Source organism: Hemibagrus wyckioides, linkage group LG02 (assembly GCF_019097595.1).
Source record: "Hemibagrus wyckioides isolate EC202008001 linkage group LG02, SWU_Hwy_1.0, whole genome shotgun sequence".
Taxonomy (NCBI): domain Eukaryota; kingdom Metazoa; phylum Chordata; class Actinopteri; order Siluriformes; family Bagridae; genus Hemibagrus; species Hemibagrus wyckioides.
Window position 1 is genome coordinate 13,904,078 of NC_080711.1, and position 288,358 is coordinate 14,192,435.

General features: G+C 38.8%; 12 protein-coding genes across 18 annotated transcripts; 3 read left to right on the forward strand and 9 right to left on the reverse strand.

Annotated features, from left to right (window-relative positions):
* Positions 1-4,203: 4,203 nt before the first annotated feature.
* Positions 4,204-47,438, reverse strand: LOC131343014 (Na(+)/H(+) exchange regulatory cofactor NHE-RF2). Its single transcript, XM_058374360.1, has 6 exons — positions 46,735-47,438; positions 44,519-44,770; positions 17,491-17,688; positions 7,990-8,143; positions 6,380-6,486; positions 4,204-6,025 (listed from the first exon to the last, which is right to left on the reverse strand). The coding sequence occupies exons 1-6, from the start codon at positions 46,939-46,941 to the stop codon at positions 5,858-5,860; spliced, it is 1,086 nt and encodes a 361-aa protein (XP_058230343.1). The 5' UTR covers positions 46,942-47,438; the 3' UTR covers positions 4,204-5,857.
* Positions 47,439-52,271: 4,833 nt separating this feature from the next.
* Positions 52,272-74,546, reverse strand: LOC131344308 (ras-related protein Rab-37-like). Of its 3 annotated transcripts, XM_058376512.1 has the most exons (10): positions 73,994-74,546; positions 73,575-73,624; positions 73,165-73,275; positions 63,293-63,334; positions 60,943-61,009; positions 60,725-60,840; positions 60,464-60,529; positions 57,083-57,139; positions 54,111-54,187; positions 52,272-53,483 (listed from the first exon to the last, which is right to left on the reverse strand). In XM_058376512.1, the coding sequence occupies exons 2-10, from the start codon at positions 73,614-73,616 to the stop codon at positions 53,375-53,377; spliced, it is 687 nt and encodes a 228-aa protein (XP_058232495.1). In that variant the 5' UTR covers positions 73,617-73,624; positions 73,994-74,546; the 3' UTR covers positions 52,272-53,374. The 3 variants fall into 3 exon arrangements, with proteins under 3 accessions (XP_058232495.1, XP_058232477.1, XP_058232486.1); XM_058376494.1 differs by lacking the exon at positions 73,575-73,624 and having other exon boundaries at positions 73,994-74,540; XM_058376503.1 differs by lacking the exon at positions 73,575-73,624 and having other exon boundaries at positions 60,725-60,777; positions 73,994-74,529.
* A 6,142-nt stretch (positions 74,547-80,688) lies between these two features.
* xylt2 (xylosyltransferase II) lies at positions 80,689-110,606 on the reverse strand. Its single transcript, XM_058418198.1, has 11 exons — positions 110,422-110,606; positions 101,448-101,961; positions 101,142-101,317; positions 98,722-98,924; positions 95,869-95,949; positions 94,204-94,420; positions 93,479-93,655; positions 90,471-90,718; positions 88,480-88,675; positions 86,972-87,305; positions 80,689-84,419 (listed from the first exon to the last, which is right to left on the reverse strand). Exons 1-11 carry the CDS (start codon positions 110,551-110,553, stop codon positions 84,097-84,099), a joined length of 2,601 nt encoding a protein of 866 aa, XP_058274181.1. The 5' UTR covers positions 110,554-110,606; the 3' UTR covers positions 80,689-84,096.
* Positions 110,607-117,425: 6,819 nt separating this feature from the next.
* On the forward strand, positions 117,426-126,621 carry si:ch73-364h19.1 (uncharacterized). The gene is made up of 5 exons (XM_058376950.1): positions 117,426-118,013; positions 119,060-119,169; positions 122,867-122,968; positions 123,065-123,241; positions 125,545-126,621. Exons 1-5 carry the CDS (start codon positions 117,917-117,919, stop codon positions 125,812-125,814), a joined length of 756 nt encoding a protein of 251 aa, XP_058232933.1. The 5' UTR covers positions 117,426-117,916; the 3' UTR covers positions 125,815-126,621.
* Positions 126,622-131,371: 4,750 nt separating this feature from the next.
* LOC131366105 (E3 ubiquitin-protein ligase TRIM69-like) lies at positions 131,372-142,382 on the forward strand. Its single transcript, XM_058410290.1, has 10 exons — positions 131,372-131,528; positions 135,483-135,559; positions 136,114-136,212; positions 136,328-136,429; positions 139,507-139,641; positions 139,791-139,928; positions 140,028-140,079; positions 140,928-140,954; positions 141,371-141,397; positions 141,485-142,382. The coding sequence occupies exons 2-10, from the start codon at positions 135,500-135,502 to the stop codon at positions 142,030-142,032; spliced, it is 1,188 nt and encodes a 395-aa protein (XP_058266273.1). The 5' UTR covers positions 131,372-131,528; positions 135,483-135,499; the 3' UTR covers positions 142,033-142,382.
* A 750-nt stretch (positions 142,383-143,132) lies between these two features.
* Positions 143,133-176,970, reverse strand: recql5 (RecQ helicase-like 5). 3 transcript variants are annotated; one of them, XM_058410264.1, is made up of 19 exons: positions 176,827-176,970; positions 176,453-176,574; positions 174,644-175,159; positions 169,970-170,066; positions 168,679-168,790; positions 168,391-168,553; positions 165,306-165,388; positions 155,545-155,766; positions 154,698-154,794; positions 154,190-154,226; positions 152,662-152,720; positions 150,858-150,931; positions 150,435-150,528; positions 148,348-148,530; positions 147,195-147,784; positions 147,033-147,072; positions 144,770-144,994; positions 144,624-144,696; positions 143,139-144,013 (listed from the first exon to the last, which is right to left on the reverse strand). In XM_058410264.1, exons 1-19 carry the CDS (start codon positions 176,918-176,920, stop codon positions 143,874-143,876), a joined length of 3,021 nt encoding a protein of 1,006 aa, XP_058266247.1. In that variant the 5' UTR covers positions 176,921-176,970; the 3' UTR covers positions 143,139-143,873. The 3 variants fall into 3 exon arrangements, with proteins under 3 accessions (XP_058266263.1, XP_058266247.1, XP_058266256.1); XM_058410280.1 differs by lacking the exon at positions 176,453-176,574 and having other exon boundaries at positions 143,133-144,013; positions 176,827-176,961; XM_058410273.1 differs by lacking the exon at positions 144,624-144,696 and having other exon boundaries at positions 143,875-144,013.
* Positions 176,971-184,786: 7,816 nt separating this feature from the next.
* On the forward strand, positions 184,787-199,612 carry cdr2l (cerebellar degeneration-related protein 2-like). Its single transcript, XM_058409711.1, has 5 exons — positions 184,787-185,270; positions 194,738-194,850; positions 196,362-196,510; positions 197,571-197,735; positions 198,291-199,612. The coding sequence occupies exons 1-5, from the start codon at positions 185,192-185,194 to the stop codon at positions 199,171-199,173; spliced, it is 1,389 nt and encodes a 462-aa protein (XP_058265694.1). The 5' UTR covers positions 184,787-185,191; the 3' UTR covers positions 199,174-199,612.
* Positions 199,613-200,547: 935 nt separating this feature from the next.
* On the reverse strand, positions 200,548-218,930 carry arhgdia (Rho GDP dissociation inhibitor (GDI) alpha). 2 transcript variants are annotated; one of them, XM_058409728.1, is made up of 6 exons: positions 218,791-218,930; positions 205,782-205,977; positions 204,526-204,612; positions 202,945-203,021; positions 202,145-202,208; positions 200,548-201,670 (listed from the first exon to the last, which is right to left on the reverse strand). In XM_058409728.1, exons 2-6 carry the CDS (start codon positions 205,966-205,968, stop codon positions 201,471-201,473), a joined length of 615 nt encoding a protein of 204 aa, XP_058265711.1. In that variant the 5' UTR covers positions 205,969-205,977; positions 218,791-218,930; the 3' UTR covers positions 200,548-201,470. The 2 variants fall into 2 exon arrangements, with proteins under 2 accessions (XP_058265711.1, XP_058265705.1); XM_058409722.1 differs by having other exon boundaries at positions 205,782-205,974; positions 218,791-218,898.
* A 1,109-nt stretch (positions 218,931-220,039) lies between these two features.
* Positions 220,040-223,446, reverse strand: alyref (Aly/REF export factor). The gene is made up of 6 exons (XM_058415999.1): positions 223,073-223,446; positions 221,380-221,541; positions 221,128-221,275; positions 220,964-221,030; positions 220,681-220,867; positions 220,040-220,597 (listed from the first exon to the last, which is right to left on the reverse strand). Exons 1-6 carry the CDS (start codon positions 223,319-223,321, stop codon positions 220,583-220,585), a joined length of 828 nt encoding a protein of 275 aa, XP_058271982.1. The 5' UTR covers positions 223,322-223,446; the 3' UTR covers positions 220,040-220,582.
* A 6,331-nt stretch (positions 223,447-229,777) lies between these two features.
* Positions 229,778-234,741, reverse strand: mcrip1 (MAPK regulated corepressor interacting protein 1). Its single transcript, XM_058403873.1, has 5 exons — positions 234,610-234,741; positions 231,426-231,513; positions 230,857-230,972; positions 230,517-230,612; positions 229,778-229,888 (listed from the first exon to the last, which is right to left on the reverse strand). The coding sequence occupies exons 2-5, from the start codon at positions 231,431-231,433 to the stop codon at positions 229,824-229,826; spliced, it is 285 nt and encodes a 94-aa protein (XP_058259856.1). The 5' UTR covers positions 231,434-231,513; positions 234,610-234,741; the 3' UTR covers positions 229,778-229,823.
* Positions 234,742-238,759: 4,018 nt separating this feature from the next.
* ppp1r27a (protein phosphatase 1, regulatory subunit 27a) lies at positions 238,760-241,023 on the reverse strand. Its single transcript, XM_058416738.1, has 3 exons — positions 240,259-241,023; positions 239,912-240,062; positions 238,760-239,684 (listed from the first exon to the last, which is right to left on the reverse strand). Exons 1-3 carry the CDS (start codon positions 240,668-240,670, stop codon positions 239,564-239,566), a joined length of 684 nt encoding a protein of 227 aa, XP_058272721.1. The 5' UTR covers positions 240,671-241,023; the 3' UTR covers positions 238,760-239,563.
* Positions 241,024-253,446: 12,423 nt separating this feature from the next.
* Positions 253,447-265,551, reverse strand: pecam1a (platelet and endothelial cell adhesion molecule 1a). Of its 2 annotated transcripts, XM_058374342.1 has the most exons (15): positions 265,418-265,550; positions 265,308-265,337; positions 263,716-264,003; positions 262,287-262,568; positions 261,862-262,119; positions 261,423-261,680; positions 259,649-259,933; positions 258,575-258,856; positions 257,926-258,064; positions 257,757-257,830; positions 256,269-256,322; positions 255,868-255,954; positions 255,687-255,743; positions 255,086-255,105; positions 253,447-253,740 (listed from the first exon to the last, which is right to left on the reverse strand). In XM_058374342.1, the coding sequence occupies exons 1-15, from the start codon at positions 265,473-265,475 to the stop codon at positions 253,690-253,692; spliced, it is 2,223 nt and encodes a 740-aa protein (XP_058230325.1). In that variant the 5' UTR covers positions 265,476-265,550; the 3' UTR covers positions 253,447-253,689. The 2 variants fall into 2 exon arrangements, 1 of the variants encoding a protein (XP_058230325.1); XR_009203095.1 differs by lacking the exons at positions 253,447-253,740; positions 255,086-255,105; positions 255,687-255,743 and having other exon boundaries at positions 255,872-255,954; positions 257,757-257,826; positions 265,418-265,551.
* Positions 265,552-288,358: the final 22,807 nt, after the last annotated feature.

Below are 288,358 nucleotides of genomic sequence, written 5' to 3' on the forward strand. Positions count from 1 at the left end.
TTTATTTATTTATTTATTTATTTATTTATTTATTTATTTATTTATTCAGCTCAAGTGTAAGCATATTTTCCATCTGTTGCTCAGATGTAATATATATTCAAACTTTAGTTCAAAGTATTTAACCTTGAAAAGAACTGCTTAAGGTTCTCCAGACTTTACACATGTACTACAGTCTTTTACTCTTCTAGGATCAGTTACCTGAGCTTTCTTTTGAGATATCAGTGGCTTGGTGTGTTGACTCAGCATTTCTAGCACTGAGGCAAAGTTCACAATGCATTGTGTCCTCTCAGGTAGTATTTCCCTAAGAGTCCGATCAGGGTTTGAGGTTGGATTTGAATGCTGGTTTAAAATTAAGATTATAATTCGGTTTGTTTAAACCTCTAAAAAAAAAACGGACAGGTAGGACTCTTAAGGACCCTTGAGGAGATCTGCTGTAACTCCCTTTTATGAAATTGGTGTTGAAAAGTCTTTGTGTGTGTGTGTGTGTGTGCATAAATGGCCTGTTGCGTAAGTACTTAGCTTTGTGGTGTCGGTTGACATGGTGACAAGGCTGTAAGTGAATGTTATTGCATCACAGTTATAAGAAGGTGACTCCTTATCAAAATCATTTGTTGCGGTTGAACAGCAAACAGTAAGCGTGAATGGCAGGGTACAATGCAACTTTTCAGTGGAAATTAATTGATGAGCTTTAAAATGGAATTTCTGTCCCTGTCTGGTCAAATGAGATTTAAGGGGGAAATTACAGCAGTTTAGATGTATGTTGGATCTAACCCTTAAAAAAATCTACTGGAATTCCAGGTTGTTCTGTAGGACCAATAAATAAATCCTAAGAAACCATCCTAATCTGTCTTGGTCATTATTTGGTCATGAAACACATTGTGACTTTTTAAACAGTTCATTTCTTCAAGATCGAATTGCAGTTTCCACATAGACCTGAATTGGAACATAAATAGATTACAGCAATGTTGAAAATCTTTTAGAAGTGATCCTACACAATATTAATGCCCTGTAGGAATCTAAAAACTAAAATACGAGAAAAAAAATCTAGAATATTTAGGTTATAAATATTATATAAAGGTTTTTATTGGAATACTTTAAGATCTTTTGACAAAGAAGAAAACAAAACAAATAAACCGGTGTCTTATAAACCTTTTCTGTCTGATATAATTCATTTCAAATTTAATTCAATAGAATTTTTAAGCTTTTTTTTTTTTTTTTTACAGAACTCTGGATGTTGATCCTTAATGAGCAAGCCAGAGGCAACTGTGGAAAAATAAACTTCTGAAACAACATGAGGCAAAAAATCAAACGAAATTCATCCTGTAAATGGTAGTGAGATTTTAAATAAATTATTTCACTATACATGTATAAAAGCCAAAAGTAATAAGTGTAATAAAAAGGGTCTGTATGAGAATATTACAAAAGCAGGTATATATATATATATTCTGCTGTTTCTGCGTATTATTTGTCTGTGAATAAATATTTTGGGAATATTACTCATTGCTCCATTTAAGAAATCTTGGGGGACACAAACTTTTGCCTTTTGCAGTAAGTTTGAAAAAAAAAAGAGCTCATACATTTAGTGTAAGGTGTTTTTTGTCATGATGATGTTACATTTTGAACTACAGTATCACAAATCCCTCCATCTTTCTCACCACAGAACAGTGACATGCTGGTATGATGTACACTTTGTGGCAGGACACAGTATGCTGCTGGCGTGTCGCCCAGACTCATCGCTGCTGACCTTTCTGCCCCATGGCTGACCTTTTGTGTCTAAAATCCTATTCCCATGCTGCCATAATGAATAAATGAATCTTTTTAAAACAGTAGCGGTACTCACACTCTGACTCACCTGCTTTTGTGCTTAACACTAAGATGTGAAGCCACAGGATAAACTGACGTCTGGTACGTCTGTGTACATGACTGTATCGTGGCATGAATGTGTCACTGGTGTGGGTAACTGTAAAACATACTGCTAGACCTCTGCCTGACCTGGGCTGAAACTGAAAAGACAGAGATCAGGAAGCTAAGAAACTGTTGAAGTAACTGTGTGAGTGTCCTCTGCGTGAAAGTGTGAGGAAAAGGAGACAAAGTGAAGAATGCTCAGCTGTTGTATGATGTGGAGCAGTCCATGGTACAAACATGTAATTACAAACAATGTGTGGAATAATATAGCATGAGTTATATCTGCTAGCAAGTATTTGGTTTCCTATTCAGCTCTATATGGGAGTTTAAGTTGATATTTTGCAGAATCCTAAAGGAGCACATTTCCACTGTATCTTATCTAGTTATTTAATTTAATTTAATTTAATTTAATTTAATTTTACAATAGAACTTTTATTTATTTATTTACAAAGAATCTCACCTTTTACACTGATCAACCTTGAGTAACATCATAAATAACACGGGACTGGATTCTGAAGCAAACAAGGCAGTGACATGCTACGTAATTACTTATGCCATTTTCATACCATCAAACTACACTTAACGTCTCTGCCATATACTGTGTAAAGTATGTTATAATGGACACAGAAATAGTATGAAAACACTAATATTGAACTATTAGTACAATACTGTAGTATTGTAGAACTTCTAAAACACTCTCATTGTAATTTACAGGAACTTTCCAATAACAAAGACATTATTTCCATTAAGTAAAAGTAGAGTTCTGATTCTGATTCTTAAAATCAAATCAGATCCTACTGGAAAAACCAAAGTTCCTAAAGGATTTTTTTTTGGCAAGGGTTGCCCCTGATAAATCACTACACATTCACATTCTAAGCTAAACACTTAAAGATCTGATCATTTTCCAGGTTTCAGTGATCTTGTGCCCACTGCAGACTCTAAATCCTGGTCTTGGCTTACAGGAGTGGAACTCAGTGCTGTTCCAGCCCAATCATCTCAAGGTTTAGTGTCTTGGAGATCCTAAGATGCTTTTCTGCTCAATAAGGCTGTAAAGAATGATTGATTTAGCGTAGCCTTCCTGTGAGCTCAAACTATTCTGTTCATTCTCCAGCCACTGGATGTTTTTTTGTTTTTCGCGCCACTGCTACTAGAGAGTTTCTGAAATACTCAAATCACATAGTCTGTGGCTTGATCTGAACATGACTTGTACCTGCAACATTTTTAATGCTGCATATATATATATATATATATATATATATATATATATATATATATATATATATATATATATATATATATATATATATATATATAGAATCAGCAGCCAAAACTAGAGGTAAAAAGGTAGAAGGGTCAGTCTGATAATCCACCATGTTATTTCCATATTATGGACATCATAAGAATGTTGTTGTCCAAAATATAAGAATGCTGTCACTTTACCTGATTGTTTGATTTGTAGCGAGTAGAAATGACTTACATTATTTAAAACATGACAACTCTCAAAATGATATTAACAAGCTTTTATTGATGGGAATGGAAAGTAGGTAGGTTTGGTCATGGGGCTGATTAGATCTGCTGCTGCTTCTGCTGGGTGAGTACATACCTTTGCCCTGTTGAATCTGCTCAGCTAGAGAGATATTAAGAAGCATTCTGCTGCTGCAAGGTAATCTTGAGGAAAAGCCCTGTAGCAGATCTAAACATGTGGAGCGGAGGAGGAGGATACAGAGGAAAATCTCTTGCCACATGCAGAGACCAAGCCTGGGAGTTTAGTCAAGATAATAATGGTTTATGTTGATGGGAAATGCTGGTGCCTAGAGAAACACTCAGCATGAGGGTAGAGTTTTATGGCTGAATTAGACATTGCACCCTTAATATAACGGACTATTTATGGATTTTGTAGCATGTAAAATTTTTATATTTAAGAATAATGCTTACTAATACTGCATTGAGCAGCACAGTGATGCAGTGGGTAGCATTTGCAACTCACAGCTCCGAGGTCCCTGATTCAATTCTGAGTTCTTTGCAGATTTTCTCTCTGTGTATTTGCATGTACACATTTGAATGTGTGTACATGCTTCCTGCACTGGACAGGCATCCCATCCTGTGTGTTCCTGTGCCTCACAGCCAGTATTCCCAGGATAAGTTCTGAATCCACTGTGATCCTGACCAGGATGAAGTGTTGTATGATAATACAATATTCACTGTCCTCTGTAAATTAGATTCACATAATTCAGTATCCCTCGTGCTAAACTCACTTGGTGACAATGTTAGCATGTGCGAATATCACGCTTTATTGCAAAAAAAAAAAAAAAAAAAAAAGCGTCCTGGTATATATTCCCATAGTGAATATACATGAGCATACAGCAGGAGTCTGAATGCATACACTGTCAGAATGGAGAAAGAAAAAATAAAACTACAGCAAACACAATGACGCTAACAAACATGAGAAAAAATCCATAGAAGAGTAAAAAAAAAACATGTAAATGGAATACAGCAATGCTGCTAATATGCATGGGTATAAGGTAAAATAATGGTGTTACATACGCAGATGAGAGGTACGTCATCACATCGCAGCTCATTTTGCTTCGTGATCTGATAAAACCCCAAGTGTAGCCGCCATTTTGGACCGCACCACAGTTCAAGTGGTTAAGATCGTCTGAGTGTCCATTTCTACAAGAGCTGCTGCCTTAAAAGCAGCAGACTCCCCAGATGTCTCTAATTGTCTCATTAGCTTATTGATCCGGCAGGAGCTTCTCCTTACTCGTGTATGAGTCCATAATGTCCTTCGTCCTTTTGTGGATCAGATATAAAACACACTGCAGCCACAAGCATCAGTACATCATCAGTTAAATAAAAAGTCTATAAAACTCCAATGACTTGCCTTGACTTGTTTGATTCTTCCTTTACTTCTTCTTGTTGATTTAGTTTTGCGAGTTTTGCTTTATATAGAGTTTCAGTCTCATCTATACGAATGATTTTTTTTTTTCTAGAAAGCAACACAGTGTTGAGATGTTAGATGTGATACACATAGGACGCAATGGCTCATTTTTACAAACTAAATCTGATCAAGTGTCTTGTACATGGCTCCCTCTAGTGGTTAACACTGGGAAGTTGTGCTTCTGTCCTCAAGTTACCTGTATGGTGAAAATAAAGCTACTTCAACGGTGACCTCTAGTGTTTAATCGTCATCAGATACACACTTGTTTAGGTTTGTGCCTGCTTTACTCTCACTAACAAAGCACTTTCCCCGTAATATGTCACAACATGTCCCAAAAACACATTTTATTTGCTTGATTTAACATCCTGATGCCGTAAACAAGGACGATCCAAAGCAGACCAGTTCCTTTCTATGTAATACTGATGTATAATAAACATACTTCACTGCAAATTGATGTCCTTCTTAAACGGCCAGAGCAAAAAGGTCTTAATATAATCATTTTCTTCCTCAAGATTTCCTTCAGAGCAGAGAGCAGTGCTGTCGAGACACCAAGATGTAAAACAATCTTGTAAAATGAGGTGAATTTTGTATCTCATGTAAAATTTCTGATGTTCATTTGGACTACGATCAAACGTAGTGGTCGTGTAAAAATTCAGGCTGAAGCGGTTGCAGCAGAAGCAGAAAAATTAAGTAAGAGCAATACAAAAAAAACCAACAACATAAAGAGCTCTCTTGTTTCTCTTCCCGTCCGTCGTCTTGTTCTTGTTGGCCCTTTTTCATCAGAGTTCTATATCCAGAGAGTTTTTTTTAAAAATCTGGTTAAAAATGAGTGAAAAAATAGACTGAAGCTTTTTCCCTCTGTCTGCTCCAATCATCCTTTAAAAATATTTTTGCCTGGTTTTCTTTTTCTACAAAAATATGAGCCTTTACCATTAAAAGCAGTCTGTCACAACAAGGGGGCTGAATGTTGGGGAAGTCTGGAGCGGGGAGTGTGTGAGACGTATGTGTGTGTGTTCAGAAATTGCTAAAAATCTCGTATTTCTTATTCCAGTCCATTTGTGGTGCTCTCTTCTTGCCACGCTTGGCATGCGCTTTCTCTTTGGCCTCCGCCGCTGTGGGGCTCAGTCTCAGACCGATCTCGGCGAAAGGGTCCAGCGAGTGGCTGTCACCGTCCTCAGAGTTCTACACACACACACACACGCACACAACATGTGTATAATAGAATTGTGTATGATCGCGAATGGACTTTGTGTGTGATATTTCTGTGTGCAGCCATTTGTCTATCAAATCTATCAAACATACACACACACACGCACACACATACATATCACCATATAGACCATACATGCACACCACAGACATGCAATTTTTCATAGGCTTGCTAACATTTCACCCACCCACCCACCCACACGCACAACACATAGACACACACCTACAGACCATACATGCACACATATGACATATTATGTGTATAACCTAATTGGGTATCACAGTGAATAGACACACACATCCATGCACGCATGTACACACACACACCTGTGTGCTGGTGTCTTGGCTGCTGTGGTCGGAGTGTGCCGACTGGGTGGAGTGACCGTTGACCCGAGGATTTGGTGATCCGTTAGTAATGGTCTGACCCTCGAAACCTGATTAAGAAAAAAAAACATCAACCCCGGTACATTAAGTCTCAAGACAGCACACGGCTCTAGACCTTTCCACTATCGCAGTAACGACAATCATGCCCCATCCTGCTCTTATTCTCTAACGAACTTCCCATAATACTGAACATAATACTAAGCAACAGTAAACACAGTTTTATTAATGAATCCAAGCAACAAAACACAGCACTTGAGTTAAGCTGAAGCACTTAGGCTACTCATTATATGGGCTAGGCAAAATTACAGCCTCATACAAAAGTTTCCAGTTTCCAGAGAAATTTCTTCATCAGCTGTAAAAGCAAAGTGCGTCTAAAGCTGTAGGAGGAGAAGAACAGCTCGATATTTACAATTCAACTGATACATCAGTCGCCGGGTGACAAATCAGTTCATCACAACAGTTTTGTTTAGTTTCTCTGCAAACTTCAATTTTTATTTCTTCTATATAAAAGTAGTATTTCCACAACGATTGCTATTTTTCTTCCTCAACATTAACAATATGCTTTTATTTATCAAATTAAAATCTTAAATAAATGAAACTTGGCTAGAAAGCGTATTTGGCTAGAAAGCATGGCTAGAAAGCGTCATTTGGCAAAATGCTGTGCTACAGATAAAAGTGAGATAAAACACTTTAGGCAGTGTTTTATTCCTTACATATCACCCATTTTAAATGAGATCTTTCTGTCCTGTGAGTTTTATTTCTGATCACCATCATCCCACACAGGAGTAAAAATATCCACACTCAGACTCTTTTTCTGAGGTTCTTCATGTTCTCCGGTACTAATGCACACCTATACACTACTGTGTGTGTGTGTGTGTATGTGTGTAGGCTTCGTTAAGTACTCCCATTTACACACTTACAAATACGTGGATTTATTTTCTACACACTCTAGACGTCACAGTGATTTAAATCTGCATTGCAGTGCATTAAATTTGAATTGTAAAACATATTCACATTGAAGGACTGCCGTATCTTATGAAATAATTCCGAACATTTGGTTAAAGAGACGCAAATGAGCTGGGATTTAAACACAACACCTTCTGCAATGTTATGCAAAGACTTAACCACTAAGCCACCACGCTATAAATAAACTGACGCTTACTGATTCATGGGAGTCTTTCAGTGGAGTTAATTCAGAGGTAGAGGCAACCTGGTTATGGCTCTTGGCTACAGATCAAAGATTGTGTGTTTAAATCTGTTATATCCTTTATTGAGGACATTTATTGGTTTATTTAATACTATGTAAGATCTGTACAGCACTTTGCAGTTGTTTACTCTAAATTTTACAGCACTTTAGTGGCCATTTGGTGTAGTGCTGTAAAATTGTCAGCTTTTAAATTTTTTTTTTTACAGTGCACGTACACACATTGACATTTTCTGCAAAAGGAAATATTAGAAGTGGTACTTTTTCTGTATATCAGACATCAGATATAATAATACTACTGTTCGACACTTTATAGCAGATTTCTGCTGTTATTTGTAAGAAAGTGTACCTTTCACATGGCTGGTGCTAGGTGTGATGCCCAGCTTTTTGAAATGCTCGTCCGTATCTGGATCCACCACTAGTAAATGGGTCTCGTCCCCTCCGCGCTTGATGAAGGCCACCACCTCGGCATGACGCATACCCTCGATGTTCAGTCCATTCACCTGCACGGACACGAAGGGAGGATTATCAAATTTAAATGGAAATTTTATGGGTCATGTACACAACCATACACATTACAGCATGTATTAAAGTGCTGTTTTGACCGCTTGTTATAAAAATAGAATCCAAATAGAATAGAAATAAACTACAACAGAATATTTACAATAGAAAATTTTATTATACAAGTAGGAAAGGGAAAGAAATACATAGAAAATGTATAATATATGAAAATATAACATATTAATACAGAAGCATTAATAAAGTTGCATTTTAGTGCAATATACTTTATGCTGTGCAAAATCCAGTTAAAGTAATGTAATGTAAATGTAAAGTGTTGTGCAGACTAGAAAAGTCCAGAAAATGAGAAGAAGCTCCTCTTCATTCTCTCTGTGTTTGCCTTCATGAAGCTGATATGCTTCCCTGATTGAAACAGAGAGAAAAGTCCAACTCTTAGATGACTGAGGTCCATTTTTTCCCACTGCAGGTGTAATAGTCCCTTAGCACCTTAGAGGGCAGTTTAAGCATTTAAGTCTGTTAAGCGTCTGAGGTAGTAAAGACGCCGCCAGTTCTTTTTCAGCAGAGTGTTAATGTGACAGGACGATGACCGGTCAGATCAGCAGCTCTTGGGAGCTCTTAATAATCTCCTCCTTCTTGTACTGCATGATCACACTCATTTTATTTAATACAGCAGTCTGTGAATTACATCTCCTGCTTAAAGGAAATTCTGTTACTATACGAGCAGAAGCTTTAAGATTCATAACATTCACTGCAGTGCTGCAAAGACAGATGATCATTGAGATGTGGAAACAACATTCCTCCCCATGCTTTAAGCCTAGAATACATTTCTTGCATGTATTTCCTGCAATTAGAGTAAATTACATGCTTAAATGCTCTGCTCAAATATTTATTTTTTAAAAAAGCCCTTTCCTAGACCGTTTTTTTAAAGTAATTCTTATACAGCTTCATGCATGGATACGTCAAAACAGACTCAGAATCCGAGCAATTCAATGTCACCCTGAGTCAGATCATAAACATTAAAGCAAAGCAAACTGGTGTAGGATTAGTGGGTGGAGGATCGCTCTTATCATTTTGACTCATTTTTTGAATCATTTGACATTTTCCTGAGCTAGTACAGAGAACTCTTGTTGTCTACACATATTACTCATGTTTACACGTTGACGTTTGGCAAACGTTTTAATTTCACGAGACTAATTTTAAAATGTAAGTGTTACAGAAAAGAAAAGGGCAGAAGTGCCCTTGTAGGTGGAAGTGTTGCAGGAACACAATACAGTGATACTACACAATACAGAAATTATAAACACTTTACTAATAGTGTACGGTGTAGTGTAACTATTTTGGGGAATTTCTACTCTTAAACACAATTTCAAGATTTTTTTCAATTGGTTAGGTCTCTTCTCTCATATATATATACACTATATTGCCAAAAGTATTCACTCATCTGCCTTGACTCGCATATGAACTTAAGTGACATCCCATTCCTAATCCATAGGGTTCAATATGACGTCGGTCCACCCTTTGCAGCTATAACAGCTTCAACTCTTCTGGGAAGGCTGTCCACAAGGTTTAGGAGTGTGTTTATGGGAATTTTTGACCATTCTTCCAGAAGCGCATTTGTGAGGTCACACACTGATGTTGGACGAGAAGGCCTGGCTCTCAGTCTCCGCTCTAATTCATCCCAAAGGTGTTCTATCAGGTTGAGGTCAGGACTCTCTGCAGGCCAGTCAAGTTCATCCACACCAGACTCTGTCATCCATGTCTTTATGGACCTTGCTTTGGTCACTGGTGCACAGTCATGTTGGAAGAGGAAGAGGCCAGCTCCAAACTGTTCCCACAAAGTTGGGAGCATGGAATTGTCCAAAATGTCTTGGTATGCTGAAGCATTCAGAGTTCCTTTCACTGGAACTAAGGGGCCAAGCCCAGCTCCTGAAAAACAACCCCACACCATAATCCCCCCTCCACCAAACTTTACACTTGGCACAATGCAGTCAGACAAGTACCGTTCTCCTGGCAACCGCCAAACCCAGACTCGTCCATCAGATTGCCAGATGGAGAAGCGCGATTCGTCACTCCAGAGAACGCGTCTCCACTGCTCTAGAGTCCAGTGGCGGCGTGTTTTACACCACTGCATCCGACGCTTTGCATTGCACTTGGTGATGTATGGCTTGGATGCAGCTGCTCGGCCATGGAAACCCATTCCATGAAGCTCTCTGCGCACTGTTCTTGAGCTAATCTGAAGGCCACATGAAGTTTGGAGGTCTGTAGCGATTGACTCTGCAGAAAGTTGGCGACCTCTTCGCACTATGCGCCTCAGCATCCGCTGACCCCGCTCCGTCAGTTTACGTGGCCTACCACTTCGTGGCTGAGTTGCTGTCGTTCCCAAACACTTCCACGTTCTTATAATACAGCTGACAGTTGACTGTGGAATATTTAGGAGCGAGGAAATTTCACGACTGGATTTGTTGCACAGGTGGCATCCTATCACAGTTCCACGCTGGAATTTACTGAGCTCCTGAGAGCGACCCATTCTTTCACAAATGTTTGTAAAAACAGTCTGCATGCCTAGGTGCTTGATTTTATAAACCTGTGGCCATGGAAGTGATTGGAACACCTGATTCTGATTATTTGGATGGGTGAGCGAATACTTTTGGCAATATAGTGTATATATATATATATATATATATATATATATATATATATATATATATATATATATATATATATATATATACACTACCAGTCAAAAGTTTGGACACACCTTTTAATTCAGTGTTCTTTGTTTAGGGATTTATTTTCTACATTCTAGAACAATACTGGAGATTTCAAAACTATGAAATAACACACATGAACTTAAGTAATCCATATGTAATGACAAGAAAAAACAGTCAGTTGTTATTTTAAGACACGAAGGTCAGGTTCTGGAATAGTTCTTGCAAGAACAGTATTGTCAAGTGCATTTGCAAAACCCATCAAGCACCATGATGAAACTGGCTCACATGAAGACCATCCCAGTAAAGCAAGACCAAAACTTACCTCTGCTGCAGAGGAGAAGTTCATTTAGAGTGACCAGCCTCAGAAATCACCAATTAACAGCACCTCAGATTAGAGCCGTTATGAAGGCTTTACAGAGCATCAGTAGCAGACATATCTCAATATCAACTGATCAGAGGACATTATTGTGTATTTCGGCCGCCTTCAGCATTGTTTTACAATGTAGAAAGAAATAAACATCAGGAAAGACCATGGAATTAGAAGGTGTGTCCAAACTTTTGACTGGTAGTCTATATATATATGTAAATAGATAGATAGATAGACAGTCAGGCAGACAGACAGACAGACAGACAGACAGACAGACAGACAGACAGATAGATAGATAGATAGATCTGAAACGCTCATGTTGATTTTTCCTTTACAATATCAGCAGAATTCATTCACTTCTATCCACACAGGCCACTCAGCTGCTTGTTCAGTCCCTTGTCAAATCTGAGACTGGATTACTGCAACTCTCTCATGGCACGTTTGCCTCAGATCATCATTCCGCCTCTGCATCTGATCCAGAATTCAGCTGCATGACTTGTTTTCAGCCTTCCTACTACTACTAGCTCTCCCACACCACCACATTACTCCACTCCCTCCACTGGCTTCCTGCAGCTGCCCACATCAGATTTAAAACACTTATGCTTGCCTGCAAAGCCAAAAACCACCATCTCTCAGAGTACAAGGAAGATACACATCAAGGCTCTTCTCTGTTCTGCCATCTAACTACAATTAAAGACAAACCTCTTCCTGAAAGAAATTAAACCAGCACAATAATCTGTGTGTATTCTTGCTGTATTACCTACCAACCTACTGAATAGCGGTTACATTTTAATGCAATTCATTTCAATCATGCACTCATAAATAATAGGTTCATCTAAGTTAAAGATTCTAAACCTCCCACATTGTTCTTGAATATTACTTGATCACAATCTCATGTCGAGCTCTAAGCATTCAGCATAGATCTTTCTAAAAGTGTATATTCATCCTAATACCATAATATGGCCACTAGGTGGCGCAGGACACCGGATTTACTTGGCCATAAGTCCCAGAGTTGAGAAAGACAAAGAAAATAGGTCAGTCATTTTCCACTTTAGTATTTCCACAGTTCTACTTTGATTTTAAACTGCATGACTCAATAAGAAAATCATACAAAAAAAAATGTCTCCTGACAGTGAGCTATGGACGCTGGCGTTTTGCCATTTGATCGGGATTCAATTCTTTTCCCCTTCTTTGGCATCTTTTATCGAATGAGTTTTCCCTTTTTTTCTCATGCAGTCCCCCCTTCAGTTAGTCTCTTAGCAACTAGTTTGGCTGTGGGATCAGGTTCACCAAATGGAAAAGGAGAGAGAGGAGAGGGGAACAGAATTAGGTCAGAAAATGTAATCTCGGAAAAAAAATAAAGAGAACTCTCCTTTTAGAAAACAACATGATGTTTTATTATATGAGAGGGATTTTATATCTATATATATATATATATATATATATTCTTGAACATTTTCATCACGTTTGGAAAGGAGCTGAAGGGCAGGTAGCACAAGGACATCAAATATTGATGCAAGAGGCCACTGTTGTGGCAATAGTGTGGGTTTCAGGTGACACTACTGTGGGGGTGTGTGCATGTGTGTGTGTGTGTGTGCATGCGTAGGTGCAGTGCTCTCTTTAAATTTATACCTGCATATCAAAAAGTGCCAAAGAGAGTTGATAAGCAGGTCCTGTTGCTGCTGATGCTCATGCTCAAACACAAAGGGAAAGAGAGTGGTGTGTCTATATTATGAGCAACTCCTACTTTTTATGGATTTCAGGAAATGGAGAAAAATGCAAAGGACAGGTCTAATGCCAGTTGACATGCTGAACAGTCGACGCGTGTGCATCGCTGTGCAAACAGTGCAAAAGGTATAAGACAATGTGAGTGGGCATAACTGCAAGTGCTTATACATTTAGAAACAGATGGCAGGATGACATCAGCATGATGGGTAGAGTGTGCTCTCTCGATAACTGCTGCCTACTGCGAGAGCGAGGTGAAGAGAGAATGAGGACAGAGGCACATGATCAGATCCAGGTGACTGTGAACCGTAGTCGTCCAGCACAGTGCTCGTTTTCTCAGGGCAGGATGACACCTCATTAATATGATCAAGTGGGACATTTTTCTCTTTCTTTCACTCTCTTTGTTTTTCCTAGAGACCCTGTTGTACTGTACCCCCTGTTTTTTCTTTCCCCCTCTTGCTCTCTCTGTCTCTGTCTCTCAGTGGCTGCACTTTGAATTCAAACTCAATGAGGTGAAGGGCACAAGAAGGAAGGGATTAGTGGAGAGAAAGGAGTCGCAAGCCTCCAAGTTTCCAGCAAATCAGCAACACACACACACACACACACACATACACACACACACACGCACTCACTTCCACACAAAACCCCTGCATGAAAGACATGCTTCAAAATCTTTCTCCTTGATGATTATTGAACTGTTTTTGTATTTGAAAAATGTTCCTTGGTCTGAGAAAAGAACAGAAAACTTTTTTAATCAGACTTACATTAGAAGTCTGAGTGTGTTCTCGCACTAGGTGATCTGTACTGTGCCCAAAGTCCAGTTTGTTTGACTAGTGTGATCACTCTGTATGGTTCAGTTAGACTCAGGCATGGTACGCTTCATGTAGTATGATATCTAACCATGGCATGAGCATTGAACTCGAAACATGACATCAACAATGTGACTGTATTTCGTATCCGATGACAGCAGCATAATAACAATAATGTTGGCTAATGTTAACCAGTAAAAGCTTGTGTGTGTGCTACTGTCATCATATTCTGTCTGGCTCTTACTGTATTGATAAATAGAAACTGTAGTTAGAAAGTAATGCTGTAAATTCGTCCCTCAGCATCAGCTGCCTCCGTACAAATCTTCTGATGTAGCATGATTAAGCAAAAATCGCTGCACTACATAAGTAGTAAATCTACTAGACATATCAAAAAGGCACGTGAGAGGGTTGCGTGTCACCACACCCAAAATGATGACTCCAAATATGGCAGAAAATGACCAACCTTACAATGATTGACACCATTGTGTTGTGTGAGAGCACTTTACTTCCTGTTTTAAAATAAATATCACACCATAATGATGTAAGCAAGCAGTGTTAATTGAAGTGAGGAGGAGGATAATCAAGCTTGGACATGGTGCAAAGGCAACCAGGCCTAGTTTGTGTACGCCCTAACGGCAGTCGATGTTGCAGCCGAAAAACAACTATTCAAAACACGCACACTCACCAGACAATTTATAAGGAACAGATGTATATCTGCTTATTCATGATATCCGATCAGCTAATCAGGTGGCAGCGCATACATTCAGGCAGATCTAGCTATTGTTAATGTTTACATCAACATCAGAACAAGGGAAAAATAGCAACCGCAGTGACTCAGTGACCGTGGCATGGTTGTTGGTACCAGACAGGCTGGTTTGAGTATTTCAGAAACTGCAGATCTCCTGGGATTTTCACATGCAGGAGAACAGCAAGGCTGGTTTGAGCTAACTGAAAGGCTACAGTAACACAAATAACCACTTTCTACATCTGTGGTGTTTGTAATGCTTCCAATGCCATGAAGAATGTGAGGCTGTTCTCTGAGTACAATGGGATTTTAACCAGTTTTAGTATGGTGTTCCTAATAAAGTGACTGGAGAGTGTAAATGAAGCGTGTCGAGAGTTAATATCACTCGAATATATTTGTAAATGAGACCATAGATGCGTATCATTTATACTTTTCAGAAATTAGAGGAATTTTTAAGATGGAAGGATCTGTGGTTCTAGGTTTGTATGGGTTTCTATGTACAGAATTTAATAATCATGGGAAAAGTGTAAGTATCTGAAATACCTCCAGTGTTTGAAATTCATTTGGATGTCTTTAGTAAGACACTTATTACACTGTATATTAATTCTGTAATATAACTTTGAGTTTTCATACAAGTCATAATCACAGGATTGAATATTTTAATGATAAAATTCCAAAGCTGGCTTTTTTTTTCGTTTTGTTTTGTTTCTACAGAAAAACATATTCAACATTTCAGTCAACACTACAGATCAGATGGACAGATTAGATTAGACTGAAAATACTGGTGTGTTCCTTTAAAAACAACACTTATACTCATACTCTCAGGACACTCGAGTTCTTCCATTACAACCTTGGCTGATAATGTCTTCATGGATGTTGCTTTGTGCACAGGGGCATTGTCGAGCTAGAACAGATTTAAGCCCCTTAGTCCCAAAGGAGGGATATTGTAATGCTACAGTATACAAAGACATCCTATACAACTGTATGCTTCCTCTGTAGAGAAGGCTCGCATATGAGTGATATGAGGGTCAGGTGTCCACATACTTTTGGCCATATAGTCTATATAATGTATTGCAATAGGTTATAATATCATATGTCTGAATAATCTGTACTGTAAAATAAAATGGATATATATTTAGCCGCTTGTTACAAATACTGATTCTTCTTCTTCTTATTATTATTATCATCATTATTTTAAATCTTAAAGCATTATAATCATTGCTATCAAGTGTAATGCAATTTCATTTCAGCAATACATTGCAACACTTTATGAATGATTTCAAGGGCCATTATATGCATGGCCCTCACAAAGAGTGTTAACTGGAAATGTTTCAAATTTTCACTCAGTGCGATTTTCCAAAAGACACGGCCAATAAATCGAGTCCAATAACAATACCAAGTGTTTCCAGGTCAAGGATGCATTAATAACAAGCATCCACTTTCCATTCTTTTAACCTTGCTGAACTAACAATCAATGGAAAACTTCAATGTCATCACTGTCCAGGAATATCCATCTCATTCCAAGGCACCAAACACACTGCCAACTGCACACCTCAGTGGCAATCCAGGAAATCTGAAGGTCAAAATATCCACTAATGACAAACAGCATGTTTCCCCATGAAAGAACAGATGCAGCCACTAATTCATACAGGGTTTAGAGTGAGGACTGAGATCTGCGAAGACTACAGACCCAGAAAAAGTGATCCGCTCATCCATGTCCCATGCGTCTTCTGGCTGGATAAACTACACTAATGCTTCTCTGCTGAAAGAAAGAGGAAATGAAGTGAGCCAATTAGGCATTCAGACTACGGTCAACCCCAGCTACATTCCTTTTTTGTGGAGATTTAAGGTTATAATTAACAGGGGTTTAAGGTTAAATAGCTGATGGATGGCGAGCTGGGTCAGAGGTCGAGGGTCAAAGTGCAAAGCTAATATGAAGCTGTCTCTCATGCTCTGACTGAGCTGTCTGTGTGAGAGCTTGGTTATGCGCCAAACCTTGAGGATCTGAATTCAATTAAGGTTAAGTAGGTGTGCATGTGTGTGCTGCTTTCATGCAATTCTGACAAAATAATAAATGTGTAGATATAATGAATATGCTATGTACCCTTAATAAAAGAACATTCATTTTGTTTAACTTCAGAAAAGATTATATAAATTAATTCAATTCAATTCAGTACTTGTATAGCACTTTAATTAATGGCCATAAATTTATAAATGAAAATTATAAACTTTATATATTGTCCCTAAAGAGCAAAGGGGAGGCGATGTTGCTAAGGAAAAACTCCCAGGAATGATATGAGAAAGAAACCTTGAGAGTAAACTAGACCCTAACGGCAACCCATCCTCATCTAAGTGACACCAGATTATAAATAATTTCCTTCTACAACTGGTCAACTGGTCTTCTATATGGTCAAAATAAAAGCGTTAATGAAACATGTTAAGCTCCGACTGCTAGCCCTAACACCGGATCTTGTGCCAACCCAGATTTATTTCAGCAGCAATGTGTTTCTCCGTTATAGTAACATATCCGATTGAGTGCATTAAAATAAAGCTGTGATTTGAATTAGAACTGGTGGTACAGTATACAGCTGCTGTCCAGCTGACTCTGCATTACCTTACAATGCTAACCGGTAAAAGGAAACAGTATTTCCAGGCCAGGCATCTTGCTTGTAAGACTTGTAAAACAAGGTCGCCTACTTTTTTATGGGGGGAAAAAAAATGATGCAACCAAAATCTGAGAAAATGCCTTTCCTGACTTGCGCTGATAGCCTACTGAAGCGTCAACCTGTGATTAAGTCTGTCTAAATAAATATAACACCTCTTTCTTTAACATTTGTGGCTGCATAATTGCATGGTAATGCTAAATGTGAAGACACTGTGAAGAAGTGTTTTATGCATTTATTATATCCTGAATTGTATTATGTGGTATAAAATGAGGTCTTGAGTTATTATTGGTCGTTGTCTTCTTTCTCACCTCAATGAGTCTGTCCTGTGGTCGGAGGCCTGCACGGTCAGCCGGAGAGCCCGGATCCAGAGAGCGGATGTACTGACCCGGTCTGGACTTCTCACTGTGCAGATTGAAGCCGTATCCCATTTCTGCCCGGACCAGGTGACACAGTCTGGGGACGAGCTCGGACACATCTTCCGGAGTGGTCGACACCACTGGAGCCTCCTGAGACAGAGAGACACAGCAGATCCAATTAAGCTATGATTTGAAGAGTACAGTAGGTATTAGTGGGTCACTGAGGGTTATTTTCCCAGGATCTTAAAGAAGAAAAAGTGTAATTCTAAACAGTGATGGAGAAAATGATTAGACTAATTTCTTTAAAAGACAAGCAATGCCTGCCAACTCATTTATACCGGCCATCCATGATGAAGTCACATTACTGTAGAGCTTGCTGGACTTCAGAAATTTTTTAGTTGCTCTCTACCACAATCTGTAGGTATTTTTGTCTCTGCCACTTCCTACACACCCTTTTGTTTTTTTCCCCCACTCTTCCTGCCATCTGAAATGCTAAGCCGTGAAGCTGAGCGCAAACCGTGAAAATATCAAGAGCTCCTTTTTTCTCCCAGCCTCTTGCACACAATCTATTTATTTATAGCATCTATATACACATATAGTAAACATATATATACACATGTATAAATATAGTAAACAGTAGCTTAGGTTACAAACAATAAATCCAGTGTCATGTTCTGCCGAGCCTGCCAGACATGGTTAAGCTGCAGAGTCAGTGTGATAATGTAAATTAGGACCAGCGTTAAAGACACACTCAACTTGAAAACATCTAATTAATCACAGGAAGCCACATCAGACTTGCACAACCTACGTAAGCAACATTAACCATAAGAACAGCTCTGGTCTTGGGTCGTAGGCTTGAAATTTTCACACGTTGTGAGACGAAGCGCCTATAGGGGTGACTGTTCTTGGACTACTTTTGCTGTTTTGATCACTGAACAAGTGAACATTATTTCACTGTGCTTTTCTACAAGCTCTTGCCACATGGGGTCTGACTCAGATGTAGATGACGCACGGCCAAACACAGCGCTGCACAGCTTTAACCCTCCGGGGCGATACATGTTAAACCTACCTTATTGCTACAACTACTGACTGTATCAGTTAATAAATACCATACATATCCAATTGGCTATACAACACGGAATGCACACAGGAAGGAACGGGGTTTAGTTGTGTTTAGTTTCAAACCCACCCCTCACCAACAATTGACCCCCCACCCCTCAGAATGCACAATACATTGAACCTTGAGGCAGAAGAAGTCCACATTAGGTTCCAAACCCATCAGCCAAAAACAGCAATCTGAGGCTACAGTGGTGCACAGCTGAAGTGGAAAACATCATCTGGTCTTTTTCCAATCTTCAGCATCCAGTTTCTGTGAACACAATGCAGCCTCATTCTGATGTTGGATGTGAACTACATGTATTGTGTATCTACATGCATTGTCCTTCTGCCACATGATTGGCTGATAGGAATTTTTTTTGACTGTAAGTGTATGGCTAAAAAAGTACTCATAAAATTCGTAACTCACTGGACAGAAAAAAGTAAACAATCCTTTGCCACTGTGTCCCAGAAAGACTGTGCTCTTACGAGCCTAACTGAACTACACTAAGCAGACAAACACACCACACATAGATTCAAATGGACTAAATACTGCCTTTGTGAATGAACCCAATAATCGACCCGGCTCTAGAGTTTTAAAAGTATCATTTTCTGTGTAATATGTACAACTTGTACAATCAACCTCAGACCATTCTCTCCCACACTGTCAAAATTTATAAAAGTTTCCATTCATACCATTTTTATGTTTACATACATTTTCAAGTTCCATTTTCTTACAATAAAGCAAACTAGAGCAAAGCAGACAACAGACAAAGCACAGGATAGATAACAATCAAAAACGCTTCATTTCTCTTCTACAGAGGAACACTTTGGCTAAAATGCAAACAAGAGGTGTCCCGGACCACTGAGAATAACCAGTAAATCAAATCCCACAATTTCCAGCATAGTGGTTCTATGAAAAAAAACCCCAGCATGCATCACTGTCAATGGGAGAATCCTTCCCAGGAAAGCCAGACGGATGGAAACAGGTTCATCATTCAGAGCAAGTTAAATCTAAAAAAAAAAAAGACTCCATCTTAGATCCAAATGCAGGAAAGCCTGTGGGGCCTCAGAAACATAAACAAGAGAAAATCCACAGATGGTAGCCATTATGGCTCTGAGCCGCCAGGAGTGGTTCCACCAGTGTGGTTGTTAACTTTACCCCACCATCCGTCTGTTTGTACCTTAACATCTCCCAAAAGCACAGTCTGCTCTCCCTGGTGTCCTCATTTGCTGCATATTTCTCAATGAAATTCCGTAAAGACATATGCCTGGCTGTTTTACACATCTCCAGAGAAGAAGAAGTAAACTTAGGGTACTTATTCTTCATTATTAGTGCTATAGCATGGCTGTAAAATATTCCAAATATATGAATAAAGTCTCTAACAACAGTGGTGCAGTGAGTAGAGCTGCTGCTTTACAACGTCATGGTCCCCAGTCTGATCCTGAACTCAGATGCTCAGGTGTCTAATGTGAAGTTCGTGCATGTTCTCTCTGTGATTGTCTTAGTTTCCTCCAATGTCCCAAACACATAGATGGACTGGCTACTATAAATTTCCTCAAGGTGTGATTGTGCACATGGTGCTCTATGATTGCTCATCCTGGATGAAAGTCCCACCTTGTGTCCAGTGTTCTCAGGAGAATCTCCGGACTGACCCTTACCCTGACTAAGATAAAGCGGTTACTGAAAATGAATAAATGAGGTCAGCTTCCTGTGCCAGTGCTGGCATGTGAGCTATGACCTCTGCTGATAAATTACGAGCAGAAAATGCATGATAAGAAAGGTTTCCACAGAACAAGACATTTTCTGTGCCTTTACTGTGTGTGTAATATGTTTGCATGGTGTAATCCTTGTGTGTGTCTGAGAGAAAGAAATGCTTCAGCTCAAAATGACCATTAACAACTAACTGACATGCAACTAAATAAATGCAGTGCAATTATTAAAATGACAATTTTTTGACAATTTTGACACAACACCAAAGTAAGCGACATTACAATGTCTCGAAATGTTAAACCAAGCTCATTTTTATTTATGGTTAGAGGAAGCATACATAACTTTTTCATTATAGTGTATTCGCAAAAACCTAATAAATAGCAAAATGAACGTTTACTTAAAATTCATATCTCTGAAAACAATGCATCATGATAGTGACATGAATTCATCTTTAGTAAAATAGTAAACGTAATCTCGATGCACTTAGTAATACAGTAAATAAATATAAATTTGGAATTATGTAGGTTTATATCAGTCACTTCCTCCCCCAGTTCAAAGACGCTGATTAGCTTATCTAAACTGTCTGTAGTGTGTGAGTATGTGTATGATTGTGTCCTTTGATTGCTTGTCACCCGTATTGTGCCTTGAGTCCCCTGGGATAGAGTCCAGGATCTGTGTGACCCAGTGTAGGATAAGGGCTACAGAAACAGGATGGATGGATGGATGCATATAACTGCCACATAGCCCTATGGACGCTGGCTTAGAATAAATAATGTCAGAAATCTGGTTAAAGGTTAAGAGGTGGCATAATTTACTGAGGTGCTTAGCACAAGCGTTTTCCTTTTATACATATAATAATCCATTCCCATGTTTTGACGGAGGACGTCGACAGAGAATCTCATTTGAGGTTAAAGGCATTAGGATGGAGACAGAGATCTGACCCAAGCCTTTTTCCCTCTTACTCAGCAATAACTACAACGGCTGAGAAACTGGAGATTTTGGAAACAAAATGATCACCCCACAGCCAGAGAAGGCGGGGGTGTTCAGAATTACAATGTGTCTAAACCATTTTGGCTTTGACTTTATCACAACAAATCAACATTCCTAATGGGAGAATAAATTTAGAAAATGTTCCTCTTCTACACCCTCTGCCTGCTTCACACCACTCCCTGTCCCCCACGCTGTGGATGGGACTTTAACACATTCCGTTAATTTCCTGCCACAATGAGGCATTGTGCACGACGCTGTAAGACAGGAGGATTTTGTAGCTGTTGCTTTCCACAGTGTGAGCGCAACACTGCTAATGAAATGAGCCTGACATCTTTAAATTATTCAAATCCAAACTCCTGGGATGTCCCGAACATTACTGCTGTTAACTCTTTAATAGTCTATTCTATGTGGATGTGCCGTGTGATGGACAATGTCTCAGGGAATATAATTAAGTGCTGAAGGAGACTACTAGGAGAGGCTTTGATGCCAAATATAACCTCCTTTAGACTTGTGTTTAATGATAAAGTGTCATCAAGTCGTGCGAGTTGTTTGTGAGACAAGCTACATTTTTGGCTTCTTTAGCCTTACAGGCGGAGAGCCTATTACTGGATGGAAAAACAGGAGGTGTCATAACAGCAGCAGCTGTGACACTGGAGTGCCCAGTTTCTTCTGGCATAGAGAGACTGAAGGACTGTAAAAACTTCAAACTGATCAAAAGATTATGCTACAGTTGCCAGACCTGCAAGCCTGCTTTTGTGTCAGGGAGCTATCTCTGGTCAAGATCATCCACAGCAATGTAAGAGACAAAAGCACAGATCTAGTTACTGCTGATCAGGACAGGTGGACTGATCACTGGCAGGTAGCAGGATGGAGACAGGAGTCGGGGTGAGGTGGGGTCAGTGGTAAGGGACAAATATGGCATCATGATATCAATATCTATTATGATTGATCATGGTCATCTGTCTAAACACTGAAAAAAAGGATACTTTTTGAATACAAGCATGTAAAACACATCGGTTCTTTCCTAATAATGAATTCATGTTCAGTTTTATCCACATATATCCTGTGTTTCATATCTACATTACTGTGTTTATTTTAACTAATTGTATTGTATTATATTTTATGTGTGCATGTTGTATTTTGGTATTGACTAAGCAGCTGTTAATTCCCCTAATGGGATCAATAAAGTATATCTATAGATATCTATCTAGTATTTTATTCATTAACTATTGTTATATTGTTATTGCATCTATTCATATCCCCACATCATGGTCTCCTTTTTCAAGAATTAAAGAATTACCCTTTAAGATTTAAAGCTATCCCCTAAAATAGTACAGTATTGATACTGAGGTTGGATTTGGACTTTTCTGTATTTTCACATCCTTCCTCTTTGCCAGTAGTGGCTGGTGCTTAATTATACAAAGGGAAATATAGTTGTTACAAGAGGCAACCAAAAAATCCTCAGACATGACTAGCATAATTCAAATAAGAAACCAGACCGGCACTAATCTACTTGGACCAACGTGAAATTCAGTAATTCTTTCAGTCAAGGAAGAGAGCTCCCTGCTTTTTGGATGAAATTAATGTTAGGAAGTGGTCGGCCCTCCGTTTTTGATTTGAGCCTCTCCTCATAAGAAAGAGAATCCATGGACTTGAAGAAAATGAACTGAGAAACTGTGCTTGGAATGTTTGTAAAAGGAGCAAAGCTGCTAATTCGGACATTCTTAAAATACTAGTTAGCTACCACTTAGATTTTTCAATAGTTAACTTGCAAACTCAGTGTCTACAACTCAACTACAATACATAAGCTACAGCTTTGAAAGAAAAAACACAGATAGACAGATGGAGGAAATGATTTTCTGTTACTGTTATTGTCACTTTTGCCTAATTATTATTTACCGCTGTTGCCGTTTATAAATCACAAAAAGGATGTCAACAGTAAAAAACAGTATAAAATAATCTCTGCCTCGCTCTCTCTCACTTCTCTCTCCTTGACTCCTGCTTTCCACTCCTTGCCTGATCCATCCTGCCTCTGGTTGGAGTCTCGTCACTTGGTGTTTCTTTTTCTGTAAACTGATTCTGTGGGCTATACATCTGCTAACTTTCTAATGTTACAGTTATAGAAAGTGCGGTTAAAAACCAAACAAAACTTTTTTTTTACTTTCTAGAATAATACATAGCAGCATGAGTGATGAGTAATATAGCAATATTAGGGAAGCAATACTTCCTCCAAGTAATAGGTTGTGGTATTCACACTGCCACGATCAGTTCTCACTACAATCAGAGATAGTCTTCTGCAGCTTGCACTGAACCACAGGCAATATACAAAGAAGTGATGATGGAGACCATCACCAAATGCCAACCACCATAATCCTATGCATCATGGATGAGCAAAGCCAGAGAAAAAACAAGAGCCATCAAGCAGAGGAACAGCAAGCATAGACAGATTTGTACATGCTAAGCTTTTTGCATGTGCAGAGTGACTAAGATTCAGCTTTAGTGACCTAATTCTACAGGTTCTGTATTTAGGTATATAGGTTAGTGTATGCAGAAATGGGTTTTGCAGTTATGTTGCACTGCCTTCTAAGGTTGCCAGATATTTTTGAGTAAATGTGCCAGAGATTTCCATTAGTGTCTAGACCCCTGCCTTTAAACACAAGCACTTGCCTTAAAGAACAAAAATAAATAAAACTGGGATAAGACTCATGACAGAAGGAAATTGTAGCAGTTTTTTGTTGTTGTTGTTCCTTCGCATTGTTTTTTTGAGCATATTTCTACCCAAAAGGCAGAAAATCCTGTTAAGTTATACAGTGCTCTCTTTCTGTCTGGTCAATTTGGATCTTTCTAAATTTCTGGATCGAATATGTCACAGATAAGTTGAACAAACACTCTGATAGATGATAGATAAGACTACACACACATTTTTTTTAAACCTCATGTTCATGTCATAAGAAATCACAGTATCATTCTGAATTTCATTTCATTTTCAGTTCCACTGTTGAAGAACGAGGCAAAAAGTGGATAGAGATATTGCTTTAAATGCAACGAAAGAAAAATAACAGGATTAACAAGAACATTTGAAAGTAATCAGTGGTCTCAGTAAGTGTAAGTGTATCGCTCATCCCACTAACTCTAATCTCATCCCACCCAGCCCTCATTGTTTCCTGAGAAGATGTGCAGAACAGGAGAAAAAATGTTACTCTGAAAAAGATTATCAAGAAATGTTAACCATGAAATGTTGGCCACAATCAGAAAGTGTTGCAACTCTTTTGGAAAAATTTTGGGCGAGGAGCTACAAGATCTTTTTTTTTTGTTTTTTTTTTGGATGTTTCAAGGGTTTCATCAATAATACAAAATAATAAACACTATGAGCTAATACCTGAAACAGGGTTAAGTAAGATTTTTTTCTTTCCTGCATGCAATTCATTGCTGCAGAATTGCACTAAATCCTGGCATACTGCCCCTGCTGACTAAGTTTCGCTATATTGTGCACCCTGCAGTGCCATTGTCCTTACTTGTGCCCTCTTTAGAATGTGTCCGGCCAATCGGAGGCCATCGTACATTATTTAAGGTCTGAATGATAGGCCTACAGTAGTTCAACCAAGCGTGTTATTGAGCTTGTGCATAAAAAACACAATAGAGAGCAACCAGTTCAGACAAAAGAGGAAAGGAGCATGACCTCGGCGATTTAGATCACTGCAACCAAGAACGGCACGACCAATTGTTTTAGCAAGCGTGACAATATAATGCTGACACTGATTTATATGAATAATTGATTCATAAAGACTGCACGCTAGGCATTCCAGAATTACTTCATTATGTTTAACAGCCATCGAAGTCAACAGATGTGTTCACTCATATGAGATTACAGGCATCAGTGTATATCAGCTTAAAGACAAAAGCTGAAAAGCCCATTATGTTCCGGAATCATGTACAAGCACAAGATCAAGCAAAAGAGTACAGAAATAAACTGCCACTGGGAATATGCATGAAGGTTTTGGGAAAACGTTTTCCATTTTCCACAAGTATTCAGTTAATAAAACAAAATTACATGTGGGTTGCATTCAGAGATCTGCGGTGTTTCATTTCCTGTTGTTCTGTTTGTGCCATGTGAACCGCATAAATGCTACATAGCCAAACAAGACCAACATACTCATTGAGCTGGAAGCGCATCTAAGCATCCCCAAAGCTCTACCCTATCAGCTCACTGCCTGAAATCCCAGATGAGCCACAGAACTCAAAGCTTAGCATACAGCAGACCGATTTCATTTCTGCTGACAGCAATGGCAACCTGGGCAGTTTTTTACCGCTAATGAACCACATAGAACAAAGAGGTGAAGAGAACCATGGAAAGAAAACTGACACAGAAATGAAACAAGGTGCTTCTAGAGCTCAGGAGTTCCTTGCATAATCTCTCCACTAGTGCTGTGTAATTATATAATTAAAAAAAACTTTCAGCATAATAAGGAAATTCATTTTATTAGGAACACCTGTACCCTTACTGATTTGTGCAATTATCTAATCAGCCAATCATGTGTCAGATAATCCAGATACGGGCCAGCAGCTTCGGGTAATGTTCCCAACCATCAACCATCAGAATGGCGGAAAAAATGTGATCTCAGTGATTTTGATGGTGGGGATTGTTGGTGCCAGAAAGGCTGGATTGAGTATTTTTTGTATTAACATCCAGTGAGCCGTAGCACTGTGGAATGAAACACTTTGTTGATGAGAGAGGTCAACAGCGAATGGAAAAAAATGCTTTGAGCTGACAGAAACACTTCAGTAACTCACTCTGTACAATTGTGGTGAGCAGAAAAGCATCGCAAAATGCACAACACATCAACACAGTGGAAGCTACAACGTCAGGTTCTACTTCTGTCAGCCAAAGAACAGAAAATCGAAGCTGCAGTGGACACAGACTCACCGAAACTGCACTGGAAAACACAGCCTGGTCTGATGAATCTTGATTTCTACTGACATATACAGAAATTGGTGCCAGTGGCATGAATCCATGGACCCAAACTGCCTTGTGCCAACAGTCCAGGCTGGTGGAGGTGGTGTAATAGTGTGGAGAATGTTATCTTGGGACACTTTGGGCCTAATAATACTCACTAATGCCACAGCATACTTGAGTATTGCTTCTGACCATGTGCATCCATTTATGGCCACAATTTACCATCTTCTAATGGCTACTTCCAGCATGATAATGCACCATGGCACCAGGCAACCAGTCATCTCATGAACAAGAACATGATAGGAGGTTCATTGTTGTTCAGTCTCCACATCCAAACCCAATAGGACACCTTTGGGATGTGGTAAAATGCGAGATTCTCAGCATGAAAGTCCACCTGAAAAAGCAGCAGGAACTGCATGATGCAATCGTGTAAACATGGACCAGAATCTCAAAGGAATGCTTCAAACATCATGAAAACAATTTATTTTGGAGTGAAGTGGCCTGAGAGTGAAATTTAAGGATTGCGAGACACTGGTCTATATACCTTAAGTACAGTTTATTCACTGATTCTCAACCGTCATGGACTGCGTGGATGCACTGAATAGTATGCACCAAGCTGAACTTACATGTATACATGTAACATTAGTTCTTCATCCTGTTCCACGCCTACTCGACACCCAGTTGCACTCCAGTAACTTGGTGCTCTATTAACCCACCTAGCGCACTCACCTGACACCAAATAATCCCAACAACTGTTGGGATAAAAAAAAAAAATGCAGATACTGACCCTAGGCACAGATTCTCTTTACCCAAGTCGTGCATGGTTAAAATGTACCACTCATGTAGAAACAGATGTTGTGAAAATACTCGTGAGAAAGTCTAACAGTTCTCAGAGTTCTGTGCACACATTCTCTGAAGAAATAACAAGACACATGTTCACGTATGTGTTTAGCATGGAAGCTTCAGACAACTGATATATGAGTGCACATTCTTTCTTTAGAAGGTCGTACCGAGGGATTCTCCACATGGGCTGTGTTTAACACACAGGGCAAATGAGGAACATGCTCATCCCAGCCTAATAAGTCAACTTAATTGGCAGGGAGACATCATGGGGTGTTTCACAAGCAGTGTAACACAAAGATAAGGCAAGAACTAAAAACACTGGCTGTGTTTTTATTTTCTCTTTGCTGCCTTTTACTCAGATGCAAAAGCAAATCTGTATTGCCTAACAATTTTTATGTATACTGTACTTTTTAAAACTATCAGAAACTGTAAGTAATGTACATGTACTTATGCTTGTTTGTTTCATCTGTTTCATCTTTGTGTGTGTGTGTGTTGGGCACTGATGACACACAGCAGATCCACACCCCTGTTATCAGTACAATGCACACATATACACACGTACTCCCCTCTTCAGTCCTGCTGCTTTATGGTCCCTAAGGTCAAAAACATGCCATTTTACACGCACATACACACACGTATGCTCCATAACAGGGGCCCTCACTTATGCAGACAGAACATGATTTCACGTAAAAGTTATGGAGAGTCTTACACAGGGTGTTCCGGTGTCCCCCCTTACCCCCTATCAGGAAACATATGCGGGCAAACAGGATGGACAGTGATCAGGGTGGAAAAACACACACACATGTATACACACACACACTACTCGATTAATTCAACCCTATTTATACCCTGTTATGCACTGTGGCTTATATCTGGATTGTATGTGGATCAGATTTAACCACACATGAATAAACACTTGCAGTCAAATGTATCTTTGGGAGCTGCATTGCCCTATAGCACTTTACATGCAAATTCATAGCCATTGACCACTGTGGGTTTTCTATATTTTTTGCTGTTTGTTTGTTTGTTTTTCGCACCTTTCTGTATAAACCTCAGAGGCTGTTGTACAGGACAACCCCAAGAGCTCAGGAAGTCTGAATTTCTTAAACCACTCTGTCTGGCAACCACTATATAATCATAGAAGTCAACAAGCCCACATTTTCCCTCATTCTGATGTTTGAGGAGAAACCGCAAACTTAAGCTCTTGACCTGCATGATTTTATGCACTTCTCTGTTGCAGCATGATAAGATTGGCTGATAAGATAACTGCATGAATTCTGGTGTACAGGTGTTCCTATTACAGTGACCGATGTGTTTATGCAATCTGTATTGGTTTCATATGGTAAAATATACAGCAAAATCTCCAAATGTGATCGTTGGAGAGAGAAAAAGTCAAGGTTAAGGAACAGGGGAGTGATACATCGTGTATGTTATGTATAGATACTGAATCCTGGATCCTTGATTTCCTTTAATATTCTGCAGAATATGTGATAATACGATGTGTTGCTTTTGGTCATGTCACTACTATCCTTTATACAGAATGTTTATAGTATGTAGTGCTACATACTTCTGCTTCCATCTGTTTGTCACCACAATAAGAAAAAAAAAGCTATATTCACAACAAATCAATTTACACAAATGCATGTACAAGTCCTGACACAGTGTGAGATTGCATTACACTTCCAGAAACTTTCCAAAGCCACATGACTGCCGCGAAAAGCATGCTGAATCAATTATCCAGAATTCTCAACACACACACATACACACACACATACACACACACACACACACACAAATTTGCAGGGTCCAACTGAGACAGAACAGCTGGCTATATGCATTTAGGATCAAATATGTTTCCAAAATGTCGAGCGATCAAACGAACATAGAAGATCTGCAGAGCACGTTACTTTTTTTTTCCTCTAGGCTCGGCTGAAAATAGCAGACAGTTTGAGCATGCAGGGTTGTGAACACAGCAGATGGAGGTTTTGCATGTGTTGCATGCTCACAGGTGGGCTGCATATCAGACGCCATCCTCAACCAGAATTTTATTAAAAGCAATGAGCGAGTGTATGAATGATGGCAGAGAAGTGATCGTGAAGATTGTGGATTGGGAGTGAGTTAGAAATCTCAGCATGCATGATTGTGGGAAGTCATTTTGCTAAACATGTATCAATCTGAGTGAGTGAGAGCGAGGGAGAGAGAGAGAGAGAGTGAGTGGGCAGTGAAGACTCCCTTGGTGTGAATAAAGCCTACGCCGTTTGACCTGCGTGGTTACATCATGGCCGTGTTGGAGAAGATTTACAAGTGTTTGCAATGGCTCATTCTCAGGCAAGCAGTGATGATGATGATGATGATGATGATGATGATACTGAACAACACATATGTTGAACCCAGAGACTTATTAGATCTTTTCTGACTTGTAAAACAAAACCAAGAAAAAATGGAAGAATTGCTTTTCTTAATAAAAGAGCTGAGAGTGTATGTATTAAGCCAGCTGCAAATACAACACACTGAAGTTTGGCACTGAAAATGCAACCAGTGGGCAGCTCATATCCTATTTTCTCCCCTGGGCCCGAAGTCTGATCGGAGCCAGGCCTGGCTATTGTTAAGCAGGAGACGGCATGAGATGGTCAATCTGGGGGTTAATGAGGGGAAGACATCTCCAGCGCTGGCTGTCAACGAAGTGGCCAGAGATAAAAGGGGGAGATGCATGCCTGCCTTCTCACACACTCTGCGCCTTGAACTGTGTTCTTCCAACCCCCCTGCTGTCCATCCTCCTACATACACACCAGTCACAAACAGAGAGCCTCCTCAGGCACTGCCCTACAAATGCCCTGCTGAGAGGCACATCTGGACACAACACAGCTGCCTTTCAGTTCTGGGGCAGGAGAACAACAATAGGAAACGAGTCTTTAAGAGCATTTAAATGAGGTGTAGAGAAGCTGCATGCAGAGTGTTGTGTACTGTTTGTGTTGTCTGAAAAACATGCTCAAACAAAGAGAAGACACTTAGACGCCATTTGTACTATACTGCATCGCTCTAATGTTTTTTTATGGACTTGTGTCTGACAGGTAGAAACTAGACGAATTCTAAAAATATAAATTTCCAGACTTCATATACACAACCGAATCTGTTGAGGACTTTCTTCCTCCCATTAATGCACAACACATAGAAATCCAGCTGCAAACCATAAAGGTAATGTAGTGCTGTCTCACCAAGCCAATGAATGTTCTAGAGAGACTGTAAAAGAATTAAAAACAAAAACAAAGCCTGATTAGCAGGCGTCTTAATATTTCCCAAACCAGTGCTGAGATGGGAAACACATGGGAAGAGGAGAAAAAAATTCAATGAAGCTGTGAACAACAACAACAACAACAACAGACATAGCCACACAAGTAATATGTAAGAAATTATTCAAGCTCCATGAACGCTTAGCACGATATGACTCTTAACCATGCTTGAAAACTCATGTCCTTTGGAGCCTGATTCTCTCATACACAATATGTTCCTCATCGACATTATGGTTTTCATGTCTTATATTAACTAGTCACGGTGAATGACAGGATTGTAACCTCACTGTTGACTTTTCCTTAATCCAGTGGTTTTCGTCCCTTCTGTGTTCACCTCCGGCTAAACAAAAAATTGAGTAAACGGTTCGCTCTGGATTCAAAATCAAACTACAGCAAACCTCTGTTTTTTAGTGCATCAGACGCAAACTGCACTGAAAAACCCTTTTCATAACATTATCACATGACTATAACACTATGACATGGCTATAAAAGCACAGAAGTACATTGCTGACCAGAGCTAAACATAACAAAACAACTATTTAACTGTTGCTTTTACTTTTCTTTTACCTTTTCTGTTACCTTTCAAATCAAATGGCAAATTAAAATATATATATTTCTTAATATATAGCTTATTTCGCTGCTATTAAATGTCATCTGCTCAACTCAATACCTCAGACCTCGAGGAGTTCACCTATCAACTTGAGCTAACAGTGAAGTGAAGCTAGCAGCATTTTGCTATGAAAACAAAATAAAAAGCATATGGAAACTAAATTCAGTTAACCAGAATGTCGTTCTTTATATCTTTTGCCTCTCAGAGACAAATACGGGATAAGGATCCATTGGTAATGTTCAGTAGTAGGAAAATAATCTAAATGAACAGGTATAGCTTAGCAGTTCAAATCTATTTGTGACTAAAAGAGGCTGACGCCATAGACACATATGTTTTATTCATAGTTTGCCAAAAAACAAGACTAACCCTAAGATTTGTTTAAAGATAAATCCACTTTAACCAATATAATGCATGCTGATGTTAGCAAGTGAGCAATCAGCTAGATCCAGAAGGCCAGCTTGTGTTTCTGCTAGTTATGCTAGTCAAGCAATGATTAGCAAATAAACCAGCCATTCATTTTACAATAGCTTGTAACTGAAACTATCTACACTAACTGGGAGTAAGGAAATAGTAGTTTAATTATAATGGATTTCTTAATGTGTTCTTGTCACGATTGTTTAATAGAGAGAACTGACAGACTGTGTGTTTACACAGCATTAATTATTAGCCTTGGTTGTAAATGTGGTCTGTGTTACTTTTATAACTTACATAAAGGTTCTTTCGTACCAATAACATGTAATAGATTTAAACAGCGCGTGCATGTGGGTTAGTAAGCGGTAGGTGGTAACATGTCTGGATGTTGCTCTGAGCATCAACGAGGTTATGTTGGACGAGTCCAGATCCAAGACAGGTTCAGTGACCTCAACACAAACACTCGTCTTTGTTTACGCAGATGTGTGGAGGTGAACTGTGGCGAATAATGACACTTTATAATCTTAAGCCTGAAGAGAATTCATCAAGTCTGTGTGAACTCAGCTCACTCTATGTGCCTCCAGATTTCGAGAATATTCTCTCAGAACAAATTGCATGTTAATGCTCCACTTCTCTCATAGGCCTTGCTCCTAACACCTCCTCAGTCCTTCTTGGTGCGGACCAGATGTGTGCTTGCAAGTGAGAGGGGTCAAGTGTGGGTGTGCGTGAGCATAAAAATGACTTGCAAAGCTAATGATTTGAAGGCCTACACTTGGAAAGGAAATGAGACAGGAAAAGAGAAGAATGAGTAAGATGTGAATCAGTCAGACTACACTTAATATAAAAATTGCATTAAAAATCAAATAGTTAAGAAATTTGATTATGAACACTTTTTATAGTGTATACAGTGTATATCAATATAATGTAGCATCTAAATGTTATGCTTTAACCCTTTTTACTAGTACATTCTGTCATCATAATGGTAAATGACATCAGTATAAAAAAATGAATTATTTTATCGTCTCAAGTCTGACATAACATTAGCCAAGACACTGTTGGCATTCAGTGCGAGATGTCTTTACATCTGTTGGAGGTAACCTTACACAGAATTTTAGTGGTTGAAGATAACAGCTTCAAATTTTAGATGCTGTGAACACGCACTTGAGGCATCTCAGACAGCAGAAATGAGTTTGGTATCATCATCATCATTTACTTTGAAGGTAGAAACATTTGTGTGGAAAAAAGTTATTCAAATTTAATTCATATATACTGCCCCTAGTTGGTTAGATCCAAACAGAAATACTGGAAATCCTTAAAGCTGAGTCTATTCAAGTCTACTTTCACATGAGCCATTAAGCACCGATGTAGACAGTGACGTAGAAAGAAATTCAATGCTAAACATGAACACCCCCAAAACAGGCACAAATTCCATTTTTTGGCCTCTGGGAAAAAGAGATAGGATTAGCCATACAAACATGATACCAGCATGAAGCTATGCATCACCATTCTCTTTATCTGTCATGACAGGTTTCTGGAAAGTTCTTCCAAATACATGCAACAATATAATCCGACAATACAGGCACTAGATAATTAAAGCTTATAAAGCCACCAAAAATGTTTAAAAGCCATAGCACATGCAGATTTGTTATTTGACATAAATCTACTGAAACATTAGCATGCACCTCTATAACTTCTCATAACTTGTCCAGCTAATTTGCAATTGCAACTTTATTTTGGCTTCAGAATAGTCAATCTCAGTTGATAGATCTGCTCTAGATACTCTGATGATTCACTGATACATTATCCTCTAGGTTTATTACTCATGCTAGTAATCTAAAACCTTATATGGACTTGATTTATTCATATCTAAGAGATATTCTCTCTCTCTCTCTTATTCTCTCCCTTATACCCCTGTTCACTCACACACTTTCATTAGCACTAGTTCTACAAAAAATATATATATATATTTCTTTTTGCTTAGCATGATTTTACTTTTTTTTTTTTTTTTAAATATTTCAGTAAATGATTAAATCAACCAGAACTAAAAAATATATAAAAGTTCAGATTAAGGAGCGCAAGGCCTAATAATATTATTAGCTATGCATTTAGGAAGTGTGGCAGTTTAGCTGGATGGTGGATTTTTTTAAGTGAATCTTCCACAATACATAGTAAACAGCAAAGAAAATCTATATAATCCTTTAGGAAATTGACTGGTTGCACATGTCTACCATGTTTGTCAAGGCAACAAACACATTGTGCTACATTAGAAACTTTAACTTCATTAAAAATGATAATATACTTTGATAGTGAATTCAGTTTCAATTCAGAACAAAGGTCAGAGACTAGGCTGTATTCTGAGATCATAAGGGGTCGAAGTGTGTGTTAATATTGTGAGTATTCTGTCCAATCGCAACAGAAGAATATTTTAGGCTAATGTCTTATGACTTTCTACAAGCTGTCCTGAGACGGAGATTTAACTCCTTGTACCAGAGGACAGAAAATGGAATTCGTGCCTTTTTGGGGAATTGAATTTCTTTGTCATGTCACACTCCACAGTGGTGATTTATGACTCATGAAAAATCTTTAGTCTTTCAAACCAACCAGCAGCAATGTTTTCATAGAAAAGTTCCAAAAAATAAACCCACAAATCCATGTTTATATTTTCAAAGTAAATTGTGATATTAAACTCATTTCTGCTCACTTAGATACCCAGAGTGCTTATTCATAAGCATCTAAAATTCAAAGGTGTTATCTTCAACCACTACAATTCTGTGTAGGTTTACACCAAACAGAGGGAAAAACATCTCGCACTGAAAGCCAACTAATTTTAGACTTGCTGCAATGAAATAATTCATTTGCTTACACTGATTGAAAATGTCCAATAAGTTGATTTCTGTTAAAAAGAAGGGTTAAGTAAAAGTTGTTGATCAGATGTTCACCGAAATCGAAGCTGCCGATCACATGCCATTTTTCCCTAATGACATCAGTGTCAGGAGTGCATGACAGTTTGTCAAACTCAGGAATCCGTAGCAGCTCTTTGGCTGCTCCATCACAACCTCTCATGCTGACTCCTTAAGACAACAAAGATCTTTTATTTGTTGACCTGCACAAACGAAGTTCTGCTCACTGCTGTTCATACAAACACAACATATTTTCTTTTGACTGCAAAGATCCACAACTGTGTATTTGGATTGTGGAGAGGAGAGGAGACAAAAAAGTGCTGTTCATCATTGGGATAAGATGAAAACTGACCCTGGGTCAGCCTTTTCCTTTCTGATGTTTGATGCACATGACCCCAGCTTTCATTGCAGTGATCTTTAGATTATACAACCCTCCACAACAGTCTACATATACTACAAACTTTTCCTGTGGTGCAATACTCTTCAGCCTATTTCAGCAGAGAACAAAAAGAGAGAAAGATCAGAGGCAGAGCAAACAAGGTAGTGCACAAAAATGACAGCTGGACCAGCTGGGGGAAAAAAAATCAAGCTTCAACAAAGAAAGAATTGTTGCCAGTGGAAAGAGATGCTGCCACAACAATCTAAACATCCAGTCCACATCGAACAAATCAAATCAAATCAACTGCAATGCAACTAGGAAGCCGGGAGACATGACTAGTTCTCATCTTCTCTTTATTTCTTCCTTTTCTTCTGAGCTCTGCCTTTCTCCCGTTTTCGCTTTTATTTTCTCCTCATTTCGATTCGAACTTTGATGCTAACAAGCCTGCATTCTCACATCTAAATAAAACATGAGTACATTCATATAGACTGAAACCAAATCTTACAAAGGATCCCTAAGACATGGATATTTACAATGCTCTAAAATCAAGGACTGCACACAGAGTTTCTGTCACAACAACCCAATATTTCTTCTTATGCAATTACAGAATGTCGGAATGTAGACAGTGGCAGCGATGTCAAAGCTGTGCTGTTATAGAAAATGAATCAACACCTTCTGACTAATCAAAGCCATAACATAAACAAAACAAATAAACGATAGAACTTATAAGAAAATAATCCCTGTTAAGCATGAAGCTGTTTATTTTCTAACCAAAATGCATTCCTCTTACACAACAGTGATTTGCCAACGATTTTAGCTCAGTTTAATAAACAACACGTCACGCTTTTTGACAGTTTTGACGCTTTTTGACATTCACATCTGTGGAACGTACATGAGACAAGTTATCACTTACAATACATCAGATACCGACTAAACAGTCCTTCTCCTACCAGGTCCTCATTTCATCTTTCTTCAAGGCAAAAAATGCAGCTTCTCTTGTTACAAAGAACCAGAAACTGCTCTATGCTGAAGATTCCCCTGTGTCGGAAAACTTACCAACTAGTACAAACTTCCGAGACTCGGAATTTCACCATATTAATGGTTATACCTTTAAGCTCATTTAGTTTACTACTAGGCTTGGATCATCTTGCATTTCCAACCCGGTGCATGAGCTATCATTTATGTTACAGCCAGAATTATGTTAATTAATTAATTAATTCTGTTATACAGAATAATACACACCTCTTGATTCTGTCATGTGGTGTAACTGCTTATATCATGTGTAAATAAAAAAGATTCTATGGCTTTATATTGATGCGACTGCAACTATTCCTAAAATGCTTGAAGAAATGTGGTTAGAATTGTACTTTTAGTGCTGAACAAAATAACTATCATTGTCGCCGTTACTGTGCAGGCGTAATGCAAAATATTGTTCCCTCGGAATCACGGTGCATACTGTCTCACTTCTTTCCTTTTACTTGCTTAAGCCTCTCTTCACTCTTCACCTTAATTACAGAGTCAATCCTGTCAGATAGCGATGCCTCCAGTGTATTGGACGAGTTCCTGTCAGTGTTACTCCACACTTCCTCCTACTGAGTGAGAAATTCAGCTATGCCGTTGATTTTGAAGTGTCCTAATGCTTGTCAAACAAGTCACTCTCAGTTTTGGCCTTTGCACCTCATTCTTTTATGTAGTAGCAGCAGTACTGTGCTCTGCTTGGAAAGAAAGCACAAAAGGCCACCTCATTTCAGCACCTCGTCTCAGACAAAACTGTCAAAAACTGACCGTAATGTTTCAGTATTCATCCAGGTCTCCAACACTGCACATTCTGTTCTAGGGAGCTTCCCAATATATTTCTTACAACACTGATTTTCTCCTTATCTGGAATATAATAAAGCTTCATCAAATATCAGAATGAATTAGTGGTCAAATTCATGTTCTGATGCCTGATTTTTCAAAATAATCGACATTATCAATATTACTGATATTATTAGAATGTTATTCTGATATTCAGACCTGTAATAAATATTAACGATATTAATAACATGTAACAGTGTCTATTCAGAAACACTAAAATTACATACAATTGTGTCACTGAACATTTGAAGGCTTCGGCAGGAAAGAATTTAAGTTGCTAACTGCTCCTTCACCTGCTAACTATAATAAATTCAGAAATCACGCTGATGATCATACTCATCAATTCTTCAAATGCTCCTGGTTACACAACTGTTATAGAAAGGAAATTATTACAATCACACTATCCAGAGTCATCCAGATGAGGACTTTATCTCAGGGAGTTTTTCCTTGCCACTGATACCTCTGGCTTGTTCATTAGGCAAAAATATTAGTTAAATTATTCAGAATTTTTATAGTCCTGTAAAGCAGATTTCCAACAATACAAATAAAACTGAACTGAATTGAGACTCAGAAGGCAGACTGAAGGTCATGAAAGGAAAAAAACTCGAACTTATTGTTATTTCTTGTTATTAGGATGAACAAAATCTATCAATAGTTGTATCCAAGCTGAGATATGCAAAAAGAAAAGAATTTCACTGTGTATTGAATTATGTGACAAATGAAGGTTTATTCATTGGCTAGGCATGCATACATAATGTACTTCATGCTCAGGTAGATTTCTCAAGACATTTGAGCTTCAGCTCTTCAAAAAACCCTGAATACTGATGAAAACAGCCTCCAAGTATGTTCATGTTTAACTAGATGTGTTCCCTGTTGCTATACTATTGATTTGGTTAGTTTTGGTTAGTGACTTGTGTCCATTCTTTCTTTTGCATTTGTTGCTGTTCAACTGGTGCACATTCTTAAGGCATTTGTATCTCTCTTGTTCTTTTTAACCTAGTTTTTAGGATTAAATTCCGTATCACTTAAATGTTCTTTTGGATAAAAGTGTATGTCTCTCTGACCGAGTATGATCTTGATGTCCTGTGCTCGTTGCTGATGTAATAGATCAGCCCTCCTCCACCTGCTGCAGTACGGAAGCCTAAATAATCAGTGATAAGCTAATGTGGGGAAAGCACCTGCTGCCCAGAACAGCGTGTGTGTGTGAGACGTGCCATTTTACGTGTCATGTGACAGGCAGAAAATAATGGACTACGCTGTTCCATGTGGTGAGAAAGTGACACTCAACACTCCAACAGAGACTCAGGGGGTAAAGCAGCACCAGGCCATGCTGAATTCAGCCAGGAAGAGGAGAGAAGACTGAGACGCTGGCCAGGCTTAGAACAGAAAGAGTGTTGTTGAGAATACACCTCCTCAAACACTTCAAGCATGGGGTCAACTTCAGTTCAGGGTATGCAAGCAATTCACAGGATGTACCTAGTTCACCCTCACCTGAGACAATCACATCAATTTCACATAGAGATTTTATAGATTAGTAAGCTGTAATAAATGAGAACATCACATTCATAGTAGTCTCACAGTCCTGCACTTAAGTCTGGCATTTTTTATTAATAAATGTAGACTGCTTACTACAAGATGAAGAGGGCATTTGATGTACATTGCACATGGCAAAATACATTATTTTCTGTAGACTGCCTAAGAGTTGAAAAAAATACTTTTAAACTGGTGCAGAAATTGTAAAAGCCTTAAAAGAGTCTTAAAACCTGGAAACAAGTAAGCGTTTTTCCACTTCCTGTCCCATCATCCCGAAGTCACTGTTTTTTTTAAATGGGTTTTGGGTTAAATGCCTGTAAACAGGTCTGTGGTTAATGCGGTATATTCTCAATGCGGTTATGTTCTATGACATAACACATCAGTGATACACTGTATGTCTTGAAAAAGGTGGTTGCTAACAAGAGGCTAAATAGGACTACAGAGGTTGTAAGGAATGTCATCACACCCCAAGGAAAACACATGTACTACAGCCTTGTTGTGTTTACGCTTGTGCTCTTGCAGACTATTCCAATTCGGATTACTTAACAAAAGAGCACAGTGCATCCTTATCAGTGAACATTGAAACTTGAACATTGAAGACTGAAAGCCATGTGTCATTGAAGTGTCATAGTTCATTTACAGCCCCACTGTTTTACTTCTACTTCAAAATTCATGAAAGGGTACATGATACATTTTTTTGAACACAGAATTTATTTTCTGCAGTAAATCCAAAAGACAGTGGAAAAATCCTGTTGGCTTTTTGTCAAAAGAAGCAGAATGATATTAACGTCTGGGTTGTCCTCCAAAAATGTGTTATCCCTGCAGCACTTTACCATTACTGTAAAAAATTGTGTCACTGTCTTAAAAAGCCTCCCTTAACCGAGGCACATCAGTGAATATACAGTACAAGACAAACAGCTTCGTGTACCCAGCTGTGTAAGATGATACAAACAATAATAACAATGGCACAACTAAAATGTTCACCGATTATCTGCTGCCTTCACATGAAACGTGATCTGTAAAGGATACTACTCTTGCAATCTCTCGCTATGCAACATTGGATAACAAAAATATAATATACTTTATGAAATCTTCAAAAGAAGCAATATTTCGCTCATTTCCCCAGAAGACTCCATGCTTGATGATATATAATAAGGAATTGTTTTAGATTACACAATTTAAATATAATAGCAGTTTTACAGTGTTGATTGGAGCTCGATGCATTGATGTGGTAATGGCAGGAAATGAGTACAGTAGAGTAGTGTTACGGGGCTGGGATTATAGTAGTTCAGTAAGTGCTTTTGGATTTTGAAACCCCTCAATGATGATACCACATCCACCCACCAGCAGTCCTGTGCTCAGAAACTGACAACCGATGAAAGATCAATTATAATCACTGGAATTATAATGTTGGGCTGGGAAACTTTACGTAGCAACAGATTCCAGATCAAGTGAAGCTTACATGTTTTACTGTTACAGAAAAAAAAAAAAGTATGTTCGTTCATCTTCAGTAAGCTTTTTCTCACAGTGGATCTGGAGTTTGTCTCTCTAACGCTGAACGAGAGGAGGGAACACACCCTGAACAGGACACTGATCCATCACAGGACACCACACACACACATACACACACACACACACAACCCAGCTCATCTTAAAAAACATTCACACACTCGTTTACACCCAGGAGCAATTCAGGTGTTCAGTCCACCTATCAGTATAATTGTTTGTAAAGTTGGTAAAAAAGATATATCAAGCTCCGGATCAAACCATGGACCCCTGAGCATTAAGCAGCAACAATTCCCGCTGCTCTTATACTTTAACCAAAAATGACACATACATTTTCATATTGCTTTTTTGTCATATGCATTTCTCCACTAGTAGTATAACCAAAATGATCAAAATGTCATCTCATGATCTAGTTCTAGGTTTAATTGTAAACATTCAACAAAAAACGAGCATCTTCAAGTTTTTCTAAACATGGAGCATGCTTTCCCGTTCAATAAACTCACTCTCAAATCAGCAGGGGAATAAACAGAGAAAGAATGCGGCAGAAAGGAAATAACACTGCGCCATAAAAACAGAGGCGCAGTGGAATGGTGGTGTCGTATATCTATTCTCCCTTTCTGACAGGCAAACCAGACACGAGGCCACAGGGAGCGTGCGTGTGCATGCACACACACACACACACACACATACACACACACTCCCAATCAGCTCTGCCACTGTTGTTTTGTTAGCTTCCATTGGACCCAGTGACATTCATGAACTAGTGTGCACTTTGGGGCCTCGAGCTCCAGTCCCTCTCTGAGACAGGAAGTCCTGGAATGCTTGGTAACCTAAGGAGTCGAGCTACCATGGCAACGATCAGTCCAGCATACTTTTTTAACATAATATCGTGCATCATGATAGCTCTTTTAAAATTTATCCTGCGGTAATATTGGGATAGACCAATAAATCCCACTTGAGTGGCTCTGAATCCCTGCTGCGGATGTCGTTTTTCACTCTGTAAAAGCCTTCAAATGTCTGTAAAAGGTGGAACAGAGCCAATGCTCACAGGATGAGACTGATGTTCTTCAAAGAGACACAAAGACCCAAACGGAGGGGGCTCGGCTCGACTTCCACAAGATATTCCTAATAACTTTGTCCAACGAGACAAGAGACCGTCATCCGAGCAATTCACCATGGCCTCGTTTTCCTCTATGACTTCCTTTATGCTGAAATGGGGCATTTATTGAAACCCAACTACAACAATTCAGTGTAGCGTAAAGAGCTAACAATGCGATATGTGAGTTCAGAAGGACAAATGTACATGATGCTAGATGATACAGTATCCAGTAAAAAGCAAGTCTTTTACTGATGTCCATTATTTGTCGTTTTGTTACAGCTGGACTGGGATCTCTGCTGTGCCTTACAACTGTTTATAACCACTGGCTCAAGTAGAACTAACTATAGCTCTAATACACGCTGTGAGACGACATGCATCTTGGCTTCATGTATTACTTCAGATGAAAATACTTTACTTTTTATCCCTCCCAATGCTCTCCTCTTCTAAGAATCAAGGGGCCCTGAGCATTAGAAAATACATTTTCACCCCACTAAAATGCACATATTTTCCCATCTGTACAGAAGGTATGTTATAGACACAGAAAAACAAAGTTTACACACAACTACAATCGCACAACAGCTACTGTATATTAGCCTCAGCACAAAATTCTAATATTCATGGCTAACATTGTCTAAAGGCATAAATTGTGTCCCGAATGACTTATTACACACTATGCACTTGCCCTATGCCCTCTAGTGTATGAATAGAACATCAATGCTTTTATCACTAATCGGAAATATAAGCAGACGATGGCAAATGACGTCAAGTGCATGTAATGCGACGCCTCTAGCTTTAGCAAAATACTGTGAATCTTAAAATGTTAAAAAAACAAATCACAGTATTGTCGGCCATCTTTAAAAATTGTTTCTCATCCAGGGTCAGAACACGGTAGCTCCGCCCCTCTTCCTCCACGTAAGCACAACTGCATCATCCAAGTGCACTTCTTTACACTATTTGCACTATAACATGGAGCAGAATTGTGCATAAGTATATGGTTTGGGATGCACCTATAATCAATCACATAACAAGACTGTAAATATATTTCATAGTCGAATTCAAAGACCCTTAATGATACCAAGACAGAGCATGCTTACTGGTTTCTATGGGACAAAAAGTGTTGTAGTTCTGGTCTAAATAAAAGGTCAGCAAGTCCTTCCCGCTGCTCACCAAATCCATGTGAAGTATTCCAGGATTTGACTTGGCTGCATTTGTCTTGCTAATCCGTTCTCTCTGGCAAAATGTTGGGTTGTTTTGGCTGTGTAAGTACTGAAGTGGTGGGTCCTTCATATTATCACAGAAGATCCAAAATGAAGGATGTGCTAATTTTAGCTGTCTCTAGACATGAGGATTTACATAATACTTCTTGTAAATTTACTGTAATTACTGTAAATGCATAATAAAGAGGCCATTAGATAGTTAGCTAGCTGTTTATAACCAAATTGAGCAGGTTGGCTTTAAAAAGACAGCTAACTCTTAAACCACGACACTTAAAGCTGAAAACGGAGGAAATGGTTCCGGTTTCTAGCCACAAAATCACAGCTAAATTGCTAACTGCAACATAATTGCTAACTGTCAGCGCAAGAAGACACAAGAGATGTAAACTGCGGCTCGAATTCTATTTGATGTGGCTTTGTGGCAAGGTTAATTGACATTAACTGTATGGAAAGATTTTATGTGAAAATTGTGACAGTTTTATGTCTTAATTCAGCTAGTTAAGTAAAGTAAACAAAGAATCAGAATTAGATTAGAGTCTCCAGCATCAGTGCTTTGTAAATGCCAGAAGTAAACCTGTAACTTGAGGTTTTCTGACACAGCACAGACAGCGTTTTGGTTTCTCTAAATCCTGACAAACTGCATTTTTTTTCTCTTACTGGCTTCAAGAATGAAAGAAAAAAGAGATGAGTGGGGAAAATGGCTGTTTACAGCTACGCTAACATAACTGAGAACAGGAACTACTATTTTCCCAGATGCTTCTCGACATTAAACATAACTATAAAAAAAAATACAACATACAATATCTATCAGGTTATAACACATTTATAATAAATGTGTAATCTTTGAAACATTTCTATGGAATAGAAATAGGAATAAAACAATAGAAAAAATAATCCACTTCAAATTAGTAGCACTCTACTGCTGATCCTTTGTTGTCATTAACACATCACGTTCCTTACATGGAGGAATTACATTTCTATTCCTCACTGAATTCTTTTCTACTCACGATTTTTTACAGCTTAGCAACAAAACCCAGCATGCAGTTCCTACCTCTCAGCCAAGAGTATTTGGAACTAAAAGCTTAGACTTTAACAAGCACCAATCCTCCGATTCCTCCTTACCAAACTTCATCATCATTGTTAAAGATAATGTCCGCTCATCTCTCCTCAATCTTATATGTATTTTTATATATTTATATATATAAACATCTCATATGTAAAACTGGGGATAAACCTCAATAGCAAAAAAAAGAGGTGACATCATTTCTATATGATTGATTTGAGTAACATCGACATAAATAGTTTTCGTACAGCCAACATGATTGAACGTGTTTTTTCCCACCAAAGCTCTGAATAAAATCACTCAGCTCACACCTGAGCTAAGAATCAAACCCATGATGCCACACTGCAATACCGCTGTGCTATTCCACCATGCTTGCTTTAAGTGACTACATTTAAATAAGCAATCAAATCACGTTTTGTTAATAATGATGTTTTTATGTAATCTAGACGTAATATTTTTTCCTCAATCCGACTGCCTTTATATTTCAGAGAGTATGTATAAGCCTTGGTCTGTACTGTGCATCTTCATAATCTAATAGCTGGCTTAGGATGGACAAGGGATGTCATTTATGGACATTTGAAGCATCTGTTATATCAGCAATATCAAACCCTCTACCGCCTTCAGACCCACAGTGCTTTTCCCTAGTAAACAGACACACACCTTTGCAAAGAAAAACAAACTATGTAAAGCCCAGTGGTTAGAGACGAGTACGTAAAGCAACTGTAGATTAAACAGGTTAATTAATAACCGTAGTTAAAATGAGAGCTGATTTCTTCACACAGAAAGAGAAACATTTCCTTTATTGCTTATCGACACGTACAGAATGATCAGATACAGAAAGAGGTGTAGTGTATAGTCAGAGTTGTGGAAAGACAACCTCTATGTTTTCATCAGAAATAACAAGTCTGTAGTTTTTGTAGTGCCAAAGGTAAAAGTGTCAACCAAGACCCACAAGAGGTCTTCACCTCTGCTGTGGTTAACCTCTGAACCTGGACAGGATGCAGAAAGTCAAATGATCTCTTCATCAGATTAGGTAACATTTTACTAATCAAACTGTGGTTAAATGTAATTGTATCTTAGTGTAATTACTGCACAAAACATTTTCTATTAAAATACATTGAAGGATATGGGAGCTATCTATAACACTGTCAGAAGTGTTTGTCAGATCATTAAGCATCTCTGGCTCCCTGCGAGAGGTGACCTATAGTCAAATATCAGCATGGGTCAGTCAACAAGGCATTTAAACATGAAGACTACTTTTAACTGGGAAGAGCTTGAAATGCTGTATAAATATTGACAGGAACAAGTGAAATTTCAGCCTATCAGTTCAGGCAGAAGATTCTTCCTTACTGTCGCAATGATTTACGCAACACAAGCGCTGGAAACCAAATAATACTCCCCAGAGACTAAACTCATATTTTCCAGGGAAAACAGAAGGAAAACAAGGACTTACAAAAAAACCAAACAAGTCACCCAACAATACAGCTACACAAGTAACTCTGTACAGAGATAAAAGGTGCACCTTTTTGGTAGCCCGTGACGGGGACCTCCTGCTGGGTTTGGGTATCTCACGACCGGTTGGCAGTTTGGACACGGAGTTGTTCTCCCGCTTGCTGGGGGTCGATGGAGGGGAGGAGGAAGAGGCTGATGGATTGATTCGCACAGCCATGTCCTCTGTGCAGGTGAGGCGCAGACTGCGCAGGTACTCATCCGTCTCACGGTCCACCACCAGCAGCCTGGTTTCATGCTCCAGCACCTTGATCCTCTGAACCACCTAAGCAGCACAGAAACAATAGAAACGTCAAAACTAACCTCTATCCAATAAGAAAAAAAAGCATTTTTGTCAAATTTTGCTCAGTTTTAATAGGATGCAATGCACACACTAATATATTTATGAAACATAATAGTAGCCCATGATGGACTGGTGTCCTCTCCAGAGTGTGTGTTCCTTTACCCTTCCAGGATAAAGCACTTACTGAAGCTGAATGAATGAATAAACAAAAGAACATTCTCCTACATCAGATTACAAGGCGGCTAAAATATGCACAAACCCTACGTTTGAATATAATACTGTTTTTCGCAGTACTAAAAATTGGCCAGAATTTTGCAATAATTGCAGTCACCTCCGACTATAGCTGCATTATTTCTAGAAGAGGCCTCTTGAAATAGGACCGTCATCAAAGCACTGGTCCTGTAGCCTGCCTCTGAATGCCATTCATACCCTCAAATTTCATTGTCATATTGAGCCACTGATGAAGAACAGACACACATGCAGCGCTTTCAAGTGCCAGCTTGAGACAACCAGACATCCAGAACCATTTTACTGAACCAGCAGTTAGCGTGATTAACGATGTTGATCTGAGCTGGACATCTTGCGCTTGGAATTGAACTTAATTCAGGAGGGTCATATTTGGGATGTGTATCACACCAAGCATGAAGACTTTTCTATAATATACAATATGTGTCATGATAAATATGATTGGCCAAGAAACTTCTAACAATACCACAAAAACCAGCAGCACAGAATAAGTTGGTAAATATGTTTATAAAATAATTATAATATTACAAAATATAGATTGTTGCCCAACTCTAAGGGCATGCTTGATGTGCTAATTGTGATTTTTCAAGTCAATGCATTTATGTACTAACACACACACACAAACATAAGTTTATATATTCACACATTTTAGTACTGGTGCCATGTTGGTGTAGTGAGTAGTGTTGCCCCCTCACTCCAACTCCAGGACCTGCGGTTCGTTCTTGACCTACGGTGACTGTCTGTGTGGAGTTTCAGTGCATGCTCTCCACATGTCTGTGTCTCCAGTTACCTCCCACCTCCCAACATGCTGCAAGATGGATTGGCTATTCTAAATTGCACCTAGAATGTGTGTATAGTGTGCTGAGATGTGTGTATGGTGTTCTGAGCTCTGCCTGGTGTCCCATTCAAGGTGGATTCCAGCCTTATGCCCAGTGTTCCTGGGACAGGTCCACTATGACCCAACAATTGCTGGCAAAGTTATGTATATTTTTAATAACCTTAAAAAGAGATATATTTTTTTAAATTAGTCCAGAAAGGTAGTGACATCAAGGGACATTGGTGGGATTTTAAACAAGGTTTTGTGTGTAGTGAAAAAGCATGTACAGTAAGTGTGCTGTAATACTCAAAAATTGTGAACTTTTATACAGTTTCCACACAAAGTAAACAATCACTTCACATCATTTCTATTTAACTCTACTTTTAAAGTAGTAGGTCAAGTAATCGCATTTTGAAAAAAAGTTTCTCTAAATAGATCCTTCTAGAAACTCATACTGTTCTGTCACACCAGGTTTTGTTGTTTTCCCTTTTTCATGCGCTTTGTTTTCGTACACAACGGTCAAAGTCAAATTAGACGCTAGAAATGAAAGTGCGTGTATAGTCGGAGTCTTACGGCAACTAGCAGGCGCTTTGGGGGGAATAAGCTGCTGCTCGCCTGTTGAACTTCAATGCAAGACGCTGGAAAAGTATAACATGCTGACTTTCCAACATCTTTATTGCTAGAACATATCAAATAAATATAATGCTCTTTTTTCATAAGTTTGTTCAGCCAACATGATTAAATATCAATACAACATCTCAGATGATGTGTTAATATGTGGTAAGAGGTTTACTATATTATTCTATTAAAATTAGAAGGCTATTCAGTGGGTTACCGAATTTTAAGATGAGCTGGTGTGTGTGTGTGTGTGTGGGCTGCTTACTTGCTGATGGGTTTCTCTCTCCACATTTTCCCCGTTCACCTCCACCACTCGGTCCCCTGCGCGCAGTCCTGACGCCTCGGCTGGAGACGCAGGCTCCACTTTGCGGATGTATTGGCCGGTTTTCCCCTTCTCTCCATGCAAATGAAACCCGTAGCCATTCTCACCTTTGGTCATGCAGCAAAGCCGCGGTTTCAGGTCGCTCGCCATGCTTTTCGCTTCAGCATCCAAAAAGTCCACGCGCGAATATAGCCTGTTTTAACCGGAGACTAATCCCAAAGAAAAAAGACATTTATCCCAGAAGCCTCGCGCTACAAAAAGCACATTGCCTTATATCAGAATTCTGGTGCTAAGTCTTCACAGAGTGCATGACATAAAAAAAGGGTCCAGTCGTCCTTTTCATTAAGCTGAGATCCAAAACAGCACTTTATTTTATTGCGCAAGCCCGTGCGTATTCGCGTGTGCACCGTCCATTTGCTTTGCTTTGCGATTTTTCTCCAGACCTGAAACAAATGCAACGTCTGAAATGCCTAAGTTTATCAGTTGTATGTCAGCTTTAGTGATAAGCAGCAGGAGGGTCCCTGTGTAACATCCTGACAGCAAGAGCAACAGGCGATATGCCCTGTTAAGTCTCCCATCACTGTGTGCGTGCGTGCGCGCGCGCGCGTGTGTACAGCCCACACTACACTTTAGTGAAAGTAAAGAACCCCTGCGAAGGCACTGGGTCTTTAGACACACGCTTTCTGGAAGCCAGCACCGCCCTTGCAGAAGTTTTCTGGAAAGATGGAGACACACTGAATTTGCATGTTTTTCCCCTCTAAAAAAGAAGCTGTTTATGTGTGTTGGTTGTATTATTTAGAAAGCAACAGATGGTCCAGGCGCTTTTTATATCCAGGCATAAACTTGGAGAGTCTCTTAAAAAGTGCAAATATTTATTCCACATTGACGTGAGAAAAAAAAAAAAATACAAATGAGATTCATGTGACAGACATTCAACGGGGTATTAAAGGTCTTAAGGCAGGCAACTGAAGGATGAAGAGAGTTACAGTGTAAACACAAAGCGATGCTGCCGCCTACTGGCTAACATCCGCTAACAAGAGGAAACTTTGTCTTTCAACAAATGAAATGATTTATTTGCTGCTCCAAGAAGTGTTCTTGTGCCAATTTTTCAGCTATCTTTTCACATATACCTTCTTTAAACGTTTCCAGAAATCCCACCATATTCTTCTGTTTCATTGACCCCCCCTTGTACACTTTTATCACTTTTCCCCCTTACTTCTTCAACATACACTGACCAGGCATACCATTATGACCACTTGCCTAATATTGGTGTTGGTCCCCTTTTTGCTTCTAAAACAGCCCTGACCCATCATGCACTGTGTATTCTGACACCTTCTTCAGCAATTTGAGCAGCAGTAGCTCGTCTGTTGGATCGGATCACACGGGCCAGCCTTCACTCCCCACGTGCATCAATGAGCCTTGGCCGCCCATGATCCATTCACCACTGTTCCTTCCTTGGACCACTTTTGATAGATACTGACCACTGCAGCTCGGGAACAACCCACAAGAACTGCAGTTTTGGAGATGCTCTGATCCAGTCGTCTAGCCATCACTATTTGGTCCTTGTCATCTCGCTCAAATCCTTACGCTTGCTCATTTTTTCTGTTTCTAACACATCAACTTTGAGGACAAAATGTTCACTTGCTGTCTAATATATCCCACCCACTAACAGGTGCCATGATGAGGAGATTATTAAGGGTGTCTTGGCTCACCACAATATATAGTCATGAGTCAGATTTACATGAAATATACATCAGGTGTAGGTGTTGTGACAGTGAGCCAGTAACAGGAAAACCTGCTAGAGTTGAGAGAAAATTGAAATCAGAAAATATAGTAGATATCAGTGAAACTGAGTTAGAGTTTGCTCCCAATCAAACTCTGATCTTTTGTCATTCTCAAAAACAGCATTCATTAAGGGGAAATATATATATATATGTCTACAAAGGTTACATAAAAATACACAGAGGTCTGGACATAAATACTGCAAAAATAGAAAATAGTTCTTGGACAAATCAGTGCCATTATAAACAACGCTGTCTTTAGTTAGGAAGATTTCATACTGTACAAGAAATAACAATCATTGTGAAGTTAAAGGAGCTTCGTATACAGTAGTTCTCAGCGACAACATCATTACACAATACTTGTATGGAAAAAGCTGTCGAGTCATAGCAAAAATGATATAATGATAAGGAACGTAAGACAGAAAGCAGCAGTTGCTCAGAAAAAGCCACAAGACAACCTGAAAGTAGAAGGAATAACAATTATACAGAGAACAATAAGCAATAAACTGCACCCTAATCATATCCATTCCTACATCCCACGCAAAACTCCTCTGCTACAACAGAAGAAGAGAAACGAAGAAAAGCTTTTAGACAAATCTGAACACTTTCAGAACAATATACACTGGTTAGATGAAACAAAAAAACAAACTCTAGGAATAATTCAGCTTGTCATGTTTGAAGAAAGAATTGTGTCTGATCTTCCATAGCCACTGTGAAGTAGGAATGTGGGAACATCATGATACAGTGCTGCTTTTCTGCAAACAAAACTGTGCATTACACGTCATCAAAGGAAACATGCATGGAAAAATTGATCTGCACATGAAGTGATGTAACAGGATAAGAACTGAATCTCACTGGCCAAGAATCTGAGTAGAAGACACATGCTTCAAGAAAACACTGACTCCAAACATTTGGCTAAAATATCTCAAGGCCTTACATGCCCTAGCCACCATCCTGACATAAATCCCATTGAAAATCTATTAATGAATTTGGAATTGCAATTTTAACTTATGGACCTCTGTAACCTTGACAGGGGATAGAGGAATGGGACCAATGAAGTAATGTTGGTAATTTATGATGTCGGAATATGTTATAAGTAAATCTTATAAGTATGTTATATGTAAGTCAAAAGAAATGATGTGTGCCAGGTCCATTAGGTAACAAAAATATTTTGATGTTCAACCTTTCACAGTGAAAAAGATGTGATTAAAAAATATGTGTAAAACGTTTGTCTTTTTACAATCTATTCTCTCTTTTTTATTTTTATTGAAATTGATATAGGCATATATTGAAAGTTATAGAAGTATTTTTAAGCTATATAAAGGCAATATCAGGTGGTAAACTGCCCAAAAGTATGCACAGCACTGACAGTGCAATATTAATATAAATAAAATAAAATAAAAAAATAAAATAAATAAAAAAATAAAATCATATTAAAATAAGGATTCTAAAAATTCTTCTTCTTCCCACTATTAGTAGTTTTAGTAGTAGTACACTTCCTGCTCTCCTTGCTATTATTATTATTATTATTATTATTAATAATAATAATAATAAAATTGTTATTTTTTGATTACTTATTAATTGTAATTTTGACTTTTAACTTCAAGTCAGAAACTGCAGCATATCTCCTACTTCCTGTATATCTATACCGAAAGGTTTTAACATACTTAGGCACTTTCTTAATGTGTGCCATCACATAAACACCACATAATCACTGCTAGCTTATTGTATATAAACATGGGTATCTGGTTATTACAGACTCAACAGCAACAATGTGTAGACATCAAGACAACAGCAATATCCTTATATGTCAAATTAAAACATTTTCAGCCAGGTCAAATGTCTCTTATAATCTTTGTGCATGGTTGGTTGAGATTTGTTTATTCTGTGTCTGTTTTTGGTGCTTTGTAATGATACTATGTACATTTTAGGAACAATACTGTACAACAAACCTGAAATAAGGAGACTATAAATGATGCTTTGTGTGAGCTTCAATTCAAGTTTTTCCTGTACTTTTCCTGGCCAGGTTGAAGATCATACCTTCCTCTTCTCCAGATGGAGGGTTTCATCCATGTCTCCAACTTGAACCCAGTGAACCAAGCTTGTCGTTGCTTTTGCCTCCACCCATCGGTCTGGCACCAGATAATAAAAATTATAAATAGTTAAAATAATCAAATGGCATGTGAGCTAAATTTTGGGCCAGTTCACTTACCATAGATGTTGTAGAACAGCTATTCGTACCACTTCAGTGAGAGCTCTCTATGAGTGTGCTCATCATGTCATTCCTGCATTGTAATGTTAACCCTGGTTAAGGAAGGGGAATCATAATTCTACTGTGTTTTACTGGCCAAATCCAGAGGTGCTGTAAAGGTGTTTCAGGGTTGGAGAAATTCCACAAACAGACCCAAAAGATCTGTAGTCTTCTTGAATCTGAAACACTTAGTTATATATCATCAGTGGAGCACAAAAATCTCTAAGGAGCTGATAAACAGACAAAATGATGTTCATGAGGCTCCATGGAATTTGTTTTACATTTACAAGGGTCTCTGGCTATAAAACCACTTAGAAGCTCTGATGTATACACAATGTGAAATACTATTCTAAGTCATATGTTAAGTATTTTATATGCGTGTCCTTGTACAACTTGGAAGTTGTATTTCTTGTTCCTGGCCATTGGAGGGCGAGCGTGTCTGTTCAATACGGATGAGAAAATCACTCCTGAGAATCGATCCTCACATAAATCATTCAAATGTTGTGTTTTATGCACAATACATATTTAATGTTTATGTTTAACCGTAATGGTTTTTAAGGTTATACGATTACTATTATATGACACTCAGCCACAGACATTAGCCTCCATATTGGTTGGTATATTTGATTAAAATGAAAAGCAGTGGTCTTTTCTAATCTTTAACTGTCCAGTTTGTGTGAACCTTTGCCCATTATAGCGACATTATTCATAATCACACTCTCCGGTGTCACCCAGATGAGGATGGGTTCCCTTATGAGTCTGGTTTTTCTCAAGGTTTCTTCCTCTTAACATCCAAGGGAGTTTTTTTTCCTTGCCAAAGTCGCCTCAGGCTTGCTCATTAGGGATTAATACAAATAAAATGAAACAAAAATCTAATATTAATCTTGAACTTTTTGTACTATATCTCTGATGTTCTGTAAAGCTGCTTTAAGATGATGTTTGTTAAAAGTGCTAAACCAAACAAACTGAATTGAATTATAGCCTCACGTTCCTGTTCTAGTCATTCTGAGATGCTTTTCTGCTGAACGCTGTTGTAAAGGGTGCTTCACTTTCACCAACAGAACGTCTGTCAAATTTGATAGACTGTTCAATCCCAGGAGATCAGTGGTTTCTGAAATACTCAAACTAGTAAGTTTGGAACCAAGTCACGCTCACAGTCATTGAGATCACTTTTCTCCCACATTCTGATGTCTGAGGTCAACATTAACTGAAGCTCTTGACCTGTATCTGCATGATTTTATGTATTACGCTACTGCTACCTGACTGACTGATTACATAACTGCATGAACATTCAAGTGTACATGTTTTCCTAATACATGAGCTTACCTTAAACACTTACCAAATAATTGTCTGTGCATTTGTCTATTAAATATAACAAAACATAACCCATAGAATTAGAATAAGATAAGATAAGATAAGATAAGAAACCCCAAAGCAAAACACCAACACAAAAGTAAATAAACTTTATGGGCACAGAAGAGTTTCGTCCAACCCCCTAATCTTCGATCCACTTTTATAAATCGACATTCATAACTTAAACACGTTGCAACAACACTCTACATTACAAAATAGAGATTTGTACAGTTTCTATACAGAGCAATTTGTTTTGGCACTTTGTGATCTCAGGAACAAAGTCACTGAGTTACAAGTAACAACTAAATAAGACTAGTAGCAATAAATCAGTAATCAAGTCTAGTTTCCACAAAGCAATTCAACAGCAAGAGTTGATCATTTCAATACCTCACAAATCTTGAAATACAAACCAGATGTTTATACAGATTACAGTGAACTGCATTTTACAATCATAAAAGCATGACCAAACTGCCTGCTCTGTGGAATTTTCTCTTTAAAAAACAACAACAACAACAAAAAAAGTCACAGATAGATGCCAAGTATAAAGGTGGTGTGAAAGTCCATTGATTTGCTTTTTGAATTAAGTTCCAGAGAAATACTTTTTACTCCGGGTCTCACGATACACCAATCACAAAAACAAGGTATAACTCCAAAACCACATATTTCTATATACAAGTTCATTAACACAAAAATATGGCTTAGAACATTTTTCAATGTTAGTGGTTCAATTTCAGTGTGTTAATGTGCTTAGAGCTGGACATGTCTATCAACATTACTACTGAAATGAAAGAGATCATGATTATGAGAGATGACCCTCACAAGTAAACTGAAACGCACAATAGAATGAATAATGAGTTCAGGTTGCTTCATTTAATAATAAGAAAAATAAATAAACAGCAAGACGAGAGCTCGGAGAAGCCACACACACGGCTGCCGTCTACCTCAGCACATTAAGCTCCATTACCTTTAATTACAGTCAGAGTACGAAGACAGACAAAGTCTACACCTGATGGCAAAAGCAAGAGAGGTTTAATGCCACACACATCCAAATAAGTGTTTCTCTCACACATTATGTCTCTTCACACCATTATCGCTGACCATCACTGTTTTTCATCATGGATTAGTTGTTGTTGATGTTGCTTTCTTCTTTATTGTTTCGCCGCTTCTTCCCTCGCTCCGGTACGAGTAGGTGAAGTCGTCACATGAGTGCACCACAACAGTTGGACTTCTGTTTCTGGGACTCGATGTAATCATGGATCTGGAACTTCGGCTCATGAGGCTGTTGAGCTGCTCTGTGCTTCAGCTCTCTGTGTTTAAGATAGGGACAGTAAAGGTGGTTTTTGAGAACCAGTGACTATATCACCTTTGTAGAATATTATTTCAACATGTGTGTCGAAGAAAAATGAGCTAAATTTATTTAAAAATTAGTAACATTGATGTTAATTTCACAGTAAAACAGGTAGAATTTTACATTAAAACAAGAGCAACAACAATAATAGCAACATCTACAAAAACATTATGACTACTACTACTAAATCAAATTCTAATTTTATTTGTCACATACCCGACCTTACACAGTACATGAGGGGAAATTTAGTATCGACTGTCCACATATTTGATTAAAAAAATAGAATCAATAATTAATATCAAGAATAAAAATATACTACAAATAGCATTTTAAATTACAATAAAAATAAATGTAAAAATAATAATCACAATAATCATAATAATCATAATAATAACAATAATCATAACTACAACAAATCTAATGACTTTTTCAATGGCATTAAATGATGGAAACATGATTTCTAATTGAAGGCTGGGAAATGGGGAGTTCATACATTTTTAAAAGCCACTGTTTTGTTTTATGAGTATATGGGAAGATCTTCCAGAAATCACAAGCAAAACAGCAGAGTTTTAAAAACAGAACCTACCTTGCTATGGCGAGGAAAGCAAGCTCCACATTAACACCTGTCTTGGCACTCGTCTCCATGAAAGGAACTCCGTACTCCTTATTTGAAATAAAAAGGAAGCAAGGTTTGATTTTAGAAATAACAGTCTGTTGACACATACAATACACCAGTATTTCCCTCCATGGATTTCGCCCCACAACAAAAAATGTAATAAAACTAGTGTTGTTTGTTTGCGCTCTGTTTGAGCTGATTTGTATTGTAAAATGAATGATGTGCTGCTTTTGTGTTTTGAGATGCTGGAACTGTGTCATAGTTTTAAGTTGATCTATATCAGAGTTATCTCAGTAATTAAAGCCCATTTCACTTAACACCAAGTTATTAATCTAGCAAAATCAGTGTCCTGTTTTGTGCTCTAATGCTCATACACAGTATATAACATCTTAAAACCTACCAGTACAAACTAATGTGTATAGCTGTATTTACACATACTGCAATTTGGCCCTTCATCAAACTCGCTCAAATCCTTACGCTTGCCCATTTTTCCTGCTTCTAACACATCAACTTTGAGGACAAAAAAATCACTTGCTGCCTAATATATCCCACCCACTAACAGGAGCCATGATGAGGAGATCATCAGTGTTATTCACTTCACCTCTCACTGCTCATGTTATGGCTGATTGGTGTATACACTGAAGACAACACTATTACAAAAACATTACGATGTGATCGTATGCATTATAGTTCGTCATGTTTCTTGTCTAGTGGCTGGATGAAAGTTTGATAGTATGCATTATAGTTGAAATCAGAAAGTTCATGCAGAAATCTAAGTTCTAAAAGTTATCCATTATAACTTCAAGGTTATATGTACAATATGATTTTTAAAAGGCACGAAGGCACTAAAGCTCTAACATAGCGCATTTAGTTCAGTAGCTAATGATCAACTCCGTCAGGAACTTAATATGGGATGTCTAAGTATGTTAGTTTTATGGGAGTGTTCCCGGCTTATCAGTATTTATTCGAACCTTTCTGCAAACTATGAGTAAGTCTAAGTAACAGGAAGTGAATGTAACTTATTAATTATCGCACAAACTACTACATCACAGAGAACTACAACACACTGTGTCCATTCACACTGACATAATAACCCTAAAGTATAGAATTTTTTGAATCTGTACTTCACATTTCTTGCCAAGCACTAACCATACAGTTCTTCACTTCTTCTTCTCACCTACTGTCTTCAGACAATCTCACACCCTCGCACTTGTCCTGCACCTTCTACATCTGCCTCCATTCTCACACACTTTATACCTTTAAAATTCATGTTTCTCAAGTGTGTACAGACAGAACCATATTCAGCCCCTTACACTTAACAGTGGCTCAAACTAAACACTCGATCTATATATACATAGTGTCTATATTTCATCAGTTCCCTTTTTCTGTAGCAAATATTCGGTTTCAGCTTGTGCATGCGTTTATGCCAGTTATTTACTTGAGCTTAAAGTGTGCCAAAATCATATACTTATGCACTATTCTACTAAATGTTATAGTATAAATAGTGTGAGAGACAAGAAGTGCACTTCAAGTAACCACATGATGCACCTATTTAAATGAAAAAAAAAAAAAAATACAAGTGTGGAATGTTGGACACTTCATGCACTTAACACTCACAGCTTTACTTATGTAGAGGAAAAGGGGCGGGGCTACCAGACGCTGACACTGGACTGATGAGAAAATTTTTCCAAATGGCCACTGACACTCTGGTAGAAATAAATCTTACAAATTATTATATTTTAAATTAACTCACACTGTGTGATTTATTTTTCAACATTATAAAAATTCACTGTATTCTGCTAAAGCTAATGATGTCGCTAATTACTAATAAGCTAATTACGTGCGTTATGTCATTTGTCATTAAATGAGACATGGTTTATTCTTCCGGTTAGTAAAAAACCCTGAGAGTTCCATCTGAGATGATAGTAACATTCTGAAAATTCATACACTAGATGCTAGAGTGCATAGTGTGTAGTGTGTTATTAGGGACACTGATCTTTCCTGTTAAAAAATTTTGCTGGTTTTAGTAGTGAAAATGGCTTGACATTTATATGACCAGCTCTCTTAGAGTAACTGCCTGTCTCCTGGGATCGCCTCCATGCTCTTGAGACTGTGCTGGGAGACACAGCAAACCTTCTGGTAATGGCACGTTTTGATGTGCCATCCTGGAGGAGTTGGACTGCCTGTGCAACCTCTGTAGGGTCCAGGTATCGCCTCATACTACCAGTAGTGACACTGACCCTAGCCTAGTGAAAAACAGTCCGAAAAGATGAGCAGGGAAAAAATGTCAGTGGCCTCTACCTGGAAAACCATTCCTGTTTTGGGGGTCATCTCTCTCATTGTTGCCCATTTAGTGCACCTGTTGTTAATCTCATTAACACCAAAGCAGCTGAAACTGATTAACAACCCCCTCGGCTACTTAACTGACCAGATCAATATCCCAGGAGTTGAATTGACTTGATGCTATACTCTGATTAAAAAGTGTTTCAAGCAGTGTACATTGAAGACAATGCTATTATTAAAAAAATTCCAATGTGATAGTATGCATTATAGTTAATCATGTGTTATTAGGGATGCAGCTTAAGATTTTCCACAGACTAACAAATTTTTCTTTTTAAAAAAATTTCCTCACTGGTTTTAGTAGTGAAAATGGCTTGACATTTATATGACATGGCGAGAGAAGCAGGTTTTTTTCTCAGCGTCAAGTTTAAAATAGACCTGTTAAGAGTCTATGACGCTGGTCAAAACCAAAACCCAACTTGCGTCGACTTTTATAGAATTATAACCATAAAATACATTACAGTCACATTAGTTACTTATTTGAGAATTTATAATTAAGGAAATTTGAATACCTCTGGTTTATCCCCATCACATCATGTCACTCACACAGTTATGAAAATGCTTTGTTTCTCAACATTTGAAGTGAAGTAAAGGTTTCTTACCTTGGCCAGCTTCTGTCCATCCTCAGGCTTAATGACTCGCTCAGCTGCCATGTCTGACTGGAGAAATCACACAGTAATAGATGCTCATTACTCCAATGTTACCACCTGGATTTTAATCCACGATCATAGCTGTTTCACTAAAGACAGAAATCAACAGCTAAATGCATGTTGGTAATGGGAAGTTGGCAAGTTTATTTATCCTCCTTAAAAGCACACCAAGAGGTGCTTTATTCCTCTTCTACCACAACAATTTGCCAACACTAACAATTACAGAATTATTACAAGATCATGTCCTCTTTTTCCCTCTTTAGCAACATTTGTTAATGTTCCTGTTTTCACTCATGCTATAGCAGAGCTCTCACAATCTCTCAAATTTCATAAGAAAAAAAAATCCAGCTTGTCCCTGGATTTTAGCAAGAAAAGACTTTGTTCCTTTAAGTTTTTACACAGCGGAAAACGATTGTTACAGAAGTGTTACAAAAAATCTACATGAACATATTTCCTCACAGAATATTTTACCAGATTAACTATTACACATTGTTTTTATCTTTTTTTATGGAGCGTTAGCCATACATGTGCCTCACTAATTCATCTCACTATATGCTTGCAAATGTTTCTGTGTGTGTTTAAAGAGTATGGGAGGGTAATGTAAACTAACGTCCATCTAACGTACATGCTTTTGGAAACCGGCGTACCCTGAGTAAACCCACGCAGGCACAGGGAGAACATGCAAACTCCACACAGAAAGGCCCCTGACTGTTCGAACCTGGGATTTAAACCCAGGACCTTCTTGCTGTGAGGCAACAGTGTTAAACACTAAGCCACCATGCTGCCCCTTTATAATTCCATTTTTGACTATTTTTATTTTGACTTATTTTGATTTTTATAACAAAGACAGTCATTTGTCTTACAGGCACACTACTGTGTTAAAAAATATATTCAACAATTTTCTGGACAAATTTCAAAAGAAACTTAAACTGCGTTTTCTATTAGTAGACGCATAAAGTGCGAGTGAACACACACGAACATGCAAAATCACATTTGCATTTTCTTTACAGGAATGTTTGCATTTCTGTTTGTATTTTCATTCATGTACAAGAATATGTATAAGAATGTATAGGGTCTGCTGAATTTCAAATGGAAAAGCAAAGTCGGTTTGTAATTGCATTTCTCATGTCCTGACCAAGTCATATTGAAATAGTAAATAGCAGTTTCTCTGCCTTATATTTCACGTTGCGTTTGTATTTCCACTGCCTTATGCAGAAACCTGTCACGAGTGTTGGAGCTGGGAGTATACTGTACTATGGGGCGTGTTCGTGTTTGTGAGTGACGTCAGTCTTGCTCGACAGCTGAACTGACAACTGTGCAGATGAGCATATACAGCCTTAACAGCTTTCTTGTTATCTGAATGAAGAATAATCTTGATATATATTTTTCTTATATATTTCTCTTGTTCCAGAATCAGAAAAACAATGGCTTGGTTTTACTGTATAGTCCCGGAAAATACTTCTATACAACACCTTTTGAGCAATCAGAATGAAGAATTCAACAGCGATTTATTCAAGACGGCGGCGAGGATGACTGCCTCAGTGTGGAGCTCTTAGTACTGTACACATCACTTCATACCATTTCATACATCTCTGTTTTTTTCACCTTTTAATATATTTTTTGATATATATATATATATATATGTATATTAAAAGGTGAAAAAAACAGATGTATGAAATGGTATGAAGCGATGTCATATCAACAAGGTATATTTCACTGTAATGTGTGTACAGTTTTTTTCAGAGCAAAAAAGAATTCCTTCTACACCGATCAGGCATAACATTATGAGCACTGAGAGGTGAAGTGAATAACACTAATTATCTCCTCATCATGGCACCTGTTAGTGGGTGGAATATATTAGGCAGCAAGTGAACATTTTGTCCTCAAAGTTGAGGAAAGCAGGAAAAATGGGCAAGCGTAAGGATTTGAGAGAGTTTGACAAGGGACAAATTGTGATGGCTAGACGACTGGATCAGAGCATCTCCAAAACTGCAGCTCTTGTGGGGTGTTCCCGGTCTGCAGTGGTCAGTATCTATCAAAAGTTGTCCAAGGAATGAACAATGGTGAACTAGTGACGGGGTCATGGGCTGCCAAGGCACATGGGAAGCGAAGGCTGGCCCGTGTGATCCGATCCAACAGACGAGCTACTGTTGCTCAAATTGCTGAAGTTAATGCTGCTTCTGACAGAAAGGTCTCAGAATACACAGTGCATGACGGGTCAGGGCTGTTTTGGCTGGGAAAGGGGGACCAACACCAATATTAGGCAGGTGGTCATAATGTTATGCCTAGTCGGTGTATGTGTGACTACACTTGGCAATAAAGCACTTTCCAAATCTGATGTAGTATTTAACAAGAATTCAAATGGTAGCTGTCAGTAAGAATGTGAGAAGTCACTTCAAAAATCCAAACGCAACCAGTTAGATAGTCTCAGATGTTATTTCCATGAACATCTGATGCACACGCAACACAAAAATGGAAACACTTAAAGAGTTTCATAGTCGTCAACTGATTGGTTGGATTCTACAGAATTTCCGGGAGATGTCTGTGTCACGTATTTAACATTCCTCCTGGAAACAAAGCCATCGTGACGCTCTACCTCCCTCATGGAAGAAGGAAACTGTCGTGTTTACAACTATGACAATGAGCACTTATAAGGATCAGCTAAACGCTGGATTTTCAAAACGATGTGAAGTTCATGGTTTAGACTCATTAATTTGCACGACTTTCTTAAATGAATGATGTATGCAAAATGTGATTGGCTGCTTTTTACTTTTCAGTCAGATGCCCTTTTGAGCGCTCCTTGGTCAATAAAAGCTGCTATGGAGTTCAGAACTTCTGTCAGTCTGAAGCTCTGGCTACATGAGACCATCAGCTAGAAGGTGAGACTGTAATTGGGACACTGAGCTCATTAAAAATATTTGGGAAGATATTCGTTAAAATATAGCGACTATTATCACATGTAGCTAGGTGTGTAGGACTTTCAACTTCTGTACATTTAATACATGTTGTTCTTTATACTAGCAGATGCCTATACTGCAAAGCCTCAAAAAAGGCTACTGTATTAGCGAGTTATTCATTTCTGAATAAGTCTAATGAAGGTCAATGATCTTTGTCACCAGTCTGCTAATATTTGGCAAAAGTTGATAGTGGATACCAAGATCTGCTTATATTAAATGTTTTTATATAAATTCTATTCAGTGCAAATCTTATTACGTATGCCAACAGAATCACATTTCATATGTATCACATAAACCCTAAACAAATACAAGTGAGCATTATTCATTTTTACTTTCAGTGGAGTTCTTTAGCTCCACCCCAGGAAGTTCCACTTACCTTGTTGCCAAGCAACATGATGACCACATCCTTCTGTGCGTACTCATGAATTTCAGTCAGCCAGGCCTGCGTGGTGATACAGATGGAAGAAAATAATTGAGATGACGTGAGAAGACAGACCTTGCATCAAGAAAAAAAAGGAAAGAAAAAAAAAAGAGAGAGAAAAAGAAAAAGCGTTGCCATTTGAAACGGAGAGCAAATGCCGCTTCAGAAGAGAAAATGAATTCTCGCTCAAATTGCGCAGCATAATTCTACACTTACCCTGATATTGTCAAAAGATGATTTTCTTGTAATGTCATACAGGAGGAGGAGAGCTGAACGAGGCGAGATGACAAAGAGAGAAAGACAAACTGAGCACGAGCATCTCAAACATGTTACTGGAAGAAAAATTCATTATGTTCACACATCATTGCAGGCTTTTCAAAAACAATTATGAGATTATTATGCAAAAGAGTAAAATGATAAAAAGGTGCTGTTACCCTGTGCATCTCGATAGTAGGCGTGAGTGACACTGCGGAACCTTTCCTGCCCTGCTGTGTCCCAAATCTGCAACACAGAACAACAAATGAATAAATAAAATGATTTAATAATAATAATAATAATAATAATAGGTCCATATAGTAACATATCACCTTTGAAATTATTATTATTATTATTATTATTATTATTATTATTATTATCATCATCATCGTTAATTTTGATCTTCAAAAACAGTTTAATAATAAGAAAAAACAGGAATTGTTTCTGCTCCCGTTCCATGCACTCAGCTAATTTTGGATAAATTCCATCTCTGAACAGGAAGAAAGAAAAGGTTGACTGAAAGTGTGAACCCAGCCTTCAAACTACGCCAGAAATAGCAGATGTTATATAACAGCCAATTCACACTAATAACCTGAAGGTAGTCTCGCAGGAAGTAGCGTTTTTCCCCCATAAAATATATTTTTGCTGCATAGCTGCTGCTATAAGAAGACACAAGAAGACACAATATATACAGAGCGAGGAGACTGTCTATGACTCCTCAGACGGGCTTCTGAAAAATAACTGTGGTAAATGTTGTGAAAATGGTGTGCAGAGATATTCATCTCTATTGCTTCAGAAAGCTCAGTGCAAACAAAACTCTTACTGTGATGCACATAAAACTTAATTTTGCTAATATTATTACATTTTCTTAATTATGTCTCTCATCATATCGAATAAGAGGGCTATAAAATTCTACTACACATCAGCAAGTCAGCACAATTATTATTATACCATTATGAACCTAATTACCCCAGGTCTCATCATACACATAAACCTATTACACATACACATTACACACAGGAACACACTATTTTTTTTTCCACAGACACGTTTTCCACCATTTGTGAATCCTTTTAAATCCATAATCACGATGTGCGTAATTTGTACTTTGATGGGTTGATGTTTGCATGGTCTATTACATATATATTTTTTGTCCATCGGAGGCATTTTAAAATATCAGTGATTCATATTTAATAATCACTATTAGATTTCAAGTGTATTTTCTCCATCACTGCTGATGGCATGTTATGTATGTGTGTGAGAGAAGCAGGATTACAGAAAAAGACACAACAAACACACAATCTCAGAGAAAGTGTAACTGGTGACACAACAATCAAGGCTAGGCTTGAGTGCATCTACAGTCTGGGCTTGAAAGCAGGCAAGCAATCCGAGTTTTTATTTCATCATATTCTATGTATTTTTTTTGTGTGTGTTTTTGGTTTCACAAAAGTAAAAATAATCCACTTTACAGCATTCAGGAGAGAAAGCCATGAACACAGTCTGGTCTGTGTTTCTGTTCATCTTGAGAGTTTTCTGCTCCAACCTTGGCAAACCATGTCGTAATAGAGCTGGCATTGTGCACAACAGCATTGTCATGTTCTAACAGCTTAAAAGGGAAACTGTAAAGATACTGAAGACATTCTAGACAAAGTTTGTGCAAAGAGTTTGAGCATAAACCATACTTGGGTATGACAGTCAGACGTCCACAAACATTTAGACATATACTGTGGCATTAAATGGTGCTAATGTAAAGAAAATCCTTACAAAATGATTGGGAGATGATTAGCCCTACTATCATATTTCTAGCAGCTAGCCATCACAACAAAAGAAAGACAACATTAACCAAAAATAAGGTTATTGCCTATTTCTAGACACTTGTCCTTCAATTTCAAGTACTGTATGAAAGTTTGAAAGGCAGATCATTTTGCTTTTAGAAGTAAATAGAGCCATCAACCAAAAGAGCAAGATTACTCATCATGCTTGAAATTAGTACAAATGTCAAGAAATAGGATTAATATGGTACATGATAAATAATATCTACATATGTGGTAGCTTAGTGGTTAAGGCGTTGGTCTACTGCTCAGAAGGTTGTGAGTTTGAATCCCAGGTCCACCAAGCTGCCACTGTGGGGCCCCTGATCAGGGCCCTTAACCATCAGTTGCTCAGTATAAAATGAGATAAAAATGTAAGTCGCTCTGGAAAAGGGTGTCTGCCAAATGCTGTAAATGTGTTCACTTCATGTGATATTTTGCATCAGGGTTTACAGAATTATTACAAATGTCCCATGTTGAAAGATGACACTCTGAATATCGTCATTTTATACGTCAATACATGCATAAATGTTCATCTTTGTGGAACGAATGCTGCACAATCACACTGAAGTTCCTGGCAACTGCCTTCTGTGTGAAATGCTTTACATTGTGCATGTTAATGATCACGATTATGAGCATATGACGACCTTGGATTATAGACAACAGATGTCATGAGATAGACATGTGGTAGAATGACGCAAATGATAGACTCGCTTACCTGCAGCTTGACTTTCATGTTATCCACAGTTACCACCTTGTTCTGAGGAAGGAAAAAAAATGATAAAAGGAGTGTTAAATAAAGATCCATAAAATGGAATAAAAAATACTAAAGCATAATATAATGTTTTTCACAAGGATGAAAGGTATTTAACCGTTTGTCATGTAAGGAATTTACACACACACACACACACACACACAAATGAGTCTCACACCAATTCACTTCCAGGCAAAGCGTAGGCCCCTCAAAGTGCAGCTCTCTGCTTAGACTTAATTACCCAGGAGAGGAGAAAGATGGCAATCAAAAATAACAGTCAGCCTGCCTGTTCCTTTCCTGACGACGTGTCTGGTCAGCATGTGCTGAGCGAAATGTTTCGAAATTACACCTCCTGCCCTGAAAACTTGACGCTTATTAAAATCATTTCACACGTCACTGCCAAATGGCTCAATGAACTTGACAAAAACACAGAAATGCTTCACGCTGATAGGCGTTAGAAGTGACAGATTCTAGCTGAGACACACTGTTAGTGGTGAGGATCAAAAACAGGCAAAACCACGGGTGGCTTGTTAACATGGAGATTCGCCAAAGGAGAAAACACTTCATTAATCCTCACGATATAAACCAACATCTTTGATTTGTCTTAGGTAGGATAAAACAATCTGTTTCATCAGAGATGACGTGGGAAAATGGAGACTGTGGAGTATAAATGTGTTAGAAAAGTAGAGTAGATCTGATGTGATAGCTTAGTGGTTAAGGTGTTGACCGGAAGGTTGTGAGTTCAAATTCCAGGTCCGCCAAGCTGCCACTGCTGGGCATTAACCCTCAATTGTTCAGTTTTAAAAAATGAGTCGCTCTGGATGAGGGCATCTGCAAAAATGCCAGAAATGTTCATGTAAATCTGTGCAATGTGTCTTTCCACCAAACAGTGAGGTCCAGTAATCTATATTCTGCTGTTAACAAATGACCCAAGTACCTTAGTGTCTTAATGGCTGTGACATCTTGTGAAGTCCATGTCATCTATCTCACAAAGGTGTTCCACTGGATTCAAATCTGGTGACTTGGGAAGCGCCACTGATACACACTAAACTCGTCGTCATGTTCAGTGCTTCAAATTACTTGGTGTGTTATCATGCAGAGTATCAAGTAGCCATTACGGCTTTTCCTGCTGCGCTTAACCCCGGGGTTATGGTCAATCTAAACCCTTCTTGTAACCCCGGGTAGAAAAACGTTTCACACTCAGAAGTAATTTGGGTTATAAAATCCTGTTCCCAAGCAGCGTCATTACCGCTTACCACAGTGAAACACTGTGGTGGTAGAATGTTAAGGCTAGATGCTTAGCAACACAAACCCAGTCAGAAATTTAACGGTATGTGACTCATATCACATGAAAACCAACAAAAAGGGGTTGGAAGTGCCAGGCATCAAAAAAATGTTTGCTGTAGCAGTGGGAAACACATAACACTGAAAAATTTCTGGAAGATGGATAATTAATGAAGACTTGATCAACTACACAACAAAAAAGATGAGAAAACTGTGAAACTGTGATGATAAAACAAGTGGTGGTGCAGAATAATAGACCTTTTCTCCTTTATTTAAACCAGTCGTGTGATATATTTATCCAGTCATGGTTGTTGAACTGTAAATAAGCAAAGAAGCATATTAAGCCAGGGTTTAAAAATGTACAGTGTGAACCATCAGATTATGAATAGCCAGGATTAATTATTTACCCCAGGTTGAAACAAGATAACTCAAGATTCTGTTTACCCAAAATTTTCAATGCGTTTGCAACAATTCTAGTGAAAATCCCAATTGTAAATTGCATGTAATCAACAACAATACTCAACAACACTGAGGCATTCAAACGATGCTTAACTGGCATGAGGCCCAGACTCTGCCAATTTAAATCTGTTTTCTCCACATCATTACCGCACTACTACCAGTCTGAACGTTTGACACAAGGGAGCCTGGATCCATGAAATCATGATGCTGAATTCTCACCAAGCTACTTGGATGTTGCAGGAGAAATAAGCTCATAGGCGTCAAGCTTCAACGTGTTGTGCATTCTGAGAGAAGTGGATATTTAAGTAACTATAGACTTCCTGTCAGCTCATCCAAGACCAGTAATTCTCTTCTGACTTCCTTCATCAACAACGTGGTTCCACCCACAGAACTGGATTTTTCCCACTATTCGGTGTAAGATCTACAGATGGTTGGCATGAATATGACAATTTTATAGCAGTTTTCCACCAGATAGTTGACCCAAGTACTACAGTATCTGTGTTTACTGTGTTAGCTTGAGAAACACACACAGAGAGAGCGAGAGAGAGAGACCTAGGGGACCATAGGGACCTAGGGATAGAGTTAAAAATTGTACATGATTGATCGGGCAGAATTGTCACCATGTCCCAATGGCATACAACCATATTAACAAGCACAGGTTAAAGTTAGCTGGAACAATCCCTTTTGGAACACTGAGTAACTTAGAGGGTAAAAATATGAGATTTCTGTGTGCACTTGCAGGGTGATGTACAGCAGCAACCAAACCTCTGGGCACTGAGTCACAGACACACCGAGGTCTAATAATGTTTTCCAGGAAAAAGTAAGAACTAACTATCACTTCATGTCAAGATGACTTTTCAGGCAATTAACCACCGATGTTCATTTAATCAAACATGATGTAAGTGATGAATCCTATCCAAATTTATTACATTTACACATGTAACAGCAGCTTGTTTGTTAGCTTGGTTATAGTTCTCAGTGTAATCTGATCTCACAAACACAGATCTGATGCTAAAACAGCTATCATTTAATGAATTCACTGAAATTTGTGACAACACAGAGTAATTTTCCATGTTATCGAAGTAGATACGTCCAAATTAATTTGTAGGACTGCGAATTAATCCTTCACCCCAAACCCTAATGCTGCTGTGCAATTTTTCTTTAAGAAAATTGTGTAATATTTCTATATGTGGTTTCAATCCATTCAATACCACTTTAAACACTGCTAAAATAGTGCCCATTTAGTGATTTAATATAATGGTATAAATACAACTATTTAGAGTAGATAAGGTGTAGGATGTGCCCTAGCTAGCTAGAATGACCGGATGGTACAGCACAACAATATTGAGTAGTAAACGTGTGTAAACATTTCCATCTGCTACAATGAAAAACATGGAAGTTCTTGAAAACTAGGAAACCGAATGCAGAGTGAAATGTAAATCAGACTTCAGGAACATCCAGACTTGGCCAGATATATTTGCATCACAGGTATGATGATGTGACAGGAAAACAGACAACAGGAAGTCAGCTAGGTTATGGATAATTCCCTAAAATTTGGATTCGAAAACATAGCAGGCCCTACAGCACTGTCTGACAGAAATTTCCAGAGAATAAAATGTTTAGAGTTCTCCTCAGGTTTTGAGTCATTTAACACTACTTGAGGGAATGCATGCTGAAAAACACGAAGTCATGTGATGAAGGAAATCCTTGCTTCATAGAAGAGCTACTCTGGCAGATGGCCATGACTAAATTTGAAATAAAACAGAAAGTAATAGTATGACATGATACAAATCATGTCTGAAGTCATGAAAACAAAGCAGGCAAACAGAATTAAGGAGGTAATTAGAGAAAACAGAACTGTCAATCATTTTGCAAAAGAGTCTCAGCATAATGTTATTAAGTAATACCAAAATACACCATTTATTTATTTCCTTCAAAACATAAAAGCAGAATATGAACCAGTCAACACTGGAATCTGGAATTATTGATAAGTGTTTGTAACTAATAACTTTTTTTTATATTATACTATAACTATTATAACTCACAGGAAGCTCCGCCCCCTCCCACATCTCACATTAGTAATCATTTGGCAGGGGTGTAAAGGTAGAAAAGGTAAATGAAGAATGTTTTGAATTCATTAATATGAAATAAAATTGATCAACAGAGACTATGATGTGGATAAATTCCCTTTTGGATCTGGTTCCTCTCAAGGTTTCTTTCTTATGTTGTCTCAGGGAGTTTTATCGTCCTATACCCTACTGCCATTGTACTATAATGATATCATGTGTTTTTCATTACAGTCTTTGTATCCGGTTTGCTTATTAGAGATAAACATCTAAACTTTTAATAATTTGCTATAGAAAACTGAATTAAATTGAATGATATGGGTAAGAGTTTGTGGACACCTAAGCATAACACACAACTCTTCTTTTCATACATGTGCTTTGTGCAGAGGGGCAGTATCATGCTGGAGCAGGTTTGGGGTCCCTGTGTTAATGTTAAAGCGTACAAAGACATCTGATACAACTGTGTGCTTCTTACATATGGGTGTGACGGTCAGGTGTCCACATGCATGTTTGCCTTAGCTAACATTAGACAAATACATAGCTGAGAATAATTAACTATCACTTAAGACAAATAAATATCCGTTTCTTCACACGGGTACACATACACTGAATCATTGCTTCGTCAGACATGTTTTTTTGGCACAAACCACACCAACCTACATCTTGACAACTCTGAAGCACAACTGCTTTCATTCTTTTAGAGCAGTTCCACTTTTCTTTACTATTCTGTTCACTCAATATTGTACTGCGACATACCCAGGCATTAGATTCTATACCCATAATACATAATATTTTGTTTAGTACAGAACTTTGCAACTTCACTGACTGAGATACACTTTCTAAAAAAAAATAAAATGTGTAACTTACATTAACAAAATCATGACTGTCCTTCCCTAGTGCTAGGATTCTCACCTATACAAGCTGCAGCAATACAGTCACATGCATCACAAAATAGCAATCAGCAGCCATACACTCAACTCTGCAACAGTCAGTGTTCTTCTCAGTTTAGTAGAAATCATGAGCTTGTCTCTGTCTGACATGCAGTGATATTTTTGGTCTGCTTTTTTTATTTTTTAAATCAGCTTACATCTATCCACCCACAGTCCTAAGAAAAACACACACCTTCCAGACCGAATTTAACAGATAGATTTCATGATCTGCCAAGTGAGCCTGAGTCAAAACATGTTGTTAAAACTGTTACAGTATATACAAAGTGTTTTCTTTGAATCACACACATACAGACAACAAGTCTAACTTGTGTGTGTATATAGCACAAATTTCCCAATCCAACTGTTGTCTGTTTGTCCAACTGTTTGTCACTCCATGGGGAAAAGGGGGCACATAATTAGCTTTGGAGACATGTGATCCATGCAATACGAAAATCACCAGTGCCTCCAGAATATTATCCATATGGTGACAGCTGGACATGGACTAGATGGGAGAGAAATGTTTATCTATAAAATCAGTGGAGCTACAAAAGAATTATTAGAGAGCAATGCAAAATATGATAAGGTCTTATTTATGGCATAATAAGAACACACACACCTAAAAATCTGAAATAAGTTTGTAATGGTCTACTGGAAAATGGAAAAGTTGCTTTCAAACAAATAAACAAACAAAAAACTTGAAATACTGTCATCTGTACTTTTGTAATAAATTAATTTATGCTTTGTTTGGACAACGTCTGCTCAGTCTATTTACTTTGAGTTTCTCCTCCTTAAAAGGAGCCTGGTATAAATAATCCACCTTGTTTGCCTTCATTACATCAGTGAGTGTATTTCATTGTTCACTACTAACGATGTGATCACTCGTTTTAAACACTTGTCATGACTGTCACTGATTGGCTGCATGAATCTATACTCTAGGATAGAAAGAAATCAGCCTGAGCCTCTTCAATCCATTCGGGATATTTTTCTACCGATGGTGCTGTTGCACTTTTTCCCATAAACATCCAAAACCTATTCCACTATAAGACATCTGTTAACAGCAAACAGCAGATTTTTATCAGTCGTCTCTGATTATGGTTGAATTCCTCGTTCCAAGTTATAGTATAGTATAATACTAGTATAGTTATAAATCAGTGTAATTTCTGAATCTGTAAATAAATAATTGATTTATTAGTTGCTCAAAAGCTCCTGGTTACACAACTCCACTTGGCTATAGAAAGGACATTATATTATCATCACATTCTCCAGGGTCACCCAGATGAGGACGAGTTCCCTTTTAAGTCTGGTTCCTCTCTAGGTTTCTTCCTCATATCAACTCTAGGAGTTTTTCCCTTGCCACCACTGCCTCATTAGGCATAAATATAAAAATCATTCTAAACATTTTCTATTTCTGTAAAGCTGCATTGAGACAATGTCCACCGTCAAAAGCCCTATACAAATAAAACTGAATTGAACCGAATTACGAATTGTATTGACGCCAAAGTAGGAATATAACTGAAATGCTGGTCAACAACTAAGTTAGCAAAGTACACAAGTTGAAGCCACTGTAACAGACCACACTTAATGCAAGATCTCATGACACATGATGCAACTGGCTGAAATGTTTGTGGTTATTTGCAACTCACCATTAAACAATAGAAGAGGAGCAGATGCAGAAGACACATGAGGAGGAGGAGGAGGAGGAGGAGAGCTAAGTGACAGTCTTATTGAGTGGCAGTATTTGTGAATGTCTCTGGCAGGCCACAGTTGCAGCTTGACTCCCAAACTGACCAGTTCATGCAACATCATCTATTTTTATTTTAATTCATTCACCATTCATATTGGTCAAGTTTTCTCAGACGAAACTATGACTATATTTACATATCTACATATATAGCTTTTTACTCGCTATATATAAAACATTACTTGTTGCCAACCACTCATTATTTCCAAATTCAATTTATTAGGAATTCTTGTACATTTACACATTAATGCGATCATCCAAACAGCCAATCACGTGGCAGCAGTTCCATGAAAGAGCTTCAAGCGCTTCAAGTTAATGTTCATAACAAGCATCAAACCAAAACTGACCGTTTGACCATGGCTTGGTGGTTAATGACATTTGGGTTGGTTTGAATGTTTCAGAAACTTTTGATCCGTGATTTTCATGCACAGCAGTTTCTAGGGTTTACTCCGAGTGCTGAGCGTTGGTTCTGCAGGCAGAAATGCCTTCATGAGAGAGCTCAGATGAGTAGGGCACTCTTTACAGCTGTGGTGAGCAGAAAAGCACAACATCTCAGAATGTAAAGCATGTCAGGTGGATGGCCACAGCACAGATTACACCAGGTTTACATGTACATCAGCTCACAACAGGAGGCAGAGGCTACAGACTCACCCAAACCAGACGACTGCAGATTGGAAAAATACCAGGAAACAATTTTACCCATCTACAACTGTAACCAACATCATAGGCATTTTTAGACCTGGAACTGCTGCTTAGCTGATGTTTTTTGTTGTCTGTGTAGACACTCTGCATTCTGATGTTTAATGTGAACAGTACCCGAAGCTCTTGAACTGTATCTGCATAATTGGCTGACTGGATAACTGTGCAGGTGTTCCTAATAAAGTGGACAGGGAATATATTTTGGTTTCTTCTTTCCATGACAATGAAATGCTGAATAATTCCAGACCTCAGTGATCCTTTATTTTATGGTACTATTCAGTTGACCTTTTTTATGGTTGATGAAAGAAAATTCTGCTCTACTGTAAAACAGAATCTTTTTTTAAAGCCTTAAACCTTTTACCATAGACATGCTCCAAACCTCCCAATTAGTTATAATGGGTTCCTGTTTTTCTCCACCAACATTGGCCTTTAGATGGCCCTACTCTCTCTTACTCAGCATGTGGGAGTGCGGGAGCAACAGCTACAAGGATGAGGAAGTGTTCCCAAAATAAATCTCCATGTTCCAATGCGCCAGTGTACTTTGCCATTCAACAACTAGCGGCAGAAGAAAAACCTCACTGCCTTATTTATAGGAAGCGAACACAGTGTTAAACCTTAAAACTGGAAGATGTTACAGGCTCTTCGACTTAGAATACTACAAAATAAATCTTAGTAATAGGAGCAGTGTGGCTTGTAGAGTACTGGGGCTGGCACATTTATTAGAATAAACAGTATTATGTTCAGTGGGTCTGGTCTGACTGGTTCAGCATCATACCACAAAATACTAAATATTGAAACTTAAGTTCTTAATTAGATGTTAGGTGCTTATAAAATGTTTAATGAGTAGTCTGTACATGCTTGCCAAGCCTTGTTGAATAAAATGCAAACCAGTCCTTGAGCCAAAGGCAAAAGCAACTCATGAAACTCATATATATCATGGAATACACAAAGAACATTGTCCTAAGTAGCTGCAAACCAAAATAACATGTAAATGATTATTGTTAATACTGTCTAAGCAAGGCAGAGCAAAAAAAAAAGAAAAAAAAGAAAGATATATTATTTGGATAAACTATGACTTTGTGATAAGAATACAATTCTGCACTTTCACTGATCTTAAGCACTTTATCCTGGGCAGGCTTGCGGCGGATCTAGAGGCTGAGATCCAGGCAAGAATACCTCCTGAATAAGCACCACACACACACACTCACAGACACACACACACTTATACACACCAAGGGCAGTTCAGTATACCAGCATGTTTTCGAAGGTGGGAGGAAACCAGAGAATGTAAAGAAAAAGCACACAGACAGAAGGAGACTCTGCGCTGATCCAAATCCTAAGCTTTGACTGTTCTGACATCATGTTCACATCAAACACCTGAATGGATCTTTGTTATGACTTTAACTATGGTGTAGTTGTTGGTGCCAGATGAGCTAATTTTGGATATTTCAGTAACTGGAATTCAGAAATCTTTAGGGATTTTTTACATAAAAACACTGAGCGAGTGACAATTGTGTGGGTGGAAACGCCTTATTGTTATGAGAGGTCATATGAAAATAGCCAGATTTGTGTGAGCCGCCAAGAAAGGAGACAGAAGCTCAAATAATTACTCTTATTAATATTAGCGCTTAATAATGGTGAGTAAAAAGAAAAGCATGTCAGCATGCACAAATCACTGAACCTTGAGGTGGATGAGCTACAACAGCAGAAATCCAAACTGGGTTACACTCCTGTCAGGCAACAACAATCTGAGCCTAATAGTAATAGTAATAATAATAATAATAATAATAATAATAATAATAATAATAATAATAATAATAATAATAATCACCAGGTCTTTTTCAAGTCTTCAGTTGGAAGACCAACATCCATCTGAAGGTTTGATTTTTTAAAACCCTAGAGACATTTCTGTCTGAAAACCCCAGAAGAACCATGCCATGTTTAAAGCCACACTTTTCCCCCATTTTAATGTTTAATATGAACATTCTCTGAAGCTCTTGACCTGTATCTGCATGATATTTGTGCATTGTCCTGCTGCTACATGTTTGGCTGATTCAACAACTGCATAAATAAGCAGATGTACCTAATAAAATGGCAAGTGAGTGTATATGTGCAATGGTAAAATGCATAGGTAAATGTCTGAAGCAACGATTATTACGGTAATTTTTATTGCAATGCCTAATATGCCGAAATGTGTTATATATTTGTTGTAGAAGTAAAGCCCACCCGTTGTGACCATTTTCTACAGTAATGCATCAGAAGGCTTGCAGCCACACACTTAAATAACCCACTTCTGTTAAACTTGAGAGCATCAGGTCTCTGGGGCACACTGGTAATCATTTAGCCTGACTGAAACGTGAATGGGCATCAGGCACTCCTTTTATTGAGTGAAGCCTGAAGTGGTTTGTCTATCCAATATGTTTGTTAGACAGTTGGTGGACATACTGTGTTCTCTGTACCAGCTGATTCTTCTTCTCCAAGCTACTCTGTTTCACAATAAAAATAAAGGCAAGATGATAAGAATTTAAAAAAAAAAAAAAAAAAATTGATGAAACCTCTTCAAGAGCACCAACTCAGCAAGCTCAGAGATGCTAGAGAAGTGTGTTTGTGTAGCGCACGTGTTTAGCAGAACACAAGCCTTGACCAATTCTTTCTTACCCTAAAGTCTATCCCGACGGTGGCAATGAAGTTGCCTCCCAGAAAGGCACCATCTTTAAAGCGCACCAGGACGCAGGTCTTCCCAACGGCCGAGTCTCCTAGCAGCATCACCTACAGGTGTCATGGCCAGAAAGAAACGTTGGAACTACATTCATTTATCTTATAAGTACATTACAGATCAATATACAGCCTTACACATAGCACAACATCTGTCTGTGAAGGTCATGGGGTTTAAATCTACTAGATGATCAGCGAATCTCAGAACCTTGCTGTTATGGATGCAGGTTCTCATTCTCGTATAGATCATGTTATTGGTTCTTGTTCACGTTTCCCCTCATATGCTTGTATGAATATGATGCGAATGGAACAAGATCTAAACTTGTAAAGTCTACAAACAATCAGTAGCTTACTTGATCTTCAGAGATCCTTACAGTACAGCACAGGTTCTGCATCAGTATGCCTTAATACAAGATGACAGTGAATCTTAAGGAATGTCATCTTAAGTAAACATTTACCAAGTGCTTAGAGGAACAAAAGTTCAATTGTGAGATCCACTGAAGCACAAGACAAAACAGGAAACAGACTACTGCAACTTTTTTTTAATTCAAAGGTACGCTGCTTATAACAAACAAACAAACAAACAAATAAATGATGAACTCTCTGATCTTACATGAAAACTATCTGTAATTATCGGTGCATTGTAATGTCACAGAAAAGTGCAAGAACAGTCTGACTACTAACTAGGAACACAGTGTGCTCCTTTCAAATCAGCACAACAACATCAATAATAATAATAATAATAATAATAATAATAATAATTAGTACACACCTTGAAGGAAATGTCAAAATATTCATTCACCGAGGCGCATCGTTCCAGCATGTTTCTCGACGTTCCGTTTTTAACCTCATTATCCGACATGGGCGCTTTTTTAGTAGACATAATGACTAGAAAGAGCTGAGCAAGAATGCAGACGTGTCTTCAGTTCAGTATTCTTCCCAAAGACCCCCAGTGACCGATATGCAGGTGCCAACATGCAGTGCGCCCATCAACGATCACATGCCATGGTGAGAATGCCACTGATCAGTCGCCATTAAGAGGAGATCATGAGAGCAGGAGAACACTAGAATGCCAAACTCCCGAACGCTCCCTTGAGAATGAAAGGCAGCTTTAACGCAAACGCACAACAAGCACTTCTCCTCCGGTCCGCCGCGCCGCCCATCCACCCCATCATCACCAGCAGTGCCGCGGAAAAGCAGGAAGCGGCGTGTTCATCATCTGCATGCACACAGATCATTATCAGCGACAGGACACACACACACCCCAGCCAGAGCCAAAAAAAGTAGCGCGAGCAACAGGCGCGAGTCAGACACTCCAGGTGGGCATGTGCTAGAAGGAAGGGTTCGACAAACATTCCCCCGAAACCGCAAAAAAAAAAAAAAAAAAAAAAAAAAAATATATATATATATATGTATATATATATGTATATATATATATGTGTACCAATGTACCACCTTATACTACTTAATATTGTGTCTCAACAATACACACAACCTCATCAAATGAACATAGTGTCAAAGCTCCGCGCGCGAGACCGCAGGTTACTTCCGCTTTGTTCTTTTTATGTATCTGAAAGTGTTCAACAGGTCGCGGTAAGGCGCTTCCTGGCGCTTATCAAATATATATATATATATATATATATATATATGAGTTTTTTCTCTGCTCTAACACATCTGAAGCAATGCAGTGCAGGTGCAGCTTCCGGTTTGAACCCTTTAGAAACCCTTTCTGCCGGTGCACAGCGCTCACAAACGCTAACATCTCACAGCATTCATGAATCTCCAACACCTAGCTATCATCATCACCAGTACTTCAACATAGACATATTTTCATGTGGCACAGGGTGAACGTTTCATTTAGGACCTAACTGAAGAGTTCAGTGAGAAAAAAGGAAGTAGATACCTCAGAGCTATTGATCTATAAAAGCTTTGGCTGTTGGTGTGTTCATGTCATCTGTCATTTACTAAGGGGTTTGTCTCCACCCTCTGACCAAGAGTTTGAACAGTGCAGGCTGAAAGACCTATTAATCCAAAACTAAACATAGGGCATGTCTCAATCAGCTCCCTAGGTTGTGAATCAGTATGTCGTGTACAGGAGTTTGGGCACTGGTCTACAGGACCCTGGCTCACTACACACTGGGACACTGGGACACTGATGACTCAGTTCCTGGCAGCATGACTACCTACTCCTGCTGGAAACCATCACCACTGGCATTTATCCACAACACACAGGGCCGATATCATTCTGACATTATTCTAGAGTACGTTATGGAAAATACTTACGCATCATTTAACACGTAAAAGTTTATATAGAACGTCAAATTTTGTATTGGAAGTAATCATTTGAGAGCTACAACAACGATCAACTTGAGTTTGTCTTCCGGAAATCATTTTTAGTAAGGAGCATGGATGGAACCTTCCAGTAAGGATTGTTGAGATATAGACAGCACTTAAAATGGCCGACTCCCTGATCAGTGTCCTGACTACTGAACTAGCGAGTAGACTGAGACACGCCCACAATCAACACCTGACTGAGTCTCCTTCACTATATGACAGTGTAGTTTGTTTGTTTTGTTGCAGCAAGACTTCAGTTTCCTTTACAGTCACATCTACAATCAGTGTACGAACCCTTTAACATTAAGAAAAAGGTTCTACTGCTTTGCTCTGATGTTTTAACATTAACATGTAAGGATTCCCAACAGGGATATCTGAAAAACTCTTACAGTATCTAGATTTAAGACACTACTGTTAATGTGATCTGTTTCCAGTATTCTAGCTTTGTTAATACTTCCGTCTATATGCCTTTTTTTTTCTTCCTGCCCACTGCTTGTGAACTGAGTGGGCAGATCTTGTTACAATGGATTTTTTTTTTTAATGTTTTTTTTTTCCACACAGCACCGTCTCTCCAGTCATTTCCTAGACCTGTTAGCTGAGCACTCTAACTGTCCACCCACAGACGTGCCAGATTTTTTGGGGAAGATATTTAAAGGTAGTATTCTCATTCTCACCATTTTCTTTCAGATTCTCATTAAGAGCCCTGATCATTCACTGAGTGACATTTATCATCATGTATCTTGTTCTTATTTCTAGATATGCTGGTATTTCTTCCCAACTTTGGAAGATAAAATAAGCCAGGTTATGATTATAGTTATAGGCATTCTTGGAACTCTTATTCTGCTTTTTTTTTACGATCCGGGGTTTAACTCAAGCACCAACACCATCTGATTTGAAACAATATGTGTGCTAGCTTTCCAAGCTCAGATGGAATCCTGTACAATTTCAGAGTAAGTAGTAGCATTCCTATGATATTATCAACGTAATCAGACTCCTCAGTGACGAGCCTCTCTTGGAATAACCAAACGTGTTATAAAAATATCTGATTGGTACAATCACGGCCCATGAAGAAGTCATCATTGAATTTTTCCTGTTGTATATCAGGATATATTAAACCATGTGCCTGTAAAGTGGGTTGTTAGGCTTGACCACTGACAGCAATCACTAGGAATGATGCAAGAGAGCTCAGTGATTACACCCAATCGTCAGATCAGATCCCAAATCTCATGGCATTCCTTATCCATTTCAGACATGACGCCGAAACCAAATAGCCATACTGGTATGGAGCTTGTTATTGAGCTCTCCCCAAGGTGTGAAGTTATGACATCTAGTGGTGTTTGGCTTTGACAGCCAGTAGCAGCCCACACAGTTCTGTGCTGTCAGGATGCATACTCACTGTGAAGCCAATGATGACAGTAGCAAAGAAGGAACCGGTGGTGAATTCGCCCTGGTCAAACTGCACCAGGAGAGAAGTCTTTCCAACTTCGATGTATCCAGCCATCGTTTATGGAAGCTCTGACGTTTATAGCAATCTGAGACAGACTGGCATGTAAATGTTCCATCCATTCATCTCTTCATTTTCAGAACTGGAGTCTATCCCAGGGGACTCCAGTGGGGGCACAAGGTGGGGGAGATCATGGACAAGGTGCCAACCCATCAGAGAGCATAATCACATGCACACTTACACCCATTCACACACTACAGAAAGTTTAAAGATTGCAATCAGCCTACAGTGCATGTCTGTGCACTGGTGGAGGAAACCCCGAAAGTGCAAACTGTGCATACATGGGGCAGAGACGGAAATTGAACCGCCCACTTTAGAGGTGCAAGGCAAGCATGCTAACCACTAAGTCACCATGAGCTCAGTCCCACCCACCCCTCTTCATGTGCACGTTATTAGTACATAACGTCATGTGAGATTTATGAATTAAAAGTACAAGCTTTCTGAGCTTTCTTTATGTGAACAGATTAGCCAGTTTTTGGGTAAAAATGGCAAGCAGGTTCCTCCCAGCACTGTCATAGCAGTGACAGAAATAGACTGGGCAAATTGGATGTTAATGTTTGTCATGCTCCATAGCCTACATTCATTCTCTCTCTCTCTCTTTCTCTCTGAGAAAGAGAGAGCTTGTCTCGATAAGCATCTCACAGCAGGTCATGGCTCGGCTCAATCGGGAGCAGGAGCCCAACGTGGGCGTGATTTGGCACATGTTGCCATGGTTATGCCAGCCACATGCAGCCCCAGCGACTGGCCTAAGGGCTGAAGACGCACTTGCTATTTTTCATCACTTGCGTCCAGTCATTTTTACTCTTTCTTGCTTTATCTGCCAACGCCGAGACACCTTCCTCTTCCACAATTCCGACCTGGAGTCTTCTTTAATCCTTGCATAGTGTAGGAGTTTGATTTCCTTGGTATTTTTGGGCAACTCATGCAAGAAAGATGTGCTATTTTTAGCAACACTTCCGTTTTTGTTGAGAATATGTGGGCAGAATTTACGTATAAACTGGTGAAGAAGTGGGTGCAGTTTATGAATAAACAGCGATGGGGAGGGACGTGATTAAAGGCTGGAATCAGAAGAGTACAGATGTAGAACCAAAACAAATGATTTTAACTGGAAAAGAGAAAGTTCCTCAAAAGGACATGCGAGTCATAAGTTGGTCCTAATCACAACAGGCATCCAAGTGCTATTTATTTTCATAAGAAATGCATTTTAACACTAACACAATTTAAAGCCCTTATCATGCACCTTGCAGGAAAACATATGACGGGGGGAAGGGGGAGACCGAGTGGATGGTTACCATAGCAGCACATCAGTCTCCAGGCAAGACCTCCAGCACAGAGATTTCTTAATTTCAGCACTCCATCACGCAAACATAACAAACAGGCTCCTTGAGCGGCAGATAACATAAACCATCGGCCCTCTTGGCGGTCTTCTATAAAAATTCCATTTTTGGTCTTAATGAACATCTGTCTCCTGTGTTATCCTCACAGATCTAACTAATGACTCATTATGCAGCACTGTATTCACAAGCCAAATGGAAGCTAAACAGTAAAATATTTGATGAAAAGGCAGCACTATGGACATTAAGTTGCATTGTTTGCTGTGACTTCTTTCAAATAGTTCAGGATGCTAAAAACAATTACTGTAATAAGAATGAAAATAAATTACACTTCTTATAAAGCCTAGCAGAAATGATGGAGGAAAATAAAAATATCCTTTGGTTTAAAAAAGGACTGAATAAGCTGAACATCCTTAAAAATAAATAAATAAATAAATAAATAAATAAATAAATAAAACCCTTTGCTGTAATTAAAGACCTTCTATTGTAGCTATAACCTACGAAGTGTGTGCAATTTGCACAATGCCTTTGTGTGTATTTCTAGTCATCCATATTTCAGACCATCCTTGCCCTTGCCAGTGTATTGTGCTGATTTTACAGGGCATTGCACATGCAGTTCTGCATATTTATTAGCCATCACTCTGATGAAGAAAACAGGAGAGAAAGCTCCAGCCCTTGAGTTCATCTCTATGTATTTATTCGATATGTATATATACATATAACTTCTAAATGCTGACTGACTTCTTAACTAATATTGCGTATGCATATTTATGAAATCAGTCCAAATCTGAAGGACACATTAGAATTTGTGTAGTATTACGTCAGCAGATGGCACTGCAGTCTCTCAAGGGTAATAAAGCAGAACAGCAGTGATGAATAGTTCGGAAGTGTGTTGAGGCTGAACCTGGGCATTTAGTCTTTATACTTTTCATTAATGTGACATATTGGCAACAAAGTCGCCTTACTCTGAATGTCATCACATCCACCGCATTTCCAAATGATCACTAATGTGCAACAAACTATTGTGGTCGAAATCAGCTGCAGTAATTTGTCAATACATTCAATTAGTTTAGTGCTTTCTGTTACTTTAGAAGATTGCCAAAATTCACAGTCAGTGTATCTCAAAAAACAGCAGGGGTGTTCCTGGTATGCAGTGGATACTACCTACCAAAAGTGGTCCAAGGATGGACCACCAGGGTCATGGGCTTTAAAGCTTCATGGGGAGTAAAGGCTAGTCTGTCTGGTCCAGTCCAACAGAAGAGCTAATGTAGCTCAAATTGTTGACAAACTTGATGCTGGCTATGAGAGAAAGGTGTGAGAACTCACAGTGCATTGCAGCTTGCTGAGTAGCTGCAGACCACTCAGAGTGCTCATGCTGACCCCTGTCCACTGCCCAAGGCACCTACAATCTGTACATGAGTATTAGAACTGGACCTTGAAGCAATGGAAGAATGTGGCCTGGTCAGTGAACTTTCTTTTACGTCATGTGGACAGCCGGGTGTGCATGCTCAAGGTCACGTACCTGGGGAAGAGATGGCACCAAGATGCATTATAGGAAGAAGGCAAGCTGGCGGAGGCAGCGTGATGCTCTAGGCAATGTTCTGCTGTTAAATCTTAGGTCCTGGTATTCATGTGGATGTTACTTGTCCAAAAATGTGCACATTTTCCAGATCTCAGTATCTGTTGGATGTGCTGGACAAACAAATCCAATCCAGGAAGGCTCTACATAACAACTTACAGTATTTAAAGGATCTGCTGCTAATGTCACCTTCAGAGGAAGTGTGGAGTCCATGCCTGGTGGGTCAGAGCTATTTTGGGGGCATAAGGAAAACCAACACAATATTAGGCAGTTGGTTTTACGTTTCAAGAAACTCTCTCCATCCTGAAGAAACTCCTGTGGCAGAAAACACTGACCATGTCAAAGCTGACCGGCGAGACTCCAATAAAAAGTCTCCTTACCGAAGGCTTCTCCATATTGATGACTGACTTCTTTCTTAAATATGTTTTTAAAACATGGACAGGAACACAGGCCCCTAGAAACGTGCTAGTCTAAAAAAAAACAGCTCAGTGTGTTGATATTACACTTTTATCTGTGCCTGCTCATCTAAAGGCAGCTTATACAATACAAAGAATTTGATGATTTCTGGCATTTGGCACAAACACTAGGTTTACCAAGGACCTATCTATTACACAATGATTTCATCAGAGAACTTGATACCTTATCAGTAATCATCTAGAGACTGTGAATGAAAAACAAAACAATCTTGGCTTTATTAGATTTTATTTTAGCGTGAAAGACCAGAACGTTTTGGTCTAGCCATAATTGTGTTCTCTGGAATTCTGGACAGGTTTCTGTGACTAATGCTTTCATAATCGAACAAAACTGTAGCTGGGGGAAAAAAAAACATTTACATCTTCTGTATGAGTTGTAAATCAGATTTAGACTTCTCCCCCATCATTCAGACACAAACACTGCCATCTGGCACAAGGGCTTGTGGAAGCAATAAGAGCACACAATCACAGTGTACCATTGAGTTCAGATTTATTGTGCCTGGAACAGAAACATTTCTGCTCTTCAACTTCACCACATTTCTCCAAACCTCTCACCCACCGCCGCCGCCGCTTAACACGTCTAGAAGTCTAGAAACAACTCCTGTCGAGGTACCATTTCATGACACACAGATAATGCACAACAAGGTTTATGAAACAGACTAGACTGAAGCAGCGATCCCGACATGACTAACAGATAAAAAATATGACCTCCCTCTCCAGGAGGAATTATAAATACAAAAATAATCCATTGATTCTCACAATGCACCACTTTATATAGATATGTATGTATACACACACACACACACACACATCATTTATTGTCCTTAATTGACAGCAAGTGTGTAAAGACAGAAAGTCGCAACCTATTGAACTATGAATAAAAATAAACACCATGAAAGAATGAATCTTTATTGGCTGTGCAAAAGAAGCCAATGTGACCCATTCTGGGATGAATCTCAGCAATGGACAAATCACTAGCATGTGCTCCCAGAAGAAGACGAAGGCATGTATAAACTATAAGATTTTATTCATACTAGCTTGCAAAACTCACACTACCGATTTTCGCAAAACAAACGTTTTTAATTGGTAAAAAAGTTAAATGAGCATGCACAGATGATACACTGATAAGGTTTTTAGAACCAGAAACAGGCAGATACACTATATTGCCAAAAGTTTTGGGACATCTGCCTTTACATGCACATGAATTTAATATGGAGTTGGCTCACTCTTTGCAGCTATAACAGCTGCAACTCTTTAGGAGTGTGTTTATGGGAATTTTTGACCATTCCACTAGAAGCGCATTTGTGAGGTCAGGCACTGATATTGGACGAGGAGGTCTGGCTCGCAGTCTCCGATCTAATTCATCCCAAAAGTGTTCTATCGGGTTGAGGTCAGGACTCTGTTAAGTTCCTCCACACCAACTACATGTCTTTATGGACCTTGCTTTGTGCACTGGTGTGCAGTCATGTTGGAACAGGAAGGGGTCATCCCCAAACTGTTGGGGGCATTAAATTGTCCAAAATGTCTTGGTACACTGAGGCATTAAGAGTTCATTTGATCGGAACTAAGGGGCCAAGGCGAACCCCTGAAAAACAACACCTGAATTCAATGATTTTGGTGGGGTGTCCCAAAACTTTTGGCAATATAGTGTATGTGGCAACCCTGACGAAACTGTGTGATAGAAAGCATAATGTAAGTCTCATGTTTAGAACACACAGTCGAGAGAGGAAAAAAAAAAAGAAAAGAAAAAAAGCTAGCCAGATTCATCTGTGACATGAGGAGAAAACACTTCACCTCATACCTAAATGCTGACCAACTGACTTTTGATCAAGAGCACAAATATGATGCACCACTTTAGTCACTTGCTTAGAAAAGCATAAGGATAATTACTGTGAGTTTACAGTTTTTAGCCTTTCAACCAATTAAAACACAGGACAAGTCTTCTCATTAGACTTTTCACTTCCCTAGGGTGTGCTAAGCTAACGGATTTGTCCACCACTGGATTCCAAACCTAGCAAATAAACACTTGTGCAAAACTTGAAGAAAATGAAATTACCACATGACACAATATGACGATGAATAATGCCGTACTTCATTGATGATGATGAAACGTTCCGTACCGTGTTGCAGTAGCAGGCGGAAACAGAAACCTATATGCACAGAAGATTTAGAAACGGTAATAAATTCTATTACTCCGGAGCTGTCTATGAGAAATCTGCAGTAAACCAGGCGAGTACCATGGTCCATATCAATGTCCATGTCTAGGACAGCTTGACCTTTAGGAATTACACATGAGATGGCCAAAGATCATGAATTAGTGGCAGATCCAGGCGTTCATGGCATTTACATTTGGAGGGCAGTACAATGAGAATGCTTGTCTTTCCCCTGCTCATCACAAGGGTCAGCTCATTCAGCTTGTTCATGTGCTTGCATAGCACATTTAGCAATTCATTTATGCAGTGGTAAACATCTACAGGGCATCGCTTCAGAAGAAGTCATTCACCAAGACACAGGAGTCAAACAGACACATACACACACAAGTTTTCTCTTCTGATGGACGGTGATTTGGTGGTCGCTTGTCAGTTTTTGCTTCGTTTCCTAAACCGATCCACATGATGGTATAAGTGTGACTCTATAAGCAGCACTTGAAATATCTTCAAATGGAGCCACTGATCATTTGACGTCCCGAGTGACTTCATCAGCTCCTCCTCGTTTGTCTGTAGTTCAGACATTTCTCTTACAGTAAAGTGCACTTAATCAAACGGCTTCTGATGTTCGGATTGAAAAGAAAATTATTACAGGCTAAAACTTTGTTGCAGCCAGGGACTCCTTTAACAGTAAAATATATCCGACAGAATCCCAAACGCAGGTTTTTCTAAATCGTTCGTTTTTACAAAACTCTTTTGGTATTATTTTGAACCATAAATTATTTTCTTCCAGAACTTTCCACTGTCACAACACAGGACTTTCCTAAGAGGATTTATATGCCTACTTGTTTTTGAGCTCTTAAGAACGGGATTAAAAAAAAAAAAAAAAAATTCCTATAACCAGCCAAATTGGCTAATAACTATAAAAACACAAATATAAATGTACCATATAGAACAACGTTCCTAATGCTGGGTTGTGATTTTCAACACAAAATGAATGAAAGCACCCCTGACTTTGCTTCACACACCTAATTTTGAGAGCCACTGGGCTGCAAGAATCCAACCACTGATGTTGAACAGGTAGTAAAGCTTAAATAATAATAATAATTTAAAAAAAATTGGCTACAATTACTGTATCCACATAGGAAAATGTGCACTTGATTTTGATTTGTTCTGAAAAGAGGAAAAAAAAAAGATTGAGGTTAAAGGCTTTGCATCATCAATCCAGTCAAAATCAAGACTGCATATGGACACGTGCCACCCAAAGAAACAAAAAAACAATTAGACAAGTGAACAATTAGAAAATGTTCTTATGTGCAAACGTCAGTTCATTCTTCTCTTAGATTGTCCTTAACAACAATCCTTAAGACAAGGTGCCTTGACCAGGAAACATTTGGATGATTTGAGAGACTCATATCCCGTAAACATCGCTCACAGGGGTTCCTCCTCTCCCCTTGTAGTTCGCTTTAGTGTTCTCACTCTTGTTCGCTCCAAATCTTTCGGGCTACCTGATCCGGCCGTTGCTTTTGACCGTGCCGAGTTCAGATTTGGGATCTGGGGACAAGGAGCTCCAGCTGGTCTTGGCACACAGCTGTACGCTGGGACAGAGGGACATCTGAGTGGAACACAGGTCTCCGGTTACCCAGAAGGCACCCACTAAGCTATCCACCCAACCCTCCAGAGCCTTGCCCACTAGAGACGCCTTCTTCTGAGATTCCTCCAGGGCAGGCTCCATTGGAGGTAGCTTCAGAATCTGAGCGAGCTGCTGGAAGCCTTGTTCCAGGTAAATGTTGCCTGCAGGGCCTGCATGCAGCCAGGTATGCTCCTCTAAAACACAACAAACAATAGAAGAGATTATTTATTAAAGTTGTGAGAAAAAGAAAAAAATTAAAACACTCAAGTGAAAAGAGCACAACTTGAAAAATTCCCAACAGCCAAATTATTAGAAAGCCCAATCTACAAGTAGGTAACACTAGGGCACTGTGCTTAACCCCGGCTTGGATCTTTATAGTAACTGACCCTGTTGATTGATGTGTATTTGCATTTAGGCACTGAGCTGCAGCATCTCATACCATGTTTAGATATTTGCATGAATGAACAGATGTACAGGTGGTTCCTAATAAACTGGTCAGTGTGTGTAGCTATCAGTATCTGTGTGGTGGTCTGAACTTCCTGAACTGAAATACGTTTCTCTTTTACATGCATCACAAATGTAAAACTTACGAAAAAACATTTTTCTTAAAATCTGATCTACCCCAAAAGTCAACTGGGAGAAAATGGCATTTAAAGATTCCCTCCAGTTTCTCAAGCCTAAAAGTAGCCATGCTGTGTTCTCTGAAAGCATATCAGACTATATTCACATTACATGCTTTATTGCACAAATCTCATTCGATGCTTAGATCGGATCTGTCCACCTTGACGGTACACGTTTGTACCTGTCTGTATCAATCTGTAATGTACCTGTCCTCTAAACCATTCACATAGTGATTTTGCATGCATCATAAACAACAATAGACAATTATAAGACACTCCATCATAGTAACATCAAAGCAGCTAATGAATGCGTTAGTAGCCCGAGTTATGCATGTTATCTGCTTTGGAGGTGGGCAAACAGCTCATCAGTTGCACTTGATCAATTCGAGAAGGCGGAAAACATGGCAGGTGGCTAGCTTTTGCCATTTTTGAAGCAATGTGCTGGCACTGCTGCACTGAGTGATGTGTGGGTACAGGAGAAGAGCCAAAAATGATAGGACTGCAGTGTGGAGGAACTCACTATTTACACCTAAGAGTATTTCATTGGCATTGTAACTATGTTAGTTTTTGGCTGTGCTTTACCATTTCTTGGCCATTCGTTTTGAACAGTGTTCAGTTTCTGTAGCAATAAGTCCATTTCATTACATATTAAGTACATTTGTTGCTGTACCTGTTGTGCTTTTGACAATGAACGGTGAGATCGACTAAAGGTATTACACCTGATACACAACTTTTTAAAAAGCATGCATGTTTGTACAGTGAAGCAGAGTAACAACATGAACAGTATGGTTTGCTGTGGGTGCTGACAATGTGAACTAATCATGATATAAACGTTACTTAAATACACTATATTGCCAAAAGTATTCGCTCACCTGCCTTGACTCGCATATGAACTTAAGTGACATCCCATTCCTAATCCATAGGGTTCAATATGATGTCGGTCCACCCTTTGCAGCTATAACAGCTTCAACTCTTCTGGGAAGGCTGTCCACAAGGTTTAGGAGTGTGTTTATGGGAATTTTTGACCATTCTTCCAGAAGCGCATTTGTGAGGTCACACACTGATGTTGGACAAGAAGGCCTCTAATTCATCCCAAAGGTGTTCTATCGGGTTGAGGTCAGGACTCTGTGCAGGCCAGTCAAGTTCATCCACACCAGACTCTGTCATCCATGTCTTTATGGACCTTGCTTTGGTCACTGGTGCACAGTCATGTTGGAAGAGGAAGGGGCCAGCTCCAAACTGTTCCCACAAAGTTGGGAGCATGGAATTGTCCAAAATGTCTTGGTATGCTGAAGCATTCAGAGTTCCTTTCACTGGAACTAAGGGGCCAAGCCCAGCTCCTGAAAAACAACCCCACACCATAATCCCCCCTCCACCAAACTTTACACTTGGCACAATGCAGTCAGACAAGTACCATTCTCCTGGCAACCGCCAAACCCAGACTCGTCCATCAGATTGCCAGATGGAGAAGCGCGATTCGTCACTCCAGAGAACGCGTCTCCACTGCTCTAGAGTCCAGTGGCGGCGTGCTTTACACCACTGCATCCGACTCTTTGCATTGCACTTGGTGATGTATGGCTTGGATGCAGCTGCTCGGCCATGGAAACCCATTCCATGAAGCTCTCTGCGCACTGTTCTTGAGCTAATCTGAAGGCCACATGAAGTTTGGAGGTCTGTAGCGATTGACTCTGCAGAAAGTTGGCGACCTCTTCGCACTATGCGCCTCAGCATCCGCTGACCCCGCTCGGTCAGTTTACGTGGCCTACCACTTCGTGGCTGAGTTGCTGTTGTTCCCAAACACTTCCACGTTCTTATAATACAGTTGACTGTGGAATATTTAGGAGCGAGGAAATTTCACGACTGGATTTGTTGCACAGGTGGCACCCTATCACAGTTCCACGCTGGAATTCACTGAGCTCCTGAGAGCGACCCATTCTTTCACAAATGTTTGTAAAAACAGTCTGCATGCCTAGGTGCTTGATTTTATACACCTGTGGCCATGGAAGTGATTGGAACACCTGATTCTGATTATTTGGATGGGTGAGCGAATACTTTTGGCAATATAGTGTATATATATTTGGTATTTAAGCCCCTTGACTGTACTTCTTAATCGCAAGCTTTCTCACCTTTGCGGAATGGTTCCTTTCCTTTAAAAGCCAGAGGCATGACCAGAAAGCGAGCTTCAGCCACACGCTCCCATAACCTCAGCACACGGACTGTCCAAACTCCCGGCCTGAGAGGACGCTGCAGCGGCGGCTTGTACTGTGTAAATTCCGCCTCCACATCCACACTGATGTCATAAGACGCTGCGACCACCTGAGCAGGATCGATCCACACGATGGTGGCTGTGAGGTTGGGGCCACGAGCCCATTTCTGCACCGCCACAGGCTCGTCCAAAGGGCCCATCACTCCACCAAAGTTCCGGAAAATTCTCTCCTTGGGGTCCCACTCTGTTCCCACCTGAGGGAAGACAAGGTACAATGCATGCTTAACTTCCCAGCTACTATATCCTGAACAAATATTATGCCATATATATATATATATAAAAAAAATGTTTTAAAAATGTATTTTTTAAAAAACAAAGCAGCTTAGAAATGTGATGTAATTAACCACAAGACATTTGTAAATGTATTCCAGAGTCTGAGTGACAGTTTTGCTACGGCGTCTTTCTCAAATGTTGGTGGAAACTTTCTAATTCAGTGAACAGGGTTATGGGATTGTTGTGGCTCTGGAGCAGGATCTAACTGAATCTTACCTGGCCAAAATAAAATTTAGACTCGGTAGTGCTCGAGTTACGTTGACCCGGACAGCTGCCCTCCAAATGCTAGTCAGGGGTAGTGATGATGTATTAAAAATCTCACAGTAATAATATTTAGGGGTCTGTTTAAGTCAATCTGGCCCCGTAATGGACGCCTAGGGATGTTTCTGGTCAGTTCATGTTCACTGGGAAGGTAATGCTAATGTTTTCTACAGATTTATCTCAGACCTATAGAAAACACTGATCTTGCATATTTTATAGCATTTGGCAGAAATATTTACATTATGGTGTTTAGGAGATGCCCTTATCCAGAGTGACTTACATTTATTTCATTTACACAACTGAGCAATTGAGGGTTATGATCCTTGTGTTAAGGGCCCAGTGGTGGTATCTTTGCAGAGCTGAGATTTTGAACTGTAGTAGTGACAATGCGCAGTGCAATGTCTTAAGCACTGAACTACCACTAACCTGCCTAACAACAATGCTGAATTCTTGAAATCTGACTCTTTAAAAGGTTCCAGAAAAGCATCTCTGTCCGTCTTAGTAGATGCAGGTTGAATCACAACTTTATATTAATGCAATGTTATAAATTAACACTATATAAAATGGAATTAATATTCATGTGCAATTTAGCATTTCTGGAAGAAATCTTCAATGCAAGTTAGAGCTAAAGCTCTTCCTGTACATAAAGACGGAGGACTTCAAGGGTACTGTTGCATGTTAGGAAACAGACAAAGATACACAGGGTGCGAACAGTTCAAGATTTGGAAAAGTAATAGCACCACATTATCCGAGGGGGAAAGGTACTAGAAAGGATACTCCCACACAAATAGGAAGGATACTGGCTTACAGGTAGAATCATTGCCTTGCTCTCACCTCAAGGTTTTTCAGCCTCTCAAACTCATTCAGGTTGCTCTCTAGCTGTAGTGTTGCCTGAGGAACAACCCACACCTCCAGCATTTCCTTCTTCTCAGATGCCGTGCTCTTCACCTCCTGGCGTACCAGGTATCCCTGGAAACGGTCGTCATAGAAATAGAGATGGACAGATACGGGGTAGCCGACAGGTACAAACCTGTGGGGAATAAAGAAAAGAGTAACGTTAGATCATGTTATTTTCGGAAACTAAAGGAAGCTCGTATTAATAAGCGAGGCTGGTTTAAAACAGTTGTTCTGTTGTAGGAGGTGTGCAGGTTCATCCCACTGAACTGTGCCACAACATGCAAAATGTTGTTGTGATTGAGTCAGCAGTAGTCAGCTATGATGCGTCAGACAATGCAGTATGTCTTGGTCAGAGAAAGGAATCATCAATATTGTGTTCTCTGACTCATCCTGACTCTACAGCCTCAACTACAACAAAACATGGCATGAAGGTTCTATTACTAAGTTTGAACCATACTTAACTGAAATCTGAGTCTGAACAACATTCAGCCGCGTAGGCCACTGAGGAACTGAAACCCAAATAAAACCTAAATGCTAAGGTATTGAAAGATGAGCAGCTGACAACGTTGAAGGCTTAGGAAATGATCTGTTCAATTAAAAAAGAGCTTGAAATGTATTTTTGGAATGATTATCTTCAGCCTGTATTTAAAATATCTATACACAAGCCTATTTGAATCCAAGTATGAATTCATGCTGTGCCACTGCTGCTAGTTTACACAACTGACTGGATTGCAGAAGTTGAGTATGCCAACACCTTTAATCTTAGGAAAAGTGTGTTTAAATGTTTAATATTCGTTCATGACAGGAAAGCATTACTGTGGATTAATAAATAAAAAATAGCTGAATCATTCAACTTTATAATTTCCATTCAACACCATGATTTTTAACAGTTAAAGCTTCAGTTTCATACTTATGCACTATTCTACACTATGATACAGTAGAAATAGTGCGAGTAGTGTGTTCACGCTGTAAATTCCAACAAGAAGACATCCACTTCAAGTACCCAGATGATGCACTTATTCGACCGAATGATTGGAATGTTGAACACTTAATGCACTAACTGGTCACAGCGGAGAAGTTCTAGAGAGCATTTATTGGGATGATCATGCCAAGATATAAAACAATAAGATAATAAAATGATAAAACCTTGCAAAATCTATTTTTTTTTGTTGGTTTACACTATATTGCCAAAAGTTTTGGGGATTGGGTTTGGCCCCTTAGTTCCAGTGAAAGGAACTCTTAATGCTTCAGCATACCAAGACATTCTGGACAATTTCAACTTTGTTCAACAATTTCTGGACAACCTCAACTTTGTGTGAACAGTTTGGGGATGACCCCTTCCTGTTCCAACATGACTGTACACCAGTGCACAAAGCAAGGTCCATAAAGACATGGATGAGAGAGTTTGGTGTGGAGGAACTTCAAAGAATCCTGACCTCAACCAGATAGAACACTTTTGGGATGAATTAGAGCGGAGACTGCGAGTCAGACCTTCTCGTCCAACATGAGTGCCTGACCTCACAAATGCGCTTCTAGTGGAATGGTCAAAAATTCCCAAAAACACACTCCTAAACCTTGTGGAAAGCCTCCCAGAAAAGTTTAAGCTGTCACAGCTGCAAAGGGTGGGCCAACTCCATATTAAATTCATGTGCATGTGAAGGCAGGCATCCCAGTTTTTGAATGGCTCACAGTCTCCACTCTGGAAGGGGCCATCCGCAAACTGTTCCCACAAAATTGGGAGCATGATATTGTCCGAAATGTCTTTTTATGCTAAATCATTGAGTTTTTTTCCCCACTGGAACTAAGGGGCCAGTCCCAACCCCTGAATTCAATGATTTGGAGGGTGTCCCAAAACTTTTGGCAATACAGTGTACTATTATCAATTTTGATTTCAGGATGACTTAAAGTTCATTGACTGCAAGACTCACCTGCAGGTCTCATGCATGGTTTTCTGACTGTTTAGACCAAGTCTGAAGAAGGACATGTATGCTGTGAGTACCACATCGCTGAGCGTTCCCACACCATCCTCCCGCTCAAACAGGCTTTCCCAGTAGGCCTTAAGTGCCGCAGTGCCTGGTGGGTAGTGCCCATACAGATGGGTATCGAGAATATCAATGGCCTCCTGGTTGACGGTGGATTCAAATTTACGGGCGAAGAACGTGGGTCGTGTCAGCTGCTGTTGGGGGGAAAAAGAAAATCGTGTGTGATTAAAAACATATCTCTACTAATCTGAATCTTAGATGCAGAATAAAAAATACAATTCATGATACTGGCTTCACATTTTGTGTATTTTATTGGCTGTTTAAAAATGTGCTGACTTTGACCATATAACACAGTCAAAGTCACCGATCATGAAACTGAGATTTAATACTGTAAACAAATGTTCTGCCATACCTTAAAAATAAATAAATAAATAAATAAATTCTCTTACAACATAAGGAAAGTTTCAGACCTGGGGAAAAAAAATTTGACTGAAAACACAGAGCTTCATGGCAGCGTCTGACGTGCCATTTTAACCGGGAATTTCTGTTACCTCATCCTTTGCCATCGTAAATCACAGTCCGACAGACCGACCGAATGAGTACATTTTAAATATTGAAACTCTATATGTTTGCTCAGATTAAGACCCCTGGTGTTTAAACAGTGCAATTACATTACATGCATAATTAATAGAAGGCTGATTCCCATAATGTGAATTGCGTCAAATTTCTGGCAAGCTCATTACCATGTTAAATAATGTAGTCTAGTTTAGTGTTCTTCAAAGTGTAGTTGCTCTGTGCTTTTCCACCAGAATGTCCAAGTCGGGTCAACTACACTGGCATGCATGCTATGCGATAATTAAATACCTGTGGTGAATTTGGTGACCTTTCTTTGCCCATGTACCAGCTGAGCCAAGCCAGGACAAAAATAGCTCAGAAAATGAATTTCTCAAGCACAATCATTATAGAATCATCCTGATCAAAGTGTCTAGCAATTTTAGTAGTAATATAGATTGGGAGTTTCTTTCTCTCTTCAAACAGCCTTTACGGTTCATACACTTGAGCCAATAAAGCTTCAAACAGCTCCCTATTCACTGTGTTTACACTGCACTGGATAAGCACTTACGTAAATGCTCCCCACACAGCATATTATCTTTATATCTTTACAAGAAATGTATACCATACTCACCTACATTTAGCCACAAAGAAAAATACAACTATTTTTATTCTAGTTTAATGTCATCTGATAGAGTTTGCACACATTCTGTTTTCTCTAAGCTCATATTACAGGCAGACTTGGCTTCCTTTGGGGCGCTCGCTGCCAGTAAAACTGTCACATCTTCAAAAGTGCATGCTGTGAGAGAGACACATGGTGATTACCAGATGCATGAGCGAAAGGGAAGGAGGAGGAGTGCAGGAGTCTGATGGAGAGCTTTGCTTGGCTTGTATAAAGATAATCATGTCCAGCTTAGACAAAAGCTGATGGTGAACTTTATCACCACCACCACTCGTTTCCATTTATAGAACAGATTTGGAGTGCATGTACATGACAATTCAGAGGAACCATATGATATAATCCAATATATAAATCCATAGAATATATCTAAAATCCACCAGATTATATTAGCTAGAGTGCTGTACTCCATAGCTTCCTACAGAATGGCAATGTTAGTGGAAAAAACATGTCACACACTGGAGTAATGGAGAAAAGAAGGATGGACTGAACTTAATTCCTGCTAAAGTTGCTCAACTCCACAGTTCACTGGAACAGCTCAGGAGCACTATTCAGCCAACAGTTCATCTAGTTCAACAAAAGCTCCATTACACATTAAGCTATTCTCATTCTTGATGCAAATAAGTGGTCACTGTTATTGTCCTAGTTGGCTAATATACATGTATCCACTGTTGCAGATCATTAATAAGTGCAATGTATGTAAATGTATCATTACTATTAAAAATATATTAGACTAAAATGTAAATGATTTAAGTTAAAATAAATTTCCTAAAACAAATTAAAATGATTGTAAATTATTATTATATTAAATAATTATATCCACGTTATTATATAAATACATTTTATAAATTATGCATGTATTATTTATTACATTTATTATTCAATTTATTATTTATTTAATATATACAGTAATACCTCACACATCCGCGAGGTTACGTTCCAGGACCCATCGCGAATGACGAGGTTTCGCGGATGTTCGGTGGAGTCACTAAAAATGCTCATACTGCACTGTAAATGCTTATTTTTAGAGTTTAAACCCTAAATATCACCCCAATCATGGTCCAAAAACACTTTATTTTCATTTAAAATTTAACTTAATACATTACCCTTAAAAAAAGAAATAAATGTTTGACGTAAAAATAGAGTACAGTATCGCCTGTATAAAAACCAAGGGAAAAATCACTGAGATCACTTATTCATGGAATATACACACGTGTTGATCCGAGCACAAGGGGCAGGGAGATGAACCGCGACATTATGCATACAAAGCATCATAGCTACCTGCCAATCAGCAGATAGGTAAAACTGTTAATGCTCTGTGATTGGCTACTTCCAACCCTTCCAGCCAATAGCGTGTCGTAATGGCTGTACTGTATGTACGTGATATCGGCGACGTTCGATATCATTAAAATAACATTCATATTTTATTTATATATTGATATTGTTAATTTTACTTTTATATTTATATTACTAAATGAATAAACTAAACTTTTCTTAATAATTTCGAATTAAAAAGCATGAAAATGTATAAATTGCCACGAAATTAGCCATAAAAACTTTTCAGTTTTTCACTTTTGCAGGATTTTCGCGGGTCTGTGAAAAATTCGCGGATGAAATTAGTTGGGTTCCAAAGAAAATTTCGCGGATCAGTGAAGCCGCGAATCGTGAGATGTGGATCTGCGAGGTATTACTGTATTATCTGTTACACTTTTACTACATTGACCTGAATTCGGATGAGATCAGCAGGCTTGAAGTCGTTGGGAGAGCATCCGCACCAGTCCACTATGTGCTTGTACTGGCACTTGCAGCCCAGCTTGCGATTCCAGTTAGTAACTCGCAGGTTGTTGTCCACCAATGTGTCACACATGTGGCTGTTGCCCAACACTGTGTGAAAGAAAGACTGAAAAACAAAGGGGCAAGAGCAGAAAAGGTTAGTGATGGATCACTTCCCTCTATTCTATTAAATGCATTTAAAATTACATCTGGGAAATAAACAGGAATCACATAGATAATTGCTGTTAGGATGTAACAAATATTTTCTCCATAATAGCACAAGACACTACTGATCACATCATTAAATTTGTGCTTTTGAGAATTCCTCTAAAAAAAGGTATAAACTAAATGTAAACATGTTTTACTTTAATCTGCTACTTGCTTTGGCATTAATGCATGTAAATGCCACAACTTTACCCTGCATGTTATCAAATTCCTGCCTCTTTAAACAATGTATTTAAAGACAATACAGAAGAGCCACACTGCCTGTACAAAAATAGCTGTGTGGAACAGGAAAGACATGTTCCACTTTCACGAAGAGTCAAACCAGTGGAAGTAGAAAGCTGTTTTTTTTCCTGACTAACCAGCTCTACAGTGTGCACTTTAAAACCAAAAGTACAGCAAAGTTTAAACTTCAGTCCTAAAAATTTCGAGCTAACTGATTAAATATAGCACCTCAGCAGGGAGCAGGGCGTAGGTGTAGAACTGCTTCAGCCCGGTCACCAGCTCGTCCTTGGAGTTGACCACATACTCCACAAAGCGGCGTGTGAGTGAAAACCAGTCGGAGCCACCAGACACATCCAGGCCCTCGGGGATGGTGCGCTCACCCAGCCGCCACATGTGATTATCACACTCGTGGAAAAGTCTGTCCAACCCCTGTTTCTTAATGAACCTTTAAATAGCAGAGATAATACAGATGAACAGAGTTAGAATAATCGTTCCTAACAAAGACCACGGCACATTTATAAGAACACTAGTGCCCCTGCTTATTCACAAAATTCATTCAAACCATTAAATCAGTCAATCACACGGCATTGATACAAAGCAGAAAATCATGCAGGTCAGCTGACCATTTCTAAACTTTAACAGTGCTGTGTGGTTGAGCCTGTGTTCACTTTAGCCTCAGATTTCTGCTCTTGACTTGAGCCTTGGCTCAAGTTTAGACATGTTCAGCATATGGACATGCTTTTCTGCTGACCACGGATGTACAGAGTGGATCTGGAGTTACTATAGTCTTCCTGTCATTCCCTGGCCAATCCCCTTAGATCTCTCTCATCAACAAAGTGCTTCTGCCCACAAAACTGCCACTCACTGGATGTTTCTTTGCCTAATCCTGTGTAAACTCTAGAGTGCTCAGATATTTGAAAATCTGAGCAGTTTCTCATAAACTCAACCCAGCCCGCCTGTAACCAACAACCAAAGGCATTGTGCTCAATATTTTTGATTGTTTGATTACCTCTGACCGAAGCTCTTGAACCTGTATCTGTTGAGATTTTATGCATTGCACTGCTGCTACATCATTGTCTAATAAGTAGTTGTTAATCCTAACTTCCCAGTAGTGAAAAACGTAATTTAAAGGTCACTTAGTTATTAATGTTGTACCATACACACCGATCAGGCATAACAATATGACCACTGACAGGAAGTGAATAACACCGATTATCTCCTCATCATGGCACCTGTTAGTGGGTGGGATATATTAGGCAGCAAGTGAACATTTTGTCCTCAAAGTTGTTGTGTTAGAAGCAGGACAATACAACACAATATTAGGCAGGTGGTCATAATGTTATGCCTGGTCAGTGTATTTTGTGGCATTCACACACCAGCAGACCAAGACAACTACACCAATATATCATCATATATCCATTCCCAAAAAATACATCGACATTCAAATTCCTTTAACCAAAGAGTTCATAAAAGCACTTCTACATTTTGTATCAAAGTTTAGCGACTTCCCTAAAAACTCCCCTTAGACTTTCTAGTACATTAGGTCATGCATTTCTGGTCTAAAAAAACTGAATAAATAGTTCATGTCTTTGCCTGGGAATCATTTAAATGTAATTTATTCAGCTATTATAATGGTGTGTTACAGCACTGCATTAGCAGCAGTTCAAAAAGATGTGTTCAGCTGGCTTCATGTGTCAGTGCATGTGATAAGGCAGAGCTGCCTAATGGGTAGGAACTGGTCATGACTAACTTCAGGAGAACATCAGGGAAGAATGTGACAGGCCTAGCTCTGGTACTCTACCTTCTAACTGAATCCTGAATCCATAGATTCTTATACAGAAACTATCTGAAAGTCAGTAAATCTGAGAGAAAAGAGAAAGAAGCAGCAGCTACCTGGCATTCTCTCTGCCATGAGACTTCAGGAAGTTCTTGTCACGGTTCTGAGAAAGGAAAGCCACCAGCTCATCGTTGGTCCTGTTTCAGAGAGATATGGGACAAGAAAGAGAGATGGAATGTAAGAGAGATGAACGTGATGACTTCCACTAAATGGAATTATCCTCTGCTGACAGGATTTGGTGGTCATCAATGTCTCTGTGTGCATCATTCTAGAAATGTCTTTTTTTTTTTCCCCAGTCGGCTGAGGGGATTATACCACACTCTGGAAAGCCTCTGATGTGTCTGGGGGGAAACTAAACTGAAAGAAATGGGGAGAGATCTGCCAGCTTCACTGCACAACAGCACAAAGAGAGCTTTCACACCAATGCATCTCATGGCCAAGCGCTTCAGCCATAATACACCCGTGTGCTTCCTGTTCAGAAATATGCCTTACCTGTCTACACAAAATGTCCTCTGACTGAATTATAGAGGAGTCAGAAAGAACTATCTATGCTGCGGCAATCACATAAAATGCTTGGGTAAATCATTTAAATGCACTCTAAACCTTTTAAAATGCCTTTGGTAGTTATTTTAAGAAACAAGGGAGCTGAAACTCAAATTAGAAAATCTGAATTCGTACTGAACATGACCAGCAAGTGTTATTGCGTCACAAAATAAAAACAACCAATCGTGTCGTGGTATGCAAATGAAAATTATAATGCAAGAGAAATAAAGCACAACTGAACTGAATAGAATATGTGGTTCTCATCTCCCATTTTATTAGAAAGAAAAAGACTATTTTTTGGAAAGTGTTAACTTCTACTCCTTTAAAATAAAAATAAGGCGGCGGGAAGCTCACATAAGCATGTAAAGCTCATAAAAAGGTACTTTAACTGCACTTTTCCACTTACAGGCCTAAGTGACTATTGTTCCTGTTCCAAACATCCATGCAATATTCTGTACTGAAAGATACAGCGAAAACTCTAATGATGATTACTTTAGATAGATACACTATATTGCCAAAAGTATTCGCTCACCCATCCAAATAATCAGAATCAGGTGTTCCAATCACTTCCATGGCCACAGGTGTATAAAATCTAGCACCTAGGCATGCAGACTGTTTTTACAAACATTTGTGAAAGAATGGGTCGCTCTCAGGAGCTCAGTGAATTCCAGCGTGGAACTGTGATAGGATGCCACCTGTGCAACAAATCCAGTCATGAAATTTCCTCGCTCCTAAATATTCCACAGTCAACTGTCAGCTGTATTATAAGAACGTGGAAGTGTTTGGGAACGACAGCAACTCAGCCACGAAGTGGTAGGCCACGTAAACTGACGGAGCGGGGTCAGCGGATGCTGAGGCGCATAGTGCGAAGAGGTCGCCAACTTTCTGCAGAGTCAATCGCTACAGACCTCCAAACTTCATGTGGCCTTCAGATTAGCTCAAGAACAGTGCGCAGAGAGCTTCATGGAATGGGTTTCCATGGCCGAGCAGCTGCATCCAAGCCATACATCACCAAGTGCAATGCAAAGCGTCGGATGCAGTGGTGTAAAACACGCCGCCACTGGACTCTAGAGCAGTGGAGACGCGTTCTCTGGAGTGACGAATCACGCTTCTCCATCTGGCAATCTGATGGACGAGTCTGGGTTTGGCGGTTGCCAGGAGAATGGTACTTGTCTGACTGCATTGTGCCAAGTGTAAAGTTTGGTGGAGGGGGGATTATGGTGTGGGGTTGTTTTTCAGGAGCTGGGCTTGGCCCCTTAGTTCCAGTGAAAGGAACTCTGAATGCTTCAGCATACCAAGACATTTTGGACAATTCCATGCTCCCAACTTTGTGGGAACAGTTTGGAGCTGGCCCCTTCCTCTTCCAACATGACTGTGCACCAGTGCATAAAGCAAGGTCCATAAAGACATGGATGACAGAGTCTGGTGTGGAGGAACTTGACTGGCCTGCACAGTCCTGACCTCAACCCGATAGAACACCTTTGGGATGAATTAGAGTGGAGACTGAGAGCCAGGCCTTCTCGTCCAACATCAGTGTATGACCTCACAAATGCGCTTCTGGAAGAATGGTCAAAAATTCCCATAAACACACTCCTAAACCTTGTGGACAGCCTTCCCAGAAGAGTTGAAGCTGTTATAGCTGCAAAGGGTGGACCAACGTCATATTGAACCCTATGGATTAGGAATGGGATGTCACTTAAGTTCATATGCGAGTCAAGGCAGGTGAGCGAATACTTTTGGCAATATAGTGTAGGTAGATAGATCTGTGGCCATGTTGATGTAATGTCACTCTGTAAACAGGGAAGGAACTGGTATCTGAAATCTACCTCAACTTGATGAGTTGAAAAGGTTTCTGAGTTATTTGTGGACATTACAAAGTTCGATCCCAACATAGGTCTGCATTTCAATCTACTACATTCATTTAGTATGGGGGAAAACAGAATTCCCACCTTCTGACTGGGAACATTCCCTTACATCTCCCTCTGAGATAAAACTGTGATTCATATCTTTCCGACAGCCCCGGTTTCTCTGACTCAACTCAAGTACATGCCGTGTGTGAAAGGAAATATTTCACTTTATAATGAATTACACAAATTGAGGGAATTCCTATACATGGAATCTGGTAAATATTGCATATTGGGAAGCTAATGTTGAGAAGATAATCATATGCTAATGCTACCTTAAAACAAATGTTTAATTTCTGGTCCTAGGACATCTGAATGCTAGGGCATGAGCTTGACATGCAGGTGGTGTCACCTACTTCCTGACTGAAGACACAGGGACCAGAGTATTATCTCAGAGTGAGGTGAACTCATTAAAGAAGATAAACCTTAAAACATTTGTGCGGTGTGTGCTTGGTGAGTGACCTGGTAGGAAAGTCCGTGGCACTGAGGTTGATGAAGAAGTCCCATTTCCAGTCGAGCATGGACAGCAGGTCCTGCATGCTGCGCAGGTAGGCCTTCAGCAGACTGGCCCCGCCCCAGATAGTGACCATGCGCCAGGGTGTGGCCCTCACGTTGGAGTACAGCTCGGCCATGTGCACAACTTCCCGATGCAGGTAGTTGGAGCGCTACAGGAGAGACATGGAGATCAGATATGTTTGCACAGTAGTGCTGACACCTGCATCGACTTTTTCTGCTGTATCAGAACATGCGGTTCACACTGACGCTGCTTATTTCTGCTGCAAGAGAGTGGTCAGATAACACTTCTAGCCTTGCTTAAAAATTCTATTAAGCAGCAGACAATAATACTTAAAGTCGCAGCCAGAAACATTTGGACTGAAAACTGAATAGTTGAATGTTCAACGGAACGGTAAGCTTCTTGTAAAGTGGCATATAAACAAATTTATTCATAAATCTTTTATACAAGCATTTACACGAGAAATCTGGTATTCATTAAAATCCTGTCATTTTGAAAAACCTTTTATATCCCACAGAAATGTGTGCAAAATTACACATAAGACTCATGCAAACCTCAACATGACTGACTGACTTCACTGATATAATTTGCATGGATTACTGCACTTTTATATATGGAATACGCTTTCAATGTTAAAATATTTCTTTTTTATTACATTTACAGCATTTCAGCAGACACACTTATCCAAAGCACTCTTATCCAAAGACAGGAACCTACTCATTCCGGCGATGATCTAATCAACCAATCTTTTGGCAGCAGTGCAATGCATATAATCATGCAGAAAAAGACCAGCAACTTTGAGAAATGTTCACATCAACTATTAGTGACTTCAGTGATTTTGACTGTGGTTGGTGCCAGATGGGATGGTATAAGTATTTCTCTAACTGCTGATCTCGGGGATTATGTTCACACACACACACAACAGTCTCTCAGAATGGTGTAATAAAGAAAAAAAAAAACATCCAGTGAGCTGCAGAAATGCCTTGTTAATAAGAGAGGTCAAAGGGGAATGGCCAGACTGGTTTTAGCTGACAGACATGCTCCAGTAACTCAGAGAACCGCTCTGTACAACTGTGGTGAGCAGAACAGCTTCTCAGAATGCGAAACAGCAGGAATCTACAGAGCCAATCTGCCTTGGGTTAACTGTCTAAGCTGGTGGTGTAATGGTGTTGGGAATTATTTCTTGACACTCATTGGGCTAGTCAATTTTTGCTTGAATGGCACAGCCTATTTTGAATATTGTGGCTGACCATGTGAATCATTTCACAGCCACAATTTACCATCTCAAATGGCTACTTCCAGCATGACAATGCACCATGTCACAAAGCAAAAATCGCCTTAAACTGGATTCATGAAATTGACAGTGTGTTCAGTGTTCAATGGCTTCCCAGTCACGGATCTGAACAAAAACAGTCTTGTGGAATCCATGCCACAAAGAATTTAGAAAGCAATGAGAGGCTCTGCTGAGGATTTATTATAGTATTCCTAATAAAGTGTTTAGTGGGTGTATAGTTATTAATATTATATATTATTAAATACACTGATCAGGCATAACATTATGACTACCTGCCTAACATTGTGTTGGTCCCCCATTTGCTGCCAAAACAGCCCTGATCCTTTATGCACTGTGTATTCTGACACCTTTCTATCAGAACCAGCATTAACCTCTCCAGCAATTTGAGCAACAGTAGCTCGTCTGTTGGATCAAATCACACGGGGCAGCCTTGGACCACTTTTAATAGATACTGACCACTGCAGACCGGGAACACCCCACAACAGCTGCAGTTATGGAGATGCTCTGATCCAGTCGTCTAGCCATCACAATTTGGCCCTTGTCAAACTCGCTCAAATCCTTACACTTGCCCATTTTTCCTGCTTCTAACACATTGACTTTGAGGTCAAAATGTTGACTTGCTGCCTAATATATCCCACCCACTAACAGGTGCCATGATGAGGAGATCATCAGTGTTATTCACGTCACCTCTCACTGCTCATAATGTTATGCCTGATCGGTGAAGTCTTATTGGCATAGAAGTGAGTCAAAACTCCACTTCTGCTTTTCAGGCTATACCATGATGCAAACAAACAGACGCCTCTTCAGCGTTTTCGGCAGGAACTCTTAACCCCGAAACTGCTGCACATCTGTTTCTCTCTGTGAGAACCGCTGATTTTCTCTGACACTAACTTTTCAACTGGAAAGTGCTCTGAAAGCCACTTACATCCATTCAGGGACATGTAAACAGTCCCTAACCTGTAATTCACTGTTTTATTGCCTTGGCTTCTACAGAGTAGCAAGTGAAGGCATCTGTTATGATTGCAAGCAGGTTTTGTATTATACTGGACTCATCAAACAAAATGGAGAACTTACCTTATCAACGTGGATGTAGTAAAAATGGTCCTTGTGATAAATGGCTTTGAGGAGCCGCTTGAGCTGCCGCACGGCTCGACCGTGAACCATCAGTACAAACGCCACCCTGACTGGGTTCTCCACTTTGGACAAATCGTTGTCTATAATGTCAGCTTGCTGGCCGGCGCTGGACAAGACTACAGGAGACAGAATAGGACAGAGATCCATTACAAGGATAATATCACTGCTATAATATCAACAATTTTTTTTTTATTATTATTCGATAAACTTTTAAAGCAGTTACTATTGTTACTAAGCGTCTAGTACCATGCTGTGTGCAGTATTGAGGTAAAGCCTGTGGCATCAGTTCTCCAGCCTGGTGTTTGCACACAATATTGGCGATCTCCTGCCGGCACTGGCGTGATCCAGCACGGTGCAGAGCCGACAGAGCATCCTTGCCAACGATTTCACAGCTGGGCACAAAGTCATTGCTCGGGACCTGAGGTGCGCCGTCGACGCTCCCCGGTTCTCCTTGAGCACCTGGTGGGAATTTTCCTTCCTGCGCCTTCATGTCAGTGAAGTTACGGCTGCTGGATGGATCGTACGGGGCGATGGCATCACCGGCTCCAATGCCCTGCACCACTCCTGCTCCTTCCATCATGGAGGGCTTCATTCTTCGCTTACCCCCTTTCTTGAAGGGACGAGTGACGATGGGCCGCTCCATGTCTTGCTTCCCCCGGCCATGGTACCCCCCGGACAGGGCATTAGACCCCCTAGCGTCTAAGTCTTTCCTCACATCCTGGTTGCTGTGATCGGGCAGCTTAGATCGCCGCTCTCTGCGCTGGAAGCAAAGAAAGAATGAGGAGAAAAGTGAATGAATCCATTTATCTAGAACTGTGAAAGAAACTAAATTATCACCCACATCCTTCACGTCCACCCAAGAGACATTCTGGAAAAGAGCAAAATGATTCACTAAGCCTACCGAAATGCTGGGGGCTGCCTTGTTGTAGGCAGCTTTTGCTCTTTTTTTTTAATAGATATACAGCTCTGACCTCAACTATTTTTAACCTCATTTTTAAACAAATCTTTCAGAAACAAAGTAGGTGTCTAATAAGATGACTGAATAATGCTGTAGTCTTATCAGGAACGCAAACAACAACCGAAAATGAAGCATCCACTCAGAATGAAGTATTCTACTGCACCTACGCTGACATACATGGCCTTACAAGGACACAGGCACCAGCCGCTTACACAAATGAATATAAAAGAAGAGAGAGAGAGAGAAAGAGAGAGAGAGAGAACGACAGAGAGAGCTCAGTAAATGTGGCTGAGACTATAAACAGAAGAAGATGAGATGAGCTGGAGTGCTGCCACACTCTTAAGCTGCCCAACAGGATCACGGTCAGTGAGAGACCAAGCTGCCTTATCAGCACCCTATCCAGTAGTTCCAGTAACACTACCCTGTTCATTAGATCCGTGACTCTCTCAGGTTCAATCCAACTGGATTCTGCGGTTACAAGATCATACAATAACCCCAAAGTGTTATATCTAAACATGGGCAGTGGTGCTGATGGGAATGTTTTGAATACAAATCTTTGTGGAGCTTCCACTGTTGTGTTCTTGAGCAACACTCTGAACCCTGCCTACAAAACTAGATATGGAGAATCAATCAAATGAGCAGTGCGGCACTTACAGTATCGTTGCACACATTACGTCTTGAAGAATTCTCAATTCCATATCTTCGGTTTCAGCGAGAACGATGACAGACGGGCTCGACATTTTCAGTGCACGTAATCCTTTAAACTTGTGTATACATATCACTGAATCACATACAACACTTTTCATGTGTTTCATTACATTAATATAAATGAACAGGCAAGCAAAAAAATGGAGAAAGAAAGAGAGAAAGAGAGAGAGAGAGAGAGAGAGAGAGAGAGAGAGAGAGAGAGAGAAAGAAAGAAAGAAAGAAAGAAAGAAAGAAAGAAAGAAAGAAAGAAAGAAAGAAAGAAGCCTGTTGGTGCTTGCTTATGAACCGGTTGCCCCTGAAGTTTGTTCTGAAGCTCACTTTCAGCCTTTAGTATTGATGGAGGAATATAAGGTTTCTTGTAAAGGTAGACAAATAAAGTCCTGATATCAATCTCCACCTTGGCAAGGTTTTCAGGAGAACTTTTCAGAGAGTTAAACATGATGGAAATGCTAACAGGTTTTCAGACTAATTATGTGTGCGCACCTGATAGAATTAGAAAATGATGGAGGGAAAAATTGATGTATGGCAATTATACTGATTATACCTTCAATTGCAATTTTTCCAGCAAAAAAAAAAAAATGTTGCATTTGCCTAGATTCATGAGACACCCACAGAAACACTCAGAGAGAAACACAAAAGATGTTTGCATATTGCAGGCTTTTTAAAAATCCTGCTGTTACTCATTTACAGCCTACCGACAATCCTCCCACTTCTACCTGACCTCTCATCCTGTACATTTAGAAAGCCTGGCTTTACTGAGTATCACTGTTGACTCTCTGGTGTCAGGAAAAAGAGTGGCTTCCTGAAGCTCAGTGTGACCTCAGTGCACGCAGGCAGTACATTCCCAGAACTCGTAAACTAAGCCTGTGCCGGAGACGAGAGGTGCGTCCCAAATTGCATACTCATGCACTAGTCTAGGCCATTTTGTAGTGAGTAATGAAAATTCCAGCAAGAAGAAGTGCACTTACTCTACTACTAAAAAGTGAAGTGTGAAATGTTGGACACTTCATGCACTCAACGCTTGTAGCTTAGCTTACATAAAGGAAGAGGTCAAGGCTACCAGACAAAAGAAAGAGTAGTACATAGTGCAAGTGTATATTGTTTAGCTCACAGATGCACGTGGGAAGTGAAGGCTGGCCCGTGTGATCCGATCCAACAGACAAGCTACTGCTGCTCAAATTGCTGAAGAAGTTAATGCTGGCTCTGATAGAAAGGTGTCAGAATACACAGTGCATGACGGGTCAGGGCTGTTTTGGCAGCAAAAAAGGGTGTCCAACACCAATATTAGGCAGGTGGTCATAATGTTATGCCTCATTGGTAAAAGATACCCAGGCTTGTTTAACAGTTCAGTTATGGGAAACTAGTATGGCGAGTGGATTTTCCTGAAATAAATCAATGAATAATTTTTTTTGTACCAGTTGTAAAAATGTTAAGTCACTGAGCATGGTTATGACACTAACCCTCAGGCATACATGTGGTCTAAGGTCAAATAAAATATCCTAACAGACGGTTTTAATAAAAAAAATATAGGGCTTTTCACACTGTGCTTAATGCGTTTATCGTCATTCTAAACCCTGAGTATTTCACACATGCATCAGGTTAGCACCGCTTTTTCCCTGAGTTTATGGCGTTAACCCAGTGCTGTGGTGCCAGAAAATGTAAAAAAGTTATGAAAGTTAATGCCTGCTCAGAGCTGTCCTTTTTTCTCACTGAGGCAAAAGCCGTTATTTAATTAATTAAAAATAATTTTAATTAAATTATTTATTTAACCGTCATGCACTGTATTTATCCAGTCATGGCTGGTGACAGCAAATATGCAAATAGGAACGTCAACCCAGGGATTAGTAATTTACAATGTGAAATGCCAGATTACGAATATCCAGGATTAATTATTAACACCCGGGTAAAGCATGAGCGGTGTGAAACAAGATAACGCAGGACTCCGTTTACCCTGAGTTAACAAAGCCTTTTTGAGACAATGCAGTTCCATGATGTTCCCTGGGATTGATCTTTAACCAAAGTCCCAACCCTTCAGCCTGGGTTAAGTTTTGGATTATACAACTAGATAAAAGCATCTGAAAAAATGATCGTGAATAACAGTGAAAGATTTGGAGTGTGCAAGTCTAACCAGCATGAACATGCCACAACATCAGCCTCCGGTCTTAGAAAATGTGACTCATGTGTCCATGTGCAGAACAAAAAAAATAAACGTGTTACACCCTATCCTATCCTATCCTTCGAGGGACAAAAATAATCCGTCTTAACTAACAACTAGCAACAATAGTTTGGGAATATTTGAGCAAAGATGTTTTATCCACAGTTAAGGGCACTGAATGCTGCGAACTCCTGTTCAAAAGCACTGCTGCACACATCACACAAGCGTATTGTCACTGGCTTTCGCACTCCACAGAGTTTAAAGCTCTCCTGATGGTACATCATCTGTGGGGGCGGCGCGATGCCCCTGGCCGAGGCAGACGGTGCACGCCGAATGTAAAAGCAAACCAGAAGAAAAAAAAACAAAACACTCAAAGCATAACAGAAAATTGGCTTTTCGAAAAACATCTCGGTGAAGAAGGCTTCCCACAAAAGGATTGCTGATGTTGGCCTGCAAGTATGTAGGGAGAAAGAGGGTAGAATAACAGTCACAGCCCACCACTTCCTGCCACAAAGCAAAGTCAAGTCTGGAACACTGGCACACGCAATCACACACGAACACGAGGTCACACGCTCCCGTCCGGCCTTAGATCCCTGACGAGTCTTGATGAAAAGCTTCGTTATTCAGCTGTTTTAATTGTAGGAAAATGTGACATAAAAGTGCATCAGTTAAGACTGCATTAGTCAAGAATAGAGCTCTCGCTATTAAGCCGGTGAAGATCAACGAAACTGGAGCGATTATTTATACTCATGGAAATATTTCCACACACCTACACAAAGCCACACACCCCGAGTCTTCACAATTTTAGCAAAAGTAAGTGGACAACTTTCAACTAGATTCTGGAGGTGCGGCTGTGAGGATTTGAGCCACAAGAACGTTCGTGAGATCAGGCACCGATCTGGAGGCCTGGGGTGCAGTCGGTGTTCCAGTTCATCCTGAAGGTGTTCAGTGGGGTTGAGGTGAGGGCCACTCGAGTTATTCCGCTCCAGCCTTTGCACACCATGTCTTCATGAAGCTCACTTTGTGTACTGATGGGAAACTGCAACACTACAGTCTACAGTAACATTCTACACAGTTGTTATCAGCAGACCGTACTTCAATGGTCAGAGGTCCAGAAACTTTTTGGATGTATAGTGTAGATGGGTGATGGCTGCCTCTGTTGTTCTTTGTAATGAGCTTCCATGAGTTCACCTGAATGGAGTTAGCAGTATTACATCCGATTCTACGAAGGCAGTGCATCAATTTCCTTGCCTGACTCACTATTATGGTGAACAATGTAATGACTGTATTATGTAAAGCAGCCTATTCAACCAGTTTAATGCTTTACACAGATCGTGTTTGGATAAACCTCGCTACCTGGACAGCCAACCTTATCGCCTTCACAAGTAATCCATTTCTCCATCTCAGAAAAAGAAGTGCCAAAGTTTAATCTGGCTATACTACATTAGAATTCAATACTTCAGAGGCACATAGAGCCTCACACACCTCATTGTTGGTACTTTTTATCTGGAAAAATAAGTGATGTCTACTAGAGGGAAAACATCTCAGTCTGACTGGTGTCCAAGTCAAGCTGTAATGTTTAGCCAAATCACACAATTCAGTTCTCTTTAAAAAAACGTTCAGCCATGGTTGTGATTGTTGTCATGATCTGTGTCTCAAATCAATAACCTTTACTATAGAGTCAAAACTATTTCTGAAGATTGGTGATGAGAACAGACCTTTTTAGTAGGTTTAAGAGTTTCTTAAAACATTCTAACTGTAACAGGAAAACGTGTTTGTACTCGAGAACAAACTAGAACAACAATGTAGAATAGTGCAGACATGCAATCTGAGACACAAGGTCTGGTTGTTTATGCAGTAGTTTACATGGTGTCACATCATGTAGCAAGTATTTTAGCATTTACCGGATTCTGTATTGTTTTTCATTTTGAATGCACCGAGTCGGGGGTGTTATGGGGTGCGTCTCAATCATCCCCTAAGTTCACTTATCAGGGCATTGATCAGGGAGTCCGCCATATTAAGTGCTGTCTCAATCATTAAATCCTTTAAGTGCACTGACGAAAAACAAAATGCACCTTAAAAACCTTCGAGCATCGAAGCTCACTATATTCCCTTCCTGTAAATATTTTCTGAAGCCTCTCAGCTGGAAAAAATGGTAGACAAACTCTCAGTCAGTTTCTAGAAGCTGTAGCTTGTTATTGTTGTATCTCTCAAATGACTACTTATATTAGTGACTTTTTAACTTTATTTGACGCTCTATGTACGTTTTCGTGTTACCTAGCTAGCTAACAAACCTGCTTGAAGTACCATAACAGAAACGCTTGTGATTAAGCTAACAAATTTCTAAAACATATATGAATATTCGTTTTTTTTTTTTTTACAGTGACAGATTAAGAACGTCACTAGACATTGGGGCATCAGTGTCCCAGTGTGTGTACACCATATACTGATTCTCCAGCTAGGGAGCTAGGGAGCTGATTGAGACGCACCCAGGGAGTGTCTACACAAGACCCATGTAAACACAGGCATTCGGTTTGCACAGTTACATCATACCTTTGCACCTACTGCCATTACTTAAACAATTGATCTACATGTTTTACAGGTTATATGGAAAAAAAATGACTATCACACCTTTATGGTGATACTGACTTGTTTGTATGCTCTATATATTTGCCTCATGCATTTTTAAGCACATAGGTGATAAGGGTCACTATGGCGATGTGCAGTATTTCCTCCATTTGGTGTACTCAAGCTGTGAATCAATGGCCTCTTTCATCACCTCGCCATCAAGCTGCCCAGTGAACGACTGACTCTTAACCTGCACTCTGGTGGGAAAGTCTCACCTCTTTGACATGCAGAGAAAATGACAGAATATGAAAAACAGCTTCTTTTCTCCCCCCTTCATGAGCCCATGGCTTTAACGCCTGTCAGGACCATTACTTTCTGCTGCATCCTACCAGCTTGGTGGAGGACAACAGCCCCCAGCTGTCACGCTGTTCCCCCGCAGCTACTCCTCACCGTGGATGACACATCATGTTTTACTGCACATTACACCAGGGCTCACACCAACCACTGCTGCAGCTCAGCCACCTCGACTTGCTTAAAACAGCAGAATTCTTCCCATTAGGGAGCGGGCCATGTCGTGAACCAGGCCTTCATCCTTCTAGCACAGAATACTTGGTAACAGCTTGTGTGTGAGCATGCAGGCATGATGTGCAAGAGCTTTTCCCCTCAGGGTGTCCAATATGATCAACCCCTTACCTTCAGTCTCTGCTGCTATTTGAAAAGAGAGCGAGAGCGAGAGCGAGAGAGATAGAGAGAGAGAGACATGCGACAAGCTTGCGCACCCATGAGGGCTAATTACGAGAAAAGCTGTGGAAAAAAAGTTTGAAGACAGATTGCAAGCTCTGGATATTTCATCCAATAAGCCAGGTTTACATTGTACAGATCTGGGCCCGGGTTTGCTGTTGTACACAAAATGTGAGCATTATGGAAATATTTTTTTTCTGGTCAACGGCACATCTGACAGGATCAGAATTTTCAGAATTTCAGAATTAATATCTCAGTGTGTTTTCTGCTATGACACACATCTGAAAGCCAACTACAGGTGAACACCATAGGATAACATGACACTCCCAGAACAGCTCTAAACACTGTAGTGACTCTTGTGAAACATGCTAATGGACAGAAAAGTATTCTCTTTACCTCAAATGTTTCTGTTGACATGAACCCAATTCTTCCTGTCCTGCATGACCCCAGAACATAATCATTTTCCTTAAAAGTAAGCCTACCGTTAGAACGAATAGTGAAGACATCTTCAGCTAAAATCTTACGGGGATCATCTCATGACATGTAACAAATAATCATAAAAGCTGCACAGTATAAAAAGGAATTACTGAATGAAGCTCCCGTGTCCACCCTTCAGCTCTCACATAAATATCAGCAAACGTCAGCAGACACCATTTATCTTGTCCCAAAATCTACACCGACACCTGGCACTTCATTTTGGATAGCTGTGCCTCGTTTATCAGGTGTCAAGTGTGCAGACTTCAGGCATCTCGCTTTTAGCCACACATTCCAGTGTCAGCTCAGCAGATCTCTACCTGTAAATGTAAATCCTACAGAAACAGGCTCGGGCTTGGCTAAAGAATACAACGTGAGCTTTTAAAAATTCCCACACTCCCTTGCTGGTCAACATTTTCCGCTCTGTACAAAACATAGTATATAGTAAACAAAAAACAAACAAACATGCTGCATTTCAGCACACTCCATCACTATTTGTGTGCCTTATCACAGCTGACCATCGACACCATTTGAAGATAATTGCACATTTCAGACACGTGTTATGTTGTGGTTAAGCTGCATAACAGAAATAACAGCTTAACAGCTTTTACTGTCTCTGAAAGACTGCATGCGTAGGGAAAATGACTACAGTTTTGCAAAAACGTCTTCCATAATTTCTCACACTGTGTAGAATTTTATTTTTGTTTGTAGTGAAATCATCCATGCAAGGTTGCGACGGACTTCAACAGGAAACAGGAGGCTTACTGACAAATTCAAAAACCGTCACAAACCGAGTGAGAGAGTGGACGTCCACTGATGAAGGCGTGTCGCTGCTGGACAACAGTCCTCTATGAATGGAGACTTTTGGGACATCCTGTAGTTTCATGGTTCATGGCTGACTTTCAAAACGAAGATTAAAATACACTTTCTTTTATTCCTGTCTACCCATTGAATCTCCAGTTCCTTTCTCCACCAGCTCTCACTTCAACTTCCCCAAAAAGAATTTTAGAAATTTAACTAGCAACATGTTCAGAAATCTTACCCAGTCTCTTTCTTTAGTGCTTTAAAAAAAAATTCAGCACATTGTTCATTTTTTCCCTACACCACCAGCTTGTGTATTTGTTCCAGGGGATGATTAATACCGTAATATTTGTAGACTAGACTAACCTTTCACTACAGCTGTACACAGTATCTGTTTATCCATCAGAGTCAACGTACCAAGAGCTACAAATAGCGTTCAAAGCCAGAATAAACCTATGAACACTAACTAATTGATGAATTATTATTAGTATTAGTATTTTTTCAGTTATGAGCCAGGGCTCATATCCCCGGCATTTAAAATCCAGTCTCCAGTAACATACACAAGTGTTTGTGTACAGACAGTTAGCCAGCTAGCATACTGCCACTTCACCACACCATCTAAATAAACAAGTGTCAATAAAATATAGCGTTAGCTGTCTATTAGCACTGCCGGCAAAACAGATCAACTCAATTCTTATTCTTTTATAAGCGCTAAGTTTAGCTTGCTAGCTAACTACGGACCAGAGTCTCAGCCCCCGTTAGCCTCCACACAGCAGCATCGTTTCTGATTGAGCTAATAATATAATTCATCTCACCTCGGCCTCTCCTTCTTCCAGACTCCGGAGACTCCATACCACCAATCCCTGGATTAGGAGAATTGTCAAAGCGGCGGCGATCGCAAGTTTGTATCGACGGAGCAGTTTCTGTACACGAGTGCTCGCCACCATTTTCCTCCCCGTGGTTTACATTTAGCAGTGAATCATCTTGACCGGATGACTCGCTGCGAAGAATCGATTACTGAATCGAGCACGATTCTGAATCATCTGATTCACGGGACGGCCGCTATGACACGACAGGCATGCAACCCCCAAAATCTCTCAAAAAATAAATAAATATTATTAATAATAATATGCTGGAGTCCTCTGATAGTGCAAATCGAGTTAAACAGCTATTTGTGGCTTTTTCGAGTTGTGCTTGCATTACTTATATTCAAACAAATCCTAATAAATCACGTATTAAAAAGCATTCACCAGTGTACAACAGTAACTTCAACTGGGTGAATACACTTGCATCAAGGAGACCAGCATCCATGTTTTCTGTTTATTAATGTTACCTGTAAATTAATGTATATAAATTGTTTCATTTTATGAATGGTTTCTCTAATGGTCTCAATGATGACTTTGTGTAATAAGAAAACTGCACAAATAAAGCTGACTATACTCCAAAACAGGAAGGATGAAGTGCACTGCTTCTCAAAGTGGGCACTGCAGACCCTTGTGATCCATGATATGCATTTAGCTGTTATTATCATTCATTCATTCAACCGTTTTATTCTGGTCAGGGTCATCGTGGGCCTAATCCTGGTAACACTGGGCACAATTCGTACACTAGTCCTTAATCTTAATGCAAGCACACACACACACACACACACACCTAGGGCAATTCTACACAGCCAATCTGCTAACCTGCATGTTTTTTACAGACATGGGCTGTTCATCCAAATCTCCACACAGATTGTAGCCCAATCTCAGGATAAAACTGGATACCCTGGAGCTATGAAATGGCAACGCTACCCATTGTGCTGCCAGTGATGGATTTGCGATCCCAATATCTCCAAATGTCAGCCCAACAGGAAACTGCAGTTTAGAGATAAAGATTAGAGATAATCATGATAGGGATTCATTCCCATAGCTTTCTAATTGCCTGCTGTAAATTCACCAGCAAAAATGTTTAATAAATCCCCAAAAATAATTATTTTTTCTAAATTTCTATGCTACTGTTGTGAAGGTGATCACTATAAACTAGGTCTACTATATTTGTTATAGTTATTATATATAGTTATGTTTTTATCACTATGTCTAAGTGACTGTATTCTTTCACTTGCATTCTTTAATCTAGACATCAGATCTCAGATCATCACTAGCATCCTCACTCTCCCTGTCCTGCATGACATAAACTATTCATATTTCTCCCTCACTCACTGCAACCCCTACCCTATCACTCCTTCCTTCATAGCTTCCAGCACTCTATCGACCCATCCAGACCCTGACTCCTTTTACCTCTCTACTGCTTGACTTAGCCAACACTTTCATCTCTTTACTTCTCATCCATGGACCTCCTCTGCCCTCTATCTTCTAAACCTAGGAAGTCGTCTCACCCTGCTCCTTGGCTGTCAGATGTGCTGTGCAGCAATCAGAGAATTAAGAGCAGAGCAGAGTGTTGGAAATCACAATTTGACACTGATCTCCTCTCATACCGCTCTCTTCTGTCCAAGTTCTCATCCGATGAGACAGCTGCTAAACCCTCCCTCTACGAGGGAAAGCTAAAAAACTCTGCACATGATCCTTGTATCTTTTCTTTAAGTTTTAAACCACCTCCCCATCCTTCACTATCTTTCCTGTCTGCTAAAGACTTCGCCAATTTCTTTGAAAAGAACATTGAAGAAATCCACAAGTCCTTCACTAAGTCATACCTTATTCCTTCAACACATGTTCAGGATTCCACTTCTTATCCTTTGGCATATTTGTCTCCTTTATTAACAGAATAGACCCCATCCCATCCATCTCACATCCATCTCTTCTATCATTAATGACTCTGGTAATGTACTGACTGCATTCAAGACAGCAAGAGTTATTCCTATCCTGAAGAAACCCACTCTGAATACCTCAGACATCAGCAACTACAGACCTGTATCACTTCCCTGATTTCTTTCTAAAAATCCTTAAACACACTGTCTACAAGTCAAGTCAAGTCAAGAAGCTTCTACTGTCAGTCCACCATATACAGCTGGTATAATGAAACAGTGTTCCTGCAGGGCCATGGTGCTACATAAAAAACAGAACTACAGGAGACAACACAAACTAGGTACACTACACAGACCTACAAAGTACTACATAAAGTGCATCTGCGTAAAAGTGTACAAACAGCACAATAACTGATGTGGGACAGCACAGCACTGACCAGTACATAATTTAATTTAATGAATAATGTGCAAGAGGGTAATTTAATACAGTAAAGTGGTGTGACTGTAAACACAAAAGACAATTAGCAGCAAAATAATGTAGGTGGTCCAAACAGCATTTTGCATTTAGCAGAAATGTGTAAAACTTTCAAAGGGAGTACAGTGGTGTACAGTTGAGTATAAGTGTGTGTGTGGGGGGGGGTATTTGGGGTTGATGTCAGTGCAGTCTCTGGGTATTGTGGAATCTCATGGCTTGTGGGAAGAAACTGTTAAACAGGCTGTTGTGTGACAGCCGAATGTTTAGTACCTTTTGCCAGATGGCAGGAGGGTAAAGAGTTTACAACGGTCTCAGAATAATCTCCAAATTTCATTTTGGTTTTTAAGTGGTACACTCCAACGAAACTGCTCATGTGGGCATTCCTGCGAAGCTTAATGCAGTTCCTATCATCCTCTGCCTTTCTGCAGCCTTCATTACTCCTATACCTTCTAATGATTATTGATATTCATCACCCAATTGTTTGCTTCTTGCCTGTAGGGAGGGTCATATCAGGGGATCCACAGTCACTTCACGCAGACTCTACACTGGTGTCCCACAAGGCTCAGTCCGAGGTCCTCTTCCATTCACTTCTCTTTTCCTCCCTTAGACACTCATGTTGCTGCACAAATCTCCACATGCCTGGCAGACATCTCATCACTGATGACAGCTCATCAGAAACTTTATCCCAGCAAAACTGAAATCTCCCTGGACATTTTTCAGTACTCATTATCTGACACTGCATGCAACAGTGGGGTAACCATAGACAACCAACTGTTCTTCTTGTCTCACATTGCTATACTGACTCACTCCTGTCAGTTTCTCTTCTACAACATCAGGCTTACATTTGTTCATTTCTATCCCATTTCATTTGAACCCTCTGCCTCTCCAGAATGCATGAATTATTTTCAACCTTCTCATGTTTTCCCACATTTCACCATTGCTTTGCTCCTTTGACTGGCTTTGTGTAGCCATCCACATCACATTTAACACATTGATGCTTGCTGAAGTGGTAGTGGTGCTCAATGGTTAAGGCTTAAGGTTACTGATCAAAAGGTCAGGAGTTCAAGCCCCAGCACTGCCAAGCTACCGCTGTTGGGTCCTTGAGCAAGGCACTTAACCCTCTCTGCTCCAAGGATACTATAGCATGGCTGACCCTGCACTCTGATCCCAACTCCCTAACAAGCTGGTATATGTGAAGAAAATAATTTCACTCTGCTGTAATGTGTGAAAACCTGAAAACACTTATCTCACTCGGCACTTCAGAATGCCCCCTACCACTCCCTGATTGCAACCACCATCTATCAGGGTTTAAAGAAGACAAGCACCAAGGCTTTTCTCTATACTGGCACCTTGGTGGTAGAATCAACTTTCCTTAGATGTCCCAACAGCTTAGTCATTAGCTGAAAGGGTGTTTAAACTAATGTTACTCTTAGCTCCTGATTTAATGAACTAGCATAAGGATAAGGGCATCTATCTAATCTCAGAAATGGTTATAATAAGGTTCTGATAAAACAATAGTACATAGGTCTTTTGTTTAATAGGTCTAGTAGTGTATAAGTGGGTGGATTATGTTAATATTTTTTTTACAGTGGATGGAAGAGCTGTCTCAAATTGTGGACAAAATGGCCCATAACTTGGGGCCAGCTACTAAAATCTCTAAAAACATTTTTTTATAAACAGATTTTTATTAGTCATTTTTAGTTGACAGACAAAAATGCCACAGACATCCAATAATATCCAGTAATATGATACGCAATGTCCTGGGTGGATCCTGGATATCCAACAATATAACATTTAATGTCCTGATTTTGATAAATTTAGTGTTTATTGTTAGCATAGAAATGTGTGATGTGTTTGTCTGTGCTGGTACATACTGGCATATAAATTATATTATTTTTATGTTCCTTTGTATTCACCATTCTGAGCAAGCTCAGTAATCACGCCTACCAGTTTTATCCTCATCCAGCCAGTTCTGTGGCTAACCACCAAGCCTGTGTTTGTACACTTGATGCATTGCTTAATAAAGCTTAATTGCTTGAAACAGCAATTCTGCTCACCAGTATAATAACACTTTCTTTAACAATGTTGTCTCAATTCTGACAATCTCAAGATATGCTCCATTCAAAACCCTATTTAATGGCTGTTATTGTAAATTTAGTTCTAAAACGGATCAGTAACACATGCCATTTCATTAAACAGACATCTCACCAGTGTGCTAAAATTGCCTCTTATTATATTGTCATATAGTAGACACAAATAGCCTACATTCATATAGTAGTGTTTATTAACGAAAGTTTATTAGTTGAGAGCAGTAGGAAGAACACATTTGAGAAGAGATGAGAGGAAATGACTAGTACACAGGTTTGAATACAGAGGTTTATGTATTATAATATATTTAAATCCTACAAGCTTGATTCTAAAGGAAAACCATGACCTGGTGTATTTTGATGTTGCTGGAGATGCATCAGGACGGTTGGACATTCGCACTAGAAATGTCATTCATGCATCCAAGCTCACCTACGAATGAGGACTGAGTGATAGGATCTCAAAATTCATTAATCACATTCCTTCAGCCCAGGCAATGCAAGAAAAAAAGCCCTGGGATGAGATAATGTAGCTCATATGTGACTGTGGTCTTCCCATTACAATCTCTGGCCATGTTCACACTTCACTTGGTATTAACATCCATCTCAGGTAATTGGAATGTAATTAAAGAGCCCACACACTGTTTCAGACAGTCCTGTCTGGCTGTAAAAAAAAATAGTCTACGAACCTTTTGAAAACCTTTTGAGTTCATTGGTTAAGGATGCTTCCTAAAAAGGTTCTACTTGCAATCCTCATGAAACTCTCTTGATGCAGGGTTCTATGTAGACCCTTTAAGGGTTCCAATAGGTGTCAAACTCAAGCATGGGCTGAAAGACTGGAGGATAAATATTTGATGCATTTAGACTGAAGTATTAGACTGTGTGCCCCCTTGTGGTCCAGTTGCAGGATCCTGTGCTGTCAGTGCTGTGGCCTGGATTCAATTCTTGGGCAGGGGACAACCCAGCTACTGATGGGTCAGTGCCAGTCCCAAGCATGGATAAAACGAGAGGGTTGTGTCAGGAAACCCTGAACAGGGAGCAGCTGAAAGAACAATGCAGTGTGATTCTGTGACTGAAATTTACATTAAATGGTCAAAAGTAGGTGGACACCTGACCATCATACTCATATGTGCTTATTGAACATTCTATTCCAAAGTTGGTTCTTGCTGATATAACTGCATCCACTCTTTTGGGAAGGATTTCCACTGGATTTTGGAGCATGGTTGTGGGGAACTTCTGCCCATTCAGCAATAAGAACATTAGTGAGGTCAGGCACTGATGTTGGGCAAGATGTATAGTCAGCATTCTAATTCAGCCCAAGTGTTCAGTGGGGTTGAGGTCAGGGCTCTGTGCAGGCCACTCAAGATCTTCAGTGGCAGTCATGGCAGACCATTTTTATAGATTTGCTTTTTGCCTAGCAGCAGTGTCATGCCCAAACAGGTTTAGGATCATTAGTTCCAGAGAAGGGACAGATTCTTTCCATTTGTAATAGTTTGTGGAATGCCCACACATGTGTTAGTCAAGGTAATGTAAGATAATGTAAGGTTATCCCAACAAAAGTTAAAAACACCTCACACTGAAAGCCAACATTGTCCTGACTAATTTTATATCAGACTTCCAGTGATAATTCATATGTTTATAATTCAATTTCCATTTTGCCAGTGGACTGTACTGCCACTGTACTGGTAATGTGTGAAGGGTTCATTTTCAATATTTGCGTATGTATATCATGTACATCATACATGCAGTATTTAAACAGCTTTAACCAGTTCCGTAAATGTTAGCACCTAATAGTGCATAGAGTTTAATGGTTTCTGTGAAAGCCTCTTTGTCCGAGATACGGATGATAACTGATAGAACGGGTAATGCTGTGTTAAAAAATAATAGCTTCATGGCCCTTCAACAGCTCACAAAAGTGCTGATGTGGCCTGGGCAGAATTTAACACCCTTATTTAAAGGATAAAGGTTAGGTAAAGGATTCGAGATGACTGTAAATGAAGCCATTCCAGAGCCAAGATGAGCACAAACATAAAGAAGCTTTTTCTTCTGGTGTCTTGATTGAGTGCATTAACACAACAAATAGCCTAATCATGGAGATGTGGTTTCTTAGTGGTTTAAGGTGTTCGGAAGGTTGTGTGTTTAAATCCCAGATCCACCAAGCTGCCACTACTGGGCCCCTGAGCAAGGCCCTTAAGCCTCAATTGTATCTCAGTTGTATAAAATAAAATAGATAAACTGTAAGTCGCTATGGATAAGGGCGTCTGCCAGAAAAGTACATTTAACGCACTACACCACAAACTACGTGATTGACTGAATAATTAGCCTGATATAAAGTGTTATACTGAGTATATGCAACAGGTGGAAAAGCACTGAGCATTGTCTTTTTTTCCCTGTGTGTTTTGTTCTCACGAGCTTTTGGTTTCTGACGCACGAGGACGCGCGTCAGTTGTAAATCATCTTGTAAATCAACCTTACGCTTAGGAAAACTTCCTCACAGCTCAGTTCGTGAAAAAAAAAAGAGAGCTTGTGGTTAGGTCGAAGGTGAACACACCACACACACTTTTCTTCCCATGCTGTAGTAGACTGACGCCGAGCTTTATTTGGTTGCCTACAGGCGGCCCACTTTAAAAGCGCGAGGTTCCCCCTCATCTCCAGGACAACCAGTAAACGCTACCGGAATTTATCGCCTTCACCAGTGGCACCAGGACGCACAGAGGATCACTGATCCTGCAATCGAGCTGCCCTGAGTGAGAATTTTTCATCCTTCCTGAAAGGTTCACATAGACTACCTCCACTGAGATAAACTGGACTTCTCTTTGAACGCTTTCCTGTTTCCGTTTACGCGACGTCACGAGTTTAAAACACACCGGAGAAGAGTCGTGACATGACGCGCAGAGCACCAGCTTCTGTCTGCGTGTAGATGGGCAGCAGAGGGTGGACACTAACATTTCGGATTTTCTGCGATGAGACAGCTTGATCCGTGGTAAAGGAGCTCGCACTGACCAGAGATGTTCACCTCATTTTCTCTAAACGTCTCTTCTACTTCCCCGACTACTTCCCCGACTCTTTCCTCTGCGGATCAGCTCTCAGCCATAATGATTGCATGTGAGTAAAAGTTGGATTAAGTCTTATGTTTATTGTTTGTCTTCATGAGTCTGATGATAGGAACTCTGTAGCTATATTTATTGATTAATGAACACAGAAGAAAATTTCTTTTGTCACTGGTCTGGTTCCCTCTAGAACCCTCTGTGGTTCTCAAAGCTGGGTTTCAGGACCCCCAGGGCTCCTTGAAGCATAGCCATGGGGTTAGTGATTGTTGTTGTTGTTGTTTTTGTTGTTAAAAAAAACAGTAACAAAATCATGCCCCACCATTATCAAGATTATTATACAGTATTTATTAAGTGTCTTTGAGTTACCATGTTTAATATAAAATATAATCCAAAACCCAGGATTTCAGGAATAAAAACTTTACCGACTAGGCAATAATATTATTTTACCCATCAATAAGAGCTTTAATATTTGAATAGTTTGTGTTTATTAATTTTGACATCTTCTGCTTTATAGAATACATGTGGAATGGAAATGTGAATATAGCATACCTTGAATAATAATCTGCACCTCTAGAACCACTGATATAACTTTAATCCAGGCTAAAGGTACAAAAATGTATCCTTAAAATAACCATGGCAGTTACAAGAGAAACAACTTACTACCTTCAACCTAAGAGTGTACATATTATAAATAAATAAAATGCTGTAGTTTACATGATTACACAGTCAGGATAATCGAATCCTATTTACAAGTCTTGTTTAAATAAATTGTTTAGAAAAATATAAAAATGGATTATACACTCTGAAGTAAAAGCACCAGACTGTACCATTCATTGTCTTGGGGGTGGTACCATCAAGGGTACATCTTTTGTAGCTTTAATATGTCACCTGGAAAGTCGGAATATTGTGTAACTTTAGTAGTAAATTGGACCTTAATCGGACCTTCAGCACCTGAACATTCTGAACATTGTGGGTATGAAAGATGTACCTTTTGAAAAGTACATTTCAGAGAACGTAAAGTCTTCCCAGCCTTCATGACATGACCATCAACAGCACGTTTAACACTCTGTTTAATGAGCCTCCTTTCTTTTCTCTCCTCAGTATCTTGTCTTGCGGTTTTTGTAGTGATTGTTCTGCTGGGCTCTCTCATCTATCGTAAGGACCCTTTCTGCTGTAAATCCCGGGCTTATCATGACTCACATGCTGACTTGGTAAGACTCACTGCGTCACACTCCCATTCCTTTAACCACAGTAAAGGGGAAAAAAGCCAAATCGGCCCCATTGTGTGCAGTTTGTGAAAGAATATATTATACTGACAGATTTCTCAGAAGCCCCATTTGCTTGGTCTGTTGGGCGATATCTCTGATCTAGGTCAACTTAGAGAGATCTCCCTTTTCCAGAGATATCCCCAAGAGATGTTGTTAGGAAATAATCCAGATAGAGGAAATCTGTGTCAGGAACATCAGATATGTTCCTCTAAATATACAAATACTGCCCATATTATTATTATTATTATTATTATTATTATTATTATTATTATTATTATTATTATTATTATTATTATTATTATTTAACGAGAAATTAAATGAAACCACATTGGAAAATCACATTTTGCCTCTAACCATATACATCATGTAGAGATTAATGCTATACAGTTTATTCTTTCTTTCTGTTTTAATCAAAAGTGTTAGCAGAGAGGAAGTTTATTCTAATTTCTATTTGCAATTCAAATCAAGACTCATTGTTCAGCTGCTCAGACTGTTTGTGATTCTGGCTTAATAAAACAATAAGCCACATGAGGGTATGTGTTACAGTGACTTTATTTTTAATGTGCTGCAGTAGAATTGTTTTATTGGTTTCAAACCAGCCATACATTTTACACAGAATTCAATTATTGTGATGCAGTCACAGAAGACTTTCCTCCTACTGTGAATGCGGCTCAGACACTCAGCTTTCAGACCAGAACTATCAGCTTTCTAATGCGGTTTTATGAATGAATGCAGCTTCAGGTATTGTAGTAATGAAAATTCAGTACTCATACCTGGAGGTCAGCTCTGCTTCAGTTCTGGATGTTTTTTTCTAGGCTTACACAATGCTGTCTGTTTTCCATGAGGTGCTTGATCTTGTGATTGTGACCTACTTGTCAGAACGCACACACATGAATTTTTAATTTTTTTTCTTTTCAGTACTCTTGTCCACTTCAGGTGTTTTGAGCATGGAGTCACTGATGTGTGTTCAGTAAAGCTAGCGTCACATCGCTAGGGGCTGTGGAATTGGTGTGGCAATGTTTATTTCAAAAGTGTGCCATCCCGTGCCACCACATCTCTGGTGAAAGAGAAAGTGATATGTGTCATGAGATATGTCTACAAATAGAAGTTCCACTAAACAGCACAGAAAGGCTTGATTGTTCCCAAAGGCCTATTGACCCACAGTGTACTGTATCTTGGCAAACTTTACACAGTAATCAGATCTGTGAGCTTGTGGAGGAGGGAATCTCCCCGTATACTGCTAGTGGGAGTCGAGCTCTGCTCTCTGATATATCTGCCGACCTCTCGCCATGTTTGGTTTCACACATGCTGTAGCAGAGGTGGAGTTTCTGACCTCACTCTCTGTGGGTAGAGTCGCAACTCCCAGCTAGTTCACTGCTTTGGTTTACTTCATAATGTCAAAAAGCAGTTATTATTATGTAGGAAAATGTTTAATGTATCTATCTATCTATCTATCTATCTATCTATCTATCTATCTATCTATCTATCTATCTATCTATCTATCTATCTATCTATCTATCTATCTATCTTTGTTGGTATATTGTTGTAAACAAATTCAAATGTAGAAAACTGTTCTATCTATCTATCTATCTATCTATCTATCTATCTATCTATCTATCTATCTATCTATCTATCTATCTATCTATCTTTCTTTTTTTCTTTCTGTCTTTCCAATTTTTTCCATATCAGTATTTTTTCCTGCTCTGAAACAACAGTTTGTGAAATCCTTCCTGATTAATTCATGGACGAAATCCTCTTTGTTAGCGGAGGAAAATACCTGCATGTGCAGTACAGAAATGTGAGAGGGTAATAGGTTCTCTCCGGATGTGTTGGGTTCTCACTAAAAATCACATTTTTATTATTTCTTTTACAGAATGTATTGAGAGGAAACGGGTCACAGGGTCACACTTTCAAATGATGGTTTTACCTGGGCTGTTGCTGGACAGGACGTGCGACCCTTCTTCCCACGGTTTAGCAATAATATCTTTAGAGCTTCCTCTTCCTGCATTAGTGTTAATCTTATACAGCGCCAGAAGGAACTTAGAACTTATCTTAGTAGAACAGAGGCAGACTTTTCCCTAATCTTACTCAAACCCAGAGGAAACACATGGCCACTTCCTGCTATGCTTGTCTCAGACAGGTAATGAACAGGCAGATGTAAATGTGGCAGGTCAGGAAGAAGCAGAGAATACCTTGACTACTTTGTCACTACATTATTACATGAATAGGAAATGGCACCTTCATGTAACAGTTCATTAAGCTGTAATGACAAGGTTTGCACCATTCCTGAATTTCTGAAACCAACTGGTTCATTATAGATGAACCTATCCAATTTTTCTTTCCAGTCTTAAACCTTACTTATCTAGTGTTTTTTCATGAATAGTAGCGGGCCCTTCCTGTGGGTGAGGGGGAGGATTGTGGAGACAAAAGCTAGATTTTAGTTTGGGCTCTGAAAAAGCCACAGCACTGAAGAGATTGTCCCTTCAACTTCGGTCTTGATTTTACATGCTTTTGCTTTTTCACACTGCCTGAATCAGGGCGCCAAACAAAAGGATGTCTCTCTTTTTTCCCCCACAAAACAGCCAAGACTCTTGAAAGTGTGAACCAATGAGAGAAAGTAACCCCTGACCCTGCTTTTACCAAACGCATCTCTCTTAGTTCTGGTTGGGGGAGCGGTGGGAAAGGTCACAGGACGTCATAGCGAGTGACGTCACTGTTGAAGGCAGAGTTGTGATGCAGCTCATTACACATTTTAATGGACTGTAAGCAGCCGTGACCACCTCGGGAGCAACAGAGCTCACATTATAGGAGATATAGGACTCTATCCCCGTACAGAACACCTCACGTGATCCAGTTGTGAATGCATTTGTATGCTACATGAGGTGAGAAACGACTTCCACTTGAGTGACATACGAGGCAATGAAACAGAGTGCGCTCGTTAAGCGGTACCTGCTGGAGAAACAAGCGAGGAACAGTGCAAAGTCTTTAAAAGGCTAGTCTTTGGGGTTGGTTACTAAGGGCCCTGGATGACACAGTGTGACACTGCATTGTTTCTGGAAAGAAAGGCTCCCATTTAGACGTGGGGTAATCACCTAATGTCCAGCTGAGACAGAAGAATCCCACAGCATCGTAGAGCGTTGGCCAGCCCTAATCACATTTGGTATGGGGGCGGGTGGCTGCGAGGAAGTCGCTTGGTGGTCCAGTCATTGGCACTATAATTTACGGCTGACCAGAGGTCCCTAATGGGGTCTTGGCTTAACTTTGTAGAAGTGTGAATGGGAGAAGTGACAAGAAGAAGAATTTATAGCCATGTTCTGTCTTTCATACACGTACTATATAAATACATAGGACAAATATATGAATATGTGTTTTTTTATCTGATTTAGTAAACAATTATTTGGTTGTGAGTGACCATAAACATCTGTCAAGACATCTGGCAGTGTGAGACTTTTTTTAAAATTATTATTATTATTATTAAAAAGCAAAAAGTGTCTGTGTCATATTACAACACTCGTCTATAAACCATCAACATGATAGCACAAGTTTACACAAAACTATCTATGGATACAGTAGCGACAAAACAAAATGTAAACAAAACACAAGTTTTGCTAATGATTACGTAAAAATGTGTTCTTTGCAGGAACCTTCCTCTCAACACTACAGCAGCAGGCAGACTTTGGTGAGCTCACCTTGCACTGATTTACCCCAAACCTTTGAAAGCCTCAATAACATCAACCCGGAGGTAAACCATCTTAAAGCCATATTCTCTTAAATTAACGTTATAATATTTTGCATATGTTTGGATTATTTTACAGTCAGAAATCTTTCCATGTGTCAGTCAGGGCAGCTGTTCTACGTGGGCTTGTCCAGCACATACTGCCTCCCACCTATGGACTCGTCCCTGCCTCATCTGCCCTCCTACGAGAGCGTGCGTAAGAAGGATAGACAGCGGCAGATTCACATGATGATTGCAGACCGCTTTGGTCTGAATGGACCTGCTCCAGCAGTGACAGAGGTGAGACCGTTTGTTTTTCATAAGCAACAATTCACCTCTGAGGTGGATTATAATAATCGAATCACTAGAGTTTGTGCCCCCATGCTGACCCAGAGTTATTGCTCCTGTATGCTCTGTAATTGGACTAGACGATAATGGATTTTGTTGTGGGAATTATCCTTGATTTTGTCTGCGCTGTTATGATGCAGACGCAGACAGCTGCTCACCTGCTCTGTTGCCATGGCGTTCATTTCATTTCAGTAGTCTTTGATGTCAGGTTTGTGGAGCGCTCTATGACATGGGAGTTACACATGAGTGCATGAACTAATGGAGGGGAAAAAAAAGGCCTGTCAAACACAATGAAGGCTGGAAAGTAAACAGCAGAATAGAATGTGGTTTATTGTCCTTTCCTATACTCCTCTCTGTGACCCTGTCAATAGGTGGACCAATCCGCCCCCTCATTTCATCACTTACGGAATGTTTCCTTCATTCATGGGGGTATTAACTTGTGCCTAATTGTCTGCTCCAAAACCAGGGGCTACTGCTAGACTAGAAGAAAACAAGGCGAGTCCTACATTTAAAGGCAAAATATAGTATGACTCCAGAGAGAAGAGGGAGAACGTATCAGCTGTGAGCTCAGCAGTGGCCTAAAATCACCATGCAAATGTACTATGTAAATATTGCAGAAACACGTACATTTTTACATTTAGCAACATGGCAGTTCACTAAAATGGCACTAAAACCTGTGGACACTGACTAATATACATATACATAATCATATAAAGAAATTATGAATGTCTTCCCCAGTTGTAGCTGATCATGATATTGAAAGGGAGGGACAAAATATGTTAATTACTCATTAGATACATGATGTCACTATTATTACACTGTTATGGTTGAGCTGTGTAGGGATGACGTCTCTATGTCTGATGCATATACATAAGAACACACACATATTACCTTTATTGCCTTTAAATTTTTAGTATTTAGTATTTTTAGGATTTATTGCATGCCTTATTACCTATGTTTGAAGATACTGCTGGATACTTTGAAGATACTGGATAGAAAAATATATTTTTTTTATTAAAATCAGTGAATATAGTATTTTCCTCACACATGGTATATAACTATTTATTTATTTATTTATTTATTTATTTATTTATTTATTTATTTTTAGTGAATGATATCCAGGATCTATCTATCTATCTATCTATCTATCTATCTATCTATCTATCTATCTATCTATCTATCTATCTATCTATCTATCTATCTATCTATCTATCTATCTATCTATCTATCTATCTATCTATACATTTTCATCATCATTTGCCCCTTTGTGTAAGTTGCTTGCACAATCTTTACTTTATCTATTTAATTCTACTTTCTCCTCCAAGCGCATGTAGAAAAATCAACACTCAAGACAACAGTCCATTTCAGCTTCCTTTCATTACACTCACTGTTCATTTCACATGCAACTTCTCAAAACCTGCTGATGACTTGTATTGGATGTGTCAGAGAAGTGGGATTACAAAAAATGGCCTCAGTTAGCCCTAGTGGTATGTTTTGTCCTGACATGTCCTTCCTGTGTGAATCGATGATGTGGGCTAGAATAAAATCAGCCCCAGCATCAATTTCATACCATTCGTTATTTTTGCTTACAATCATTGCTGGTGGTCTTGTTTTTAGTTACACAAACAATAATCCTCTTCTAGACATTTGCTAAAATGGTGTAGATGGCAAAAATGAACTGTCATGCTATATTATTTATCCCAACTGGCCCTGGTCTTCCCTAATACAAAAGAATACAAACTCCAAAGACATGTCTGAGTCCATTTTGTTAAATGGCAATGCAGTTTGATGTGCAGCTTCTTTCCCAAAGCTTTAGCTGCTGTCACCCCCCTGCAAGCCCCACAGTAATTCCCCTGTCCTTTACAGCTGTTAAAGACTAAGGACCACTTTACACTAAGCTTACTCTTTGCTGCTATATACACTGCAGTTCACTTTGTCACTTCATACAATGTAGACCATGTTCCTTAATGGTTTTATACTACATCTCAATACACATTTCAGTAATCAGGTACTACACGTATGTCTAGTCTCGTAAATATATTCACAGTGTACTCTGTTTATGTGTCCTAAAATCTTCTTTTTTAATTCATTGATTTAATTAAATTCCTCTGAGTTCTCTGCGTTCTCTGTACTCTCAGAGAATTACCAAAATCAATGTAGTTGTATTGTATACAATGGCAATAAAGTACCTTACTTTACCATACCTATATATTGTATTCTACTAATGAACGTCTTGTCCTCTCTGTGTCTCATAGGCTCCACCCACGTATGAGGAAAGCGTTCGGCAATCTCTTCAGTCACTTCAGAACTCAGACCCTAGCCCTACCCCTATGCCTATGCCTATTCCTATCCCTATCCCTATCCCCAATTCTAACTTTAACACCAACCCTAACGCTATATCACCAATGAGGCCACAAGACGTTCTCTCTCAGCCTGTGAATCCCTTGCCTCAATATGAGGAACAAACTCACAATACTACCTCACCAGAATGTAATAATGACCCTCAACCTGAGGAATCAGATTAATGAAGGAGACTTATACTGTTCTAGCCTCTTCAGTTATGCTGATGGACAATAAAAAACTGTTGATGTTGGAACTGTTGATGTTTCACTTGAAAATTTCAATTTTTGATTAAACTGGTGCAACTCAGAGGCTGAAAAGGTGAAAAAGGAGAAGAGGAAGAAGAAGAAGATGAAGGATAGAAAGAAGTCTTTACAGCAACACAAACACAGAGCCGCAAGGAAAATGTTACCAGTATTCAGAAAAAACTATTCAACTGGAGCTTTGTTTATCAGTGACTCCTGACACGACGTCAGAGGATTTGACTGCAGCTTAAAGCAAAAATGAAACAGACGGACAAATTACAAAGGACAACCATGATCCAGCCTTGACTAAGCTTTCTCAGGTAACTTTTAGATAGTGATTTGTTAGCGAGAGAGATAAATAATTGATATTGTTTCTTTTTCATTCTTTCCTTTGTATATTGTCTTATTGCCTTTATATATATATCAGTTTTTCCTGACCCCTTGTAACGGCGGTTGCCCCCCCCACTCCCCTGTGTTTTACACAGCATGACTGAAACCATGTAAAATTATTATTATGTCCAAGAATGTTTTCGTTTTCTTTTTTTTCTTTTTTTGAGAACATGTCAAACACGTTATAGGGTTTGCATAGCTTTGGAGCAGGAGTAATAGTACGCAGATCCAGAGTTGAAAGAGCTCCATTGGCATTACAGTTAAAGAATAAGCTTGTCCGGGAAAACTGTCATTGAATGTAAATCTATTTAGGAATTGAAATATAATTGCTAAATCAATCAATAAATCAATCAAACAGATTACATCAGTTTGAAGACCTTGTTGATCCGGCATTTGTGAGTTTTTCATAGGTGACCCTATCATACCTTTTCCTCTCTGACTGACTCAACAGCCCCTGAACACACTTATTTTGTCTGGCTCTCTTTGCATTTTAACAAATTCTTCCTTATTTGCAATTCATGTGAATTTCCTTGGCAGCCAGTGAGAGGAGCGGTACAGCAGAGAGCAGAGAGTCAACATTTTAAACACCATTGTAAGATATTGGATGTGGCTTTTAATAATTCTGAAGCCCGGTACAAATGTCCTTTTTTTTTCCATTATTTTGTGTAGCATTGAAGTCAATGATAGCTAAATATGTGCAATACACATGGAGTGGGTATAGAAGTAATATGAAGTGAGAGAAGTGTAGAAGTGTTATGAAGTGTGAAATGTTTCTTTCCTCTCCTCTCCTTTTGTACCGGCTACTTCAATGATTAATTTCCATAAGGCCTTTGTGGATGCTGTAGCCCTGAAACTGCTGAGTCAACGTTAGTTAAATTGCGACTCCTGGTGGGCGTGTCCCGAAACTCTGTCTTTTCCCTTAGTGCGTATAATTTTTGAATGAACTTTTGAGAACTTTCTAGAACTACAAATGCTCTTAAAGCTTCTATTGTTCTATAGTATCCTTGTGAGAGACAAGCAGCAACATTGCTGTCAGCAACTCCTATTAAAGACGGCACAGCTGCTGCTGGCCCTCGGGGAGAGACTCACTGCAGTGTCAACGACGTGACACTGTGGCCCAAATAAAGATGCTGGGAATGTAACAGTTGGGTAATCTCTTAAACAATTGTCCTCAGTGTGACTCGACACTTCAGGTCATGGATCATCTTAGACATGGCCAATTAAAAGGAGGAACCATGGGGAGATTCTACTCATCACTGACATTCCACTATCCCATTAGTGTCCAGCTGTTGGATGAACTGACAAAAGTTTTGAGAAAAAAGTTGTGAAAGTTCAAATTTAATCTGTTGTTATCCATTTCACTTTTGTTTTTTTCAATGTATCTACTTATCAGACAACAGATTAGATAGAAATGAGAAAAATCCTCATTTTTTATTAGCACAGAAAAAGTGCAATATATAATATCACGACCCAGCAGCTTTCAGAAAGGTTCACATCAACATTCCGAATGTTTTCTTGGCACACTTTGGGCCTGTTAATAGCAGTCAATACTCATGTGAATGCCACACCTTATGCACTCATGTGCATCACTTAAATGTCACAATTTACCATCTTCCAATGGCTACTTCCAGCATGATAATAGACCATGTCACAACACAAAAGTAGTCTCAAACTGGTTTCATGAACAAAACAATAAGTTATTGTGTCATTTATTGCATGATGCAATCATGTCCACATGGACCAGAATCTCAAAGGAACTTTTCTGATATCTTGTGGAATCCATGTAGGGGCATAGTTTCCAGGTGGGATAATAATCACTACTAGCAATTACAGCAAATATACAAATATATTTATACCATGATTAACTGTATCATATGTCAGAAGTTGTTTATTTTTTTTAATTATTGATGTTTCTAATCAATTGTTAGTTTGGCATAGTAAATCAGTCATAATAAATCAGATAAGCCAACCTCTGTTTCACAAGTTGGTATCATCCAAATATTGCCTGAGTGTGCAACACTTGAATAGTACCATGTGACTGGGTGAGCTCAAGTAACTTCAAAGAGGAAGATAAACGCTGCTCAGAAGAATATTTTGTATCATTGGCCAGAGAAGAAGAGTTAAAAAGAAAACATGTACTCAGAAGGAGTTAGAACAATATGATGTAATTTAGCTATCAAAACTCCACCTACATCAATCAGACATAACATTATGACCACCTGCCTAACATTGTGTTGGTCCCCTTTTGCTGCCAAAGCAGCCCTGACCCGTCATGCACTGTGTATTCTGACACCTTTCTATCAGAACCAGCATTAACCTCTTCAGCAATTTGAGCAACAGTAGCTCGTCTGCTCGTCACTCCCCACGTGCATCGATGAGCCTTGGCCGTCCATGATCCTGTCACCGGTTCACCACTGTTCATTCCTTGGACCATATTTGATAGATACTGACCACTGCAGAAAGGGAACACCCCACAAGAGCTGCAGTTTTGGAGATGCTCTGATCCAGTGGTCTAGCCATCACAATTTGTCCTTTCATCAATCTCGCTCAAATCCTTATGCTTGCCCATTTTTCCTGCTTCTAACATCAACTTTGAGGACAAAATGTTCACTTGCTGCCTAATATATCCCACCCACTAACAGGTGCCATGATGAGGAGATCATCAGTGTTATTCACTTCATCTGTCAGTGCTCATAATGTTATGCCTGATCAGTGTATATTGTAGCTTTTTTTAAAAAAAATTATTATTAATGAAAGATATCAGGAAGTATTTCAATCCCCTTATGTCCAAATCAAATCTACACCCATGAATCTATGCCATGAAGACCTGAGACTGCTCTGAGAGCAAAGGGAGGCTTTACCCATTAGTAGTATAGTGTTCCTAATAAATTGCTTGGTGAGTGCAAATCACATAATTCTGCTTATAAGACTTTTATGAAGGTAATAAAACACAACGGTGCATGTTGTTATAGGAAAATAATTAACAGCACAGCGGATTGATGAAGCCGAGGGCCGTTACCACCATGGAGTAGATTATTTTTCAATAACACATCAGCATGTCCACATGTGTCCAGCAATTTTTAATTGTGTAATGAAAGGCTTGTAATATTTGTAGTTACATTTAATGTTCTGGAACTTTTATGAGACTAGTTAGTTCATGTTATCACTTAGCAGGTTCTCTTTCACCTGCATATTATTTTCTCTCTTGAAGATTTAAAACAAAATTAAAAAGGCTTGTCATGTGACAGAAACCAGAACAACCTTACTCCCTCTCCCATAGCAGAAAGAGCTTTTCATACACCGATGACCTTGCCTATAAATGTTCAATCTTCACTATATCAACAATTACAGGTTTTTCCAACTTGTTTTAATCTGTTTATTATTAGCCTCCACCATACAAGTCCCTGTGAATGAGTTACTACAGAAAGCATAATGTATTAGAACAAGAGCATTAATATACTCCTGAGACTTGAATTACAGCAGGAACTATTGTCAGAGAAAATTCATCACAGATTCGATCATTTTATCCAGATTTAAAAATCCAGTGTCACTGTGGTATAAGAATACCGTACATTGCAATGTAAGGACAGATATAGGTGTATTTTCTCTTATTCTGTGTGTGTGTGTGTGCGTGTGTGCATGTTTTCATCATGTGTCAGTATCAGAATCCCAGATTGAGCTGCAAAGTCAGTTATGAACTAAAAATGTATGTCAAATTCACCTTAAAGCAGCCTGCTGGAATAAAGGGCATATGTAAGTTTAATGTATGACACATGACTGCCGAGTGACAACTACTTCAATGAAAAAGATTTAAAAGTTAAATGAAATCCATTAATATCTGTCTTGAGGTCCAGTCCTGTAGTAACATTTTGAAGAACTGTTGACAATTATTAAACCTTATATTTAACTTCTTACACTCACAAGTCACTTTCTTAGACACACTTATTCGTTCATGTAATTATCCAGTCAGCCATTTATGTGGCAATAGTGCAATGCATAAAATCTTATAGATACAGGTCAAAAGCTGTGGTTAATGTTGACATTAAATATCAGGGTGAGATAAGTGACTTTAAGTGTGTGCCAGGTGTGCTGGTGCCAGGTAGGTTTGTGGTGCCAGGTGAGCTGGTTTAAATATTTCAATAGCTTTTTCAACAATATAGTAAACCTTAGAAACATCACTGACTCACGTGAAAACATATTAAACCAAATTGTATTTTTCTTACATGTTATTTCTTTATAATTTGCCAATTCCCACCCACCAGACAGCTATCCCCATTATACGACAGCTACCAACCCAGAAACAGTGAAGGCTATAACTTGTGCTTTCTCTGAGACCTGAAGCCATCCAGGCACATCTTTCTGAACTGCTGCATTACAGGACAATGTGACTCACTTGGAGAAAAGTGCTGTTTATTCTGCTCTGCACATGCGTATGTCCTCAATGATGCTCATGATTGGCTAGTGTCAATGTGATTGACAGAGAATATGGCCAGTGAGCAAGGTCAGTTTTGTTCCATTGAGTTCTTTCTATATTCAGCATCTTTGCTGACACATGACTAGCATTCATGAGTTTTTATAACAGCTTTATTTATTTATTTGTTTTGAAAAAAATATTCTGAAGGAAGTTCAAAAAATACTGATAATATAGTTATTGGGAAAAAAAAAAAAAAAAAAAAAAAAAAAATATATATATATATATATATATATATATATATATATGCTGTTATATATTCTGTTATATATTGTTATTCTGTTATATATAGATATATATATATCTGTTAATTTATATATATATATATATATATATATATATATATATATATGCTGTTATATATTCTGTTAATTTATATATATATATATATATGCTGTATTATAATATAATAAAGAAAAATAATATCAATAAAATCAAAAAATAAAATAAAATCAATAAAAACAACACCAAAAACCGCTTGGGTCACGTGTTCATGGCGTAAACCCTCGCTCTGTCGTCATACGGAAGTCCCTGAATCATTCACTCGATCCCAAATGCCTCCTTACAACCTACATCAGTGCACTATAACACATGGCTCTTGTGCACTATATAGTGCACTACGCTTTCAGTAGAAGGTTATATCGAATCCAGCCGATTTGATCTAACGGAGGTCCGTGGATGTAAACAAGGTCAGTTTATTCGCTGCAGCGTGTTGGCGGTCAGGTGCAGCTTCTCCTCTGCGGTCACCTCCTTCACTCAGCACACGTTATCAAAAAGCAGGACATCTTCACAGGTACGTCTTTCAGTGCAAATAAAAAGGCCATCAAGCTGCTCGGATAATGCAAAAAAAAAAAAAAGACTTTAGAGTGTTTTACAGTAGTTTTTATATTAATACGCATGCATTTGCTTTTATATTACAAGATATGACTTTATGCACGCGGATGAAATGTGCAATAAAAAATAATCAATAAATAAAATGAAAATAAGTACGTGAAAAAGGTGTTGCAATGTCAGTTCAAGGTTATCATCAATATACATGTAGTTAGTCAGTGGCGCAGTGTCTGCGTCCTTCCTGTCTATTCTGTCTGGAAAACTCTCTGGAAAATTATAAAGCATCAACAATAATAATAAAAAATAATAATAAAAAACGAACATATGTCGGCTATAAATAATATAAAGGTTTGTGCTCAGACTGTGAATGATCTGTGAATCTGCTTCTCTGTTATCTTTCAGTACATCCTTTCTAACGCTTGATGCATTATAGTCAGCCATGCACAAAAATAAAAAAATACAAACAAAATGCAACTGTATATAAAGTAAGGCTTCCTTATAATACCAGGCATCTTGTGCATGTGAGTTGTGCATTAATAAGAGAAATGAATTCTTGCCTTAATCATCCTTCATATTTGGCTCATTATTTAGAAGTGTTACGCCTCTTTGGCTCACAGCATCACTTTGGATAACAGTTATTGTAAATTATCTGATACCTCTAAGATCCCATTTGTGTGAATTCCTGGGATTTACCACAACTCTAAAGAGGACATAATGGTTATCGAAGATGAGTGAATGAATGAGATATCCTTTATTTCTATAGAGTAGAAATATGAGAATACTACACAGACGGTGGTACATTTATTAACAATTAGCTTCTGCTTCACATCCTTTAATAATCCAGAACAATCGTTATCTAGATATGACGTTTAAGCACGATTTTCAGGCTGATTTTGGCCTAAACAGATATATAAGGGTATAAGTATTGTCTTTCACAGATAAGGCCTTTAGCTTTGAGAGATTCTGCTGAGTTAATTTTCTGCAGAGAGCCGTGCTGGCTCAGCTGGTGTGATGACAGCATGGTCTGCAGTCCCATCTCTGCATTATGCCTTTCCACATCTTAAGATTGGTTAAGAATGACGTAAAAAATAGCCTTAAAGACATGCATTTAGGGATTCACCACTTTACTTAAAGCAAATCAAGCAAGTAATAGTCAATGTAATAATTGCAGTGGTCCAATTAGGTGTCCAAGAGAAAACATTACATTTGTTTGTTAAGTCAAAACTAAAGGTAACTACATATAGATTACGGATAAAAGATCATATTGCAAAAGATCATATTGCATTATCATTCATGTCATGCATGTGCTACTGTCCTGGGACTGTGAGTATGCTGCACTGTAGAGCTGTGTGCAGGACTGTTTTCCCAAGGGAATCACTTCCACTCTACAGACAGCTTTAAATTTGTATTGTTTGCAGCATTTTCTTATGAACTTTGTTCTGTTCTGTTAATCTAAACAAATTAACCACTTAAAGCGACGCAAACTGTACAGAAATGAATGAATGAATGATGAATGTAAATGAGTTGCACAGCACTAGCATCATTGTGAGTTCCCACTATGGTTTAATGTTGAGAAAGGGATCTTTTTATTCTTTTTCTTTCTTTCTATTTTTTTTTTCCCACGAGCTTCATATTTGACTGTCGCTCCCACGGTCATGAAAGTACAAACCACCCACTCCCATGACTTTTGTCTTGCATGCTGCAGGATTCTAGTATCAATGCAGATCTCTATGTGGCGTGCACCAGTCATTTACGTCATTTCTATTTAACAAGTAGGACTTAAAATGTAGACGTTGTACAGTATCATGGAAAAAAACTCAGTTTGTACACATTCTATATCACACACTTTATGTACAAATCAACTATCCTAGTGTATTTTCTATTTTCAAGTTTATTATCATGTGCATAAAGGGCGCTTTAAGTATCTTTATACAGTGAAATTCTGATGCTACAGCTGCACACATCTACCCAGACACACAAATAAGTAGAATACTGTAGGACTTACTGCAGAAGTGAAAGGTTAAAAGCTATTATTATAAAATTTATAATAAGCAATTGTCAGCAGTTCGCATAATTCTACCTTATTTCTCTTCAAATTCCACTCCATGGAATTTATTTATTACTTATAGGTCAAGGTCATTAATTGTGTGTTTACATCATCGTCCACTTTGTATAATACACCGGATAATTTGTATAATGCGCAATACCCACTAGTCCTAAGATTTTTGACCTTTGGTGTCTAAATACTCAGCAAAGTGAGAAACTCAGTAATTATCAATATAATTGAACAATATGGCAACCACTTATGAAGCAGAGCCTTGTTTACTCAAATACTAATTAGTCCTTGCATGGATACAAAACATACAAAGGCATACACAGGAGGAGATTCTGAGGGCATATGTGTATAAAGTTAGGGGTGTGGTTATGTATAGGGGGTGGAGCTAAAATCAGATAATGGTATCTCGGGAACTGTAAGTCTGATTGAACTCAAATTTTGGTACGGTGTGTCTGTTAATTCTATTAGTGGATTGTAGATGGTTAATTAATTAAAAAGACATGGTTGTGATTAGACAATCAGATTTCAGCAGGCATTTGACAGGGTTAAAACATTTCAGCTTGCTTTTTTTGGCTATTCATGATATCTGTATTATGGACCATTTAGCCACACCCACTTAAAATGTATGATAATTTGCATAATTTGCAAAAACTACTTTTGTAACCAGTCCTCGGATTTTGGGTCAGTCTTCAAAATATTGATGTCAAACTACTAGGAAGAGTGTGAAACTCAGTAATTATCAAAAACATGTTGATATTTCAAAACAATATATCTGCCACACATCAATTATTTTTGAGTTGGTGGAGCCAAGGCCGATCATGCTGGAATTTGGTAGGGTGCATATTTGGTAGGCGCTAATATTCCTAATTACTGGGAATAAAAACATGGCTGCATATGCCAATCAGGTTTTAGCAGGCGTTGGTAGATTCGAGGAGGGACCTACTAGTGTCCAGTGCAATTCAACATGCATTTTAAACAAGTAGCATAGTTCATGTATAGGCTCTCTATGGTTATGTATCTTGGAAAGAATTGACAACTGGGTGGCAGTATTTATGTGGCAGCATTGCTTGGACCCCGCAGATCGCAGCTATATATAATTTATTTACTAACAAGGATTGTACAGACCAAGTCAAAGACCTGACTCATTCACAAGTTGTTGGCACTATAGGCACTGTATGTATATGCATTATGAAAAGCATGCATTATAAAAGGCTTTTTAGTCTAAAAACAGGAATATGTCTTATTTATTTCTCAAGTTAAACTACTTGCGTCTTTATCCTGATTCTTTATCTTTAGCCAAATATAAATTACAGTCTGAATTGTTTGGGTCAACCTTCGAGATATTGTACAAATTAACATAATATATTTTTCACAAATTATATTGAAGCTTTTATCAAACATGGCTAAGATGACCTCCAAGTGCATCAAATGGACTTTTGTTTTTAATAATTCAAGTCGTTCAGATGTTATAATTGTTTTGGTTCTGACATGTAGTCATGCTTGGCGAGTCTGTTTTCTGTGGAAATGTTTTGTGCTTAATGATTGAGCCAAATCTCTAAAATGTCCTTGAGCTAAATGATTGAAATCATTGCAACCTTTCAGTGACCTGTTTTCTATTGGCCTCTTTCTGGGTGGAACACTGGCAAGTCATTCTAAAATCCAAATAATACAGGAAAATGGCTCAATAGATTAGTACATTTAATCCAAACTGATCTTAAATTTCAGTCTAAAAGGGTTGAAATCATTTTGTCTTGTAATGTACAAACTAACCCCAGCATCACCTTGTAGTAGTAATGACTTTTTAATCTGCATTGCTAACATGTGGCGATGATAATAACAGATGGGTTTAATCATTTTTAGGGGATTTCAGTGCCAAGATGATACACTGTCTCCAGTTCCTCGTCGAGCCGGCCAAGAACTTCACGGTCAAGTTTAAGGTGAAGCTGAAGAGTTTCGGCACTTTACTATGAATCATACCTGCATCATAAGTGTGTTATGGCAGTTACCATGTTATGATTCCTACGTCGTAAGTGCTGTTAGGAAACATCATGTCCTGCATATAATTTCTCATAGAAGGTCATTAGCCATAAACAGTCATGGCTTTAGGATAGGTTTATGACATGATTATGCAAGCTTATGATGCAAGGGTCAAGGAAAATGCTATCTGCAATGTGAATTATGTGACAATGGAATTCGGTGAGTAAACAATCGTACTTTTTCTGTGTTCCTTGATTCTTCTGACTGGTCATGTTTACCCTGGTCACTAACTGTGAATCAAGCAGGCTGAGAAATAATAGGAAAGGCTGAAGGGAAAAGTATGAGCTGAATTACAATGAGGCTCTGAGCTGTTGTCCTTGTTGTTTTTCCTTCTGACTGCCTGCTTTCTCTGAATAAATCATTCCCCAATGCTTAGCAAGACCATATTTTTTATTCTTTAATACTAACTCTGGATCTTTCTCCCTACCCATAACTCATGTATTTTTGTGTACAGGAGTCTCGCAAGAAGGCAAAAGATGAGAAGAAAGAGCCTCTGGATGAAAGCCAAGAATTTATCGTGAACCTGGCCAAGGACCTGAGCAGAGTCTGCCAGGTAGAATAATATCAATAATAAATGCATTATCTACACACTGGTCCAAGGTTCTAATGCATATTGAGAATAAGAAGACTGTCATTAATGATTCTTTCCTGTCTCTGGATGGATTTAGATGTCTGAGGTGCTGGAGCACATCACCAGCTGTGAGGATGTTTGGCCTACTTTGTCCTGTAGGGCTTTTATTCTGGAGTGGGCATCTCTGCTAGAGAGCAAGGTAAAGAATTACAAACCATATTATGTATTAATGGAATTTTTTGTGCATTATATACACTCTACAGCCAAATGTCTATGGATATCTGACCATCACAACCTTATGTGCTTGTTGAACATCCTGTTTCAGATTTCTTCCCTGTTTACTGTTATACTAACCTCCACTATTCAGGGAAGGCTTTCCACTAGATTTTGGTAAGGATTTGTGTTCATTTAGTCACAAGTGCGTTCCTGAGTGTTCACTGAATGCAGTCAGTCTTCCAGTTTATCCTAAAGCTGTTCAGTGGGGTTGAGGTCAGGGCTCTGTGCAGGACACTCAAGTTCTTCCACATCAACCTTTATGGAGCTTGCTTTGTCATGATGGAACAGGTTTGGGCCTCATAGTTCCAGTGAAGAGAAATTCATCTAGACATGCTAGACAATTGTGTTCTCGCAGATTTATCTAGGCTCTGGGTTCATGCCTTTGGCTTGCACATTAGGGATACGTTTTAAATTCTATCCTGAATGTAAAGCTGCTTTGTCAGTGTCCATTGTAATGGATGTGACGATCAGGTTTCGAGATTCTTTGGCCGTATAGTGTATTTAATTGCAAATGTTCAGAAAATGGTGTTTAACGGATGATTTTGAAATATGACAACCACAAGCATCAAATAAACTGGTAAATTTAACAAAAACATTCCCTCCATGCTTTACTGTCCTCTTCACTCTGTGCAGTGACCGTGCACTCCAGGCAAATTTCCAAAACTGATACGTGAAACCCAGTGGCGGGCCGTGCATTTCACACCTAGGCCTTCACTGGTGTCCTTCCTGAATTAATCCACCTCTATAGCATCATTAAGACGCCACGGCAATAGATACTACTCAACCGTTAAATAGCAAAGTAAAAAAGAAATTAGTCTACAGTATTTCACACCTCACAAGGAATAGTCAATTTTATTACGGTTACTTTTCTCAAAAAAGACATTCTCCATGCCGTATGCAGCAAACTGCAATCTCCGGAGGACGCAGCATCCGAAATGAGATGCAATATAGAAACACTGTATAACAGTGCGTTGTGTCACAGGCTCTTGTAGCGAACATGAATAAAATTACATTACATATAGCAAAAAAAACAAATTAACACAATTCCGTCTCACAAGTTTCCTTTCACTGCAGCAAAAAAACACCACAGCCCAAGCTAGGGATCTGGAATGAAGGCAAACTGAAAACCCCAGGAAAAAAAAACCCCAAAAGCATAAATGGTTCTTGAAAAAGCTTACAGACTATTTTGAAGAATCAAAAGGATTTTCTTGAAAAGTCCTCCATGAAAATGCATTTGTAAGGATGTCCGCGATTAAATCGATTTCTTCTCCTCTGTCAGCCACTGTGAGTTAAAATATATATATTTTATTTAGTTTGTGCGGTTCGCTGCCTCTGACTACTGCAATTATCCAATCAAAGGACGGGAAATTGCTGACATAATCGTGTGCCTGCTAGATGGCCCCAGTGACGCCAACTCGAAATCTGATTGGTTAATGGAACAGTTTCATTGCCACTTATTTTAAGCTACGGGCGCCTGCACTATTGATTCTGAAGGCCTTAAGGCCGGGTAACACATGATGTCAGCCACTAGCTGAAATATGATTGGATAAATACTCTTATCATAAATATACACTACTGGAAGCAGCGCAACCGAGAGAAAAGCTATGAAATGTAGAGAATAGACTATTGGGAATAATTTAATACACATTCATGGAAAAATATATTAAATATATTAAAATGCAAGTCAGTGATTCAGATCACTGCTGTTTAGGCCAGCAGAGAAGGCCTTGCTGGCCCTGAGGGCCCTCCACTGGTGAAACCTATGCACCTAATTGTGTGTAATGGAATTTCTATCCGTGTATTTTGTATATCGATTACCTAATTTGTGCAGAGCAACAGCAATATGTCTCTAGAATATTTTAATTTATTGTGCGAAATGTTTATTTGATACAAAAAATGTTTGTTTTTTTTCCTCCTTTTATAAAGGGTGCCATTAAGTCTGGAAGGCCCTGTATATCACATTCAAAACATTGAGGTGAAACTTTGTGAAAACCAAACACACTAACACAAAAAGTGATATGAAGTTGCCTTCTTCTGCACTAAAATATATCCATCTTACTGTGTGTATACATCGATCAGCCGTAAAACATTCAAACCACTGAAGTGAATAACATTATCATGTGATACAGTGGCACCTGTTAAGGGGTTTTGTATATATTAGGAAGCAAGTGAACAGTCAGTTCAATCAGGAAAAATGGGCAAGAGTAAGAATCTGAGCGACTTTGACAAGGCCAGAATTGTGATGGCTAGACGACTGGATCAGAGCATCTCCAAAATAGCTGGTCTTGTGGGGTGTTCCCAGTATGTAGTGGTTACTACCTACTATAACTGCTGAACCGGCAACAGGGTCATGGGCTCCCAAGGCTCAGGCTTGCCCATCTGGTCTGATCCCACAGAAGAGCTACTGTAGCACTAATTGCTGAAAAAGTTCATGCTGGCTGTGATAAAAGTGTGAGAACACACAGTTACACATTGCAGCTTGCTGTGTATGGGTGCTGCATAGCTGCAGAACAGTCCGAGTGCCCATTCTGACTCCTGTCACTTACAATGTGCATGTGAGCATCAGAACTGGACCACAGAGCAATGGAAGAAGGTGGCCTTTAGGGTGGAAGGTGGTTTTAATGTTATGGCTGATCGGTTTATGTGTTTGAAGTACAGTAAGGTGTAAAACACTTCACTGCTGCTAAGATGTGTATAATATGAAAAGCTAAAAAACAAACAAACAAGTTAAACACTTCTAACACTTGTTTTTAGAATGTAATTATTAAATAATCATATGCATTTGAAATATCTAATCACCTCATACACAAGGCATTGAATTGTTGTGGTGTATTTATTCAAGAGGTAACACTTTAGTACTCCTAACAGTGTTAATATTGACTCAGTTTAACAATGATTATTATCATTTTCACCGTTGCGTGTATGAAAATGGGAACAAAGTATTGACTGTATGTGATCATTTATATAAAGAATTTTACTACTTTTTTTGTGCTCTGGCAGAAAAGGCCACTGCAGACTGATGGCTGGCCCGAGAAGAGTGACTGGAAGGAGCTGGCTTTGAGCAGCGAGCAGGATATAGAGAGTGCCAAAAAGCTCATAATGACTTGGATCAAGGATCTGAGGGCCCAGCCGGAGGTAAACCCAAATAAACACTAGGGTTCAATTTAAAAAAAAGCGTTGAAAACTCTAGCCAAGCACAAGAACCCTTCACATGTTTTGAAGGCATTCTTCTAGTGTAGTAGCTGCTGGTCAGTAGACACACTTCTCTCTTTTGCTCTCTGCAGCAGAGCGTGTGGCCCGGTGAGCAGGTGGTGACTGTGCTGGAGGATCTGGAGAAGCAGTGGCGGCGAGGCCGTGTTCCAACTCTGCAGACTGCGGTGGAGCTGATCTTCTGGACTCTACTGACAAAGGAACTGGACAAGGTGAGCAGCAAAAGACTCAGATACACGCAGAGGTCTCGAGAGCTCAAGAAGACTTGAGACGTTTGAAAGTGGTTGGTGATTGAAGTGTGTACATTGCAGGAGACTATTCCACAGCAGTGGCTCATCTGGAAGCAGAAGAGTCAGAAAATCGGTAAGTGCTCTTCATAATCTTAGTACTTATAGTTGAAGAGTACATTTTGTGAAGCAGGATGCAGTGCTTAGTCCAGGCTGCATTTTCCTCTTTGGTGCACTGCATGTCAGTGTGGAGCAAAACAGCTTGAGTTAATATAACATGATTTGACTGCAGTGAGAAAGAGTTTCTACTCAGAACTCCTAAAAGTGAACCAAACATTCTGTGTGTTTCTGTCGCAATCAAGCAAGCGCTTCTGTAGGCTGATGGCTGAGGAGAAGCTTGTTCCCTCAGGCCATCAGACTCATCATACAAATCCTTTAGGAGTCAATAAAGACTGCAGTCCAGTTTGTACTGTTCCTGCTACTAAACGTAACAGTGCACATTTTATACATCACTATTTGCACATTCTGAACATATATTCTGTTTCTTATTAATTTTTTAGTTTATTTACATGCACAGTCTATGGAGGTGTAGGCCGGGTTTTTAATTCACTGCATGTTATATACTGTATGTAACTGTATATGAGACAAATCTGTGGCCTGAAAAATGCAGGACGAATGTCAGATGCAAAATGTTCTCTAATTCTCTAGACATTTATTGAGCGTCAGCTCCGTGTTCTCTGTACCCTGTACACATATTTGCCAAAGATTTGTTTACCATTTTTGGGTTTTGGGAGTACATTTGTAGCTGTACACACCTCTCAGCCATCATTCTTTAGCTTTGTTGAATTAATCGAGTTGCAGTTGGGAAACTAAATCAGACCAAACAGCGATTGAAAAGGATGCTATCTACAAATGCAGTACTAGGTGCACTACACAGGTTGTGTTCAGTCACTAGTTCTGAAATATTTTTGCTTTGACTTTCAGGTGCTACTCCTTACATTCCTCAGACTGGTAAGTCTTAATACTTTTATTGGATACGCCCAGATATGGGCGTGTCCAATGACATGACAAAGTGCTGAATAGTTGAACTTTATGTAAATATGAATTGACCTGGCACAGAGGAAAACATGATTGATAGCAATGAAGCACACACTGCTCCTCCCACTCACTTGTTATATGATGCATATATACACTGGTGAATTTTATATACAAAAGCCAGATCTCCTTCCTGAATTTATCGGCAATAACACTGATATGGACTGCTAGTCACACCACCCCTTGATAAATCCCCTACTGACAGTTTCATAGTAGAGCAACTGGTGACTTAAAGCAATAAAATCTCTGCATGTGTGAACGTAGTTTTATGAATGTGGTTGATTTAGCTATGTGACAAATAATAACTATTTTTTTTCCCCCTCATGAATCAGTTTGGGATTGGATCTGCGATGCTGCAGGTTAGTTATCAACATATTCATAATGCATATACAGATCTGTTTAACCAATTTGAATGATTTATACAAAGTGTGTCACATCTACCACAGTGGAGGTGAACCTGGACCTGGACACAGCGAACCCGGATCTTCTGATTTCAGCTGACAAGAAGCGCATGCGCTGTGGCTTCGATCGCCAAGATATTCCTAATTACCACCAGCGCTTCGATGGCTGGTGGTGCACCGTGGGCACCGAGGGCTTCGGCATGGGCCGCCGCTACTGGGAAGTCAACGTGGGAGAGATGGACTGGAGGCTGGGTGTAGCTAAAGAGTCCGCTCTGCGCAAGGGCTTCAAGTCGCTCAACACCAACACGGGTTACCTGACCCTGAGGCTGGAGCGAGGCGTCGAGCTGAAGGCACTCACTGTGCCCTTCACAGCGCTCCCAGAGTCTCTCATCCCACGCAGGGTTGGAGTCTACCTGGATTACGAGCACGGCCAGCTGTCCTTCTATGACGCCGAACGCCACTCACACATCTACACGTACAACGAGCGCTTCGACGAGAAGCTCTTTCCGCTCTTCGGCACGGTAGAGATTGTCAGTGACCTGGTGATCAGATCCCCTGGGGACAGGGGTAACTGCCTGTGCCTGTGGGGCTGAGGGTCCTCAATCCAAACCTGAGCCAGAGTTTTCTAAATTATCAGCACCCCCTCTATCATCCCCCTCCTCCGACAATATTCAATGGATGGGTAACGAGTGGTCACTAGTGAATGACAGAAATCCTTAGCTCTATTATGCTCTATATAGCTCTGACCACTCAGTAAAGTATGTTGCTGCTGCTGCTTCTGTTGTACTTGCTGTAGTACTACCTGCACCTTATTAGAAAGCAATCTGCGCACTTTCATGTACTTAACGAATAATTATGTATCTGTGATTTGTGAAATAGTATTCCAGACATAAAAATGCACTTTCTGTGAATAACAAGTCTGAATAAACTTACTTACGCTCAAGCAACTTGCTGTTGTGCTGATTAAAAACTCACAGTCGTTATAACCTTGGTGCAACTAAAAGAAGCCGAGGTTCGAGCTTGAGCTCAGGTTATTTGTGTGGCGGAGGGTTTCCTTCAGGTCCTGTAGTACTCTCCAGATCCAGTCTTATCCAGGAAGGGCCTGTAGGTGTTTAGGTTTTCACTCCAATCAAGCAGGAACCACACCTGATTCCACCTGTGTAATGAGTTGATCTTGGCTTTCAGTAGATTCAGGTAAGGCTCAGTTGAAATGAAAGCCTGCACTCACACCGGCCCTCTGCTTCCGATGATTGGCCACCTCTCGATTCACCATTTACGCAAATATCAAATCAGACGATCATGTGGTAGCAAGAGTATAGTTAAAAACATGTAAACAGGTCAAACTGAGGCAACAGTGTACACACACTGGACAGTTGAAAATGACAAAAACTACCAAGCTTCTGTGTTTCTTTGCCCACTGTAGCCACAGAAAACTGTTTTTGTCTAATAGGAATGGAACCTGATTTGGATTTCTGCTGTGGCATCTCATCTACATCTACTGTGATGCTTTTCTGCTCACTACGGTTGAACAGTGTGCTTACTTTTAGCAAAACAATAATCAGTCTGAACATTCACCCTGATCTCTCAACGATTCAGCATCACTGGATGTTTTTTACCCCCCACACAGTATTCTGTATCAAATCTAGTTGTGTGTAAAAATCCTTGAACGACACAAACAACAGCCAATGAGATCGTGTTTTCTGCTGCCACATAACTGGCTGATTGAATAACTCCATGCGTATGGAGAGTGCATGATGAGAGTAAATGTACATATCACATTGTACAAATGTACATATAGTCATAACAGTCACACTGAAAAGTTCATTGTAGCTCATTGGAACTACATTACATATGATTGGCACTACATATTTATTTAGTGTTTTACATGGAAGTCAATCAGGCATCAGGTCTGTTCCCTTCATAACGAGAGACCACAGAAAAAACATAAACAATACCCATTTTACCTAAAGCAAAGAAAACCAAATAAATTAGGAGTTGCGTAAAACAAAACTGTTTAATTTTTTTTTTTTTTTTGGTATTTTAACCATTGTTAAAATAATTCCATAATTTCCATAATTCCCTCATACTTAGCAGCATCTAAAGTAGCAGCTAGGAGCTAAAGCTACATCACAGTAATGAATAAAAAAAATAAATTCTCAGCACCTGCCATTAAAGTGCACTAGTAGAAGCAAACGAGGGCCATTTGCTGAAAAATGTTGCCTTCTTGTAAGCAGCAGCCTCTGATATGCACAACCAGTCCCTGAGAGAGGGGTAGCTTTACCCAAAAGCATCTGAGATGGGGTTTGGTGGTGGTCTGGAGGTTGTTGGGGGTGGTATTGGGGTTGTATGGGCAGAGTGGTGGGGTTTGGGGGTGGTCTGGGACCTGTTGGGGTGATCTAGGGATTTGGTGGGGGGTAGCATAAGGCAGGAAGCTCTATCTGTCCTCCTGTGCTGCAGTTCTGTTCGCTGCACTGGGTTTGGCTGCATCTTGCAGGTGTTTCCAGTCTGTCTGGTTTTCACAGCGCTGGATGCTGCTGAAGAGCCGCTTGATTAAGCTCTTCGCCTCCATTTTCACTACAACAAGCAAGAAACATAAGCACACATATGTTCATCTCCAGATAGAAAAACTAACCTCAGTCCCATTATCTGAATATATATATATATATATATATATACACACACACACATTTTTTAGTAATATATAAATTTTATTTTATTAATCAAATATGCACTTGTGAATTTGATTTAAACAATATTAGCTGGAGACTCTCGCAGAGAGAACTTTTAGCAGGATCTATACAATTGAATCTATGCAATTTTTACGAGTGTATAAATATAGACACTGAGCTGGATGTTATTCTCGTGAAAGATCCACCCATCCATGGCCAGTCCAGACCCTCTGGTCAGATGTAACCAGGTTTTAAGTTATGTTTTTTTATAGTCAAAAATTCATGACGCCTTCAATCTTCACCCCTGACCCACTAACTGCAAAAACAGGGCATAACCCCAAGGACATGAATTTGCAATAAATTACAATTTAATTTCAAATTAAAATGACATTTTATTTTAAGAATTCTTTATCAATATAAAAATATCTCTCTGAAATAATGGAAACTGAGTTAATGTTTGAAAAATGTCTTAAATTTCTTTTCTCTTGCAGTTTTTGCATTGAACTGCATCTCACCTTTGACTCGATCTTTCGCTTTTCCTTCTACAAGCAGATGAGACAGGAAGCGTGCAAATGACTTGAACAGGTCCTAGAGACAAAAAGAGCCTTTAATTTGATGCCCTTTTCTGCCTCTAAATATAGAAATGTATAAAGAGACTCACCTTTGTAGCAAATTTGCCCTTTTTGTAGAAAGGATCCAAGATTCTCACAACAATATCAGCTGCTTCTTTCAGAGTCACAGGCTGGAGTGACATGTGATTGGCATCGCTGTCTGCCTCCATCTTTCTCTCTTGCACCACAGGGTCAAAGGTCACCCTGCGCTTGCTGTCAGGTGGACGGTTGTGTTTGGTGGGGGGTTGAGAGCGTGACTCTGTGTCCACACAGGGCTTTAAGGCAAGACAATTACACACCATGTCAGATAGAAACAGACAATTTTTTTTAGTCATGCATAAAAAGTTTACTTATATTTATATCTAACTTTTATAACAGTTTTATAATTTACTACATGAACTTTTCTATTTAGTTCTATTCCAAATGTGCAGAAAAAAAGACAGCGGGAACTCCCACTTGTGTTCAAAACACAGGCTGCATAAGATCTATACACATTGCTTTATACACTTTCTTGCCAAAAGTTTTGGGACACCCCTCCAAATCATTGAATTCAGGTGTTGTTTTTCAGGGGTTGGACTCGGCCTCTTAGTTCCAGTGAAAGGAACTCTTAATGTTTCAGCATACCCAGACATTTTGGACAATTTCATGCTCCCAACTTTGTGTGAACAGTTTAGGGATGACCCCTTCCTGTTCCAACATGACTGCACACCAGTGTACAAAGCAAGGTCCATAAAGACATGTAGTATGGTGTGGAGGAACTTCACAGAGTCCTGACCTCATCCTGATAGAACACCTTTGGGATGAATTATAGCAGAGACTGTGAGCCAGGCCTTCTCGTCCAACATCAGTGCCTGACCTCACAAATGCACTTCTAGAGGAATGGTCAAAAATTCCCATAAACACACTGTTTTAGCTGCAAAGGGTGGGCCAACTCCATATTAAATTCATGTGCATGTGAACGCAGACATCCCAAAACTTTTAGCAACATAGTGTAACTGCCATAAATCTACATAAGCATTTATAAACACATATTACACCAAATGCCAGCTGTCTTAAAGACTTCTTTGGTCAGTATCAAGTTGACATGATGCCCGAGTCTAAACACTTTCCAGGCTGACCTACATCATCATCTTAATAAAGTCAGTTTATTGTCTGCTTATTAGCTTTTCCTGAAGATCCATGGCAAAGCCAAGGCAAATTAATGACAGCATTATGTTTAGTAAAGTGAGTTAAATTCTGAAGATAAGATATATATGAAATCCTAAGACAATCCATGATATGACATTAAGGACTTTTCATGCTTAACATAGTTAACTCTGGGTCACTGTAAATTCCAGGTAAACACAATCCTGGGTTTTCTTGTTGCAGCTTTCACACTGCTCATACTTGATTAACAATCACCTGGGATTAACAATCAATCAATCCTGGATATTCATAATCTGATGTTTCACACTGTATATTCCTAAACCTTAGTTTTGCCACCTGGCACTACCAAGCTGTTTTTGTTAAGAGTTTCTACGTCCTGGTTTTCATGTGATATGAGGCACAAGATGTTTCTGGAAAGATGTTGGTTTCTAAACATTGCAAGAGTATTGCTAATGCTGCTTTTAGAACACTGGGAAAAAATCGGCACTAACGCTGCTTCTAAGTTAAGTGTGAAATGTTCCTCTTACCCGTGGATAAAAAAAAGCAAGGTTTAGAATGACAAAACCTCTGGGTAAGAAGAGTGTGAAAAGCCCTATAGTGCCTTTACACATGACTACAGCATACTAGAAAGACTCTGAGCTACAAAGTCAACTGCTATGATGACGTAATGGAACCCAGCCTTGACTTGACCCAGGCATTGGGTTATAATGGCTTATTCCAGCAGGCACCAGCTGTCATAGAGCTTGGATTAATCATGAGTGTATATTCAGGGTTATGACATGTCATATAAGGCTATAATGTAGGTTTTATTTATCCTTATGAACCCAGCGCTTAAGGAAAGACTTCTTTTACATAATGCAAAGCATTTCTGAGAGCTGTTTCCTATTATAACATACTAGAAGGACACTAGCTGAAAAAAACCCTCAGGCTTTATGTTATGACGAATGCAAGCTCCATGACAGCCGACACCTGATGGAATAAGCTGCTACGAGTGCTCATGTAGCGTAATGGCAGTTGCTATGAAGGGCTTATATAGGTTTCATGTATCCTTACATACACCACCAAAGAAAAGATTTTGTCCCAGGACACGAACTAAGAAGTTTCAAAACAAAAAGAAAGCTCAGTTGTGATCTTCCACCCTGATCTAGTGTTGAAGTGATATTTTACCTTTTCTGGTTGTGCCTCAGCATCACGCTTTGACTTCTTCCTATGGTGAGAGTGTAGAGGAGAGCAAAGAACACACTGAGAACATTCCAGACAGCTGCTACGTGATCACAAAGAAAGAGCAAATAAACCGAGTAAAGAATGAGAGGCGTAACATGATCGTACCCTTCAGCCTCAAGCATTGTTCTCTCCTCAAAGCCCTGAGTGGCCTTCTCAGTCCCGGGCGTCTCTACCTCTGTAGTGCTTATATCCATGGGAAGATCATCCAGAGTCTGCTTCTCCACTGGTCTTGCGTTCATTTCAGTGCATTCCATATCCATATCCATATCCATTGAACGTTCATGTTGAGTCTCAGTGTTATTGCTATTGTGGTTGTGTGGAGTTTCCACAATCTCCTCCTCAGCTTCCAACACCGTAGCCTCACCATTTTTGGGGGTTTCATCCATAACCTTTTTTCCAAAGTAGTGAGAGATATAGTGCGAGTTCTTGGCTGCTTCTGCTAATTTCTGCTGTTTCTTACTCAGAGCTTTGCCTGACATCTTGCTGAGGCTGCTGGAGGATGAGGAGACAGATGAAGATGTTTTGCTTCTCTTCGTCTCAGGCTTTCCTTCCTGCTCCTCTTCATTGTGAGCAGATACTTCAGACACGGGCGTTGATGTTAGAGTCTCGTTCTTGGAAGTCTTCAGAAATTCCGATGCGGACTGGAAGAGCGTGGATGAGCCGCGGAATCCCGCACCCACTCGCTTTCGCTTCATCTACAAGAACGGAAAGGAAGCGGAAAGCAGCTCAGAGTGGATCCGTGTCTGAGCAATTCCAATTAATTTCAATTAAGTGCAGTAATGGACTTGCAGTAAGAATGTTTTTCTTAAAAACACATCAATCAGCATTATCAGAAAAGTACTTCAACCTTCAAGCTAAAACTATGCTTTGGCTTCTCATCTAACAGCAACTAGTAGTTTTAACCAATTTCCAAGATTGTACAAGATGGTACAAGAGGAATAAAACACGTTAAGTGAGTCATTAGAGGAATATAATCCACTTTGCATTGAGCCGGATCACACCACGCTGTCGTGATCTAGTTTCCTAGGAGACCACGCCTCTTCCTGTTTTACTAAAATCATACACACATTCCTCAAGTCTTCCCCTCTTTTCTTTGATATATTTTCTATTCTACTGATCCTGCAAAACAAATGCTTTATTGTTGTATTTAATAATAAATAAATGTTTTTATTCAGTCCTTTGTGTGCATCTAGCCATATTTCTGACCAGTACACAATGCCTTTAGGAACTGAGCTATGAGACAAAACACTACTCTTACTGAATAGATCTGAGACGCGGATGTAAAGCCCAGCTGATCTTCAGGTACAGATGAGCAAGAAGAGGAGGCGGCTGCTTCTTCTTGCATCCTTTTCTCTTCATTCACACCGGAGCTGCATGCTTCCTCATCCTCGTCCACAGGTGGCACTACAGTATCACTGTTGCCCTTCTTAAGCTCTGCTACCTGGAGAGTAGATTATATATTAAGGATAATCCACCCTGCCAATAAAGGAGTAATATTTGACTGCTGCCCAGGATCACAGTTTTATCCATAATGTCCATTAAATCCTTCATTTATTTATGACTTATATACTTTTAAGAGACCCTGTTATTCATTTCAGTCTCCCTAAAATGTTGTCAAACATATTCTAACTTAACAAAACAGTCCTCAGACCCCTCTCCTTCATTTTCTGACCAAATACTAATGCAAATCTTTTTCAGAATCTTGTGAATAGCTCACACCAGGAGTCCCTCTGCTCATGCTGTTGGACGTTTCTGTGATGTTTATACCTATTTGGTTATGCTGAAGTAAGAAGACTTCCTTTCTGATTGGCTAACACGGTATCCATGCGTGTTCATTTGGTCTTTACTGAACTCCTGATGCTACAAAGCTGTTCAGAAGAACTGCAGGATACAAGGGATGTCTTAAAAGTAAGCTCATTAAGTGTCTGTGTGCTGTATATATTTGCTGAAATAAAAAAAAATGTATACTGATAATGTTTTGGACTTTTCTAATTCAGTCATACTAATAAAGTGGACAAAAGAAACTTACAGCAAAAATAATGAAAAATTCACTTTAAAAAAAATTCAGCCTTAGTTTCAGTCACAGGGACCATTATGTATACTCACTGGTCACTTTAATAGGAACACCTATATGCCTTTATCTAGTCAAACTATATTCCTAAATGCAGTTATCATACAAACAATAGTGTTTATACTGAGTGGTGTGGAAAAAAAACAACATCATCCAGTGTGTGTACATGCTTTTTGGTGATGAGAGTGAGGTCAGTGGAAAATGGTCAGACTCGTACAGTAACTTTACAAACACCTCTTTGCAACCGCGGTGAACAGAAAAAGCATCACACGTTGAGCCTTGCAGTGGACAGGCTAAAACCACAGAAGGTCTCAGTGGGTTTGTGTATAGCACCACGTATTTCCACACATTTTGGAGGTGTGCATGTCAGCTCCTTAATGAGTCTCTGCTTGTTTATGGAAACCTTTAAATCAGTTCATAAAACTGAGGTACAGTGGTGTACATGCACCTTGCAGAATCTGTAATATATTAATAATAATAATAAAATAAAATAAGAGATCATAAAATTAAGCCTGAATAATCTATTTTTCATAGCAGATGTGCATATAGTCCGGAAGATACAATCATAACTAAATTTACACAAATGAACCAGTTCAAAAGTTTACATAGGTGGTATTCTTAACACTGTCTGTGACTGTTTTTATGTTTTTATTTGTCCTGCACAGTTAAACTGCCCACAGTATTTCAGAAAAGACCTTCCTGTCACATCTTCTGCATATTTCACCCCTTTCCAACAGCGACTAGATGATGTTAAGGGTCACACTGAGAGAGACTATTACAAAAGCTGCAGTTTAACTGGTGCTCAAAAAACCGGCAACACGACACTTTAAGAGTCAGGGGTGTGTGTAAACTTTTGAGCAGGATGATCGGTGTAAATATACAGAAGGTTATTTTGTCTTTTGGGAAACATGTAAATATGTTATGTAGCTTCTGAAGGCCAGTACAAAGTGAAAAAAAAAAAAAGATCTTTAAACAATAAATAGACTCGTTGATCATCCAGGTAAAAAGCGCTCAGTATTAAGAATCAAGTGTGTGTAAACTGTTGAACTGGTTTATTTGTGTAAATTCAGTTATTATTGCATCTTGGTGACTGAAAACATCTTTTATGTGAAACAATTTCTTTAGAAAAGGAACTAAAATGTGAACCCTTTTTATGATGCCTCTTATTTTTGTTCAGATGATGAATATTTTGCGTGTGTAAACTCATGAGCCCTGTATAATGGGAGGTTGTATATAATTAAACGGTTTAAGAAATCAGACATAAACATGCTCACTCTCTTGAGAACTGCAGCCTTGTACAGGTTTGCCGTCTTGCAAGATCGGAACACTTCATGCTCTATTTCCACCGCCGTGGAAAGTGGATCAGAGCTGCACAGGAAGTGGGAATAGAAATAAAGACAGCAGGTTAAACATTACACAAGGTGTCGATAGGTTTGTAAAAGTGAATAAAAAAACCCTCTAGAATAAAATGTCTGAACACGGTTAATCAAAATGAAATATGACTTAAGTATTTTCATTCTGAAGCGTGATTTTAATAGTGAAGGACAATAACACGTCAAAATCACAGATACGGGAAAAAGAGAATATTCACTTCACTATAAAACTATATAATATAAACTATAAAAGGTTAAAAAGTGCTTTACGATATCTTATGTTACAGGTGCATTTTCTTCAGAAGAAGAAATTCCAAACAACACCTGATTGACTGATCTGTTGTGCCTCGGTGGTTAGTCAGAGATGCCTGGAGAAGAGTCAGACAGTGCTCTCGTGCCTGAAACAAACAAACAAACACACACACCCACGGTATTGACACTTTTCAAAGAAATTCAATCCAGTACATTTTGTTAGGCTTCAGTTTCAGCATTTCAATATTTCTAGATGTTACAAACAACATGCAACGCATGGTTCTGCCACTAGGTGGCAGTTCATCCACCTCTGATAAAGCAAGATTTAAATATGCTTAGGTTTTTTTGTTTGTTTTTTTACATCATTGTATTGTAAACAGTGCAGTTACTTGAAGGCTAGTGCTTGTTATCCTCACTTTAATAAGACACTCTCAGAGAATGAACCATATGGCAAGGAAATCCTCAAGAACAATATACTGATTAGGACTGACCTTTTGATTATCCGTTTCCTCTGGGGCTGAAATCTCCCAGAGAAAAACATTCTGCAGTGCTGTAGCAAATTTTAGGGACATCCTTTAAGTCTAGATTGTTTACAGCACAAATCTGTAGGGTTTATATTAACACACTAATATAATATAGTATAGATTCTGTAGTATATTCACATTCACTGGGTTGTACGGTTCCATTTATGGCATTTGGGAAACATCTTTATCCAGAGTGAATTACATTTATCTCAGAGCTGAGATTTTAAACTCGCAACCTTCTCCCCGTTAGTCCAACATTTCTGCTGCATTTGCGCACACAGCAGCTGGAGATCATTTATTTTCAATAAGTGATTTCCGGCAAGATGAGTGACCACAGCAATTGGAGACATGGGCATGTCCAGTGATGCAACAAGTTAAGTGCAAGAAACTTACAGCAAAATAATGAAAATTGCACTTAAAAAATCTTGGTTAGTTTCAGTCACAAGGACACTGTTATGTATACTCACTGGCCACTTTAATAGGAACACCTATATGCAGTTATCTAGTCAATCTATGCAGTTATTAAGCTGACTTTGTCTTAATATCGCTTTTCACAGACAACAGCGTTTCTTGAGTTTATACTGAGTGGTGTGGAAAAAAAAATCTAGTGTTTTGGTGATGAGAGTGAGGTCAGTGGAGAATGGTCAGACTGGTAAAGAAAGGGTACAGTAACTTTACAAACACTTCTTTGCAACCGCAGAAAAGCATCTCAGAGTGCTCAGAGTGATTCTTGCAGTGGATAGGCTAAAATAACAGATCGTCTTTTGTGCATTAAGTTAAGTTAAGCTAAGCTAAGCAGTCTTTATTTGTCACATATTCATTACTGCACAGTGAAATTCTTTCTTCACATATCCTATTATTGGGGGTTGGGATCAGAGCACAGGGTCAGCCATGATGCAGCATTCATGGAGCAGGGTGGACTGGGAGTCTTGCTCAACGTCCCAACGGTGGCGGCTTGGCGGTGCTGGGGCTTGAACCCCAATCTTCCAGTCAATGACCCAGACCCTCAACAAAGAAATGTTTAACTTTATACAAATATGAAGCGACTACCAATGAGAGTGAAGACGCACACTGCCTCTCCTTTCTCTCATATGATATGGTGCTTGAATACACTGCTGAATTTTTTATACAAACGCCAAATCTCCCTCCAGAAAGTTTCATTTTAGCAGAAAGAGAACTGACTTGTTGTTAATTTTGAAAGCTAGCTGTATAGAAGTACACAGCTCTGCTCAGTGACCTGCAACACAGAGTGGAAGCCCTGCATGCTCTCCATGCTTCATGCTCAGACAGATGTCTGTACAATAATGTGCTTAGTGAAAGCTGCAGTGTGACAGCTGCCACAGAGGCGTCACCTTCACTGTGAGTCTTGGGATTCTCTGACTGCTCGCCTCCTTTAACGGACAGTCAGCATCTAGAGGAGAAAAAAAAACAACAAAACAAAACCAAACAGAATACCAGATTTAATGTGTGTCCATGACAATGTGTCAGAAAAAAAAACCCCATAAACTAACTTTTTTTGAGCGGCGGTCATATCTCAACTAAGTTTGGTACTGTTAAACATTTTGAGACATGGAAGTAAAGCATGAAACTGAAGAGCAATATGTATTTAGTGTTGTGTTTAATGGTGTGATCCGTGATCGGTCCACTGCCTATAAGATGCCTCGGCAGAGCTAAACTAAGCAGTCTATTTTTATTCACTCGCGTTCGTCTCATATACCCAGCTGCCCTATCTCAAGTAACTGATTACACACTTACAAGAAGCTTGTAAACTTGTAAAATGTGAATTCGATTTATTTCATTTACACAACTGAGTAGGTAAAGGTTAAGGGTCTTGCTAAAGAGTCACAGTGGTGCAATAGCAGTGCTGAGAAATGATAACATTCTCGTCTGTAGTCCAGCATTTATGTTGCGTTCACACATACAGACTTCGGGCAAGATGAGTGACAGTAACAGTTGGAGACTAGATGTGGGCATGTCCAGTGATGCAACAAAGCTGAGAAATATTTAACTTTATGCAAATATGAAGCGACTCGGTGCAGTGACTACCAATGAGAGTGAAGACAGTAGAGATCTGTAGCAGAGAGCACACACTGCTTCTCCTTCCTCTCATATGATATCTGGTAATTTACTTGACAGTCTTATTAGAGTGCTGCTCACACAACGTTTCCAAATAGACACAAATATACTAAAATGAAAAAAATCATACAAAGATCAGGCATAACATTATGACCATCTGCCTAATATTGTGCTGATCCCCCTTTTGCTGGTAAAACAGCCCTGACCTGTCGAGGCACGGACTCTACCAGATCCCTGAAGGTGTGCCTTTGCTCCACATGTGCATCGATGAGCCTTGGCCGCCCATGACCCTGTCACCGGTTCACCACTGTTCCTTTCTTGGACCACTTTTGATAGATACTGACCACTGCAGACCGGGAACACCCCACAAGAGCTGCAGTTTTGGAGATGCTCTGATCCAGTCGTCTAGCCATCACAATTTGGCCCTTGTCAAACTCGCTCAAATCCTTACGCTTGTCCATTTTTCCTGCTTCTAACACATCGACTTTGAGGACAAAATTCACTTGCTGCCTAATATATCCCACCCACTAACAGGTGCCATGATGAGGAGATCATCAGTTATTCTCTTCATCTGTCAGTGTTCATAATGTTATGCCAGTGGAAGTTGTTGTAACATTATATATAAAAATCTTTCCCGTTTGTCCAGAAAATATGTCAATGTATTTTAAACCATTATGTTCTCCTAACTGAAATCCTGTTAGCGGAGTTCCTCCAGGATTACACAACGTCCTTTCATTTCACTTCTGTAAAAGAGTCATGGTACTTTACACTACTCAGGATAACTTACAAACTTTGAATGCTAACCTGGTGGAGTAAATGTCTCTTTTGGGCCACTTGATCCCTGTAATAATAAACAACAGAAAACACACAAAAAAATATGAACACAGGAACATGAAGACTAGAAAACAGAGATGATCTGACTACCTCACTTTAATATTTGTTTTTTTTTTTTTTTTGTCAACTGGAATAAGTTTCAAACTTTCCCCTTTGGTGCAGGAAACAGCATGCTTTCTGATTTTATTACTCAAATGGAAAAAACATAAGGCCTGTATTTAGAAAACAGCTGGGAAGCAGATGTGCAAAGAAGAAGTAAGAAATGAAAGAGAAAGAATGGAGTAGAGAGAGAGAGAGAGAGAGACAGAGAAAGTGTTACAGAGGAAGCGTGTTGTTTATTTGCATTGTGTGAGAATTTTAGGATGTTGAGAGACACAATTCAAGCAACAGTTGATCAAAAGCAAAGCAACTGCACAGTCAAACCTGTGTGTATCTATCTTTGTGAGCATTATCAACAGTAGTGCACGGCTAAATTTACCTTCCGTAGGTTCATCTGTTTCCTGAATAAATCCCCAAACTCTTTTTTTCGTTTCTCAGAGTCATCCTCAGCACCACCCTCCCACTCCTCATCGTACCTGAACACACACACACACCAGTTAACACCAGTTATGGGTCAGATTTAACCTGACCAAATCTCACAAGGCAAATACAGTTTGTATACACACACTCTCTCACACACACACGTGAGTACAACCAAATGCACACACACACACACACAAACAAATGCACATACACACAGTTCTAATTGCTGAACACGTGCATCCTATCACCCACTCCTCAATTACACACATGAAAAACACTTAAATATATTTAATGCACTCGATTTAATATGTTTCTATAGTAACAGCTCGCTCACAGGAACTTGTCTGGCAGACGCTCCCATAATAATCAGCCGAATATTATTCATAATATCTTTTAATAATCAGCCGATATTCATAATATCTTTTAGTAAGGAGTCTCCAGTGTCAGTGTTTTGTAATGATCAGTACACATTGCAACATGGAAAAAAAGTCTTCGGCAGAGAGGATTGGGTCTCGTGACAAGCTTCATGTTTTTGTCTTACTGACATCAAGAGTGAAAAGTAGTGAGGTCTGCGGAACGACTGTTTAAAGCTGTAACAGACAGACAGTAGGATTTGTCGTTCTTTAATTATTCAAAATTGTCATGTTTTGCCAAATTGCTGTGGTATCGGAGGAATAAAACACTTGCTGATAAAGGAAAATAATACACTGTCTGGCTGCTACGGCAAGAACTTTACCAGTACCTGATGTATAACATAGCTTTACACTTAAAGTATTATGTATATGCTTAGTGTGTCAGCTGACCTCTCAAAACCGTAGCCTTTCTTCCCTCCTCCGTAGAGCTCGCGGTCAAAACCAAAAGGTCCCCTGCTCTCGGAGCCCTGCGCTGGCCCAGTCCTCGTGCTGAGGGCAGCGGCTCTCTCCAGTTGAGCACGGACGAGTTTAGGATCACGACAGTAGTCGCAAGCACCGGCACAGTTTGGCGTCTGGTCCCCGAAGAACTTCGATATAGTGGCATGTCTGCATCTAGAGAAGCAGGAAAGAGATTTATGTGGGTTAGTCAGGAGGAAATGTGCATTTGTTACATGTTTCTAGCATAACAGACATCCAGAAGGTGTGAGGAGTTCATTAGTGCACAGCAAATACCCAGAGAAAACAAATATATTGATTAACACCTCAATATAATTAAACAATAATAACCATCAGGATCATCAGTACTTTAATTTCTAAACAAATACAAATATAAACAGCAAAACAGAGTCAAGCCATTATAGTACTATAGTACATTTTTAATATACTGTGCTTGCACTATATTATACAATATTTAATACTTTGTGTTATCTTCTAGAATCTACTAGAAATGGTAGCCTAGTTATTCTTCATTCCTGAGATACTACAACTTCTTTTTCATATATAGTATTTTGATTCAGTCATGCACAAATAGAGGAAAGGAAAATAGAGGAAAGTCTAAATCTACAAAGCATATGTCACTAGCTCTAATGCAAGTGGAGGCATATGTGATGCCAATCAGGAAAAATCCATGCAACTTGATATGAGACACCAGGATCCAAGTCAAATAATTCCCATACTTTTGTAAGGTATTCCACAGGTGGAGTGTTAAGTCCATTAATACTTTTTACCAGCCTTTCACAGAAGAGGCATCATCAGTAGTCCACTGTAAGAGGATATTCTTCCTAGCAAAGGATATTCTTCATAATGTCATACTGAATAACCTTGTTACCTCCCTGCAGAGGTCATGTGACCGCTAAGCAGACCAAGGAATAAGGATTTAAGTCACAAACTCAGGATGAGATACTGCAATGTTAGTCAAAAGGGTTTTTTTTTTTTAAAGCCAGGTTCTTGGAATTTGGGCATATCAGTTAAAAGTAAATATCTATTATTTTACATACAAGTATGTATCAAGGGTTCCTTCAGGGAACAAAGAAGCCACTTAGCTGTTTCGATAAGTGGACACTTCAATTTGTGCTGGACTACAGCACACATTTTTTAATGTTAACGAGATCTTTTGCCCAGCACAACATTATGACTCATGCCATACATGCCCAACTAATGACTTTATTGCTATGCTATTATTAGATCTAGCACCTAAGTGAACTCATGAACTGCCTAGACACACTGTGAAAATTCATCAAGAGTTAGATAAAGCCTTGTGTTAGACATATATATGAAGAAAAACATCTCAAACATCTCAAGATCATTTTATCTGTCTGTCTATCTATCTGTCTGTCTATCTATCTGTCTATCTATCTATCTATCTATCTATCTATCTATCTATCTATCTATCTATCTCTCTGACTCTGCATGACTATAGTTCAAATGCTAGCAGTTTGGGCAGCATGCAATCAGCAAAAAGACACAGCTGTACAGACATTAAGCATTAAAGATTTGTGTCTCCTAAATGTTACATCCTCACCTAACCCTAACATAATACCAACCCAAGCCCCAATGCTTACAGATACAAGTTTAGAACACAGTTTTTTTCATTTCACTTTTTATGCTAACTTCATTTAACAAATATAATCTCACACACACACACACACACACACACACAGACAGACAGGTGTCTGAGACCACACTCCAAATCTGGAAATAATTAGAGGTTTAAAAAGCATCAACACCTTGGATTTTTAATATTCAGCTCAGACACTAAACAAAAAGAATTCCCCGTTTTTCCTTTTTTCTTCAATGGCACATTTTCTAATCCAGCAACATAAGAGATTCTGCAAGTCAACTCATCCAGAAATCCCACCACCTGTCCACTGGATCCAATTTTTTCTGCAATGCTCCAGACCATCTCACAATACTTCATCCCCATCACCACTGCTATCATGAATGACTCCATAACATCTGGTCACGTACCAAGCTACAGAGCAAGGTTTATTCCCTTCCTGAAAAAACCCATTCTGGATCCCTCAGACATCTAACCAATTCTCTTTTCTATCTAAAATCCCTGAATGTACTACAATCAACTGCCTTCTATCGATCTCTCATTTACCTCTAAAATCCGAACCAGTCTAGTTTCAAAGTGGCACATTCAACAGAGACTGCTCTTGTAGGAGTTGCTCCATGCTTCTGAGGTGCTCCTTATCCTGCTCGACCTTTTAGCAGCATTTGACATGGTCAACCACAAGACCCTCTTGTCCATCATCATGAGTCTTGGAATTCATGGCACAGTTAGTCGGTCGGGACGGTCGGTTATATTATGTGATGTAGAGGGGTTATATTAGGTGATTTGGATGGGATCCACATGTGCTCCACACAGGCTTTCCACTTGTATCTCAGTGAGATCATATAATTATTCCCTCCTTCATACGACTGCTTTTTCTGCTTAGATCTCAGAATGTCTGGCAGATATCTCAGCATGGAGGGAAGCTCATCGGATGAAACCTAATCCCAGCAAAACTGAGCTGCTGTTCATCCCAGATAATTCATCTCCATGTAAGATCTATCCACACAGTCCACTCAGGAGTTTGTTCATCACCCAAGTTCAAAGTTGTACTGCAACTCGCCCCTGGCATGTCCGCTTCGGAGCACTATTCCTCCTCTGCAGCTGCATGACTTGTTTTCAACCTTCTGAGGTCCCACAACACTACTTTACTTCCCTCCCTCAACTGGTTTCTTGTAGCTGCCCACATCAGCATTACAACACTGATACTTTCCTGCAAAGCCAAAAACAGACCAGCGCTCACTTTTCTCAAAGCACTCATCACACCCTGCAATGTACCAAGCTTCTTCTGACAGGGAGGCATACATCAAGACCTTGGAACCTTGGTGGTAGAATGAACTTCTGCTAGATGTCCAAACAGCCGTCATGAGCAGTGGTGCTGAACAGTTAACACTTACTGATAAGGAAGTTAGGGCAACAAACTGCCACTGTTTGGTGCTTCAGCAAAACCATTAAATGTCTGCGCTCCAGGGTCATTGTATCATGGAGAACAATGTGCTCTGATCCCAACTTTCTAACAAACTGAGAAGAATATTTTACGGTGCTTACACGTATGCGTCTCAAATAAAGGCTTCTTCATCTTTTTAGAACTCTTGCAGCCACTAACCAGCTAAGTTTCCACGATTGCCACTTCTGGCAAGCACCCCGAGTACATAACTGATCTTGTTATTACATCTTCCTGCACACTCCTCAAACTTCAAATGGTAGAAGTGCTCTTTATCTTTCTTTAGGCTGTTGGATGTGGGTCATTATATTATTGAACGCTACAATGGATTGCAAATAGGGAAAAATAAATATCGCACAAACCTGGTAGAAAAGGGTTTACCAGGCTAACAAGTACACACACACACACACACACTCTCTCTCTCTCTCTCACCCTTGCACACAGAAATTTCTTTCCATAGCTCACACCAGAAGGTTTCAGGTTACACCAGTGTCTGAGACAGTTCTTATGGGGATTTGGACTGGATGAAAACAGCATGTGTACAGTGAACTTCGCTACAATCCCACAAAAGACCTCTGTGTGCCACGTCTCAACAAAACAGCTACAACTTCAAGAACAGAGCCACTATTAAATAGCCCAGTTAAGCAGTTGTGCATATTTCTGTCACAGTTTTGTTCACTTGCCGATTACACAATGGAAAGATTCACAGGGTGTGCTGGTGAAAAAGAAAATTTCACAACAGCGTTGAGCCTCTTAAACAAAACAGATAGAATAAAAATGAGTCACATGCTGAAGGAAGGCCCAAGGCTGAATCCTAATAATTTGTTTTTTTTTGTTGCAGTGCTACGTGTACGACAGTGTCTCAGGAACTCTAAGACACCGCAGACTTTTGCAATAAATAAATAAATGAAGAATAGAAAAAAATACACTCTTACACTGCCAGAATAGTTTCTGAATTAGAGGACGGGGAAAAAAAAAGAAAAAGGAGAGTTTCCAGGGTGATCGGAGGGGAGGAGAAGTAGGCAGTCCTGCTGAGACAAAAGGGGGTGTGTGGGGGTGAGAGAGGTAAACAGAGAAAGAGAGGGAGGACAAAAAAGACAGAAAGACTGAGAGAGAAGCAGTCTCTTGTGGAGAGAATGTAAAGAAGACCTAAAGCTTAATTCTGGCTATGACGAGGGGAAAAAAAACAAGCTGAGAAATACAACCCACATGCATGTTAAGTAGTTAGTCATTCGACATTCACTTGGAGAACTGCCTGCACTGAACAAGTACAGCAAGGGAAGGCAACAAACTGGGGGAAAAAAAAAACAAAAAAAACTTGGATTGAGACAAGCATAACAAGCGGAACAAGACTGGACGGCAGTCAAAAGGCAGCAGCTCAGTGGAGGACTTAAACAGTGAGCCAAGCTACTCGTGGAATTCCCAAATCAACTGCTGGAACTGGAGCGAGCAAGTGGAAAAGGGGGCAGCACATTCCTTTCCCCTCAGGTAAGAAAGGATCCCTTGTTTTGTTAATGTAAACTGGTTAGGCTAGTCAAGGCAATGCTGCCATCACAAATTCAGTCACACCTAATCTTTGAATTTACTTAAAGACTGGTGTGAAGTAAAACTGGAAAACAGCACTGAATTCCTTTTACATGCCACAACACCTGCTGCAAGCCACGAGCAAGGAATTCACTACACTACACTATTCTAACAGCTATTCTTGCCCAACTGTTTTGCTGCAGTGCCTTCTAAAGTCCAATGCCTGTGCATCACTGTGCAAACAGGACAAACAAACAAACTTAGAAAGCACACAGGGTGTAAGAACAGAAATATCAAAACTGTGTGGCAGAGTCAGCTGACCGCTATCTGTTCACAAACACACTTGCATGATGGACAAATGTAAACTTTCACATGCTGTGTTAACCTATAAACAAAGCTTACTTATATTAGTTTACATATTATTTTTGTACTTAATAACTAAACATACTGCTGACGTAGTTGCATGTTACAAGTACATACTATTTGTACATACTTACAAACTTTACATACTTTGGACATACTTATGTAATATACGTTTACATACTGTTACAAACTTAAACTTTACATACTGTGTACGTAAAAAAAACTTTACATCCTTACATATTAAAACTTTACACACGTTAAAACTACATACTGTTTAAATAATTACAAACTAAACCTTTGCATAAAACATTTACTTACATCTAAACCTTTTAAACCTTGAAATATTTCCTGTACAACTTCTCATTTACATATCATGTGCATACGTACTAACTAAACGTACAAATTGCTTACATACCTACACGCTAAAACTTTACATACTGTTTACATACTTATATACTAAACTTTTACGTACTGTTTACATACTATATCTTTATATACTCATATACTAAACCTTTACATACTATATCTTTATATACTCATATACTAAACCTTTACATACTATATCTTTATATACTCATATACTAAACCTTTACATACTGTTTACATACATACAGTCTAAACCTGCACATGCAACGTTTACCTAAAGACCAAACTTTTAACATACAAACCAACTGTTTAAAGATCGTTTGCATCCTTACAAACAAAAGCTACATACTGCTTACATACTTGCATGCTAAAACTTTACAAACTATGCACATACTGTTCAAAATAATTACATACTAAACCTTTATATACTCATACACTATAATTTACAAACGAAACCTTTACGTATTACACGTGTACTCACAGACTAAACCTTTTTAAACATTATGTTTACTTGCAACGTTTTACATATTTTTGTGCTTACAAACTTAACATACCTCCATGCTAAAACTTGACATAGTAAACACTTACATAATGTTTATATATGCTCCATTTTACATACTAACTAACCAACATATTGTGTTTACAAGCGAACATTCACAAAACATTCATACAACTAACTTATTTACTGCTTTTGTACTACATTTTTACATATGTACAAACTAAACTTTAACATACTACATTTTTACATTCTATATTTGCAGACTTTACAAGACTTAAAACTATGTTTACATGGTTATGTATTAATTCCCTTCATACTATGTTGTTAAACCAGTACAAATTCAGCGGCACTGTGATGACAGACTTTAAAATCAGTTGTATAGTCAAAGTTTTAAATATGGAGTAGGACTAAGATCCTCGAGCCTACATCTTAGATGAAAAGCAACAACTAGATGCTTGTGGTTTTTGAAATTAAATAGCTCTATCCCCTTACTGAGGCTTTATTCTGCACACTATGCCAACCCCACCCTGTGATATACACCCTTACAGAACACACTCGACTCACTCCCCCACAAGAAGTCCAAAAAAAGCACGCTGAATGACAGGCCTAGATCATTTTAACCAGCGGTTTCTCTTCTGTTTGGCACCACATGCCGGCAGTCAGGCAGAAAAGACACGTTTTCAGTAGGAAGTGTACTCAGTCTGTTCAAACGACATGAACCAAGTGGATTTTGTAGCTGTAGTCTGTTACAAATCAGAGTAAGAACACATTTAGGTGCGGTATGCAGTGAGTGAGAGATCTATGTTAAGCTTGAATTTCCAGGGTCAGGTCAGACTATAAATGACTCTGGCTGTAAAGTCAACTCTGTATTTGGCAGGAGGCCATCCAGATTAGGAACGGAGCCTGTGCACTGATCCAAATACTGTCTACTTGTTACTGACAGCTGTGACCAGAGGAGAATGGATGCGAAACAGGAAGCACTCGATATCCTCCAAAACATCTGGACCAAGTTACAGAGTCTACCTAAAGCAAACTCCATCGAGATTGGAGGCTTCCTCATCGTCCTCCTCTTCGTTTGTAAGTAATGTTACATTACACTAATATATGTATGTATGTATATATCTTTGGGTGTGTACTAAAGTGGTTCATGTGGGCATAGATTTATATTTAGCTATATTTAGCTACTCCATCTACTACTCCGAAGAAAACTCATTATACTATACTATACTAATACTCATTGCAAAATCCATAATTTAACACAGGGTACCAAACCCTAACCACCACAGCCAGCAGACTGTTAAAGGTATACAGTTGAAGGTTAAGAGTATGTATTGATGTATTCTATATATAGATTTGAAAACTACAGCTGTTCCTGTACCTATGCAAAAACATGACATCTACATTTTAGAACTACAATTTTATAATGTGAAATGAGTTATAGCTTTGATTATCAACATCATCATCATCATCAGTCCCGGTCTCATCACCCGAGCTAAAAGTCACAAGCCTCACTGTCATCTCTTTACTGTAAAATAATAATACGTATTATTCAGTCAGTGCTGTTGTACAACTGTCTGTATTTCTTCCTATTATAATCTTTTAAATCGTTTACGCGTTTTGAAGTTTTTGTATGTTTTGATGATGATGTGAAAGTGCAGGAGCATCGCAGGACATTTTGACAGCTGATAACTGAATATAAACTGAACCATGTCTGTGTTTCCATGGTACATATCTATTCGACAACTTTGCGTGAAAACAGTGCAAGGTTATAAACTTTAAGCATTTTTACTGCCAGGTTGAACCAGTGTTACATCATTAAGATGTGTTTGGAAACACAGGGCTAGAGCTAAGCTTGTAAATCCAGCATGTATCTAAATCACAAACAGATGCATTAAATTCCATGGGCATTTTTTTTTTTTTTTTTTTTTTTTTTTTACAGTGGACAAAAAACAAGTGTGGTTATAGGAAAGAGCTCTGGATATTGGGACAAATCAATAATTAGAACCAGTGAGTAGTAGTAAGAAGTAAATGTGTATGTTGTGGAGTATCATGGGTCACATGATCTTTGCAGGTAGACACCAAGGCAAGGTTACAACATATGCAAAATAAAACATTTTATTTTGGACAAATATATTTAAGCTTTAAAAAAGCAAAAGATATCAATGTGTAGTACTGGTTGAAAAACTCAATTATGGTTAAAAAGTTGTTTTCCAGGATTCAGCCCAAGCCATGATTTTTTTCCGCACACATACAGAAAAGCGTTTATGGAAAAAAATAGGGAGCTACACTGATGATCAGTAACAGATGCAGACGAAACTATATAAAAAATACACCATCAAAACAGAACGTTTTGCTGTCAGTACAGCAGGAGAAGGAGGAGAGATTCATTTTATTGCTATGAACAATACAGACTGAGTCGTGCCAATCTGACAGCCTGGAAAAATGTCATTTCCTGAAACCGCCAGAGGCACTGCGAGGCACATTTATGCATTCTCGCTGTTTTCAGTCTCTGCCATAACACTTTGGGTGAGAAATTACAGGCTCTGTGGGTGTCTTATCATTTCTCACCAAAAGTGCTAGAGCACAGGTTGTCCAAGTTTGTTTGAAATGAACCATTCTGAATTGATACATGCAGCCTGCAAAGACCTGTAGAGAATTTGACACTTCCTAAAAATCAAAAACAATTCATTAACTCGTTTTATTGGACTTTATTTGCTTGCCTTTTTGAGGGACGAAAAATGTCTAATAAAGTGGACGTTATTGTCTTTCAGTGACATTCCTGGCCTTGGTGGTCTTTGCTTGTGCACAGTGCTGCTGTAGCTGTGGACGAGGCTCGAGAAAAAACAACTCTGTCCTCTGAACCGTCTCTACAGTTCAGTCAAGCATGGAGAGATACCAGACAATGGAAGAGGGACAGAGAGAAAAGAAGAGACCTCACTACAAAAGCTTTGGGGAAATTAGTTTTTGCACTGGGCCTTTTCAAGGCCTGCGTCCGTGACAGGGAAAAGTAAAAAGGAAATAAAGTCAGAGGAGTGAGAATGATCTATCCAGCCCTCTGCTGTCGACTGAAGGAACTTCAGCGTATACAGAATGTCCTAAATGCAGCTTTTTATTCTTTTATGTATTGTGAATAATCTCAGTGTTATACCTAGTAGGTATGTATGAGAATAATGAAGCAGGGGAGGTGTGTCAAAGCTATGCAAGCCAACTGGAACAGGAAGTGGAGGGTCAGTGGTTATGGCTGTGGGCGATAGACTGGAAAGTTGCGAGTTTAAATTCCAGAATTTAAGACCAAGGCAGGGTCCAAGACCTTTAACCATTACCTGCTCAGTTGGATCTTGTTTTAAGTGTCACTTTAAATAAAAAGCGTTAACCAAATGAGCATTTCTTTTTAAATGGAAGAAGCTTGGGAATAATTGGGATGAACCAATGCAATTCTGTATTTATTCCATTTTTTTTTTATATGCTTTATTAAACTAAAGTACCACGGTAGGAGCTACAAGTAAGATTTTGTTAATCCATAATATGATCATTATCAGATCGCTACACCCTCATGTCTAAACTTTAAATGACAATTATTTAACAAATCATACCTCATCTCATAAGGATTTTTATTTTTTATTTTTTTTCAAAATATAATCAGTGTGGTCAGGATTACCGATGAATCCTTCCTGAAAGTCTTTATACTGATTAAAAAACACAAAGGTTAAATTTTTCTATGAGTTTTAACTCACTGAATCTTACATGTAGCACCATTAATGTATACAACTTATAATAAAAAACATATTCATCTCTTTAATGTTTATCTATGTACCTAAAGCCAAACATTCAATAAACACAAATCTATTAACTCCTACGTTTCAAGAGTGTCTGTGCTTAAAGTGTATTATATGAAATCCTACCCTTCTTGTTCACAGAAAGCAACCATGGCGTCAAAGTCCAGCAAGGGTGCTTTGTCCTGTTCTTTCTCTGAACCTCGTTTTTCCTGGAAGAAAGAGCTCCTATGAAATACTTCAAAAACACCACAACTATACGAAGGACATCCAAACTATGACTTTACAACAATATCAGGACCCTTGGTCCCCCCCCCAAAGTTGTTTATCAGGCATTAAAGGACTGGCATGAAAAGCTTGTTAGGCTTTATGCATGCTATAAATTACATTAAGCTGTAAAAGAGCAACAAACACTGAGTCTGAAAATAGGCATGTAGAGGTGCACACGGATTTAATGATCTAGATTTAACAGTCAGACAATAAATACACTGAGACACTACACTCCCATAAGCTAGCGGAATATAGCCTTGGTTCAGACAATAAAAGGATCTTATAAAAGGAGAAATATACACTGTGTGCACAATTATTAGGCAAGTTGTATTTTTGAGGATTCATTTAATTACTGATCAACTACAGTGCTCTCGGTCAATCCAAAATATTAATAAACCTCAAACCTAAATATTTAAGAAAGTAAAAGTGAGGTTTTGGCTTTCTTAGGAAATACACTGATCATGCATAACATTATGACCACCTGACGATTATTGTCTTGGTCCCCCTTTTGGTGCTAAAACAGCCCTGACCCATCATGCACTGTGTATTCTGACACCTTTCTATCAGAGCCAGCATTAACTTCTACAGCAATTTGAGCAGCAGTAGCTCGTCTGTTGGATCGGATCACACGGGCCAGCCTTCACTCCCCACGTACATCAGTGAGCCTTGGCCACCCATGACCCTGTCGCCGGTTCACCACTGTTTCTTCCTTGGACCACTTTTGAAAGATACTGACCACTGCAGCCCGGGAACACCCCACAAGAGCTGCAGTTTTGGAGATGCTCTGATCCAGTCGTCTAGCCATCACAATTTGGCCCTTCATCAAACTCGCTCAAATCCTTACACTTGCCCATTTTTCCTGCTTCTAACACATCAACTTTGAGGACAAAATGTTCAGTTGCTGCCTAATATATCCCACCCACTAACAGGTGCCATGATGAGAAGTGTTATTCACTTCATCTCTCACTGCTCATAATGTTATGCCTGATCGGTGTATCTAAATGTGCACAATTATTAACTATTAGTGTGCAGAAATATTATGCAACAAAATGAAAAATAAAAATTTTCCCATCTCACTTGTTTCTTTTCATCTGTTAAAGTGAGAATATTAACAACTCAAAATTTACAAATAAACATTTCTGACATTTAAAAATAAATAAATAAATAAATAAATCAGTGACCAAAATAGCCACCCTTCTTTTCAATAACAGTCATAAGCCTTTCATTCATGGAGTCTGTTAGTTTCTGTTGACAATCAACTTTTTGTGCAGCAGCCACCACAGCTTCCCAGACGATGTTCACCATAAATCTCGCGTTTAGGAAGGGTCAGAAGTTCTCAATAGGGTCAGGTGAAGAAGGGGGCCATGTCATTATTCTTTCAACTTTAAGGCCTTTACTGGCTAGCCATGCAGTGGAGTACTTTGATGCATGCGATAGAGCATTGTCCTGCATAAATATCATGGTCTTCTTAAAAATGCAGACTTTTTCCAGTACCACTGCTTGAAGAAAGTGTATTCTAAAAACTGGCAGTAGGTTTTGGAGTTAAATTTGAGTCCTTCAACCTGAAAAGGTCCAACTAATTCATCTTTAATAATATCAGCCCATGCCAATACCCCACCTCACACCGTGAGTCGAAGTGGAGCTCTGTGCCCGTTACTGATCCAGCCACATGCCCATCTATCTGGTCCGTCAAGAGTCACTCTCCTCTCATCAGTCCATACAACCTTTGAAAAATCCGTCTTCAGATATTTCTTGGCTCAGTCTTGACGTGTGTCTTGTTCTGTGGTGGTCGGGTTTCAGCCTTCCTTACCATGGCCATGTCTCTGAGCACTTAACACTGTGTACTTCTGGGCACTCTGCACTGGAGGATAACGGGTTCCTGGTAGCTTTACATTTGATTCTTCTCAAACCTTTGGTGACTTTTTTTTTCCTCAACATGTTTCCTGTAACCCTGTTGACTATTTGCTACAAAACATTTGATGGTTCTGTGATCACACCCCAATATCTTAGCAATTTCAAGAGTGTTGCATCCCTTTTGAAATACTTTTTACAATTTTTGACTTTTCAGAATCAGTCAAATCTCTTTTATGGCCTGTTTGCCTGATAAAAAGAAGCTCCCTAATAATTATGCACACCTTGATATAGGGTGTTGATCTCCTTAAGCCACACGCTCTCTCATTACACAAATACACATCACCTGATCTGCTTAAATCAAATAAGCATTCAAGTTTATACAGCTTGGAGTTGGAAACATGCATAATATTAATGCATAAAATTAAAATATTAATTTAGTCAAAATACTTACTTGCCTAATAATTGTGCACACAGGGTACATATGTACACACACACACACGCACACACATTGTTTATCTCAATACAGTGGCACCTGTCAAGGGGTGGAGTTATATTACGCTCGAGTGAAGAGTCAGTTCTCAGAATTGATGTTTTTGAAGCAGGACAAACTGGCAAACGTAAGGATCTGAATGACTTTGAAAAGCCTAATCGTGATGGCTAGACGAGCGGGTCAGAGCTTATTTATTGATTTATAACTTATTACACACACAGCACCATGCTCCCTGCACCAGCACATGAACAGCTTTCTAAGTCGCACCACTCAGAAGATTGAACTTTACTTAAATCAGGGCTGTCCAATTTTATCCGCAAAGAGATGGTGTGGGTGCAGGTTTTCATACCGACCAAGCAGAAGCCACACCTGAGTCTACTGAAAGCCAAGATCAGTTGATTAAACAGGTTTAAGGTGTGGCTCCTGCTTGAATGGAATGAAAACCTGCACCCACATCGGCCATTTACGGATAAAACTGGACAACCCCGGACTTAAGTCATGCACTTATGACTGGGAAAGGTGAAAGAAAACTTTTCACCACCATCTAATCTCTAACATACTATTCACCAGTCCCTGTGTAATGTGGTCTGTCCTACGTGCCTGTTTGCGGTTGATCTCTTTACAGATGAGAAATCGGAGTTGGTCTCTGTCTTTGGGAGAGTAGTAGACGCGGCAAGAAGAGGGAAGTCCGTCGCGGCCGGCACGTCCTGATTCCTGATAATAACTGGCCAAGGACTTAGCCACGTTCCAGTGAGCTACGAACCTGTGAGATACAAAGACGTATCACATCAGCAGATATCTATAAGCAAGATCGCACAGAAAAGCTTCACTGTATTCCAAATGATCTGTTGCTGATAGAAAGAGATCATCATCATCATCATCACTCGCCTCACGTTGGCCTTGTCCACACCCATCCCGAAGCTGATAGTGGCCACAATAACAGGCACTTTTCCCTCCATCCAATCAGCCTGGGAATCAGTGCGATCTCCTGTTTTCAGACCTGCTCACACACACGATAATGAAAGCAATAAAAACAGCATCTTTTATATTTTCAACAGAAACCAAAGAATAAAAGTTGAACAGTTTTATTCCAAACTTTTAGAAAGTTTTGTAAATTTTTGATTCATAATATACCCACACTGGTTTGGAATTCCGCAAAAGCACTTTTTCCAAATATTTGCAATTACGTAGCTAAGTGGTCCCTCTGGAAAGTGTTCTATGACTTTTTGCAGAGTCTAGATGGTGACTCTTGTGGAATTGATGGACATTGAGAGTATATAGACAAGTATGATATTGCAGAATTTATTTATTTATTTTGTTAAGGGTATTAGAGTTATCTTTGTGTTCATTTATGTATTATTATTATTATTTCTTTTATTTATTTATTTATTTTGATTTACTTATTCAGTTAAAACGAAAAATTAAACTCTTGTCCTAACCTGTATAACGATGTTTGAAAATAAAAATTGTCGTTCAGAAACAATTTACACACACAACTTAAAGACAAGGACATACAAGAAACAACAGAAACCCATTAGATATATAAATATATATATGAAATATAATTTTTAAAAATAAATTAATATATGAAAAATAATTAATTATAGTAAATAATAAATCTGTTAAAGCATCTTAAAACCATAATCAGTATAAAAATAATCTTTAACTTATTAGAATTAAATACAATATTACTCAAATTACTTGGGGTTACTTGTTTAAAAGAATAAATATTAACACTTTAGTGACGCATGTACACTATAAGGTCTTCTTTGTTTAACAAAGCTCAAATGATGTTTATTTCAAGGCCTGTTTTGCTACATAACTGAATATTTGATACGTAAATATGATGAATAAATGCATTATTAGTTGTGACAACCCTTATTACTGTGTGATACGAATTATTGTGCATGAATTAATGACCGAAATGATCTTTGTTCCTTTGAAATACTGGACAAAGTGATTAATAGTGAAACTTGTAAATTATTCACTGTGAAAGTTTTAATTTATTTATTATAATTTAAGTTTTATACTTTGTTTAAAAGAAGGAGTTCATCTTTAACCCTAAACACACACACACACACACACACAAACATAATATACATGACCAACAAGTATTCAGTTACGTGTGTGTGGTGTATAACATGTAGATCTCTTCAGGGATAGATTTTGAATGAGTTACCTGCATGGTAGGGCCTAGCCAAAATCCCAAGCTTAGTCAATCTGTGTGCGACGTCCTCACAGCTCTCTCTTGTGCGACAGTATACAATCCCACAACCCTTTAACACACACACACACAAAACATCATTAAAAATGACACACTGGCCACTTTAATAGGAACACATGCTAATTCTCGCAGTTATTCAATTAGGACAAGGAACGTAACAGTGTCCACTGTAGCCTCAGATCATTGTTCTGACAACTGTCATTGTTCTGATCATTGTCCAGACAATGTTGACCTCAAGGTTCGATGTGTTGTGTATTCTGAGATGCTGTTCTGCTCACCATGGATGCTGAATGAGTAAAGAGTGAATGTAGCCGTAGTGTCCCTTCAATGCAGTGCGAGTATCCTTCTCTGAACTCAAGGGGTTTTCCTAGCAAAATGCTGATCCCTGGATGTTTCTTGTTCTTTGCACCATTTACACTGGATGAAAATCGTACAAGTTTTGAAAAATCCCACAGCCCCATTTGCTGAGACTTTTCTCTCCATGCTGACGTTTGATCTGAACATTAACTAAAGCTCTTGACGTGTATCTACATGAGCTCCTGCATTGTGCTGCTGCTGCATGACTGACTGACTGGATGATCACATGAATGAGCAGGTAATTCCTATTAAAGTATTCTGTAAGTAAATTCCCTTCTTTTCCAATAAACCGTGTTGATGTTGGACATATTAAGATGGTCATCTATTTTCAGTAAACTTTCTGCAAGTATTTTTTTTTTTCTTTTAACACTTCACACTTGATTGGTTTATTTAGCAAATTGAAGTGAATTTTTCCTGAGGCAACAATATTAAAATTTGTCTAGGTTTATCTGTTATTAAATTGCAGTTGGTCCTAACTCTCTGAAGCTTCACATGATTAGCAATTATTTGAAATTAGATGGAACAATCGTTAGCCAATGATGTAAATCTGGTCTAATGTGAAGTTTATTACACAGTTTATTGGTTTCTAGAGCTCCCAGAGACCATATGAAGAAAGACACAGTCCCAAAAATATTAGCTTAGGTATTTTACATTTACAATTACCTGATAAATGCTAAACATCCAGAGGGATCTATAAAAAAAGAGCAAGGCACTGTGGTACGCTGTCTTTGGAGAACTTATGAGAATCCATTAGAGGCTAACACTGGTTCATAAAAGAAATTTAGTTGGCAACAAAAAATGTGCATGCACTATAAATACCAGAGTAAAGAAATACAAATGAATTTCCAATATAGCCTAAAAGTAGGCCTTCAGAGCTTTGCGGTAAGAATGCACGGGTGAAGTGAAAAGCTAATTCCACCAATGAGAAGTCAGAACACTAAAAACAGTCAGATCTTTCATAGTCTCAGCATTAGACGTCACGCCCACAAACCTTTGGCTGATGCATATGGCACACAAAAAATTCTGAAGTCATCATCTGATTGGTTGAATTTTACAAGATGTGCGAGGCACGATTTTAACGTTCCTCCTGGAAACAAAGCCGCCATGATGCTCTACCTCCATCACGGAAGAAGGAAGCCGTCATATTTACAACTATAAGAATGAGCACAGGATCAGATAAACACTGGATTTTCCAAATGATGTGAAGTTCATGGTTTAGACTCTTAAATGAATGATCTATGGTTGCATGCTGGTCTTTTTAGTATGGACATCGACTTTACATTTTCACGCCCCTTAACATGAAAGTGAACAAAACAATGTGTGACGGTTGCTTACATGTCAGTCAGATGCCCTCTTGAGTGCACCTTGTTCAATAAAAGCTGCTATGGAGTTCAGACATTCTGCTGTCAGTCCGACATTCTGGCTACCAGAGACCAGATCTTTCATTGCGAGCATGCTTAGATCTTAATGAAGGACGTGTCTTGATGTTAGCAAGCAAGTGTGAAGTTCTGAACCAAGGTGTGGAGAGATTTAGAGGCCAGGAGTACACAAAGCCAAAGCAGATGACGCAGCGGAGGAGTCACATGAAAGAACTTCTGGAGGTTATGAGTCAGTCATCACTGTAAATGCTATGAACAGAGATTGAATGTTTGTGGTAATTGAATCTGGAGATAAACAGAGCTTGTATGAGAGTCTGAGTAAATTCTGAAGAATGTAGGATCTGGTACTTCATATTAATACAGCTGTATCTATATCCGTGGGGATTTTAGCAAGACCTAGGTGGAGGGTGAAAGAAAGTTATCGTAGTAGCAATAAAAAAAAAACCTCTCTTCACTGAGACCAGTTATTTAGACTAAAGCTACGTTCACACAAAGTTTCCAGTCACTGTACTATGAATTCGTCAGTAGGCATTCCTCCTACTGGTTGACATAGTACCAACGTTTATCAGTGGGTGGAGCAACTAGCATTCCGCTTGACAACAAATAATTTTCCTGCTGCTAAAATAAAACATTCACTCTCAGTGTCGGTCCCAAGCCCGGATTAAATGGTAGGGTTGTGTCAGGAAGGGCATCTGGGGTAAAACCTGTGCCAAATTGAAACGTGCGGACTAAATGCTCCGCTGTGGCGACCCCAAACAGGGAGCAGCCAAAAGAACACCACCACCATATGCATCAAATTTTATGTCATGAAGGGCAAGCAGTTTGTGCTCCTTGCCACGCTCTACAGTCTTCACCGAATCACTCCATATTTGCATAAAGTTCAACTTTTCTCAACTTTGTCGTGTCTCTGGACACGCCTACATCTAGTCACCAACTGTTGCTGAAGCTCATGTTGCCGGAGCTCATGTCGCACAACTCACACCGACATGAAGGACCACTGTGTGAAACGTGGCATAAGAACTGAACCTCTGGGGAATTTCTATAATACAGCTTTAAGGTGAAGATTCTGAGTTGATCTGGACACCATGAAAGGACCAATACTGCGGATATATATCCTGATGTACGGGTCAGCAATACTGGAAATGAGTATCACATCGAATGTTGCTGACGGCTTTAGAAGTCTGAGGATTGAAGTCAACATTTCTAGTCAATTATTTCATAGATTTCATCAATTTGACCATAGATTAGCGTTTTTTGCCCATATTTAAAAATTCCTCCAATAAGCAACCAGGAGGCCATTGTGGTATCTCCATGTACCCTGTAGCACAGAATATGCAGAAAGAGATCCAACATTCTGACCACAAAAAAGAAAAAAAAAAAGACAACAGCTGCATGACTAAGTTTAATGTAAAGCAAAGAGCAGCAGTGTGCACTAGAAAGACAAGCAAACAGACAAGAGTACAGTCTCTAACATTAAGCTATAGCTTGAGCAGCACTGCTGATGGCTGCTTTAAATTTCAAGGCTAAAAAACATCACAAGAAATAGCATCGGAAATGGATTACTGGGTGATGAGTTGATGAAAAAGTTGATGATTTGACAGGATATTCTTGCATCCTTTTATTTTGATGACTAATTGATGTATAATTGACATAGGTTTGCTAAAAATCCCTGGAAGTGTGCAGTGTTTGACAAAACTCTGTACATGAAGCGACACTGATGTAAGATGTAGCCGGAAGCCCTGAATTCACTCAATGCAACAAAGTGGTGGAAAACTAAAACAGCAACCACAAATACAAATATAGCTGTGAGAGGCAGTAATCAGGGTTTCAGCAAGTTTAGCAAGTGACTAAGCACTTAAATTGGAGAGGTTTAAAGACAATGACATTCGCCGAGTTTCCTAATGATACTCTGATGTGTTTGGGAATCATTTCGACTCAGTACGCTTCACTGAATCTAAAGATTACACTTACAGAATTTCAGGACAAATTATCCAGAAGTTATAAGTCAAAATAACAATTTCTCATCTCTCATGACGCTGTTTAGTGCCAATATGTCAGTATGAGGTTCATTTAGGCATGCTTGCCGTCATCTTCATTGACACATCATGAACATCACTGTTACTTGTGACTGTTTACCGAAAGGTGTACTGTATCGTACTGACACATGTACTGGATGTAGTAGTGTGTAGCGTATCTAGTCCTGTTTTATGTAGTGCCAGGGACCTAGAGAAACCTTATTTCATTTTACTGTGTACTGCACCAGCTGCATATGATGGAAACGACAATAAAAGCTCCGTGACTTGAAGTTAAAAAGGCCATTTTTTGCTGTAGTTTTGATCACTGTAGCCGCACCGGGTGGCAGATCGGCGCAAGACTTTTCTAGGAGTACTATGATGCCTCAACGTTTTGAGACTCTAGGCCTTGTAAGTTGGAGTTGGACTGCATAATCAGTATTATAATAATAATAAATCCAATAACAATAGGGTTTCAGTGCTTCATACATGGACCCCTAATTTCTATATTATTATAAATACTACATTAGATTAGATATAGTAGATCAGATCAGATTGTCAGACATCTTAAGCCTGAGAAATATATATTTTTTTTTTACAGTAACGGTTTTAGTTACAGTGTAGACAGTAGAAAAGTTTAAAAAAATTTTTTTTAATTATTCTAGGAATCAGATGTTATATACATCAGTTAATAAGAAAATGTATTATTTTATTTTATTTTTTTTAATGTTTATAACTAGATAAACCTACCTATTATAAAAATAAAAAAAACCTCTTCAGCCTGCTAAGACTTACTAATCAATTACTTTGGCAAGACAGTTTTCCTAAAGTTCTGAGAAACTGATATATTTTATATATGTAATAGAAAAAAAATGGCTGACCTTCTCAGTGGAGCATCCCCCGAGTGCTTCCTTAGCAAACGCATGCAGATGAACATAAGGGTCAGGCAGCAGATCTCGAAATATCACGTCGTATTTCAGGTTTTTCCGAAACACTGGAGTGGTAAAAGTGAGTGGGGATCGTAGTTTCAGAGACCGTGCGATGTCCTCCTGCACCCGCTTGGGTGCCGTCGCCGTCAGGGCCACACAGGGGACGCCGGGAAGACGGGTGCGCAGGTCTCCCAGCTTCAGGTAGTCAGGTCTGAAATCGTGACCCCACTGAGACACACAATGGGCTTCATCAACTGCCAGGCAGGCCAGCAAACTGCGGGAGCACAGGGAGCTCAGGCACGGCTGGAAGGACGGAGAAGCCACCATCTCTGGAGTGATATACAGCAGCTTGAGCTGAGGAGTTTCACTATGCAAGTCAGCCAGGATCTGCTTCCTCTCTCCAGACGGAAGCTTCGAGTTTATGGAACATGCCGGTATGTTTAACGCTTTAAGGTGCTCTATCTGATCCTAAGAAAGGAAGACGAACAACATTTAAGCATGACACATAAATGTGTAGTAAGTAATGCATATTCTATACAAAAGCAGTAAATTTCAATCCGGTTCTGAAGCTCAGTTTGAGCTCTGAAGCATATAGTATTATAGCATCAAGGAAGGAAAGGAAAGAACAAAATGTGCCATAATCACTAATCACGGCTATGAATACACAGAAAAAAAATTAATAGTGAGAGTGGCATGGTGGCGAAGCAGGAAAGGTTACTGCCTCACAGCTCTAGGGATCAACTGCCTGTGTGGATTTCTTAACAGTTCTCCAGTTTCCTCCCACCTCCTATGCTAAAATGCACACAGGTGCATGGATTGTTTGTGTTTGCCCATGTTTATGTGTGTATGCTGTCCTGTAATGAACTGGTGCTCCACTCAGGTTGTATACCTGGTTCTTGCCCTGTGTTCCCAGAATAAGTTCTAAATCCACTACATCTCTGACAAAGCAGTTACTGAATATGAAATAATGATTGAATGAATGAATGAATGAATGATTGAATTAATTAATTGAAGGATGGACTGTTGCATTTCATAGAAGATCGCAGGGATAACCTGTCAGATGATACACTATAAAACCTGATTAACTGTAAAGCCTTCACTTCACTTTGACTCTAACTGTCATGAAGTTTTAGATTACTGAACTCAAGTTTATAAGCTTTTGAAAATGTCATTTCTAATGCATGGTCCTGACCTCTTGTAAGTCTAAACAAATTTTACCTTCAAGCTGAGTTTACATGTTTTTATGCCAGCTTTTATTTTCAAGTCTGGAAATGTCTGACATGGTCATTAATGATGCAGTTTCCCTTTGAAGAAATAGAAATAGCCTTTATTTGTCACATATACATTACAGCACAGTGAAAATCTTTCTTCGCATATCCCATCCTTGGAGGTTGGGATCAGAGTGCACGGTCAGCCATGATACAGCGCCCCTGGAGCAGAGAGGGTTAAGAGCCTTGCTCAAGGGCCCAACAGCGGCAACTTGGCAGTGCTGGGGCTCCAACCCCCGATCTTCCGGTCAACGACCCAGAGCCATGTTCACACTAATGAACAACCATAATTTTCTAAAATCATAGGGAAAGTATGCTTATTTGTTATTCAGTGGTCTGACTATTATTGGAGATCAAGCATTCACTACAATCACTTGGGAAGGTCCTGCCATAAGACAATAAACCTTCACCATAATAAAGGATTTTTGTCTATATTTACATGAATGATTAATACTAAAACTAGACAAAAGTGTGAGAAGAGTGAATTATATACCTGTATGAGTGCAATCAGAGGAGATATGACCAGGGTGATGCCAGTGGCCAGCACTGCAGGAAGCTGGTAGCACAGAGACTTCCCTGCCCCGGTTGGCATGCACACAAACACATCCCTGTCACCTGCGTTTACAGCGATAATGACGGTATATTAGACTACTTTTAAACTACTGTCACGTCAAATCAGTCTTAAAATGACTGACCATTATCCTCAAAAGTATTTATATAAGCTTGAAACCATTCAAAATACCGGACCATATATGCCATGTAAATGCAGCTGTGGTGAGCTGCGACAAGTCAAACTCGCTAGCCAGTTCAAAAATATCCAAAAATTAAAGTAATCTTCAAAACAAACTCGGTCTCTAAAGGACTCACCTTTCATCACAGCTTTAACAACATTCTCCTGCTGCTGTGATCGGAACTTTTCAAACCCAAAATGGGTTTTTAAAGCTCGCTCAACAGCAGTCATCGCTTTCTCCCTACAAGACTCACACAGCCAGCCAACTTCACTCAGCTACTACAAAGCCGAAGAGTCGCACGAAAATGACGTCACATGTTTCCCTGTATTTTATAAATTCCTTGATAAATTTTCACATTAAATGACATAGTTATCTTTTCCGTCTCAGTAACAAATCATTTGAATATATTGTCAAATTTTATATTCGAATGTTATATATTATATTATATTCTAATCAAATCGATTTTAAGAGTATATTATTACTCTTAAATCTTATAATTAAATCTTCTCTGCTATTGTCTCGACGCTCGGATTTAATAAATGGAACACTGTGATTTTTTTTTCTGTTATTGAGTTGTTTTATTATTATTTTTTTCTTCTCCTTTCCTTTTTTTTTTAGTTATGTATTTGTTTCTTTGTTTGCTAAGTTTACTTTATCTGCTGTTATTATGCATTCCTTTGCATATTTTTGTTAAGTGTGATTGTATTGTATTATTGTATATCTTTTATTTAACTGTGTATAGTTAGTTGTATAATTCAATTTTTATGTATCTTGAACTGTTATATTTTATTATTGTAAGTGTTTTTGTGATAAAAAAAAAAAAAAAAAAATCCTTTATAAATTAAACCTTACAACATATTTTATACGGGATACCCAAAGACTGCTATGTTCAATTTTACCCAATTAATAAAATTATGATATTGGCAAAACATTTCATTCATAAAAGCAGATCCTTTAAATCGCCTTTAAATCTTTTAAATACACTTTAGTATATTCAGAAACGATCTAAAACACTTTTCTAAATCCCTAGCCAAAATGAGAGGAAGAAATGCAATGAAGTTGCTTGATCTTTTGATAGTATATGATCTTTTGTGATATTGCCCTTAACTGTTCATTTTTCTATTCATATTAATTTTAAGTTATGTTTCTTCTTTTATTTGCTAAAATATTTTTTATTTATTTGTGAATATATTTTTGTTTATGCGGTGTTGAGCCCTTTATGTTAATCTTTCCATGCAATATGAATGAATTATTTACACTAGAAATATTATGACTTTAATGGTTCAAAAATAATAATACACTAAATTTTGGTTTTAAAATGTAATTGGTTGGAGAATAATACAATGGTGCTGATGTAAATGTGACCCTGTTTGTACTTCTTTTAGATAGATAGATAGATAGATAGATAGATAGATAGATAGATAGATAGATAGATAGATAGATAGATAGATAGATAGATAGATAGATAGATCCTTGATTTCCTTGTCTCTGTACTGAATTGCATAATAATTTTATAATTTAAAAGGTATATAAGGTATATATTTATAAGGTGCTTTTGCTCTTGTTATATCTCATGTGGCTTGACACTGAAATGTTGAGCGTAGTAGATGTTGTGTGTCGCCACCTGGTGGAATATTTCTTGTCTAGATATAAAATCACACTCATGTTCAGTTACCTCAACACTTAATTTGATCATATCTAAATCTATCACTTCTGGAGCTTATTTCTGGATCCTATATTTATTTCAGAACTCTTCCTTCAGACGAAGTTAATATCTCTCTAAAAATGAAGATTCTCCATCTACTACTCTTACAGAAAAATCTATATGAATTTTTTAGATACATGTTGTTTCATACATTTTTTTTCCACATATGGCTTTGTAATATGACATCACATGATTTTACATAATGTCTTTACATGTCTTTACTTGAATTCACATGCATAACATTTGAAATGAATATTGTTTATGGCAACCATGTGCATATAAATGACAAACATATGTACAGGTCATTTAGACATATGGATCACAAATGAGGTTTAAATCTCTCAATACAGACACTCAGGTCAAGACAAACATGCCAACCACTAAGCCTCTATACCCTCCATGCAGCAGTCACAATCACTGTAAATAATTCTCGAACAACACATGCAGGTACTGGAGCATTCGGGCCCTCACAACCAGACTGTGTAACAGTTTCTTTCCTCAAACCCTCAGGCTCCTCAACAACCAGGACTGAACTGTTCTACACTCTCTCTCTCTCTCTCTCTCTCTCTCTCTCTCTCACACACACACACACACACACTCTCACTCATGACTGAACTGTATACAACTCTCTGTCTCTCTCACACAAATATACACACACTCTCTCTCTTCACTGTGTGGATGCACACACACGCACACACATAATTTATATTGTTCATTACTTATTGCACTACCTCTACCTGTCATCCGCTGCTATAGTTATATTTATTTTTATTTCTATTTGCACTACCTCTACCTGTCATCCGCTGCTATAGTTATATTTATGTTTATTTCTATTTGCACTACCTCAACCTGTCATCTGCTGCTATAGTTATATTTATGTTTATTTCTATTTGCACTACCTCAACCTGTCATCTGCTGCTATAGTTGTTTTTATGTTTATTTCTATTTGCACTACCTCACCCGCTGCTGTTGTATTTTTTTTACATCATTTCATTCTATCTTATTTTATTTCACTTACATTCCATTACACATGTTCTTTTCATTCTTTTTCGGTGCTAATCGTCCTGTGTTTTTTGTGTTGTCTTGTATTTATTGTCTTTTGCGCTGTCTTGTCTATGCCCTGTTTGCACCTAGCTGCACACTGTGCACTTTACGTGGCTAAGACAACCTTCTGTCCTAGCTCTGTGGTGGGGTTTTTTTGTGTTGAACTCTTTGTTGTTGTATGTTTCTGTAGCACCAGGTCCTGGAGAAACGTTGTATCATTTCACTGTGTACTGCGTCAGCTATATGTGGTTGAAATGACAATAAAGCTTCTTGAATCTTGAATCTTGAAGCATGTTATAAAAGTGAAACAAAATTCAAGCTGTTCTGAAAATAAATTATAAAATAAATCTAATAAATTGTTAAATAAATAAATAAATAAATAAACATATATATATATATATATATATATATATATATATATATATATATATATATATATATATATATAATTGAAAGACATAGTATGCCTCTAGTGATGTTCTTCAACTCATTCTGAATCTCACAGCTTTTACACCATTTTACTTAATGGGCTCATAGCTGACTTTGACAGTTAAATGGCTGGATGTACAGCATACAAAAATCTAAGAATAGATTTTGAATAGATGCAAAAATAGATCAAGTGAATTAAATAGAGCAAAACAAGGTCAAAGCTCACAGGATTCAGTGTGGTGTTTACAATGTATTGTCCTCCTTCTATGGTCTGAACCATGTTGTTATCTCTGAGCTGGGTATAGTGTAGTCCGTGAAGAGGGGCGTATATATATATATATATATAATCTACACTCAGGAAGGATCTGATTGCACAAGAAATAATGTAAAAGTTGCAGCAAAAAACTTGTTACACAGTTATATAACCAGCCAATAATGTGGCAGCAGTGGCATGCAAATGATCATGTAAATACAGGTCAAGAGCTTCTGTTAATGTTCACATCAACATCAAAATGAAGAAAAAGCTGTGATCTCTGTAATGGTGTCATGGTCATACGAATTTGTGCTGATCTGTGTATTTCAGTATCTCCTGGGATATTGACACACACAACAATCTCTAGAGAATCATCTCTTATGATCGGAGGGACTGAGGCTGAAACACCTTGTTGATGAGAGAGATCAGAGGAGAATGACCAGTTTGGTTTAAGCCTGCAAGAAGACCGAAGTAACTTAAGTAAGCATTCTTTACAATTGTGGTGAGCAGAAAACTAACCCACAACCTTGATGTGAAAGGGTTCCAACCGCAGAAGACCAAACCAGGTTCCACTTCTGCCAGTCAAAACCAAGAATCTGAGGCTATCATGAGCACAGACCCAGAGAGGACAGTTGAAGACTGGAAAAAGAGGTTTTATCTTAGACTGTCCGGTTTAGGTGAGACTGGGCCCATGATAGCCTCAAATTTTTGTTCTTGGCTGATAGGAGTGGAGGCTGATGTGATCTTCTGCTGTAGCCTTTAAAGTTTGGTGTTTTGTGCATGCTGAGATGCTTTTCTGCTCACCATGTTTGTAAACCATGCTTATTTTAAGTTACTACATCCTTCCTGGAAGTTCTAGTCAGTCTGGTCATTCTCCTTTAATCTCTCTCATCAACATAGTGTTTTTCTATCTGCAGTCCCCCTGCTCACAGGATGCTTTTTGTTTTTTCCTAACATTCTATGTGAACTCTAGAGACTGTCTTGAATTCACAGGATATCAGAAATTCCCAAACCAACCCATTTGGCACTAACAACCATGGCTCAATGATCAGACTTTTTCCTCATTCTGATGTTTGATGTGAACATTACCTGAAGCTCCTGACCTGTATCTACGTGATTACCTGATACATGCGTTCCACTGCTGCTACGTGATTGGCTGATTCGACAATTGCATGAATACGCAGGTGTACAGATATTCCTCATAAAGTGGATGATAAGCAGAAGTTAGAAGTTTCAGGTTCACTTGGAGAAGAAGCCTGAGCCATGCTGCTGCCACCTACTTTTTGCCAAAGAACCACACAGAGACAGTGACTGAATAGCAAAACGTCAAAATTTACTGAGATGAACAGGGAGTATTTATACAGAAATATCACATAAATATGAATTATTTTGCCTTGATGATATGCTAACAGAATTCAAGAGAACTATCAATACACATTAAAATCTATTGGCCATAATATATGATGGAAAAAAAACCTGTGGACCGGAGATTACCGCAATGCACCTGCATCAAATTTTATGATGCTCTTATTATGTTTAATGGTACTTTTAAATGCTTATGTATATTTAAATCCATTATCTGCCATGGGAGGCACACTGGTGCAGCGGGCTGTGTTGCTGGCTCACAGCTTCAGGGTCCCTGGTTGGATCCTGAGCTTGGATTCATATCTGTGTGGAGTTTTTGTGCATTTTCTCTCCATATTCCCAGAACAGGCTCCAGATCCACCATAACTCTAACCAGAAACTAGTGATTACTGAAAATGAATGTATTAATGAACTATCTGACTCTTCTGTACTAAGAACATTGTTGGTTTTCCCCGGTATAATGAACTGCAAAGGGATTTGACACTTATGTGTTCACATGTATAGCTTAAGGAAAAAGTAAATAATCAATGGCAACAATGGAGCTTCTGGTGTTGCAGTGGAATGGAAAAATATGAAATAGGTTAAAGGTTGTTGATTTGTTTAATTGATTTAAATGTTCTTTATAGCAGCCAACCATTTTTGCTACATCCGTTTTAATGGAAACTGTTAAATGTCTTAAATGTCTTAGAGTAAAGTAGTTTTTTCCTCCAGTTCTTTGAAGCCAGTGCAATCATTTTGTACATCCTTTTAAAGGGTAGCAATAATTCAGAAGCTGACTGTATATAGTGAAGTTAATTATTCATGTAATTCCCATTGGCTATTCTGTCTCCTGTTTTCTCAATGTCATCGCAGTATACTGATATGGAAGTCAAGTGAGCTTCTGAATATCAGTAAAGTGAGCTCACCAGAAAATCAGGGGAATAAATCTGCTACTGATCATGAAAAAAAGAGAACTGATATATACTCTTTCAAATCAATAACTAAAACAATAACATCTAATTAGTGGAAATTTCCTTTGAACAGAGGCAACTTTCACAGAAAAAAAATAAGAGACCACTGCCCAATCTCCAGATTTGAACCCTATTGAAAACCTCTGGAATGTCATCAAGAGGAAGATGGATGGTCACAAACAATCAAGCAAAGCTGAGCTGTTTGCTTATTTGCATAAAGAGTGGTATAAAGTTCCCCAACAGCAATGTGAAAAACTGGTAGAGAGCATGGAGCCAAAACACATGCAAATCAGGGTTATTCCACCAAATACTGATTTCTTAACGTTATTTAGCCAAAGCATTAACACAATTTGTTTACAAATTATTTGCATTTTGTTTTGAGTTATTAAATCTCTGCAAATACAGTACTGCATGATCTTGTGTTATTTTGATGTGTTGTCATTTCCTTTAAATATACACTCTAAATAACAATAGTTATATTTTGAATTTAGGAGAAATATTGTCAGCAGTTCACAAAAAATGAAACTAAACTGTTCATCTCACCAATACATGAACCTGGAAGAAAAAAACTGATTATTTTGCAGTGGTCTCTTATTTTTTTCCAGAGCTGTATTATAACCCAGTGCTGAGGTCTGGTTTCAGTGAAGGTGAAGGCAAAGACTTTCATTAAATGTGCAGCACAACAGGACAGATATAACATTCCTTCCATACCTGCTATAGCTCTCTGTTTCTCAAATGCTTTTACAGGCAAAGCTGCTCCTCTCTCAGGAACACTACCTGTACTTCACAGTCTGCCGCTTTTCTTAGGCTGGGTGTTGCATCAGCAAGTACATGTGGAAGGAGTGAAATATTTGAAAGAAAATCAATAAAGCAGACACTAAAAATATAGTCAAGAAATGTTATACCCTCTCAGTTTGGCTTGCTTGCTATATATTTTCGGTACAAACATCTATGTTTCTGATTTTGTGTGTTTTAGTGTTATAGCTGTTTCTTTATATCATTTTATAACAAGATTAAGTGAAGTTTTTGTTCGATAATGAAAACTAGGACTTCAGATGCATTAAGTCCTTCTTCCCCTCAGTGTAAAATAATATCTTGTATGCCTTGATTTCTCCTGTTGATAAACCAACACTAAATAATACAGATTTCACAGTCAGCTGAACCCATAGAAATGTCCTTCAGGCCTCCAGTTCTCCATTGTCTCATTTCTATCCACTATTGTACCTCTTAAATAACTGAGCTTGTGTAAGTCTTATTCTTTTGGAGAAGGAGGAAAAGGAGGAGGAAGAGGAAGAGGAGGAGGAGAAACAGGAGGAGGAGTAGTAGAAGGAAGAGGTGGAGGAAGAGGAGGAGGTCAGCCACAGCAGCTAGGGTTGCCAGATTGGATTGACAGTTTCCCTGTCAATCACAGATTTAAAGGCTTCCATTTTAGTGTCGGCCAACAAGGGCCATTTCCCCCCCAATCCAACATGGCTTAAAATAGATCAGTGCTGTGGTTCTGACCAACTGGGGGTGCCAGGTATGCAGATATAAACGTAGGACTGCATGAGCTAGGGTGAAGTTTAAACTGTATATTAATTGTATGTTTTATTTATGCTTTAAAATATGCATTTATCCTGTCACGTCTGTCAGGATCACAAAGCCCTTACTCTCTCAGTGTTAAACAGCAGTAGCAGTGTTGCTAGCAAAACTCCCAGTGAGTACATTTCTATTAGCAAAGTGGAAGTGCTGTAGGGTTAGTTGTGGGGGAGTGGCTTGTCCTATTATCTTATAGCAAGACACATTATTATATACTTTTAATCAACTCTTTTTGTCAAATACATGTTAGTTAAAATGTTTTTTGTTCAGCCTAAAAAAAAAAAGTGTGTTATAACTACACTATATTATTTTCTTAATACGTGATCTGGAATAAAACAGGGGAAAGTGTGATGTGAAGCAGTCCAAATATGCATTGAAATGATAGAAAATATATATATATTTTAAGCCAAATATCCCTTACACATAGAAATGTATGCATTTTACCCCCTTCTTTCTTTCCCTTAAATTGACCGTACTGTATATAGGCGTGGACAATATGCATGAACGGATTATGGAATAACACGATAAATAAAAATGTAATAAAATTGATCTATATTTAAAAAGGAATCCAAATCTAAAGTTTCAATAATAATAATAATAATAATAATAATAAAGCATTTGGTTATAGCACACAGAACAATGTCACTGATACAAAAAGAAATCGCGAAAACGTTCAATCTGGCAACACGCGCAGCAGCACCACCAGCAGCAAAAGCAGCAGCGAGGACCGGAGCCAGCCACCTCACCATCTGCACGAGCCGAACGGGATGACGGGAAGTCGGCAGAGAAAGAGGACGGGGAGGTGATGTCGGCGATTAGCACGGGAGTGGGAGGGACCGAGTTTTGACAAAACTAGATGCCATCTGCGAGAAATAGATTCCTTGCCCAAACAGCAGCGACGTGTGCGCTGCATTGAGAAGCAGCAGTGTTGTGCTTTTATTTTTGTTTTTAATTAATCGTGCAGCGCGCTTGAACACATCAGTGGTCAGTGTGTTGGCTGTCAGCCGCGGACAATTCGCCTGCTTTTGTCATTCTGGCGCTCGCGCACAGCTGACCAGACAGCACTGACTCTGCCTCTCCACGTTGCATGCACACATATATATATATCTTTCTTATTTAATAAAAAGTCACCATCTTCATCCTGACCAGCTCACATCTTCTGCTGGAGAAGTGCCTGATGCTCCGGGCTAGCAGGATGGAGGAGTTTGTGACCGAAGAGGACGAGCCATGGTACGACCAGAGAGACCTGGAGCAGGGTGAGTCCGTGATTCAACCTCAAACATCTGCCTGACGACAACAGCTGGAGAGATTAGAGATTTAGTTTAGCAACCACAAGCATGCTTTCAATGAAAAAGCCTAGTAAGATTATACAAAGGCTTTCTGTAATGGCCTGCTCTGCTGATGTCATCGGAGAGGGATTTGATCTGTGAAGGTGGAAGACTGAGCCCATCATTTAGATCATGATATAACGAATATAATATTATTTTTGCTTATGTGTGTGTATATATATATATATATATATATATGTCTGTGTAAATGAGTAATAGTATGTCCTTTTCCACAAACCCATTCTTCCCCCATCTTCCCATCTCACTGTGGGATGAAAGTGCTGTGTAGGCCATTTTAAATGCATGTCTTATTACTGGGATTAATCCTATCATATCTCTACATGATTTCTCAACAAATCATGAACTAAATTACACGTGTACCCATATCTTAAATTGTGTAACATGGTTTTTTTTTTTTTTTTTTTTTTTGAGTTTCATTTATCACATTGCATTATTTTCATTATTTTGTATGAATTCTCCAGTCTGACTGGTCACATTGTGGAAGGAGTTTCCAGTGTTAACAGTAAGTGTTCCACACAAGAAAGTCTTCAGGAATGTGCACTTTGTGCTTTCTGGTCTCCAATTAACATGACATACTGTCTTATTGACTTTAAAACCGAAATAAGGAATTTCTGTTTATAGTTGCTTTAACATAAGCGATAACCTCGCCTAGTGGATGTTCTGTACAATTAAATACTGTAAATGGTAGAAAGGATGACGTGTTATTTGTTAATTTAATTAAATTGTTAATATGTGTGCTAAACTATGTGGCTGTGGAACTGAATACGTGGAATAAATGACTTCTGGGTTTGCTGTTATAGGAAAATAATCCACTCCAGGGTGGTAATGACATCATAGCAACTCATCATTACTTTTTTTCCCCATAACTGCACGGCCTATTGTGATTTCCCTTATTCGTCCTTATTCATTTTGCATTCACATTGTTCATTTTTATCTATAGTATATGCCTTACTTTGTTCCCACATTTCCTCCATATTGGCTCTAAATTTCAGTCATCTCTGTAGAGAGGAACAAATCCACCAATTCACCCCTGTGACTGTGATAGTGCTTAGTATGATGTTTTTGCTCTTTTCTGACCTTAGAGCAAGTATTTTTGGCACTATTTGTATTGCTGAGTAGATGGATGTGCATTTGCAGGCATTTTCCAAGGTCTCCTTGAACACTATTTAATGACACGGTCGGTTTAGTTTTAATCTAACAGTAATGACACTGTGATTTAGGAATTCGAAACATGGAAGTGATCTGTGGGAAGTGGGAAGGAATGTGCAGGGAGGGAATTCTCACCATTTGTGGCTGAATGGTGACGTGGAACTTGGATTTGCACAGAAAGTTCTTGGCTCAGAGTGGGTTGTAAAGGATTCGAGAGAGAGGACTCAAGTTGCTTCCAACAGTGACAACAATTCAAGAACAATAAAACTGAACTTAATGCTTTTCTCTCTTTTTTTTTTAACCTACGACATTTAGAAAAAGTATCAGAGACAAAAACATCCATAATTTAATTCTCTTTCTTCCCGTTCCACACTATCGATTGTACTGATGTGCAGTGACCTCAGGTCAGAAATAACGACATTACAGCCTTTACAGATGGAATGCTGCATTATCCACTGGCCTGCTAGGACTCTGCAAAAGGGACAAAATACTATATATATATGCAATAGCAAAAACACACATGTGAGTCCAGAGCCCTGGAAAAGGACTCAAGTTGGAATTTAATGCTTTGAAATTATTTTGCAAAGGTTTCTTTTTGTTAAAAGTGACAGAACAGAGAGAAAAAAACATCAACAATTTAATTATCTTTCATTCACTTCTGCAGTATTGATTGTATTGATTTATCTGCAGTGACCTCAGGTCAGGAATTAAGATGCTAAAGTCTTTACAGTTCTGACATGTAAATGTAAGACGCTAGTTTTGCTGCATGTTGATGCCTGCTACATGATAAAACTGCATATTTAGATGTTTGAGTCAGATCTTATCAGTTCAACTGTATTTGACATGCACTTCTGCAAATGGCTTTGCGACAGCTGCACACACTTATACACAAATGGTTTCCCATTACGAGAATTTATTATCGATCTTCCTCTGTAAACATTCAATCTAGAGAGGATCGTTGTTTCTAGTGCTTACAGAGAAAATCCAGGGAATTACAGATCAGAAGGCAATGATGCTAGATATCAGGGATTTCTCTCCTCTAATGGCCCGAGTCTCCCATCACTGCTACTTAAAAGATTATTATTTATTAATTTTTTTACCTGATTCAGCTAATCAGCAAATTGAAAAGATGACTTAGTCATCATGAACATGTTAGTTTTCTAAGGAACACACTAGCATGGTCAGGGCAGTACTCCAGGGTTACACAATGTAGACTGTCAGAAGATGATCTGAAACATGAACTAGTTCATAGCACTATACTAGATTGATATTTATTCTGTATTCTGTTTTAACTAGCAATTGGGAAATAGAAAACTTTTCAGCTTGCTTCATTCAAGAGGCAAATTAAAAAAAAAAAAAAAAATATTGAGTGCATGTTTTGTCAGCAGCAATCTAACCAACTATCAGGAATTGTACTCAGTATATGATGTCCTGACCTTCTCAAAACAGCAAGCAAGTAGTGAAGTAATATTTTATTTACTGACGGTGTGAGCAGTCATGTTGACGTGATGTCATATGCAGAACTCAAAGCTGAGCACACCTTCCAGACTTTTCTTGTAGGAATTCAATTTTTTTCTTTCCATGGTGGAGTTTGGAAATTCAGAGTACAAGCTTTAGTTGAACGCAGTATTACTTGCTAACCTGTGCAATAGAGACCTAATAATTTGTATGTGTTGCTCTTCTGTTGCTAGTATAATTGTGAGCGCTGATGTGAAACATTTTGAAATGATTGATTTTCTTAATTCTTATATAAGTGCACTATGTAGGCAATGAAAGTTCACACAAGCACCAATAACTTCTTGAGTGTATTGTAAGCTAAATATGGTGCGTTATCCTGACAACTGTTTCTGAAAAACAGAACTCTGTCGAAATTTTACGCTCACGGTTAATATAATACTTGCATGTTGATGTCCTTCAGCTACTCCCTGTTTGGAGTCGCCACAGCGGATCATCTGATCTGCATACTTTGATTTGGCATAGATTTTACACTTCCTGAAGCAATTTAATCCAGGTTTGGGACTGGCACTGAGACTTAACCCCTCAGGTTGGTTCCTTGCCCAGGAGTTGAAGCTGGGCTGCGGCATCAAGAGTACGGTATCTGTTGGACAGTTTGAACCATCAGGATCAATCTAATACTTGCATAATACCACAGATTAAATCCAGTGTTGTTTCTAAGAGAACGCATAAAGACGTAATTTGGGGATTTAAAGTTGTCATTGTCGTGAACAGCAAAGAATTGTTTCACTGCTACTGGAAAGTCTTTAATTGCTAAGAGGTTCACCAAATTACATTTGGGATACATTCAGTCCAAATAAAGTTCACAGTGGCTGTGAGAAGACAAAAACAAACCCCCACAAGTTTACACACTTTAATACTCTTTCACATGATTTGTTCACGACTTCAATTATGACTGCTCCAATCACAAGCTTCAATGTATAATGGTTGTTCATGGAGTTTGACAAGCTTGTATGAGCACAACTGGATAAGAAATGCACAATGTCTATAATGATCCTTATTATATTAATCGGTTACAGTTACATTATTTACTGTCCAGTGTCACCCAAATAAGGATGAGGTTCCCTTCTGAGCCTGGTTCCTCTAAAGGTTTCTTCCTCATATCATCTCAGGGAGATTTTCCTTGCCACCGTCGCCGCAGGCTTGCTCATTAGGGATAAAATAAATTAGGGATAAAATACTTTAATCATTTCATTTAATAATTTATTTTTATTTTTAGTTATTTAGTTATTCCCTCTCCTTTCTCTGTTTCTCTTCTTTTGTAAAGCTGCTTTGAGACAATGTCCATTGTAAAAGGCGCTATACAAATAAATTTAATTGAATTATGTACGCCATACCGAAGCCATACAAGCTTGTTCCAACAAGTCTACCATACCCTGTAGGTTATTTTTAAGTTACCTGAAATGAAACAGGCTACTTGTTACTTATGTTTTTTTTTGTTTTTTTTTATCTTTTAAACCACAATTTATATATTGCATCATAGTTGTAGTATATTGGCGTAATATTTGTTTAGACTTGTATATTGTTGACTTTCTGTGGAAAAAGTTGTTGTGAAAAAATACCTTTTGGTTATTTCTTGTGCACTGAACACCAATAATGCATCATTATTGCATATTGGATATATTTCGGTATAAATATTTTATCTGTATTTGCATTATTTAATTAATATGGAATTCTATTGAAAGTAAATATGATTGTTTTAAGGGGAGGAGGAACATTAGGGTACAAAGACACATTTCTATATTGTAGCGTTGCTATGCTATAGGCCCAGTACTAGAGATAAACAAACAATATAATGTGTAGCCCCAATGATGACCACCACACGAAGCTTTCCTGAGTTTTGTTCAGGCAGGAAACAGATAAAAGATGGATTACATAGTTGCCATGGCATAGCCTCCATCTTCTCCCACTTCCTTTCCGATGCACTATATTTGATTAACTGTTATTAAGCCTGGGATTATCTAGATGGTGAGGGGGAAGTGTTATAGCTCTGTTTGTAACCAGCAGACACTCTAACAGCCCTCTTACTGAGAGCAAGAGAAGACTAAATATGTGAGAGTATATGATGTATATTCTTGGAGAGACAAAGCTCACAGTACACTTCCTAGTAACTGTTTAGACATCAGCATTATAAAGTTTGTCTCCAATTCATTCCTAACTATCTCATTTATGTGATCTCTGTGATTGTGTTATGGTTGTTAGTTTGAGTATTACAGAAACTGCTGATCTTTTAAGAATTCCACCCAGTCTCTACACAGAATGGTGGAAAAAGCAAAAAAACATTGAGTGAGTGATGGCAAGAGTGTTGATGACAGTCTTAGATTCTTGTTCTTGGTTGACAGAACAAGTGGTCACTTGTGGTCAATATTCTGCTGTTGTAGCCTATCCTCCTCAAGGTTTAATGTCTTGTGTGCTCTGAGATGCTTTTCTGCTCGCCACCGTTGTAAAGAGTGATTATATGAGTTACTATAGACCTCCTGTTAAAACCAGCTTAAACCAGTCTGCTCATTGTTCTCTGAACTTTCACAACAAGGTGTTTCAGCCTGCAGACCCTCTGTACACAGGATGTTTGTTTTTCGCGCCATTCTGTGAAACTACGGTGGCTGAGAAGTGCAAAACAAAATAACAAATCCGAAAACAAAATAACAAATCTAAAGACAGGATGACTATACAGACAAACCGGAAAAGGTAAGTATAGTTTGCAAATGGAATTCTTACCACTGTTTGTTATTTTGTTTTCAGATTTGTTATTTTGTTTTTGGATTTGTTCTTTTCTTTTCGTGTTTGTTATTTTCTTTTCGTGTTTGTTATTTTGTTTTCAGATTTGTTTGTTTTTTTCGTGTTTGTTATTTTGTTTTTGGATTTTTTTATTTTGTTTTTGGAATTTTTTCTTTTCCTTTCGTGTTTATTTTGTTTTCAGATTTGTTATTTTGTTTTTCAGATTTATGATTTTGTTTTTGGATTTGTTATTTTGTTTTGCACTTCTCTGTAACTCTGTAAAAAAAACCATTTGTCATCAGCAACCATTCCATGTTAAAGTCACAGAGATCACAGGTGTACAGGTGTTACTAATAAAGTGGACACTAAGTGTATATCCATAGCTGTATAAGCATTCAGTGTAAATCACCCCTAAATGTGTAACTTGGGCTAGGTGGAGATGCTTTTTTTTTTTTTTTTCTTAAATGAAATATGACATTATAGCTGGCAGGAACCGTGACATTCCACTTTAAAAATATTTGATTTAGCAAAATTCTTGAGTTCACTAACGGTGTGTTTTACAAGCTAACAGTCTCCTGAACATACAGCCGCAAAGCGATCGTTCCCACCCTGTGTCTTAAGCTTTGCAGCTGTAATTAAAGTTTAATGAAATGCAAATATGTCCTTGGTTGCTGCTTACCTTTCAAAGCTCCACCAATGAGACTGTATATGAAGTAGCAGGAAGTGCCAGTTTTTCTAGCATGCTGAAAATATTCTCTTATTTTCACAGCGATGACACCGAACACCAGCATGATTTTGGTGACACAGTGGGACCTGATGAATTTAACACACAGAGTAATCATCAGTAATTCTTATTGTAAATGTGATGTTTTATACCAACATCCTACTTATATCCAGCGGAAGATTACACTACATTGTTGATGAATTGACCTAATTTTGTCTAAAAGCAAATTTCTATATATAACATGACCTACATAGATGAACAAAAGCAAAGCTCATTGGCTTGACTGCTTAGGCAGCTCATCCTTTCTCCTTCTTCACATGATGACTTGAATAAATGTTCTTTTAGAGCCTGCATCCTGAGGCTAGTGATGATGAGTTGCTGCTCCTGTCAGATATCCGTGAAAATACGGATATGGAAACCAAGATAAATTGATTTTTTTTTTTGAAGATATGTACACTCAAAGGCGGCATTGTGGTGTTTGTCCCTCACAGCTTCAGGGTGGGGAGTTTAAACAAATTGTGGTTACTGAGTTTTGCTGTAATTCAGTCAAAACCTGCTTGTAGATGCCTTGTGACCAGACTTTCCAGGATAGGCTCCAGATCCACCGCAACCTTGAGCAGGATAATGTGGTTACTGAAGAGGAATCAGTGTCTAAACAGTGTGACTTTCTGTGTTAGCTTTTTTCACACTGCATTTCATTGTTCTAAACCCTGCTTTTAACCCCAGGCCGAGGAACGCTTCACACTTGTAATTTAGAAGTGGGGTGAGCACCGCTTTATACCTGGAGTTTGACCCGGTGTTAGCGCCCGGTTTTCCAGTGTTAAACTCCACACTCCAGTACAAATGTGTACAGTGTGAAATGATGCACTGTAAGAATGTTACACTAAGATGCTTAGAAACAGAAAATGAACAGTGTGTGCCTCATATGACATGATTTGTCCAGTCACTGAAACCCCGCCTGTTGTGTAAACTGTTGGAGACACTTGTGGTCAGAAAAGTCTGTTTAGTACAAACCGGATGGCCCAGTCGGAAATAGCTGAGGGACTGACTGACAAATTAGTGAAAACGTGAATGTTTGAGACAAGTCGTTATTTACAGAGGCCAGTGTTTATCCAGTCGTGGTTGTTGAAGCTGCAAATTTGCAAATAAGAATCCAGGGTTTAGGAATGTACAGTGTGAAACATCAGATTATGAGCATCCAGGATTAATTGTTAACCCTGAGTAAAGTATGAGCAGTGTGAAACAAAATAAACCAGGATTCCTTTTAGGAAGTAGGATTTTGCACAAATCAAGGTCCATAAAGATATGGATGAGCGAGTTTGGTGTGGAGGAACTTGACTGGCCTGCACAGAGGCCTGACCTCAACCCCATAGAACACCTTTGGAATGAATTAAAGCGGAGACTGCGAGCCAGGCCTTCTCGTCTAAAATCAGTGCCTGACTTCACAAATGCGCTTCTAGTGGAACAGTCAAAAACTCCCATAAACACACTCCTAAACCTTGTGGAAAGCGTTCCCAGAAGATTTAAAGCTGTTTTAGCTGCAAAGGGCGGGCCAACTCCATATTACATTCATGTGCATGTAAGGGCAGACGTCCCAAAACTTTTGGCAATATAGTGTATATCTTTATGCCTTTGAGAGGAATTTAGAAAAAGACACAAAGAGCTGTGTCTTCACTGACACACTGGAAAGAAGGGGGAAGGAGGGAAAAAGACTTTTTCTTCCTTGTGTTTACAATGAATCGTTTCCTTGGTAAGACCTACCCGGCTTAGTCTCCAGCCTGGGGACCTCAGGGATCTGCACACAAACAGCTGTTATGATGTGTCCCGTTTCTCATGTATGATTTATATGTGGATATGTTACTGTATTGTACTATGTTACCAGATGTTTGCAGTATTGCTGCCACCAGCGCTTTCATGATTCATTGCTGCACTCATACGTATGCCATGGAGGTCAATGTTTCTGACCCTGTTAAGTCTTCCCAATACAAATATATTTAGCTCCTTCACAATCCCTGTGGATGCTAGCAAAGTGTGTTCTGTTGTGTAGGAACCGCTCTAGCTTTATGATAGATGGTCTCCAGTGAGAGAGAGAGAGAATTTGATTTGCAAAAACACCAGAATGTAGCAGATAATGATAAAATACAGTGGTATTGCTGTATATCATCGAATAATTTATCATTTTATACCATAGAAATATTTTTATATCATAGAAATTTTTAATGGCAATACTTATTGACTGGTATTCTTTAGTTCCCCGATCCACAAAGAACAAAATCAAATTAATTCACGTTTATCTTGTTCCTTAAAATCCAATTTTTTTAGATTAAAAGGACATTGAATGGAATTTAAACCAAAATGAACCTAGCAAACCACACCAACCCTAAATAAACATGTCTACTATTTTTAATCAATTAAAACATATTACGATTTCCATCGTTGGTGATAATCACCTACTTTTTACACACATGCTGCTAGTAGCCCTGACAGTTGAAGTGTATAACACTGATTATCTCCTCATCATGGCACCTGTTAGTGGGTGGGATATATTAAGCAGCAAGTGACCATTTTGTCCTCAAAGTTGATGTGTTATAAGCAGGAAAAATGGGCAAACGTAAGGATTTGAGCGAGTTTGACAAGGGCTAAATTGTGATGGCTAGACGACTGGATCAGAGCATCTCCAAAACTGCAGCTCTTGTGGGGTGTTCCCAGTACTGCAGTGGTCAGTATCTATCAAAACTATCCTTAAGGTCCTGTAAGTATCTTTTAAGTCCTGAAAGTGGGCACCACCTCACAACTTACAGGACTTAAAGAATCTGCTGCTAACATCTTGATGCCAGATACCACAGCACACCTTCAGGGTCAGAGCTGTTTTGGCAGTAAAAGGGGGACCAACACAATATTAGGCAGGTGGTCATAATGTTGTGCATGATCAGTGTATATTTTATGTCATATAAAGTACTAGTCTAACGGTACAAAATTCGTACTATAATACCTATAACTAGTTTATTGGGTGAACTGCCCCTCCCATTTATTTGTAACCTGTGCAGTCAGTTATATACTTTCATCTACAAATGTTGAAAATGATATTAGAGTGACAGGAAGTATATAAAAAAGCTACCGTGTTAAAAGCACAGTGTCATGCTAGTAGTAAACTTCAAAATCATTGAGCTTCATATTTTATGCTTTCCCGATCTACTGCAGCTGCCCCTTTTTTCCTTCATGTTCACGGTTCCTTCATGTCGTCTCGTCTTTGTTTGCTTTCTCTCAGATCTGCACTTGGCAGCAGAGCTAGGGAAGACCCTTCTGGAACGCAATAAGGAGCTGGAGGACTCGCTGCAGCAGATGTACATCACCAATGAGGAGCAGGTGCAGGAGATTGAGGTACGGCCCCCGTCTGTTTGATGTGAAGATACATCAAGCTGTGTGTGTGTGTGTGTGTGTTAGATGGTCTATACATGGACAGCAGTCAGCAGGCATTGAGAAGATTTCTCCCAACAGTGACCATTGTTGGGTCTTGGCATGAGGCCAGCAGAGAGCAGTGTGAGGGGAATAAGAGTATTTTTGGGAGTGTGTGGGTGTTGGATTTGAAGGGGGGGTGGGGTGTATGAGAGGAGGCCAGCTGGTTGCCTGTCACGTTGCCAGATTTGTCAGAATCTGCTGCACAAAGACCATGATAGAAAAGAAAAGAATAGTGCACTGTTTTAAGGATGACTTTAGTCAGTTGTTCACACACTTTATGCAGTATGCTTTATGCAGTGATGCGCATAGTCTCATCGGCCTCTGTATGTTTGTACTCTGCTCCCTCCCTCAGTCATGCTGCAGCATTGCAGATATGCCAGACATTTTGCATTTTAACGCGGGTTTATGCTTGTACGAGTATCCGTAAAATATAACAAAACATCTTTTCTTCTCCCAATAAAAAGGGCGGATTAGCTAATCGACAAACAAAACATGTTTCGAGTTCTCTGCGTAATAACTGACACTCCTGACATTCCCCTTCAACACCGGATCACATTACTCAGGTTATGGCCTGTGCATTCTTCTCAACTTGATTTTCCTGCTTGTTAAGTGTTTTTGACATTAGACAAGCGCATATATATATACGGTCCCCTCCGAAAGTATTGGATCGTCAAGATCAATTCTTTGCTATAAATCAAATACATGTGGGTTTGAGATTAAAAGACAAACAAGTTAAAAGAACAGAATTTCCTGATATTTATATCTAGATGTGTTAAACAGCCTGTCAAGAAAATGTCCCCTTTGGCGGCAGACCAGACAATTTTTAAGTGGGCAAAAGTATAGGAACAGATGTAAATGACACTTGCATATCCTTTGCTTGTAATAAACTGCATCAAGCCATTGACGGATTACATGGTTCCCTGATTCTTATTTATCTTTGAATCGCAATCATTGTTCAGCAAAAGTATTGGCCTTGCTGTTCCAATACTTCTGGAGGAAACTGTATCTAGTTAACATTAGTTAACCATATTTATTAGGAATGAACCATATGTTTGGCCACTTGGGGGGAAAAAAAAAGGGGGAGACGTACAATGAAGTGTCAAAACAAAACACGCTACAAAATATTTGAATGGTGATGATCATTTGAAACAACTGCAGTTTATTTCTTTTTTGGGTTAGCAGATTTGCTGTTGTAAATGTTTTAAAAATGTGTTTTAAAAGTGGTTAGGTATATTAGATGCCCCCTACTCTGCTGACGCACACTTCACAACTAGATGTTTAAGATCCCAGCAATGTAACTACAACACATACACTGCCATTACATTCCTTTCTACTGTAGGGTAGAATTCTGTGGCCATAGTGTGTGTGCGTGTGTGTGTGTGTGTGTGTGTGTAAAAATATTTCATTTCATTCATATTTATTTTCCCTGGCAGTATTTGTCCAAGCAAGTGGAGATGCTACGGGAGATGAATGAGCAGCATGCAAAAGTCTATGAGCAGTTGGACGTGACGGCACGAGAGCTTGAGATCACTAATGAGAAGCTGGTGTTGGAAAGCAAGGCTTCACATCAGAAAATAGACCGGTGAGTACAATTAGTGCAATTCATCCCATTTCATAAACGTATCCTGACCCTCATATTGCCAAGGGCTTACCGTGCCACTTCGACAGAGTAGTATTTTCTTCTCATAGCATTAGTGGTTAAGGCCCTGAATTACTGAACGTGAGGTTGGTGGTTTCACCTCCAAGCTACCACTGTTGGGAGCTTTTAACTCTTTCTGCTCCAGCGATGCTGCATCCTGGCTGACCCTGTGCTCTAACTTCCTAACAAGCTTTGGGCTATGCAAAGAAAAGAATCTCACTGTACGTTAATGTACACGTGACAATTAAAGGCTGCGTCTTCTTCATGTCCTGGTTAGATAAATATTTTGTCAATTGGCTGCAGTTGCTAGTATGCAATTTGGGACGTAGCCTTTCATTTGTCAAGTGTCTAGTCACTACCACTGGTAATAAACCACTACTTGTTCCATTCTTACCAAACCCTTGGCATTGAATATATTTTTTATTTATATCCAGAGCAGCACATACTGAGCTGGCCCCTCTGGCCTTCTTGTATACTCGATATTGGAGGCCAGGATCAAACTTCAGGCACCCTTTTACCTACAGCACACACTGCATTATTTAGCTCGGTAGTTTTATAGACATGAACAGACAAAATCCACCAGAACCCACTGCCGATACTATACGTGCAGGAGAAGTTTAATACAGTAATTGACAGGAGGAATCAATTGAATATTGTGTTTATAGTATATATATATAATCAATTATTATCAGTAAATTGCAGCCCCAAGTGTTGACTTGCCTACTGTATTTACTCCAGCTGTGATATTCTGTCCTTTCTACAAAATCGATGAGAATATATCGAAGCACTAAAATGCAGTTTTTCCATAGATCTGTTCCTAAAATGGATTCATTTGTTGTTTTAACTAAATATGAAAAGTATAACTTGTCTATAATGGTCTAAGCATGACATTCTGTTAAATTGTGTGAATATACACTGAGTTGTTCTACAATGGAGTATTGTGTGTACCACTAGTACTGTGAGGTCAGTAGGTGGTAAATGGAGATCATTTATGGCCACACAGGTTGACGAACACCATGGAGATGCTGCAGGGCCAGGTGGATACGCTGACGGCCCGTGTGGAGGAACTGCGCACACTTGAAGAGCTCAGGGTTCGCAGGGAGAAGAAAGAGAGACGAAAAACTGTGCACTCCTTCCCATGCCTCAAGGAGCTCTGCACCGCACCCAGGTATTACATCATCCCCGCTTACGTCTCTTATTAGATTACAGATATCCAAATTGACAGTTTGTGATCAAGATGGCGATGAAACACAACCTGAAAACAATTTCTGTAATTTTAGAGTGCAGGTATTCATGTTGTAAATAGTTGTTTGAATGAGGCACAAAGTCTGTAGCTAAAGCTTTTTAAATCTGGAAATTACAAGTTGTAAGTATTCAGAGAGACATTTATTCTACTTTGGATTAATTTGTGTTGAATACAAAGTAGAATGTCTGAAATTGCTCTGTATTTAGTTTTTAAGCTACTACCTAGGTCTCTGCATTCACGGGACAGTGCACACAGGGTGAAGGCTAACACTTGCTTCATGCCTCATTAGAAAGCAATCTTACTGCGTCTCTGGATAGTCCAATAGGGAACTTGTAAAGGTTTTTCCTTTCAGAAAAGTAGAACCTATTTGAAAAGTTTACAATCCAGTCCTAATGCAACAGTTTCAACACGTTAGGCTTGCCATTATAATATGGACTTGTATGGTTTTTGTGTCCTTTACACTTGTTCCCTTGACAGGTATGAGGATGGATTCAGGGTGTCTGACCCAGGTAGTGGTGACCTGCAAGAGCGGCGGCCGGCAGATGATGAAAATGAGCACCTGCGTGCACTGGTTGCATCTCTCCGTGCAGCCGTATCAGCTGAACGTGGGCGACGGGAGAATGCAGAGCGCGAGTGCACCGCTGTGCTACAGGAGTTTGAGCGCTTGGAGCAGCGGCTTCTGGGTGCTGAGGGCTGCCAACAGCGTGTCCATGAGCTGGAGGCAGAACTGCAGGAGCTACAGCAGCTACGCAAGTCACGTGCCTGCTTACTGGTTGCCGAGGATGGTCTGGAGCAGACGCTGCTCAGCAGTGCCCCAGAAACCGATACGGTGGAGGACGTTGCAGGTGCAACCCAAGAGAGCTCTGGTGAACCCCCGGTACGCAAGAGCTGTAGTGACACAGCACTGGACGTCATCTCGGCCGTAGACGCTTCTGGACGACGCAAGGGGAGCTACGCCCTCCATGCCAATGGGGTGCGCAAGCGTGGTATGTCCATCTTGCGTGAAGTGGACGAGCAGTACCATGCATTGCTCGAGCGGTATGAGGAGCTGCTGGGCAAGTGTCGGCGCCATGAAGAGAGTCTGCGCCACGCCGAGGTGCAAACTTCACGGCCTGTGTCCAGAGACCCGTCCATGAAGGAGTGTCGTGCAGCAGAGGCCACAACGCAACCAGGCACGCCACCGCAAACACCCTCAACACCTGAGGCCATGGAGGGCATCAGCCGGCAGGTGGAGGCTGTGGACAAGCGGCTGAGCCAGAACACACCAGAGTACAAGGCTCTGTTCAAAGAGATCTTCTCACGCCTACAGAAGACCAAGACCGACATCAACTCCACTAAAGGGAGGAAAAGTGGGAAATAGCTCTAGGCTTTTCTGCTCAGAGGAATGCATGGTAGGCGCTATTGTTCTACCTCAATTAAGACCACGGTCTTAATTGTTTAATTGGCCAGATTGGGTAAGCTGGCATTTGAAAAAGCTTCATGCTAAATGCAGAGCTAATGGCTAGAGTAGAATATCGGGGCTTACTTGCCATGTTGGTGGACGAACACTGACAGAGCAGGTCACGTCTGATGGATCTTTCTTTGGTTGTTTGTGTTTTAAGAAAGATTTAAGATTGTCTCTCATTGTTGGTTTTCCTGGAGCCTAACTCACTAACAGGCGACCTGTATTACAAAAAAAAAAAGTAAAGAAATAAAAAGGTACACCGCTGCTTATTATTCCTATTTCCTTAACTGTATGTAACAACAAGCTCTATTCTGTAATCATCTCTTTCCAATATTAAAACACACTTTGCTTATAAGGTGGTTGACACATTTATTACTTTGAGAATGGATGAATGAGTGAATTGACAACACGATGGTCTTTATAACTTCAACCAAGAAATAAATAATAAAATGGCATGTCCACACCAATGAATTGGGGGGGGATAGAGAATGAAACGAAGAAACAAATTCCATTTTGAACACTTTTAATGTTGACACAGATGAACAGTAATCTCCTTCCACAGTGATAGAATGACAGAAGTACATAGAGACCAAATGAAAGCAAGAAGCAAGTGCTAAAAATCTCCATGCAACATTATAGGCAACGTTGTCGATGGAAAAAAAAAGTGTGTACGATAGCGGATGTCTTCGCTATTCTGAGATTAAACCTTGAGGTGAAAACGACTACACTGCATCTAGATCGAAAGGACACCCCCCCTTAAGACCAATATTGTCCATCTTACCCACGCGCACCTCAGTTAGAGTTTTGTGTTCATGTTTCCGAGGTCTTCGTAAAGCAGCTTGTGATGGTAAATAGTGGAGGCACAGCTAGTGATGATGAAATTTATTAGCTGAAGCATTTAATAGTTGAGGTCTACAGGCAAAAAACAGCCCTTTCTGCTATGAGAAATCTATTTAGCGCTCACTGACAGCTTGTGTAGACCAAGATGCCAAGGGCACGTTTCAAGAAGTGAGCACGTGGCCCTCTTTAGAAATGGACACATTTGGGAGAGAGAATTTCACTGGACAGAATCTAGGAAGAAATAAAGCGTAAGAAGGTACAGGGGATGCTATAACGGAGTTGTGTTTTTTTTTTATAGCATCGTTCACCTACTTCTACTGGGCTTCATGAGTTGGTTTATCGTGAATCAAACCAAGTGGATGAGGCACCGGATGAAACGGTTCTTCCCAAGCGGAAGAAGCCGGAAAAGCAGAGCGAGCACCTTTGGCTCCAGCCATGGGGGAATGAATGTATAATATTTAAAACTAGTACACTTCAAAAGGCAAAAAAGTTCCTCAACATCGTGCTACAGGAATAATTTCTTAAGGCCACATGTCTTAAAAAAAAACAAACAAACAAACAAACAAACAAAAAACAAAAAAAAAAATACACAGGCCACTACCAGGAAGGCTTATCAGTGGAGTTCCTCCAGTGGACAGGAGGTCACATTTGCAACACGTCAGCTACATCTTTTTTGAAACACTACATTACGCACATGCAAACATCCCTGCTAGGAACAGATTTTCAATGTCAGCTATAACCACCTACTGCACACAGATTATCTCAAAAAAGGTACCCACCACCTTCCCACATGTATAGGGTTGAGGAAAGCCGATAGCTCTGCCAGTGGCAAAACATTAAGCGGCACCGTTCCCATCACTTTCATCAAGGCAGATTATGGTAATTTAAAAAAAACAACAAAAAACTAACGAATAAAGAGAAAAGGAATGTAAGGAATTTTGCACACAGGACACACACATGGGTAGGGTAAAGGACACAGAAGGATAAGCATTGGGGACGTGAAGATTACCAACAACAGCCATGTCAAAAGCATTCATCTTTTTGAACTTTTTTTTCCTCTCTTTTTTTTTTTTTTACTTTTATATACAAACAAAACAAAAACACAAAATTTGGATTGTGCACATTTTTGTTTGTTTTCACATATATATTTTTCATGAAAATCCTCAATACTCGTTCAGTGGAAGGGAGTGAAGGGGAGGAGCAACTGCAAAGAATGACAGATGGTAGGAAGATGGACGGAGTGAGAAACTTTGCTGATTAACCAGTTATTCCATAATGAAGGTACTTATGAGGAAATGGAGAGGAAAGAGAGAGGGAGAGAGAGAGAGAATGGAAAACGATGGAGAGGAAAAGCAGCTGAGGTTCGGGATGACTTAATCTTTCCAGTCCTTCTTGATGTTGAGGTTCCACTCCCAGGACAGGTGGTCATGCTTGTCGTCGTCAGTAAACTTGGACTTTATGTTGTAGGTGCCACGGGCCAGCAAGCCCTTTGGAGCCTCCTCTAGAGGGGTGAGGAACTCGTACTCGCTTGGTCGAGGCCCATAACTGCCCACCATGTAGTCAGACTTATCGACTGTGTACAGGGAGAATGAATTAAATGAGTAAAAGCAAAAGCAAGCCACGCTAAGCCAGTTTATTAGGTACACCTATTCTACATCATGTGCGCATTGCAGTTATTGAGGTAGAGGGTGCTGATAAATTGTGTTGAGAGTCAGTCATCAGATATACACATACACACACAGTTTTGTGAGATATACATATACACACATATCTCACAAGTAAAGTGAGAGGATGGCTGTGAGGAGGAGAGGCGACAAGCTGAGCCAAAAGTAAACAAACCAATCTAGCGCTACAGTGCTACTTCACTAAAAATAGATTGTTGTTGCATCCACTTCAGATTCCACTTAGTGTCAGTAAAGTTAGCAGTAGCAGCTTACACAACCAAATTTTTCAGCGCCGTCCCCTTTAAGGAGAAATAGATTTAAATTGAACATTTTTTGGGGCATCAGTGATTGCCTTTAATATCTGAAAACATGATCATACTTACGCTTCACCCCTTTCCTAAAGGTCTGTTGTACATACTTCAGTCCTGAGACAATCTCCTTGTTTACCTGGAAAGATTTGTATAGAAAATTGGATCAGATTCCCATACAACAGTGTTAACTTTACTAAGCCCAAGAGGCATGACTGTCCATGTCTGGTTTTCTTTAGCAGTTCTTTCTTTCTTTAACAGCTCACTGTTAGAAGTGTTAGAGATAAGATAGGTACAAATGACTGAAGATAGATATCTCTTAGCTATGTTAATGTTAGAATGGAAAACTAGCTATTTAGATCAAATTTAATGGCTTTAAAAAGGAAGGATTCGATTATAGAAAACACATAAGATATGTTCAAAAGCTACTTACACTGACCACTACTAATTACTGTCTTCATGCCATAATGCCAATAATCAGTGTGTAATTTTTTTTTTTTTTAAATATTCTCATTAAACAAAAAAAAAAACTCTTGACAGGCATAAACAAACACCATCACCACTACTTGCAAGAAACTTTGTGGAAGACTAAATCACTACAAGCTGGTACCTTTGATATTCTAAAAAAACAAAAATAAACCCTGCATGCAAATTTCCCCCTGGTACACGTTTAATGAAAGCCGATAGCTCAAAGCCAGCTGTGATAAATTGTTAGCAGGACTGCTAGTATCCAGCTGGGGGAGATTTGACAGAAATTGTTAACAATGTTAACTAATACAGGCTACTGCAGTGTACTACTATAAGCTTGGAAAAAGATATTAAAGCTCACGCTTTGAACCCAGACAAATGACTACAGAAACAAATGACCGTCTCACCTTGAAGCTGATCTTTATCCTGTACTCCACTCCTTCTTTAAGAATAAACGACTGCTTTTTGAAGCTCTCCAGATCTCCTGAGAAAACGCAAGCCCAGACAACACCAGTAAGTACACATTCCAAGGGTTATATAAGGATGTCCTTAATCAGTCCTTCTGACTGCTGTTAACAGCCATAAAATACTGACTGACGTCACTGATAAATGACACGGGAGATGAAAAATAACTAACAATTAAATAAGCACTGTTCTCTCCAAATACTTGGAAAGCTGGACATGCTGGATCATTAACCTTTGTACATACAGTGAATGACAAACAAATTACAGCAATTGGAAAGAGGCTTGATTAATTCATTTTTAGGAAAATAAAAACAGCAACAATTCTACTGAAAAGAGACTGCAGTGCAAGTCTCTATCCAGTAGATGGCTTTGTGCAGTCTGTCCTTCTGCACTTTCTCCTCTCCCTCAAGCACAAAGCCCTGCATGATCTCCTAGCCATTTGTAGTTGTGGTTAAATCCATGTTAGAAGGATGAATTACACAATGCAACTGGGATTGAGATTGTTGGCACTGAGGGTGTATAGTGAGGATCTTTCTCGCTCAAAACATTTTAACAATTTGCTATACGCCAGTTTAATTGCTTTTTGAGCAGTTTTGACCATTTTTAGGCTAAAAATCTTCGGTGGTATTTCTAATGAACGATAACAGATATGCCAGATGTTAGCCAAGTCAAACATACGTTAATAGATTTCAATTCACGTTAAAGAATTCATGACGTGTCTTGACAGGAAGAACAAGCGCTTCATCAGGGAAATAGTTGAAACAAGAGCACTGACAGAGCCAGTAGTATCCTAATGGGAGGTGAGGGAAGGGGCGGGGTTTCCAAAGGGTGCTCAATTAATACTGGAGAGACACACGAGTGTGTGCAAGTGTCAGTCAGTAAAGATTCATATGTTGACTGGCACATCTGTAGTTTTGATTACAAGGAAAAAAGAAGACTGTAGTACATAAACTTTGTGAGGTCTGCAAATATTTCCTCTAATGAGTCTCTAATGAGTCAGACATCACTTCTAACGAATCCCACACCGTCTATTCAAACTAACAGCGTTTGACTGACTGATGCCAGTGCTTTTTGAACTTGGTAGAATCATACCAGTTTAGACACTGCCATAACCTGAAGTATTTTTTAAACCATTGCATATTTCTGCGCACAAAAATACAAACACTTTTTGCAGTTGAATTTTAATTACATTTTAATAATCTCCAATGATGTTTTCTCCTGAGGTTTCATTATATCCCATTCATCTGATTTCAGTCTGTTCTAGATACTAGAAATAATGCTATTTATTATACTGGGTTTTGGATAACCCAAAGTATACTATATAGGTTTTATTAAAAAAAAAACAAAAAAAACAGACGCTATTTATGAGCATGCCTCATGTATAAAGTGCCCTAGTAATCAATAACTATTATCTGTTATCCATACTACTTTAATCAGAAGTGGACGTGCTCGGCAGTTCTAAACTGAGCACCTCATACATATCAGGCATGTTGGGTATGCACTTTAAGATGACAGTCACTCACCTTGCAGGTCAAGGGTCAGAGGAGCAGGGGCCGTCTCACACATTAAAGTTAGCCGTGTCACTTGGACGTTGGGAGCGTTGGGATCCACTAAAAGCAAAAGAAAACATGCCTGTTTAAAATCACGACAAAAAGCTGGATGGATTCTTGAGGGACGCGACTCTGACTCAACCCAGCTGTGTTTTGACAAGCGCCATCGTACATGGACTGAAGTTATTCTATAAAAAGAGATTCACAGATGATTCATGCTGGATTTAGGTTCGGAAAATGCATCGATTAAACGCCACCCGACAAAAGTAAAAGCTCGAAAAAAGGAACGGAAAAAGCTTATTTGGGTGCACTATTAGGACACTGATGACAGAAAGCTGGGCCTCTCGGGATGTGACCTCCTTTCTGCCCATTCATCTCAAGACCTGCCATCTACAAAGTCAGACGCATGGATGCGCAGAACACTTCCAGAAGTAACAATTTTTCTCAAATCAGGTCATCTAGTGAACACTGCAGCCGTCCTGCTTACCCAAACACACAACATCACATGCTTTGTTGGAACATGAAAGGGTTTGCTAGTTGCAGTTAACATGATTGTAAATTCCTGTTGCTTTTTCCAATACATGAGGAATCCATAACCACCCTGAATTCTCCCTCTAACAAGCAAAGCATGTTTACGGTCATTAATAATCTATAAACCTCACCCCATTAAACAGTGAATTTGAGACGAGTGCACTGAATATTGTGTTTGCGTAACAGAAATATGAGCATGCCATTATAAAGCCAAACATGTTTGTCTAAAATATCTTTTTCTACTTATCCATGCAACTTTGCCTGACAGTCCATAAAATAAGTGAAGACAAGATGTTAACTTTAACAAAGTTTCTCTTTGACAAAAACTTGCATACAGATGTAGAAGTTTGTTATTAGAAACCATGGAAGAGAATTCCATGTGAAATATTTCCTCAGCACACTCGCTCTCTTCCTGCCAGCCTCCATTTTCCACAGTTAACTCAACACAAACAAATCACAAATCTTCCTAAGGGGAGGGGAAAAAAAAACAAACAAAAAAAAACTTCTCGTCTTTTTTATTTTGCTTTCACCGAGGTTTGGAGGCGATGTTTCTAGTTTTTGTTTTAGTTGTAGTGTTTGATTTCACTGGGATAGTCTTATTTCAATTTGGAAAAATGTTTTTGTAGTTTCAGTTTTAGTTATGCATAATAAGCCCCAGGGCAACACACACACACACACACACACACACACACACGCACCTGCAGCCACAGTGGATGAGCCGAGCAAAGCTTCTTTGTACTTGCGCAGGCTCTCGTCGTCCTTGTCCAGCTCCTGGATCTCCTGAAGGCTCTTCTGTGCCGGCGGCTTGTAGTTCACAGCCTCGCTCTCCTCGTTCTCGGCAGCGATGGCTGCTAGCTGCTCTGGGGTGGGTTCATGTTCGGCCATGATTTACTACTGGAGAAACAAACACCCACCTTCTGGTTTTATTTCTGCTTAAAAGAGATTTACAACTGAGACACGATACAATTCATGATCAGTAGCCCAAAACATTCACAGCGCCACCACTTTTAATTAACTCTCTCTAAAGTTTATAAACAATGCAAAACACATCTGGAGAGCAGCGGTTCTGCAGGTGCCTTGATAAGAGGACAGGAATCACTCTTTACATCTGTGGTGAGCAGAAAAGCATCCTTCATGCAGACGGGCTAGAACACTTACGCTAGAATCTCTGATGTCTTTTCTTTGGTGTCAGGAGTGTCTTAGAAAGGGTGCTTACAATTTGAATGTTTCCTCTGTATACAACCCTTGACAAGATTAACTAAAAAAAACTTCCTTATAGCAGTTCCTATTTTCTAACTAGTCATATAACAGTGCACTTTGACACTGGCAAACTAGTGTCACGTATGAACCGCTCTGAGCCACAGTGTGAGACTTGGACACAAAGGCTTGGCAGCAGTCCAATAAGGAGGACGTAATCAGGGTTGTTATGGTAAAAGAGAGGAAAAGGGAGGAGGCCGGCCCTAAGGAGAGCGGGCTCTTGGAGAGAGGCTGTAACTGAGAGGCCTGGGTGAAGGGGAAGAGAGAAAAAGAAAGCAGGCGTTAACATGCACAGCTTCCTTCAGCTCTAGATCAGGGATACTCGTTCACAACATACACCCCATTTCAAATAAAACGCCCTCACGTCTCACAGGTCATGCGGGCTCTTTAGCTCGGTGTGCATCTTCCTTTTCTCTAACAGGAAGATGCAACACGCATGCACACTGCTGCAAAATTTTTTTTTTGTTCTGCTGCAATGCAGTGGCACTGAAACAAATTCTTCTCTAGATGTTGAGAGAGCGGTGAACAAGTGCCAGCAGTCAGGTGCTGAGACGAAAGCCTCTCTGCTCTGCTTCTGCAGCACCCTCTCTGTCTCCGCTGCAGCTTCCTGTTCCTGGAAGGCTACAAGTACTTTTGCTCGGTGGTGCTTTTGCCTTACATGGTATGCGTGTCTGATTTACAAGAACGCACGCTCAGAACAAACCTAAATATCTTTCAAGTGGGCCTCTGCTCACAGGTTGTGAAATATGAGCAGTCAGCTGAAATTCAAGATAAAGCAGGCTAGAGTTAATTTTTTATTTATTTATTTATTTATTTTTTAACAAGTGTGACACTGCCCAGAACGACGTATACGATACGACAGGCTTCATTTATCACGAAACATTAAATTCATCCATAAATCATGTGTACAAGCCTTTTACGCAAGAAATTTGGAATTTGCAAATTTATGCACAAGAAGTCTAACTAATGTAAATGTCATTTGCTCGGGTTCAAATCATAAAACTTGCAACTTTTATATGACTTACGCTGTCTTTTAAAAAGGCTTCTGCATTTCAATTAAACCTCCATATTTAATCATTAAAAAAAAAAAAAAAAAAAAAAAAAAAAAAAACTCATTTCAATTTTAATGCATTACCTAAGGAAATACTGAATATTAAAACACACACTTACACACAAAGAAAGCAATTGTAAACAATAAGACCAGTCACTCAATTAAGAACAACACTAAATAAAATAGCTATAATAGTTCAGTGCATATGAATCATAGCTTGGAAGTTTGTGCAAACATTTTATAAATCGCTTTACTTAATAAAGCAGATAATTGAGGCTCAATAACGATAACTAGCAATATAGCAAACATCCAATTTAATAACTGAAAGCAATATTAGCATTATGGCGTATTATGTCCAGGAGGGTTGTTAATACTGTGATATTTTTAAGTTCTAATTTACAACACGGTGAAAAGTTCAAGCTAACCCCGCTAATGCCTGCGAAATACATGTTCTGAAGGCAACACTGCCCACGTTACATAATTACGCGGAAAATCTTGTGCTACAGGTCGTTCAGGGTACACAGCTATCTCGAGGTGAACATAGTTTAAGAATTCAGTGAGCAAAACACACCACTGATTCTTCACATCACACATCAGTCAGAACACAGCCATGCAGGCACATGTTACAGACAGATGTGATAACTACTGCAGAAGGACTAGAAGATCTGAGGGAAAAAAAGGCACATGCTAGGGAATGAATTCAAAACGTTACACATCTCCAACATCCACTACGGAAGCTGCTTTCATAAACGCAGCGACAACACGCTCTGCAAATGTAATGATCCGAGCATGATCGTAACAATGTCTTACCTAAATACATTAGTACGTGAATTATGAAGAGATGAGAAGAGAAACTATTAGTAACACTGCGCCATTTTCCCATACAGGGCCTCTGCATTCCCATAAAAGCAGAAAATCCAGTCCTGCCAACAGCGCATTTTGGCAGGTCAGCCCTTGGGGTGTTCTTTCTGAGCTGAGCAGCTTTGGAGGTGGGGGGAAGGCTTGAGGAAGTTGAAAAACTGGGGCAGAAAATATCAAAATTAGATAAAGCGTTCCGTATCGATTTCATAATGGTATGTAGATGGAATGTGGGGAATGCTTTATGCTGGTAACAACATCTATGGAGGGTGCAGGGAGTAACAGCTGGCAGCCTGGCCCAGCTAAGGTACGGGCGGCGAGATGACAGAAAACATGCCCAGAATAAAAATAATCCGTACACGCTCTAATAAAAGACTTCCCTCTATTTACAGAACACCGGCAGAAAAGTCATTTCACAACCACAAGCACAGCGAGGGTAAAACGAGCATTCACTATATGAACTCCGGTCGATGCGCTGAATTTACTTAATCACCGTGAAGTAAATGAAGCCTGGAAAAGACATTTGGACGCCCGCGTGCATTTTCGGCTGTGGTTCAGGGCACGTCCAGCCACACCGTTCATCACAAGATTTCACCGGCTGGTAAAGATGACGTTTATTCACAGTGACACTGATGCTATGAGAAGCAAAAATGAAGGGAGGAATGATCCGGAATTACTTCCTGGCTTCTTCCGAGGCACCGGGGATGTAGCGGAATACAGATAATGTGTACTAACCAGAAACAAATACAGATATGAACAGAAGACAAGCACCGTCACTTGTTTTAAAGCTCAACAGAAATGACTGCTGGGCATTTGGCTGTAAAGTTGGGTAGTGTAGTGTTACACAACTTCATTTACACAATTACAACAATTCATTAGAATATTTTGCGAACAAATACAAATTGAATAATATAAACAAAATGTCATGGACTGTGCTTGCATTTCTAACTCGTGTTCGTATTTAACTCCACAAAAAATCTGAACAGAGATGCAGTCATTTGGAGAGCTAAACAGATCCAGATACACCAGCAGATTACAATCCAGGATGACGGTAAAGAAACAGACTATATTTTCTGACATTTAGTTTGGAGGTGGGGGAGATCTCGATTCAAGCAAAGCAGAACAAACACCCTGGCCACTTGAGCCAGTCTGACAGAGCTGTCACACACAGTTCACACTTGCCAGCTTGAACTTGACGTTAGCTTCTCCACCCCCGCTGTACCTTCAGTCGCACTACCTTACCATCAAACAATCCCGATTTTAAAAAAAAGCGTAGAGTCTGATAGACTTGCACACGTAAGCCTGGACAACTGGACTGTAAAGGATGTGAGATTACACATCCCACATGATGGGAGGATAATCTGCCTAATACCATGGCTCCTTTTAAGATCATGAGCAGTGCAAGGACCATCAAGTGTGAGTCAGGCATCATGTAGATAATCAGCTTTAACGAATCCAAATCCAAATCCAAATCATCTTCAGGTATCAGGACCTACAGGCTGTTTCTAAGCAACAACATCTGGATAAGATTACTGCGTTTGTGATTACTGCTAATGAGGCTTCACGAGAGGGCAAAGTGTCACCCAGAAAGACTTCCCTACAAGCCTAATCAGCATCCTCGAGAGATACAATTATCCTCACCAAGAAAAGCTGGGAGGATTCACCTCATCCCACCTCTAAATACAGACCATCAGTTCCTCAGTAGCACCATCATCACCTCATGGCAGATCCCAATAAGAATAATGCTGCTTAAACTGAACGGGTGTGAGAGGTGATGGACTGTGATGGATGAAAAAAGATTGACTAATCATGATCAATTATCAATGATTCGCATCGAGAGCGGGGCTAGATACTTTAATACCTGCATCTTCGGACAGAAACACCAAAACTGGTTTAAAGTTTTATATGGACAATTAAACTTTTAAGCTTCATTGCTTGTAAATGAGGCAGTGGGTCCAAGTGGACTTGCACTAGTACAGAGGTCAAGAACAGAACATTAAAAACATTTTTTTAAATAATAACAAATGCAAAAAATATTTCCATCTGGGAAACACATAATGCAGCTCCCAAAATGAAATGAAATCCCACATCCGCCAGATTTCTTTAGGGATCTGACTGCGATTGTGAAATGTGTTCTGCATAGTTTCTATTTGTTGGTGTTGTGCTATCCGTCTCTGCTACTTCTGCTTTTAATACCCATGACACCTGGGTGTGTGACACTCTTACGTGTTATATCAGGCTAGTGATGGTGTTAAAATTTGATTTGCTGATTTGAAGAATCATTTATAAATTTACCACCCTTCTGCTTATCTGATCACATTATATATGAATCCAGTGAACCCATCAGATGTGATGAAATTAACAATGGTTAAGCTAGCTGCTTTGAATTTTCTTTTTTTTTTTATATGCGTCCTTTAAATCTACGGACATGGCTTTCTGCAAAAGAAAATGCTCCAGTCTGGCAATTTCTTCGGGTTCAAATCCAATGACCACTTGGTCTAAAAGAACTGAAATCTGTCTATGACTTTTCGTAACAACCCAAAAAACCGGTACCTTCTCAGGGATGGTCTGCCTACTCTCTGTGGTAATGACCCATGCAGCACTAAGCCATAAGTCGTCGTACTTAGTAACTGCCTGGTCAGTAAGGCAGCATTATTATTAACTGCATGTTCAGGATAAACCAAATCCTGCACACCATTTTGAGTCGAGATCAATTCTGAACGTGAATGATGTACCAGGAATAAAAACCCTTCTCGTGTTGGCCACGCCCACTTCAGGTTTAAATCCATAATAAATAAATACATACACAGATATCCGATGCCCTAAACAGATACACATACAGATAGCGGAATTGTGTTAGACCGCAAGAATCCATAAAGTCCATCAGGAGACGTTTGGGATTCAACCTTGACCTGATTAAGGGACTGGAGTCAATGCATCAGAGTCAGAATCGTGGCTGTATGATTAATATGCGCACAGTAGAGTTACAGTACCTGAGTCGAGGATGATTTACACGAGAATCACGAAGCTAGTTTATGACTTGTCATTAATTAAGCAGCATTTCCTCTTTTTCTGTGGATTGGGAAGTTACTTGGTGAATTATAGGTCTGTGCTTCCTTTTCCTCTGAAGCACACTCGTTTCAGGGCTTCATTTGAGGTCACAGACATCAGAGCACTATGGTGTTCTAGTCAAAAATAAAACCCAAGAAGCAGATTCTTCAGCTTTCCTCCACCAAACACACAGTACTCATGAAATTCAGAGTGCACACCCTTACACTGACCTTTTATCCAACACCCCCTCCGTGTGCATCACCTTTTGAAAAATGAAACACAGGCGAGGGGCAACGGTTCAAAAGAGCACCAAAATGCACAAAGGCAGATAACACGAGGAGGAAGAACAGGGAGGGGTGTGTGTGAAACATGTATCAAAATATATGCTCTGTAGAAATATATAAAAAGTTAACACTTTACAATTTTAAAGATTTGATAGCTGAATATTTCCTGGGCTCTTAAATGGCACGAGAGAGAAGCGATCCTGTCCAAAGATCGTATATTCGACTCCGAACTGACCCTAATTGTTGGCTGGGAATTGGCCAAGACTAATAGTGGGAGAAAAGGAATAAAAAAACAAATAAATTCCCAGAGGCAATATCTAATTGCATTGCTATGCAAGTGGTTCAGGGTGGAATTTTTCCTCTTAAGCACAGCCTTATCTGTATTTTGATCTGATATTTTAAATTGTTATTAAAGCAATACAAAAAGACCAACGTTTAACCTTTGCTCCTGGAGTTAAATACGACCCGTCTTGAAGTAAACCTGAAAGTTATAGATTTTGCCTGCACACACACACACACGGTTACTTTTGACACAGTTGGATACTGCGGTAGTCTTTTCTTCATGAGCAATACAAAGAAAACGAACGCCCGAAACACACACACACCCCTCATCTTTTGCTCGCAGATGAACCTATCGTCACTGAGCGCATGTTTACACCATCAGTAATTCAAGCATCTGCTAGTAAATATCTTTACATGTAAAAGCAAGGCTAATGGACTTGCTGAAGACGTTATAAAATAAATTGCAAAGTAACACACAACCTGTTTTATTGAGACAGAAGAAAAGCTTTATCAAGAGAGTCTGATGGGAAGTCGAGTTGAGGCGAGACGCTTCTTCTCAGGTCACGATGTACTTCTCAGTTTTGCTTTAAAAAGTATTTCCAGCCCTTTCCGTGGCAATGTTTTTCCTTTGCAGTTTCCTTGTTTGCATTTTTCCATTTGTCTTCTTGGACCAGCCTACTACACACATGTTCATATTTTTAGTCGCTGTGTTCCTTTGCTTATTGTAGAAAAAAAAACCCCAGCACAGATCCACAGCTCATGACTCATCTCTGAAGAGAAACAGTTTGAGAAGACCTACTTGTGGGCTCTCTTTAGCAGCATTAGCATTACACCAATCCTGCAACTTCTGACTCAAACCTTATCATGCAAAATTTAAATTCTCTCTTTAACCGGGTCACTGTATTACACTACAGCTACCAGCCAGTGAGACTGAAGGCTGACATGTGTTCCCTTGAGAAACATGGAGCCAGTCATCATATCTTTATGAGTCACATGGCGGCACAACATAATCGGAGGAAGGCGCTATCGACCCTCTTCCGCATACATAGTCTCACAGATGACCACTGTTGCTGTGATTGACAAGACAAAAGACAGAGAGATAGCAGGCTATCCCTTGCATTCAGATAGCGAGGCTCTTGGGTCCTGGCCACGAATGTCTGGGACACGTTCACAGAGGTGAACGCTTTACTGTTGCACCACTTGGGAGACCCAAATATAAAAATTAAACCCTGCAGGAAAGCTATTTGATGAATTGTGTGTGTGCACGTTGCTTTTTAGTATATCTTCAATGTTATGCAACTCCTGTTAACCTAAACAACAAACCCAAACAATGAACAGGAAGTATCCAAGCAACAAGTCTGCAAAGTCCTTACTCCCCTGAAGGCCAAAGATAAGAGTCACTACATTGTGGAACTAATTAGATGAATTGGTGAAACTCTGGACCCGAGCTATGGACAGGCGTTCTTTTAATTGTCCAAGCACTTTGAGACCATTTGTACTAATCCCTGAAACTTTTATTACCTTTATCACTGCCAGTATTATGTACACTCACAAGGTCTCAAAAGATTTCAAAGCAAAGTCCACTATTTAAAAAAATAAAATAAAATCTCAGCAATTCCAAAACCACACATGCTTTGGTTCCTGGAGCTTATTTCCTCATTTTGTTTCTACACTAACATTTACGGCTGACAAAAGCAGCTGCTTTATTGTGAAGAGAGAGCAGTCTGCCCTCGCCAGCCAAGACACCACAGCTTCTGTCCCTTGCTACCAACAGGCGACTTACAGCAAGGTTATCGTGATCACTTCTCAGTCAATAACGCTTATGCCATGAGGAGAGTGTGAGTGAGTCAGTGATGCAGTCAGCAGAGCCCTGCATTATCAATAGTGATAAGCTAAATGCACATTTCCAGGCAGAAGATGACTGCATGGAGGAACAGTAAGTGAGGTAAGAATACAGCGCGGCCAGAGAACACACTGAAAGACACTCGCTGTGGGAAGATGGGAGCTGCTCTTTTGTTCAGTTTGAGGCCCAGTGCCCCGGCACACGCTTTATGTCTGAAAGAGCTGCATGTGTACAGATTCTAAAAGATCCAAGTTCTAGCTTTCGATCTCTCCAGAATTTTTTTCCACTTTTATTGTGATTGCTGCAGTCAGAAATGCTTGATTTTACAACAGTTTTCTTTGCCGTTTTTTTTTGGGCAAATTCAGGGAAACTGGCGAAATTGAAGCACAAAGACAAATACGGAATTACTTTCTACGATAGCTCTATTATAGTATTTTCAACACACGTGAATCAGAGACGGCTGTGGCTGACTGTACATTGTGATCACATCACATGGTCCATCTTGGCCCAAATATGTAGAAAATCTGGTCATTTAAAAAATAAATAAATAAAATAATGCAAGCTGCTCATCACAAAGTTTGCTTGACTTTGCATTCATTTCTGTGATCACATAATCCTAGAGGGACTGATATTTTTCTTTAATCCTCCTTTAATCTTAGTGAGTCATGGTTAATGGCTTATTTAAGGTGAAGCAAATGGGTGGGCACGAGAATCAGGAACAAATAACACTTTAAGAGGCTTTATTTCACTCAGTATAAGCACCAGGGACTGGGAGAATAACTAGAAACCTTCTTGTGGTTGTACACTAAATAGAGATTTCGATTCTGTGCTTGAGGATCGAGACATTGTTGGTTTCTGACCCGATTGAGTTTACTGCTCTGTCCATAGAAGTTTGTTCCTTCATGGACAGAGAAACCTCAGCAAATGATCTACTAAACCTACTTTCTGGCACATCAGGATCATTTCCATCTGATTCTAGATTTGAAAAAGCACTGAAATGATTCCCAGCAGATGATATTTGTGCTGGCTGGGTCACGTCAGTGGATCTGTCTGATGCGTGTTTTTCATATTCCAACTGCAGTTATCTGGTGTGCACAGAACCTTGGTTACATGAATCATTGTCAATTCCCGAGCTCTGGCTTTTGTCAGAAGCATGATGAAAGCACAAAACAAATAAATAAAATAAACGAAAGGGGAGGGGACGGCAAGACAAAATGCCATTTAATCAGTCAGTACTAACCAAAAAAGCCCAACTTAAAACCTGTGCACTAAATCAGTGAGAGGAAATGTGCTTGAGGTGACACAGCATTGCATTCTTTTCTACTTCCTGTTTCTTCAGCTTTTTTTTTTTTTCCTTGCCAGAGCTCTTCCGGTTTGGGCGCGTTTGCAAAAGAAACAATCGGCAAGGCCACGCTCGTACGCTAGCAGACACTCAGGAAATACTGCTTATTGTGAAGCATTAAAAAAAAACCTCCACAACAGGTTTCCGAGCAACTTTCTTGGGGAAACAACTGCCATTAATATTTTTATGATAATGGTTCAAAACAATAACCACACTTTATTGACGTAAAAAATCGAAGTGCAAGTCCATCAGATATTAGTTTTCTTATCATAAAATAATGAAATGTCTCCAATCAAGATCTGTTGAGATTTTTTTCAGAAGGCAGAATAGTGCAATAAAGAATAGAGTGAATTTTTTTTAAATGTGGAAAAATAAATGTGCGAGATAATTTAAGATTCATTTGGAAGACGTCTTATCCACCGGATATCTTGACAATGTTTTCTCATCCAGCGTCAGCTCCTGGTAGCTCCACCTTTCTGCTGATGCATAAGCAAAACTGCGAGCATCAAGTCCATGAAGTGTCCAACATTCCAGACGGTCAGCTTTTTTTTTTTCCTTCGGTTGAATAACTGCATCATCTGGGTACTTGAAGGGCACTTGTTGGGATTTTCAGTTTGAACACACTATTTATACTACACCATGGTGTCTACAAGTTACAGTTCTTCCGTGAGGGAGAAAGAGAGTGAGTTGAATGTGTTAATAAAAGGCACTTTTCTCTGGCTGTCACTAGCTAAATGATGCTATAAACACTGAAATGAGGTTATGGACCTGCCTCTGCAGCACAGAGCGGATGTTTTTATTAATCCACCTGTATTTCACTTTTATGCTTTTCATTCCAGGCTATTCACTGGGCTTTTTTTCAGCATTAACTCAAAACAATGGACTGAACATGAAGTTAAATTTGCTCACTTTCCAGTGAAGTGCTCCAGATATGGTGATAGACACCATCCAAACAATGTCTCCAGCTTGTTTCATATCTTTTTACTGCATTTAAGACACATTCACAACAATATTAAGACATCGAATTATCCTTCAATGCATCGTTTTGCTTTATGTTTCCGGCAAAAGGTGAAATGGCCCATAGACGACAAATTGGGGGATGTTTTAGGTTCTTGTATGACAAAATACATATTTTATTATTATTCTGCAATATCCATTATGCAGGTTTCCATTTCTATCACATACTAAGAGGTGATATTAATACAATTGTTATAGCAATATCTCCAATAGAAATGCACTTCTTTATCAAGCCATAGTTACTCATGAAAATTAGTGCTGCAGCACAACTAGGACTAGATGTTTTAGTTTACGGTTTTTGTGATTTCAGCAGTCTTTTTAGACCATTACTTGGTTCAAATAAAATCCTGACTAAATCCTATCCCATACCATGGGATATAACGTTTTCAAGTTTCATCTAAAAAGTTATTGATTACTGTAATACAGGCTCATGCAAAATAAATAAATAAATAAATAGAATAAGACGAAGAACAGGGGCCGTCATCGACAGAAACATAAAACCGAAGCAAACTGATGATGTTTTTTCTGTCCATTAGGACGTTTTGTTCACGTTTTCTTTCTTATGACTATTTGTAGCTATCAAATGTGAGATGGATCATCAGTGGCCTTCAGGCGACCATCGTAAAAGAGGCCACAGTGAGATTTTTCAACCATTTTCTTCGCAAGGGCACAAAAATCAGCCTCCAATAAAGCCATGAAACCACCAACTACAACCCAGGACTACAGAAATTCTAAAATCCGATTGAAATCTGTGCGGTGTAAACCCGGCTTGCCATAAGTGACGTTTTCACCTGACCTAGCCTTGCTGGTTACCCAAAGATAACTGGTCTGTCTAGTAACAGAAAGCGCGCACACACACACACACACACACACACACACACCTAAATGAATGAAAACGTGACATGAAGGCTTTTCAGTGGCAGCAGTGAGAAGTTGCAGCAGTGGCGCGGGGGCAGACACCGCCCTGCTTTTACAGCCACAGAACAAACCAGAAACTCAGCCAGGACGGAAGAGGAAGCAGCTCGCGCAAAGCCGTGTCGGTGCTTTCAGTATACATCTTTTATGATTTTTTTTTACCCCCCCCTTCGCTTGTACGTATATACACAAATATAAACCTAATCTTTCGCTTAATCTTTTTGTTTCCCTAGCAAACATCAGCGACTCCTCCTCGAGTTCCTGTCTAGTCGGCTTAACACTAAATCACAGCCACGCGCTCAACCTCAAGACAGATTTACCATAATCTATAATCAGATCAGTGATCGATCACCACGTAGAGCACGAGACATATTATATATATATATATATATATATATATATATATATATATATATATATATATATATATATATATATATATATATATATATATATATATATACACACACACACACACATACACAACTATTAATGATCTCTGCTCATCAAACCTCCAAACCAGGCTGCACGCTTCCTAGTCTGTGCTTTACAGCGAATTATTATGTAACTATAAAGAAATCAAGAATCAACAAACAATCGTTTTTTTTTTGTTTTTGTTTTTTAAATGCAAGAAATAAACCAGATCGCTTGTCACATTTCAACCACCTTTGAACTGTCCATACAGGAAGTTGCACACATTTTCTCCCACCCGCATCGTGGTAACCGCCCCGCCCCCCTTACATCTAAGATCAGGATTGGTTACCAATTCATCCTCGCACTCTGATTGGAGGATTCCGTTCGCGCATTCCTAGGGCAGGGGGCGGGATTTATCTAAAAACGGGTGGAGGAAAAAAAAATCTCACTTGCTCGTTAGCAAGCCTAGCAGAAAGGCTATGCAACGCCCATAGTAGATTAAAAAAAGTCGGAAGTTGGAAAAAGTTAGCTGAACAGCATCACTATCTCCTTGTTGAACGCGGAAACACTGGACTTAAATCACACAAACTGTTGTAAAAAAAAAATAAAAATAGTGTGGCATTAGCGAGTAAATGCCTCATAAAGAAATCAATTCAGGTCGAAGATTCTGGAAAGAAGCGGTATTCACAACATTACAGCTAGCAATATTAGCCAGCAAGCTAATATTAATACGGGGCTAAATGTGAAGCCTAGAATTGGCTTCACTTACTGCATTCGTGCGGTTGCTTCACTTGCACTGTATTTCCCGGAGACGCTTTATTTTTGGCTTTTATTTAATCCCCCAGAGGGAAGAGTCATGTCAACTTTCCCACAGGCGATGTCTCAAAAAAAAAATAATAAAAAGCATCATGTTCGAAAACTTTTTAAAACGTCCACATAATAAGGATATAAAAGATGCGTGTAGAAATTTTCTACTAAATGAATCCACATAACGTTAGTAACTCGAGTCGCCTATTATCATCACCACCACACAGACAATACCTGATCATTATTCAGTCCCGGCTGTGAGCTGCATGTGAGAAACTAGACTGCTGGCCAGACGGCTAGCACTGTGAAGGTGCACGGATATAGAAATAAATAATTAGGAGGGGGAAAAAAAGAAATAATTCCCTCAATTACAGTTTATAGAGTCTGCTGCGAGAACAGGAAATAGCTAACCAGCAACTTCAGATTTGTGACAAGTTCCCGGACTCGCTAACGTTAGCTCGGAAGCTCGCGACGAAATTCACAAATGCAACCTGAACTAGTTTTCAGCGGCTTCCGATAGTTCACCCAATAACGAACCGTAATATATTTTTTACCCCCCGATATATCGCCATTAAAAAGCGCTTACCGTAGAGATGCGGGCGCTGTGTGAGTCAATAGGCTAGCGTGAGCTTCAACTGACTTCTCAATGGCGCGAGGAGGGAGCGGCGATGTCAGACAGCCACCCGCTTCCGGGAATACAGGGGCGGGCGGGCGCGCGCACATGCTGGCGCTCTATGCATTCGTGCGCATGCGCACAGCAATAAGCAATTCCGCCAACCTGAAATGTGTGAGCCAAAATAAAATCGTGAAAAGATTTTTTCCGATTATTTGCATTAGTGTAAAATCACGACAATGCTTTATTGATTGATTAATTGCCATTTTGGTCTATTTGATAGTTGGTCCTGTTAAATGTTGAAATAAAGACATTGCAAATATGTCCTCTATATATATATATATATATATATATATATATATATAATGTTTATATATTTAATGTCAATTGTTCTACCTTCAATGCTGTTGCAGTTTATCCTAAAGCCAAGGTACAACAATAAAAAAAGCACAATTTCTAACTTAACCGTAAATCTTATATTCTATCTTATCTATATTTAAGTTAGAAATTGTGCTTTTTTTTTATACACCCACACACAAATCACAACAGCCATCTCTCATACATAGTTTGATAGCATGCACCAATTCTGAACCCCAAATCATTTGATTATAACTTTCAAATGTCATAGCAGTCAACAAGCTTGTTTTTTTATTTGGATAAACTTGGATAGACTTGTTTATTCTGGATATTAATTATGGTTGATAAACTGCTTTGTGCAGAAAGTGTTACAGATGATTGCTGCAACTGCAAACAGCTCAATGATTAGAGAAAAAAAACACCTCAAAAGGACACTGGACCCACAATTTTAATCTTCCCCTATTATTTTTTGTAAGTCTCAAACCATTATGAAATCCTCATTCATTTGTAACATCTGCAGACCTATTAAGCCAACATGCCAGGTGCTACACTAGCCAGAATCAATTTCACTTCACATCTGGAACATGACAGTTTGGTATGGTATTTAACATCCCCAACGAGCATCCACAAGCTATAAATATCAAGTTCAGTCAAAGCTAAGCTTAAAAAAAAAAAAAAAAAAAAAAAAAAAGTGCAGCAAACCCCTGCCCCAACCATCACAAACTCAACAGAAGAGTATTGTCTGTTGACCAGACAACATAGTGCAGGGAAAAATAGAAACTCAATGTTTTAAAGTAAAGCAGATAAGAGCCCAAAAGGTGTTTTAATCAAATCATGGTGCTTCAATTCAGAACACAATCACTGCCATTATGTACAAATATTTAATGTGATTAACATACAGCATGTATAGAGGACTATAAAAGAAAGAAAAAAAAAGGGGGGGGGGTCTCCAACCAATTGAAGTGCAAACTAATATGCCTTGAAAGTTCACCTAAAATTTTAAGATAGCATAAGCAGTATTAACAGCATTGAAAAATTCATTAAGTAGTGGCTACTGGCTTTACAAACCATCTTATATCTGTACACTGATATTTTACGTCAATTGCTTGTATACAAAAGGAAGCAGAGTCATTTCTTTGATACTATGTACTGCAGGTTTTATTACAATGAACTATAAAGGGAAGGTAAAGACAAGCACCTCCACACTCAAGTTCTACAGTCAGACTAGGTTTTCAAAAAAAATAAAATAAAAACAAAATAAATGGTAGGTAAAAAAAGGTCAGCGTTTAAAAGGAGAAAACTGGTACACAAGTTTAACTTCTGAAGACATGTAAAACATCATTTCAAAGCGGTAACATCCACCCCACAACGGTGCCAAGAAAGCTGCAGCTCAAATAGACTGGGCAGTTTAGCTGGTATCCATCTGTGAAGACAAACAAACCATCAGTATCTGAAGCATCCATTTTCTTTACCCTCATGAAATACAGTATGTCTAATGGAACATACCCTGGCATTGTAGGCATCTAGCTGGGCATCTAATTCTTCTGCTGAGAGCTGCTGTTTGTTATTTCCCCTTCCCCCTCTGCCACGGCCTCTGAGGCCTCCGCCTCCCCGACCTCCCCGTCCTCTCTGCATGCCTCCAAAGCTCCCCATCTTGTTTCTGTTCATGCCTCCTCCTCCACCACGATTCAGACTGAAAAGTAAAAAAAAAAAAAGAAAAAAAAAAAAGAATAATTACTGTGAGAAAACCAAATTAAAGTGCACTCCTAGTTAAAGGAATACAACTTACCCCTGCACTGGAGCTCGTCTCTGTGCATCAATCTGTGATGTGACTAGCTGAATATTCATTGGACGACCTGAAAAAGAATAAACTAATCAGCAAGAATAAAATGCATTACAAACAAAAGGGGAAAAAAAAAACCAACCAACCAAAAACACCCAGACTCAACTTACCATCAAGAGGAACACCATTGTATTGTTTCATGGCTTTTAAAGCATCTGCTTTTCTCTCAAAGTGGACATCTGCTGTGCCAAGACTGCGTCCAGACCGGTCGTAATGGACTGCAGCCTTCTTCAAGGTTCCAAATTCTGCGAAAAGTTCCTGCATAGAATTATAAGACACATGAAATACAACAAATCGAGACCCTCTACATGTTGTCCATACATCACTGTGGCAGTAACCGTGTTAAACTTGTAAAACAATACCTGAATGTCTGCATCAGAGACACCAAAGTCAAGATTGGACACAAGCAGCTTCCCTCCGGTTTCCACGCCTGCTCCTCCACCACCACCGCCGCCGCCTCCAGAATTGGCACTGTAGCCGTTGTCAAACAGGTCATGCTGCCACTTGTCAGGGAGCTGCTTGGGCTGCAACAAACGAGAGAGAACGCACCTGCTGACTTCGGATCCCGTCTCTCACTGACAGTCCACTCGGCTGGGTGCTGGGGCAAGCAGGGGGGCTCCACCTCAACAAGGCCGGCTGCACCCAGCTAACTGTGTTCAGTGCGATCCAGCAATCCCTGCCCACCCCATCACTACAAACAAGTAAACCAATGCAAAAGGAAAGACTGCAACATGTACAGCACTGTGCACCAAGGGTAGGAATCCAGATCAGTGCAGGTTAAAAACAGCCAAGAGAAGCAGTACAATAATGCTTAAAGAGAGATGAATGCATTTTAACCCAGTTCTCAGGCTTCACCAGGTCTACCTTTTGCTGTAACCCAACACATGAATAGACTTGAGTGCTAGGACTGTCTGATCTCTCAATGATGGTTAAAAATACTGCCCAGAATCACGTACAGCTCAATACAGCTTCAGGTTTGACTTGACTAAGAACAGGTGGCAAATTTCTGAACGCCTACACCTGGTGGCCTACTGTTATTCTCATCATCCAGATATTCTTGCCCACCCACTAGGAAGCAGCTTTATTAACATGCCACCAAAACCCCCAAAAGTCTCTTGCCGTTCACTTTTAATGAATCCTAGACCTCCAGATGTGATGTTCCACGGCTGATTTTCTGAGATCTCCGCTGAGGAAAAACGATGCGGGATGAATCTCTGAAGTCCATCGAGTGTACGATGAAAAAAATAAAATGTCCATTACTGTGTGTTGTGCAAGCCACTGCGACCAACGAGCGTCCATTTTGAAACAGACATTTTTGGCACAGCTTGTAATATTACAAAATACGAATGCTTTAGCCTCCTGATACCCATTATTAAAAAGACTTAAGGTTAGGCGACTTAAAGATAAAGTCCATTTTCTCCTGTAAATCAACACTAAACACTCGAACAGCACTAATCTTAAGGATATGTGAACACGGGCCCCTCCCAGACAAAGGGGATTCCGCCAAGAAAACAGGCCGCATTCAGGTTCAAGCCTTAACGGGAACAACAACAAAAATAAAAAATAAAAAGAGATGAAATCTTCGAGTCGGACCGCTGGTCATCTCGGAGGCTTTCAGGTGTTGAGCATCAGACGTGGAAGAAAACACAAAAGTTGAAAAGCCACCATTTCAAACGACAGAGGAGCTGCTGGATCCAAAATGGCGCCGGTTGCTGAAGGTTAGCCGATAAGCCACTTTAGCCACGATGTAGCCAAATTAGCTCATTTGCTCCAAACTGTTGATTTCTCAAAGCGATGAAAAGACAAAATGGGGTGTGGGGAGGAGAGAGAAAATTATGTACAACTTAAAAGCCAAATTTAACGAGCTTCTCCACATTACATCACATTTCGAGAGAAACTCCGGAGGGGCATGTAGCACTGCTGACTAGCGAGCTAGCCATCGCGTATGCTAGCAAGCCTAGAAAGGAAACAGGGGGACTTCACCCAGGCATTTTTGGATGTGCGCAAGGTTTGGTCCGCTTTCTCAGGCAATTTTTTTCTTTAGCTTTCTCCTACCCTGCTGTACGGCGTGGGTCTGCTTCTGCCACGGCTCAGGCTCTGACGATTCCTCATGGGGCCTGAGCCTCCGCCGCGGCCTCCAAAGCTTCCACCCGCGTTAGCTCCCAGCCGCCCGGCGCCTCCTGCACCTCGGCCACCGCCGCCACGGCCTCGGCCACCTCTCCCACCACGGCCGCCCGCGCCTCCTCTCTGCTGCTTATTCTGCTTGATGATGTCGTCCAACGACATATCCATCTTGTCTACCATTGTTTAACCTGGTTAATGCTAAAGCGGCTGCTGACTAAACGGAAAAAACCACACCAAAAAAAAACAGCTACTCTGCCCCTAGTCTGAATGTTTTTAGAGCAGAAAAAGGCGCCTTTACGATTCTTATAATGCAGAGACGATGACGTAGGCAAGCGCGGTGACGCACGGTAAGTGCTTCCGTTACAGCTGGCCAATCAGGTTGCTCTGACGCTGTACGTGAACCTGGACAAGAACTAGCTCGTGTATAATGGTACATCTACATCTAAACTACACAGACACGTGTATATAATATATGATAAATACCGGAGACTCCTTTAACTTTTTGTCTGTTTTAATCGCTTGTTTATTTAATAAAGTCATGGAGGATTTCATTCCTGAACTTTCCACAGACAGAACACGTTAAGTCCAGGTGGATATTATTAACAAGTTCACTTGTGTGTTGTTGAGTTTTGGATTAAATCCATTCAATGTAAGAGACTGGTCAAACCCCATAAATATATACATATATTAAAATGAATAGTTTAATAAAATAATGAATTGTGGGTTTTGATTTCCAGCACCACAACAAAGTAAAAGCAAAAACAAACAAACAAAAATGACAGCCCCGAATTTGAGAACCACTGGTCTAGAAATTAGTAGTAAAAATGTTAACTTCAACAACTGTGATACAATTTGGATAGGGGTGGAAATTCTGGGTACGAATTTGAGTTGCGGGGGGATGGGCTTTTTGTTTTGGGTTTTGTTGTTATGGGTTTTAGTCAAACCCTACATTAGCAATACTTCTGTAATGGAATCAGGACTATCTTAGTCATTATGTTAAGTTTCAAGGGTGAAACAAAGCACAAAGTATGGCACATTTCTTAATAGCAGTGCATGGAAATGAAAATACTACTAAGGAAAAAAAAATGCAAAGACCTGTTGGAAAAGTGGCATTTTCATGCATCCTTGATGATCCATCAGTTAATGAGGTGAAACGTACAGTATGTCTATATGTATGTCGATAGATAGATATACTTTATTGATCCCATGAGGGAAATTCTTGGGTTTCAGCAGCTTAGACAGTTACAAGATACAACACACACAAAAATATAAAATGTAAAAAAATAAAAAAATACACATATACACACACACACACACACACACATATATATATATATATATATATATATATATATATATATATATATATATATATATATATATATATATATATATATATATATACACTACTCACAAAAAGTTAAGGATATTTGGCTTTTGGATGAAATTTATGGAAAATGTAAAAAGTTCACCCTACAGTGATATTATATCATGAAAGTAGGGCATTTAAGTAGAAGCATGCAATGGTGATTTCCTCATCTCAAACAATTTATTGAAACAAAAGCCAACAACAGTGGTGGGTATACCACTAAAAAAAATGTCAATGTCTCAATAATTTGTCATGTGCCCTTGACCATCAATTATAGCTTGACAACGACGTCTCATGCTGTTCACGAGTCAACTTTTTGTCTGCTGAGGCATGGCATTCCACTGTTCTTGAAGGGCGGCCCTCAGGTCATTGAGGTTCTGGGGTGCAGGGTTCTGAGCGTCTACACAGCGACTCAGCTGATCCCACAGGTTTTCTATGGGATTCAGGTCTGGAGAAAGTGCAGGCCACTCCATTTGAGGTACCCCAGCCTCCAGCAGCCATTCCCTAATGATCCGACCTCGATGAGCTGGAGCATTGTGGTCCATGAAGATAAAATTAGGCCTGTGTTGTTCATGCAGGGGCACAATGACTGGATTAATGATGTTATTCAGGTAGTATTGGCTTGTCACTGTACCATTCACAAGATGTAGGGCAGTTCTGTATTGAGTAGACACACCACCGCCACCAAAGGCTCCTCTGGTCATAACAGTGGCTGATGCATAGCGCTCTCCTTGACGTCTCCAACATCGTTGGCGGCCATCATTTCTGCTCAACTTCAATCGACTTTCATCAGAGAACAGCACTGAGGCCCACTGGTCCTTCATCCAGCGTAAATGCTCCCTGGCCCATGCAAGTCGATAACACCTGTGCCTGGTGGTGTGGTCAGGTACCCTTGCAGGTCGTCTAGCACGCAGACCATGCTGATGTAAACAGTTTTGAATGGTCTGACGTGACACTTGGGTGCCTCTCACCTCCCTTAAATGTGCCTGGAGTTGAGTGGCATTCATCATCCGGTTCTGCAGGGCATTGTTCACATTAAAGCGGTCATCAACGTGGGATGTGGCCAAAGAACGTCCACTTCTATGTCATTCTGTGACTCTTCCAGTCTCTCTGTATTTCTGTCGCATCCTGCTGATGACACTCTGTGACACTCTAAGCTCACTGGCCACTTCCCTCTGAGAACATCCTGTTTGAAGCCTGGCAATGGCGAGGTACTGTTGATCAATTGTTAGGTGTGGTCTTGGTCTCATGATGTCAAAATGTGAACAGCATGATGAAGAGGACTGTTTAAATATCAATTCTAACTGAACCAGAAAATTTTTTTGGTCGATTCATGGACCAAACACCAGTTGTGAATTTTGCCGTTAAGCACCTTGTTAGAGAACAGCAAGTTACACAAAAAGTACTGAAACACTGAACAGTTGAACATGTGCATTCAAAAGTGTAGAGAAGATCAAATTAAGTTCACCTGTAAAGGTTATAGTGCATTTTAGGTGCATCCTAAAATTTCACCCGAAAGCCGAATATCCTTAACTTTTTGTGAGTAGTGTATATATACAGCTCTGGAAAAAAATAAGAGACCACTGCAAAATAATCAGTTTCTTGTTTTTTTCTTCCAGGTGCATGTATTGGTGAGATGAACAGTTTTGTTTAATTTTTTGTGAACTGCTGACAATATTTCTCCTAAATTCAAAATATAACTATTGTTATTTGGAGTGTATATTTAAAGGAAATGACAACACATCAAAATAACACAAGATCATGCAGTATTTGCAGAGCTTTAATAACTCAAATAAAACAAAATGCAAATAATTTGTAAAAAAACAAACAAACATTAACAATAACAAATTGTGTTAATGCTTTGGCTAAATAACATTAAGAAATCAGTATTTGGTGGAATAACCCCAGTTTGCATGCATTTTGGCTCCATGATCTCCACCAGTTTTTCACATTGCTGTTGGGGAACTTGATTCCAGTCTTTTTGCAAAAAAGCAAACAGCTCAGCTTTACTTGATGGTTTGTGACCATCCATCTTCCTCTTAATGACATTCCTAAGGTTTTCAGTAGGGTTCAAATGTGGAGATTGGGCAGTGTTAATAGTTGTAATAGTGCAGTGTGAGAGTGTTATGGTATGCAATTGGTATGAATGATCTCCTGTAACGTTCTCTGTGACAACAAATCACAGACTCAAAAGACTCATTCCGATTCATACAGTATGAAACGTACAGTATGTCAAAAGCAAATCGTTATCATATCACTCAGACCACATATGGAGGTGACCTGGGAAGTATATGGAAGTATTTTCTAGACTATTTCTTGGTCGTCAACTGACTGACTTCACTTCCAAATACAAACACACCCCAAAGTGTGTTCCCAGTGTGCTCAACAGTGATCTGTGCAAAGCATTGGAAATGCAAATGCAAAGGGATTTGTGATTTACTTTGAATTTTGGCAGGCTCCAGAGGCAAGGCAGAGGAAGTGAAATATCAAACTGGTAACTATTGCTATTTTACAGAAATCCTACGAGGCCATGCATTATTATATATTTTTTTCTTGCTTTCATGTAATCATGACTTTTCTCGTGATCTCAACATAACCAGAGTTGTTTTCTCGTGATCACGACTTTATTTGAATTGTATCACCAGAAAACAGCTTTTTATTTTGAGATCATGAGAAAAGAAGAAAGAAAGAAAAATATACAGTATAATAATGCATGGCCTCTTAGGATTTCTCTACTATTTCGATAGGACAGGATCATAACTTCTAAGACATGGGAGTGTAATTGCAAATGAACTTAGCTTGACCATTCGAAATTTAGCAGACATTGTAGGTTTGCATAAAAAAAATTTGCATTTTAGTCTGAATTACGTCACAGATTCGCATACACAAACAGAACAAGCATATACAATTTACATGTAGTTTTGGAAAAAAAAAAAAAGTCTGCAAAAACAATACTTCCATAAGTATATGACCAAGTCATATTTAATCACTGAGAGTAATCCCTGAGTCTGATAAAGAACTCTCCACTACACTAGTACACACCCTGTAGGGTCAGAAGGCTGCTGTAATGAATGTGGGTGATGCTTCCTGCTGAATAGACATTTCTTTGTAACTTGATTTGTTCTATAATCGAATTGGGACTGAATGAATGATGATGATGGTGATCACTGTGGAGTTGTAAAGTGTTTTTTTTTTTTTAAACTCATGATAGCTAAAAGGAGGTACACTATATTGCCAAAGGTTTTAGGACACCCCTCTAAATCACTGAATTCAGGTGTTGTTTTACAGGGGTTGGGCTTGGCCTCTTAGTTCCAGTGAAAGGAACTCTTAATGCTTCAGCATACCAAGACATTTTGGATAATTTCATGCTCCCAACTTTGTGGGAACAGTTTTTTTTCTTGTTCCAATATGACTGTACACCAGTGAACAATGCAAGGTCCATGAAGACATGGATGAGTGAGTTTGGTGTGGAGGAACTTGACTGGTCCTGACCTCAACCTGATAGAACACCTTTGGGATGAATTAGAGCGTAGACTGCGAGCCAGGCCAAAACTGGGACGTCTGCCTTTACATGCACATGAATTTGCAGCTATAACTTCTAGGAAGGCTTTCCATAAGGTTTAAGAGTGTGTTTATGGGAATTTTTTAACCATTCCATTAGAAGTGCATTTGTGAGGTCAGACACTGATGTTGGACAAGAAGGCCTGGCTCACAGTCTCCGCTCTAATTCATCCCAAATGTGTTCTATCAGATTGAGGTCAGGACTCTGTGCAGGCCAGTCAAGTTTCTCCACACCAAACTCACTCATCCATGTCTTTATGGACCTTGCTTTGTGCACTGGTATGCAGTCATGTTGGAACAGGAAGGGGACATCCCCAAACTGTCCCACAAAGTTGGGAGCATGAAATTGTCCAAAATGTCTTGGTGTGCTGAAGCATTAAGAGTTCCTTTCACTGGAACTAAGGGGACAAGCCCAACCCCTGAAAAACAACACCTGAATTCAATGATTTGGAGAGGTGTCCCAAAATTTAATATAGTGCCAATATAGTGTATTTTACTCCCTCAGGAAAATAAATAGCAGCAAGTCTTGGTCAAACATTCAAGCATCTTCAATAACTGCCCCAGTCTGCTCAGGGTCACAGTGGGTCCAGAGCTAATCTTAGGATCACAGTGTGTGAAGTGAGAGAGTTCACAATGGATGTCAGTCCATCGCAGGGCATCATGCACACTCATTCACACTTTGGGCCAACGTAGCATATCCCAATACAGACTGTAACTGGACCTCATCATCAAGCAGGAGACTGTGGAGGTGCCAAAGCAACCTGTTGCACTAGTATGCCACCCTTTGCAAAATAAACATATTAACAGTAATTTTTACATATATTATTTTGTCATGACTGGTCATTGCTGTTAAATGCATGTTCCAGATATACTTCTGTTTTGACTTCAAGTTTTCCTTCACAACCATGCACAGTAGTTGTTGACGTGCTGCACTCATACACAGTCACGTCAGTTACTGAGGGTAAATGAGAAGAACACAATTGTGAGCTGTAGGTTCAGATACCATAAAAGACAATTTTATTTCAATTTCAAGGCTTTAAAGACACAGAAAAATGTAATTACACTCTTTTGAAAGTATGTATTTTCTTTAAAAATAATAATAATAATAAGAAGAAGAATGTTGTAAAATATTTGTGGTATAATATTTATTAATATTTTTGTGAATGTGGTATAATATTTATAAAAATATTTGGCCTGCCTTTACTATTCCAATATTTAATTCTATCAAACTAACTAAAAACAAAACAAAAACAAACAAACAAAAAACAGCCTTTCAACACTTTCCTCAAAAGTGTCATGTTTCGAAAGTAAAGCCTATGTTTAAGGCCGCAGCTCGTCGTTTTTTTTTCTCTCCCCCCAGAGTGCGAGTCCTTCCCTTAGTCACTGTATACCAATTTCTTCCTGCCGTCTTCTTCTGTCGGGTTTATAGCCTTTATAATAAACGATGCATACGGAAAAATAAATCCAGAATACGAAACGAAAAGAAAAAACAAAGTGATGACAAATTCCCTGAAATTTGAAATCTGTTAATAAAAGTTGCACAGATTCGGGATGAGAATCAGGGATACACACACAGATCAGCCAGTTTGTCCAGACCAGAGTTTGATGAGGCAGAGAAGGAAGAGGCTTTCTGGACTAATGCGGCTGCTGGAAGGTTGCTGGCATAAAAAAAAGGTCCCAATGAGAATGAGTGGGGAGGAGAAAAAAAAATAAAATAAATAAAGCTGCTGGACCAGGATGAGAGGAAATTCACTAAGACTTCTTGCAGTCCTGTGTGCTTGGCCTCCTGAGTTCACTCAGGTCCACTGGAGTGAAGGCTGAAACAGAATAATCACATGCTTCAATCAGGACATTAGAAATCTTGGTGTCTAAACAAGATTAGCCACAGTATCCCTGGGAGCGAGGAGAGGCGTATGAGAATATTCCTGCATGTGCTCTTGATTTCCCACTCTCTGGTGTTTTATCCCTGCTCCATCAAAATGCATTTACTACACCTTACAGTAGAAGGTGTAACTGAGTAAGGCTAGCTAAGACATTATGCATCCTCCCATGTGGAACAATTCAGTTAGCTTACACAAAGATATTATAGTAATTGATTGACTTGCACTCTGAATGATGAGATTAATCCTAGCAACTATTTGAATAACCAAGGAAGCATACCCTAAATCACAAAAAGCTGGCTAGCTAACTAACATTAACTAACTTATTATAATACAGGTACTGTTGTTGATCATTTGCATTCTTAACCTCGATATTAAGAGTCATTTTTAATTGTTTAACAGGACTATACTTTTTTTTATTTGATTTAATTTATATGATTACAAAATCCAATGTAGAATTTAAATGAAGATACCCTCCCAACCCAAAAATAAATCGTACCCTGCAATAACAACTGAGTAATAACCTTAGGATACTGCATATAAATATGAAACTCTGAAAACTCACAAAGCAAATTTGGGTTTGGGTTTTTCTCCACATATTCTTGTGGTCCTCGTTCACTGTTCTGAGGTGATTTAATGTCTCTTAGAACACACAGCCATGCTGAAAAAGAGAGCATAAGGAAGCATCTATGAAGGTTTTCAGTTAATAAGCTCAGTGTAGAACTTTTAGTAGTAGTAAGCCTGTGTATCTGGACTGCATCTCATTTGAAGTGACAGAAATGCATTCAAGATTATACCGCCAGTCTGGCTACTGGCCTTAACCTGCTAATGTTATTCCAAGTTATTAAAGAAAAAAGAAAGACAATATGGACATTAAGATCGACTGCACATTGAAAGAGACTTACTGTCATGGATAAAGCGCACATTTTCTTCATGTGCTGGGGTGTAAAGCTCGCCGGTATTAGTCGGAGACCGAGGACTAGAGGTCCTTTTGTATGTGTGCATTCTGGGAGTAGAGGAGCTGGAGGAAATGAACATTGGTGGAATTATTAGTTTGAGTCCCTTTTCTCAGAAACCAGTTTAATCTCCTCAAAGCATTGTAAAATATGAAATCAAATCATGCACATTTTCTTATTATTTCACGCCAATTACCCAGAAGAGGATTTGATCAGCGGCTCAAAAAAAAATCTGCTGCATCTCAAATCTGTCTCTCTGTGTATTCAGTGGATAGATTTCCTTCTTGCAAACCAGCCACTGGACATCATTCTATCTGTTATTGTCATCACCTATATTATTTGGGGCCAGTTATACAACCCAACTGAATGAGTGCAAATACAGCAACAACCTAATACTAATCACCTAGCTCCATGTGTGAACAAAACTTACATTAATTCGGCTTCATTGTCAGTGTGTTGCACTGAGCTAGATGTCTAACTAAACAGGCAGTTAGAATAAAATTCAGTAAAATCTTTACCTGGTCATTGTGGAATAAATAGGTGTACGTCTCCTCTTCTCGGTCCTGGATGATAACTTTCAGAGAGTTCCTTTGTGGAGCTCAATACCTATGAACAGACACAATATAAATGATCCTAAGGATGAACAAAGGACGCATAAAGTAAGGTTAAACTGCAGATTCAGACTGGGCTGGTAGTTGCACACTGGAGAGTAATATAACGCTTGGCTGCATGCTCAGCAAAAACCACGTTTGCAACAGGACACAATCTAAAAGCCTGCTGTTTATCAGTAATGTTAAGGGTAATTCCAGTTTTTAGGAGGACCAATAAACTTACGTTGACTTGCAAAGTGTCTAATTGCCTGTATAAACAATACTTCCAGGAGAACGCAGGAAAATATTTCCAATTACTCGGATGTTGTGTTATGAGTGTGATGTCAGATGGATTTTGAAGAAATATGTATAAAGAGGATTATTATAAACCTTTAAAAAAACTGAATTGCTGTATACCCCTGGTAAGCAGAATAACGGTGAATTGTTTGTCCAAGACAGTGGCTGAAAATGTTCTCCTCTACAGAGAATGGCTGAGCACCCAGTGTGATAAACTCCATTCCTCTCTAAGTAATGGCTCGAGCCTTTGTGCTGTGTGGTTCGGATGTTCTTATGCTGTCAAATGCTTTCACTATAGACAAAGAACTGTTAGCCTTTGGTTGGGATGAAACTTGTCCCTTTTAGCTGAAGCAGCCTCTGTTGTCATATTCCTTGCTGTGTTGAGCTTTAAGGCAGATTAGGTGTGTTACAAGTTTCAGTTGCAATTCCACTTCATGCAATTTTAGCAGTGCAGAGCAAGTCCGAGTCTCTGCTATCCACTTCAAATTTATATAATAATAATTCTACACAAGAGACCTTTTCATGCAAGCTAATTGTCTGAGATGTTTTCCCTCCCGTTTCCTTCATATCGACAGGATATAATCTGCCCTGATCATCAGCTGTTTTTATACATCCGTCCGGTCCGATAGCGTAGATAATTGCTAATATCTACTGATTATGATTATTAGCCATATTAGCCCTACTGAACACTTTTTCAAATCTGACGTTTTTCTTACAAATATTACATATCTGGCATAAGTAACATCTGGAATAAGAATTAGAAAAAGCACACAAACTATATATACAAAATAAAACCCTCAGGCTCCCTTGGTTGACCCTATGGGGGACAGAGTGTTTGTGGATTTGAAAGAGTTCCTGGTAGAACCAGTTTAGGAAGCTAGCTGAGAAATAAAACATTACTGGTTCTGCTGCGATGGGAAAATAATGAAGGTATCATGACAAGCGGAGCAGCACTCCAAAGTGGATTATTTTCCTTATTATAAACTGTATCTATCCTGAAATATTGTATTCCTCTAATACAACAGCAATTTAAAGGATTAATACATGGTGTGCCATGGTTTATAACTATAAGCTCTGTGAGACAGGTGGCTTCTTGCTATCATTTACATTACAGCATCTACACTATATTGCCACAAGTTTTGGGACACCCCTCCAAATCACTGAATTCAGGTGTTGTTTTTCAGGGGTTTGGCCGTGGCACCTTAGTTCCAGTGAAAGGAACTCTTAATGTTTCAGCACAGCAAGACATTTAAAAAATTTCATGCTCCCAACTTTGTGGGAAAAGTTTGGGGATGACCCCTTCCTGTTCCAACATGACTGCACACAAAGCAACGTCCATAAAGACATGGATGAGCAAGTTTGGTGTAGAGGAACTTGACTGACCTGCACAGAGCCCAGACCTCAACACCTTTGGGATGAATTAGAGCGGAGACTGCGAGCCAGGCCGAAACTTTGATGTCTGCCTTTATATGCACATGAATTTAATATGGAGTTGGCCTGCCCTTTGCTACAACAGCTCTTCTGGGAAGGCTTTCCACAAGGTTTAGGAGTGTGTTTATGGGACTTTTTGACCACTCCTCTAAAACTGCATTTGTGAGGTCAGGCACTGATGTTGGACGAGAAGGTCTGGCTCACAGTCTCCACTCTAATTCATCCCAAAGGTGTTCTATCGGGTTGAGGTCGGGACTCTTTGAAGTTCCTCCACACCAAACTCTCTCATCCATGTCTTTTTGGACCTTGCTTTGTGCACTTGTGTGCAGTCAGGTTGGAACAGGAAGGGGTCATCCCCAAACTGTTCACACAAAGTAGGGAGCATGAAATTGTCCAAAATGTCTTGGTATGCTGAAGCATTAAGAGTTCCTTTCACTGGAACTAAGGGGTCAAGCCCAACCGCTACCTCATTGACTTCAATGATTTGGAGGGGTGTCCCAAAACTTTTGCCAATATAGTGTATAAGCAGTCACTCAACTAAATGCGTCTTTTGTAAAGAACGAATTTAAATCTCTTTTCTTTCATTATTTTAAGATTATAAGAAAGTCCCAGTGGCTGAGTTACTATGGAAACAGTAAAGATGTCTGTTTAGAGCTGGAACAACCATCAGAGCTGCTGTTATTGGAAATAATTCAACATCTTCTGACCAATCAGAATTGAGAATTCCACCTCCTGTTTTTCTGTAAATAAGTTGTGTCATCTTTACCATTCTTCAGACAGGATTATTCATATTTAAAATGAATGAATGATCACACTCGTGTGCTAATAAATCTAAATAATAAGGAGAATGTACAAGGCACGCCTGATCATTTTGGATGTCAACTTTCACAATGTGATGTTAGAGTGGAATTCCCCACAGAAATGGGAGGGCATTTTAGCTAGCATGTTAAATGAAAAAATACATTCAGTTTGGACCAGAAACCTCCAACCTAGCTCAGAGATTAGCGTACAGTGAAACACGTTGTATAGGCTATACGTTGTGTTTGTTATTGTTTGTAGCCAACGAGCTAATTCTGTCTGTGTAGCTAAAACAAGCCATTTGAACTATTTTGCATATTATCCATTTAGCATCTCATTAGGATTTCAACGTCGTTAAAGGCTTTAGATCAAACCCAACGGAAGATTATTTCAGGGGTTTCTAGCTAATATACGAATCTCTCTCCTCCTGCAATGAACATTAAGCAGTTAATAAGCAACACTCCCGTTTCCTCTCGGCGCTAACTGGCTATCAAGCATCTCAGGAATAAAACCCAGCGCATACACCTAGAGAAAAGAGTGAAAACGCCTCGGCGGAATGGTGCATTTAGGGTAAGATTAAACAAACCTGTATGCTCCTTTCTTCTCACTTTTTTTCTCAGATAATAGAAATACACAGGCTATCGTCAGCCGCAGTGCTGCTAATACAGCCCAAGTGGCTCCGGGTCGGCAAAACAAAAGCGATAGGCTGGCGCATGCGCAGTACGGAGCGCCGGAGGAAACGCACTGCTCTCTTATTTCAGACCATCGGCAAGAATTCACAACCAGTACACAAGTTAAAGCAGAAAAAAACATTCATTAACTACATAGTCAGTACATTTGGTACATTTTACCATTGAATAGCTTGTGATTTCACATATAACTGTACTTCACAAAGGCCAGATCTTCTGAAGGTGACTGCTATCTATTACTATTAGTTATTACAGTCGTAAATTTCCCATTGGGATCAATAAAGTATCTATCTATCTATCTATCTATCTATCTATCTATCTATCTATCTATCTATCTATCTATCTATCTTTCTTTCTATCTATCTATCTATCTATCTATCTATCTATCTATCTATCTATCTATCTATCTATCTATCTATCTATCTATCTATCTATCTTTATTTATTTATTTATTACATATTGTTTGGATTTTTTTAAACATGTGTCTATCTATCTATCTATCTATCTATCTATCTATCTATCTATCTATCTATCTATCTATCTATCTATCTGTCTGTCTGTCTGTCTGTCTGTCTGTCTGTCTGTCTGTCTGTCTATCTATCTATCTATCTATCTATCTAGTCTTCTGACAAATTCAGGTATACTCTATATCAGGGGTTCTCCTTTTTTGCAGCCTCTTTAACAATAAAATAAATTTCACAGATCCCCAAAAGAACTGATTTATTTTAGGAACAAAATCCATATATTCACATTTAAGCCTCATTATTTAAATTTGAAAAAATAAATAAATAGTGCTGAAAAAAGTTTGAATGTGTCTTTCCTAGAGCTATTATTATTATTATTATTATTATTATTATTATTATTATTATTATTATTACAGAAAAAAGTCCTTTACTTATTTTAGGCCTTCTTGTTTTTGGGTTATTAGGAATTATTAGGCTGAATATATCTGAAAAAGAGGTCATAATTCAAAGTATATTGTGAAGCAAGTAGAGAGACAGCTATCCTAAGACATCTCTTCAAATATTAGGGAAATTATGCTGTATACATGTATACAATAATATTCTGCCTCTTTATTGGAGATATAGAGTATATTTTAAATTCTGCATTTAAATTTCTGCTCAGATAAGATATTAAAACCACTGCTATGCAGATGATACTCAACTCATTCTCTCCTTCCCTCCCTAGGACACTCATGTTTCTGTTTAAATCTCAGCAAGTTATTCAGATATCTCATCATGGATGGCAGCTCATCGGCTGAAACTTAATCCCAGCAAAACAGAACCGTTCATCTCAGGTGATTCATCGTAAGGATCTTGTGATCTCCCCGGACAACTTCTTACCTTCGGTCACTGCATGCAACCTCTCACACTGCTAATCTGACACACTCATGTCAATGTCTCCATTACAACATTAGAAGGATTCATCATTTTGAATCCACATAGGCCATTCAGGTGCTTGTGAATGCTTATTATTTCGAGACTGAACTACTGCAACTCAATCCTGGCAAGTCTGCCTCAGGAAAACATTCCACCTCTGCAACCAATTCGGAATGCAGCTGCACAACCTTTACTTCAAATAAAAAAAAAATTGTCTGCATGCTTTTCTTACTATATTAACTCTGAGCAGGTTTTTAGACTGATGGCATTCTTAATTTGTGACCTAGTGAACCGGTATCAGGATATATTTATTGAGACTTCAAAAACTTCTGTAAGTTGCTCTGGATAAGGATGTCTGCCAAATGCCATGAATGTAAAATGTAAATATTTTATCACGGTCAGGGCTGCAGTGGATCAGGAGCCTTTTCTACACTGGGAATATTAAACACTGAGCAGGAAAGTGGATATTAGCTCATCACAAAGTACTATGTCACACACACATTCATGCCCAGGGACATAGCTAGTCTACCTACTATCATGTTTTTGGGATTTGAGAAGAAACTGGAGAAACAGAAGGACACACATGTAGACACAGAAAAAAAATGGGAAATTTTGTAGACACTATAACCTGAGCTCAGGATTGAATTTGGGACCCTGGAGTTGCTAGAGTATTGTTGCTCTGCCACTCTGGATGACATCCTCAGTATCCCCAGACCTTACTTTGAGATACAAATCTGCCTGTCTGTAATAGCCACATGTTGTTAACCAATTACCAATACTTGATGAGGTAGAAATGGTTGAAGCAGAAAATACTGTAGAAAGTAGCAGCTGCTAGAAACTCTAGAAATAGAGTTCAGAGCTCTCGGCTTATCTGCATCTGGCAATCTTGACTCGGGGTTGAATCACAGACAGAATATGTCCTTTAGGTGGTGCTGTAGACTAGAGATCTACTGGTTGTATCACCAGATACCAGGGTCCTATAGAAACCTGTGAATTGTGGATTTTTACTTTTAAAGACTAAATGTCCAGTGAATTGTAGAGTTTTTTGTCAGGCATGTTGGTATTTTGTACACAGTATCAATATTCAGTGTTACGTGAAGTATTTATCTAGGCTTTAGGAATTTGTATTTTTTATCCTAAGAATTTTATCTTTTATATCTAGCCTACCAAAACTCTGAAAAGGTTATTTTTTTACTCATATGTACTGCATCAACTGTATATGGTTTATATGGTATATAAGTGACAATAAAAGCTTCTTGACTTGAATTCAAAGTAAACTGTGATATCAGACCAATCTCTGCCCTCTGAAATGCCCCACGTGCTTGTTCATAAGCCATTTTGAAACTTTATGGCATTATCTTTAAGCACTAAAATTCTGTGTGAGGTTATCCAAACATCTCACACTGAGAACCAACAGTGTCCTGACTAATTTTATATCAAACTTGTGGCAGTAAAATAATAAATTTATTTATACTGACAGATAAGTTGAGTTCCATAGACAGGCAGTGTACTGGGGAAAATGGTTTAAGAAATATTAAATATGACAAAAAATGAATTATTTAAAAAGGCAAGGCAACAAAAATCCATAAATTATGACTAGTCATTCAATTATGACAGAACACATGCAGCTATATTAAAGAAAGACAGGCTGTGTCTGACACACACTGCAAGCCAGCACACTCTTGAGGCTCAGGAATATTTGGTGTACCCAGGGTTAGGAGGCAAAGTATATTTAAACACTGGTATGACTTTATTTGGGATTTGACAGCTGGTTTACTTTGTGACTATGAATAGACTTTATGTTAAAACTAGAATAAATTTCCTAGTTACACAATTACACCTTTTGACCATGTAGTATACAGTTATAGATGGGAATTATTTATAATCGCACTATCTGATGTCACCCAGATATGGATGGGTTTCCTTTTCAGTCTGGTGCCTCTCAAGGTTTCTTCCTAATCACTTCAGAGACTTTTTTTTAATGCCACCATTGCCTCTGGCTTTGTCAATTGGGATAAAGTGACCTCATCTTGTAATGCTGTTTAGCATTTTTCAGCCAGCACTAATTTGACTGACAAAACCATCTTGTGCCATGTCCATGATTATCCAGATGTTTGGATTTCTTGTTACTGGCACATTCAAAGAGAGATACGTGACCAATTTGGTATGATTCAACCTACAAAATCTCCACTGTGCCATCATCAGGCTTTTGTCCGTATACTTCAGGTTTCCTTGTGACACATGCTCTGGTATTTTTTCAAGATGTACCTGTGCAAGAAAGGCGGAAGAGTGCACCAGTGTTCTGGCAAGACTTCTGTCTGAGAGTGAAACTTAAAAAAACAGCTATACATATAAGTTTCTCTGTGTTCTTGGTGGCCATGATCATTTGGGGTATATATTTGCCAGTTTTCAGCTCTCTGTGAGCTTTGCGAGTGTCACTAAATGCAAATCAGCTCGAGCGTGAATGTGCTTTGCATGTGAGTATGGAAAAAAATCAGCATCATCAAAATGGGAATTTTTTTAGTTAACTCTTGAAACCTTTACATTGCTAAACGAGACCTATTAAGTATAATATATGTTTGGTATATGTACACTAAAGTAGAAGAATATCCAATGTAGAAGTTATTAATAGATGTTTATGTTTCCATAAACAAAAGAAAAGCACAAGTAAGCATTAAAAAGCACCTTTATTTATGAAATCAGTAAAAAAGAGGAAAAACATAAGACTTTACACAAGAAATTCCACAAGTCTGTAGAAATAGTGCACTCACTTTTAGCAGTACAGAACGTATATTATGTTGCTCATATACAAATTCTAGCATTAAAACGTACAGTACATGTTTTCAGTGTTGTCTCAAGCTGCCCTGCAGGCAAGAGACACACTGCTGTCCTAAACAGCGTACAGGTCAAACCCATGCCAGTACATTTACATTGTTTTAACAAGTACTTTCTTCTCAGAATTGTGTAGAAGTCATTAACAGATCTGTGAACATAACAATAATTCCTTGTGTGACTTTATATGAGAGTTGTCCTGCTCTAAACTTAAGGCTTGAACAGGATGACGTACTTGCATTGATGAAACGAGACGGCTGGGTTTGCCGTCAGGGTGCAGTGTAATACGAGCTCCAGAGAAGGTCGCACTGTATTCAGACACTCAGAGGGGATAGTATGTGTGCAGCAACTTCATGGCATGGTAGGGAAGGGGGATTAGCCGGACCAAAGTACTGATACATGGCAATATAAAGAAGTATACAGAAAATGTAAAGGAAAGCGTCAAATACATACAGTTTCACTTACAGATATCCTTCTAGAAAATAAAAGAAATGAATGTCCTTGCTCCAATTTCAGTTCTCTCTCTCTAAAAAAAAACAAACAATAACCAGAAGCTACTTTGATTGTTCCATTCTCCTGACAGATTGAGTCCAGAGGAACTGTTTCCTTACAGTTCTTTTGGATTTTCTCATGCTGGCCCTTAAACACAGCCCACTTCAAACAGTTTGACCAGGTCTTTGCAGTCAGGGTCAATAAGATCTGCTGGTTTCTCACCATTTGAATTCTCAGCTTCTGCACTAGCACCTAGAGAAAGTAGATACCTGTGGAGAAGAGAAGATTAATTCACTATGGTGCATTTTTCTGAAGGAACAGTAAGCTATATATTGACATTAGATCATATATTATTAATATTATTAGATTTTTGTTTTGAAATTCCTTTAACATCTGCTATTCTTCTTCTTCTTCTTCTTCTTCTTCTTCTTCTTCTTCTTATACTGTACACATTATGTATATTAATATACACATTTATTTGTCAACTTGAACATACCGTGCAATCTCAGGGTAGCCATCGCTGCAGGCCATGTGCAGAGGTGTCCAACCATCCTCATCTCTTTGATGCACATCAGCTCCATATTTTACCAGGAGCTTCACACACTCCAAGTTCCCTGAGAGTACAGCCTCATGGAGAGCTGCCATGCCTGTGAAGAAAAAAGATAGAGATGGGAAAATGAATGGTTTGGCTCACACATTTTTCCTCACAGTTGTTCACTTTCCATCAAGACAATACAAAGTTAGCCATAATAGACCACTCCACTCTTCTAAGGTATGTCCATTCATTTAAAGCTAATCAATTGTGGTTAAAAAAATAAATAAAATAATGCCAAGCTTGTTTACCAGAATGGAAGATTGTATCCACTCGCACTTTCCTCGCTCTCATAAAGCGGCCAATCATTTCCAGATCTCCATGGCGTACATAGTCCTGGAAGATGACATCATTGGTGAAGCGGACAGTCCGAGCAGGCTTGCTCGTTGCGATGGGAGTCTGCTGTACGGGTGTAGCGTGGTTGCTGACATGTCGTGAAGACTTGCTGTAGACAGACTTGTAGGAGGAAGAAGTGCTTTTGTAAGCTGGGGTGTAAGCCGGTGGCGTGTAGCTTGGCATGTACTTTGCTGTGCTGTAGTGGCTTGGAGAGTAGGAGGTGGTGGAATAGTGCTTCGGAGTATAATAGGTAGGGGTGTAGTGTGTTGGGGTGTATGTGCTCGGACGTGTGTACTGAGACACAAGGTTCTGGCAGCTGTACTTCATTACTGCTATAACTATGCTTTGGCCTCCCCCGCTGCTCCGAGCTTAGGAGGAGATGAAGGAAAAATGCAGAAAAAAACCCCAAATGCAGGCAAGATAAGACTTTCTGTCTTATTCTCTTCAGTAGACTTCCAGAAATACAGTAGCAGAAATACTTCACAGTCCTTCTTAAATACTTTATCCTCGTCTGTTAACTTTTTCCGTAGAATTCCAACACAAAATGCTTCTCAAATGCTTTACTTTCCAAACCAGAGGTTTTGCGTCTTGTCCACGCAGTTTTCTCTTTCCTTCTTAGTATACTTTAGTGTGCTTGTGTCTTGTGTGTTCTCATTTTGGGTTCTTCTCTGACTGTACAGGCTAAAGTAGAGCCCTTTATACCCTTTGTCAAGTTATTTTGGGGACGTCGTTCCTTGTATCAAGTGACTTCACCACAGAGGCGAGTGGCTGCCCCGGAGCCACTCCCAGAATGCAATCACATGGGCCACAACCTTTGACTCTGCTCCCTATGAAGCACTTTCAAAAATTCGACCAATACGTGCAGTTTGTCATGATGTAGCCAGGCCTATATTTGTCAGTAGTATTTCAACAAAACTCGGTTCCACTCCTCTTGTTGACCGTAGGCAGCAGGTGAAGGAAATGAAAGTTTTACAACAGGCACATGTTTCCTTAGCGTGCACAAGCCCCATGTGATCTTTGAAATAGCACTTTCAAAAGATCATTTGAAAGTGCCATTAATCACGCTGGTCAACAGCAGTTAGGTAATGTCACATGCCTTGCAACTAGGGCATAACGTTCAGTATATGGTCTCAGATGGGTGAATGGAGTTTGTGAAAAACCCCTTACTTATCTGGAACAGACAAAGATACCGCTTCACATTATGCTGATAGTGGAATTAATTCAATGATTTTTCATAAGTAATTTCCCATGTGCTTGAATTAATTTGCATGTCTTGAAATCGGAAATACGCATATGTACATAGACAATACACTGGTGGGTATTTATTGATGGGTTTTTATAGTTTTATTTCTTTAAATAATACTGCATTTAGAACAGAATAAAACTTTATTTACAAGTAATCTAGATGATTTAGAACACCAAGTCACTCCTGGTGGTGAACGTGGTGTCCAAGAAAACATATAAATCTAACTTGCTAAGTTTAACCCTTGCCTCAGTATGGAATCTTTAAAGTCATATGGTGTGGCTCAACAAATATGTTGTTTAGAAATTAATTTGTCTGCATTTGGGGCTATTTAAGGGCATCTTAGTGAAAAGTAACATGCTTCATGGTTCATCTTAATTTCCAACCACATTAACTGGATTAGAGATCATGTTCTAGATATAAATGGAACTTTAAATCAACTATTCCTCACTGTCCACTATTCATATCCGCTATTCCTTGCTGTCAGTCATACAAGCTAAAAACCTGAGTGAAAAGAGTAGGCTCTCCTTCTCATGTAATGCTGTGCTTTGACTACACTCTGAAGTCCAGACCAATATAGACTGCAGTACTCCTGTAGAAAGCAGCAGAGCAGAGCAGCAGAGCTGGTCCAGTCTGGATTTTTATCGGTCTTAGGCTCAGCTCTAAGCATTTCAACTGTGCCAAGTGCATACCTAGCCAAGAGAAATAGCAAGGACATACAGTAATCTCCTGATCCCTTCCTCAAGCCACATGTGAACACCCAGGAGACATAAGAAACCATCTGACCAGCAGACATAGATCGCATAATTAATACCAGTGTGATGATATTTTTATGGCTGCTAGTTTTATTTTCCTGTACTTCAAGTTACTTAGTATTCGATTCACTTAAATCAACCTGTCACCTTGCTGCTTTCCCACTGGTCTCAATGAAAAGAAATATTAAACAAGATATAATAAAGAATTCTTTTTAAAAACAACTTCTCAAGCAGAAGAAGTGAGTTAGTAACTGAAGTTGTCCTTGGTTAAACCCCCACTGGTAACAACTTTATGTTATGGTCAGGAGAGTAGCGATGCGTGATAAAGTACTCAAGTCTAGACAAATTGATTTGGCAGCAACTGAAAGTTTGTGACTGCAGGCTGCCTCTTTGACACTTTACTATCATATTTCACGCTGACTTATATGGCAGTGAGCATAGAAGGTTACTGAGCTCCACCTACTAATCAGGCAACAAGAGGTTTGATTGGCTTGGGAGAGGTTGTTTATCTGAGCAGCTTGCGTCATCCTTTGGATATGATCCAGGATGTTGTGACCTCTCCAACACTGGGGACATCACCACACATCAGCAATATTAAGTCCCTCTCTTTAACACCACCTCACCTTTTACCAGGGTATCCTATGCCTGCTTAAAGGAATTAAGAACTGACCTTAAGCAGTAGATCCTTTCCAGCCTTGGGAAGCTGGAAACCTTTTCCAGGGTTGGAAACCAACCCCACCAAACAACAAATGTCTAAAATAAAAAGGTAAGCATGCATATTTACGTTAAAAACGAATTAGCTAAAATTTGTGGCCTGGTTACATAAACATCCTTTTTTTTTTTTTTTTAGAAACTATTTAATGGCCTAACCATTAGTGATTACTTCATGGCTATAAATAAGACAATACGGAGTTGTTTTGTTTCATCGTGTTAACTGGCACATCGTGTTAACCCTATAATGCAGTAATTATGTTTAATTTTTCAAAATAGAAACAAAACCCACCAAAACCAGGATAAAGCACTTACAAAGATGAATGAATGAATGAATAAATGAATGAATGAATGAATGAATGAATGTGTCAAATGCATGACCCAGATCCACTGTTCATATCCAAGTTAATGAACATCTTTCTTTCTCCCAAAAGCTTCATATTTCAACACCTGTATTAAAACAAAGATAGCATTTTTGTCTTAAAAAATCTATCTGAGCCAGGCAGATACATCTGTTATGAATTTAAGACCCTGTTTAAGACCTTTAATAAATGATAAATGTCTATTTTTCTGTCTACTTTCAACATTCTGCTTTCATCATTTTTTTTCATCAACAAGTAATTTCTCTAATCACACCAAAAAACAGCACATCTTCCCATCCCTTCCATCCATACTCCTCTCTGTGGGTAGCCTTTGCTCTGATAAACTTTCCTCAATAATTTACATAACTACCAGAAATTGAATAATATCCTACTGAAATACCTCAACAGAAGCTAAGCTGTAGCTGTAAGGTAAGCTAATGTCCTGTGGTTTAAGTTCAGTCCTACTCATTATGCTTTTCAAACCCTGACCTGTGTTTATCAGGTAATAACAGTCTGGCTGAGGGATGACCTACAAATCAAGGCCACCAGTAGAGTCAATGCTGAAGGCATTTCCACTTGCAGCCAAAAAGGCTTATGGATCATCTCACACTAGCCAGTGTCTCGGAAAGCCCTTATTTTTGTCTGAAACAGGGACTACATATAAGCTTGTATTGGAGTGCAACATTGGAAAGGAAGCATTGTTAATAGATTATTGGATAGAGATAGAATTACCAACACTTGGCCAAAATCTTTGAAATGCCAGAGCAAACTGGCATAGAGTAGGTAGGTGTGGGCATTGCTTGCTAACCAACTGGGGAAGCAGCGGCTGTTGTGTAAAGCATTGCAAGCGTGAATACATCTTCACAGGGATGGAGAAAAGGAGGGTCTATATTGGAATAGAGTTTTGTGAGTGGGTCGAATTACCAACACTACAGCCAAAGGCACTAGGTCCATTTAGTGCCAGATCTGCATTCTCAGAATATGATCCAGGCACAAAATTCTCAGAAGAGCACAACATGCTCGGTACAAGAGCGAGACAGTCAGAAGGATGTGAGAAGGACAGTGAGAAGGATCCTTATCTGAATGACAACACTGCATCCATCATTGAGTAATTTGGACAAATTAGCCTCACAAGTAAACTCTGCACTTTTGATCGAATTACTGTCCTCCTGTGGAAGCCAGAACTGAAATAGATTCTGTGGCTAATTCAGGAAACTGTAATCCAGGGCCTGATGGAGGACACTAATAATTTTCCTGTAAAGCCAGAATGGATACTGTGCTAGCATGCAGACATTTAATCACATAAGCAAATGCTGTTCTTTGAGACATGCTATGTTATACTATAAACTACCTGCTACATCTACATCTATGAAGTCTACATCATACAGATAAACAAACTATTGCCAGTGATCAGGTCTAAATGTTAAGTCACTGAGTGCAGCATTGCGTGACAGTATAGAGGATATCTGGTGCCTAAATCGAGCTTGACCTAACTGGTTTGCTGCACACCTGGCCCTGGCACGGAGGCACGGTCTGATGCCAGGCTCTCGTTTTTAAGCCCCTGGTCATGTTCATATTTTCCATTGAGATTTTAATAAACATGAAAAAAATATTTCTGGAGTTGCCTCTTCTTGGTCAGCTTCTTGGGCATATACAGTATAAGAAAAAACATTTAAACAATATGCATATGCAGTTTTTTTTTGCAGTTTTTAGGAATGTATATATCAAATGTATAAGCCTCCAAAAAATGTATGGACTCACATAGCAAAGGCGAAAACACTGTAAAAAATAAACACCTTCATGAAGATTTCAGACATTCAAAGAGAAGATGCCAACCCCATGTGGACTTTGACGATAACAACCTCCTAATCTAACACAAAATAATATTCTACATATGCTGTATCTCCATCATTGAGCATCTGAAGGCTTCAGCATTGGGGAGTTGGTGTTGAAGCTATAATGAACTCAGATGTTGAGCTCATTTATGAGCTGCTCAGCAGCTCTTGGTCACACAACTCCAACTGACTGTATATGACTGTAGACAGGATATTATTCATAATCACACTCACGGGTGGTTATGGTAATTCGCAGTCTTCTGCGAATTTCTGAAATGTCCACTCAGAAAGGAGCTCTGAGTTCCGACATCACCCAGATGAGGATGCGTTCCCTTTTGAGTCCTTTGGTTCCTCTCAAGGTTTCTTCCTTTCAAGGAAGTTTTTCCTTGCCACAGTCACCCTAGACTTACTTATTAGGGTTTAGGGATTAATACAAATAATTAATCTTGAATTTTTTGTACTATATTTCTTATGTTCTGTAAGGCTGCTTTGAGACAATATCCATTGTTAAAAGCACTATACATATAAAATTGAATTGAATTGACTTGACTTGAAGGAAGGAAACTAGTCTACCATGGTCTACTATTATATGAAATAATGCCTTTAAATGCTCGCATTTAAACCAATACCGAGAAGTTATGATGGATTATAATCTTAAAATGATTAAAAATACAATATATAATACAATTAAAGCTATTTTTCAGGCTTTTCACACTTTAGAATGACTGCAATATATGCAGCGTCACCAACCATAACTAGATAAATACACCATGCAACTAGTTTAATTAACAGCTCCTGCTTTCACATCAATGAAGAAAAAAAGGACAGCTACGCCGTTCTGCTCCTGATCAGGCATTGTCACAGCTTTCTAATCTTTTTAAGTTTGATGTGTAATTGACCAGGCGTTCATTCATATCTGACTTTCGCAAATTTTTCAGCGTCAGGTATTTCCCCTTCACTATGTCCTGCTCTTCCATGATGTTCAGAGTTTTGCCGCCTGATGCAACCATGCTGTTTTTGTTAAGTGTCCTGGTTTTTGTCTGATATAAGCTTAGCATCTAGTCGCAACATTCTATTGTTTTATACTGTACATGTTTGGCACTGTAACACAATGCAAAAGCAGTGCTAACTGTTTTTCAGAGCAGATTTCATAACTTCAGGTATAAAGCAGTGCTAACCTAGTCTCTAAATAATAAATGTGAAACATTCCTGTACCAGGGTTAAGAGCAGAGCTTGTAACTACGATAACTTAAGTCCATTTTAAGATCATTACTGGCTGTATTGTATGAGACGATCCCAATCAAATCTTGGCCAAATTCTATATCAGTTTGTGTGCTCACGTTTGTCAGATTATACGATAAAGATCCTCTAATGACAAACCTGCAATTAAATTACTGCAAACTACATAAGTCATCAATCTGCATAATCTGGGCTCGAGCACAAAACTGGGCTTGCACAAACAGAAACAAGCCCCTGGGGAAAAATAGCTAGCCATTCCTGGCAGGGTGAATGAGGACAAGATGGAGTGCCTGTTCTTCAAAGTGAGCTCGAGGCAATAAGGATTTTTTTTCTGTCTATTAAGATGGTAATTTTAGCTTTGCACCTAAGAGTATGTTTGCCATTTCTGTAATTATGTGACAAAAGCAAGTCTGTGTGGTTTAAATAAATAGATCGCTTGCTTAAACAGACATTTGTAGTTTTGTAGACAATCATATCCTCCTATTGGTGGATTTTAGATGAGAGTTATAGATGGTTTATTATTATTATAATTATAATAATGATTATTATTGCTTTAAAAAAAATAACTAAATATGACAATACTAGAAATTTGTCTTTGGTCACGATGGCACTAAATTCCAGACTGGTGAGGATGTTACATTATGCCCCATAAGACACAACCATGAAATAAAAGCTGGATTTCCCCGACATAACAAAGATTCTTGCTTCCTGACCTCTTTTGTAATAATAATAAAAGGTCCTAGGCTATGAATGAGCACATCCTGAACCATCCTGAAAGCTGACGACATCCTTGGATTCATAACATGATAATTCCAAGTGATAGCACAAATCCAGCAACAAAGCTCACTGACTATAACTCTGCATGCCTGTGATGTGCAGGTTTGAGCCAGTACAAGCTGGCATTTAAGTAGGTAGGTGTGGACACTGCATGCTTACCAACTGGCCAAACCGAAGCGGCACAGCGGCTGTTGTGTAGCATAGCAAGCATGATTGAGAAAAGCAGAGTCTGCACTGGAATGGAGGAGTAGAATTACTTACGCTAGGCCAAAAAGTGCAGAAAAGATCTGATGCGTTCATTTCTGAGAAATGAACATGTGAACATGTGAAAACTACCAGCTGATGTGGAAGACTGGAAACCAAACACAGTTTTACTATGATTAATTTAGTACTCTTTTTGTATGGTAGTGCATTTCTTATTATTTTCAATCCTTTTGATCACACTTGATCTAAAGTCTTACCTAAATATAAGTGTAAATATCATAAATATTTCTGGCATATATCCATCTATCCATACATTTTCTGTATTGCTAATACTACACAATGGTCACAGTAAACCTGGAGTCTATCCCCTTGGATAGGGTGCCAAGCCATTTTATACATACTCACACAATACGGACATCTCAGAGAACCAGTCAGCCTACAATGCATGTCTTTGGACTGAGAAGGAAACTAGTGTGCCCAGAGGAAACCCTGAAGGCACAGGAGGAACATGCAAACATGGGCAGAGGTGAGAACCAGACCCCCAACCCTTGAAGTGCAAGGCAAATGTGTTAAGCCACCGTGTCCCTCGGTGTATATCACATAATCAAATTTGTGTACACAGTACACATGTCCGTCATATATGCTAAAATAATTTGTGGACACTTCAAGTGATATCCTTTATGACAGATTTATTCAGCTGTAACACCAGGTTATTGCCACTGTTACTCAAACGGTGAATTTCAGTTTGTCTTTCATCACTGCTGATGGATTGTGTACACAGTGTCCATGCGGTCACAGTCATGCGGCTTTGGCTGCTAACCTTTGTTTGCATGTCTTGCTAGCATAGCTGCCAAGCAGAGGAAGTAAGTGTGACTGGGCTTCACGGGAAGGCTTAAAGTGGCAGAATAATTCACGTGTCATATTTATAGACATTGTACATTTAACCCTTATGTTCTGCCTGGTCTGAATAGGTCATTTAAATAATGGTAAGAGTTGTCCAATCTTCCGGTACTTTCTTTAGCTGATCTTAAACTACTTACTTTTTAATCATACAATTCAGTAGTCATGTTGTAATCTGTTTGAGGTGGCATAATGATTAAAAAAAATCATCAGTGATCCAAGATGGCCGCCTACTGGTAATCATGCAGTCTTTTGGGTGAGACAGGCTTGTATGTAATATGTAGTTTTTTAGGATTTGAAGCATCCTAATATAAAAATGATTATTAGAATGAACACAATGGGCAGTTTATGCTGTGTGTGTTCAGAGTTGTAGAAAACACATCAACCCATTCTGACCAATCAGAATGAAGAATTCGACATGTATGTTGTTCTTATTACACACACATGTTCATACATTCACACGGAATATCTAGAGGTGATTTAAGTGTTGCCAATCCACTTACCAACAAGCAAAGCTCCACACAGACATTAGCTTGATTTCCCATCAGTATAAAGAAATGCAGCAAGTCTGACATAAAATTAGTCAGGACACTATCGACTTTCAGTGTGAGATGTTTTTACCTCTGTTGGAATAAACTTACCCAGAATTTTAGTAGATGAAGATAATGCCTTCAAATTTCAGATGCTTATAAAGGACATCTCAGAGAGCAGAAATAGGTTTGATCTACTGTTAAGATATACATATTTGTATTAAAAAAAACCTAACTTTTTGTTTTATGGAACTTTCCTAAAATCTGTTGCTCCTAGTAGGCTAAATAAAAAAAAACTGAAATACTTTTCTGGCCTCTGGTAAAAAAAAAGAGTTGAAGTTGGCAACAACAAACATAAATTCATTTATTAGATTTCATTGAATATGATCAGTAAGGAAGCTGTATAACAGAGCTAAGGGAAAGTAAGCTCTGAAAACAAATTAGTATAGATGATAAAAATGGGAGCTTGCTGAGAAGAAGAAAGCATGAATAAATGCAGGAATTTTATAACATAGCACACAGCAGGACACTGCACTGTTGACCTGCAGAGACCTGATGAAGCATGAAGATGAGGAACAGACAGTGTGGTCTATTGATTTATTCAGATTCTCTTCAAATGCATGAAAATGTCAAAGGGCATTTGAAAAAACTTAAAAAGGAGCGTGAGAGAGAATGTTTTAGCGAAAGACGAGTGAGTATCATGTTGGTAGATGTGAATTCTGTAATCACATTAGGCATCTCTCGAGCATTATTAGGTTTAATGATTATACGATTACTTTGATCCTCCTTCCTGATAAACCGGAGGACAGTGTAAAACAGATGCATCTTCAAAAGTGTTCGCGTTCACCATCCCGATGGGAGCATTTCAAGGAAAGCAAAGTAGCTACATGAACATTGAGAAGAGAGATCGGGATACCATATGGTGCTGACAGGATATCCTGCTGGTATCAGTCTCATTAACAAGACTAGAATGCAGTAGTGACTGAGTTCCTGTTGTTGTCACAAGTCTTCTCACCAGCTACTGCAGCTGGGCAGAATATGAATCATGAGCTTACAGACCAGGTCAGGAGGCCTGCTACAGTTTATCTGCTAAGAATACATGTATAATACTATGTGGTTTAGGGTGCCTGCTATTAAATTCACTTAAAAATTATAGTGGGGATTAATTAATGGCATTATGTCAGTTTTATTCATTCAATTTATTAGTCAATTTATTCATTTTTAACAATAAATAATCATCATAATGCATAAATAATCATGCACTACTACATGAATGAATACTTATAATACAATACTTATGATACATGTATAAATATTTATATATAAACTCATGATGAGTTAAGGCATACACTAATAATGATCTTATGAGGAATAAACCATAACGACAACGTGATTCTTATTAATCTGATTTTTATCACTACTGATAGATGTGTAGTTCTGTTTAGTTGCACAGATAATATATGAAATACATTCACTAAAATAATACCTTAAACCTTCCCATTATTAGGAAAACCTACACTCATTCCTCACTCTTCACTTGTTCATGTAATTAAGTTGCAGTCGCACAATAAATAAAATCAAGCAGATACAAGAAGACATTGTCCAGTCCTTTTCTATTCTTCAACTCCAGTGAGCCTGTGCCCAGTGTACCTCCACATTCCCTCTTCTTGGCTGACAGAAGTGACCCCTGATGTGGTCTTGCTGCATGTTGTGTGTTCTTTGTTATTTGGGTTACCACAGCCTTTCTGTCAGCTCAAACCAATCTAGCCTTGCTCCTCTGATTTCTCTCAACAAACTATTTTGTCCTCACTGCTGCTTACTGGATGTTTTTTGTTTTTGTTTTGTGTTGTTTTTCACACCATCCTGTATGTACTCCGGAAACTGAGGCGATTTTGAAATTGTCAGACCAGTAGGTTTGGAAAAAAACAACAACAGCAACAACTACATTCACTAGTAGCAGTTGATTTGAAGTTGTTTTCAATCCCATTTTTTGGGCAGAAAAGTACAGGTATGTTATGAGTCAATACAACAACAACAACAGCAATAAAAAAAACAATAGCAAATAATAATAAGAATAAGAATAAGAATAAGAATAAGAATAAGAATAAGAATAAGAATAAGAATAAGAATAAGAATAATAAAACAAACCCCATTTAACTCTTAAACGAGCAGGGCTAAAATAAGTAAAAGACTTTCACTGGAACAGTCAGGAACAACAACAACAACAACAACAACAATAATAATAATAGTAGTAGTAGTAGTAGTAATAATAATAATAATAATAATAATAATAATAATAATAATAATAATAATAATAATAATAATAATAATAATAATAATAATGACAATAAAACAAACCCCCAATAACTCATAAACAAGCAGGGCTAAAATAAGTAAAGGACTTTCACTGGAACAGTCAGGAACAACAACAACAACAACAACAACAACAACAATAATAATAGTAATAAAACAAACCCCCAATAACTCATAAACAAGCCGGGCTAAAATAAGTAAAGGACTTTCACTGGAACAGTCAGGAACAACAACAACAACAACAACAACAATAATAATAGTAGTAGTAGTAGTAGTAATAATAATAATAATAATAATAATAATAATAATAATAATAATAATGATAATAAAACAAACCCCCAATAACTCATAAACAAGCAGGGCTAAAATAAGTAAAGGACTTTCACTGGAACAGTCAGGAACAACAACAACAACAACAACAACAATAATAACAATAATAATAATAATAATAATAATTGAGAGGAATTTGTGCAGTTAGGGTTCCTAACATTTCACAAGTGTTCACAATATTATTTGTTTATATTAAATTGAGCCATATGAATGGCATACAGCAGTGGATTTAAGCATGTAACAGTATCCCTGAAAGTTAACAGTTACCATGGAAAATATGTGATGTAGTAAGCGTGAAGTGCATGTCTGAGAAAGTGGAGCTTGTTGTCACAAATCTGAGCCCTCATAATGCATGACAGTCACACACATACAAGCTCCATAAGGTAAAGCAGAGGGCAACATATTCCCAGAATGCATTTCACAGGGGTCAGTGTGCCAATTTTAGCAGCACAGCCAATGGCAGGACAGGAATCCTACTGAACATCCATGAGGACCAGGTTCGAGTTACTAGTCAGTGAGGGAGAGGGAGCGAGGGAGAGCATTCAAAAGCAGTGGTAAAACAGGATGTACGTGATGTCCTACCTGCCTAAAAAAAGTACATGCAGTATAATGAAGGTGACAGAAAAGCTCACTGCACTTTCATCCTGTTCCGTACAGAATGCGTACAGGGTAAACAGTATAGGGTCTATAGGGTTACTGAATACGACCTCAGGTCTCAGACAAAGATGATAGAAACTGTATCAAGCCAGAGCATTTTTTTTGTGAAACATGCAATAGTATGATTGTATTACTGATAACAATGTGTGGGATGTCATGAGTCTAACTATAAAAAATAATTCATTTTAATATAAAATCTGGATATTTGCTCTGTGTCAAAATACTGTCTTTCTAATAAAAATATTATGAGGACAGGTGAAAAAATTAGGTAAGGTAGGTAGCTTGCAAAAATTAAATTTGTATTAAGATAGGTACTCATTACTGTCTTTCAATTGTTTTCAAAATTCCTCATAAAGATATGTTTCCAAAAAAATAAAAAATAAAAAGTACAATTACTTAATAATTTGAACTTAATTTACTTAAAATTATAATTTTTTGGAAACTGAAGTGAACAACTCCTTAAAAACAAACCACGTGTATTTTAAATAAATATCTCATGTAGTAGGCATATTTATTTATTTATTTATTTATTTATTTATTTATTTATTTATGTGAGTAAAAACACATTGTACATACTTCTAAATTTGTTTCAGTGTGTTATTTCTAAGAAGCATCAATTGCTGTTGCATACATTACTGTAATGAAATATTGTTTGTGGTAGTATTTGTAACCATTTACTAAGTTAATACTATTCAGTTCCTCAGTAACTGCTCCTGAAAACAATTAACAGCAATGCTGAATAAAACACAATAATTCTGTAACTAATATTAGACAATTGAAGTAAATTAATAAACTAGGCTACTCATCAGTACTAAGCTGACAAAACTAAAATGAATTGTTATCTAGTTTTGAATACTAGTTACCAGTGATTTAATAGTAAGGGTTAGGGCAGTGATTTATCTTCTTACTGGTGAGGAGAACAAAAAAACAATAGGTAATGTTTAATAAATCAGTAATTATTTAGTCTCTCCAGGACTGTGCAAAATTCCAGAGGGACTGATTATTGTGTCTGTAATGATGGAGTAAGTATGACACTGGTACATGTAGACGCCACAGTGTTTCAGAATTAAATATCAAGTCATTATGGTTTGTTAGAACAGTAGTTTATTATAGTGATCAGAAACTATACTTCTACGATCAGAAAAACTAAGGAACTGTACACAAATAAAATCTAATCTGTAATTATTATTTTACATACAGAGAACGCTCCCAAGATTGAACATATAAAAGAGAAGTGAAGATTGGAGTCTTGATTAAAATTCAGTCTTTATTCTCAGCTACACAACTGTGTCACATCACAACACAATGATTTGTGCAACCGCTAATTCACACCATATACAAAAATAATCCTGTCTGATGAAATGGCACAGAATGTATACAATACACAGCAGCAGGGTCTTCTCACTGGCAGGCAGGTGGAGCTGGAGTGGAAGCAGAATAAATTAGATGTGAACGACATGCGGTATGTCTAAGTGAAGTGAGTGAAGAGTTTACTCAGGTTCCGGTTCACAGTGTTTAACCTGAACATACTCCAGATCAGTCTGCAGAAGAGATAGAGAAACAGCCAGATTATCTGACATCATATAGCCATATTATAGACATTATTACTGTAGTATCACTGCTCGATGCTTAGAGGCATGTATCTCTGTATATCAATCGTACCATATATATCAATGAATAGGCCAATAATTATATCCATCTTTAATATGCTAAAGGTGCACTGGTCAACATTTTCATTGTTCTTACTCACTAGCAGCTTGTCTGTAGTATAATGGCAGGTGGACCAGAACTTCACCATATAAACAGTCATGGGAAAAAATAAGTAGACCCTTCTTCAATTCTATGCTTTTATAAATCAGGGGCTAAATAACAATTGGGTGGTCCTCACTAACTTCTGTAAACAAACAAATGACCTCAGCCCCCCCAACAAACAAACAAACAAACAAATAAAGCAACAATCAGAAACCAGATGGGGAAAAATAAGTATACCCTTCCTACCTTTCTGATAAATAAAAACAAAGAATTAAAGGAGTGTGTATCTTCTTTTTCCAATGACTATATCAGTCATTTAGTATGTATTAAACATGATATCAAACTCTTTTGGTTGTTGTGCAAACATCGAGGAGCGCTTTCACTGCTACATTTAGTTTCAAAGAGCTATTATCGTGCCTAGTGGACAAAAATTAGAACTACAACAAGCTCCAAATGAGGCTTATACAGGGCAGGTATCACTCTGTCCCATGATAACTCTATGAGCATTTTCAATGAAGAGGAATATCAATAACAGGCTTGCCAGGTTTTTAAATTCTTTCCTTTCTCAGGGAATTTCGATGAGATAAACAATTTAGAGAAGACACAAAGGGTCATTTTTATGCTATAGTCTAGTTAAAGTCATGGAACTTTTTCAACATGTGTATTTTTCAGGCTTTCCAGTCAATCTGCTGAAAGACTTTGCTGTTTCTGCAGCCAGACTAAGATCCAGGAGTTGATGGTCCCTTTTGGTGCATTTTGAATTATTCTTGCATGAACTATTGTTTATTAGTATTTGCTACTTTTACAATGAAGTTAAATAATAACCAAGTACCAAAGACCCAGTAAGATGAGCTGACAGAAGGTTAACCAGCATGTTACCAAATGAAGATGAATGAACTCTGCACGCTGTAGATAATAGGATGTACACTGGCTTATAGGTGAGTAAACAAAGTAATCACAGAGTAAAGAAATCATTACACTTGTTTAGCATGTTCGTGTAACCACTAGAGGAGATATATTAGCACAATGCACCTTATTATTTCTTAAGTGTGATGGCTCGTAACAAACACAGTACACAAAGGCATACACAGTCTGTATGTGTGTTGTGTAATTTATGTGTAGTGCTTCACTTACCTCCACTTGCTCTGTTTCATCTACAAAAAAGAGTGAGAGAGTAAGAGAAAAAGGGAGGGTAAAAGTTAAAATAATGAATGATTAATAGTACAACCCCACCCACCTTGCTGTTTTCAATCAACTCCTAAGGAAATGGGTGTGGGGCATTTGCATTGGCTTTGTTTTGCATTAGTTCCACACTAATGAGTGTGTGTACCTAATATTTTTTTTCCTTTCAGATGCAGCCATTGCTGGATAATAAATCACTGCTCCCTAAGCCATTATTGTGCTAACGCTGTTGTGTTTGAAGCACACACCAAAAGAATTAGGGAGTACACAGCCTATTAATCACTAAAGGAAAAAAAAAACACCCCTTGAGAGTTTGTTTTTGCAAGAGAAACAATGGCAAAGTGTTCTGCCTTAAAAAGACAAGAGGCTCAATGGCCAGTTGTGAAAACAGGAAGTAGTCCTACTAACAGGATAGGAAATGACACCTGGTGCCTCCAGCATGCTTGAAAAATATACTTAAGTTGCTGTTAAGATGCTGATACCATCCACAATGCAGTCCTAGTTCGACCTTTACAGATTTATAAATGTGTGTCAATTTAACATTTGTACTCACCTTGTTTGATGTTCTGGTAATCTCCTTTCGCTGTGTCTGTATCATGTATAACAAGCTCTAATGAGACACAGATACAAGCATCTTAATGGGGTGTAAAGCACATTTACATACACACGCAGACACCAGCTTCACATCCCAGTAAACGTTATAAATTCATCCTAATCAATCTACAGCAGCTCACCTCCTCCAGAGTCCATATTCTTTACGGACGGCTCATCAGCGTGTTGAGACTTCTCAGACTCTTCCTTCTCGCTCTCTTCACCAGATTCTATGACATACAGCTCTTTCGTCATTACATAAACACACTACTCATAGACAAAACGCCACCAACATTATGACTAGGATTGAAAGCGTAGCCTTGAAAGCATTCATCACACTGCTCAGAAAATACATAATACTGAAGAATAGCACAAGGCTAAACTTGTAGGCCTCTTCATGTTCTTGTTATTTACCTTGTTTTTTCGGCAACAGCAATTTGGGAAAGTTCACTGTTATTACAGTCATTTGTCCATGTCACCGAGTAATATATGGTATGTACACTTTTACCGTCTAACTAGATCTTAATTTATACTAAATTTGTACCTGAGCTTGATACATGATCGCTCCACACATTCCGGCCCATGATACAAGGAGTGGCTGTGAATAAAAACAATGAAATAAACATGCATAGTTAATCTCATCATATCACCACTTTGATAAACTAAACTATGTATTAGAATTTTGTTAAAACAGTTGTGTCACAGTACTATATGAATGCACTAGAAGAGAGAAGAAACACTTAATGCTTTAATGATGCCCATTTACTGAAATACACGATCTGGCCAAAAGTACAATGTGTTGCCTCTAACTACACATCTATGTTGAACATCTTATTTTAAAGCCATGGCCATTTTCTAGGAAGGCTTCCCACTTGATTTTCTAACATGGCTGTGGAGATTTGTGTCCATTCATCTATAAGCGGATTACTGAGATCAGACACAGATATTAGGTGAGGAGGCCTGGCCTGCTGTCCAGAGCTCTAGTGGCACAATTGGTTAGCGAGCAGTCCTTATACAGCAGGACAAGTAAAGTAATGCCGAGCTTGTGAATTCAAGCATACCCTGGGGCATTATTTTGGTGTTGAAGATGTTAGACTACTGATCAGAAGGTTGTGAGTTCAAATCCCAGGACCACTGGACCCTTGAGAAAGGCCCTTAACCCTTACCTACTCAGCTGTATAAAATAATGTTTAAGTTGGTCTGGATAAGGGCGTCTACCAAATGGTGTAAATGCAACGTAGTCAGTATTCCAGTTCACCCCAATGGTGTTCAATGGGGTTGAGGTCAGGGCTCGGTGCAGGACACTTGAGTTCTTCCCCTCAAACCATGCTTTTATGGAGCTTATTTTGTCACAGCGTCAGTGTGGTATTACAGTCAAGTGTCAACATACCTTTGACCATATAGTGTAGAGTCAACAAAATGTAAATCATTCACCATAGCATGATCATTCACCACAGCATGATGCATCACTAAACATCATGTCCAGCAAACAGCATCACCAAATCATTCACCATAGCATGATGAGATATTTACAAAAACACAATTATTGTCAAAAGCAAAGATATCCTGTATGTATATATGGATTGAGTTATCAATTTAATCCATAGCAAATTTAGTAATTTAATATTAAGGAAAGAAAGCAATTCAAAACTAATCCATATACTATGAGAAAGAAAACTAGCTGTTTAATTAGAATAAAAGGAAGTGTTATTGCATGGAAGAATTAGTACACACTTAATACACTGCACTGTGTTTTAGTCATCATTTTGATTCCAGCCTTTCTGCCAGTTTTGGGTGGTAATGTATGAGAGATTGGTGTTTATCAGTAGGCATGTGTACAATGAAAATTTACAAAACTTTTGGTGCAAATTTCGAAGCACTTTGGCCTATGAACGCATTTATATACAACTTGTTATTCAAACAATGATGAAAGGGGTCAATGAAAGTGAAACAGCAAATGCAGCAAATGTCAACAAAGTGTAGAAGATACTGTATTATATGTATTAATGTAACATGAAAAGGTTAACATTACCTGCAGCATTGTCCTCAAAGTCGAGTGTCAGACTCACCCTCATGGGATCACCAGATTTAGCATGTACAGGCTTTCTGAAAAAGCAAGGAGTGTGTGAAACTTGTTATTATTTCAGTAATTTTATATTTATTGATGAGAAAATAGCAGCTGATAAGCAGGTAACACCTACACAGACAACTCAACTGCTCTTTTATTTTTCCGTGGTGTATGTGCTTTCTTGAAGAAAAGGACGAGAATGATGATGATGAGCACCAAAATAAAGATTAGGGACACTCCAATGATAGCCTTCTTCCAGCCTGCTAAGGTCACTGGAAAGGAAATATGAAACATGAACTCAGAACAAATCTTTAAACATAACATGGTATCCATAGTAGTTTTGTATATTTTATCATATGTATCCTGGCTCATGCCCATGTTCCTAGAGTGAATCCGGATCTATAGTGACCCTGACCAGGATACGGCAGTTACTGAAGATGAATGAATGAATAAATAAATGAATGTGTGTATAGTTATGATGTTTAATCATATTTTTGACTTGAAATGATATTTCCACATAAAAAAGGCTAGATTATTTTAAGCTTATGAAAATGTATATATATAATGTACAAATTCTTTATACAGTCCAGGTTCTCATAAGACATCTGAATATTGAAAGGTATTTAAACTTTGGCATGTGCTGTTTTTGGAAAATAATAATAAGTGTGGAGTGGTTACAGCCCTCCACTTCCTGTGGGACTGTATCACACCACCCTGTCCTGTGATGTTTTATTCCCTAAGAACACATTAATAGTATAGCACTAAAGAAGGTGAAGTCTAACCTCTGATGCTCACAGAATCACTTTCCCTTGACTGATTAGCTTCATTGGCGGCCTTGCAAAAGTATCTTCCTTCATCATCACGGGTTATGGATTTAATGGTGTGAGATCCTTGTGTTTGGCTAATTTTTGTGGCGTTCAGTGGCGTCAAAGATCCTAAGCGGTACCAGGTGAAGGTAATTGGGAATGTTCCTTGCTGCACATTACAGTGGAGAATGAGATCCACACCTTCGGTAACCATGGTGCTCCTAGTGTTAAGAGTCAAATTTGGTGTAGACACCATCTCTAGTGGGTATAGAAAAAAGAGAGAGAGGTGTTATAAAGAAATGAATGAACAACATAAAAACAAACCAAATGATTCTCATTAAAATGCATGTATGTATTTATTTTTTAATTACATATTGTTTGGATTTTTTAAAAATAGCTTTTAACATTAATTAATTAATTAATTAATTTTTTAAATTTATTGTTTGGATTTTTTAAAAATTATTATACATTTTTATCTATCTATCTATCTATCTATCTATCTATCTATCTATCTATCTATCTATCTATCTATCTATCTATCTATCTATCTATCTATCTCTCTATCTATCAAGGAGAGGAGGACCAAGGAGTTACTAAGGATGAATAAATCATTGTTAGTGAATTGATCAGTGAATGCTCAGACACTTTTCTTGATAGTTTTTTCTATTTTTATCATCAGGTTATGTTGATTATTATTATTATTATTATTATTATTATTATTATTATTATTATTATTATTATTATTATTGTCTTCTGTATATTTTTATTACAGATTACAAATTACTATTATTATTATATATTTATATACTTTGTGTATTTTTTTGTATTTTTTATAATTTTATGTCACCTTGATATAATTTTTTCTTTATCTTTTTTAGCTGCTATCCCTTTGAAACTGTGCACATTTTCCCATATAAAGATGAATAAAAGATTATCTTATCTTATCTTATCTTATCTTATCTTATCTCTTTTTTTTATCTGTTAAAACATTATGCTATATATTTATAAATTAGACTTGCTGTTGTATAAGTTCATCATTAAATCTCATACCTATGACTTTTGTGTTGAGAGATGAACTGTATTTGCTGTAGTGTGATCCCTGGTTCTTGGCCCGGCAGGTGAAGCTGTTGCTTTCATTTCTGTACCTGATGGAGGAGATGTTGAATAAAGCACTGCGTTGAGGACCAGTCACTGTCACGAATGACACTGGCTCGTGAAACTTAAATAATGTGTAGGTAATAGGGAGCGTTCCTAGTTCACTCTCACACTGGAGCTGAAATGGCAGCCCAATGATCATCTTTCCAACGGTGCGAATGACTGGAGCTGAAACAGGTTCTGAGAGAGAAGACAAGAAGAATGAAGATGGACAAATTAAGAAAACCGATATGCCGTCATGGGAAAAAGATTTTATCATCACATAAATAACAAATAACAATAACAATACTATAAACAAACAAATAACAAGCAACACAACAGCAACATTCAATGACTTCAATATGTAGACATAATTCTCAAAAAGTAAGCCAACATTCAGAAACCTAGGGTAAAAAATTAAGTACACCCTTCCTAATTCTACAATCATTGAGAGAATAATTAACAGCCACAGTATTACTAAAGAATACACAAGATTAATAAATCAACAAGAAGTGTGACTAGCACCTGGCAGAACTCTTGGCAGAACTTTTGCCAAGTTGGTGTTGTGGAGCATTCAGGTGTGTGTCTACCAAAAATAAAATGACCTCAGAGAACCAATTGTGACCATGACCTCAGATAAGCAACTGTTGCTGTTCATCAATCTGTCAAGGGTTATAAAGCCATCTCCAAACAATTTGAAATTCACCATTCTACAGTGAGAAAGATTGTTTAAAAAATATCTTCAAAAATCTTCCATTTCTTGTCAGTCTTCCCAGAAATGGATGTTCCAACAAATACATTCCAATTTCAGACCAATAATGCTGAGGGATATTAATGAATATCCCACATTATGGGAGCTACATTATGTCACCTACAAACCTCTGTAAAAGCATGACCTAGGTTTGAGCATCTGAGCAAACACCAAAAGTTCTGGAAGAATATCCTTTGGACCGATGAGACAAAATGATTGATGATGCCATCATGCACCACAAAGACCTCAACACCACAAGCACCTCATTCCAGCTCTCAAGCATGTTGGTGGAAGGATGATGATTTGGGTTTAGCAGCCACAGAACTTGCAGTCAAGTCAATGAGACAAGCGACAATGATGAACTCCACATTATATTAGAAAATACTTGAGACAAATTGTCCAGCAACTTAAACTGGGCTGTATTTGGTTATGCAAAAGAACAATCTTCCCAAGCAGATTATCAAATTGACATCTGAATGACTAAAGGAAAAAAATAATTTAGGGTAAGTCAAAGTTCAGCCATTGAGAGGAGGGTGGTACTGAAATAGAGCTTGTGCATGAATGAATGTCCTCAAACATCAATGAAACGAAGCAATGTTGTAAAACTTTAGAGAGGCTGTAGAGAGACCAATAAACTGCTACAGAAAACATTGATTGCTAGTTATTGTTGCTAAAGGTACTTCTACAGCCTACTGAATTATAGGTTGATAGAAGTTGACAGAAGAAAACACAAAAATGAAGGAGGGTGTACTTTCTTTTTCCAGTGAATGTATAGTACCTGTTGGGTATTAAAATAAACATAGACTGATATAGACAGTGGTTCAAGATTGTGAAATTTTTCTCTTTTTTTGTAATGGCAGGGTGACATGAAATCATTGATTAATTGAGCCTATACTCAATATTGATGCCATATGCTGAAAAGCTCTATTGTTTGCTTACCTTTAACATTAATAACCAAAGACATGCTTGTTTTGGTGATGCCTTTAGCTTCGGCCGTACAGTAGTAACTTCCGCTGCTGGCTTTGCTTGCTAAAATGCTGAAGACTTGTCCATCTTTTAGAGGCTTCATGGTTTTGTACAGCCTGTACCTCACATCTATGGGAGCGATATGTGTTTGAGAGCTACAGCTCAGATTGAAGTGTTGTCCCTCGAACACAAGCTCTGGAGTCAGGCTTAGCTTAGGAGTTGAAAACAACTCTGATTGGTAAAGAAGAAAGTGTAATTAGTGATATGGTGTGCCCTTAATATTCTGACACAAGCGGTGCTTGTATTAAAAGATGGTATTGTGTTGGAGGAACTAAATGTCAATCCAATCTTTGCGATCAAGTGATATTAGGTAAACAGGATATATAACATATATTTTACTATGGACGTTTACCTTGTACTATCAGCTGGGCCTCTGCATGCTTCTGAACACTGCCTCTTTCAGATTTGCATATATATTTTCCAGAGTCATTTGCTGTTGCCACAAAGCTATAATTGAATGTCCTGCTGTATTTATGTAACACAGTGTCCTTGGTCAGGAAGACTTCAAGGTCATCTTGGGAGTTATATGAAACTTTGCATTCAATGTGAACCCGGTCGCCCTCCACAACTGATGCAGGGGAAATTTGTATTGAAGGCGTTATCTCAAGTTCTGAAAAAAATAAAAAATAATAATAAGCAAAAGTGGACGAATCCAGAAACCGCATTAAACGTTGAGTGGTCTTTGTGTTTGAAACTATTCAGGAATGACCAGCATGAGAAGATCCAGCCAAACTTACAGCCAACTAGTTGAAATGGGTCAAGTTTGTGAGTCTTTACCTTGCACATAGATGATCACATTGTTGCTGTCGCTGGAACGGTCTGCACTGGGATACAGCAACAGTTTGTAGTTACAGTGAAGGGAGAAGTTTCCTGATTCCTGAATCTTTACAACAATAGTTGCTGAATTGGTTGTGCTACGGGTATGTTGGAAAATTTGATTGTTCTTGTAGAAGTAGATAAAAAGAACACCGCTTTCCTCTGGAGCACTGCATGTGGCCTCAATTTCATCACCTTCATTCACAGTAGTAGGCTGTACTTTTAGCAGTGGAGTCTGCAAGCCTGCTTGGGCATAGAATTTGTGAGACAATCATTAACACTTATGTACCGTTTGAGACTAAAGTGGAAGAGCTCTAATGTCAAATTTCCTGTGACGCTTTGCTTCACTTAGCACCATTTTTCTAATGAACTTAAAGTTAAAATATGCAGTGTTAATTACACTGAAAAAAATGATTCATTGAATTTACTCAATTTTTTTAAGTTAAGTGGTTGCAATCAATTTATTTTAGCTACATTTAAATAAATAAATTTAGTTCAAAGTCAGTGAACTAAATTTATTTATTTTAATGTAGCTAAAATAAATTGATTGCAACCACTTAACTTAAAAAAATTGAGTAAATTCAATGAATCATTTTTTTCAGTGTAGAGTAGACTTAATGAGACTATCTATATATGTTTGTTGCTCAATTTTATCCCAAACTGTGTGTTGACTAGCCTAAGGGTGGTAGAAGGTAGAAATGTATGCACCGTGTGTGATTTCCGGCTCTGACACTTCCTTCTTACTCCATTTTATAATAGTCTTAACCTGAAATGTGTGTGAGACTGATAACCTGATATTACCATGTTACCAATGCACTTCTAACAACACAATAGAATAACACAATAGACACTTTACTCATAACACTCAAGAACTATTTAAGGTGGAGAATGCTATTTTGTGAGAATGTTAAAAAGTTCTACATATAATTCTACAACTGTCCGCATCATCTTTTAACATACACCGATCAGGCATAACATTATGACCACTGACAGGTGACGTGAATAACACTGATTATCTCCTCATCATGGCTCCTGTTAGTGGGTGGGATATATTAGGCAGCAAGTGAACATTTTGTCCTCAAAGTTGATGTGTTAGAAGCAGGAAAAATGAGCAAGCGTTAGGATTTGAGCGAGTTTGACAAGGGCCAAATTGTGATGGCTAGACCACTGGATCAGAGCATCTCCAAAACTGCAGCTCTTGTGGGGTGTTCCCGGTCTGCAGTGGTCAGTATCTCTCAAAAGTTTCCTTTAACTCCTGTAAGTTCATCATATTAGGCAAGCGGTCATAATGTTATGCCTGATCGGTGTATTGTCACTGTTCTTCAAGTCTTGGAAGAACACTATTCTCATTCCCATCTGTTCCAACTATTATTTGTCCCACATACTTTACCTATTACAGTGAGTGTCTGAGATTCGCTGCTCTTCACTTTTTTGGAGATTTGGACTTCACAGCTGTATAGGCCAGAATGAGAAGCCCTGGCTGGGACTATGCTGTACTCCATCACAGCTTCACTGGTATTTTTGGAATAGATCACCATCCCATCCATCATGAACTTCAGAGTGCGCACGAGTTGTGAGGAACTGATAATCTTGACTTCACAGCGGAGGGTCAGGTTGCTGCCACGCTCCACTGTTTCTCCAGGAAGGAGGGTCAGCTTTACCGAGTCAATAGTGAATGCTGAACACAAAGATTGAGCAAGAATTAGGAAAGTGGGCTATCAAACATTAGGGGAGAAAGTTTATCTTTCACTAGGTTGGAAAATTAAAAAATTAAAATTTTAGCCTTCCTTTGAAGCAGTCAATACTACATACTGTAATAATAACAATAATAATTATTATAATATTATATATATATATATATATATATATATATATATATATATATATATATATATATATATATATATATATAATATTTGTATTTTCAATGTTTGGAAAAAAAGTACATTTAGTACAAATTTTGTAGATTTGAATGTTTAGAAAGTGCAACTTTTTTTTGTCTGCAAGGATTTGAACAATGAAACAGACATTATCATTCAATTCTTATTTCACAAGTATTATTCGAATTCTTACTTCACTTGAAAAATTGATCCCAAGTCTCCATTTTCTTTTTATATCCATCTCTTTTTTTCTCCCATTACAATAACAAACACAATGTAGGGAGTCTACAGGAAGGCCACTCCAAGACTCCAAAAGTAATGGGATTTAAGCAGAGAGAATAAAATGGAGGAAAGCAGGCGAATGTACACCACTCAACTAATGGAAACTCAGGACTTTAGTAATACTAAAGATATCAAATGCAGAATGTTAATTTCAGGTTGAAGAAGCAGGTCTACACATCCTGAACCACAGAGTCTTTGTTACACTACAGTCACTTGCAGTCATCTTTAGACTGAACATGTTTTAGAGGAACTACAACTAAAAGCTGTACCTTTTTTGTTTTGTTTTATCATTCAGTAAAATTCAGACTTCATGAACATTCAATTCAATTCAATTTTATCTGTATAGCGCTTTTAACAAAGAGCATTGTCTCAAAGCAGCTTTTCATGAGAAACAACATAAGAAAACAACAAACATATAAACAGACAAACAGTCCTAGATGTTATCCCAAGTGAGCAAGCCTGAGGTGACTGAGGCGACTGTGGCAAGGAAAAACTCCCTTAGATGGTATACGGAAGAAACCTTGAGAGACTCAAAAGGGCACTCATCCTCATTTGGGTGACACCGGAGAGTGAGATTACATTGTGCGGTTATGTGTAGTCAATTGTGTGATGCTGATACAGCCTGTGTAGTATATATATCATATATAACATATATTACATGAAAATCTGAGATGGGACAAGCAAACAACCAAATCACACCAACCAGAAATCTACACTGCCTAAATATGCATTAAATTAATCTCACATAAATATAAGCAAATGCATCAAATCTGTCTACGATTTTCTTAGCAGACACTAGGAAGGTATATAGTACACTTACCTGTATTTGTCCGGCCATTATACGTTGCAGCTGAAAAAGCAATAAAGAGCAGAGATGAGCTGGAATTTGGATTTTGGAATGTTGGAATTTGGTGAATTTAAAACACTTACACAGATTTAAAAAGCAGATAAGAACCAGAGTGGGCCAGAATGGCCAGTGCTCCATCATCCCAGTGTGTTGTGTGACTCCGTAGATGCACAAGAGAATGTAAGAAGGAGGGTTTCATGGAACTGGAGCTGCTCTGCAATCTTTGTTTTTGCTTTAATCAGGAAGTGAGCGCTACTTCCTCAGGATGTGCGCATTTTTATTGTATCGTTTGCCCTTAAGTGGACCACTGTTCTAACAATGCTTGACCATGTCATGCTCTGACTCCTTTAGGACATTTCTGTGCTAAAGATATTTAGTCCAGTGGCACAAAATACAATTGAACATGTAACACAACGTGTCTTTGTTGATACTGACCCATCTCAAAAGCTTGAAACAGAAAGATGTAGCGGAAAAGCTGCTTTAGCTGAAGCAAAATGCCTCAGGCTTGCATGATTCTGAAGGGAGGTGTGAAGCACATTCACTGGGAATAAGCTGCTGCAATGTTCCAGTATACACACTAGGTGCTGCTGGAGGTTCATGTTGTGTATCTCCATCTGACGGGTTATCTAACTCCTACATGCAGCCTTGCAACAGACCACAACACTGCTCTGAGCATCAATGTTCATTATACTTGTTTACATTAACCCTTGTGTTTCTTTTCACCACTTAGCAGTGTATGTACTGTTCATGGGTCATATAGCCATTGGGCAGGTGAGGGAGAAAAAATATCTGCAATGGTCAACAATGAATGAATCTATTAATTATGGAACAGTAAAAACACACAAAACCTCTTCTCACGCCTGGGAATGCTCCTGCCAGCATGTGTCTGTGATCAGGTATGTGTGTGTATAAGACATGGGGTAGTTCAAAATAGAGTGAGTTCACCATATTTATTTATTTATTTATTATATAACAAGCAATATTTTGTGTAATCTGCTTCATTCTTGGATCAAAATGACCCAACCATTATCTGAAACGAAATGTTAAAGAAAAAAAAATGTATGATTCCATGTTCATTAAAAAAAAAAGATCATAAATGTATATGTGCAGAATCCAAATAAGCTGATTGTTAAGTCCAGTATATGTACAACAGACAACAGACCAGTTAACATAAACAATACATTCAAGATGGATGTAAAAAGTGAGCTTGTCATCTAAACAGACTTGACTATCGGCATGAGCATCAGATTCTGCATTAAAACCAAATGGTTGCTGATTACATTCTGATAAGCGACCAGTATAACCAGTAAGATAATGCCTAGGAAAAGAACAGAATGGTTTAAATCCCAAACAAACTCAGATGTTTTCATTTCATTTAAAAATGGCCACACAACTTACAAATGCAAATCACATGGATGAGTGCAGAAAGGGTCAGCAGTTACTAATCTCACCAAAGCAGACACACCAAGTGGCTTCACAGTAGGAAGAGCAGTGTACATGTCTTCCCTGCCCTCTAGGTCACTGACTGATAAAAGGTTGGCTGTAAAATTATAATTTCTCTTTCATATGATGCCTTATTTCTGCAAAAAGGGGGAATTTATTTGCATGTGTTGAGAACTTGAACTCTAAAGGTCTCAGAGGAGGCCACACTGACATTTAACTGCATTTTACAAATATTGTCCTATATAAATGTTAATATTAATAAAATAAATTTATGAGGGAAATATGGTATGAGACAAATGGTCACTTGCATCATCTGAACTGTCTGAATGATTGAAGAGAAAATGAATAATTTATCTACAAGTGTGTTAATTAAATATGATACCATGACACAGTAATGAAGTGAAACGTGCTTTCTCTAGTAAAAGTACAGTTTGCTAATTCCAAATTGTTATAATTTATATGATATTAGAGAATGAGCCAAAGGATGAGTCATGTTGGCTGTGTTCCTAGCATGACATCACGTTAAGATTTAATTCATTCTATTTTTACAAGTCTTTCAGTCCACGCTGGCCACGTCAGAGATGCGCGTCAGTGAAGGATCAAATTTAAGCACACTGTACGGCTCTTGGTTTGCATCATATCTATGTTTTTTATTCTCATGCATGATTGAAGCGTAAAGTTGAGAGCAAGCAAGACTTCGCAATGTGAGCTCTGCTTCTTCTTCTTTGTCGTCGGCTTCCTCTTTGTGTTCTATATTCTTTTATATAATCTTGCAGAGCAATGTGAGCTTCCTGCACGGTTCACATCTCACTTCAGAATGAAGAAAACGTGTGATCATTGTGACTTGTGGCATGGATGTTGGTACCAGAAGGGTTGGTTTTAGTATTTCATAAGCTGCTGTTCTACTGGGATTATCTCACACAACAGTCACGAGAGTTTTAGAAGAGGATTGTGTGAAAAGCAAAGTGACACTTCTGTGGGTGGAAATGCCTTGTTGATAAGAGAGGTCAGAGGAAATGGTCAGCTTGCTTCGAGATGCCAAGAAGGATATAGTGACTAATATAATCACTCTTTACAGCCATGGTAAGCAGAAAAGCATCTCAACATGCACAAAACATTGAGCCTTGAGATGAATGAGCTACAACAGCAGAAAACCCAGCTGGGTTGCACTCCAGTCAGCCAAGACCAAGAATATGGGCCTAGACTCACCCAAACCGGACAGTTGAGGACTGGAAAAAGACCAGGTGTTGTTTTTTTAATACGCAAACCAGCCCATCTGGCATCAACAACCATGCCACAGTTAAAATCCCAGCGAGCACACCTTTTCCCTTTCTAATGTTTAATGTGAACCTATCTTGACCTGTATTTGATTTTTGCATTGTTTTGCTGCGACCTGATTGGCTAATTGGATAACTGCATAAATGAGCATGCTCCTTTCCTATTAAAATGACAAGTGAGTGTATATAATGATATATTATATAGTTTATTACTATTATATGCTATTCCTGTACTATACTTGCTTAATTGGGACAAAAATAGTTGCAACTGACTTTTAGCTAACAAGCAAAAAAATTTACTTGTATAATTGTTTACTTAATATGTGGTTTTTCCCCAAAGAAATGGAAGCATACTATTGTCTAGAATGTCTTTATATTATGTAGAAATGAAAATTTTCTTTCTAACTGAAAGGTCAAGCCCAAATCTGTTCTAGTGTGACAATGCCCCTGTGCACAAAGCAAGGCCCATGAAAAAGACTGGACGATTTGAGCGGAAGAACTTGGGTGTTATGCACAGAGCCCTGACCTCAACCCCACTCAACAGCTTTGGGATGAACTGGAATGCTGACTGTCCACCTGACCCTTTTGTGTGCCACCAATACCTGCCAAGGCAAATCCCCAGAGACATGATCCAAAAGACAGCATAAAACCTTCTCAGAAGAATGCAGGCTGTAAAATCTAGAATGGGATGTTCAGTAAGCACATATTATTGTAATGGTTAGATGTCCATATACTTTTGTATCTCTCTCAGATGCCCTTATTATAAAAAAGAAAACAGCAAAGGTGCCCTCTATGGTGTCCCTTCTGTACATATCATATGATATAGTACTCTCTAAGGTACCCTAGTAACCCTAAGAGTGGAAAAAAATGATGAAGTGCTATCTAGGGTGCGTCTACATGTGAGAAAACATGATGAAGTGGCCTCTAGAGTAACCTTGCAGTGATGCAGGACTGCAAGAACATGATGGAATGCCCTAATGGGCGCTCTTCTACTGGAGAAAATGAAATGCAGTGCCCTCTAGGGTGCCTACATAGTCGAGCAATCATGAGTTAACATTTCCCTGTTTTTTTCCCCAACTGTGTGTAGGAAGTGGTGTTTTATATGTTTTTTGGCCCTTGGCCATTAAACTGCCTGTGTCCACAATGGACTGGATTTCTTAACTATGTCTGCCAATTACACAAAGTCTACCAGTTTGGGAGTGTGAGGGTTCATGTGATCCCCCCGTGGATTCTTTAGGATAGAATTTTAGTATAGTAGTACTTAGTTCCTAAATGCTTAAACTCAACAGGTATATTAGCAGGAAGGGTTACCACAATTCCTTGAAATGCCTTCATCATTCACAGTGCAAATCTCATGTCACAAAATATGCTCTCTCTAATGGCTTATGGCATTTGTACTGTTGAGTATGCCCTCTATTACACTTTATTGAATATGCATGATGACACTCAGACATTAAATTATTCTGTATAAAGACCTGGGGGCCAAACAACACATTGCATTTACTATTAGTCAGGCACACTATAAATTAATACACACTGCAATGCAGTGGCTTGGGTTGAATGATTGGAACCCTTGAGCATTTGCGGTGGTGGTGGTATTGAAGGAGCAGACCAGGTCTGAGCTCTGTTCTTCTAAAAGCATTGAATGACACTTCTTCCCCCCAAACCACAGTGCCAGGAGAACAATGCCCTCTGACTATTGAACAACAGCTATAGCCATAAAAATATCTCTCACTGCTAATAATGGTTGTCAGCCTGCTGAAAAAAATCATCACAAGGAGAAACTCATAGAAATATGGCTGGATGAGTCAGTGTGAGCAGGTTAAAGAACAGGTTACCATGTATTCAACCAAATGCTTTTCCATTAGAGCAACAGAGAACCCCTAATATGTGTTATTTGTTTGTTACAATAGGTTTTTATATGACTAAACTACTCTTACATTTTCATTTAATTTCTGTTCCATGTGCTATAGGCAAAGCAGAATTATATTTTCACTTGGTTTTTGTGATTGGCCTTGGAAACTAAAGATGACAACCTTGTACCAAACCAGTGACAACTATGACATGTAATATTTGCTTCAAGTAAATGAAGCCGCATGCTGCATTTTGTTTTTCAGCATAAGGGAGTAGAGAACATTACATAGACTGGGTTCTGATAATGCTTGTATAGAGGCTTGAAAGACAACAGATTTACACCAAATCTCAGTGTTATGTAACTATAGAAATAGTCTTAGATTGTTTCAACTACTTTTTGCTTGTAAATATAGAAACAGACCAGCCATCAAACACTGGTGGATTTTTGGATCTCTCACCATTCTGTGTAAACTTTATTGACTGTATATTAAAACCCCTGGAGATCAGCAGATTCTAAAATACCAAACCCAACCACCAATAACCATGACCACATTTTCCTCTCATCCTGATAGTTCTGGCCATTACCTGAAGCACTTGACCTCTATTTGCATGGTTTTATGCTTTGCATTGCTTCCACATGATTGCCTGAATGTGCATGTGTATATATATACACCTAATAAAGTGAATGGTGGTGAATTTTTGACCATGACCATGCCCTAAATTTGTATTTGCATATACTATATTTGGACGCTGAGTTCCTTCTAAACATGTTAGGAATTGAGGATAAAAGAAAGTTGACTAGCTGTAAGTCATTTAATACTAGACGAAACTGCCTAAAACATACAAAATGCTGTCTACTTAGTGTGTAATTTGAAGATTACGATATGTTTGGATGAAATGTTTGTTTAGAATGCTGCCTGCTGAGGTACTTACATCTGGCCAATTATTGAAGTCAACATGCTTTTATCATTTATTGTTCTACATATTCCATAACCAAGAGTTTAGTGAAAAATAGTGGCAGACGCACACCAGGGAGCGAGCATGCACTTCAAGCACAAATAAGGTATAAGCAATTATTGATGACTTAAGATTTGTAGCAAGAATTGGCTTCTGCATACACAGAATATTCTCTCTATTTTCCCCAGTGGGATTTAATTTAATCTTATTGACTGTCAGTAACTTAGCAATGTGATGATGTATGCTACCATCAAAGTCTGTCCCAAACTGTTCCCTTACAGGTACATTTGTAGATATTGATACCCTGTATTATAACAGCTGACAAATGATTTATGAGATAGCAGAGGCATCAACGCCTTCTGCTTCAGACACATCGCATAGTTCTAAAAATGTAAATGACTAAATATACATTCTTTCCTATTATCAAGAAAAAAAATCAATGTCTGGGATTTGGATAGCTTTTCTAGCCCCCTCCTTAACATCACTAATCATCTGAGAGTTCTTTGTATACTCTCTCTTTGCCTTTAAGTCTTTGCCTCCCTCCCCGTCCCTCTACAGTTCCCTATTTTGTTTCCTGTCCTGAGCTGCAGCCACAATGAACTGCAATTCCACAATACACCCTTTCATAACCTCCTCCCAAATTACCCTGCTGTTCTGAGATCCTGAGTCAATAATATGTGACGTGACACACCAAGTACTTTTCCTTATCGCTGCTGTCTGCTAGAGACAATGCGGACAAGACGATTCCAGTTTTAAATATTGTCTCTACGTGTACATACAAATCTAACATATAACCTTATTTTATCCGTACTTTATTTGAAGACCTTATGCTAATGTACACATTAAGTCACCCATTAGAGCCGGTGTTGCGGGAGGCTGTGGAAAAAAAAAACTTAGATAGAACAATGGAAGAAACATGTATTATTAAATACAATAAATATCATTTTCTCTCAAGAATATCCGCGCACCTTCCTTATTAACAAGAACACTTGTACACCAGCACATTCATGCAATTATCATGTGGCTATAGAGTGAAGCAAAAAGTGATGCAGCTTCACAAAGGTAAAAAATATGATCTTGGTGACCATGATATGTTTGTTGGTGCCAGACGGGGTGGTTTGAATATTTCAGAAACTGCTGATCTGACAGGAAGGCTACAGTAACTCAAATAACTCTCAGACTATTCAGTTTCAGTGAGCCTGTGCCTACTTCCTCAGATTTATGTTCATGGCCAAAAGGAGTGGAACCTGGATAATTCCATGAATGAACAGGGGTACATATGTTTCCTATTAAAATGTCCAGTGAGGGTATATGTCTTGTTAAAAATAAATAAACTGCTTCCCTAATATTACCTATGATTGTAGTACTCAAATTACTGATTACAAAACTGACCTTTAAACTTGTCATGTATCAAACTGTAGGCCAATATCACATTATTTCCAACATCCTAGAAAAGGCTGTAACTCAGCAGCTAAGCTCATGATTGCACAGAAATCACATACATTAAATGTTTCAGTCCTCACGTTACTGGGGCAGAGCTGGTTAAAGTAGTAAATGGCCGATTACTGGGTTGTGTCTCCTTGATTATATTACATGTGTATCTGATACTATGCTGCTTGGAGCTTTTTGCACTTGTTTCTCACTTTCTACTTCAGTAAATACCCTGAATATTTGCACTTCAGTGTTGCTTAAGAGGAAAGTGATAGATTTGTAGTCACAATATGCCCTTACCAAATATTAATTTATTACACTTAGTAGTTTGTCTTTTCCTCTTATAAAAAATCAAAATATATCATAATATATCAGACGTTAGAGCCACACTTAGTAGTATTTCTCTAGGAGAAGACTTAATAATTATTACGTTAATTTTAATTGGTGTAATTTTGATGGTCAGTAGTGATTCAAATGTTAATGTGACACTATTTATTTGTCCCTACATCAGATAATATTCATTAATTTTCTAACATAATTACTATGACAATAGCTCTGATTTGTATCAACACACTCATTCTAAAGATGTTGCTGTTGCTCTAGTAACAACAAAAACAAAAGCAACAACTGACTTTCCAGTCAGTTTCATTCAACATTTATGGGAAGTACCAGACTTTTGAGAAGTAAAACAGCCCAATTAAAGAAGACATCAGAAAGAGAAAGTGGATATCATCAAATAGGGAAAAAAAAAAAGACTTAAAATGGGCTTTTTAAAGATTGGGTTGGTGAAACGAGGCTGCAGTCATTTGTGTGAACAAATGAAAGCTCAGTAAAACCTATAACTAGTTTAAATAAAAAACTTCTTTAAAATAAACGGTGGATGAGGGCAAGTATGTTTGTCTTCCCCATAATGCTAAGACAGAAAATCATAAATGAGTAGTATTATCAAACATAGAAAATTACTCTAACTTTTTTTCATGTTTGCCAGGTCCAGCAATCCTAACTGCCTAGTGAACACTTTTCAAAAATATCTCTCAAAATGCCATGAATTTTTACTTTTGTCGTTTTAACATAGTAGCTGTCCATATCATAGTGAGATGGACAGCATGTCCATTTGGTACTCTAGAGAGCCAACTGGTACCTGGGAAACATGTTTAGCCAAATGAATGAGAAGGCCACTCTGTCATTGTGACATAGCAACTACTCAACTAGAAGCACTGTTATCAGATCAGGGACTGGAGGGCTGACAATATTAGTTACAGGTCACAAGTGTGAAAATAGCCTGCAGTGCTACTGGGCACCTTCTGTACAAGAGAGAAAATGCTAGAGTTGGATGCTTTCCTGAAGGAAACTCCCTTCAGGATCCAAAACTGCCTAGACAGTGCACCAGACTTGGCAATGACTTGGCAACTCAATGTCCAACTGTAACATAAATAGAAAATCACAATTTAATTATAACAAGAGGAGAGAGAGAGAGAGAGAGAGAGAGGATGGTGTGGGATGATCACCTGGGTACTATGATGCAAGTGAATGTAGGAAACAACTTACAACTTTAAATGCAACTATGAACATATAAGATGACCAGTATAATAAGAATAAAATGTGTATTTGTTATCAAATTGCTGCTGTATGTGCGTAATAGCATGCTTTGGCCTGTGTTATTATTGCAAAATAATGTACTTTGGCATGGCCATGGTTCATATGTTATCCGTTACTGAAAAAAAGTCCCAAGGCAGATTATTTTGGACTTATGTGGAAGTGCAACATCTGGGAAAATGGTCAGAATCATATGAAGAAGTGAGGGTTAGACTTACAGCCAAGACTATAGATTCATGAAAACTGTCATTTTATGTCATGTGATTAGACAAAGTTACCCCTTAGAAATAATATTCTGTAAAATTTTGTATAATATTTTTTAGCCCATGTCACTGACATATCTGTAATACATCATTAGCAGTGTTTGAAAAAGGTTTATGCGATAAACTTGACAGTAATATGTACACCAATCAGGCATAACATTATGAACACCTGCTTAATATTGTGTTAGTCCTCCTTTGGCTGCCAAAACAGCCCTGACCTGTCGAGGCATAGACCCTCAAGATGTGCTGTGGTATCTGGAACCAAGATGTTAGCAGCAGATCCTTTAAGTCCTGTAAGTTGTGAGGTGGGGTCCATGGAGGACTTAATGGATACTTACAGGATTTAAAGTATTTATAGGACTTAAAGGATTTTTTGATAGTTACTGACCACTGCAGACCGGGAACACCCCACAAGAGCTGCAGTTCACCATCACAATTAGGTCCTTGTCAAACTCGCTCAAATCCTTACACTTGCCCATTTTTCCTGCTTCTAACACATCAACTTTAAGGAGAAAATGCTCACTTGCTGCCTAATATATCCCACCCACTAACAGGGGCCATGATGAGGATGTGTTATTCACTTCACCTGTCAGTGTTCATAATGTTATGCCTGATCCGTGTAAGTAATATGTTAGTAATGTAATTTTCTTTTATTAGAATGACATAGAATACACCTATACTGCTTACCATATTCAGAGGAGATGTGACAAGAACTCAGTAGGGCATTATGGACTTATGCTCGAGACCTTGTAATATAATGCACTGCTATTCTTTGCTTCAACCCTTCAATCTCATACCCTGGCTAGTTTTCACTGCCTATAAGTAAAGAGTTTACTTAGCAGCACAAATGAAATTATATTCATAATATCTTTATATTATCCCTTTTCTTAGGACATAATTCATATTAAAGCAATAACATCGCTTTGTTTGGTCTATAATCGTTTGTAAAAAAAATAAAATAAAAAAAAAATCTCAAGTTTCATCCATTAATAAGAAGACAAGATACACAATGTTGCACAATACTCAAATAGTCCCTGGATATTGTCTGTCAAGGAAATGGGTCCCACTGTGTCATCAGTCACAGAGGTAAAACCTGCAGAGAGAAGTGATTTAGCGAAAATGCAAAGTACCTGCTTTAATATACAGGATGCACTGGTTCATGAATGATGCAGCACTGTATTTATATTTCAGCATGTTAATGTGATGGAAAGAGTATTTAAACTGTTCATAAATGCTCAAATTCACGTTTTATTAGATATACAAATATTTTGATATTGATCAATTAAAGCTCTTAGCATGGATAATCAGTTCATATGGGTCTGTTTTGTCTGACTGCTTTGACAATACCTAATGAAATATACTGTGACAGTTTCACTGCAGGGTTTGATTACGGCCTGCACGCTTCATCCTATTTTCAGCTTGTTCATTAAAGCTCATTTTTCCCCTCATAAGCCAGCAAGGAGCTAGTGAAGGCTTATGTTTAAATCGATATCAGTGTTGCCTCTGAGATGGCAGAGCTCTTGCATAAAACATCTCCAGGTGACTGGGAAATGGCCTGCTCAGTGTAAGCACATGGAAGAAGCTCAAAGTTAAAGAGGTTTTTCTGAGGGATTGTTGAAATTATAATCATATCCCCAGAGCAACTGCTTGTACCAAATATTGCCTTCTGGAGCTGTTGTATGTCTATGCTGGATACTAGGTTATAAATGTGCAATGACAGGAGGGTCATGTCAACTCCAACTCCCAAAGAGCCTACAATCATGGCTGGCATGGACTACACCTCAAAGCCATCACAGACTTTCTCACGGTCATGTTCACCTCATTACTGATTGCATTCACCCAGACTGCAACTGCACTTGAGCAAAAGTACATGTATCCAAAAGCATTGAAAAATAAACGTTCAATTATCGCAGTTCGACAGTGATCAGTGAGTAGGGACATTTAAAGTAAAAAAATTAAATGTAATAATAAAAGTATTTCTATTCAAACTGCTTGGATAAAACAGCACAGCTTTGCAAGTCCTCAGTGGTAAAACAGTGACATGTCCAGAAGCGGTTTGGTTTTTGCCATTTTGTACATTGTGTAGAAGATTTCTGTATAGAATAGAATAGAATTAAAATAAAATAGAAAATAATCACATGAGCATGAATGCAGTTGTAATGAATATCATCACTACAGTCGGCTGTAGTCTAAATACTGCAGGTAATCACAGTTGCGCTAATATTCAGTACAACAGCACAATTGAATGTGTGACGTTGATTCAGTTCTATAAACAAGAAATTAATATTGATTAACTGATATCTCAGACAAAGTACAGACAAATATTTTTGTTTATTTTTGCTCCCAAATAAGCCATAGCAGGATAGGGTGTTATGTGTTGCCATGACGGACTCATAACCACAGTGTTGCAACAGTGTCGTTGTAAGAAACTATTTCTTGAATTAAAATTTTATGTCGCAAACACAGATAAGCAGACTGATACAAAAAGTATAGTGTCTTATTACTGTTTTATAGAATTGTACTGTAAATAATCTAGCAAGACTGCCTAATAGTTAAATACCAGAAAACACAATGCTAAATGGGATAGCAGGCATGTTGGACAGGAGTATAAATGGCAAAAGACAACGTCTTTGTGCTGGCATATGAAAATCGTATGAAAAATGTGCCATTTAATATTTAATGCAGACTTTCCTTGATTTAAGTTGAGATGCTAGTAAAAACTTTAGAGTATTAAAGCAGAGTAGAAATTCATCTTTTAGTGCGAGTTAATTCCTGGGAATTGGTGAGTCAGTGGGGAGAGCCGTAAACTACAGATCAGACAATTGCACTGTTGGGTCCCTGAGCAAGATCCTTCAACTGCCTGAATATCCAGTCTCAGTTGTAAGTTGCTTAGTATAAAAGTGTCTACTGAATGAGGAAATGTAATGGATTGTATAATAAAAACAGCACACAAACACACACACACCAAACCATCAATAGTCTCAGGTCCAATTTGTACAATTTTATAAGGAAAATGGCTGGTAAGTTTTACTGAGCACCTGGGAGAATCTGCCTCTGGACACTGTGAAGACTGCTGTGGTTTGTACCTAATATGATGCCTTCTTTACTGATATACACACATATTCTTCTGTAAGACAATTTTCCAAAAGTGTTTGGAAATATAAAATGTTGTGAGTTGATAATGCAGAACTCATTTTCTTTTGACTGTCAGCTAGTGTGTATGTTGCATGGCTTCTTTGGTAACTATTTATTCTATTACTGGAACAAAAATTAACAAAATATTGTGTCTAAAATGTCAGTTACTTGATACCAATTTCTTGTTAATGGAACTGTTGTATAAAGGTAATGGCGGACTCACACTGTTGTAGTGGATATCAGCACAGCTATGATTGTTGTTATTTTTCTTTGGTTGCTCCCATTAGGGGTCACCCCAATGGATTATCTGAATCTCATATTTGATTTGCCACACACCAGATGTCCTTCTGCCCATTTTATCTGAGCTTGGGACCGGCCCTGAGAGCTAACCTCCTTGTGGTTGGGTCAGCTCTCTACTTGGGAATCGAACCTAGATAGCGAGAGCATGGGATTCTAGCTGCTAGACCAACTGGAATCTCCATATACCTCCATACCAGCAATACACTGTATCATTGTATCTTCTATATTTACCTATGTATAGTAATTTACACTGTTCATATTTTGTTATTTATTACAACTCCAAATGCTAATTACTCTATCACTATAAACAAGCATCCTCCCACCACTGTATCACTAATTACACTACACTTGTCCTCTATATCATAAAACACAATCTGCACATTGTTTTTGAATACACTGTACTCTGTCTTAGTTTCTTTAAGAATTTGGTTTAAAGCCAATCCCTTTGCAGACTTGCAGTCTTTGTAAGGATTATTAAAGGAAAACACACCTATATTCTATTTGATAACCACATTATCTATACAAAATTTTATGTACTCTGTTATTGATTCGGTATCAAAGAGCATGGCTCTTTTATTCCTTGTACAATTTACTATTGCTCAGTAGAATGAACAGGTCTTTCTTGCAATAGGCATTGAAAGTAGTTACTTAGGCCCATGTAACACCATGACAAAATACACTTTACTATCATTTGGCAAAATGTTTATGTAACAAGCAGTCACAGGGGCCCCCTTTTGGGATCAAGAGCATAGAAATGTCAGGTGGCAGACAGGGTGACATTTGCAGGTTTTATTAAATGGCCAGAGGTGTTGCTGAAGGCAGTTTTTCACTCATCCTCTTTTTGGATCAGGGCAAGATTGTGTGCGCTGTGCAAATAGAGTTTTGTGAAGATATTGTGGCGTCCTTGAGTTGCTGCAGTGCTGCTGGGACTAAGGGTCGCAGATAACGATATTGACTGTGACCTGGTTTAATCCATAATAGTCAATGATATCAATGAAGCAGCAATAAGGTCGTTTTAAAGGGATGCTTTAAGCTTTGGTCTTGCTGCAGTCTTCCTTGAGGTCCTGATACTGGAGGTACTTTCGTGTTGATATCAGTTTCAGAACTCTTTACTGAAATGTATAAGACCTGGAGCATGGGGGCCTGCAGACAGTGGTTTAAACAGTGTGGGTACAGATGGAGGATTTCTTTCATGGACCAGGAGATCTGAGGGTCATGGGCTTGCATCCAGAAGAAGCCCAGGACAATAAGAAAGTTCTTGGTGATTGTGAAAAGGAGAGAGTTTTGTTCCTGATGGACGACATTGACTTTGAGAAGAATGGGTGTATGTACTGGGTTCTAGAACCTCCTACATTGACAATTTTGGCATTTCACATTCATCAGCTTAGCTTGTCTGATTTGCATGGGTTCCATTATGAGATTTCCATTATGGAAGTTACCTGTGGTTTGCCCCTCCAGCTCTTTAATAAGTGGTCAAGACAAATGGAAAAGTTGATGGAAGATGATTGATCAGCATGGCAATCCAGTTCATTTCAAATTTTGAGGTTTAATCACTGAGGATATTATGCCTTTAGCACTGGCTTGTTAAAGCCACTTCCAGTGGCAAAGGTGCAGAACTCTAATGTGAAATCGGTGGCATTCTAGTTACCTTTATTACCTCCCATTTCCTTTACTGTGGGAGAATGATCAAAAACTCACTGAAAGAGCTCCAGCAAGTGCTTACACGAGCTGTTATGCTGTCCTTCATGGGTCCAGCAGGCACTAACCTAGGTGAGGGCCTTATCTGTGAACAAGTTAATGAGCTGAGCAATTTTAGTCTTCTCCATCATTCCCTCTTGATTAGAGAAATAAAAAACACATTTGACTCATGAACTCTTTACAGGAAGTGATATCATGTGAATAATTGTTGGGGCAAGCAATTGGTGATTAAACAGATCTAGAAGGTGCCATTAGAGTAGCCGGTGTAGGTGCTAGTATTCCGGATAATTGCTCTAGCTGGGTGTTGATCATGGCAATCTGCTGATGCTGCACACCAACAAGGCATCCTTGAGAGGCCAGAACCTGTAGCCACTCTTGAAATCCTGCTGCCTTCATGTGCAGATGGAACAATCTTTCAGGTGGTGGAGACGGTGACAGTTGCAGGTTTTATTAAAACAACTGGCATACGAATTCAAAACACATGGTGAGATTAAAGTCAGGATAGAGGCAGGAGCCAGGAGGTGTGCAGTTAGAGTAACCAGAGCAAAAGTCAGAAACCAAATAACCAGAACCAGAATACACTATAGCAAGACAAAGGCTTGTATAAACAGGCAAAAATCACAGCATATGCTTTGCACTGTGATGTTGGAATGAGTGTCCTTATATACTGTTTGAGTACATGATTGAGTAAGTGAGTCCAGGTGTGTGTATTCAGTAGGACGGAGAATGTGAACGAGTTTGTGATGATGTTGTGGTCTTCAGTGGGACGCAAAGCCAATTCTGGCATTGATGTGACAAGAAACTGCAACCTAACTAATTTTGGAAAATCATGAAAATATGGCGATCACAAAAAAGATGGCAGAAGAGAAGAAACAGACATTGCTTCCTTGCTTCCACTTGTTGATATAAATGGAGTAGAAAACATGAGGCTGTAAGGTGCTGTCAAAACCTCTGAAATGTTCTTTTTAGGATTTTTCATTTTAGAATGGACCACAGCCAGAATAAATGTTCACATAAGGAGTAAATCTGTTGTATAATAATAGTAATAATAATAATAATAATAATAATAATAATAAAACCAAGCTAGGGCTCTTGTAAGCTTGGACATCTAGTGGTCATGTAGGGAACTGCAGTGTACTATTACAAACATGCATCTGTTTGGTGTTATTCATTCACCAATTCAAACAAAGATCAACACAGTACTAGATGTCTAGCACATAAAATTAGATTGAGAGCAATGATCAGATTATATATCAGAATTGATGTAATCACATAATATTAAAATGTTAAGTAGTGGCATGATATCTAGTTCTGTACATACAAAAAAAGACATGACAAACAAGACATTATCCACTGGAAAAAAACTGTGTAGCTTTACAGCTGAAATTATTTTCAGAATTGGTTTCTGTTTATCAGGAACTTTTAGACATGTTTTCCTCCATGAAAAACAATTTCTGAAGCTTACCCCAAATCCCTCAGTCCTCACTCAGTGAGTTGGAAAGACATGAAGTCGACCAGATAACAAAAACAAAGACCTCATGGGGAACAGCCACTCTATCTATCTGTCTCTGTCTCTCTTTTTCTCTCTCCTCAAACAGCAACCAATTACGAAGGAGGAGCACTCTACCAAACAAGAAAAAAAAAAAGGCCTAGAGGGTGAGACAGTCGGAAAAAAAAAGGATTTTTCTTTCTTTTCAAACTATAAAAAGTGAAGACACAAGAAGAGAGCATCTGAGGTATAAAATCTCTATCAGTGTGATCGTTCTTTCAGGATAGCGCAAATCAGTATAGCCCTCTCATCTGCAGTTGAAAGAGAGAGTAAGATAGATAGATAGATAGATAGATAGATAGATAGATAGATAGATAGATAGATAGATAGATAGATAGATAGATAGATAGATAGATAGAGAGAGAGAGAGAGAGAGAGAGAGAGAGAGAGGGAGCATGAAAGAGAAAACTCACATTGTGCTTCATCAAATAAAAACAATCCATTTTTTTGAGACAAGTTCATAGTAACAAATAAAATAGCTTTCATAAAGGCCATCATTAGAGAGGACTGTGAACACTGCGGATGAGGAGAGGTGTGAGGGTTGAAGAGCCACTCTGCTTTTATCTTGACCCTTTTTGAGAGCTATACATGTTGAAAACTGATTAGAGTGTCACGTGTGTGTGAAGAGCACTCTCAGGGCTGAACTGTTCACTATAGTCCAGATATGACATTGTTACCTGGTGAACAAGTTGTTTCATAAGGCTGTTCACAGAGCAGTTGTGAGGCTCAGTCCAACAATAGAGAAAGAAAAATAAACCTTCTTATTTCCTTTCATAAAGCAAATGTTTTATTTATGGTGCATGCTTAGATATAACACACTCCCTTCTCTTCAGATATGTATGTAATTATGGCTTAGGGCATTATAATGCTGTAACTGTAGCTTGCTACTCGTTTCTAAATGCCACAGTCTGCTGAACCACACCAGCCAAGAACACAGTGAATCAGGAATAAGGAATGATCTAGAAACACCAATTAGCACTACCAATCCCTTATCTTAAGCTGTCCTTGCAATTCATATGACCTTACACTGCATAGTCATTTACATTTTGACACTGATTGTGTATGCACTTAATTATTATATTTATTTTCATCGACGCTGGAAACAGGCTGCCGTGATAGAACTGACTACATAGATCTTCAACAAGCAATAGTATCCTGTCCAATCTAGCTAGCTGAATTACAGGACAACTGGGAAGTCTATCTCTTATTGCTAGCAGTAGCAAAATGAGGTATATAATAGCTGATATTGACTTACCCTGCCTACAATGACTGATTTTTTTCTCCTCCTGAAGAAAGACCAGGACATGGACATGACATTTCTGGGCTGACAAAAGATGGCACTGAAGGAGCACATGGGAACTTTCAATCTGAAGAAATTTACATTTTGTCCACCCTAGCCTCTGCTAATAGAGCTATGCTGATGAAGGTACAGAATTCAAAATAATTAATTGGGGTTTCAGAAGACATAATGCCAGAGAGGTGCAACACAAAATTGTCCTGTGTCTATATTGTCTATATTTGTTATCGTTATCATTCACCAGCCTGTCTGAAGTACTTCATTCATCAGGGACTGAAATTGCAGACACCGTGTACACTGAAGGAGGTTTGTGCATCTTGATGGAGATTACAGAAGGCCTGCAAAGTAGCCAAGCACTCAAGAAAGAGAGAAGGAGAGAAGGATTCTATTGTTTTGCTCCTGTTCCTTTATGATCACTTCACATGAGTGCACCTATCTGTGGAAAGAGTATGAGAGCAGAGGTCTGCACACGTCTGTTAATATGTCCTCCCTGAAACTCATCTGCTTCCTTTTTATTCTCCTGCTTTATTCTCTCTCTCTCTCTCTCTCTCTCTCTCTCTCTCTCTCTCTCTCTCTCTCTCTCTCTCCAGCCAAGCTCAAATTGTCAGTCTAGGAAAAATGAGCCGCGAGACTGAATATGACTGAGGATGTATTCAGCCTCTGTCAGCTCCTGAGGTTGCAGCATGCATTAGTTAACTCAGAGCTTAAAATGAAATTCCCTTCATGCTGTTTCCATGCTGTGAGTGCATGAAGTAGGGCTGAAGATTTCTGCTCCTCTATGATCCTGTCAGAAAAGGCAGTGGGCTTGACCTTGGTCGTGTGTATGGCGGTCGAAAGCTGACACTTACAATGCCTACTTTTTCTGCTGAACTTTGTTGTTGTAGTGGAATTTTAATTAGGATGTAGCTGGTGGACAGTTGTCATGGCAACCTGGTTAAGCATTGTTGCATTTTGTCAGTAAGGACAAAGGGAATATAAAAACGGCTGCAAAAGTGTAGGTGATAAGGAAGGGTGGAATGTTTCGTGTTGTGTGTGTGTGTGTCTGTGCATGTGTGTGTGTGTGTATGATTATATGTATATGAGACAAACATCCACTGAGACTCAGACACAGCAAAACCAGAGAGAGAGAGAGAATGAAAAACCAATTATTTACTCCTATGAGAAGCTTTGTATTTTTTCTCTAATTTAAATTTTTCTTCGGTTATTCCTGTGAGTGGGATTTTAAGGGGAAGAAGTGTAAAGTTGTGCACCATATGATGCTTATGCATATTATACACGTGAAGATCTATCTTCAGGAGGCTGGTGAGAGACATCCACACCATTTCAAATCTTACCAACAGAAACACTCCAAGGACTCTTGAAGAATTATACTCTATATATGTGCTTTATTCCGGGTTGAAAACTTGAATCTGATTGGTCAGAATGTGTGCGTTATTTTCGTATAATTGGACAGGTAGCTCCAGCTGTAACATGAAAGTTAATATTAATATGCTCGTTCTAATTTGTTATTGTTTCTGTACTGACACAATCAGGGACTTGTAGGGCAGATGCTCCACATAATCTACAACTAATAATATACAGATTTAAAAATATGTTGTAGTACAACAAAGCAATTCAAAAAATCATTCATGTGTAGGTGATTTGTATTTAACATTTATGAAAGAAGTCTTGACCCCTGTGTGTGTGTGTGTGTGTGTGTGTGTGTGAGAGAGAGAGAGAGAGAGAGAGAGAAAGAGAGGCTGAGATACTGGTGAGGGAATGACTGTGACTGCTACAATATAAGTGAGACAGGAAGTAGTTTCTCAGACAGTCCACAATTTTAATCGATCAATAAAACTTGAAAAATGTTTTCTTCTTGATCATTAGAAATTAAACATTGCGATCATTAGCAAATCTTTGTGGTATAAGTGGAATAACGCACTTCACACTGTTCTGTTGTATGAAAATTGTTGTGGCAGCACGTTATGTTGTGTGATATTCTGCACGTAAACCTCACACATATTTAGTACATAGTATCCGTTAAATGTAAATACTATGCACCATATTCACATTATGTGAAAGGTTACAACTTTGAAGATGTCTTTAATGGTGAGTTTGAGGGAATTTTGTGACGTGGAATTTCTCATTGTATTTGCTCTATTAAACAACAGTGAAATTATTTGTTTTGCAAAACTGTATGTTTTGCAAAAGTGCAAAAGTGATATTTTGAAGGGAAACCATCTTGAATAATGGAAGGATTATCTAATATTGCTCATTACTAGATTAATATGTAAGAGGCCACAACATATTTCAAGACATATTCACTCATTTCAACATTAAATTATGTTATTTTATTCTAAAATGATCTTTAAAAAAAAAAATTCTTTCTTTGAATAAGTACAATTATCTGGCAAAATTCAAAGACTACTTCAAGCTTGAAACAAGTTAAAAATGTCTAGAAATTGGTTTAATAATCTATAAACAAGCTAATAAAGAGAAACACAAATCAGATTTTCCTATAATCACGACTGTGGTCCTTTTTTTGTTTTAACTTGATCCAAAGACTAGATTTATGGTTTTATTAAGTATGCAAATGTACACATATTGAATTGCATGCCTCATTGACATAAACAAATATACATTTTTGCATATGTAGACAATTATTCCTTATTTATTATCATATTTAGTTGTAGTAGTCCCTCCACACACACACACACAAACAATGCTTAAATGCAATAACTTTTTTAGACCTGTAACATTAATTTCATCATTAGCCATGTAACACTTGCTGACAAGTTCATTAATAAAGAAAGGGATGGGATTCGTAGATTCTGATGGATTTTATTTTATCTGATGGATTTTGGTTTAAATCCCCTATGAAGCTTCTCCAGCTCACACTGCTCTTTTCATATAACAGACATCAAAATGAACTTTGTGTCAAGCACATGTGTATTACTGACAGTGACTGACTTTCTTTTGCGCACACCTGAATAGTTCAGATTCTGGTACCGAGAGAAGGAAAATGGAGAGAGAAGAATGCAGGGGGATGCTTGGTGGAGTCTGTCGACTAGATACACACAAACACACACGCAGTGTTTATTGTAATAGCCTGTGTGTGACCCTCTGCACAGAGCTGTTGCTGACTCCACTGACAAACGCACAGCATGGTGTGTTAGATGATTTTAAGTTTGAAAAGCTTTCCCATCACAAAAACAGCACCTTTTCACACAAACATAAACTCACACTCTCTCTCTTTCTCTCGCTCTGCTTTGATGTATGATTATAATCTCCGGGCTGAGGTGGTTTCACTGCGTCTTTATCTCAGCAGTTCTGGCCAGTAGCCAACGCCAAGCCCAAACAGCCTGATGATTTGTGATGCTGCAGTGTTCCACTGCCTTTTTCTCGCCTCCATTTGGCAGGAGGAGCTACTAGAGCTGCAGAGACAGGGGCTGACCCATATCACTACGGAATACAGACGGATATGAAAGCAGCAACAAAACATTTCGAAAGAGTGTAAGTGAGATCAATAAGCGCGTAATCAATCTTTCATGACAATCGTATACTATTAGCTACTGTAGTGATTTTCAGTATTATGAAAGTAAACTGGCTGCTCTGTAAAATGGGATGGCAAAATTTAAAATCGCCATCTGGGTGTCTGATTAGAACGCTGCGAAACGACTTTACGACATAAACTGTATTTTTTTTTTGGGGGGTTGGAGATGATTTGAACGTCCTGATTTACTACATAATGTCGTCTCAGGGAGTTTTTCCTTTGCCACCACCACCGTCACCTCTGCCTTGCTGGTTACGAATAAATGAAAGAGTTTTTTCCTGAATTTAAACACAGTATTCCTGTAAAACTGCTATGCGACAATGTCCGTTGTTAAAAGCAATACCAAATAAAATCACAATGAATTGAACTGAATCATATCAGCGTCTGAAAAACTAATAAAATATTATTAGTAGTATTATTATTAGTATTTCAAATCTATCTATCCGTGCAGCTGAAAAAAATGTCCCCGAAAACATATCCATTTTTAGAATGTAATAGTTAGTCAAACAAAGCTTTACAAAAAAGTTAAAAGTGAATCATGGCACATAACCCGGACACAAACAATTAAGCAGTTGTTTTATCTACTGCAGGAGACCATGAAAGGAAGCTCATATTAACTTTTTAAAAGATTGATTCATCCCATTGATTGAGTCACATAATTCACAGAGAATGGTAGGCTTGGGGGGAACAAAATTGGGTGGGATTGATAGCATACTCTCTTTGCCCTGTCAGTCAACTGCTGGCAGCGATGCTGCTGGCTAGAATTTTATTATAGAATCTACCCAAATTTTGGCCAAGTGCTACCAATGCTCAAGCGCCATCATTAGGTCAAATTTGGAGGTATTGTTTATTGTATTGTTAACTTTTGAATCGTGTGTTTAATACTTAATACCCAAGCATCACTGGATTTCCAGTTTCCACACCTCCATTATTGACTAATTACATAAATAGATATATTTTTTCTTGATCACATCATCATGATATACAAAACCGTTCAAAAATCAGCATGTGAAGAGTTATTTTAGCAATGCATCTATGAATCATCACAAAACTTGGTATGTATCTTCAGGACCTTGCCCCCAATGTTCCCAAGAAGTTTGGTGGCTGGAGCATGCTGAAGTGAATGCCTGCCAGCATCTAAATTTCCTGTCAGTCACCTTGGATTTTGTCAAAATATTTTGTTCACTCCTGCTATGACTCTTTTCTTAAAATATTCTGTTCCTCCAATTCTATAACTTATGTCCAATCGACTTAAACGAACTTCCCAATGCTTTGCCAACAACAAATATGTCAGAAAAATACAACAAACAGGAAATGACACTGTATCTCAGCAGTTATTTTGTGCACTCAGAGAAAACCAGGTAAGCATCTTCAGAACCATGCACTGAGGCTTCTTCTTTCTTCAGAAAGCTACAGTAACATACTAACATGCAGGCTTACATCGAACTGCCATTATAGCTACTCCAAATTTTGTCCAATCTTCACCAGATATGGCTCACATCATCTTGACAAATGTCAAAGTAGCAATAGACAACATGATGGTCACAGCAGTAGCGGTAACTGCCTCTGCAATGTCACCCTGCTACCATCATTTGTTCATCTAGACCTTTCCTCCTACAGTCATAGATTTCCAACACCATCCATGGTCAAAACATCATCAGTACAAATACAAATCACTCTTCAATCCATTTGTCTAAAGTTATGGCTATGCTTTCCTGTGCTGCTTTCCTGTGATTGTGTAGATAACAATTGTAGCATGTCTGGGAATGTGTGGCTTACTGAGTCTGGGTGCTTTGGCCCTGAAGATACTACATTATTATTATTATTATTATTATTATTATTATTATTATTATTATTATTATTATTATTATTATTATTATTTTAGCAGAAACAAAACCAGAGAATAAAAACAAGCTCATTAAACAGAGAGAAGTGTGCAAAAGGCTAGGAATGTCAGGCAAGTAAACATGGGATCATACTGTGTGTGTTGTTAAAGATTAAACTTGTTTGTTTTACCATCACTGAAAAAATCTTATTCAGTAGTTCAGTAAATATGGCAAAAAAAAGAAATAGTACATTATTAGAATTACTTAAATGCTTTATGGTTTATAATTAGACACTACTCACAAAAAGTTAAGGATATTTGTCTTTTGGGTGAAATTTATGGAAAATGTAAAAAGTTCACCCTACATGATATTCTATCATGAAAGTAAGGCATTTAAGTAGAAGCATGCAATGGTGATTTCCTCATCTCAAACAATTTATTGAAGCAAAAGCCAACAACAGTGGTGGGTATACCACAACAAAAAATGTCAATGTCTCAATAATTTGTCATGTGCCCTTGACCATCAATTACAGCTTGACAACGATGTCTCATGCTGTTCACGAGTCGACTTATTGTCTGCTGAGGCATGGCATTCCACTCTTCTTGAAGGGCGGCCCTCAGGTCATCGAGGTTCTGGGGTGCAGGGTTACGAGCCTCTACATGGCAACTCAGCTGATCCCATAGGTTTTCTGGAGAAAGTGCAGGCCACTCCATTTGAGATACCCCAGCCTCCAGCAGCCGTTCCCTAATGATCCGACCTCGATGAGCTGGAGCATTGTGGTCCATGAAGATGAAATTAGGCCTGTGTTGTTCATGCAGGGGCACAATGACTGGATTAATGATGTTATTCAGGTAGTATTGGCTTGT

What these genes read in the sequence shown, in the direction of transcription:
- LOC131343014 (XM_058374360.1), bottom strand. Translation starts at nt 46,941, where the DNA reads ATGGCGAGCGACCTGAAACCGCGGCTTTGCTGCATGACCAAAGGTGAG. An exon ending in CACAGGACAGACTCATTGAG is followed by an intron (nt 8,144 to 17,490) that starts GTGAGAAAGAAG and finishes GTGTCCGTGCAG; the next exon opens with GTGAATGGACTGAACATCGA. An exon ending in GCCAAGACACCAGCACACAG is followed by an intron (nt 6,026 to 6,379) that starts GTGTGTGTGTGT and finishes GTGTGTGTGTAG; the next exon opens with AACTCTGAGGACGGTGACAG.
- LOC131344308 (XM_058376494.1), bottom strand. Translation starts at nt 74,104, where the DNA reads ATGTCTACTAAAAAAGCGCCCATGTCGGATAATGAGGTTAAAAACGGA. An exon ending in ATTTTGACATTTCCTTCAAG is followed by an intron (nt 73,276 to 73,993) that starts GTGTGTACTAAT and finishes TGACACCTGTAG; the next exon opens with GTGATGCTGCTAGGAGACTC. An exon ending in GCTTTCCTCGCCATAGCAAG is followed by an intron (nt 53,484 to 54,110) that starts GTAGGTTCTGTT and finishes TCTTAAACACAG; the next exon opens with AGAGCTGAAGCACAGAGCAG.
- xylt2 (XM_058418198.1), bottom strand. Translation starts at nt 110,553, where the DNA reads ATGGTGGCGAGCACTCGTGTACAGAAACTGCTCCGTCGATACAAACTT. An exon ending in TGGAAGAAGGAGAGGCCGAG is followed by an intron (nt 101,962 to 110,421) that starts GTGAGATGAATT and finishes CTTTGCTTCCAG; the next exon opens with CGCAGAGAGCGGCGATCTAA. An exon ending in ACCATGCATGAGACCTGCAG is followed by an intron (nt 88,676 to 90,470) that starts GTGAGTCTTGCA and finishes TATTCCCCACAG; the next exon opens with GTTTGTACCTGTCGGCTACC.
- si:ch73-364h19.1 (XM_058376950.1), top strand. Translation starts at nt 117,917, where the DNA reads ATGTTCACCTCATTTTCTCTAAACGTCTCTTCTACTTCCCCGACTACT. An exon ending in TCAATAACATCAACCCGGAG is followed by an intron (nt 122,969 to 123,064) that starts GTAAACCATCTT and finishes TCCATGTGTCAG; the next exon opens with TCAGGGCAGCTGTTCTACGT. An exon ending in CTGCTCCAGCAGTGACAGAG is followed by an intron (nt 123,242 to 125,544) that starts GTGAGACCGTTT and finishes TGTGTCTCATAG; the next exon opens with GCTCCACCCACGTATGAGGA.
- LOC131366105 (XM_058410290.1), top strand. Translation starts at nt 135,500, where the DNA reads ATGATACACTGTCTCCAGTTCCTCGTCGAGCCGGCCAAGAACTTCACG. An exon ending in TGACAAAGGAACTGGACAAG is followed by an intron (nt 139,929 to 140,027) that starts GTGAGCAGCAAA and finishes TGTACATTGCAG; the next exon opens with GAGACTATTCCACAGCAGTG. An exon ending in TTGGATCTGCGATGCTGCAG is followed by an intron (nt 141,398 to 141,484) that starts GTTAGTTATCAA and finishes CATCTACCACAG; the next exon opens with TGGAGGTGAACCTGGACCTG.
- recql5 (XM_058410264.1), bottom strand. Translation starts at nt 176,920, where the DNA reads ATGACTGCTGTTGAGCGAGCTTTAAAAACCCATTTTGGGTTTGAAAAG. An exon ending in AAGAGATCAACCGCAAACAG is followed by an intron (nt 165,389 to 168,390) that starts GCACGTAGGACA and finishes TCTTTCTTCCAG; the next exon opens with GAAAAACGAGGTTCAGAGAA. An exon ending in GCTTTCTGTGAACAAGAAGG is followed by an intron (nt 155,767 to 165,305) that starts GTAGGATTTCAT and finishes CTGCTTCTCTAG; the next exon opens with ATGCAGACATGCCACTATAT.
- cdr2l (XM_058409711.1), top strand. Translation starts at nt 185,192, where the DNA reads ATGCTCCGGGCTAGCAGGATGGAGGAGTTTGTGACCGAAGAGGACGAG. An exon ending in CCAGAGAGACCTGGAGCAGG is followed by an intron (nt 185,271 to 194,737) that starts GTGAGTCCGTGA and finishes GCTTTCTCTCAG; the next exon opens with ATCTGCACTTGGCAGCAGAG. An exon ending in TCACATCAGAAAATAGACCG is followed by an intron (nt 196,511 to 197,570) that starts GTGAGTACAATT and finishes ATGGCCACACAG; the next exon opens with GTTGACGAACACCATGGAGA.
- arhgdia (XM_058409728.1), bottom strand. Translation starts at nt 205,968, where the DNA reads ATGGCCGAACATGAACCCACCCCAGAGCAGCTAGCAGCCATCGCTGCC. An exon ending in CTCATCCACTGTGGCTGCAG is followed by an intron (nt 204,613 to 205,781) that starts GTGCGTGTGTGT and finishes TTTTGCTTTTAG; the next exon opens with TGGATCCCAACGCTCCCAAC. An exon ending in GGATAAAGATCAGCTTCAAG is followed by an intron (nt 202,209 to 202,944) that starts GTGAGACGGTCA and finishes AAATCTTTCCAG; the next exon opens with GTAAACAAGGAGATTGTCTC.
- alyref (XM_058415999.1), bottom strand. Translation starts at nt 223,321, where the DNA reads ATGGTAGACAAGATGGATATGTCGTTGGACGACATCATCAAGCAGAAT. An exon ending in GACCCACGCCGTACAGCAGG is followed by an intron (nt 221,542 to 223,072) that starts GTAGGAGAAAGC and finishes CGTTTGTTGCAG; the next exon opens with CCCAAGCAGCTCCCTGACAA. An exon ending in AGACGAGCTCCAGTGCAGGG is followed by an intron (nt 220,868 to 220,963) that starts GTAAGTTGTATT and finishes TTTACTTTTCAG; the next exon opens with TCTGAATCGTGGTGGAGGAG.
- mcrip1 (XM_058403873.1), bottom strand. An exon ending in TGTGCGCTTTATCCATGACA is followed by an intron (nt 230,613 to 230,856) that starts GTAAGTCTCTTT and finishes TCTCTTTTTCAG; the next exon opens with CATGGCTGTGTGTTCTAAGA. An exon ending in CCCAAACCCAAATTTGCTTT is followed by an intron (nt 229,889 to 230,516) that starts GTGAGTTTTCAG and finishes ATTCTGTTTCAG; the next exon opens with CCTTCACTCCAGTGGACCTG.
- ppp1r27a (XM_058416738.1), bottom strand. Translation starts at nt 240,670, where the DNA reads ATGAAGTACAGCTGCCAGAACCTTGTGTCTCAGTACACACGTCCGAGC. An exon ending in GGATACAATCTTCCATTCTG is followed by an intron (nt 240,063 to 240,258) that starts GTAAACAAGCTT and finishes TTTTCTTCACAG; the next exon opens with GCATGGCAGCTCTCCATGAG. An exon ending in GGCTACCCTGAGATTGCACG is followed by an intron (nt 239,685 to 239,911) that starts GTATGTTCAAGT and finishes TCTTCTCCACAG; the next exon opens with GTATCTACTTTCTCTAGGTG.
- pecam1a (XM_058374342.1), bottom strand. Translation starts at nt 265,475, where the DNA reads ATGATGGAGCACTGGCCATTCTGGCCCACTCTGGTTCTTATCTGCTTT. An exon ending in TATCTGCTTTTTAAATCTGT is followed by an intron (nt 265,338 to 265,417) that starts GTAAGTGTTTTA and finishes TTGCTTTTTCAG; the next exon opens with CTGCAACGTATAATGGCCGG. An exon ending in TTACCAGAACATCAAACAAG is followed by an intron (nt 255,106 to 255,686) that starts GTGAGTACAAAT and finishes TCTTTTTTGTAG; the next exon opens with ATGAAACAGAGCAAGTGGAG.